General features: G+C 43.7%; 4 protein-coding genes and 1 non-coding gene across 18 annotated transcripts; 2 read left to right on the forward strand and 3 right to left on the reverse strand.

The window, feature by feature from the left end:
• Positions 1-680: 680 nt before the first annotated feature.
• On the reverse strand, positions 681-72,485 carry Fbln5 (fibulin 5). Of its 4 annotated transcripts, none has more exons than XM_051196484.1 (11): positions 72,113-72,485; positions 67,884-67,938; positions 65,498-65,546; positions 62,867-63,121; positions 25,118-25,240; positions 22,459-22,575; positions 18,515-18,634; positions 14,920-15,042; positions 13,857-13,983; positions 10,027-10,222; positions 681-1,652 (listed from the first exon to the last, which is right to left on the reverse strand). In XM_051196484.1, exons 1-11 carry the CDS (start codon positions 72,127-72,129, stop codon positions 1,491-1,493), a joined length of 1,344 nt encoding a protein of 447 aa, XP_051052441.1. In that variant the 5' UTR covers positions 72,130-72,485; the 3' UTR covers positions 681-1,490. The 4 variants fall into 4 exon arrangements, with proteins under 4 accessions (XP_051052441.1, XP_051052440.1, XP_051052438.1 ...); XM_051196483.1 differs by having other exon boundaries at positions 65,498-65,549; XM_051196481.1 differs by lacking the exon at positions 72,113-72,485 and adding an exon at positions 71,588-71,879 and having other exon boundaries at positions 65,498-65,549.
• A 13,912-nt stretch (positions 72,486-86,397) lies between these two features.
• Positions 86,398-148,085, reverse strand: Trip11 (thyroid hormone receptor interactor 11). Of its 4 annotated transcripts, none has more exons than XM_051196486.1 (21): positions 147,811-148,085; positions 142,590-142,648; positions 137,719-137,829; positions 135,266-135,544; positions 132,012-132,071; positions 129,868-130,033; positions 129,044-129,406; positions 126,129-126,169; positions 125,343-125,429; positions 122,802-123,014; positions 119,214-122,243; positions 117,398-117,538; positions 116,567-116,760; positions 113,530-113,693; positions 111,448-111,551; positions 106,472-106,571; positions 95,984-96,065; positions 94,379-94,493; positions 93,714-93,830; positions 93,436-93,580; positions 86,398-90,074 (listed from the first exon to the last, which is right to left on the reverse strand). In XM_051196486.1, the coding sequence occupies exons 1-21, from the start codon at positions 147,947-147,949 to the stop codon at positions 89,854-89,856; spliced, it is 5,931 nt and encodes a 1,976-aa protein (XP_051052443.1). In that variant the 5' UTR covers positions 147,950-148,085; the 3' UTR covers positions 86,398-89,853. The 4 variants fall into 4 exon arrangements, with proteins under 4 accessions (XP_051052443.1, XP_051052444.1, XP_051052442.1 ...); XM_051196487.1 differs by having other exon boundaries at positions 129,044-129,253; positions 142,590-142,651; XM_051196485.1 differs by having other exon boundaries at positions 142,590-142,651.
• Positions 148,086-151,377: 3,292 nt separating this feature from the next.
• LOC127231241 (U6 spliceosomal RNA) lies at positions 151,378-151,479 on the forward strand. The gene has a single exon (XR_007835282.1). It is a non-coding gene; the product is annotated as a U6 spliceosomal RNA (small nuclear RNA).
• A 6,577-nt stretch (positions 151,480-158,056) lies between these two features.
• Positions 158,057-192,023, reverse strand: Atxn3 (ataxin 3). 7 transcript variants are annotated; one of them, XM_051196496.1, is made up of 12 exons: positions 191,959-192,013; positions 186,332-186,416; positions 183,034-183,198; positions 182,761-182,805; positions 180,323-180,408; positions 179,871-179,937; positions 177,106-177,193; positions 173,902-174,034; positions 170,939-171,105; positions 169,733-169,829; positions 163,358-163,452; positions 158,057-158,169 (listed from the first exon to the last, which is right to left on the reverse strand). In XM_051196496.1, exons 3-12 carry the CDS (start codon positions 183,085-183,087, stop codon positions 158,072-158,074), a joined length of 930 nt encoding a protein of 309 aa, XP_051052453.1. In that variant the 5' UTR covers positions 183,088-183,198; positions 186,332-186,416; positions 191,959-192,013; the 3' UTR covers positions 158,057-158,071. The 7 variants fall into 7 exon arrangements, with proteins under 7 accessions (XP_051052453.1, XP_051052451.1, XP_051052450.1 ...); XM_051196494.1 differs by lacking the exon at positions 186,332-186,416 and having other exon boundaries at positions 182,761-182,802; positions 191,959-192,023; XM_051196493.1 differs by lacking the exon at positions 186,332-186,416 and having other exon boundaries at positions 158,057-158,166; positions 191,959-192,020.
• A 12,562-nt stretch (positions 192,024-204,585) lies between these two features.
• Cpsf2 (cleavage and polyadenylation specific factor 2) lies at positions 204,586-229,456 on the forward strand. Of its 2 annotated transcripts, none has more exons than XM_051196490.1 (15): positions 204,586-204,745; positions 210,435-210,616; positions 211,478-211,637; positions 211,717-211,822; positions 213,228-213,357; positions 214,203-214,318; positions 215,401-215,588; positions 216,561-216,851; positions 221,654-221,754; positions 222,102-222,302; positions 224,232-224,384; positions 225,033-225,258; positions 226,346-226,645; positions 228,121-228,255; positions 228,608-229,456. In XM_051196490.1, exons 2-15 carry the CDS (start codon positions 210,468-210,470, stop codon positions 228,698-228,700), a joined length of 2,349 nt encoding a protein of 782 aa, XP_051052447.1. In that variant the 5' UTR covers positions 204,586-204,745; positions 210,435-210,467; the 3' UTR covers positions 228,701-229,456. The 2 variants fall into 2 exon arrangements, with proteins under 2 accessions (XP_051052447.1, XP_051052448.1); XM_051196491.1 differs by having other exon boundaries at positions 228,612-229,456.
• The last annotated feature ends 58,902 nt before the right edge of the window (positions 229,457-288,358 follow it).

Below are 288,358 nucleotides of genomic sequence, written 5' to 3' on the forward strand. Positions count from 1 at the left end.
TCCTACAGATGTCTTTGGGTCTCAAGGAGTCCATTTTCTCCCTCTGGAGCCTACTATCCATTCCCGGGACTGGCCATGAACACAGTTAGTTGTCTAATCTGATCTCTTCTCTGGGCCTTGTGCTCCTTACCTCTGCCTGGGGAAAATCCATAGCTCCTGATCAGGGAAGATAGAAAGTTCTGGAAGAAACTGCACAGGTGCTGAAGGCAAGGTGGCCAGCACTTGGGCCTCACTAGCCCAACTCTCTCTAACAATGCATCTTCAACTCTGCTGCTTATTCTTTTTTTAACAAATTTGGATGCCCAGACCCTTCCCAGGACCAACAGCATCAGTATCTAGAGACAGGTCCTACCTAGTCAGTTTTCCTTCTACACAGGACCAAGGGCTATTCACTGTTTTACAGAGATTTGAATACATTCTTCCATTGCACTCTGTTCCCTGCCCTTAGAGAGTATTCACAGCAGAGCACATGAGAGGGCAACTATGAGAAAATTTGGGGTCAATGCTGACTCTCACTTTTCCAACACCCCTATTTCACAGTCCCCATCTCTTGCCTCACCTCTGGTCCAGCTATGGGGAAGGTTTCAGTCCCTTGGAGACCTTTCCAAGCCACAGCACAGACTTAAAACCAACCCCAAGCACTAAATTTTCCATGGTGTAAAAATTAACCAAACACAAGATTTCTTCAAATATTTAATCAGTCTGGATACCTCTGTCTTCCAACCCAGTTGGGTAAAAATCCTTAAGAAAGCATGATTAAGGGATCTTCATAAAAACTGGGCTTAGATGGAAGGAAGGTTGGGGTTGGGGGGTGGACAGAACGTAGCATATATCTGAGTTCTTTTGAAGGGACTCTACCACTTCAAAAACTCAAAATGCACATGAAAATCTTAAACAGTCATACAAATTTTAAGGCCAATTAAAACCTTCTTTTATGCTGAAAATATCAGATGTTGTTTTAAAATAGACTCTTTAAAAAAACCTTAGATCCTGCTGTGGTGTGTTTCCAGAGCCTTCTCGGCACACACACGAAGCAAACTAGCTATACCCAGCATTTCCCATGAGCCCATGGGGACTTTTGCAAAGCAGCAATGCAGCAAGAGACGGAGGAAGGAGTGGAACAGGCTGGAGCAAGCCACTCAGTCTTTGAACACAGACTCAAACCCCAGCAAACTTAATCTACTTTCTCTGGGGGAAAGAAAAGATGGAAATAAATGGAAGGCTTGAAGAGTCCCTGGCCACCTCACCTCAGGGGGCCAAGGAGAATACTTTGGGATAACTGCATCGTGGGACCTGGGAACAAGGTGTCCTTCAGAGTGACAGCTGGCAATAGTACAGGGAGGGGTCAGGATGCTGGGATGATGCCCCAGGGAGATATTCAGCAGGAAAGGTGCAATGTCGGTCTCGCTCCCATTCTCCTGGTTTCCTCTCTCCTCCTGTCCCTTGGTGCTAGTGAAAGGCAGTGAGTGCCAGAGGCCTTAGCTGGAGGCTCAGAATGGGTACTGTGACACATATATCCGCAGTCGGATCACAGAGCTGCCTCTGAAGTTGATGACAGTGTTGACAGTGATCATCTCCAAGTCCAGCTGGATGTCCCGAGGCCCTTTGATGGGGCGTGTCATCACCAGGGTAGCGCTGATAGGCCCTGTTTGCTGTGGACAGAACCAGGGGGCATGGGTTAAAAAGGAGATGGCGTTAGCACAAGGGATGGCTGGGGGAGTAGCAGCCTCGGCTAGGATGCTCAGGCTAGCCTGCTCTAGTGTCACCATGACCATGGTGTCACCCATTGCCTCAGTGGAGCAGAGCTCTTTCCAAACTTTGCCCACTCTTTACCTGAAAGGTCATTCCTGCAGCAAGCTTCCTCTGATTCCCTAGTCTAAGTCAGATAGATCCCCCTACCCCATCCTGCAGACCCTTCAACTTCGCACACAAAAGAAAGGATGTATTATTGTATATAATTGTGTATGCCACACCCTTGGTCCATGTCTGCTGTCAAGGTCCCTTCTAGACAGTGAAAACATCCCCATGACATACCATGGAACCATTGTTTAGAAAAATGTCTGCCATATCTGTGGGCTCTCATCCTAGCATTCAACCAACAGGGAAAAAATCCTACACTTTTACTGAGCATGTGCAGACCTATTCCTTATTGGTGTTCCCTAAGTGAGACAGTCTAACAACTACTTGCACAGCAGTAACATTAGTAATTTCCAAATGAATGACATCACCTGAGATATTTAAACAACATGATGATGGTGGTGGTAGTGGTGGTGATGATGGTGATTAATGATTCCATTTCAGGATTTTCTAATTACTGTGGTGGCTTAAATGAGACTGTCTCCATACGCTCATACATTTGAATGTGTGGTCCTCAGTTGGTAGAACTGTCTGGGAAGGATTAGGAGGTGTGGCTTGTTGGAGGAGGTGCGTCATTGGGAGTAGACTTCGAGAGCTCAAAAGCCACTGCATACCCAGTTAGTTCTCTCGGCCTCATAGCTGTGGATCAAGATGTGAGCTCTCAGCGACTGCTCCAGCACCAGCTTGCCTGCCTGCTATTGTCATGCTCCCCACCACGATGATCATGGACTCTATCTGCAACTGTGAGCCCTAAATTAAACACCTTTTTTTTTTTTTTTAATAAGTTGCCTTGGTTATGGTGTCTTATCCCAACAATAAAAAAAATAATAATGAAGACAAGAACTTTTTAGGAAAAGTGAAATTTGTTAAAAAGCCAACCTCTGGGCACCCTGTAGTCTCCCCCAAAGCCACTCATCTGTGACCATATCAATGAGATGCTAATAAGTCATGTGAACTTTACTCTAGCACAAAACCTTTCTAGGACTTTCAAAGTGGCACACAGAGAGGATGCTAGCATCAATTGGGTACCAAGTAGGGGCATATGCCCCCTGTCTCTTTTTAATATATGTCTACTTATTCCATTCCCATAAGACCTTCAGAGGCCTTGGATTAGCACATTGAGGTATACAGAAATAGTCAGTGGACTCCTAGGCTCTACCCAAGATCTATTGAGCCACAGTCTGCAGCTTAACAGGGTCCAGGGTGATTGATGGATGCATGACCAATTAAATAGTGCTGACCTAAAAGCAATGGATCCTGGGGGGTGGGGATAGTCTTACATAAGGACTATCCTAAAGGTATCTCTCGTTATTCCATCCAATAAACAAGCAAACTGGGACCTACTGGGTTAAATCATTGCTTGGGGTCATCCAGGAGTAGAACTAGGAACTTTCATTTGGATTTTCTACCTGCCTGCAAACCTCTTTTCAATATTCAACAATTATCAGAAGAGACTATGGGCTTTGAGTCTTCTCCCCAGTAATGACCTAAATAGACGTTCCCAGGGCCAGTGAAACAGACAGACAGATGTCTGCAGAGGAAATAGCACAGGGGAGAATATGGACAGGCTGGATAATAACTTCCCAGAAGCTGCAGTACCCAGAAAATAAAAGAACAACCTCCACAAAATCAAGGAACTTGACCCGGATAAAATCATATCAGGCATTTACTTTGCCTCCCCATAAAGTTTGGCCCCTCCTCCAAGAACGGCCACCCATATGACAGGTGGGGCTAGCAGACAGGTGCGGGGCCAAGCACTAGACCTGCCTGGTCCATCCAGGTGTCAGCAGTTACAGCCACGCAGTTTCCTCCTGGCACTGGCTTTCTGTATTTGCGTCAGCACCACGTAATCAGTACTTCCTTGTCCAGACTTCCTTCTTAGCTCTTTCAAAACCCCGGAGGCCGGTGCCAGGGCTTCAGCAGGGACAGCCATGCAGGGAACGGCCACAGCCTCCATGCATTCGTTCGTTTTGTCAGTTTTCACTGTCTGCTTAACTCTGAAGGTGGACTGTGAGGAGAGTAGTTTGCAGAGCTGTGCGTCTGAATGGGAAGCGGTGCAAAGAGAAGCTGAGGGGCTATTCCTTTGAGCGATATCCTGCGTGTCTGAAGTAGTGCTAGACCCTCCATCTAGAGTCCAGATTCTGGCTGGGCCAGAGCCTTTGAACTCTGGAAAAGGTTTGCCCACAGCACCTGGGAATACTCAAGTAACAGCCAGGAGTGAGGACAGCTACTTCCCCGCCAAATTCAACTTTTCAGGCATTACTGAAACACCCACCCTAAGACTCCTGGTCATTAATGGCTTTGATAACCACGATTCAAAACAACAGTGATAAGGCTGGGGACACATCTCAGAGATGGAGCACCTGCCTAGTGTGTATGAGGCCATGGGTTTGATCCCTAAGATCTTACACACCCCAAAATGATGGCCATATGAGGTCAGGCTCAACTTAACCCTGTAAATAGGCTGAGGACTATGGCCCTTATGACCCATAAGGTCATAAGACTAGTAGAATGCTAGAAGAACTGGCTCTAAAAGACTTGTTTTCAATCACCGGGTTCCTGTCTCTCCATTTTCTACCATCGCACAGCATGGATTTGGCTTTGTTAGTTGGTTCCCCATGTCTACCTCAGGGTTTGTGCTTAGACAGAAGCCATATCTGTTTGTGTCTGAATTCAGTGCCCAGCACAAATCTGCGTGCTGGGTGAATGATGGAGGAAAGCTGGCGGAACTGACCCAAAGGAGGGTGAGTTACATTCAGCCCACCGGGTCCCTGTCGCCGTGAGTGAAACATAATTGGGCACAGTCTAAACTCTATGATCTTCTCTTTCTTCTAGTTCTAGCTGTGTCTCCAAGCCCCCTGATAAAAGCCAATCCAGGTCTCTGTGCAGAGCTCCAGTCTGTGCAGTGCTCACGGGGTTTGTGAAAGAGCCTGTACAGATGCATGTGTGTGCATCCCCGTGTATGTGCTTGTAACATGTGTAATGTGTGTTTGTATGTGTCTGTGAACAAGTATATATGTGCTTGCATGTAGATGTGTGTGAGCATGTGTGATTGGAGAGGTAGATATATGGCTTGTCTGCTGGCTGAGACTCTACTACTCCCAAGTGCTTCTAATTTAAAAAAAAAAAAAAAAAACAACGAACCTTGGGTTAGTAGAACCTGAATGGCCACATGATGCTCCAGCCCCTGGATAGCATTCCCTACTTTTACAAAACTTGGGAGGTTGTGGCTTCCTTACAATTGTGATAGCAGTAGCAGTGGCAATAGCAGTGCATATACAATAATTATAGTTATTGAATGCTTTCTATTGCTACCTGATGCTCTTCTGGGACCCTAACATGGGAAGAGTAAGTCAAAATATTCCACATACCAGAGAGGAACGTGCAGGTCCTGAGTAAGGGCTGCCTGTCAGGTTGCAGGGGCACCCTGCCATCCTCACCAATGGAAATCCATGGGGAACATAGGGCCATAAATAAAGTCTTGATATGGCAAGTGGCCAACCAGAGACCCTATTGCCCATAATGGGAAATGGTCAGCGGGACACCCCCAGTCAAACAGAGATTTTTTTTTAATTCAGCGTGATGTAGCAAGAGTTTGAGTGTCTGTCCCTGTAAAGGGCCTGGCTCCTGGCTACAGTGATTAGGATATTAGGAGAACCCTGGTTGTCCATCTCACCCATTGCATGACATATGTAGCCTACCCCTAACCCTGAAAGGTCCGAAAAGCACTGCTATCCTTGCTGAAAAAGCCTGTGAAGACAGCAGCACCAGGGTCAGCAAAGAACGAGATTGGAGGTTGTGATTTGCACACAAGGCAGCCGAGACTTCGGCGAGAGAGAATGGGACAGTAGAATAGTGGCCATCGACTCTTCCTGGCTGTGATGCCACCTAAGGATATACAGGTTTGAGGCAGCAGTGCTCACACCCTTCCACCCTGCACGTTTGACAAAAAGTCATTCCGTGAGCTAATCCTAGAGTAAACATTAGAATCTCTAAAGATCAGGGAGTTGAGACGCAGAGCAGTTAGATAACATGCCCAAGATCTCAGGGCTGGAGGGAACTGGAGAAGCCCAAGAAACAGGACTCAGCCCGGCCACAATAACACAAGTGAGTGGCCCCTGGGGAGGGCCCTGAGCTCTGGACAGCCTGGTGCTCAGAGGCCCATCTCGTCCTACTAGCTCCAGTGTCCTGTCCTCAAACCCTGTGGCTTCCCCGAGTTCACCCCAAACCTTTGTCTGATCCCGGGTGCGGTCTTGGAGACCTTGGCTACCTCCTCCATCCTTCAGTTACTTTGGTCAGTTTTATTGCAGGCCTATGTCCCTTTGTTCCTTCGATGTCTCCTCTGAATAAAACCACTAAAGATTGCAGGTCCTCCTTAGCTTTCTCAGAGAGAGACAAGCTATGTGGCACTTTGAGCTCAGTGTCCAGTGTTCCTTAGCTGCTATGACAGTCTGGGCCAGGGGAAGTTCTAAGGAATGAGGTCTCCCTCCTGTCCACTCCATCTATAGAACAAACACCATTTCTCACAACCTGAGCACCTCTCAGGCTCATCACCAGAATGTCTGTGGGGTCTGGGGGATCCTACTGGGAGGTGTTCAGCAGAGTGACCCTTTGCCTAGACTCGGTAGCCTCTACAGAACTCCTTCCCTATCTGGAGCTGGGGGAGAACTGAGGCAAGAAAAATCAATGATGGAGTTTTAAATCCCCACAAGGCATCTCTTCACCCCACAATTGGGACTCCTGTGTCTCCAGATGAAGGACACTGGTGGCTGGGCTTACCTTGAGAGGACAGTCAGCCCACCAAGACCTGGCAGGAGCAAGTATATGACAGACACCAGTGCTTATGAGCTCAAGGAAAGAACACACACACACACACACACACACACACACACACACACGCATGCACGCGCACACACACGTACGTACACGCAAGCACGCGCACACACACACGTGTGTGCACACACATGCGTACATACACACACGGATGCCCATACATACATGCACTCACACACACATGTACACATGCACTCATGTACACACATGCATGCACACACATGTACGCACGCACACACACACACATGTATACACAGCACTCCATCTCTTTCCTCTTTCTGAAGATCCCCCACTACTCATGCCAACTTCTCTCCAAGCCTTTGATCTTTGTGCTTTAGTATAGGCCAGCTCTAAACCAGTTCCACAAGTCAGGTAGTCACACATGACCTGATTCTGTTAGGCTATCACTGATAGCAGATAATGTTAATGAGAATACACTGGTCCCTGAGATTGATAGCCCCAGAGGCAAGGACTGAAAGATTCTGTCAAGGGGCAGGGGAATGGCATGCAGTACAGAGATAAAGCTCTGTTACAGGTCAAGTGGGTAAAATGCCCCCTGATCCATCCTTCTGAGTATAACTCCCTATAGTGACTTTGGAGGACCACATTCAGGCTCCTGTGTGTTCAGTGGGCCCAATTGTGATCCTAGAGACAGCTAGGTCCCAATCCTGGTAAAGTGTAAATATTGTAAGAAAAAAAAGGGAGGGTTGAAGATGAGATGAAGGGTCTGAACCCAGGGAAATGGGTGTCCGAGGTCAAATCCCAAGAGTCTCTGTGAGAGCGTGGCAAGGGGCACTCCAGCCATACGCAGAAGAGGTGGCAGGCAGAAAAATATGTAAATGAAACTGGAGTGATGTGGCCACAGTCAGGATGTGTTGGCTAGTTTTATGTCAACATGACACAAGCAAGAATCATTGAAGAGGAGGGTGCCTCAACTGAGAAAATTAAGCTGTAGACAAACCTGTAGGGAATTTTCTTAGTTGGTGATTTATGGATAAGGGCCAAATCCATTATGGGTGATGCCATCCCTGGGCAGATGGTCCTGGGTTCTATAAGAAAGCAGGCTGAGTAAGCCATTAGGTGCAAGCCTGTAAGCAGCACCCTCCACAGCCTCTGCATCAGTGCCTGCCTTTAGGCTCCTACCCTGTTTTGAGTTCCTGTCCTGACTTCCTTCATTGATGGACTATGATGTGGAAGTGTAATCCAAATAAATCCTTTCCTCTTGCTTTGGTCATGATGTTTCATTGCAGCAATAGAAACCCTAGCTGATACACAGGACACGTGGCAACCACCAGAAGCCAGAAGACAATGGGAATGCTTGTCCTTTAGATGGGACATACAGCCCTGGAATGCTTTGGTGTGGACATACAGAAATAATTTCAGACACTTTGGCATCCAAAACTATGAAGAAATACATTTCTGTTGCTTAAAACCACCAGGCTTGTGGTCGTTTGCTACAACAGCCACAATAATGAGCATCCTGGGCCCTTCTGACTGTTGTGTGTGCATTCGTGTATATGTATAAGTATGTACATCAAGTGTTTTCTCTCTCGATAGCGCTTGCTCTCTCTCTCTCTCTCCCTCTCTCCCTCTCCCTCTCTCTCTCTCGACAAGGTCTCACTATAGCCCTGGCTGGTCTGGAACTTGCTATGTAGACCAGGCTAGCCTGAACTCACAAAGATCCTCCTGCCTTTGTCTCCACTGTGCTGAGTTCCAGGATTAAAGGTATTTTCTACCAAGACTTGTTCCACTTATTTTTTGAGATAGGGTCTCCCTCACTGAGCCAGAAACTCACCAGTTCAGCTTGGTAAATCCCAGGAATCCCCCTGTCTCCACCTCCCAGCATTGGGATCTCAGGCACACATTGCCCTGGTTTTACCATCTGGAACAGGTCATCTAGAGATGAAGCTCTAGAACCTTCCCCCTAGACAAGTGCCTACATGCATGACACAATATGACAGAGAGGGTTCTAGTCCAGTGGTCTGTAAGGAGGTAAGCACTCCAGGGTCTGAAGAGATGAGAGTTCAGTCATATACATGGCATGGTACCAAATGTACGCACATGCCATGATGTTAAATGTACATACATGGTGTGATACTAAAGGCACATACACACCATGGTCCTAAACATATATGCACAGCATGGTATTGAAAGTATGTGATTTACTTTAAAGAGTAAGCACATTTTAGGATGTGTGCTATAACACTTTCCATTGGTGTGACTAAGTCAGTCGAACTTTCTGGTGTTCCGTATCTGAGCTATTCTGTGCCACAGCTGTAGGTGCTAAACCGTACTCAAAATGTACTGAAAGCCTGGAAAGAGATTTTTATTTCATTTTAATTTCTTGAGATTTTAAAAGTGTCAGTGTCTACTGTGTAGGCAAATTCAGTAGAGTCCACATCTGAAAACTATTCTTGTTTTTGTTTGGGTTTTTGTTTTGTTTTGTTTTTTGTTTTTTCTAGCATGTAAGTGCTATGACTGAGGGTTTGGGTGCTCTCTTTATTTGGTTTTCTAAGGCACGGTTCCTCTGTATAACCACCCTTCCTATCCTGGAACTCACTCTATAGACTAGACTGACCTCAAACTCACAGACATCCACCTGCTTCTGTCTCTTGAGTGCTGGGATTAAAGATGTGTACCATTATGTCTGGCTGAATGTGTAAGCAAAGATGTGGAATCTCTCCCATAGTTTTCAAATTAAGACTGTATCATGGCCAAACTTCTCATTTTCTAGAAGGGGCTCCTGAGACATGAAAGAAAAACACCTTCCACAAGACCATGCAGAAAGCAATAGAAGAGACACCGTGAGCCCTGGAGTCCTACCTCTCCTCTCCTCTCCTCTCCTCTCCCCTCCCCTCTCCTCCCCTCCCCTCTTTTCTCCTGTTCTTTCCACACTTGCTCCTCTGATCTACATTCTTACCATGAAACATGATTATAGACTATACCACACAAGGCTGTTACTAAAGCTAGAAATCATGGCCAGGCTGTGTTTGTGCTCATCTTTAACCCCAGCACTTGAGAGGCAGAGGCAGAGGCAGGTGTATCTCTGGGAGTTCCAGGCCAGCCTGGTCTACAAATCAAGTTCCAGGACAGCCAGGGCTGTTACACAGAGAAACCCTGTCTCAGAAAAAAAAAAAAAAAAAAAAAAAAAAAAAAAAAAAAGATTAGAAACCACTAGGCATCGAGTGATAGTGGAAGAAAGTGAAGAGTAATAGAATGAAGACAGTTAACATTGGCCTCTGGCCTTGACTTGCACACGCACACACCAAGAGTGGCCTCTGCTAAAGATGACGGCCATTGTTAAAGGTGGCAGGCACAGCTCACACTTCCTCTTACCCGCATGTAGAACTCCCGACCCTCATTGCCAGATTTGATCTGGAAAATATAATAAGCGCCAGGGTAGCGGGTTGTTGCTTGCATCTGGAAGATGTCAGCAGGAACAGAGCGTCCTGATACTACGTCCATGTCCCGAAACAAGATGGTAAAGGGCTGGTCTCTGCAGCCAGTGTTCTCAGCAGGACACATACAGCGGCTGGTAGGAGAGAGATCTTGTGAGTCCTCAGAAAACCCTTTTCAGGCACTGGCCATGCCTACTTCCCCACTTTAAAAACCAGAAACGATGCCAAGTCACTCTCACCACCCACTGGAGTATCTGAAGAACATCTCTGTTCTCATTCTAATCTGAAGGCTCCCTAGAATGTAGATGAGCTCCACCTCCTAGACAGTAGCCTTCCAGGCTGGTATCAGAAACTATGGCTACTAAAGGATTTAATTGGATCTCTGGTCACTGGAACACTGGGACATTCTCCAGTGTCTAGATACACTTCACATGTGTCCTGTTTCTAGACATGCACTGATGGCCATAGAGCCCTCACTCCCCAGTCAAGGACACTCAAGAAAATTTAAAGTGGAGGCTGGACAGATGTCAGCAGTTAAGAGCACTGGTTGCTTCTCCAGAGGACCCAGGTTCAATTCCCAGCACCCTCATGGCAGCTCACAACTATCTGTACTCCATTCCCAGACATGGCAGCTCACAACGGTCTATAACTCACTCCCAGGGTGATCCAATGCTCTCTTCTGGCTTCTTCGGGCACCAAGCATACATATAGTGAATGGACACACATGCAGACAAAACACCCTTACATATTTAAAATGTTTAAAGACTATTTAAAACTGAAAATTACATTCCACTGATGGTTTCAAGGGTCCTTTATACTCTGTTGCACTCAGTTCAATATGTGTGGGCTATAATTGAATCTTTTTTATCCAATATGCAAGAGCTCAGAACTCACTGACACTTCAGAACTTCAATATTAAGTAACACCATGATCTCAAGCAGTTTGTCTTCTAATAGGAAAAATACAAATATTTAAACACAGGTATTCCTAACTCAGAGCTGATCATTTCAAACCCTAGCAACATCATAACCTAACAAAGAACCATGGGCATCTGTTGCTAAGGAACGCCTTAGGGACTCCTGCTGACTTACTCTTCTTCTATCCCCAGGGCTCCCCTTAGGGAGCAGAGCTCACAGTGGGGGGGGGGGCATTTAAAGAGGCATCAGAACCTAGGGTTCAGTTTGGAAGTGGAACTGGCAGTTTTTGTAGATAGAATGGATGTTAGGGAGCGATGACCTAAACAGAAGAATGTTGACCCCTCGGTGCTAGCCACTGGGTCAGGCATCTCCTCTTCTCACCTGGGGCCACTGTGATGGCCCCCTTCAGACTGCCCTTTGTCAAACTAAATCACACTAGATCTGTCCCCTTCACACTCTTCAGTGGCCCCTCAGTGAGGCTTGAATGAAAACTGAACACAGGTTTTAGCCTCCTGGGCCTCGATGAGCCTGCTGGGTCTGCCACCCCACCTCCAATGCCCTAAAGCTTTTTCAGGCCACCAGGCCACCTTTCCTCAGCCTTCCTGTGCTGCAGGAGCTCAGCTTAAAGGGCCAACCTTCACTCTGTTCCCTCTGCTCTTCCAGGCTCTGTTTACTTAAGGCCGACTCAACTTCCAGCCCTACCCTGAGGTCGCTTTCCCAGAGGCCTTTAGATCCCTGGAACAGGCCCAACCTCCTCGTCCTTTTTCTGCAATCCCCTTGCTCAGCCTAACATTGTGTCTCCGCTCTTATGCCAACTTGTTTCATGCCTTTCTCCTTTCTAGCCTTTTGGTTGGTCACATAGACCCAGGAAGGAGCTGAAGCTGGCCTAGGAGTGAGTGCTCCCTTGTCCCCCTCTGAGTGCCCAGCCCCTGCTTGTGCTCCCACAGCCTCTCACCTTTCTCCTGCTCTTTCAGGAGCTCCTGACACCTCCATTATTCTCTCTCACCATCTGGCTTCCCTAGCCCTGGCCATATCCAGTCTGTTTCTCTTTTCCCTCTGCTCTGGACTCTTCGTGATGTCTCTGGACATTTTCTCTCTCTTATTCACAATGAAAGCAGACCCCCAAATACAGCGGTCTTGGTGGCAGTTTCTTGACTGTGTCCCCTCCCATACAACCTCAAGCTTCTCAAGAGCAAAGCCACACAACAACACCTAGCGCCTAACTGTAGTGACTAACAGTTAACAAGCAAAGACTACAAAGACCCATCAAAAGTATCATTTTGTTAAGGCTGCACCAAAACAGCCAAGTCTAAGTAGGTCCTGGTGCCAAAATGGTCACATTAAAATGTCACATGTCAGAGAGGAAATAATTGTTTCCTAAAAGAAATTTGGAGGAGGGAATGATGGCTCCCAGCTGATGGGGATCATGAACAGCTGGAAGAGGGTTACGGAGCAGAAATCTAAAAGATCGGCTGGGTCTGGCCACAAGGAGAGGGAAGAAATGCCTCCCATCTGGCAGGAAATGTGTGCATTGGAGGCTGGGGCCTCTGGGTGTTGGTCAAGGTGAGTGCAAGTCCTGTTCCAGCTGGCAGGGACACAGGACACCTGAGCAGGCAAGAGCTGGAAAGGGGTGGCCATCACATGGGCCTGGGGCTTTAAAGGAGGAAGTCACCAAGCTTTTCCAGGGCAGAGGCTTCACTGGTAACATCCGCTCGAGGCTGCCAGTTGGATGAAATCAGTTTCTAGCCAGCCAAGCCCAGAGAGACCCACGCCTGGCGAGCAGCCTAACCCTCTGCTGGGCTGCTTGGGGATTCAGAATCAGAAACGGGAAGGCCCCTGTACTAGAGAATCACTTGGAAGCACAGCTCATAGCCACAACTGACAACAGCTCTGAAGGAGCACCCAGCCCTGCCTTTTCACCTTCTTTTGCCCGTTGTTTGTTTTGTTTGTTGTTGTTGTTGTTGTTTAATCACAGCAGGAACCACTTGGTAAGCCCTGAATTCTCTTTGAGAGAAGACTGGGATGGGTGTGGCTGAGCCAGTCATTCATCTCCACTGTGAGGGTTTGCAGGTGCCGGGGGGACAGGGAGGGTAGCTGACCGAGGAGAGGGTGGCAGATGTACAAGCTTGTGTGCACTATATGTACGCTGTATGCTCTGCAGGCAGGGTGAGGAACGGAGATGGGCCAGCAGGGGGTGGGGGTAAAGGGAAAGGAAAGAAACACAGAGGACTCTGGGGCTAGAAACATGGCCAGTGCTGTTGTCTTGCTGAGGCTGCCTTCTCAACATTATTACTTGCCAAGTGATGATTTAGTCAGTGGTCTGCCTTTAGGACTTCAGAAACTTGACTAGGGCAAACTAGTTAGCCTTGAGTATTGAGAGCTCCAGAATTCTCCAGCAGCTTTCCACTCACAGAGCAGTCCCTGGTCAGGAAATCTTCATTTCTCCTGAGGCTTGCCAGAAGGGCAAAATCACAGCCCTCTCCCAGATTACACTCTTGCATCTAAGCCCACACGCGCTAGGAAGATCCTAGGGGGAAGCCTGTGTGCCACATTTGAGAAGCTCGTCTCTGAAAGACCCCATGTACTAGAATGTCTGTTGGTAGGAGAATCCTACTCATGAACTGCGCCTCTCTACTAGTTAGCTTTCTCGATAATCTTCATACAGCCCTGACATGTATGACGGAGTGACACAGAAGAAAGTCATAGGTTGGCATGTAGCCACTTGCATTAAGTAGGGAGCAGGCCAGATCTCCAGACTCCTTGGCTCAAGTAAGCTCCTTTATGGGATACTGACAGTCTCCTGAGCCAGGTCCCCACCCCGTCGACTTTCAAAGGACTAGCCTTGACTTACTTATCGCCAATCAGCAGATATGGCTCCTCACAGCGGATGGGGTCAATACACTTGAAGCCCCCTTGTAAATTGTAGCAACTCTGCAGTGGAGTGCATGTGTGGTTTCTGTGTTCACACTCATTGATATCTGAAATGCAGGGTAGAGAAGAACCATGGTGTTAGTCCTGGACCAGGTGTTAGGGGCGGGGATGAGGGTGAGAGCCACTTGCATCGTACTATCCAATAGTAAAGCCATTGGCCCTGCAGTTATGGGGCACTCAAAATGTGAGTAGTGAAAATTGGGATGTGATTGCAACAGGAAATAAACACCAGACCTCTAGGATTTAGTAAAAAGAAAGAATGTATAGTACTTACTAGTGACTTTTATATTGAATATGTATTAAAGCTATAAAATGTTTGGATCGATTGCTTTAAATGAAGTATAGCATTAAAAGTAACTTCATCTGTTTGTGTTTATTATTTTTAATGTGGCTACTAAATGAGTTGAGTTAGACGGCTCATGTGTTTAGTAACTCACATGACATTTCTAATGCCTAACACCACCATGGATAATTTTTGTTTGATGTCGGGATAAGATTAATAACGGGGCAATAATTCTACAAGATCCCCAGTAGCTACAGTGTAGGGCTTCCAATCTGGAGAAGACTTGGCCTTTTCATATTCAGGGCCTGCACCCTATGGGGGACCTAGTAGTTGGGTAGCTGAGGGCCCCCAGCATTCAATCTCTAGGAAGTCATAGGAGGCCAGTAAAGCAAACCACCCTCAACGCAACATGAGAAATAGCCAACACTGATGTGTTAATTGCTAAAAGGCTACAAGGAGCCTTGGTTAGTCCTGAAACAATCATTCATGGATTTGCTTCTACCTCTGCAGGGTTCATTGTAGACATGTTCTGGCCAAAGGACAGGTTACTGCAGAGGAAGAGGGAGCTATCCACTCAGATGTCCTGCCCACACTGCAGGCCCCCAGCACACCCAATCCTGAAGGTAAATGATCCCAAAGGATGAGACATCCAGATGACCATCTGAGTCAGCCCCATATAGGCCCCTCTGGACAGTCTTACCCTGGCAGCTCCGGTTGTCATCCAAGAGGACGTAGCCTGGGGGGCACGAGCAGAAGTATGAGCCAGGCTGGTTCACGCACTCATGTTGGCAGAGGAACTCAGAGAAGCTGCACTCATCCATATCTGAGAGCGACAAGGTATAGCTGGTGTTTATTTTCACAGATTATCTCCGACACCCACTCTTTCCTAATAGAGACAATGACTTCAATGCTATGAGATTGCCAATTTATTTCCTGATCACATCTGCTAATGATGAGCTTACTCCCCATGCAGACAACCATTGATATTTTGATAGCTCTACTGAGATGGCAAGAAGCAAGGCCAGCACAATGTCTCTGGTGGCCTGACTGTCTCAGATGTTCCCTGGGACAAGAGATACAGCAGTCTCCAGCCAGCCTGGAACCATCCTGCGGAGGATGACTGGGGATGGCATTGTCCCAGTGATGCTACCATTAGTCTTCATAGACCTTGGCAGCTGACACTGGAGCAGGCGTTCCAGAAAAGCCAGCTCTTCAGCGCACACAGAATTTGGCAACGCAGGCCCCATTTGCGCCTCATTCAACAGGCACGCCAAAGAAAACATGTTTTTCTTACATTTGTTGTTTCCCGAAAATCTCTTTCACTGGTTTCCCCATGTGACATGTCCTTGGATTACTCTGTAACTCAGACCACTGACGGTTCGGATCACCCAGAGAGAGTGTCTGCGTGAAAGAGGCTGCTGCTTTGTCTTTGGAGAATCCACGCGTCACATGGCCACTGCTTTCCATATCCAAGAAGGGAACCTCTCCCTATCTTTCTGAGCTGTCTCCCAGGCACAGGTGACGGGTCAGTGGAGTTAGGATGACATCCCCTAACTGAAGTTAGCATAGTCCAGTATTATTCAATCCACCACCAGCTTTTCAGAGAAATCTAGGGACTCTGGCCCCAGCCTATCATAACACAATGCCATAATTTGTTTCTGTGTAGTTTGCAATTCCCTTAATTCCTTTACTTAATGTTAGTAATAGTGTCTATCGATTCCTAAGGACTCCTATGTGTCAACCCCCATGTTAAATGTTCAACATGTCTTATCGTATTTAATCCCCACCTCAACCCTGAGAAGGTGCTGTGACTATCTGGATTTAAATAAATAAATAAATAAATAAATAAATAAATAAATAAATAAGGAGGGAGGGAGGGAGGAAGGAAGGAAGGAAGGAAGCTCACAGGGCTTAGACAATCAGACCAAGTTCATAGATCAAATGATTACATAGGAAATCATAGATCTGAATGTGGCATCTCAATATGACTCTGGTGAACATGATGAGGTAACATCCTGTTCAGGACCTAGAAATCGTCAGATCTGGGGGTGCCAATATGGGAGAAATACCTCAGCATAGTTCAGTAGAAGGGGAGGAAAAGCCCACCCTACCTTCTACTGAGTGAAGGAGGGTTACCAACCCCCTACAATGTGGTTTGTCTTAGCATCTGCAATTCCAAAATTCCAGAAAGATTGTGTGTGTGTGTGTGTGTGTGTGTGTGTGTGTGTGTGGTCCCCACACACACAGCCCCCACAAAGGGCTGTGGCTTTTTCCTCCACATAATAGAAACAAGGTATTGAGCAAGGAGCAGGCCTTAGGCCATTTTCATTCCTCTTATTAAAACCCCATCTATCTTCTAGGATCAGCATGGCTCAGTAAATCCCAGGAGGACAAGGGAACACTGCTTGGGAGGGTCCAGTGTTGTAAAAGGGGCTACCTCAGCTTTGAGAGGCAAGTGAGGATAATAGTGTCCCATTGTCTAGAGAAAGTGCAAATTCCTGAGGCCACTGCTAGCTAGCTACAACACCTGCTGGAGCCAGGGCTCCCGTTAAAGTTAGCAGAGGTGGTATCCAGTGGCCGCAAAGCAAATGCGGGTGATTTAGAGTCAGGTGAGAAAATCCTGTCAAACTAGAAAGGATTTGCGCTCCTCGTGAAGCCCAAAGCTCCTAATACTTAGGGAAGATTCATTATGTGGTTATGCCATTGAAGAACACCAATTTGTCTAGTCCTTGTGACCATTCCATGAAGACAGTTATCCATCCACGAGGAAACTGAGGCTTGGGCGGCACCCTGGCCATGAAAACAGGGATAGCCAAGGCTTTGAACCCAGACACATCTGGCTCCCGAGTCCTTACCTGACAGTGGTCAATAAAAGTCTATGGGGTTGAAAGTAAGTCTGGGGAAACCACTACCACTACATCCCATAGTGCACAACTTTCCACGTCTCTCACTTCTTTTGCCCAGATTCCCTAAGGAATGCCATGAGGGGAATTGAAATCTAGAAAGAAATGGGTCTTTGATGCCTCTGGGTGGGGCTGGTATTTAATCAGGTTGAGGCTCTGTGACTGCTAGCTGTGGCTCTGAGGGTCCTGGCCTTGAAGAGAGGAGACCATTTGTTTCTGAGAACTCTATTCCTAGAACATCCCAGTCCCCGGGAAGGCTGGCAAATAAGCTCATTCACAGCCTTGGTAGGTTCCTGTTACAGTGAAACCCAAGAATCTTTCCATTCTTCCGGGTAGTTTTCACACCTAAAGCACCACCCACTTTTATTTTGAAAATCACAAGAAACAGACAGAGCTAATTCACAACCACAGAGCAGGTTAAAACTGGTGGGTTGATTTTACATTAGCAAAACATTCACAAAGAACAGAGAGAGAGAGAGGGAGAGACAGACAGACAGATAGACAGACAGACAGACAGACAGAGACATACAGGTGAGCCCATACCACAGACTAAATATAAATAAAATGTGTTTCTTAGTCTCAAAAAGTTCTAACTTTCAGAATAGTTTTTTTTTTTTTGTTTGTTTGTTTGTTTGTTTTTTTAAACTTTCTAGGAGCCTAACTTCTGGGCTGTCGGGAGAGGAGGTTAATAAGATAATTACAACAGATTCAAGAAACTAGACTGGAAAATGAGAGCAATTAGAGCTTGAATGAAATGTGTAAAAAAAAAAAAGAAAAGAAAAGAAAAAAGAAAACAAGTCAACTAAACCATGTTTATGTTCTCGAGACAAATGGCTAAGTTTACACTCACTCAATACTCAATAGTCACTCTACTTACTGGTTCAAGACCTATTTGCTACATGCTCTCTGTGTACCAGGCCTAGATCTGGGTTGTGGTTGTTTGGTGGCATTCCCAAAGCACACAAAAGTATATGCACTTACATGTATGGTTTCTTTACTTGATGTCCTCCTAACCTAGTGGCAAAAGCAATTATCCCAAATCACTGCCCTCTGCAAATATTATCTATGCCATCCTCAGGTCTTGGGTCACTGCAGGGAAAGGGCAGATAACTCTCAGGCCAACAGGCAAAATTGGGTGAGTTTTCCATATCAGATCCAGACAGAAGCTCTGCTGATACCGAATTAAAAGTCACATGACCAGGATCGGAAGACTGAACTCCACATCTCAGGAAGTGACTCATCTTTGTTCTGTGTGGTTATGCTCCCGTGACACTGGGAAATGTCTCCAACTAGACACGCAACCAGGAAGTGAGAGGAAACACCTGCGATGAATCCCTTGCCCCATCCCCGGCTCCCTGAACAGGTGGGCAGCTCCAATTCCAAGCACATTACCGCTGCAATGAATGCCATCTTCCTCGAGTTCATATCCGGGGTCACAGCGGCAGATGAAAGAGCCGTAGGTGTTGACACAGGTTTGCACGCAGGGATTCTCAGTCTCACACTCGTTCACATCTGTTCAAAACAAAAGCACATCGCTATTAGTGTGAAACACACACACACAAACAAGAAAATGTGATTTGGCAACAAAATCTATTATCAAGGTCCCAGATTCCCAGGTACCAAAGATTCCCCCAGCCAGGACCTATCCGATCATGAGCCCACGCTCTGTGAGACCACTAACTGTCATTACAGGCTCCAGTTGAGACTTCAGGCACACCTGTGAGAGATCGCTTAGCCTCTGCTCATGCCTATGAGGGGTTATGTTGAGTAAATTAACTGAAGCAGGCAGCACCATTCCCTGGATTGGATCCAGGAGAGAGTGAGTTCGAACTAGCTCTCATCACTCTGTACTCCTTGACTGTGGGTGTCACGTGACCAGCTGCCTCTGGGTGCTACTGCTGTGACTTCCCCTCCAACCCCCCGTCCTACACCCCCCCCCCCGACATAATGAACTATAACCTTGAACTGTGAGTCAAATGAAGCCCTTTCTCCCTTAAATCTATCAGGGTGCTTTGTCATAACCACGGGAAACATAACAGAGACAGTCTCCAACATACAACCTGAAGAGCTGTAGCCTCCATGTGCACGCCCCTTCTAGGGTGACAAGCCACAACGTAGATAAACGTAACACACGGGTGTGTGTGTGTGTGTGTGTGTGTGTGTGTGTGTGTGTGTGTGTGTCTTCACCTTCCAGGAAGGCTGCTCTCCCAGACTCACCCACAGAATTTCCATGCAGAACCCACTCTTTCCCATGTCCTTTTGCTCTTTTCTCAACCTCATTGACTTCAAAGTTTCAGGTAGATAATCATGGCAACTCTGGAGAATCTGTTTCTTATGAATAAATAGCCTCACTGATTAATCTTGCAAACAATTCTGCTTTCAGACCTTGTCCTCCATTCTCCATGTTATGCAGATAAAGGAGGGGGTTATAAAAAAAAAAAAAGAGCACAAAAGGTCACAGTGGATGCCTCCTCCTGAGTGTGGTGATGGTCCCATGTCAGTACTGATGGGATTGCGTGCCAGCGGTGTGTGTACTGTGTATCAGCTACACATCGGCAGAGCTATTTTGATGTTTCTAAAGATTGAGATACGTGCTCCAGTTCATGTACTAGCAGAGGTCTGGTTAGAACTGCAGGACAAGTCAGGAATCACTTCATAATCCACGGGATTCGTTCTGTACAGCTCATGGCGGGAGGGGAGGCAGAGAATGACCCTTCTACGCAAGCGTCAGCCGAGACTTCGTGGGCTTCATGTGCCCCCATGAGCTTCATGTGCCCGTGGGGGCAGTTCTAGTTGAGACACATTTTCTCCACCCCAAAAGTCCCATTAAGCATCTTAAAGCTCTGAAAAGAGCTTTGACTGTTCTCAGAAGTGAAGGCCTTTGTGGTAAGCAGCTTTTGAGGGGCCGGGCGTAGAGGAAGGCTAATCCCATGCCCACAAAGTGCCTGCTTCCTGCCAAGTCTGGAGCCCTCAGAGGAAAAACAAACAAATGAGGGGCCATGTAGGAAGGGTCTAGTGAGATACCAGCCTGCCCTGGTGCCCAAGCACCCAGCACTCAGGGGAGGCTGGCATGTCTCCATCCAGACTGGGGCAGGGCTGGGCAGGAGAGTGTCCCTGGTGTGCTAAACCAGGCTCAGATAGGTCAGTGTTGCTGCACATCAGGGCTGGCGTCCTTAGTTTCTGGCCAGACTCTTGCCACATGGTGATGAATGAGCTCTCTATTGTTTCCATAGCTCAAAACTACTTTTGAGAGGAAAGAAGGGCTCTACCCTTGCAGCCCTAACTGCCTCTCTCTGCTGGGTTTTTCAGTGGGTATTTAATACTGAGGTCAGGGGACTAAGGAGACAGTTTAGTCAGCAAAGGGCTTGGTGTGTACGCATGGCAGTCTGCGTTCAGATCCCCAGCACCCATGCAAAAAGCCAGGCGTGGTTGCTTGAGCGCCAAGGTAGGCTAGCATGGCTATAAAGCCAGATGGAGTTAGGAGGACCCTGAGGTTTACTGGTCAACAGTCTGAATCCTGAGGGCAAGATGTCCCAGCTGACTCACTGAGCCCTTGGCCTTCCTCCCAACCCTGCCACCACTAAGCCACCTGACTCTGACCAAATGGCTTCTTTATCTGTGGCTCATGGCCACAAACACTCTGCTATCTACATCATAAGACCATTGCTGGGGTCAGTGAGGTTACAGACACAAGAGCTTTGAGGAGAAGTGAGGTGCCACAATTGCAAAAGCGTGACAGGACCCGTCACAGCCTATGTGACCTGTGGGCCCTGCTGATGCAATATCCTGGTGGCCAGGTGCCCGTGTCCAAGCCCAAGAGCTGCCTAAGGACACTGTGCCAGCCTCTAAGGGAAAACCTGGGCTGGCACCTCCAACCCCGGCCTTGGCCCCAAGAAATCATCATCAGCTCTAAGCCGCTTATCTCAGCAGCGAGGGAGCCAGGCGCCTGCTCCCAGCTGCCATGGGAAGGAAGGGCCCTGTTTTATTTATTTCCTCAACCTCCTGGCCCAGCTCTGCTCTCAGACAAAAAAAAAAAAAAAAAAAAAAAAGACCTTGCAAAAGCAGGCCAGGCAGGGGCTTCTTGGAACAATTAGCAAGACCAGCTTTAAAGGAGAGAGAGCCTCACAAAGACTCCAGGATCAAACCCTTGAATGCTGATGCCTTCCTGTTTATCCAGTGATTTAGATATGGTTAAACTAATGGAGACACAATATCCTCTGAATAGCTGGCCAGGAGCCTGCCCGCCAGAACTCACTCAAATGGTGTGACAAGGAAATGGGCCCTGTAAACCTGTGGCAGACTCCAACAAAGGCCCCATTCTGTGTCATTATCCAGATCAGGCCGCAGTTAGGGCCTGGAGGCTGGAGCCAGAGGTGGATCCCAGGCCAGATCATGACTTACATTAATTCTTTGGGTCTTAAGGCTTCCATTGACTTCCTGAGCAGAAGAAATCTTCCAATAGGAACCACAATGCCCACAGAGATCAGGGTTGGAAGCAATCGTGTGAAAACCAGAAAGTATCTCTCTTTTATTCTGCTTTTGTGCAGTCTTTTGAGGTGCCAGGGATGTAACTCACCCTTGACTGTGCTGGGCAATAGATGCTCCTGACATAGATCAGAGGAAACACTCCTGGGAGAGATCCTGAAATGACGCACGAAATACTCGCATGGTGCCTATGTGTTTGTCAGGGTCAGGAGCTCTAAAAGCAACTCCTGAGAGCAGACACAGGATGACAGGGGGCTCACAAACTCATAGGGTTCTTCTGATGGATGACTGCGGCTCTGCCCTCTGCAACTCCTTTTTAGCTGTTTCAGGGATATCACCAGCTCTAGTTTCAGGGATTGGTAAGAAGTGACTAGGAATGAGGATACACTTTAAGGACAAGTGTTCTGCAGACATCAACTGTCAGACTCTGAAGGTGACTGCATCTAGTGTTTCATATCGTGATGGGAGATGTCACTCTGTAAATATGTTTCTCATACTGATTAATGAATAAAGCACTGTTGGCCAATAGGAAAGCAAGACAGGCAGGACTAGGAGACAAGGAGGAAAGAGGAAGTAGTAAGGAGGAGTCAGCATGTAGAGACCAGGGAGAACACACTGCCAGCCCGTCTCCAGTAAGATGAGACCACGTGGAAATACTTAGATTAATAGAAATGGGTTAATAATTAAGACAGAGCTAGCCGATAAGAAACTAGTAACCGGCCACACATTATACCTAATACAGTGTGTCTGTGTGTTATTTGGGGCTGGCGTGCTGGTGGGACCAGACCGGCGGCAGGGGAAAAACCTACTCCTTACAATATCGTGTCCAAGTTATCACACATGTCACATACCTTGGCATGATCTTCCATCCTCATTGAGGGTGAATCCAGGGTTGCACGTACAGGAATATGATCCAGGAACATTTGCACATAGCTGCTGGCAGTAACCATAGCGACATTCATCAATATCTGCAAATAAATGCAGGCAAGATAAGCCAGGGCTTCTCCCTGAAGCCACCATCAGCACAGTGCCATTGCCCTCATCTTCTAGGATGGGACTAGAAAGGGTTGTGGAAGGGGATGGCTGCTAAAACAGTGCCTACTACGTGTCAGGAATTATGATGCCCTGTGGCTCACAGTGCTCATCTTTCCTTACAATCCTCTACCTCCCCCAATCTTTGTTCCATAAACACCTGAACCCATCATGAAATCTGTGACAAAATTGTTCTGATTTGATTGGGATATTACACCAGGTAGCTTCTCAGCACTTACCCAACTCAGGTTTGACTAAGACTTACGCAATATTAGGTTTCAATGCTGTGATTCTCTGTGATCTTTTCAGGGCCCTGAACATGAACAAGTTAGCTTAGCACGTATAGAGATCAACAGAAGCGTTCCAGTGGACTCTCTGTTGGCTCCACCGAATGAGTATGTCCAGTTGGCAGGAACAGGATGAGGTGGGCAGTGCTACATTGAGCCCTATGAACATGGTGATTCAAGGGTGCTCACATGGGCCTGCCTTGGCTCTTACCCTTACACTGGAGTATACACAACCCCCCCCCCAGATAAACACACTCCTGAGCCATGGAAAGCAGCAATACGATAGGAGTGTGTGTCTTCAGCAGACCTGTGTTGTATGACCTCCCTATAACATGTGCCAGCCCATGAGGAGCCTGATGCCATTGGGAAAGTCCTTTGTAACATTGCAGGCTGAGAGAGTGAATGAGCTGGGCAAGTCACTCCTATGAGGCAGAGTGCCTCCAATGAAACCTTCGTTCTCCGGGAAGACAGTGTCCTTACACAGGCTCAGCTGGGACCAATTGATCTGACTGTGCTATGAAACCTAATGTCTCCCTGGGACCTCAGCTCTTAGAAAGGTATACATAGTGTTTTTTGTGCCTTGACCCCTCTGTCCAGTTTCTACCACTTACAGCTAGAAAGAACTCTCCACCCCCAGCCCAACCCATTGCCTATTTTTGAGCCCTCATTAGATTCTGTATCCTGCCTCGAGATTCTGCTTTATCTCAGTTCCATTTGCTTCTAATATAGTCCAACAGCACCCCCCTGAGATGGGCAGCTCATACTTGGAAAGCCTTTGACCTTGTATAGTTTCTAATCCTGACCTCTTCCCAATACACAGCTGGAAACATCACCAATGCCTGGAGAAGCATTAGAGGCAGAGAAGGTAGCCTTTCCATTGGGGTATGGAGGAAGAAAGACAGCCCTATCCCTTGTTTTTCTGAGAAAAGGCATGGGATCAGCCAAAATTAAGAAAGGTCTCTATGTCAGAGGTGAGCACTAACGGGCCATGTCATGTCCTTACTTTTCCGAACCAATGAGCATCCCTCCAATAGTGCTCTGTGGAAGGTTGTGGGACAACCTTCACAAGCAGAGGGCAGCATCTTTTGTCATCTCTCAGATGGAGAGATCTGCCCTCAGGGTATCTATGGTGGGCCCACGTACCATGCCTCACATCTCTCTAGTGCCTTTTGTGGTAAGAAAAAAAGTCTAGTTGGAAGAGCCAGAGACATCAATATTAGACCCAACTTGTTTTAAGTTTATCCAAAATGTTCCTCCTCTTTGAGTTTGCCTCCAACTCTATAAAAGTTAGATGACATAATATCTAACATCCTTTCCAGATCTGGAGTCCTGCATAAGAAGTCCCTGTACAAATAACTCTCTCCTGCGGACCTGCTTACATTCAAACCAGTAGCATCACAGTTTCCATTAGAGCAGAGGTTGGTTTGAATGCATAGAGACTATGGTATTCCCAGATGCCCTCACCATTGGCTCAGAGCCATGCCAAGACCAGGCAGTTTATCACACCTCAAGGATGATTCAGACTGGTCACAGAGCAAACACAAATTCAGCCTCAATCCAGAGACCGGAAGGAAAGGTTTCTGGTTTTTGCTTTGTTTCCTTTCATATCTTTCCCATACTGTTGTTTGAATCTAATTCTGAGGCAACTTGTCTAAACGCAAATCCAGATAATAGGAAAAATTAGCCCTAGACAATGCCAACTACAAGGGATAAAATTGCCAATCGCTAATGATTGACACCTTTGAAATAAAAAGAATGTGCACAGCTGTAAGGTGGGCTGAGTGGAGTGGCAGGGTATATCGGTGCTAGGATAAGTTGGAACTCCTGGTTTACCTTTGAGATTTGGAACATTTCTGTACCTAAGCAAAAGGATCTCCTTGGTTTAGGACTATTTCTAACTTGGATAGAACAGCTCTCACTTCTATTACCTTCTGTCTTGGCTATAAACTCTCTGAAGGCAGGAAGTTCTCGGCAAACTTATGCCCAAGCCCAAGTTTCAAAAGAATATGAAATGCTACTAATGATGAAAGCTTATTTTAATGGATGGTGACATGTATAGGATCATTTAATAGCTTTCTATACATGCCCAAAGAAAAGCTTTCTTGGACCTCCCTACCGTACCGACATTGTGCTGTATCCTTGACAACCATTAACTCCCTCTGAGTTCCTGGGAGCCATGGGGAGCTCTTACCTAGGCACTGGCCTTCCAGAAGCCAGTACCCATCAGTGCAGGAACAGGTGTACCCTCCTTCCGTGTTGATACAGATCTGGGTGGGGTTGCACTGGTGTGAGTCTGTCGCACACTCGTCCACATCTGTAACACAAGAATTATTCCAGACAGTGTCACCCCCATCCAGGAGCTCTGAACTCACCTGCCACTGCCTCTTTATCTCAGCTGGGAAGCTGTTGGTATATTACTGGGTTGCACCAAGATACAGAAGCACCTTCCTGGTGGGCACTTTTGAGGCACACTGGCCTCAAATTAGAATGGGCAGAGCTGGTCTTGCACAGAGAAACACACAAAAGGGAGGAAACATGGCTGCATGCACTCGCCCTCAGCCATTGCCAACCGTTTCTGAGTATACACTATACAAACAATGACACATTGCTGTCTCCACCCTCTCCTGCCTACCCCTTCTTGTCATCTCCTCTTTCATGACTGTGACAGGATTTGTTCACTGACATCTACTCACCAAATGGGCCATCAGGCAGTCAAACATATCATTAAAAGCTGCTGTCCACTGTGTGAGGTATGCCCAACCCCCCACTTATCCTCATGGAACTCCATGATTCCAGTTTACCGCTGGGCAAACAGAGCTGAGGGAGCAGTGCGCACCAGGCCACACGCTTAGGCCATGCCCGCTCCTGCCTGACTCATGCTTATCCATGAGGAGATAACAGGGGACACAGCCGGGACCAGGAAGATGCAGGAGGACCTAGCCAAGCAGCCTGAGCCTTAACTGCCTTTTCCATGCCCTGCGTCACAAAGCTGCTGGTTGACACCGCAGACTGCAGACTTCCTTCCCATCCACACAACTGGTATCTTTGGGCTGAGGACATAGCTCTGTGTTGGTGTGGCTGCGTGGCATGCCTGAAGTCCTGGACTCAGTCACAGATACCGTATCTGCATGTGGACAGTGGAGGTTAGGCACTCCAGGGCCCAGAAGTGTGAGCTCCTTGAGACAAGCCTCTGCATAGCACTGGGGTTGGCATGCTAAGGAAGCCAGCGCAGCTGAGAGTGACATTCAACCTGATAGGCAGTGGCATCGTTGAGTTCAATGACACTGCCACAACCCACTATCCACTGCATCCCAACACTAAGAGAAAACTCTGAAGTGGCAAGGTGTCTGGGTCCTATGGGGAGCCAGTTTGCACTGCTCTAAGCACAGATGTCCTCCAAGAACCTGGGTCTAAGGCGGTGCCACCTCCATTCCACCCTGACACTGTGACAACATGCAAAGCCCCAGCCCAGCTCTCTGCTGCAAACTTCTGCCCCTGCCTTTTGCCTCCAAACTCTGCCCATACAGCCCAGCCTCCCAGGGGGGCTGGGGAATAATGCTTGGCCAGTGGCCACTCCTGTCCCAATCCACATCCAAGCTTATGGCAATAAATAATGCCACCATCGGCCAGGACATATTTACATTTTCCCAGCAGGGCGTGATGGGTGGTGATTATACCCTGGGAACAACCCTGCCTTGGGAGTCTCTGCTCTTGCCCCTGACTTGAAGATTATGGGAACTGAGGGTAACCAACGGGAAGTAAGGAGCTGTTGGAGAGCCAAGGTGACAAGTCCCCAAGCCTCTGCCTCTGTGTGACATGTAATATAAACAATATGGCTGGCTGAACAGCTCAGCAGAAACCAATCACGGGAGACGGACCTCGGAAGGACATGGAGGACCTCAAAATGGGCCTACTGTGCATGCAAACTAAAGGTTTTACCCTCTGACACCCTGTTTCCACATATGGGTATATAGTTGAAAATTTAGGGTCAGCAAGGCGGTTCAGTGAGTAAAAAGGTACCTGCCACCAGCCCTGGCAACTTGAGTTCAGTTTCTGAAACTCATATGGTGGATAGACAGAACTGACTCACAGAGTTTCTTCCGCGAGTTTCACACGCATGCCATAGCATGACCTCCTACACACAAATGCCACACAAATAGATAAATAAATAAATAAAATTAATTTTTTATTTAATTTCACTTAATTTAATTAACTTTCGCTACATTTTTAAAACAGAGTTGTCAATTTGAGTCTGTTTTGAGAACACAGGATCAGTAGATCCCTGGAACAAGAGTGCCATTACGCCCCAGCCAGGCTTCCTCAGCCAACTAAGTGACAGGACTTTGGGATATGGGATTTAAAAGCAGCCACCACCCTGCAAACCACTGTCTGCTAACCCACCTGCCAGAGGAGCCCAACCTGGAAACGCTCACTGTGTGGTGAATGAGGCATTGCAGAGTCCAACTCGAAGCTGAATTGCTTACATTAAACACATCTGACTTAAGTAACAGAAGGAAAAATACGTAGAATGGCTCCAAGGACATTCTTTGGCAGGGTGTCCTTTTCTGCATCAGTGGAAAAGCACAAGTTACGGCAACCTGAGCAGGTGTCATTATCCTCGAGTGCAATCATGTCTATTTCCTTTCCCGTGTGATAGTTAGGAATGGTCTCCATAGGGAAAAGAGTGCCGAGTGAGCACAATCACTCATTCATTCACTCACTCATTCATTATGTGTGCTCTATGGGCTCTGTGTGTGTGTGTGTGTGTGTGTGTGTGTGTGTGTGTGTGTGTGTAGGGGGGGCAGAGAACCATCTGGGGGTCTGGCGTCAAGCATAACCCTCCTGTCACACTACTAAGTATCTTCTGCCGACTCCCTGCTTCATCCAGGAGCTACAGCCAGTCAGCCGCCTGGCACCTAGATGAGTCTAACCTCTACCACAGTAATTGTGGCTGGTTCCTCTGCAGGTGGAAAGTCTAACCTCTACCACAGGTGAGCAGCCCCTTAGCATCTGGGGAAAATACTCATGATATTTTCTGGAACCTGGAAAAGCCCAGTGTTGTCCCTGCCCAAGAAGAAACCCTCCTCTGCATCTAGCCCCGCAGCCTCATTGCTGTCCCATGAGGCACTGGCTAAGCTGTCACTGCCTGCATCCTTCACCTGCCCTTAATGTAGTGTTCTCAGGTACAGGCTGTTCACTCAGAAAAGGCACCAAACCAGTCAATACTGTGCCTTGATGCCTTTGGAGGAACTCACAGGCAAAGTGGGTTCCTTGGCCCAGGACAGTGTCATCATGATGTCACCCAGCAAACGTGTCACGCTGCTAGCTGTGTTTCATTTCCTCAGCCAGACAATGAGCTAACATGGGCAGGTAGGCCACGGCAGTAGGAAGGAAGGAAGGAAGGAAGGAAGGCCCTCTGAGTCTGTTCAAGGTCTCACAGAGGCACAGAAAGGAGGTACCGGCTTCTGCCATCACAACACAACTGGCAACTGGTAACAACATTCAGTCAAGAGGCAGCAGGAGAAGGACCTGCCTCCCACAAACTATGACAGGCACTAGACCCAGAGCAAAGGTGTGCAGTGGAGGTCGGGGTCCTGGCACCCTACTTTTTAAGTCTGCTAACGACTCTATAGGTACCCTGCTGCTGGCTTGTGTCCAGTTGATGTCCCTTCTCAGGAAGCATCACATGGCACTGATTGAAATATAAAATGGTTGAAAGAGCAACCTTAGCGCTGATTCTCAGTTAATTGGCTAATAATTTCCCTACATGAGCACAACAAACAATGTATGGTCATAGATACATTGCAGTATAAATAGCATGTAAATGTGTGCCTGCCACACGGAGTGTTCCTAGAGAGACACATCTACATTTCAGCTTTTACCCCTGAAAGTTGACAGGGAAGCATTTAGATGGTTTTCACGTCATAAATTCTAACTAAAAGAAAGCATTCTTTAAAAACTTGGGCAGGAAAGCTGACTCAGCAGTTAAGAGTGCTTGCTCTCTTTCTAGTGGCCCTGAGATTGGGTCCCAGAATTCTAGGAATTTAACCCTCTCCTGGCCTCGTGAGCGTCCGCATACATGCGGCATATAGGCACAAGACACATATGCATAAATAAAAATGAATCTTTAAAATGGTTGTGTAAGCTGGATGTAGTGGCACATGTCTGTAATCCCAGCACCTGAGAGGTTGAAGCAGGAGGATTACCAAAAATTCAAAGCCAGCCTGGGCTACATACTGAGTATTAGGCCAGACAGAGCTACGTAGCAAAACACTATGAAAAAAAAAATGAATTAAAATTTTAAAATATAGATGACAGGAATGGAAAGATGGCTCAGTAGGTAAAGCCACTTGCTTCCGAGCCTGATGGTCTAGGTTTGATTCCCAGGACCCATGTGGGAGAAGAGAGCATGGACTCACATAAGATATACCTCCACCTACATACCACAACATGTGGAAGGATACATACATACACATATGTGTGCATACATACACACATGTAACTTTTACAAATTAAAACTATAAAAACAGAGCATTCGTGGTTTCCCGCATGCCACAGGAAGAACATTTCCTGGACCATTCTCTCAGCACCAGAGTTTAAGAGGGGAAGTCAAACCACCAAGGGGGTGAGGCCCCCTCAGAAAAGGCTGCCGTGTAAAGGCTAAGAACCAAAATGGCTGAGGGGATGCGTGTGAATCCAGGTTCCTGAACAGATAGCTGAGGACGGCAGAATCTAGCCTCCCCTGGAACCCAAGGGTGTTCCACCTCTTAGGGAGACTTGTTAAATTACCAAGCATACCCACCCCGCCACCACTGGCTGCCACAGAGCTGGTGTTCGGACATGGCAGTTCATTTACCAGTGACAACTGTGGGAGACAGGGAAGTCTGGCTTCTGCCTCCTGCAGACTCTTCCTCTCATGCTCTACAACTTAATAGAGACACCAAAACCTCAGCAGGGAGGCTCAGCGGGCTGTGTGGGCCTGGCCAGGGCCTCTCTCCCTCCCTCACACCCCACACATTGCACAGTAGGAGATTATGATGAGAGGGGGAAATGACAGGCACAGTCTTTCAACAGCATGCCACTTTCCACCCCGGTACGCCAGCATCCGCCGATCCCTCGAGGATGGCAGGCAAGCGATGCACGGAGACCAATCTTACAGAATTCCACAGCCACTCCTCCACCCCGAGGGATCTGATTTTCCCTCTCTGCACCCAAGTCCCAATTCTGCAGACAAATGAAGCTGACTTAGGCAACCTCTGCTGAACATGCCTGTTCTAGTGTGAGAAAAGCCATCAGCCAAAGCGAAACATCCTTGCTGGCAACAGTAGGAGAAACTGTCTAAGAGTACTTCGAACCCACAACTTTCCAAGGGCTCTACGCTTCTTTTTCAGACATGGCAGAAACCCTTCCTGTGGTGCTGAATTTTTAGCCAGTGAAACAATATGTTTTTCCAGCCCTTTTTTTTTTTTTTTTTTTTTTTTTTTTTTCCTTCCTTGCCCAAGCTAATGGGGTCTGATAAGAAAGAGGAGAATAATACTGCCACATTCCTGTGCCTCCGTGTGAAGGCTATTTCAGCCCTGCTGCTGGGCTGGGTCACTGCCATTTTTTCAGGCAGCCCTGACCCAGCCAAGGCTGGAAGCCACACAGGACCTACTTCCCAAACACCTGCTTAATTAAAGACGTCAGCATTTGAGAACTCGCTTGCTAAATTCCTAGCACAGCTGCTCTCCATGTGCCTGATGGTCTCGCACGACCATTAGGAGTCAAATCCTTCTGTGTTTACCGCCCTTTGCTCAATGCTCAATATTAAGCATTGTACCACTAATTAGGCAACAAATATGTAGTCTGTTTTCTAAGCAACAACAAAAGAATCCTTCCATTTTGGATGCAACCAGCTGGAATCTGAGACCCAGACTCTCCCTGAATGCTAGCCATCTATCCATAAAGCAAGAGCTTTGAGGAGGGTTCTCTGCCTTAGCTCTGATCTTCCACAGAGTCTAAGCAGGCAAGTAATGAGGAGCAGATTGGCTGGCGGGTAATTATTTTCATCCACAGGATGCATGGCAAACAGCAACTGGCTATGCTCGCTTTCGAACTGGGCAGTGAATTAATTGGCCAAGTCCACTCGACTCGTCCCAGAGCATGGGTGACCGAAGCAGGGACAACATGAGCACCGTGAGTCAAGGTGTTCTCAAAGTAAGAGGATAGGCCTGCTGATTGGCAATCTGAACATGGGTTTTAGGAAGTTTAAGGCTTAGGCTGTTATTGTGACTACAAAGGGAACAGCATAACACTCAAATTAGATTTCCATTTATTAAATTCTTAACCATTTGTCCATCAACAGAGAAGAGTTTTGGATGTATACCAGGCAGCAGTTTCCAAATCTAACTATCCACAAGAATCACTGACTACATAAGAATGTCTGGCAGTTGAGGCTTGGCAAGCTGTATTATTCTGGAGTGATCTAAGTGAGTCCAGGATGGAGGAATCTGTATGGGAGCAATGCGTTTCAACCTTCATGTGTGTGCACATCAGTGTGGATCTTGTTAAAATAGGACCCTGAGATTTCATACACATAAAGCCCCCAGATGACACCAGTGCTTCCGGCTCAGGGACTTCACTTTGCATAAGTAGATGTGAGATTCCTCTGAGTGATTCTGAGTTCTGTGTCCATGCAATGAAACCTGCTGGCTATAACAGCACACTCAGTCCTCAGTTTCTGAGGGTCCTGAAGCCAGAGATTCCACCAGCTGCAGCTCTAGGTCATGCAGACACCAGAAGTGTCCCAATTTTAGCCTTACCCAACTCCAACAGAACTTTACTAGTCTGTGTGGCTGTTCTCAGAGGCTCAATACTTCTCTTCCCATATGCTAGGATTCCATACATGCACCAATTGGCTTTTTGTCTTCTCCTCATTCCCCAACACAATATAGTTTCCACTTGCATATCGTTTATGTTGTATCAGACGTCATAAGCAGTTTAGAGACGGTTTAGAGATTTTGGTGGGTGAGCTGATTGTATGAAAATGCTAGGTAAGTTGAGTTTCTGAGGATTCTGATACTCAGGATTGCCTCTAACCAACCCCCACCCCCACTGATGCACTGAGGATTTAGACTTGTCTTAGACACCATTAGGGCTGGAGAGACGGCTCAGAAGTTAAGAGTGAATCTACTGCCCTTGCAGAGGACCCAAGTATAGGTCCTAGGTCCCACATCTGGCAACTCACAACCACCTGTAACTCCAGCTCTATGGAATCCAATGTCTTCTGGTTATCATGAGCACCAGTACTTATATGCTTACATGTGTACATACCCATGCAACATGCACACACATAGGCGTAATTAAAAATAAAATCAATCTTTAAAACTAGATACATAAAATCCCTGGTATAGCCTGGCCTACACAGATTGCTATTCCAGCATACACCCACCTCTATGATTCAATCCTGACCTGTAGTGGTGGGTGCCTACTGTGCTACTGTGCACAAAGGTTTTGACCTACAGCAAAACCCATCTTGAAAGGCCCTCCCTCCTATTAGTTCACTGTTAGGTTTCCCATGAGTAAACACAATTCCCCAAATCTTAACTAAATTCTTAGAAACACTGCCCCCAAGGTGATAACCAAAGCACAGAGATCCCAAGTAGGAGAAAGGTCAAGACTTTCCTACAACACATGGCCTTATTTGTTTTTTCACCAAATCTGCAAGATCACAGCCCACAAATGCCTGGATCTTGGATCCTGAAGTTTTCCTGCCTCCCCTCATCATCATCCCTGAGCTAATCCCTCCACCTCACTCTTCTTGTTACATTCCATTTATCTCACTCTGTAGCCCAGGCTGGCCTGGAACTCATAGAGACCCACCTGTCTCTGCCTCCAGAGTACTGGGATTAAAGCCGTGCATCACCACGGCCAGTATCCTTCTGTCTTCTTTTTCTCAGTGTCATGATCTGTGAACTCCTTACACACACACACACACACACACACACACACACACACACCAGCTCCTCACTCCCAGTGCTGGTTTTAGTTAATGGCACCATCATTTCTCAGTGTCTGGGGAGAGTCCTCACTTGGTGAAGATCTCAAGGCTTTGTCCCCTTGTAAGTCCCAGCAGAGGGTTCCACCCTCATGACCTTATCCAAACATCATCACTCCCAAGATCCTGTCCCATCCACATAGTAAGTAGGCAGGGCACAGACTTTCATAGCAATGCCTAATACAGCTTCCTCTTTCTTCCTCAGAAGACTTGACATCCCAGAGAAAGTTTACTCTGAAACGCATAGAAGAAGAAAATGATGGCCCACCCTGCCCTGAAAGCAGCCGTCAACAGAAGCACTTAGGACACAAGTAGAAATCCAATCTATTTTTCCATTCAAAACAAAACCCTCCTGTGGCCTGGTACTTGTGTGAGAATCTGCAGGTGTGTAAATCCACCCCAAGGAATTAATCAGCCCAGCAGCAGCAACAAACATTCCTTCCTGGGCCACCCTTGGAGCTCTGCTGGTGAGGAAATCTGCAGGTGTGCCCTTTCCTCCACCCCGGAGGTGAGAAGGCCCTTGACCAAACTCTGACTCCCTCCCACATTTACCAGGACAAGCCTATACATATTGCTGTATTCCGCCTCTTTATCTCTGTAGGAGCTACCTCACCTGCCTTCTTAGAGCTTGCACCAAGTACAGAAGACAGGCATAGCTCATAAGCAAGCATGTAAATGAGACTGGGCATGGCTAAGATGGCAAAGTGCTTGCCTTGCAAACACAAGGACCTGAGTTCAATCCCCAGAACCTACATAAAAATGCTGGCTTGGTGGCACAGGCTTGAATCCCAGTGCCAGAGAGACAGATTGAAGGGTCCCTGATTGGTCAGCTCCAAGCCAAAGAGAACCTGTCACAAAGAAAAGGAATAGGACACTAAAGACGGCACTCGAAGTTACACTCCAACCTCTATAAATACACATTCCGATGTGCTCAGCACAAACATGAAAATGCACATACAAAATTCTTTAATTTAAAAAAAAAAAATGTGTGAGTAGAACCTGTACCAAGGAGTTTCTTAACTTTGGGAGGTGGGGACAGATGTGGATGCTAATGATCTCGAGAATCTTCCTCACCAGTCAGTGGCTAGGAGTTCAATACTTCATGCAAGGACCTGCACACCCTGCCATGCTCTCCTGCTGCTGCCCCTCCACCCTAGAAGGGGGCAGTGACCTCTCCTTTCTAATAGATCAGAAAGTAACTTTCCTAAGAGGAGGTAAAACCTGAGTGGGTGGGAGGAAGAGATGAGGGTATGCAGGAATCATGGGAGCAGAATGAGGGCACCCTAGGCAGCAGAGCCTGGGGAGACACTGGCTGAGGGTGAGGAGACACCCACACAGCCCAGGGCTGAAGCCTCACCCTGCTTCCAAGCCTCACCCTGCTTCCCGCCACCCTTTGGACTTAGTAGAACTACATTGTATCACTGAAAAGTAAAATAAATGCTGTAACTGAGTAAACACTTTTCAGGACTGAGTGTTTACCTGGCCTGTGGAAAGGGTGCCACTCCTGGCATCCACCCCTCTGAGGTCAGCAGCGGTCTGGGTTTCTCCAATGAGGGACACAGGGAAGCTAAGGAGCTGCATGGAGGCAGTCAACCAGCTGGCCTTCCGTTCCTCAGCAGCCCTACCTCCTGCCACTAAGGGCATGGTTCCCAGAGCCGAACACCCACTGTGCATCTGCACCACATATATATGCCGTGAGTCAACCCTGCCCTAGGCTCTAGGGATTCAAAGACAAATGACACATTGGCATATCTTTGAGAACACACAGGGGCCAGACAATTCCCATCTATATAGCAGCAAAGAGGATGCTGGGGTGGGGGAGATGCAGGGCATCCCCAGCAGGGACCAGTGTGTGCCTGAGGGAAACTGAGAGGCTACTGTGACAGGCTGCAGGCATCCTTTAGGGAGCATTCTCCCTACAAAAGTTTCCAGCTGTGTGGAGGGGGGCGGGACAGAGTCCAGTCCCCAGCTTCTTCACCTTGGCTGTAGGTTGGAAACATCTGGGAGGCTGTAGATTAGAACATGTGTCAGAAGCCTATCCTGGCCAATTAAGTGGGAACCCCAGCAAGATTTAATATGTAGCCCAACAAAGAGCTCCTGACCTTGCCGATGGTTTGTGGTGATATTTCGTTTGTGCTTTAACAAATAAAATGTGCCTGAATATCAGGGTTGAGAGCCAGCCACACTAGTTAGCCATAGAGGCAAGGCAGTGGTAGTGCACACCTTTAATCCTAGCACTCGGAGGACAGAGGTAGATGTATCTCTGTGAGTTCAAGGCCACTCTGGGCTACATGAAATTGATCCAGTCTGAAAGAGAAACAGCCAATCGCTGGATGGTGGCTCACACCTTTAATCCCAGCACTAGGGAGGTGGAGACAGGAAGAAATACGATTGGACTCAGGAAGGAATATAAGCTGGGAGGAGACAGGAGCTTATGCATTCCGTCTGAGGTTTTGTAGAGACAGCATTCAGTCTGAGCTTTAGTAGAGACAGGATAGCCCTTTGGTCTGAGGTAGAGGTAAGAACTAGTGACTGATTGCTCTGCTTCTCTGATCTTTCAGCTTCACCCCCTAATGTCTGATTCCAGGTTTTTATTTATAAGACCAATTAGAATCCATGCTACAATGGCATGTATAAGAATCTCCTAGCAGTTCCCATTTTTTTAATAGAGTGCCTATCCCGGGGCATCTGGAGAGAGTGCCAGTGGCCAGTATTTTGAACTGACATCATAAGTGATACTGATGAAGATGTTCATGTGTTCAGCCATAGGGGTCTTGTGTAGCCAGCAGACCAGTTTTAACATCATCTTTGTAGACTGCCCCTATGCCAAGAACAGGACCTGGCACAGGATATTCATTTGAAAGCTAATTGCCTCATACCCACTACGATGGCTACTACAATAAATAAACAAATATACAAGAAAAGGAGTGAGTTCAAGACGTTGGTTCTCTGCTACAGAACATGCCCACCAGGAGTCAAACCAAGACAGAGAGTAGAATGATAGTTTGCAGGGGAAGAGATGGCTGTCCGATGGGTGCAGAGTTTTCAAGTTGGAAGACGAGATTCTGAGACCTGAAATCTGTTTCCTATCAGTGTAAATATGCTCAACCTGGCTGAGCTGTGCCCTGAAGACAGACAAGGCATCACATCTTATGTTGTGTGTGCTTTACTGCAGTACAAATGTGGATGGCTGAGAATCAGCCTATTCTTCCCTGGGCTTCATTCCACATTTTACAAACTGTTCTGAATCAGAAAGATAAACGAGTGACCTGTGACCTATAGCTAAACTCCAGAAGGAAGACCACAGTGGCCATGCTGTGCCCTGAGGATCCCAGCTCTATGCTCAAACTTAGAGTCACTACGTGGGACCCAAGAACCAGGGAGAAAGAGGCTGGAGAGGAAAACTGTGAAGGCAGAGGGGCAATAGGAAAAAATGGGTACAAAGAGCTCTGAATTATAATGGAGGGTGGGTCTAGGCTCAAAGGGCAATAGGAGGTAGCCACAGGGGTGCTAGGCCAGACCTGGTTCAAATCCACGTGCCCCACTTTTTAGGTATATAATGTAAAAACTAATTCTGAGGTGTCCTTTTTGTCAGCCCCTAAACCCCAGATTTTCTCACGTGTAATGAGAATTAGTGACCATACTAACTGGGTAGGAGCAAGCATAAGCCAAGTCCAGAGCCAGTCAGGGAACTGGTCTCCCGAGAGATTGGTCCTTAGACAAGAAGGCTGGGGTTTCACAAGCAGAGGAGGGCAAATCGGGGGGGGGGGGGTGTGGGGGAGGGGAGGGGGGAGAGGCAGGAGGATCTATCTTCTAAATGAAAGAGAGAAAGAAAGGTTTGAAGGCCAGGCTTGAATCCCAAACTGGCTCCACAGTGGCCTTCAGGCCAGTCTTCCACACCCACACCCCCTCTGAGAAAACCTGCCTTCTGATTCTTGTAACCTGAGAGGCTGATGAACCTGGATCCTCTGAGGGCCAGGTGCCTACTGGAGCGGAGGCAGGCAGAGGAGGCCCCCTGGAGGACACAGGAAGAAGGGGCGCAACACGGAGGAAGAAGTCCATGGCTCAGCATACAAAGCAGGCATACACACCTCACTGCAGCCAGGCATAGCAAGTTGCCACTTCAGAAAGGACTTGGGAACACAGTGTACTGTCCTCTGCTTTCTGGTTGGCCTGGCATACCTCCACCACAGACACTGTTTCTACCTACATATAATTACGGTAATACAATGTATATAGGGAGGGTTAAATAACAACAACAATGACAACCACAGAGACTCCTGACATCACAGCAGGCTATGAGCATGTAGTATGTGAACATACTACAATATAGGAAGGTTGTTGCAATATAGAAACATGCAGTGTATGAACACTGTATAAACACAACCATGCTTCCTAGGATTTGCTCTGACATCAGAATGTTCTGGTATTTCCCTGTGGACTCTTCTCTGGACCTGTTTGGCCGGCGTATCGAAAGGGGCGCCTGAAAAGACAGAGCGGTGGTGATTGATTCTTCCCACTCTGCTACACCAAAGTCGTGGCTGACTCAAAAGGGGGAGCGTGCTGGTCAGAGCCAGGGCTCTGTGCTCGTCCTTCCTCCATCAGCCAACTGCAGGGACTGGCGCTGACCAGACCGGAAGCTAAATGGCTCACTACTAACTAGGTGATGTAAATCTCCTTTTTTTTAAAATCAAGAAAAGCATCATGCCTAAGTCCGGAGGATTCGGGGAGATAAGCCAGTCCCTTGATGGGCTGGGGAGATGGCTCAGTTGGTAAAGTGCCTGCTGTGCAAGCATGAGAATCTGGGTTTAGGTCCCAAGCATCTGTGTAAAAGGTAAGCATGGTTATGTGTGTCCATAACCCCAACACTGGACAGGCATAGACAAGAGGATCCCCAGGGCTTGCTGGCCAGCCAGTCTGGTCCAATCAACTCCAGGTTCAATGAGAGATGCTGCCTCAAAAGTAAGGTGGAGAGCAATTAAGGAAGGCACCAGATGTCAACCTTTGGTTTCTTCATCACATGCACTCATGCAAATACATGCATACATACATACATACATGTAAACACAAACATATAACATACACAAAGAGGAAGAGAGAGATTCACTGGAGGGTATGCCATCTCAAGTAATTTATCGAATTATTGCCATTCTGGAAAAACTGTCTCTCTGCAGGTCATACAGTAAGTAAGTGGAAAGGTCACTATTTAAATCCACGAAGTTTAGGACTGTGGTAGAGTCAAGGCACCCATTTTGCCAGCAGTAAACCCTCCATGTCTGCCAGAGGACGGTTCTTTGGGTCATCACATTTCTGAATGTGTAAGCTATTCTGGAATTTGGTCTGCCTGACAGAATTGGATGGTCTGACTTCAAGAAAAGACAACTCCTGTGAAAATGGTCGACATCCATTCATTCATCATTCACTGTCTCTGCAAATATTAACCAAGCAAATTCTGTGTCCTTGGCACTGGGCTGGGCACTATGAACACTAAAGGAACAAACATATTCCAAATGAACTTCCCAGGACCAGTGTCGGGAAGACCATGTCTCCTGATGAGAATGCAATTAAACAGAAGTCAGCATGAGAAGAAGAATCCCAATACCTGGGTAATTTGACAAACTCGCCACTGAATGCATCGCAGACTCTAAGATGCAGTCACAATGAAAATTGGAATATTCTTTCATCTTAACAGCACAAAATGCTGTGTTCCCCATGATCAAACAACATTATGGAGAACAACAAACCACACATATTGTGCCGGGCCCAAAAGATTGAAATGGAGCTTAAAAAGAAATTCTATCACCTTGCATTTTCATAATTTTTTGATCCTATATTTGCAACTAAACACATCTTTCCCTCAAGCTATGGGCACTCTGTAGTGATGACACCAACTCAGTACCATCCCACTCCAGATGCCGCAAGCATCGGCGAGGAACGAGAGTTCCTCAGGTTCCACCCGACCCGCCATCCTGTGTTTTTATAGTACCTTTCTAGTTTTATATGCACAAATACTCGCAGCCTCTCAAAACTCCCTCCCGCTGAGAAGATATAAAGTAAATACTTATATGCTTCAGTAGCCTGGGAACAAGGCTGTACCATGTAGCCCAGATGGGGAAGAGGCCATCTGTGGTGACCCTGGGTCCCCAGCTTGTGGCACTGTTCAGGAATGATTAGAAGATGTGGCCTTGTTGAAGGAGGTGTGCCACTGGGGGGATGGGCTTTAAGGTTAAAAGCCCACAGCATTCCCAGTTAGCTCCCTTTGCCTCATGCTCACGTCTCAGGATTTATTTAGGCTGTTGGTTGCTTCAGCATTGTGCCTGCTTGTCTACCGGCTGCTATGTCCCCCTCACCACCACCACCACCACAATCATCATAGGCTCTAGCCCTCGGAAACTATAAGCCCCAAATAAACTCTTTCTTCTATAAGTTGTGGTGACTTATCACAGCGATAAAAAAGAAAAGTGACTAAGACATCATCCCACCTTGGTTTGTGTATGTACACCCCAAAATGTTCATCCACACAAAGACAACACATTTCTCAGGACATGTCCCATTGTTAAATAACACATAACTGTATATTCAAACGTGTAGAACACACAGGGAGGGTGTGGTGTGGTGTGGTGTGGTGTGTGTGTGTGAGTGCTGATATCAAGAAAAATTTTAACATTTGAAATTAATGAATTCAGCATCAAGCCCAGGAATTCCAAAAGGGAAAAAGGAAATCCAACATTTAGAAAGAAGATGATAAAGACCCCAACAAAGGGCTGGACAGATGAGTCAGCAGTTGAGAATGCATGCTGCTTTTGCAGAGGACCTGGGTTCAGTTCCTAGCACCAGGAGCTGGCTTACAACTGCCTGTGACTCCAGCTTCAGGGGACCAGGGCTCTCTTCTGACCGGTGTGCGCATGTACATACCTACACACACACACACACACACACACACGCACGCACGCACGCACGCACGCACGCACACACACACACACTCACACACACACGCACGCACACGCACACACACGCACACACACGCACACGCGCACACACACACTCACGCACGCACACGCGCACACGCACACGCACATACACACACGCACGCACACACACACTCACACGCACGCACACACACACGCACGCACGCACACACACACGCACGCACGCACACACACACACGCACACGCGCACACACACACTCACGCACGCACGCACGCGCACACACACACTCACACACACACACTCACACAGACACACACGCACGCGCACACACACACACACACACACGCACGCACGCACACAATTTAAAGCATTATTTTTGAACAGTGACAGCAGAAGAGTAAAAGGAAGGTGAAACAAGAAAAGAAATGAGATTAACAAAGCTGAAGGTTGGTCCTTTAAAATGGACAAATTGTTCTATGACTTGGCAATACTTGTTTTTAAAAAACAAGTTAGAGGGCTGGAGAGGTCTTGGTGGGCAGGAACACACGTTGCTCTTGTACAGGACCCACGTTTAATTCTTAGCACCATCAGGTAGCTCACAAACACCTGTACCTCCAATGCCAGGTCATCTGGTCGCTCTGGCTTCAGCAGGTTCACACACTCATACATAAAATTGAAAATAATAAAATTTAATCTTTAAGGGAAAACTAAGTTAGCATAAAAATATTAGAGGTGAAAATAGGAAAAAAAACTATGGATGCAGCAGAGAATAAAAAGATCATTCAGAGAATGTAGGGGAAAGTTCATTCAAATGAATCTAAAAATATAAATGGAGTAACATTTAGAAAAACATAACTTTGCGAAAGCACTGAGGAAGAGATTAAGAGTCAGATGTAATGAAGCCTGTCTGGAATCCCAGCACCCACAATGTGGGGGCAGGAGGACTGCCCATCTGTGAACAGCCTGGACCAAGTCGTGAGTCTGAGCCAAGCTACACTACATAGTAAGACCATGCCTGGAAAAAGAGACTAGAAAGCCCAAACAGCCAAATTGCCCCATAATTGTAAGGAATTTATATTGGCAGCTGAAAACCTTCCCATTCACACACAAAAATACACCAGTCCTCAATGATCTTACAGGCAAATTCTAATGAAGTTTCCATGAAAGAGTCCATGAATAGATCACTTTCCAGAGAATAAGAAAGAAAAAACATCTCACTTTATCAAGATGATATGATACCAGAATCAGCCAGAATGATTCAAAAAAGGAATGTGAGAGGCCACTTTAATTTGTGGATATTGCTGTCCAAAATCCTAAACAAAGTGCTAGCCAAACAAATCAGACAGATATTTTAAACAAATTATGCTATGCCGTGACCAAAGTGGTTATCTTAGAAATGAGTATGCAAAGTGGATAATAAGAAAACCTACCAGGGGCTGGAGAGATGGCTCAACAGCTAAGAGCACTGGCTGCTCATCCAGAGGACCTGGGTTCAATTCCCAGCACCCACATGGCAACTCACAGCTGTCTTTAACTCCAGTTCCAGAGGATGATCTGACACCCTCACACAGACATGCATGCAGGAAAAACATCAATGCACATAAAATAAATAAATAAATCTTTTTTAGGAAGGAAAGAAGGAAGGGAGGGAAGAAGGGAGGAAGGGATGGAGGGAAGAAGGGAGGGAGGGAGGGAGGGACGGAGGGAGGGAAGAAGGGAGGGAGGGAGGGAAGAAAACTACCAGGAACTGGAGAGATGGCTCACTTAGTAAAGTCTCCAGTGCACAAATGTGAGGACCCATGTAAAAAAGCCAGGTGTGACAGTTCATGTCTGTAGCCCCAGCTCCCTAGAGCTCACTACCCTTCAGCCTAGATGAACCAGCAAGCTCTATCTAGATTCAGAGAGTGAAGAGTGACTGTGGAAGACAATGGACGCCAACCTCTGGAAATCAGAACATTAACATATACATGCACACAACACACATAACACTACACAGACACACAAGCCTACAACGTAAGCAATCATATAAGCACATTTAGTATCATATAGTTATCTCAGTATTTGCATTAAAAGCATTTGATAAGTTCAACATCTACTCATTATTTACTGTTATTATTATTTGCAATGCTGGGGATAAAACCCAGGATCTTGTGTTTACTGGGGAATTACTCTATCACTGAGATACACTATGATTTTTTGCATGTTTATGTGTGCATGATATGTATTGTGTGTGTGTGTGTGTGTGTGTGTGTGTGTGTGTGTGTGTGTAGGCCAGAGGTCAGAGTCATCCTCAAACACTCTCCACCTTATTATATATTAAGGCAGTCTCTCACTTGAACCCAGAGATTGCTGACTCAACTATTCTTGTTCTAGGGATGTCCTGTCTGCCTCAGCCTCCTGATCACAGAGGGGCTATCATGCCTGCATTTACGGTGGTGCTAGGGATCCAAACTCTAGTCTTCCTAAATAAATACATGAAAAGTCTAAGGATTAGAAAATGACAGAGGAAAACAACAACAGCAAAACAAAAAACCTCCCATCACCCTTGGATAATGCAATTGTCAGATCAGCCTAAAGGATTCTACCAAGGACTAGACATGGTAACAGAACTTCACCAGCCATTCTGACGTACAATCAACACTCAGAAATAAGTTGTATTCCTATACATTCGCAACAGAGACACTATTGATTTTTTAAGTACCATTTATAAAATAAACCACCCAACAGGCAGAAATCAAGAAGTCTGCCAATTTCAAGTGTTCGTGAAGTTTTAGATCAAAATATACCCTTGTCACTACTGACTAGAGTGTGATCTGGGATAGCTGTTTTGGAAAAGAGTAGAGCATTATTGGATAAAGTCGAAAGTATTATGCATTATAGCCTCACAGTACGCTGCCTCCTGAAAAATGCCCACACCATCACTCTTTTCCATAGCAAAGAGCTAGAAGCAACTCCAAGGACTTTTAACACAGGAATGTCCATGTCAATGGCTGTGGTGCAGTCTGGTCTCTCAGCCGAGGAGTGAAAATGACAGCCTCAGTCAACAGCATAGAGGAGAATCTTGGAAGACCTTGGGATGAGGGGGAGGGTGCAGTGGTAAGAAGCACACAGCAGTCTGGGTGCTAATTTGTCATGTGTGCATGGTACACAGCCTTCCAGCTTATGTATGTTACACATAATTATGTCCATATCAAATAATCAAACATTGTATGTCTTTTCCGCAGTTTGGCTCAGCTTCCTGGGAGATTGATGAGCAAACATCTGCCATCACAAACTGACAAACCTTATATCCAAGCAGTTGGTTCAGCTGCTTGGCAAGCATTAAGTTCTGCGGATTTTATGGGAACAAGGAATGCCTCTGCCTCGCTAACCACTCTCTGAGGTTGGCAGGGCAGGAGTTACCCCTACTTTACAAAACTGAGACTCAGGAGCTCAAGACTTGCCCAAGGTCACACAGCTAGTGAGGGGCAGAGCTGAGTGTCAGACCAGGACAGGCTGTGTCATCTCTCTGTGGTTTCTACCCCCTTAGCCATTTACAGAGAAGATTCCAGTCTCTCTGATACATCGCTACTGAGTACCTAGCCTGATTCTGAGCCATTTCCAGCAAAGCAGTATTTAATTGCTTAAGAACTCATTCTTTCAGAGATCAGTTGCACACACTGCTCCAGACGAGAAGCCCCCAGAAGCCATATATTCACTCTGTTGAGTGGCCACTCTTTTTCCTGGGGTAGAAAACATCCTCATAGACTTTGCCATAGGGGATGTTCAGCTAGAGAAAGCCAGACATCACACTTAACGAACACCGTCTGGCTCTGCTTGACTCACACAGATTAATGTCCTCTAGTCAGTGCAGAAAAACCTACAAGGTAAGTTTTATCGGCATCTTAAGATATACAAACAAGACACCAAAGCCATTCCCAAGATTTAGTAAGACAGAGGATTGGTGATAAAGAAGGACACTTGGCTCTTTGTAGCCATGTTTGCTCATTCCATGAAACTGAGAGTCACTTACCTCTGAGGGGCTCTTTGGGTATCCTGTCTTCCCCCTAAGGACAGATGAGTAACACGGGTAGCTCCAGGTCCCTTCCCTCTTTACTGGTAACCATGTCTCAAAGTCACAGAAGGGCGTGTGCATGTGACTGAATCAAACAATGTATCCCTTCTTATTTATGGGAAGCCCAGATCCCAGGTCCAGCTCATGCCTATCTAACATCCAAACCACTCCCAGGTGGTGACAGCACCCCAATTTACTCCACAAAAACTTTGCATAATCGTACCCATACATATGTTCCAAGTGGCCTTAGACAGGACTTGCTTAGTCTCAGCCCCACAGGGGCTGATCACAGCATGAGTTCCAGGATGGCAAGAGACCTAAGCTAGCTTGTGGAGCCTGCCAATGTCCTCTCACTGATGTGCTAGGGATCAGGGCAATCTCTCTGGCTTAACTCATAAACATGGAAGTTTCCAGACTGCCAGATGCAGCCTTCTTTGAGAACGCAGCAGCATATGGATCTGAGACAAGAAAAAATCAAGGCCAAGGCTCTTAGATCCATGTCTAGAACTCATATCCCTAGGCCTTTTCAGTATTAAAACATATAACAGACAAGGAGGAGGTTGGAGGGAGGGAAATGGTAGCCAAGGTATAAAACAATAAAATAAAAGGAAACATACTAGGTATGCCATGTTTTACATAAAGGGTTCTTTTGTCATTTTGCTGCTTTGGTTGTTTTGTTGGTTAAGCCAGGTGAGTTAGGTTTCTGTCATTGGCAGCATAGGACACAGAATTCTCGAGCAGGGACCTTCTAAGGCCAGAAATCACTGAGACCCAACCTTTCAACTTACAACTAAATACCAGCCTGGCTATAATCCTCTAAAAGGCCTTGTGAGGTTTTTACTGTCCTCATTGAAGCCACCCCCTTTTTAGTTCCCCAAATGGTTTGTTCTAAAGTTCTAATCTGAGTTTAATCTAATTTTGCTCCAGCTTCAATGAGCCAATGAGTTCTAGTGCTGATGTTGGTTTTGTCACAAACCAAACTGAAGAATGGATAAAGAAAATGCAGTATATCTGTACAATGGAGTATTACTCAGCAGAAAAACAAAACAAAAAAAAAAAATGACATCATGAAATTTGCAGACAAGTGGATAGAACTAGGAAAACATCATCCTGAGTGGGGTAACCCAGACCCAGAAAGACAAACATGGTATGTATTCACTCGTAAGTGGATATTAGATGTAAAGCAAAGGATAACCAGGCTACAATCCACAGCCCCAGAGAAGCTAGGTAAAAAGTAGGACCCTAAAAGGGATCTATTGATCTCCCTAGAAATAGGAAATAGATAAGATCTCCTGGGTAAACTGGAGGTGGGGGAGGAAAAGGGGGGAAGGGATGGGGGATAGGAATGTGAGGGATCAGGATGATTGAGTTAGGGGCAGGGCAGAGGGGGAGAGTAATGAAAGAGATATCTTGATAGAGGGGGGCCATTATGGGATTAGGGAGAAACCTGGTACCAGAGAAATTCCCAGGAACTCACAAGGATGTACCCAGCTAAGACTTCTAGCAATAGTGGAGAGGGTGCCTGAACTGGCTTTCCTCTGTAATCAGATAGGTGACTACCCTAATTGTCATCATAGAGCCTTCATCCCGTAACTGATGGAAGCAGATGCAGAGATCCACAGCCAAGCACTGGGCCAAGCTCCAGGAGTCCATTTGAAGAAAGGGAGGAGGGATCACATGAGCAGGGTGGGAGGAATAAAGATCATAATGGGGAAACCCACAGAGATGGCTGACTTGAGCTTGTGGGAGCTCACAGACTCTGGACAGACAGCTAGGGAGCCAGCATGGGACTGACCCAGGCTCTCTGCATCTGGGTGACAGTTGTGTAGCTTGGACTTTTGTGGGGTCCCTAGTAGTGGGACCAGGACCTGTCCCTGATACATGTGTTGGCTCTTTAGAACCTATTCCTTATGGTGGGATGCCTTGCCCAGCCTTCATGCAAGGGGGAGAAGCTTGGTCCTACCTCAACTTGACATGCCATGTTGTTGACTCCCATGAGAGGCCTTACCCATTCTGAATGGAGATGAAGGAGTGATGGGGGGGGTGGAAAAGAGGTGGGGGATGGAATGGGAGGAAAGAAGAAAGAGAAAAGTGTGGTTGTATGTAAAAATAAATAAATAAACCAAAGCAGGCAGGTGTGACGGCACACAACTTTAATCCCAGCACTTGGGATGCAGAGGCAGGTGGATCTCTGTGAATTCAAGGCCAGCCTGGTCTACCTAGTGAGTTCCAGGACAGTCAGGGCTACTTAAAGACACTGTGTCTCAAAAGACAAAAATGAGCAAACAGAAAAACCAAAGCATCACTAGTATCTGGGTAAATGTGTAAAGGTTAGTCATGGGAACCCTGCTGAGGTTCCCGAAGTCCCCCAAGAACAACAGAGTGAAACTCTTGCTTATTGTCACTCAGGGCCCACAGGGAACACCACAAGACTGCTAACAGCACGCTGCAGGTGCTAACTGCATGGCCCAAGGACTCAAGCATCTGAGGTCCCTAGAACCAAAAAGAAAGACACCTTGGGCACTGTGTTGCTGGCTACCAGTAGAGAAGCTTGGGTCTGAGGGCAGTCTGGGAGTGACACAGGTGGCCTGCCTTAGACAGCACCACACTTGTCCTTCTGTGTGTTCCATTCTGGAACAAAGTGCTTTTAAGTCATATACTACTGTTGGAAGCCCGCCTGTGAACGCCCAGCTGCTTGTGCAGAGTCAGGCTTTCTGAAGAGTGTGGTTCTGCCTCTGTGGGAAGGGCCCCGAATGCTGCTGGAGTTTTACTTTCTCCAAAAGACCCAGACATTCAGCCAAGAAGCAAGGGCCAGAAGGTCACTGGGTTGGGGGTGGAAGGGGGAGTCTTCCAGAGTAGGACCAGAAGAAGGACATTATTTAAGAACTGATTAGAGATTTTCTTCACAACTGGCCTAGAGAGCCAGAACTCGGGGGTTTCAAGAATGCTAAGCACCCAGTTAGCAGATTTTTTTGTTGACCTGCTGTGGTCAAGCCATGAGAGACGAATGGGAAGAGTTTCTTTTTTTTTTCTTTTACAAATTCAGTAGCTCAGTTTTGTCAGCGAGAGCAAAGAATTAAATCAAAGGTTTGTTGATGTGGCTTTTACTAAAAGCCTCATCTTCCTGTTTATTCAGTACTTATTACCCAACATTCTTGGACCGTGCACCCATCCACAGGCCAACAAACTTAACTGACCCCACTCTGTGCGAGACAGGAGGTGAGGGAGGGATTCAAGAGATGCAGAGACAACCAAGATGGAGGCTTTAGCAGGGAGAATGTGGTGTGACTATGATCTAGAAATGGTGAGAAGTACCCCAGTAAAAGCTCAAGCCAAGTATTTGGGGACTCGAAGGAGGAAGTTCTGATGGGCTCAGAACAGGCACAGTAAAGACCTGAGGAGGCCTTCCTGAAAGTATTGCGCAGGGAGTTATGAAAGACAAGAAGAAAAAATGGTCCCTCGATGGTCCCTGGCCTCAGATGGTCCCTGCTACAGGAAAAGGCTCCGTGTTTTCCTCCTCTCAGATTCATATGTTCAAGTGCTGACCTCCAACCCCTCAGGGAGTGTCTGCGTTGGAGACGGCATCTTTGAAGGTACAACTGAAGTAAAACAAAGCCCCAGTCCACCATGATAGGTGCCCTTCCAAGAAGAGAAGACTGGCGTGCACAGAAGGAGGGGGAAAGAGGACATGGGGAAGACAGCCAGCTGCAAGTCAAGAAGAAAGACACAGCAGACCCACACCCTGTGGTCTCCAGAAGTCCAGCCTACAGCCACCTCGACACCAGAGTCATGATGTCACAGACATGGTTCACCAAGACACCAAGTCTGTAGCACTCTGTTGTGGACACACTTGCAAACAAACATTCCGCAAGCTACACTCACACACACACGCACGCACACACACACACACACACACACACACACACACACACACACACACACACCACGAGGCTGCTCCCAGGCTTCAGGGAGGGTGGATTATCTCACCACCCCCCCTCACTGTTCTCAACAACCTTGGTGACGAGACACTATTAGTTTGCATGTGTCTCTGCAGTTTGGTTTGGAATCCCATAGCCTCTGCTTCACGGTCAGAGAGCTGCCCTGGAATGTGACCCTGGCAAGCCTTCCCTGCTCAAAAGAGCCAAGGCCAACTCCACACTGTCTCCTGTGGTCTTGATAACTTTGTTTCCTATTAACTCATTGGTGACTTACCCATCTGTAGAGGTACCAGGGTTTCCTACACCATGCTTTTCTTTCTTTCTTTCTTTCTTTATTTTTTGTTGTTGTTGTTGTTATTGCTTTTTATCAGTGGAGGGATAGAGTGTTAACAGTCAAATTTACTCAAACTATAACTATTTGCTGAGCTTATATGGTGGGGGGGAGTAAATAGAGCTGCACAGCTTACAGAGAGAGTTATGCTTGGCATGCCCATGTAATGGTTTGGAAAGGATTTTGTGAATATAGACTCTAGAAAGGAACTGGTATTAAGAGTCTACCTTAGAGAGATGATTGTTTTATGCCTTTACTTACCAAATCCCAACCAAACACCTTAGAATATGGAAGTTAACATGGACAATATCAGACCCCCCCCCAGTACCACGTCAACCTGAGGGTCTGCAAACCTCACTGGTTCGTCCTCCTTCCCGGTAAATTAGACTCCACACTCACCTCAGAGTATCCTCAGCCCATACATAGCCAAGTGATGACATGGCCACAGTCACAGTTTCTGGACCATCTCTTTCCACAACAATGAATTTGTCTTGATAGTCAAGAACCCATGTGCTTTTAAGTGAATTTTGAGCACATAACATCAAATGTTATTTCCAGATTTCTCTGTGAAGCTGTCTACAGCACAATTGGCTCTCCAAGGATACTTAGTTTTTGTGCAGCCACACCGTGGTCTCCACAGGAGTTGAACATTACCTCCCATTTCCCAAGGTCACTTGAAGGAACTCAAGAGGAAGAAGGAGGACTTGGTTGGCCAAGCCTATCTTTGACAACTCCCTTGGCCACTGCCTCCACTTCCAACTCCCTTTTGTCCATGAAGATAAACTTTTTATGCTTAAAACCTAATTGTAATCTTGGAAGTATCAATGTTTTCTGTTGTGGAATAGAATATTTGTTTAACTAAGTAAAAATACGTTACATTTGTTTGTGTTTTGGAATAATTGTTTAACTATGTAAAGATGTGTTACATTTGCTTATGCTGCATTTGTTTAACTAGGCAAAGATGTGTTGCATTTGTTTTACCTTGCCCACCTGAGGCACCTGATTGGTCTAATAAAAAGCTGAAGGCTGACAGTGGAAATGCTACCATAAATGCCCTTCCTTGATAATGAGATTGATGACTAACTTATCCACCATCATAGAGCCCTCATCTAGTAGCTGATGGAAACAGAAGCAGACACTCACAGCTAAACACTGAGCCGAACTGGAATCCAGATGCAGAGAGGGAGGACAAGAGCAGGCCACAGAAACCCACAGAGGCAGCTGACCTGAACAAGGAGGAGCTAATGGGCCCCCAGACTGATATCTGGGAATCCAGCATTGGACCAACTCAGACCCCCTGAACAAGGGTCTCAGTTAGAAGGCCTGGACAGTCCAAGGGACCTCTTGACAGTGGAACCAGGATGTATCCCTGGTGTACAAAAGGACTTTGGGAGCACATTCCCCATGGAGGAATACTCCCTTAGTCTAGAGGCAGGAGGGAGGACCTAGTTCCTATTCCAAATGATTTGACAGATTTTGTTGATCCCTTCTGGAAGGCATCACCCTCCTTGTGAAGGGGGGCAGGGGTGTGGATGGGATGGGAGGATGGTCAGGGGGCATGGAAGGGGGGAGGGGGAGAAGGAGGGGTAGGGAACTGGGATTGATATATAAATTAAGAAATAATAATAAAAGCTGAATGCTGAACAGCCAATAGCTAGGCAGTAGAGGGATAGGCGGGGCTGGAATGTAGAGAGAATAAATAGTAGGAAGAACCTAGAGAGAGAAAGAGGAGGAGATGCCTGGGGCCAGCTAGGCAGCCCACAGCCTGCCAGACTCAGAGAAAGTAGGAAAAGTAGAACATACACATGGAATGAAACAAAGGTAAAAAGCTCCGAGGCAAAATGTAGATAAAGAGGAGCATGTTAATATGTTATAACTGATAGCTAGAAACAAACCTAAACTAAGGCCGAGCACTCAAATTAATAATAAGACTCCACATCATGATTCGGGGGCTGGTGGTATGAGAAAGCGTGTTACATTTGTCCTTCAGAAAGCAAAGACTAGAGGGCCTCACCACTAAGAGCTCTCAAGGTGCCACTTCAAGAAGTATGAGAAGTATTCTCTGCAAGAAAGTCATAAAATGCTAATTCACTTACCTAGAAAGTCCCCAGGAAACTGACTGTGGTGACATCTGGGCTGGATTGCTTTAGCTTTCTCTTAGATCCTGGGACTGACACACCTTAAATCAAAACTTTTAGTTCTACTCTGCCAGTCTCAAAGGCAAGCTCTCATCCATCCACCGTCAAGCTTCCTGTCCCCACACTGCTCTCCTGGAAACGCCTGCCCTCCCTCCACCCCCCAAACAAACCACTCCCCTTCCCCCCCCCCTCCCCCGCTGGAGAGGAAAATGGGACTTCATGATTTAAGCACAGCACTGCACAAGAACATGGTCTGGATGCTGCAGACCCTCCTCACACTCTCCACAGAGTTCATGTAGAACCAGGTATATGCTCATCATCCCTAGGGCTGGGTGTATGGCCACCCACAGACACCCCCTCCTGGAAGGACCTGAAAAGGATGCAGCTCTGCTCCAGTTTGATGAGGGGCCTGAGGACATAGAGGCAATGAGAAAATGAAGTGGTCAGTTATTAGTCACTAAGACTGAGACTCCAAGACTCATTCACCTGCCATCACAGCACACAGCACATGAGTTTGGGGGGTGTTGGAGAAGGCTATTGAAAGCCAGCCTTGGCTTTGAGGGTGTTGGGGAAATCCTTAGCGACTCTCCAGGTTCTGCCACACAAATAAGACAGGAGAGTACCAAGAAGAGAGAGGACTAGAGCACACCATCTTCCAAGTTTGCATCAGCACTGTAACTAGATCCAGACCCCTATGGTCTCAGCCTCCAAAACAGAAATCAGCAACCAACGTAAAAGTAACTTTTAATTCTCTGTGTGTAAAGCCCAAGTCAGCTGCGTCGGTCTCAACACCACAGTCTAGTCCCAGCCAAAGCCTCGTCTGTCATTCTAAGTCTGCCTGCTCTCAGCCTGTGCCCGTGTGGCATGCTGGGTAACCAGTGAGCTCACAGCCAAGGCTGGTCCCCACTAGTGGTCCTGAACATAGCTTGAACTTCATCTGCTCCCTGCCTTTGTCCATGCTCTTCCCAACTTATTACCTTTCCCAACCATTCTCCAACATGAAAATAGTGCTCAGACCTCCCCTGATCCCTGGAAGGCCCGCAGATCCCTTCCCAGTGTGGAATTCACTGAGTACTCCTTTAGCACCTGGCTGATGTAGCATCTGATGCTGAGAGGGATCTGTGGGTATGCGCCTAACTAAGTAGATGTAGATGTGTAACACTGACCTTGCAAACCTGTGACTACCCTAGCCAGGGCCACCCTGGCATGTTGCACCTCTGCTGTAGGTCCATTGAGCTGTGATTACTGCCGCAGACTTCACAGTTCCCACCAACTTGCCTGACTCCTCCCAAGAACTCAAGGAACGAATGAATTCATCAGCAATAACAAGTTGGGCCCCTGCATCACTCTACCTGGGATGCTATCGGTCTCTCTTTCTCATTTGACTCCTACTCACTGCACTCGTCCTGTGTGGCTCATCCACTCATTCAGCAAATTCTCACCAGACACTAAAAATACAATAGTGAGTAAGACAGAAAGTTCCTGCTGGGCCTTGAGATGTTAAATAATCAGGAATGTCTATTTATCACTGTTCGGGTGTGCGCCAGAGGACAAGTACAGGATGCTATGGTCACTCCTGAGTTCCCACTGAGTTCATCAGTCACCCCAGCAGCCCTGTCTCATCATCTGTCCCATCATGCTTCATCCCGGTAATGATGGCCCCAGAGGACATGGCCACCCCTCACTAGCTCAGACATGGAAAACATGTATCTGCTCTTTGTCCCCAACAGGAATGAAGCAGAGTCTGGAATTGTGTGTGTGTGTGTGTGTGTGTGTGTGTGTGTGTGTGTGTGTGTGTGTGCGCGCACGCGCGCATGTATGTCTGTCTGTCTGTCTATCTTTGCATTGTTTCATATAACCTCCCTTAAATTAGTATTGCCCCCTCCCACAAGAACAATGGAAGATGCTAATTTCATACTGATTCCGGATGTGAAGACTGTTCTGTCTGACCTCAGTGATTCCTGAGGGATGTGTAAAGACCTGTGAAATATGCAGAGCTCATAAATCAAGTCTGGCTGCATTTCTGCAAATGTCCTAATTTGAAGGCAAGCCAGACAGCACTGAAAATCCCCCAGGCATCATTGCCTGCCCAGCACCACGGTGTCAGACATCTCCAGAGCCCGCCCCGGGGCAGGACCAGCTCAGGCTGTCCCCATCTCCCCTCTGGCCCCACTCCAGGAGAGAAATGGAAGGTCAGTCCTTGACTTCTTGTCTGCTGTCTGGAGTGCCCCAGAGGAAAAGAATCCTGTGGATGTCCTACTCTAGACAGACCGTGAGGAGATGGGCCGAGACCCTTCCCCACACACTCCTCTGTGCCCAAGACAAGCATAAGCCTCAGAGTGGCTCCAGGTTCACAGGGCGTGTTGGCAGGACACTCTGGGATTGTAGGAGGGGTTCCAGGAACTGGTAGATGTGTGGAAGCCAGTCTCTTCCATTAGAACCTCCCCACCCAAGAAGGTCCTTAAGAAAAGACCAGTAGAGGTAAACATCCACACGTCCATCTAACCCATGGGTCTTCACCGGCACCTACTCCCATCGGCCTCTCCAATTCCCTTACATCTAATTCTGTTCCCTGCTCCCGGCACAGCCACGTGCCGACGCCATGCTGTGTGCCGGGTACACACCGTGGTTACCATGGTTATCATGGTCTCTCTTGACACTCAATACAGTGTGAGATACCATAGAGGATGGGATCTCTGTGAGATTGAGAGACCAAGTGAGAGAAGGAGGGAAGCCTCGTTTCCCTGAGTTGTCAGCACCGATACTTTCCTTCCTTCCATTCATCCATTCATTCAGTCACTCAGTCATCCATCCATCCATCCATCCATCCCTGTGATTATAACTTATTGAGAGCTCACCCCTCCACTGGCTGTGGACACATATGAGGTGCCAGTGCCTGCATGCCAGGAATGCCCTCCCTGGGAATCCAACCCACTTCCTGAGCCCTACATCATCATGTCGTCGATGTGGATAATGTAAACGAGGCACATACCTATGTTATAGGGAGCCCTTTCCTTCCTGCTCCCAGTTTGAGGTCCAAGGAAGCTGGTATAGAAAGGGTATCCAGCCCACAATCATCACTAATAGCCTGCCATGCCAGAACACTGTGGAACCCACGAGTCCAGATAGACTGGCAGCCCAAGAAGAAAGAGAACAAGGGTATCCAAGCTGCTCCAGCACCAGAGGCTTAGCCACTGGGGTCCCAGAGAAGGTGCAAGAGCCACTTCAGGGGGCACTGAGTGGACAGATGGAAGAGAAGAATCAGCATGCTTGCTTAGTGAGGCAACAACAGGCTGCATGTATGTGAATGAAGTCCAATGTGATTGTATCTCCTGGAGATGCTGGAGTGAGCAGATGCTATTGACAGTCACCCAGTGACAAAACCACCAATAGCTTACTTCTCAAAACACTCCCCCATTTTGAGCAATACACAACTGTATGTGTATATGTGATCATAAACTAAAGGGAGGCCCACCTCCCTTTCCTTTCCCTTTGCTACTCTCTCCCCGCGCCTCTCAGCCTGTGCTAAGAAGCAGCCGAGCATGCTGGTCATCCATTGCTAAGCCACAAAGCAGGTGTCGTTGCTCTTACAATGTACAGAACCACAGGTTCTGAAGCAGGCAGCAGAGAGGCCACATCATTTGGGGACGCAGACCAGACTATCAGACACATAGCATCTTCTCAGCAGCCCACAGATAAGGAATGCTATGTCATCTTGCAGGCAAGATATTATTGGGCGATGGTGGGGTGTAAACCCAAGTTTGGGTGAATCCGAAGTCCAGGCTCAATCTGTGACATCACACAGTCTCCCATTGTTTACGGGCATAACAAGCCACTCGTTCCAGGCCTTTCAAGAAACTAAGGCCCTCTTTTCTTTTCCTAGAAGCAGGAATTATAACTTGGGGCTCTCCACTGACACCTCCACGAAGCTGTTGTTGGCGATCCAGATGTGATTCCTAATTGTTCTGGCCTTGCACATGAAACAGATGACCTGCATCCATACGCTGTTTTCAGTTCTTGTTTCATTTGTTCCGTGGCAGAAACGGCTCCCAGGTTGTGGTTTCTTGCATCACAGCAAGTGCAAACAAGAGTCAGGGATGCCCTGAGGATACTGCCCACAGCAGAGGAGCGCCATCCAGGGCACGCACAGAAACTACTGTCCCATGCCGAACAGTTCACCAATGGTATAATCAATATACTCTTAGGGAGAGAATGTTTGAAACGACATCTATGACTAGCCTTGACAAGGAACAGGAAGGTGCAATCACCATATCCCACTTTTGGGTGTTGGAAGTCTCAGTAGCCCTGGCTACCTCTGAGGCTGAAATAGAAAAACTACCTGAACCCTGAAATTTGAGGCTAGCCAGGACCGCAGAGGGAAGCTGCCATCTCTGTCGTACCCCTCCCACTAACTTCACAACTATATACTTAGTGCTTTCTCTGGCCCTGGAGGTGATTTGACCGATGGGCATCCAGCTGATTCTCTCTGGAGACCTGGTAGCAGAGCCGCTGTGGTCAGAACCATTATAGCAGAGCCAAGCGAGGCCTGTCCAGCTGGAGCACCCATACTTCATCCCTCCTCTTGCAAAACACTTTCTTTTCACACGCACACACAGCTAGCTAATTCGAGAATGAAACACAATTAAAAGAAACATGACCAGACCAAAGAACCTAAGATGAGAGCCAAGAAAAGCATGTAGGTCATTAAGAAAACTGTCATGCTGGGCACTGCACAAAGACGCCAGAGGCTGGTCACGTCCCAACAGTGGCGTTTACCCAGCTCATGGAGGCCAGTCAGTGCACTGCCCCTCACCAACTGATCAGTGGTGACTACTCAAGCTGTGGCTGCAGAGCGAAGGGACACATCTCTGATGACTTCAAAATTAATACCACCCAGCAAAAGGTGTCACTGTTTGAAACACATAAGCAGACCAGAGTTGCATCATCTGAACAACCCGGGTGAGAAAGTGTTAGCAGAAAAATCCAGAGTACACATGCAAGCATGTGCGCGCCCTTGGGCAGATTTGGAATGGTAGGACATTCTGGAGCTAGAGGGGATTTGACAAATCACAAAACTCAGGGAGCTGTGCATGTGTGCCACAAACCTGTCTTGCATGGATGGACTCCCCTTCTCAAAAGGATGCTTTTAAACCACATACAACAAAATCCATAGGATTACAAAGGAAGTCTCTACACTGAAAGACAGTGATCAAAACATTTTAAAAGACAAATGTGTGACTGAGATCTATTGTATATACTTTTTAATATTGATTTAGTTAGTGTGTATATGTATATGAGTCTGCGTGTGTGTATATGTGAGCAGGCATCTGGAAGGTGGAGGCCAATGGCTGATGACTTTCTCAGTCATTTTCCATGGTCCTTTTGAGATGCTGAGCCTAGAACTCAGCAATTCAGCTAGATTGGCTGCTCAGTAAGTTCCAGAGACCCTGTCTGTCTCTCCTGTGCTGGGGATAGAAACAAAGGCTACCACATGCCATCCCATGGGTGCTGGAATAAAACTGGGATCCTCGTACATAGCAGGCACTTTACTGGCCAAGCTATCTCCCCAGCCTGCACATACATCTGTCCTTATCCGTGCTCTAAACAGGAAGGTTGGGCAACAGATCTAATGTCTTTCACTAAATTCTGGAGCAGTGACAAGTTTCAAAAGCAGTTCAAATAACTGCCCCTGCTGTCCTGTGATCTATAAACACCTGGCTTGATACAGTCAGGGGTCCTACTAAGAGTCCAGTGGCAACTTACCAGCATAGTAGATGGCAATGCTGGCTTTCAATTATACATTAGCCAGGGGCTATGAAACTAGAGGCCTTGATTTAAATGTGGACCCCAGATTAGGAGGTCTATATAACACTAGCCCTTTTTTACAGCTAACAGCACTTAGAGAAGCCAACTGACTTTCTTCATGCCCTCAGCCAATAAGTAATAAATCTAGAGCCAAAGCCCAGCTCTTACGCATCTATCTGCGCTGTCTCTTTATCAGTGTAACATGCTGCCTCAGTGTAGGCTTTAATATAATTGGGGGGGGGTTAAGTAAAGTAATATATTTTAATAAAGTTAAGCTTTTTTATTTCAAGGCAGGGTTTCTGTGTGGCTTTGGAGCCTGTCCTGAAACCCACTCTGTAGAGCAGGCTGGTCTGGAACTCACAGAGATCCGCCTGCCTCTGCCTCCTGAGTGCTGGGATTAAAGGCGTGTGCCACCACTGCCCTGCTGGTGAATATAATTTTAAACATGTTTCTGTCTTTCCTGAACGGGTGGGTGGGCAAGGGCTCCAGGTGTGGCCCTCGATTAACCACATTGCTCCTCTTGGTGGAAGGCCAAACTAACCCTAACTGCTACAGATGAACTGATAACTCCAGCCTCAGCCTCTGGACGCATGCAGTAGTCAAGCTGTTTTCCAAGGGCAAGAACGCACAGCAGCACAAACAACTAGAGGTTGTGGGGTTGTGGAGACCCGATAACCAGAGGGGAGACAGCAACAGCAACCGTGACGCCCCTGCCTGAGCCAGCCTCCAGATCAGACCACCCTCACACATTATCCTGTGTCATTCTCAAAACAATCCTTGGACTTTGGTAGTGTTGGGCCTGTTAGAGTTTGAAAAACGGAGGTTTCGAGACGCTGAGTGAGTTACCCAGCTCCCCAGCCTATGCTAGCAAAAGACTGAAGGAGATGCAGAACCCTGGGTGAGGGCTGCCATTGCACAAGCTTGCTGGAGCTGACCAAAACCAACTGCAGAGCCCCCGCTTCTGTGGAGTACTATTTCCTCCCCAAGCCTAGTTGGCCCTAAATCCCTCGGTGGCTAAGGAATTCTCCACTCTTCATATTTTCTGAGCCTGAGGTCTGGGTTTCGAGTTATAGCCCAAACGGGAGGTCTGGAGAGAAAATACAGAAAGAAAAGCAAAGTAAGGCCTCCAATCCTCCCTCATTTGTGCTAACCACAGACCTGCCACACCGTGACTGAGGCTCTTGGCCTTGTCTTAGGGCTGGGAACAAAGGCCGCATTGGGCCGACTTCCCACGGCTTTGTCTCCTAACTTAAATAATCAAGCTTTTCTGGCACCTTGCAGCAGATTCTGAGTAAAGTCCCCTTGAAGTTCTGCAAAGTGGGTGTGGTCAAGCTCAGCTTTGGGTCATTTTTAAGGTTTCTAAAGAATTGGGTGTCTTCAGTACATTTTGGCCTCTGTCTCTTAGCCCTAGTTGTCAGTTCAAGACCCTAGTAGCCTCCTTCATGAATCACCCCCAATTAAGATTTAGTGTGTGGCACTCCATCTAGACTCTAGGTGAGAAGTTGTCACGCAAGCAGGCATGACCATAACTATTTTACAGGTTAGAGACAAAGACGTAGAACCCCAGGCCTCAACAGTAGGAAACAGCCAACCAAAAAGAAATCCAGGCCCTGGCTGACTTCAGAGCTCCAGCCTCTCCATTTCCAGAGCCTTCCTGGCCCTGCTTTTTGTTCCACAGTAACAACTCCCAGACCCCCTTGTCTTCCAGCTGTTCGTATCCTATCTGATCTCCCTTCCTTGACCACAGACCCCAGACTGGTCCCCTTTGTGCCTAAACCAGAGAGCCTGGCATGAATGAGGCACTCTGTGAACTAAATTCGTTGACTAAATACTGGCCAGCTGTCAGGAAAAATAACTCAAGTGTCTTAGGCCAATTCCACGCTTCTTCCAGAAGTATCCATTATTTGTTGCTCTCTGCCTGCTTGGGTGCCCCAATCACTAACAACAATGAAATGCCAGACCAGCTAAGGAATTAAAGACACTGCTTGTAGCCTTAGGAATGGCCAAGAGGACCCATGAGCTCCCCGGAGTAGTACACTTCTGGAGAAACAGGTTTCTGGGCTCAGAATACATCATGAATCTCTGTTACTGGTGGAGGTCCTAACTTACTACTGAGCCAAGAAGCCAGGCTTATGTAGAATGTCACCCAGGGAGATGACATGTTGAAGGCCATAAGGAATAAACATTCAGAGACTGGTGACAAACACACTCTAGGATTGGTTCTCAGAGGTAATATGTCATGAGGAAAAGGCTCCAGAATGACAGTCTGAATCTAGGAAGCCCATCCTTAAGCCATCCCAGTTCTTGCTGTTAGTTCAACACAGCCAGCCCCTACTTTTCCCAGATGGCTCCTAGCTGGCTCAGAACTCCTTGTGCATTGTTTGATCTGCACTATGCCTGGGTCCAGGTCAGTGACCTCCACTCCCACAGCCTTTCTTCCTTGCCAGTTAGCTAGTCTTCCTGCCCTCGGTCCCCATTTAGAGAATCTGGTAACCATCTCTTCCAAGGGTGGAAGATCTGGGTGACACATTGCATCCAGCCATAAGTTCCAGCAGCCTCGTGGAGCTAGATACCCTCAAGCCATGCTGATATTTTTCTCAATGCAAAGAATTCTTGTTTTGGGGACTGTAATTCTTGGGTCACTGTGCCCCTGTCTACAAAAGGGCCCCAAGTGACATAGACTTCTAGCCAGGGACACAGATACTCAAACCCGAGGCCACACTGTTCCAGGACAAACAGAGTTTAGTCACCACTGAAGTGGAACCCGAAACAGAGAGGTCAAGAAGGAAGCTCAGAGATCCTGGGGCACTGGGGACTCAGGGCTCCATGAGCTGCAGAAAGAGGACACAGGCTAACCGGACTATGATGAAAACAGCTTCTTTGAAAGTAAGTCAGAAATGCTGAAAGTGGGGCTCCAGGGGACAGAGACAGTCAGGTCACTCAAGGTGACTCTCAGATCTTATGAAAGGGACCGAGGAATGAATGGAGGGGACAGAAGATCAAAGGCATCACTGATGAAGAGGTTTATCCCAAACACTACACCAGAATTGAGCCAAGTCTCTAGACCTACTTCCCGCTTCCAGGACACCAGTGGGGAAGAAGGACTTGGCTATGTATAGCCACCCCAGACAAACACCTTTGCATCCACAAGGAAGTGGCCAGGAAAAGAGACAGAGCTAGCAACTGAGGTAACTAGGAAAGCTGTCCAAACCAGACTTCGTGAAAGCAATGGGGAAAAGACATTTGCAGAGGCTGCGGAGATGCACACTTGTGTGCGGGTATGTGTGTGGGTATTCATGTAAACTTCAACAGAAAGTCTTCCCTTTTTATTATATTTTATTTCATGTTCATGTACACACACAGCCTCATGCCACAATGCCTGTGTGGAGGTCAGAAGACAATTTGACGGTTTCTGTTCTCTCCTTACTAGGCATGTAGATGGGTATTGTGGATCCCAGGAATCAATTTGAGAAGCAATTGCCCTTACCTTCTGATCCATCTTGTTGGTCCTCACATATTTTTGTTTGTTTGTTTTTTGAGACATGGTCTCTCACTGAACTTTTGCTGATTAGGTTGAGCTGGCTAGCCACCAAGCCCCAGGGGTCCTCCCAACTCCACATCCTCATTGCTGGAGGTAGAGGCTTGTACAGTCATGCCTGGTTCTTCTGTGTAGGTGCTGAGGATCCAAACTCAGGTCCTCGTGCCTGGGAGGTGAGCATTTTGCTCACTAATCTATCCCCCAGTCCAATCAAAAGGATATTTATGAGACAATCAATTTAAACACCATCTCAATATTTTGTGGTTAAGAAAATGGATTATTGGTGATATTTAAAGGTTTAATAATGTCTTACAAATTTTAAGGGGGGACTTGGGGTTTGTTTTGTGGTCTTGTTTTGTTCTTATAAAGAATCTTTAGCTTTTTTAGGTAACTCTGTAATATTAAACTGATCAGGCATCTGGCATTTGCTTCAAATCACAGAACTAAGTTGAAGCTACAGAAGAAATAGCACCTGTGCCCATCACTATTAATAATGGGTGACAATTAAATAACCATCCATTGTGTTCCCTCAACTCTTATCCAGTTCAAACTTTTACAGGAAAATTTTCATTTAAAAAGGAAGTGAGCTTGCTGTTAACAGACTTTTACACTGGCTCTTGAAGAGCTCCCAATACACCTTTACAGCCCAAGCACCAGGTTCCTCATCCAGAGCCTGAACAGTTCACGCTGGGACTCAGCCTGACACACACAGTGTGGCCACAGACGGGTCTCAACTTCTCTGTGCTTTGACTCCCTTGCAGGCATCACATAAATACCAGTTCTGCGTGCTGAGGACCAACCATCCTGAGACACAAACACTGAACCAACCATTGCTTGGCGTCATGAGTGTGGCTGGTGCTAAAGATGCCGTTAGGTTTGCTGTGGTGCAGAGGAGATGCACTCTTCTCTCCATGAATCCCTAGCTCCAGGAATGCCCATTCTTCCCTTTGAAGGCCTTCCTCCCTGTACACGCCTGCCCACCTCTTCCCGGCTACCCTGCTACCCTGCTCCCAGCCCCGTCTCCCGTCCCAGTTCCCTGGAGCATCAGTTAAAGCACTGCCATTCCCAGCCCTGTCCCTGCTCTGGCCCCCTGCCACCACCTCTCACAATGCCCACAGGGGGCCTCGGCCTTGGTAAGTCAGGAAACGGTGGGGTGGAGGCAAGGGAAGTGAGAACTCAGGACTTATGAATGCATAATGCTGGACATTTTGGAAATGGATGGGCCTGGTGCCAGTCCTTGCTGGGGTTCCCAGATTGTACTGGGCTTACAAAGAGGCCATTATTAAAGGCTCCACAAGTCTATGTAACAGGTTCAGAACCACAAACTGTATGACGTCAGAGGAATCGCAAGATGAATAGGCTTCCCAGCCATGTCCTCAGTGCCAAGAGCTTTGAGTCCCTAGAAGGAGGTATGTGGGAGGAAGGAGGGTATCCAGGGAGCCAGAAGGCAGTGAGTGCACAACTGTTCTACAGAAGAGGTTAGTGAGATGGCCCAAGACCTGTCCACACAGGACCAGATGAGGACCTTTTCAAAAGCCTGTAATACCTCTAAACAGTTATCACCCCCTTCCTCAGTGACTCAGCTCATCTGCCCTCCAGGTGTCTCCTGAGAGAGCACCACCCTCCCCATCTCTCTTTCCATAGTTACACACACACACACACACACACACACACACACACACACACACACGTGTGCACGTGCGCGCGCACACACACACAAACCTTCTTAGGGCCATTTCTTTCCTACTAGATAGGAGCAGTCGGCTGGGCTCATATCCTAACTGTGCAATGACCTCACTTGCTGGAATCCATATTCACCTTTCTAAAAAGTAAGAGATTGTAGCTAAAGAATGACCAAAATCCCCTTCCACTTGTTCTGCTATGTACCATAAGGAAGTATGATGCTGTCTTCTCCCCCAAAAACTATGAAGCATGTGGCTTGACTGGGTTCCACGTTTTCTTCTCTAGGCATGTTCCTAGTTAAGGTAAATCTCAATCACATATACACACATGCCCTGACACACACACACCAGGTTCTTTAGAGCAGTAATAATGCGAACTGTGAGCTCAGGAATATCCCACTTTCCCCATAGTATTGAAGGGCATGCATTTACATGTTGTTTGCATATATTTAAATGTAAATGAACACTCATTTATATGAACATACTTATATATTAGAATCAGCACAGTGTCTCTAGCTGTTGGTTCCAGACTAATACTCAAGAGCCCTAAAACCCACAAAATCTTATTAAATAGAGTGATAGTCTCCCACACTTTTAAGGCCATGGAAAGGAAATATTAGAATTTCAATTCATATTTATTTTTATTGCATTCTTTTAAATTTCCTACTTCTTATGAGTGTTTTATGTTCCTCAACCCACATGAGTATAACAGGATGCATGTGTCATATACAAATATGCCTGTAATGGGGATCCAAGCCCAAAAGGATTTGGCAGAGGGGGTGCAATGTCAAAAAAGTTTGAGCCTTCACTGTCAATCTCTACTGTAATTCTCCCAAAGCTGGAGACAATTACAAGGATTTAGTCCAACTACTGCCAAAGGACTGGGCAGGACCCCAGGCAATTGTCCTCCAAGGCAGCACTGGCCAATGGAACCTGAAGCCCCCTAGGGCTCATGGCATATGGTATCTACTTTTCCCCAGAGCAAGGCTCATTAAGCCATAAGAATATTGGCTCTCATCTAAGAAATCTATTTTCTTTTCCAGATCAGCTTATGTTGGACCTCGGGGTTTAGCTGCAGCACTACATAAAAAACAGAGCACTGGCCTGAGTCTGCTAAGATGAATTGGTTATTTAGTTAAGAAAACATGAGGTTGATCATCAATGAGACTAAAGAAAGGGATGGATTGATGAATGGATGGATGGGTGGATGGATGACAAATGGATGGATGGATGGATCAATTAATAAAAAGAAAGAGCAAACTGGCTTTCTAGAGAACTATTAAGTAAATGGCAAAACTCAATTCTGGAATCAGAAGAGGACCCAGAAATATCTGGAAGAGAACATTATGCTGTCTGTGGAGAGAAGACCATTATCTGGGGAGGGGCACATTTCATGGCAGCTAGCTCCATTTGAGAAGATACATTAGATTCTGACAGTGCTCTTGAGAAAGTGTGCCATCTGAGAGGACAAGGCACTGTGCTACTCACCTACACACTGGTTGCCTTCATCCATCTGGTACCCAAAGCGACAGACAAGAGGCCTTGAAATCGTGGGGTAGTTGGAAGCTGGTACTGGTGGCGCAGCTGCTGGGTATGGGCCTGAGTAGGGTGTAGAGTAGGGATTTGAGTAGGGCCCCCGATACACTGAGTTGGTTCGAGGGATGCACAAATACCCGCCATTCTGGTTGACACACATCATGTCCCCACGGCAAGCCTCAGGGATGGTCCGGCATTCATCAATATCTGCAAAGGCCACAGAAAGGACAAGTGTCAGCGTCCCCCCACTATACTGAGCATGTGCATAGTGAAGCAGGGAAGACTGATGGGTCTGATCTTCCAACAATTCGCCCGATTCATTGCAATCTGATGCTCTCCAACATCAGCTAAATTGACTCAAAGTGACCATGTTATCCAACATCAGCTCTCCCCACCCACAGAACCCTAGACTATTATTGACTTCATATTGTCCTTTAAAGAACACATTTGGACCCTGGGAAAAATGTGCTCTTTAACAGGAATATAGGAGCTGGAGAGATGGCTCAGTGGTTAAGAGCTCAAGCTGATCTTCCAGAAGTCATGACTTCAATTCCCAGCAACCACATGGTGGCTCACCACCATCTCTAGTGGAATCTGATGCCCTCTTCTGGCATAAAGGTATACATGCAGATAGCACACACTCATACATAAAATAAATCTTTCTTTAAAAAAGGAAACATATTTATTATATAGGAATATAGTAAATAAAACACCCTTGATCTACATAAAGAAAGCAATGGTTTAAAAAAAAGCAGACAAGTGTCTGTGTATATAAAAGCATGCCAGGTACTGTGAAAACATGAGAGCAGGCCTAAGAATTATTCCCATTTCTATTCAAAGTAATAGCTGGGCAAGAGAGAAAGAGCCTTTTACGCCCAGAAAGCCAAGGCTTGGCTCAGACCTATTACTTGCTGAGAAAGCAGAACATTGCTTTCAAGTCAGCTCACACAGTGCCAGCAAACAGGACCACATCTAGCCCTCCTGGAAATCAGCTCAAGCTGGAAGGAGAGTGGTTGTCTGTCTAGAAAAACCAGGCTTGTTAGGGTGGGGTCAATGGAGGCCCCACCTCTGGCTCCGGTAAGCAGCAGACCTGGCTTTGGGTGCTGCTGTCCCCCCAACCCCTGCTCTGGAGCCTGATCTGTGTGGGACCGAAGACCAGGGAGATGCCTGTATCCAGGCAGCTCGCCCACCATGTCATCTGAGAAATTCATGCCAACTCCCAGCTTGGGAATGTTGTGGTTCATAATGCAATGGTCTGTTCTCTAGTTAAAGTGATGTTCTAGAACAGAAGGCCTCTGCCCTCTTTGTCCTGTGGTGCATCCTTCAAGCAAAGTGCCTTACACTGTAAATTCAAGGGTGAGTCTGGGTCTCCCAAGGTTTAATTCATTCCTCCAAGACATCTATGCCCCCTTTTATTCTCAGTCGATGCAACTCAGGAAAGACAAATGGTTTGACCTAAATCAAATCTAATTAAAAGGCTGACCATTCCCCCAGTGTTGGGAGCCTGCCTTACCCTCTCCACATGCTCTGTTCTCTATCCCCAACATGCCATGCACGCCTGAGCTTCCTTTACATGCCTGTTCTTTGCCTGTGCTGTTCATTCCACTGTGGACTGAGTTTCTCAGGGGTCCTATTTATCCTTCAATACCCAGTTGAAACTGGCCCATCATCACTCCTCTGAGTCCAGGCATAAGTCATCTCTCTCATCTCTGCCTCCCCTCAGCAATGACATTACTCCACCAGCTTGTCACAACATTCACTGTGTCTAAGTTTCTCTCCACTAGATGGCATGTGAGAGAATACCCTTCTTCAAAGTATTCCTCATTCCTGGGACCTGGGAATCCATTAGGTCACAGGGTTAATTCAATTCAGGCCACTATTCATCAACTGGCCTTGAGATGGGAGCATTCACCCTAGATGACATACAGGGCACCCAGTGTGATTGTGTGAGTGGTTAAAAGGAAAAGGGGCAGGAGACATGGTCAGAGATGCTTCAGTCAAAGAAGGGACCCATATGTATAAAAGGCACTTGAATGCTGAGGGTGGGGGAACAGACTACCAACCAAGGATTAACCGCAGGTTCTGGAGTCTGGGAAGGGCCTCATCAGACAACCAGCAAGGATGGAGGACCTGAAACCTACAAGTTCAGGAGGGTGGATCCCACCAACTCTCCCATGAGCAAAAAGATGCTCTCTCCCCTTGAGTCCCAGAGAAACACAGCCCCGCCAATACTTTGATATTAGCATGGTAGACAGATGTTGGGCCTCTGACCTAGAGGACTCTGGGATCTGAAATGGGCACCATTTAATGCTTATGGGAACCATGAGGGGACAGCGCTGGGGAACAGATCCAACAGAATTGCTTGTTGAAGACGGATCAGTTCTTAGACCCTGAATGGCGCCCAGCCCAAAGAACATAAGCAGCAAGGATGTCACTGGCTCAGCCATTCCATCACCATGTTCCTCCATGGAGAAGGCAAATAAAGATTCGACAACACTGAGCTACAGCAGCAGCAGAAACACCATTGCAATTGGGCCTTCGCCAGATGTCCCCACTGAACAAGGGACCGTCAGTATCACATACCTAAACACCGCCCTGTCTGTCGGTCCAGGTCAAAGCCATTTGTGCACTGCTGCTGTAGAGAATGAGAAAGAAGAAACAGGCCAGGTCACTCGACGTGCATTCTTGGTGGCTATAAAAACACCGTGGAGCATCTGGGAAGTGGAGTAAAGGGAAAGGCACACGGAACACCCACACGTGGGGTGGGTCCCTATTTGGAAATGTTTTCTTACAATCATTGCACACTTAGTGTTTTGTCTTTTTTTTTTTTACCCCTATAGCAGCCCCTCATGAGCCCTGCTTTCAGCACCTGTAGAGTTTGCCATGCCCACGTGACGAGGAGCAGTAATGCAATGCGCCCAGTACTGCCCACCTCTCCTTCACAGGACCCCCCCCAAATAAACTCTCTGCCCCTATGAAACTCTCCAAGAGTCTCAGTCGTATTCACAAAATAAAAGCTACCTAGCGGATGTGGTCCATTTTCGAAGCAAAGATGATTGGGACATTCCTTTAGCCAGCAGCAACACAAAGGACACATTTTGTCAATTGCAGAGAGTTGTGATTTTACATGTAACCTGAGCTATAGCTGTACATACAATTTTTCAGTTTACTTTTGTTTCATTTTCAAGACAAAAATTTCATTGTGTAATCCAAGCTGGCCTTGAACTCATAGTCCTCCTGCCTCTGCTTCCCAAGTGCTGTGAATGTGTGTTTTGGGCTGTGGGCTGAGCCATTTTTCTAGTCTTGCCTATAAACTTTTAAAAAAGGTGAATTGGGAAACAATTTAAGGGCCCCTTGCAGGGGCCTGGAGTCTGGTATAGGAATGAGTCCAGGGTCTAGGATCATGGTACCCTGTGCCTAGGCTTGCTTCCAGCCTAGCTTCCCTGGGCTGTGGGGTGAATTGTGGAGGTGCTGAGCTTGGCCTATACTACATCTGAGGGTTCCAGGCCTTTGAACCTGAGGCAAAGCCCTGAAGACCAAGTTCCAGCCCAGCGCTCCAATTCAGTGCCAGGGTAGAATGGGCTCAAGCCACTGGTCTAGTTTGTTTCTATTGCTCACTGGGGCCCGCCCTCTCTTTATCCCTTCCCTCTGCCTCAGTTTCTCTGTATAAAAATAGGGTACTGCTATTTGCTTTTCAGTGGTTACAAAGAGGAAATACATTACTATATATGACTAGACTAATTAACACGATCTTGTGACCACTGTCTTCTTCAGGCCTAGATGTTCTTATCTGTAACCCTTGGGCCTAGATTAGAAATCATCAAGGTCCCTCTAGGATCTAGAATTCTATGCTATTCTTCTCAAGCCCTTCCTATCTCCAATGGCCTGAGTATGTCTAATGGCCTTTGAATGCACTTCATAATTCTTCCCCTCACCTCACCCCAACGTATTTTTTCAGTGCTAGGCATCAAACCCTGGGCACACTGGGCAGGTGCTCTGCCTCCCCCAACGCCCCCCCCCCGCAGCACCTCAGCCTTACTCAGAGATGGGATTGCCTTTATTTTTTCTCCACACTAGGGCCACTCTGCACCATCTAGAGTCCTGGTTTTCAGCCTTCCTAACACTGCTACCCTTCAATACAGTTCTTACTGTGGTGACCCTCATAGAATTATTTTTGTTGCTACTTCGTAACTGTAATTTTGCTACTGTTATGCATTGTAATATAAAGATCTGTGTTTTCCTGTGGTCTTGGGTGACCCCAGTGACAAAGTCTTTCAATAGCCCCTCCAAAAAGGGTTGTGACCCACAGGTTGACAACTGCTGATCTAGGAACCTCTCCCACATTGCTTAGGACTGACGCACTGGCCCCTGTGGCTTTAGAAATGAGACATTGCAGCTTCTCTCAGGCCCGGACCTTAAGCCCTACCTTATTGTCCCTCTCACACTCCTCGCAGGAGGAGGGATAGACCCTACTCCAGGTAGCTGAATTCCCCAACCCCACACACTGTACCCCGGGGTGCTTAGGTAACCTCCACTCCCTCCCTCCTTTCCTTCTTCACTGGGCATTGCATGGGTAGAGATGCATGCTAGTCGACCCCTGAGGGACCTTTGTGGCATCCCAGGGGCACCCTGACAAAAACAAACAAAAAACCCATGCGCACTGGACTAGCATTTAAGCTAAAGGGAATCTCCCTGAGGAGCACAAACGAGACAAGCAAGATCTGATTCATACAGTCTTGAGTTTAGAGCCAGGACAGTGAGATCCAATTCCAGCGTTGCCATTTGAAGCCTACATCACCTGGGCCAACCTCGTGCTCCCAGTGCCTGGGCTGTGATCGGTATATAATGTTGAGGGTAGTGAGTGACCACAGAGTGCCTTCTGAGCCTCTGACCCTGGAATTCTAAAATGTGTGACTGGACCCCCTCACCCTAGCCTTGCAGTGTGCTCCTAGACAACTTGAAACCTTACCTGTGCATCCCCAAGGTGTGGAAGCCAGAGTGCCAAGATGGCAACTGTGAGTATCCTGTGGAAAGAAAAAACCCTGAGAGTGAGTGCCAAGGGATGCTCATACCCAGGAAGCCCAGGCATTTCATGGTGACTTTACCATGTGTTTGCAAATGGATAGGGTACACTCAGCAGAGACCAAGGGGGCTTCCAGACCCCTAATCACTCCACAAGAGCCGGCCTCTTGTGTTGGCTTTGCGTATTGGAATAGTGAGTTAGGTCATATGCTTGAATACAAGAGTTTGCTACTTAGGAACAAAACACCAAAGACCCACGGCTGTGGCATCAGCCAGTTGTCTTGATCTTTCATCATCCTGCATGGAATCTGCCTGAGTTAATCATTATCCAGACATGACCATAGAGCCAAGAGCCACTGTGTCCTTAACCATGGAAGCTAAACAGTGAGGTGCTTTGGCTTCACAGGAAGTCACTTAACTAGAACTGGGAGCCCTCAGTCCACACGTGTGAGGACCCAGGGTTGAGTGGCCCAAGAACCCAGGGTCCACCCTAGCATGTAGCTTTCAAAAACTACTGTCCCAGGGAGGAAAAGACTGGGAAACCCACACAACCCCCAGAAGAAGAAAGGCAGTGGGAAGCAGCAGGAAATGCCAGGACACCATGGCTCAGCCAACATGGCCACCCACAAGCCAATAGACAGCTCTGCCTGTGGGTAATTTCGTTCTTTGCTGAGGCTATGCCTTTGTCTGGTGAAACTGTGGTCACCAGTATGCTTTAAAACTTCAAAGTTCATGCCACTCACACCCATTGAGATGGCTGTTTGTATATCATGCACATACCTCTCTGTGTGTGTGTGTATGTGTGTGTGTGTGTTGGCATATGGGGGTGCATTGTGTAAGTGCATTTGCACATGTGTGTGTGTATTCATATAGAGGCCAGAAGCTGGCATCTGGTACCTCCTCAGTCACTCTTTACCTTTCATACTGAAGCAGGGTCTCTCACTTGCACCCAGAGCAAGCAAACACTCATACACATAAGATAATATTTTTCATCTTTAAAAAAAAAAATCACAGGACAGAAAACAGCAAGCACAGGAGGATGTGGAGGGATCACAGTTCTTGTGCATTGCAGATGGGAATATAAAACTGGTGATCCAGCAGGCTCAGAATATACGCCCAGGAGAACTGAGTCCTGGACCAGACAGACACGTGTACACTTGTTCACAGCAGCATTTTGTACAATGACCAAAGGATGGATGCAATGCAAACATCCATGCAGGAATAGCTAAACAAAATGTAAACACACACACACACACACACATTATTCAGACTTAAACTAAGTGGGACAGGATACAATATGGAAAGCTGGGCACACTGCTGTATGCCTGTATTCCTAGCTGCTCCAGAAGGTCAAAGTGAGAAGGTCACTGAAGCCCAAGAGTTCAAGGCTAACCTGAGCAATATAGTGAAATCCTATTTTTAAAAAGAAATTAAACAGTGCAAAATGCAGATGAGATTGCTCAGTAGGCAAGGGAGCTTGCCATCAAACCTGAAGAACTGATGAACAGGACCCACATAGCAGATGAATAAGTCTTGAAAGTTATCCTTTGACTGTCACACATGCACCATAACACATGCTCCAGACAGACAGACAGACTAAAGAAAAAGTGCAACAACAGGAATGAACCATGAGGACATCATGCTGTGAAGTAAGTGACTCACACAAAACCATGTAGAATTCAACTTACATCATGTCCCCAGAGATTTTAGATTTGGAAACAGAAAGCAAAATGGTTGCTCCCAGGGCTGTGAAAGTGTTTAAAAGGTAGAGTTTCTTTCATATTTTTCCCTTCCTTATTCTGTTTTGTGGCTTGAGGTGCTGTTTTGTTTTCGAAACAAGGTCTTCCTCTGTAGCCCAGGCTGACCTGAAACTCACAACATGGCCCAGGTTGTCCTCAAATTTGTGGCAGTTGTACCTCAGCTCCCTGCCACAAGTCACAAGCCACTACAGCCAGCTTTTTGGTTTTGTTTTTTGTTTTTTTGTTTTTTTTGTTTTGTTTTGTTTTTTTTAAAGACAGGGTCTCAAATGTAGCCCAGGCTATGCAGCCAAAGGTAGAAACTCCTGATTCTTCTACCTCTACCTCCCAGATGCTGGGGCAGATGTGCACCACCACATAGGACAGGCTACAAGAGCTGCTTTACAGGATAAAGAGCCATGGAATCATCATATAGACAAGTGAGCGTATGTAGCGCAATACAAAAGGTATACAGGTGCAGGGGCTGAATCGGTTACTAGTGTTGTTCGGTTTGCTAGCATTTATCTGACAACTACTGTTTGAACATAGATACTGGGCAAGAGCTACAGAGCTGTGGCCTCATTGCCGACCACCTGAGCTGGCTACTTTGCATCATGGGCCAGGATGAGAATGCTAGAAAAACCCAATGGGTGCTCAGAGTCAGGCTGGGGGGGAGGGGGACAGGAAAGTCAGGGGAGGCATCCTAGAGGAGGTGATCTTGGATGTTTGGAAGCATGGCTATGAACTTGAAGACCTGGTTGGCGTCTAAGGCTTGTTATGCGACCCTACACCATGGCTCTCTAGCCCCCCGCCTTCTCAGAATTAGTGCTCAGGAGATTACAAACTCATTCACATCCCTGTCACACGGCTCGGGACCCAGAGTTAAAGTGGCACCCAGATAAAATTGAGCCTGATGCACTGGAAGATGCAAACCCATTCCCTTCATACAGTCCCAGATTCAATCCTGAGTAGACAAGTTTTTGTTTCGTCTAACAGTCTATGTGAGCCAGGTTCTCCAACACTCGAGACAGCTCTGACCTTATAAAGTGCAGAGCCAAATCCTGGGGCTTTTTGATATTTGCAAGAGCCAGACTTTATATCTGGAAGGAATGAGAGAACAATAACAAATTTATTTTCCAGTCTGTATATTATGAATTTCAATGTTTTCCTGTTTCTTCACATCAAGTTTCCTTTCAGGTGGTTATAAAATCCTGTCTCGTTTATGTTGGAGACAGAACAGCCTAACTATATGCAGTGGAGTTCAAGAGCGACTGGAAAAGGCATGCTAATCCTACCGGCTTTCCCCCTACCCCACTCACCATTCCTCTTGGCTAGAGCCAGCCCAGGGCCAGCCAGCCCCAAGCCCAGCCTCTTGGAAGAACTATGGCTGGGTCCTGGGGGCCAAATAAGCTCCAGGCTAATGGAAAGGCGTTCCAGAAGGAAATAATACCCAGTTCTGCTGCTCCCACATCAAGAATGGCTGTAGCTTGTCATGAAAACCTTTAAAACTCCAAAAATGAAGCATAATTAATACCGGAGAGAGAATCTGTGTCTCAAAGCTTTTCTTTTGAATCTGGGTCGGCCATCTCCCCTCCCCGCCAAAAAAGGAAAGTGAATGAAGACAGACCCTCCGACTCTCAGAACTGTGTGTCATTGACAGACATTGCTGGTCTGGACGCAGGATGACAACATTGCTATGGCTTACCATAATACGGCTCAGCTTGTATTAGCATGCATGCACCCCTCCCACATGCAAACACACACAGAGAAAGTGTGTAGATCTGTGCAGGGCAGCTATGTTTTCAAGAGACGCTGGAGAAAGGCAGAACAGATGTCATCCTTAAAGTTCCTCAAGGCTCAAGGATTACTTGACTGCAATTGCAATTTCCGCAAAGAACAGCAAACATTTGCTTACATGCGTCTCTGTCTGCAGTGTCCACTGTTCATTGGCTCGAAACTTCTGGGTCCCATGCCCTCTGTGAGTCGCATGCATAGAGCAAATGCAGCCAGGAGTGTTCTGAGACTCCCTGGGCTTCTCTCTCAGCCTTCGCAGCAAAGCGATTGCTGGTGCTGTAGCCAGCGCTTTCCCAAATTTAAAAAATATGTAGTGTGATATTTTGTAAAGTGCGCAAAAAGTTGCTGCCTTTTCCAAAAAAGAAAGGGGAATGACACAGGGGGGTTGTCTGCAGCCCTCTCTCGAGATGCTGGCTCCGGACACTGTTAGAAAAATCCCCACTCCCAAACGAAGGCTTCGAGATGGAACCTTGAGCGAGCTGCGCAGCTTTTTGTAATTAACAGTGTCATTGCATCACTAGCTAAACTCTTTTCCAGTGCCCTGACACGGGCGGAATCTCAGCCATAGCCATTTTCCACCCATCAGGTCTGGAGTTAGGTTTCCCGAGCCTGCAAAAAGACTAGTCCCTGGGGCCTCCGGACCTACCTTTTTAATCCTGGCATGACCAAGATGCGCGGGAGGAGAGGCGAAGCGAGGAAGGCAGACTGCGGTGGGACCCCAGCGGCTTGGTTTTCCGGAGGGGCCGAGCGGGCTGTGCGGAACAGTGCCGGGTGCTGGGAGCCACTGCAGAGCCCTCGCCGCCGGCACCTGGTTTCGCTTAACCCCCTTCAGTAATTCAGCATTAAACCAATTGGAGGAGGAATGTTAAAAATGAACACTTCATTTTCTAAGTATGTTAAACAATGCAAATGGGGCCTCGGTCTGGACACAGCTGGTTCAGATTACAGCGCTCACCAACTGGCTAGACTCCTCACAACAATCTTGGGGCGTTTGCCAGGGCCAAGTGCTCGGCACTGGGAGGGGAGCCCAGCAGAGCGCAGTACTGGGGGGCGCCCGGCCTCCCCTGGGCGGAGCAGGGCGTGCGCCATGGGGAGTGTCATCAGGCCCTGTAGAAGCATAGATTTGAACTCACTACTAAGGGCTGGGACGTGCACGATGCTCCCAAGCAAGGATGTGGGGTAGAAGCAGAGAAGGGAGGCTGTATGAGAGCAGAACCTCAATGGCAACATCTCTCCTAGGCCGCCTTCACCTCGGTCTCCTTGACTTTTTCTTGCATTGATTTGTTAGTGTCTCTGGCCTTTAATGTAAATAAGAATGGTAGGCTACACATGGGCCCTGGAAGCCTCCTTTTCTCTCTTCTCTCCTCTTCTCCCGGCTTCTTCTCTCTTTTCTTCTACCTTCCCTCCTTGTTGTCTAGCACCAGAACCCGCTCTATCAAGTGCAAAAGTACCAAAGACACTATTCTCCAAAAGGTATGGCCAGGTCGCGCCACTGTGAGCCTTCCTTGCCTGCATCTTTTGGGCCCCATCGACTGTCCGACCTACAGTACCACACCAAAGAGGTCCCCTCTCCTTACCCCAGCTCCGTGCTCCAGGAACTAGCTGTTTCCTTGGAGATGGGGATAAGAGAGGTTGAGTGACTTCTCCACTGCCACACAGCTATCAGAGATGCCAGCGAGCCTCCCAGGTCCCCATCTCTATTTAGCATCTCCTAAGGACACTGTTTTAAGGAAATGGAATCCCATTCTAAAACCTCATTAGGCTAAACAAGAGCAGCTGTTAAGGCTATTGAAACTCAGTATCCAACTGGACTGATCTATTTACTCTGTGTGTGTGTGTGTGTGTGTGTGTGTGTGTGTGTGTGTACACGTGTGTGTGTGTGTGTGTGTGTACACGTGCGCGTGCGTAACGTAACATCTAAGAATAAACTACTTTTAGGTACATTTCTTTCACAGGGTTGTGCATACTTCCCGTTGTGCTAATAGCTAGAATTATAAACAACCCTAAGGTCTACCAGTATTGCACTAGGGAGCTAAATAAAGAGAATTCCAGGATTGAGAAATAAATGAGAGTAATTCATCAAAATAGCTAGACAGCTAAGTGTGCTCACTGGCCAGTTCCATCTATGTAAAATCCTAAGCCAGGCAGTGGCTGGGAGGGGACAAGGGAAACCCCTCAGGCGCTCCTGGTGGTAGCTTCTGAACAAGGTGCAGATTCAGGCTTCATGAAGCCTGAAAAAAGCTCAAGAGACTCCTTGTGCACTAATATTGAAATATTTCCAATATATTTTATATCTCAAGTAGTAGAGTGTTGGCAATCACATAGGTCAATCTAGAGGATGATTATTAAAAAGTGTGATTATAGGGGCTGGTGAGATGGCTTAGCAGTTAAGAGCTCTGGCAGTCTTGCGGAGGACCTGGGTTCAAGTCCGCCAATAAGTTCAGTTCCAGCGGATCTAGTACCCTCTTCTGACCTCCAGGGACACTGTGTGCGTTGTGTACAGACATACTTGCAGGCAAAACACCCATACACACACCATAGAACTTTTTTAAAAATATAAATAAATAAATAAGTGTAATCTAAAACGGTGTAAAAGTGTGATTATGGAAAGAAAAGGTCAAGGAGTCCAAAAGCATGAAAGTAAGTGGTAGCACCATGTGTGAACGGTGCCACATTAGTGTTGCTAATCTCTCACTGCACATAATTTATCAGTGAACAGTGTCGAGGGTACACAAAGACTGGAAAAAACATGGTGTATAAGGGGTCAGCACTGACTTTGGTTTCAAGCCTCCAGTTTTTTTAATTTAAGTATTTACTTTACATCCTGACAAAATCACCCACCCCCATTTCCTCTCCCTACCTCCTCCTGCCCCTTCCAATCCTATTTCTGCATAGAAGGGGGCAGGCCTCCTATGGGTACCAACAAACGCCCATAGGGCTTCACTTTAACAAGTGGGTGCTTGAACGTGCCAGATAAGAGCTTTACCAGTGAGCTACGTCTCCAGCCTGCATCCTGGGTTCTCTGAACTGGTCAACAAGCATCACATGACCCAGAGGCAACCTTGTCTATCTTCTCCTCGGGCTACCATCTGGTTCCGACTGGAGCTGCACCAATGAACACCAAGTGTCCTACACTGATGGCCCTTCTCTGTCTGCTGTTCTTAACTATAGAGTGTTTTACATTTTAATCTGTTATTCAAACTCTTTTTCTTTACAGATTCTGTTACCAAAAGTATTAAGTGTGACCCCCCCCCAGGTTCGACAGCCAAACAATACAGAAGGTGACTTCCTTGACATGGCCACCTCCCTGTGGTGAAATATTAGTTGAAGATGTGTCACATTCATTTATGATGTGGAATATTTGTTTAATGATGCAAAGATATGTTGCATTCTTTTATGTTGCATTTGTTTAACTATGTGAAACTGTGTTGCTTTGCCTGTCTAAAACACCTGATTGATCTAATAAAGAGCTGAACAGCCAATAGCTAGGCAGGAGAGAGAAATGGGCAGGGCTGCCAGACAGAGGGAATAAATAGGAGAGGAGAGGAATGTGAGGAGCGTAAACAGAAGGAGGAGAAGAGGATACCCTGGGCCAGTCACCCAGTCACCCAGTCACCCAGTCACACAGTCACACAGTCACCCAGTCACCCAGTCACACAGTCACCCAGCCACACAGTCACCCAGCCACACAGTCACACAGTCACCCAGTCACACAGTCACCCAGCCACACAGCCACCCAGCCACCCAGTCACCCAGTCACCCAGCCACCCAGTCACCCAGTCACCCAGCCACACAGTCACCCAGTCACCCAGTCACACAGTCACCCAGTCACCCAGCCACACAGCCCGCCACAGCATAAGAACGAAAGAAAAGTATATAGAAGAGAGAAAGGCAAAAGCCCAGAGGCAAATGGTGGATGGGACAATTTTAGTTTGAAAAGCTGACTAGAAACAAGCCAAGCCAAGGCCAGACATTCATAACTAAGAATAAGTCTCCATGTGTTTACCTGGGAGCTGGATGATGGGCCCCTAAAAGAGAAGAAGTAACTACAGCTCCCCATAAAGCTGTTGGAAGGGCAGGCTCTGGAGCGGAGTTCTCTGTCAATGGCCCCTTCTTTTTTCCATGGCTTAGAGCTGCTGCTGAAGATGCCTTCACCTCACCTCACTGCTCAGTTGCTCAGGGGCGTCTCCCTGTGTGTAGCATCCTTCACAATCCTGACTCCCCTCTGCAGTCCACATGCCAGCATTGCACTTCCAAAACCTGGTCATCTGGGCCACAGACTGAGAGATTCAGTCAAACATCTGATAACATAAAGCACATGAGCTCCGCGCTTCCTGGTCACCCAATCTATTTTAAACAATGAAAAGAGGGTGTGGGTGTAGCAGCTCACACCTCCAACCCCAGCAAGAGAAGGCTAAGCAGGAGGACCACTGGGAGTTGGAGACAAGCCTGGGCTAGTTAGGAGGTCCAAGCCATCTTGGGCTACAGAGTGAAAATGTGTTTGAAATACCACCTCCTGCCCTCCAGAGGGGGAGGAGAAGACACAGAGAGAGAGACAGAGACAGAGAGACAGAGGCAGGCAGAGACAGAGAGAGGAGGAAACGAGGTCCTGTGATGTGAACATCTTAGTGGCCCTTGCTAGCCTCTCAGATCACTCCTTAACTTTGTGTTTCACTTTTTCACTAGCAAAGTAGGGACCCCACACATTCTCACCCCCTGCCATCAGAATCCTTAATATAAAACTGTCTCCTAAACAGAAGAGCTTGCCATCTGCAGAAGGGGCCCTCCCTGTCCTGTCCTGTCCTGTCCTGACCTGACCTGACCTGTCCTATCCAATTTGTTCACCATGGTGAGGCTACAAATGATGTGGCAAATAGGGGAAACTCAGTTACACGTTTGATGGTATAGATCCCTATTAAAATGGTATAGAGACCATAGAAAATGAATTCCATCAAAATGCCTTCCTAGGAGTGTGGAAAGGGAGTTTACTGTCTATTTAGTCTCTGCTTCCTCTTCTCTGGTCTCCACAATTGCTTGAAAGTGAAGTTTCACTTTGCAGATGAAGAAACAAACCATTGGGTGGGGGTGTAGAGCAATGGCAGGATGCTGGTGTAGGGGCTCCTGGGTTCCATCCCAGGAGGAGGAGGGAGGGATGGACAGAAAGAAAGAGGGAGGGAGGGAAGAGAGGAGGGAGGGGGGGAGGGAGGAAGGGAGGGAGAGAGGGGGAGGGAAGAAGAGAGGGGGAGGAAGGGAGGGAGAGAGGGGGAGGGAAGAAGGGAATGAAGGAGGGAGGGGAGGCAGGGAGGGAAGGGAGGAGGGAGGGGTAGAGAGGGAGAGAAGGAGGGAGGGAGGGAGGGACAGAGGGAGGTAAAGAGGAAGAGAGGGGGAGGGAAAAAAGGAAGGAAGAAGGGAGGGGAGGGAGGGGAGGGAGGGGAGGGAGGAGGGAGGGGAGGGAGGGGAGGGAGGAGGGAGGGGAGAGAGGGGAGGGAGGAGGGAAGGGAGGAGGGAGAGTAGAAGGTGTGCACCTGAGCAGTGCGGTCTCACAGATACAGAGCACAAACTGCAGCCACTGCCCTGTTGGATCTAGAGCTCTTCCTCCCCCAGGCTGACCAAGTGTGGCTCTCTCCCAGATAGCTCACTACTTCTCGAAGCTGGCTCAGCTGGTAAAAGCGCCTGCTGTCAAGACCGGTGACCAGATTTGGTTCCCAGGCGCATATGGTAGGAGAGATGGGACTCCTCCTCAAACTGTCCTCTGACCTCCAAACAGTGGTCTGGGTTTTCCCACATAGATGCACACAAGTTACTGAACTAATTAATGGAAAGAGTGGGCAGAAAATAGGTCTGTAACAGCTCTTTGTCCCAAAGCTGTTTCTTGGAAAAGCAAGTTGTGTGCAGGGAAACGTTTCATCTCTTTCAAAGGCTAGCTACTTAGTGGTGTGACAGGCTACTGAGTAGGGTACAAATTCCTAGGCTGTGCTTTCAAGACACACATGCCAGAGACTACGGCTGCGTCAAATTAGCAGGACAGCCTTACACAACACACATAGTTCCGTTTTTGTTTATCTACTTCTTTATTTTTAGTTCTGTGTATGTATGCGTATCTGCGTGTGTGCCCGAGAAAGGGGTGCCCCGGGAGCCGAGGGCTGCAGCCTGTGGAAATGGAGTGGCGGGTGGTTGAAAACCACAGTGTGGGTCTGGGAACCAAAGCAGTGGGGACTGTACTGCTGAGGGGGCTCATTTTATCGGTAATCTCTAGCTCTCCGGGAACTTACACGGTAGTGACCACAGGGATGGCATCTGCTCAGTTCTGCAGCAGTGCCATCCATCAATTATCCCTGTCCCCTGGCATAGGCATTTTTTAGGAACCGGATATGGGGTGTGTCCTGACCTCCTGATCTTCTGGTTTACCTGCTTCTGTGCTAGGCCAGCCTTATTTACTGTCATACAGAACAAGGTGCTACTCGTTGCTCTTGAAGAAGACCAAGGTTCAGTTCCCAGCACACACAAGATGGCTTACAACCTCCTCCAGCTCCAGGAGGTCCAGCGCCCATCCTCTCTCTCCCCTGCCCGCCCTCACCTGTCAGCCCTCTCTCCCCCCTGCCCGCCCTCTCTCCCCCCTGCCCGCCCTCTCTCTCCTCTGTCCGCCCTCTCTCTCCCCTGCCCGCCCTCTCTCTTCCCTGGCCATTCATTCTTCCTAAGTGCAGTTAGCTATGAGCTCATGGGCTTTCCAAATCAGACCAACTTGGCTTTGTTTTGATTATGTCTTCTCTGTGAGACCCCAAAATAGTTCTTTAAATTCATTGAGCTTCAGCTTTTCGGCTGTAAAATGGGGCAAAAACTTATCAGTGTTCAATAGATAGTGCCTATCAGTGGGCATCAGTACACATGACCCTCAGCGAAGGCATGGCAGACTCCAGCACACACGATTAGGTCCCTTCCTTCCTTCTTTCTCTCTTTCTTTCTTTACCTTCCTTCCTTCCTTTCTTTCTTTCCCTTCTTTGCTTCCTTCCTTCAGCTCTATTTATTTTATTTGTGATATGAGTGCTTTGCCTGCCTGCATGTGTGTGTGTTCCCAGTGTGTACCTGCTATCTTGAGTCCGAATGAAGGTGTCAGGTCCCTGGAGCTGGAGTTACAGACACTAGTGAGCAGCCTGATGTGGGTGCTGGGATCCAAACTCAGCCCTCTGTAAAAGCAGCAAGCACTCTTAACCGCTAAGCCATCTCCAGCCTGGCCTTTCTTTTCTAAGCACAGACACTGGTTGGATGAACGTTCAAGGAGAGGTGTACAAGTCTCAGGGTGTTAAGAGAGAGTCGTATATACAAGGGACTGTCACCTCAACTAATGCAAAACCTAACTAGCATACGGAGAGGCTGATTTACCCCAAACTGCAGATGCAGAAGCAGATCTTACTACCTGTTATGCCCCAAGATACTTCTCCCACCGTTACTTTTGGGCTTTACGTGTGGGGTGTGTGTGTGTGTGTGTGTGTGTGTGTGTATTTCCAGTGCTAGAGATTGAACCCAGAGGCTCAAGCATGGTAAACATGAGCAAGATGTTGGAATGATCTGCGCATGCCTGGAATTTGCTGGTACTTCGGCAAACCATGGCAATGCTTGGGCTTTTCGTGCATCGTTTTGCTGACTGTGGTTTTGACACAGAGTTCTGTGAAACAAAGATGCTTACATGGAGCTGCAGACTCAGGCTTAGGATTAGCCTCTGTTAGGCCTCCATCTGCCATTGTGTCTATTTCATTTCTGTCTATTCGTTTTCTGACGCAACGTGGATGGTGGTTTGGAGATATAATACATTTAACTGTTAAATGGTGTGAAGTTCAATGACCTCATTACCTGCCTAAAAACATGAAATGGCTCCTAGATTCTTGAATTTACTGCCCCCCAAATATCCCTCTTCAAAAAGGGGGGGACAGAAAAAAACTAGGCCAGGATTCATGGTGAACACCTTTGATCCCACCACTCAGGAGGCAGGGGTAGGTGGCTGTCTGTGAGTTCGAGGCCATCCTGGTCTACATAGCAAGTTTCAGGACAGCCATGCCCCCCCACACACAACAGCTGAGGGCCGAGCACTGGGGAGATGGCTCAGTTAGTAAACCATGCATGATTACCTGGGCTCAGAAGCCCAGCACCCAGGTAAAAAAAGCTGGGCGTGGCAGTATGCATCCATGCATCCCTTACTCTAGTGCTGGCGAGTCAGAAGCGGGAGAATCCTTGGGGCTTGCTAGGCAGCCAGCCTTGTGAGCTCCAGGCTCAGTAAGAGACCCTGTCTCAAAAGTAAAATAGACAGCAACTGAGGGAAGCACTAAAAGTTAACCTCTGACCCCCATACATACATGCACACTCACCTGCATGTGCACACACACACACACACACACACACACACACACACACCTGCATGGCATGTGCACCAACACAAATGCACACCCCGATTGGTTCTTATCCTGTAATAGCATGGCTATAACCAAGGGACCTGCATTTTAACAGATACCCCAGATTATCTTATTTCTCAGCAACTCTGAGTGGTTTTTTTATAATCAGTTATTAAGTTCTAAAATTTGGTTCTCACTTTAACTGTTTTCATTCAATAGTCAAGTGTGGCCGGTAGCTTTCGTTTTTCTCAGCATGGCTTTAGCTCTGATTTGATGATCAATTTGCTAGAAATAACACAGAATAATAGGGGAAAAAGTGATAAGCCAGTGTGACATTGGATATGTGTAATTTCATCATTCAAGAGGCCGAGGCCATAAAATTGCCCGGGCTCACATGGGAATTTTCAGGGCAGCCTGGGCTACGCATTGAATCCTGACTCAAAGCACTTGTTTTTTAAAGTTACACTTGGGCTATGGACATTGCTACCAATAAAGAGCTTGCCACATGAGCATAAGGACCTGAGTTTGGATCCCCAGCACCCACATTACGCCTGGTAAGGTGGTGCAGATCTGTGGCCCTTGTGCTGGTTGGTGGTGATGGAGACACAGATGGGTATAAGCCTGTCAATAGCTGGTCAGCCAGCCTAGCTGAATCAATGAGCTAGCTCTATGGTCAGGCAGATATCCCGCCCATCTCAAGCAGTTTGGCATTCGAACCCGAGCTTGCCACGGTGTGAAAAGGAAGACCAGAAAACATGAATACCCAGTGAGTGCTGGACAACAGTAAGGAATGAATAGTAAAAAATACTGGGGAAATGAGTGAAATCGGATATTTAACTGGGAGTACAGGTTTGTAGAAGTTCTTTAGTTTTCTGTTTGTGAAGATCAATTTATTTTTTTTAATTAAAATGTTTTGCATTTAGTTTGTGTACATGTGCACACATACATGTATGTGTATGTGTGGGTGTATGCATGCCACACAGTACACATGTGGAAGTCAGTGGACAATCAGTGGAAGACAGTTCTCTCTTCTTCCTCTATGTGGGTTGCAGAGACCAATCCCAGGCACCAGGCTTAGCAGCAGGCACCTCTTCCTGCTAAGAAATCCAGCCCAGAATTATATTTTATTGAGCCAGGCATGGTGAGGTATCAGGGGTTGAGGCAGGAGGTTGAGGCTAGCCTGGGCTAGGCAGTGAGTTCCAGGCGAAAGAAAGACTTTTTCTTGTGACAAAAGTATGGCCTTTACTTTTTCATTTCTCAGTATCTGTGTACATGTGTGGAGGTCAGCAGATGGCGATGTGAAGTTAGTTCTTTCCTCTCACTTTTACTTGGGCTCTGGAGCTTAACTTGGGTAGCCAGGCTTACACAAATGCCTTCCCTCACTGAGCCACCTCACCAGTTCCCCTTTCAAGTATCCATCTGTGTGTACACACTTGTTAGTGTACATGCAAGTGTGTTTGAGAAAGCCTGGCAGAGGCCAGCAAGAGAGGCTGGGCTTCCTCCATCCTCTCACATTTTCCTCTGAAGCAGGGTTGTTTCCCAGACCCTGGGGTATGCTACAGACACCAACATTCCCGACAATCGTCCTGACTTCCACCCACTCAAGCTGGGGTTACACTATGCATTGGCTACTGGCTTGTTAAATGGATGCTGGGATGTACACTCCAGTTCTGATGGCTGTACCACTTAGCCATCTTGCCAGCCCAAAGTATGGCTTTTTCTTTTTCTCCTCTCCCTGGATCCACTCTGCTTTCCTTTGACAATGATTCAGACTTCCGTGCAATATCCATGGGCATCTGGATGTTGTTTGACATGGTAAGCTGTGGATATGATGCCTGGACCTGGACTGCTCTATCCTAAAATGTCCATCTAAAGCTGACTGGAAGCTTGCTGAGTATGACACTTATGACCACAAAAGGAGACCTGACATTTAATTTCAAGTTAGACTGTTTTGAGACATTAGTCTTGAAGCAAGCTTTGCTGGGGCAAGTCTTCCAGGGTCACAGCAAGATAAGGATACCCAAGCCGGTCTTCTGTGCCTTGGATGGTAGATGTGGGGCAATAGGAAATAGGATCAGATTATGAAATTCTAGTAAGAAGCCATCTGGGTTCAACCCAGGTGATAAGGGCTGGGAATATGATACCATAACTGGACTCTAGAGAAGTTGAGGGTCAGTCAACGAACACCGGGTCACCTTCTGCAGCATCCAACATTGTTACAGAAGTGATTGTAACCAAAAGTGTCAGTTTTCAACCAGAAATAATGAGAAATGTAAAGACAGCAGGACTCACAATTAGCAAAAGGTCAGAGAAAAGCTCTGGGCCAAGATTCTAGGCTTAGATGTGGCCTGTGGGACCCCTAGTCCACTACCCTGGTTTGCTGTGAGAGGTACACACACTCCTTCTAGTGAGTAATGGATACCTCTTGGCTTTAGGGGCTCATGCCAAAGCATAGAAGATGCCAAGTACAGAGGCTTCTGGCCCAGGTCACACCTACAAGTGGTACCACAGGAAGCCCCATGCCTGCCTAGCCTGGATCTTCCTATGCATCTCTGTGAATCCAGACAGTTTCAATAGTAACACCTCTGAAGAGGTCAAGACTGGGAGAAGCATTCATTGATGTCTATATCATCCTATGCTGAGTAACTCTAAGATTGCCTCCTTATTTGGTGTAGCTTTAAGATGTGCAAAAGATGGAAGTCTGAGATGAAATGAGCTGGTGGGCTTGGCTTGATGTTGGTGATCGGCATAGGACTTGCTGTCATTGCTACCTGTGTGTGTCCAAAGCTCTTACTTCAAGCCTTTTCTAACACCGCACTATTACAATGTGATGAGGACATGAGCAAAAGCTCATCACTGTTCCCTGCATTCTTTGGACTCTCCTGAAGTTTCTGTACTTCCAATTGCACTTTGAAGTCTTTGTGGGCCAAACCCAACATCTTGGCCCACAGCTTTTCTCTGACCTTTTGCTAAATGTGAGTCCTGCTGTCTTTACATTATTTCTGGTTGAAAACTGACACTTTTGGTTACAGTGTAGCGACTACTGACTCTGATCTATATATTTCTTTTAGCTTGACTAAATTATTTAACTTGGGCAGTTTGTCTCACCCCAGGAAAGCTTGGCTGTTCCTCTGGCTCAGTTTTACATTCCTGCTAGTCTGACTTCCCAGGGTCAGTCCTCCGGAGGTCAGGAGTCAACCAGGCTGCTCTCGCTCAACCTGCAAGCCCCTGCAGCTTCCACCACAGTAGAGGACTGTGTGTGCAAGCAGAGCAGCTAATCAGGTCCTCACCATGTTGACATCTCCCTCCCAGTCAGGCTGTGTCTGTCCCCAGTACCTGGTGGCTTCCCCCTACCCAAGAATGCATCACCCCAGACTAGCTTCCTCTCTTCCTGGCAGGGTTGCAGTGAGTCCCTGCTAGCCCACCACCCTTCTCCGGCCCCAAGTCTATACCATTCTGCACCAAAGCTGCTGGCTGTCACGATCAGCTCAGGTTTGGGTGAGAGGAGCCACAGTAGAAAGGCCCCAGATTCCAAGAGTTCTTACACAAAGCATGAGCTTTTCTGAAACTTTTCAATGTCTTCAGTGCCCTTTAAACTCCCAGAGCCCTTTTTTTTTTTTTTTTTTTTTTTTTTTGACAAGTTAGCTTGCTTTCTGAAGGAAGGACTGGTTGATCTCTTCAAAATGGGCCAACCAGATCCCCCTAATAGCTGTGTCCTGGTGTTTTACACACACTGAAGATTGACAGCAGGGTAAATTTTAACAAGTAAAGCTGATGTCCGAAGTAGGAAAGAAACTGGATGTGGTGACCCACGTTTGTGACCCCCCAGCTCTGTGAAAGCATGGACAGGAGGATCTACACAAGATCTTGTCTCAAAAACACAACGTGGTTGGTTAGGAGTGCCGAGCCCTCTTAGTGCCGAGCCCCCTTCCAGGAGACTCAAGCTCAATTCCCAGCATTTACATTGGGGGCGGCTCACAACCATCTGCAACTCTAGCTCCAGGAGGTCCAACACCCTCTCTGTGTGACCAGCACACACATGTTCATGCATGCACGCGCGCAAACACACACACACACACACACACACACAGGAATAAAAATCTTCAAAAGCAAAATTTTAAAAAATGATCAAATACAAAGAGAACAGAAGGCAGACTAGAAGGAGGGACTTCTTCATTTCTTAAATAGCAGTGCTGTGAAGAAATGACTCAACTACCTTTTCAGCTAGATCCAGAGCAAGCGGAGACACAGAACAATGTATCTCAGGCTCCATTGGCAGTAAATGGTCGAAGTGTGGAGAAACGCAAACTTTATAATGACTTTTTTGAAATGTCAAGACTAAACACCTCCCCCCAGCCACGTAAGTTTTAAAACAAACAAAAGGATTTAAATCATCCATTTAGAATTTTACAAGCCAGTGAGGAGATAGATAGCTCAGGAGGGAGAGGCAATTACTGTGGACCTGACAGCTTCAGTTTGATCCTTGGAACCCACAGGATGGAAAAAACCTCCCACATGCTGTCCTGGTATTCACACATGTGCTCCCCCGCCCCCCCCCCAACACACACATACAACATAAGCTAAGCTGTAATAAAAACAACATAATTTTATCCTGATGGTCCATTTTATTCCAGAAAGTACCTGAAAACAGACTTGGCTAAGGGGCTCACAGGTGATGCCAGGGTACCTTCCACACAAACAGGCTGCACAGGGAACACAAGGCAAATTATACTGCTTTGCTCCTTGCTCTTTCAAAGAAATGATGTCTCTTCCCCTGCTGTGGGGATGTGCCCTCTGGAATTGGGTACGGTTAAGGACACGCACCATGTCACTGTGACTCAAGGGTAGAGACCAATCCTGCATTCAGAGAACTCACATGCCTTCAACGTCTTCACATGCCTGCTATTCCAAAGTGACAACAATAACAAAAAAATGTACCTTGGACTGCTGCGCTATCTAGAAACAAATGTAACAAACAGACTTGGTATGAAATTCAGCCAAATACTTCAAATCACTGAGATTGAACTGAGGGCCAGAAATGGTGAACTGAATTAAAGGCTGCTGAAGCTGAAAAGGAATGTGTAAAAAGACAGCTGAAAATTTTCAGTTAGGGGTCATTACAGGGAAATTATTGACATTTTAACCCGGCAGGACTAAAAGGAACGACTCCATGTTAGGAGCCAACATAGGAAACCAAGGGTTCACATTTTTAAACTGCCCCATCTCCAAGATAAATATTGTTGCAATTATAAGGGATTACTAATTTATAGGATATGCAGTTTTGACAACATGCTTAAAACCCTCAGTGACATCTCCATTCACACGACCCACCCGAAACAAGGACAGGAGGGCAAGGTTCAGCTGCTAACACTCCACCCGGCTAGAACGGCTCGGGGTGGGAAGGAGCCATTGCCTGTTGGTATTCAACTTGCTAGCTTCCTTCCTTCAGGATATCTCCTCCCATTTGTCCACCAGCCCCAAACCAAGGCCCTCTGGACTCAGCATGTGTGACCCCGAGTGTTCTCTCTCTTTCCCACTCACCTGTACGTGTCTGTCTCACCCACCTGGCTCAAGGCTCAGAACAGACCTTCCTCCTTCCTCCAGAGAGACTTCCCACAACACACCTCTGCACAAACTACCTGCTGCTTGTACCCCTCTCTTTCACCCATGTCCAGCAGGAGTCCCTCCACCTGAGGGCCAACGTCCCCTCCGCTGTCCTTTCTCTTGGGCTCCCATTGCCCTTCGCACAGCATCTGCAGCCCCTGCTTTAACTCTGCACCCTAACGTCAGCAAGAGCTGCCTAGCAACACAGCCTCTACTTGGCACCCACCCACTCAGCAAAGGGTATTGTTCTCACCATTCCATCCACATCACTCTAGTCAAACCCCATGGTTCCTGGTTCCTCAACTCAACAGCAGTAAATTTACTCACTTATACACGTATGAACAAATGTGTCAGTCGTTCTTTGTAACTGTATAAGGCTGTCTCGGTGGATATACATGAGATGTGAGAAAATGCAGCCCTCAAAGTGACTTTGTTAAGTCACACAAGAAGGATGAAAGTCATAACTCCAATTCAACTCAACTGTCAAATTAAAAAACAAACAAAAAAAGCATTTCAGGGCTGGAGAGATGACTCCGTGGTAAAGAGCACTGGCTGCTCTTCCAGAGGACCCAGGTTCAATTCCCAGCACCCACATGATAGCTCACAACAGTTTGTAACTCCAGGTCTAAGGAATCTGACATCTTCACACCAAGGCACATAAAATAAAATAAATTAATTTTAAAAACAGGTCCCATGTTTAAGAGGAAATGAAGATGTACAAACTACCTTGGAGAAAGACTAAGCAACTGGTGATCCACACACACTACTCTCTCTGAAGGGAAAAGGAAGATTCCAGCTAAACCCTCAGACCCTCCTTTCACACACAACCCTACTTAACATCTCCAAGGCTCAAACTGAACCCTGACAGTAGATGTCCCAAAGTCAGCAGTCAGCAGAGGCAATACGCGGAAGTCATTTCTCCTCCCAAAGAGACGCCAGCAGCTGTTTCCCAAGTGTCTTTATTGTGGATGAAGACAGCCAACTTAAATCATTTTTATTTGGAAGTTTTTGTCTTTTTGCCTTGCAATGCTCCTGAGAAATTCAAGAGTGCATTGGCTTTAACTCTACATAAAACACAACCGAATCTCATGATACAGTTAGATATTTCTCACATTTGTTATTTTTCCTACAAATCAAAAGACAATGTACCAATTTTAAGTGATTAAATCATAATAAGTTAAGATGTAAAGACTGGCAAATTATCACAAATGTCAACATTACAATGATCATTATTTTTCCAAAGGAATATATAAAATAAATATTACCTAAATCAACTGATATTTACAGAAGGTAAATTTTTGTTACTTGACAATGCTTTAAATGCTCTAGTAATATGAAAATTTAAAACAACCCAGTTCAAATGCAGCCCTTTCTATGGTTTTCACCTGTCTCTCCCCTGTGGCTGACTGGGTAAGGGCTTGCACTCTCGAATCCTTTGGAAGGTTAAGAACTAAAGGCTTTTCTTGGGTGGTATCTGATAAGTTTAACTGGCTAGCTGCATGCCATCTTTTTTTTTTTTTTTTTTTTTGCCTATGTGCTTTGGTTTGCCCCCCTTTTTTAAAAACAAACAAACAAACAAACAAACAAGAATGTCAGGAAGGAGAACTCACAGAAGCACATGTTAGTGATTACATTCAATCAACTGCACGACAGGGTGAATTCTTGGTAGAGTATTTTGATGTACTTGAAAACCATTAGGAATGTTGTGAAGAACTGTGGCTTCCAGTGCAAAATTCAGTCACAAATTCTACCAAGTGCACAGAGATACCCACAGTGAAGTTCCTGCGGTTCCAGCAGTGCAGTAAGCCCGTGGTATCTGATGCAAAATTCAACTGCAAATTCCACGAGTGCTGGAAGACATCAAGGGCAGACTTCCTGCAGTCAGCGCATCGCTGGCGGGTCCTGTGGGTAACTCAAGAGTGCGTGCTTCTTACTCTGCTAGGAAGTTTCCTTGAGCAGATGGTTCATCTCTGACACAACTTAGTTCAGAAAAGCTGATGAGTCATGTCTGGGTTAGATCAGTGCACACTTAGCGTGCATTCAACACAGACATTTAGGTGCTGCAGTTTTCAGACAAGGCCATAGACTTCAATAGCAGCTATGTAATATACTTCGTTCTTTGATGCCTGGGTGTGGAGCCCCCATGACAGTTTCAAACTTAGGCTAAGTGACAGGGTGAGGAGGGCGGGTTATTTTGGTCAAGTAGTTTCTAATGTCATAAAAGGTATTTTAAATATAAAATACAGTTTAAATAGCCACCATATACTCCCTCTTTAAAAGAAAACATTTTACATCTTCCATTTTCTTCTTAGTATAAAAACTAGTCTTTTGGCTGCTTCCCATGGAACTTAAAACCCCTGGCAAGCAGTAAAGGATCCAGACTAGTGAGTGAAAGCAACTTTTAAAGGAACATACAAAAACCTGCATCACTAGACCCTCAACTTACAATGGCTTAACTGTCTCAATTTTGGGGTGTGCTAAAATGATACATTTGTAGCAGAAATCGTACTTTAGATTTAGAAATTCTGGCAGCAGTGGGAGCTGTGGCTCCTGGTCAGCCTCGTGTAGTGTGGTCCCAAGAGGAAGCAGTCATACTAAGCCAGACTGGCTGACAGTTGGGTACAGTGACGGAATGCTTATTTTAAGATGTTTTTCATTACAATGGGTTTATTGGGCCATTAGCCCACTGTAAATTGAGGGGCATCTGTGCTATGCAAAACTCTCTGATGGCAACTTTTTCTAACATGTATGAGGGAAAGGACCTACCTGTAAATAAGTTAGTTTAAGGACACAGGTGACACCAGGAAGCAGGATTGTCTTGGTTACTTACTTTTTCAGAAAAGGGTATTTTACCATCAAACATCATTAAAACCAAAACCTCCAGTCTTTTTAAATGCTTTAGAAATACACAGCTTATCATAGGTAAACTCACAAACAGCCCAGCTGAGCTATGACAGGTAACAGGATTGTTGACACTTGTGAATTAGTTTAGTTTCCACCCTTCCTTGCTATACAAGCTTCTCGTTTTAAAGGTTTATCTGAACTTAGAAAATATGCAAGAAATGACTTTTAAATGTACATCAACAGCTAATATAAATATGAACATCCTGATACAACAAAAGCTGTGAGTCAGGATTTTTCTCTTTCATAACGGCTTTGTAAAAAAGTACAGAGTATTGGCTTTAAGTTCCAAACACCTGGTGCAGGTACACTGCATGGAGCTCTACAGTGCAGATGGCGCAACTCGGACATAGGCAAGAGGTGATAGATAGGTCCCCAGGTATTGCTAACTGTAGTCTAAGGCGTATGTGGATGCAGCCATATGGCGAAACACGTACACAAGAATTACATGATTTTGTGCATTTGTGCAAGGGGGCCTTTAGGCTTTCGTTTACTTTTGGGGTGTGTGTGTGTCTGTGTGTCTTTGTGTTTTGAGACAGGGTCTGAAACTCACTGTGTAGATCAGGCTGGCCTCAAACTCCTAAGAATCTGCCTGCTTCTGCCTCCCAAGTGCTAAGACTAACCGTACACCCCAGGCTGGAAACCTGTAGTTTTAGGTGATACTTTACTAACAGCATATAGTCCACAATAAAAAGAAACAAACTACTGATCCATGAAATAACTTGAGTGGATCTCAAGGGAATTATGCTATATGAAAACACCCATCTCAAGAGGTTACATTAACATGTAATTTCATTTAAACAGCGTTCACAGAATAATAAATTATAGAGGGTGACCGTGGTTTTCGGGGGCTAAAGGAGGCAGCAAGGGTTAGAAAAAGGCAGCTCAGGGACCCTTCTGGAGGAAGGTTGGGTCTTAACTGTGATGGCCAGATGAATCTACACACATAATAAAACTGCATAGAACCAAATACCCACTTTGCCTCAGGGCACTCACAACCTCCCAGAGCAGCCTTATTCCCTCCCTACACGAGGCCCTCTATGGTGGCTGAGGCACACTGCAGAGCATCTTCTGCTCTGGGCACTGCCACCTTTATTAAGTGCCTTTTTTGGGGGTGGGGTAGAATAAATTCCTTATCTTGAAAAGATGAACCACATGCCCCTATATTAAATGAGCTTGAAAATCTGAGGAGATAAAAGCAGATACAGTTATTCTTGCCTCTTCCTTTTAGAATATTGTAAATTAAAAAATAAACCAAATGTTTCTAGTCTTAAGTTAGGTGAAATCATACAGTGAACAAAAAAGCAGATTATATAGCAGTTACTTACTCTCCTGACACCTGCAATTTCTAAAAGCATTAAGAATATTTTTATTAACAGAAAAATTACAACTACAAACAAATAATGACTCTTTCCAGAAGGCCACTTAGTGATCAATTCACACACACGGTGTTCATGGTTTCCTTAAAGTGCTGGACAGCCTCTGGTTTGAAAGCTTCCTACTGCTTTAGCAGGTCCTTTAGTACAAGGCCAGCGCTGTTGCCAGGCGACACAGGCAAAGGTGTAAACGTGGGGAGAACATCTGAGATGGGTTTCAAAAGAAGATGCCCAGGCCCACCAGGTCCGTGTCCAGCTGGGCTCATTAGGGGCACAGCCGCTGAGCGGGGAGCCAAGAATGGGCTCAGATCTGTCCTTCTTCCTGCCCTGGGTTCTGCTGTGTCTAAAATGATAAGATACAGACAATTTGGGTTCTGACCTTCACAAAGAGGTGGCATGAAATAACCCTCTGAACACAATAATGCAAAGAAACCTGTTCCAATAATTTTATCAAACATGGTCGTTAGATTTTTTTTTTGTTGAGACAAGGTCTCTAGCTCAGGCTGGCCAGGAACCTAATAGCTGAGCATGCTCCTCTTGTCTGTACTTTGAAAGCTGGAACTGTGCTACCATGCTCAGTTTTTTTTTTTTTAAATTTTACCCTGCTAATCATAACACTACTATTTAGCACAGGTTATTCAAAATGAGAACGCCAACAGACCTTCAAATTCTAAGCATAAAATATAAATTCATGGGCCAGCAAGACGGCTCAGCAGACTAAAGTACCTGCTGCCAAGTCTCCAATCCTGATGACCTATAGGACTAAGTTCAACCCCAGAACCCATGTGGTAGAGGGAAACAAACCCCCAAAAGTGTGCATGGAGTGCACACACTTTCACACATATACACACATGTACACATAATAAACAAGTAACATTTTACCTGTTTACCAATGTGTATTATTAAAAAAAACTCATGAAAGTTCATTCCTAGTCAAAGTATTTTCTGATTTAAAAAAAAAAAAAAATGCCACATGTGCTCTGGGTTTCCACACTTGGCTTCCTACAAATCCAAATGATATGCTGCTGAGTTCTGGATCCTACAGCAGACTCTATCTGTGAAACAGAGATGGGCAAAAGTGTGGTGGAAGGTACAGAGGTCCTTGTGTTCCCAGAGAAGCAGGATGCTAAACACATGTGGTTCCTTCAAAGGGAGGGATATATAATCTTTTTACAAGGCTGAAGATGGATGTGGTTAATCTTGGGGAACTTTGCGCTATCTGTGTAGCCAAGACCACAATGGATGCTCCCCAGACTCTTACAGTATGCTTCTCAACCTATAGAAACATCTTTATAGGAGGTACCACACACAGTAAGTCTATAGAACCCATCTTTATGGAAGACTCAGATGTACTTTTACAAAGAGCTTTGATACAGGGACTGAATCATTTATCACCAGAAAAAAAATTTCACCAAATTGTGCTACACTTAAATATGGCTAAAATAAACCACTCAAGGTCAGAGAACTGAACCACCTTCTTGCCTCCCACTGATCATTACTGTGCAGGTCATGGTGGTCCCAGAGACCCCAGAATAAAGAGAAGAAATGAAGAAAAAGGAAGGGTAGAAAAAGGACAGAAGAATATTTGTAAGCACAACAATACTAATTAAAGTATCTTATCTTCAAATACTAGCTGTATAGTGGAAAGCTTAATTTGCTCTAACGTTTTGAAATAGTGGTATATAAGTTGCAGGGTTACTTTTCATACCTATCAGAAAGATGAAGGACTTGGGAACTTAGGACTTCCCAGTGATTATGACAGCTATGAAAAATGCTGGCATACCATGATTATTATAGTGATGCAATAGTAATAAAAATTAATTTGCTAGAAGAGCAAACAATATATATGCATCTATGATTCAATCATCTTTACAGACATTTGAAGGATGGAGAACATCCTCAGTGGTATTATTTCTCTATCAGCTTGAACAGTCATTTTCATTAGTCTAGGTTGTTTGGCTTATAATCTGTCTTAGTGGCTATAATTCTGCCTTATTACCAAAGAACACTAATAACTTCACTAAGCTAAGCAAACCCTGGGAGGTCCCTTCTTAAGCAATGGGAAATTAAAAATGGGCACTAAGACAAGGTCAGAAATAAACTCATTATCTGCAGCTGTTGCAGAGCACTTCTGGGTTCCCATGCTGGGCTTCCTATGACCAACAACTTTCCAAACTGGAAACGCTCCTATACTGTTTACCGAGCTCTACACGCTGTGAACACAGGGGAACACTCTATACACTGTGAACACAGGGGGATGCTCTACACACTGTGAACACAGAAAGATAATAAGCTCTACACGCTGTAAACACAGGGGGACACTCTACACACTGTGAACACAGGTAGGCACTAAGCTCTACACACTGTGAATGCATGGGGACACTCTATACATTGTGAACAGAGGGGGACACTAAGCTCCACACACTAGTAAACACAGTATGAATACAAAGCTTGTGTTCTCCATGCAAACCCTACCACAACTCAACCCACCTCTGACTGATACATACACCAAGCTGAGCTCAGCTGATGAAGAAATGGATGAATGGATGGATGGATGGATGGATGAAAGAAAGGAAGGAAGGAAGGAAGGAAGGAAGGGATGAAGGAAGGGATGGGAGATAATGATGGGAAAGGCAGAGAAATGTGGAGATCTTTCAATAAAGAATGTGAGAATCTCTTTTAAGAAGCTACAACCTACTGCAATATGAAAAAGAAAAATGTCCTCAGTTTAGTCTGTACCTCCTAGAGTGACAATTTTAACTGAATTTAGCAGCTAAACCTTTTTATCTTAATGACAGATAAATTTTATTACTTCACCTTCATATAAAAGTTCAGAAAAACAGAAGTATCTGTCTAAGAAAGCTTTAAAAATTCTAAAACAGAAATTCTTTAATATTTTATCCAAATTTAACTATGAAGCATATGATATATAGCTTAAGTCTATACTAAACTATATGAGTCTAAATTAAAATATGAAAATAGGAAAAAAAGAATTGTTTATAGTTTAGTGGATAATTCAATTGCAACTCCAGAAATGTTACTATATGCCAGTATCATCAAGATGAAACAAAAAAGACTGTTACAACTCAGTGGATCAAAAACATATACACAAGCAACCACTAACAATTTCCTTCCAGGCAGATTCTGGCACGCAAGCTTTTCCACATTCTTGAATGTTTAGGTTAGTTAATTAAACCAACCTTATGTATACTATTTATGTGATAAGAAGTCCAAAGATTTTTTTCAAACTACATGCATCTAACTTTGATTAGTAGTAACTAGTATCAGAGAGAAATGAAAACAGGTGACTAAGCAAAGGTGTAACTACTTCACTACCATTTCCGGAAAAGAAATTTAAAGTGGCTTATAATTAAAGCAAATAAAATCAGATTCCTATAATGTCTAAAAATATACTACAATATATATGACTCAGGGGTGTGTGAAAGGTTTCCCATGAAGACAAAATAATTCTCACAAAGAATCATTTTGCCATAAAAAGAAACTATTTTATGCTATTTACATTAATTAAAGAAAATAAATTACAAGGTACGAGAACATATAAGGCCCAAATTTGGTGTCATTGGAATTCTGGAAGCAGTATCACATGCTTGAAAACCACTGAAAATGTAAAGTCACTACAAATGTACATCTTAAGTTACACACTCCATCTGAGCACCAAGGGGAAATCAAGCGTCTAGTTTTACCTTTGGAACATCCAGGTGTGCTGCCATCAACTTTCCTTCTCCCTGGAGAATCCAGAGGTTTCAAGTCATGAACCGACAGCTTTGGGGGTGGGACGGACGGATGAGATTCTGTTTCCAGAAATTTAACGAAAAGTTCTGAAAAGGACTAAGAGAAAATATTTGGTTATGTTACTAGGGTTGTATCAGATGATGTAAAAAGAAATCTGGTATCATGCAAATATGTGTGATATTTAATCATTTCATAATTCATGTTCAGCAGAAGTAAAACTGGGTCTTACGCTATTGAACATGGACTGCTGATTTGGTCTCAAAGGTGTATTGGGCACACTTTTCGACCCTCCTCCAAGCCATCCAGTCATCCACCGAGTAACACCGCCTTGATCTTCAGCAAACAACTGCAAGAACATTTTAAAACAGAAAAATATTACCAGCATGGGACAAGAAAGATAAGAACTTCTCTTACGTGGTTTCAGGGAATAGTAAATCATGCTTTATACTTCAAATTCTAGTAAAGGTTTCCTACCACTGACAGAGGTTACAAAGAAAACAAAATGCTGCCTCAGTAGTCCAGAATAAATGTTCTGGGTATGATTATGTCTCAAAAATGTCAGCAATCTGGTGTGAGAACTAGTGTATAAGTTATAAAATATTTACACTAACACCACACAAACTGAACAAACCTACCTCTTTGATTAAGAAAACTGTGTTAAACCTGATATATACACAGTAGAAACAAACTATTTTCCACTATGCCCCTGTATTATAAATGTAATTATAAACATACTTAGTTTGAGAACCAGGGTGTAGGTCAGTGGTAGAAGCTTAGCTAACGTGGAAAGACACACTAGGCTCCATCCCCGGTGAAAGAGAAAGAGAAGAAGGATGGAGAGAAGGGGCAGCGTAGCTGGGAAGAAGGGGTAGAGTGGTTTTGCTGTCTGGTTACCTGGTCCATTTCCTCCCTTTTAACACCCAGGATGCTCCCCATCAATCGCAATGCTTCATGACGTTGATTTTTAGGTGTGTGGAAATGACCAATGAAGAGGTTTCTCATGAGCACTCTAGAAAATCAAGGCAGAAATAGCTAGGGTCAAGCTAACATGCCTACCTAACACAAGCTTACCCACACACTAAACAAACTAACATTTACATATACTTAAACAATGAGATGCTTAATTATAAAGACTGAATGGTAAAGTACTAAAGCAGCTTTTAAAGAAGTCTAATTAGGAATACTTCAAACAAACCGAAACACGTACTTTTAAAAAAAAAAAAAAAACTTATTAGGGGCTAGAAAGATGGCTCATCAGTTAAAATCACTAGCTGCTCTTCCAGAGGACTTAGGTTCAATTCCCAGCACCCACATGGCAGCTCACAACTGTCTAACTCCAGTTGCAGGGGATCAAACATTCTTACACAGACATACATACATGAAAAACATCAATACACATAAAAATAAAATTAAAAAAATAACACTTATTAGCCAACCAATTCTTTAGACCCCCAACCGAGGAAGTATCTCACAATTAGTTTTCAACACCTAACTAGGTGATTCTTACCTGAGACATGAAAATGGAGATATAGGCTATATGCCCCCAATCATATCTATTAAGGATTCTAAATAATATCTTTTTTTGTATTTTAAAATACTAAGTGAGATTATTGCATAAATAACTAGGTTTCAGACTTAATACATTTAAAAAAGGTTAGATGTGTTCATTTAAAGGTAATAAAGAGGGGAAATATGCCAGGCAGTGAATGGTAGTGCAGGCCTTTGATCCCAGCACTTGAGAGGCAGAGGCAGGCAGATCTCTGTGAACTCCAGGCCAGCCTGGTCTATAGAATGAGCTCTAGGACAGCCAGAGCTATGCAAAGAAAGCCTGTCTCAAAAAAAAACAAAAAGGAAGGTGTGTGTGTGTGGGGGGGGGGCGGGAATGTTAAAAATAAACCTCTTGTTTTCTAAGTATTTCATATACAGGTGGTCTTTTTACCCTGAGACAGAGTTTCTCTGTCCTGGAACTCACAGAGATCCGCCTGCCTATGACTCCCAAGTGCTGGGATTAAAGGTGTGTGCCACTGCCCTGCAGAAATATTTTTTAAAAAACAAAACAAACAACAACAAAAAAAAAAAAACTCTTGCATATGAGTTGAAAGAACAGACTTTAAAAATAAAGTAAGTTACTCTACTAACTGTCAAGAAAACTACCTACATGTCAATATGTAAGAAAAGCAAACCACTTCTAGAAAATGTGGTCACGTGTAAACATCTGCCATAGCTCCACTGTTCTCTGAAAGCTATTCCTGTAACTCAGGAGGAGTCAAGAGGCAACACTTGAATGAATGAATGAATGAATGAATGAATGAATGAATGAATGAATGAATGCTGGTCGATGGTGGCACACGCCTTTAATTCCAGCACTCGGGAGGCAGAGGCAGGTGGATCTCTGTGAGTCTGAGGCCAGCCTGGTGTACATAGCAAGTGCCAGGGCCGGCTCCATAGCTACTGGGAAAACCTATCTTGAAAAAACAAAAGAACAGAAGCAACGCTCACTTGTCCACTTTTCCTTCCGTGCTGCTCACTAAGTTCATCAGCTTCTTCTGAGCATCATCCAGCATCTCTTCGTGGAGAGCATCTATTTTTAGTGAATAAAGACAGCATTAGCCAACCAGCCAGGATAGACCTACTTAGAAATGTGAATATGTACCCTATTCCAATTGCAGTCATCTTTTTCTTGGTTCAGGGGACCTAGACAGAAATTACCTAGAAGGCAGGGGATGCAGTATTCCACACGGTTTGCCCCCAATAGAACAATCAGTTCCTTAACAAAAGTGTAGAAATCACAACCAGTCTCCACCCACTTAGCAACTCACAGGCAAAGAGCAGATGGCCACACTGCTTTCTTGCACAGTGTATTTCCAGAGCAACTCTCACTTAATGGGAGGAAATGGAAATGACAACTTTAGGTTTTCCTTGCTGGGTTTTCTTGGCTGGGTTCTGCTGCTGGTGAGCCAAAAGACTATCTAACCAGCTCACACCGTGGCTTAGGACAGCTGACAGTACTCTGGGGCAAAGCACAGTTAAAAGCTCTACCATGCTAATCGTGTTACAACGCTGTTGGCTGATTAAAAGGATGCTTAGACAATTTCTAACTTTGTACTTTAAAAATGTACTTTATACCTGTAAAATGGTTGGATCCAGGCATTTTTTAAATGCAAAGTTTAAATTTAAATCAGGAGATGTCATGTGCACAAGCTAATCATGCAAAAGGATCAACATCTCTTGGCTAAAGAACCTCTCTATTCAACAGCCTACACTTTTACTTAGAAGCATACAGTATAGTTCAAAGAGGTGCTTAGTGATTTTAAGGAAAAGTACAGTTTTCATCCTAGACAAAGGCAAGAGGAAACTGCATGTAAGGTCCCAATATGGAGCCATACACACACACTCTTTCCCTGACTGGGAATGGCTAGGTGAGTCCCCTTACCAGGCACCAGGCCTTGCAATAACTTTTCCCGTTCTCTTTTGAGACATTTCTCTTTCCCATTACCTTTTGAAACATGAGTTTTAGATTTTGATGAAGTCTAATTTATCATCTTCTTGTTTTTGCCCAGTACTGTGAAGATTTACTCCTATGTCTTCTAAGAGTTTTTATGGTTTTGAATACAAAATTTAGGACCCTGATCCTTATCAAGTTCATTTTTTTTTTTTTTTTTTTTTTTTGTGGTATGAGAAGGTGTTCAACTTGACAGCCACCCGATTCTCTACATGAGACAGCAGCTGCTCCAGCGTTACATGGTGAAACTCTGTCCTTTTGTCGCCCTTCTGAAAAGTTAACTGACCATCAGTGTCTGGGGCATTTTCCTAGTCTTGCTTCCCACATAATTCTGCATGTTTTTCTCCCTCTGATGAATGGGTCTTATTTACAGGACTGCCTACTGTACTGACTCATGCCCACTCCTCACTCTGAATTTCCTAACTTACTTTCTCACATGACTTTCCTCATAGACACATCAGCTCTTTCTTTTGTCTCCATTCTGTCCTGTACAATGATTAGAAGGCTGACTTACAGTACTAAATGCAAACATAAGGCACTCACGTTAGAGGTTTGCAATGGCCTGTGGTTCTCTAAATTGCAAATTTCTAAATTACAAAATGCTATTCATATAATAGGCTAACTTTACCAAAATAGAGATGGTTGCCATAACCATATTATAAAAACCAAGGTTTGTGTTTGGAAAATCTCCTACAAACTTTCCTGTCTTTCCATCAAGGAATTTAAATTGGCAGGGGGAGAGGAAGGGGGGTTATTAATGAAGTCTGCCTTAGTAAAAGACATTTTCTTAGACCCTTCAAGTACTTTACACCACAGGCGCACGTTGCTTGCTTTCCCTAGCATTACATTCTAGATGTGACAGACCTCTTGGCCACAGGAAAAACAGCAAAGCAGTGAGCTGAAGCAGGAGTCACTGTAAGGAGCTCCCCTCCCCCAGGACTACATAATGGTAGCAGAGAAACAGTCCAAACTTCCCTACTCTCTGCACATGTGCCTGTACACTCATGGAGAGGCTGAGGAGGGTGTCAGGTGTCACTTTGTCTCGCTCTGCCTTAGCCCCTTGAGACAGGGTCTCTCACTGAAGCTTGTAAACCTTGTGATCTCCAGCCCCCACAGCACTGGGGTTAGGGAGACAACTGCAACTATAAACCCTTGTTATATGAGTTCTGGGATGCAAATGCAGTTCCCCATGCTTGCACAGCAAGCGTTCTCACTCATGAGTCTCCTCCCTAGCCCTGCTACTTTCTCCTCAACTATGTCTATTGATTTTATACTGATTACATTTCAAAATGATAGTAATTAGGAGACATGTTGTTTAAAATAAAGTATACAAATTAATTTCATGGGACTCAGTGGTTAAGAGCACTGGCTGCTCTTGCAGAGAAGCTGGGTTTGGCTTCCAGAGCCCACATGGTGTCTTACAGCCACATGGAACTCTAGGCCCTGGGGATCTGGTGCCCTTCATAGGCATGTGCTCACATGGTGCACATAAACCCATGCAGATACACACAACATTAAGAACGATAATCTTACTGAGATTTTGCCTGTGTTTATGTGTTTTGCCCGCATGCATGTCTGTGTAGCTCATGCACTTAGTGCCTGTGGAGGCAAGAAGGCATCAGACCCCTGGGACAGGACTTAATAGATAGTTGTGAGCCTCTATGTGGGTGCTGAAAATCAAACACAAGTCCTCTGGAAGAACAAATGCTGAGCCATCTCTCCAGTTCCAATGAGTAATCTTAACAAAAAGATGATTTATTTTTTATTCTTTCTTTTTTTAACCATTTCTAGTTAGCCATTAAAAACAAAAGTTATATCAGGCATAGTAGGACATGTTTGCAATCTCAAGCACTCAAGAGCCTGGGGCAGAAAACTTCCTAATTGAGGCCACCCTGAGCTACACATAGTGAGGCCAGTCTCGCTTTCTCAAGAGAACAGTTTATTTGTACTGGACAGTATGCTCCAACCACATAACCCATACATAAAGCTACATTACATTGGCTCCCGTTTAAAAGAAAACAAGGAAAGCAGCAAGTGTGCCGCCCAGCCAGGAGATGGCTCCGCAGGTAAAAGTGCTGCTCTGTAAACCAATGACCTGAGTTTTATCTGTGGAATCTACAAAAAAAGGTGGAAAGATCTGGTTCCACAAAAACGATCTTCAGACCTCCATGCACACCATGCAGGCCTTCATACACACCCAGAACACACCATATGTGTACATAATAGCAACAAATAAAATACTGTTTTAGCAACAAATAAAATACTGTTTTTAATAAGTAGTCAATGTGGCTTGCACCTGTGGTTCCAGATGCTAAGGCCAAGGCAGGAGGATCTTTGCATCTGAGAGGTTGAAGCCAGTTTGGGTGAGATCTTACTTAAAGAATCACAGCCAAACAAAGGCCTGCCTGATGGACAAACATCTTCAGAAAAGCAAAGATTCTAATAAAAGTTATCTGAATAAAGAAGTCAGAAAGCCAAAGCATCATACAGGTCAAAGTGACAAGATTAAATTGTCTTAAACTCACTATTAGTCCCTGACCTAATGCAGCCTCAGGTGCTTAAATGTACTGTGATATCTGAGTAGAGAAAGGAAAAAGAAAATGACCTCAGAACTTAGAGAGAGAGAGACAGGAAGGAATGTATTAATTTTGAGGGCTTAGAAGAAAAAGAAGTCACACACCCATTCCAAAATCCCTAAAGACTCATCTTTTCTCCAGCAACACATGCTTTCCTCTCCTCCCCTCTCCTCAGAAATTCTGAATATTTCTTTACAAAAGCTGAACTCAAGCCACAATTTGAAATAAGAATGATATTTATATGGGCAGGCAAAGTATTATTATTCAGAAATGGATCCTAGTCCAAATACAATAGTCCTGTGAATAGTCACACACGCCCAAATAATTCTTTAGAAATACAAGTTGGGGCTGGGAAGCGTTTTTAGTTTAAGCAATGAATCAGCTGAGATGGAGTCTAGTCTGGAGAAAGTGTGTGACATAGTAAATCTTCCACAGCAGAGCTCCGAAACCCCCAGATGACACCACAGCCTTAGAATCAAAATCAAATGTGCGAGAGTGAGTGCATCATAACTTTATATTTACTTGTGATTAATGACAGTGCACGATACCATCTTCAGAGAACAGCTTAAAGTGTACCATACTTCTTATGTACTGCTGGTTATCTCATGACTAAGTGCCTGTGAGAAGGGTTACTGAACAGTAACCAATGAGATAAGGGCGAAGACCAGAACAAGAACCCAACAACCCCAGAAATGAACCATGCTCAGGGCTAGGCATGGTTTGACTCTTTTAAATGAATGTGCTCTTGCAAAGAATTTTGAGAAAATGAAATAAATGACCAAATACTGACTTTCACCTGATTTCTTTTCTTCCTTTCTTCGAGACAGGTTCTTGCTACATAGACCTGGAAATCACTCTGTAGACCAGGTTGGTCCAAACTCACAGAGACCCACCAGCCTCTGCCTCCCGGGTGCTAGGCTTAAAAGCATGCACCACACCCAGCTTTCATCTGATTTCTTAAATGAAAAAATCCATTGTTAAATTTTGCTCTAATCAACAGTAATCACACATACGACTTTGGTTGATACTGATATTCCCCCCCCCCCTTATTTTGCATTTTTCTCATTTTTAAGAGCCAAGGCAAAGGAGACAGCAGGAGAAATAAAAATGTTTGAAAGATAATTTTACTTATCTTTATAAATGTAAGTAAGTAAATTAGATATGAGATTCTATTTGCATTGGCAATTTAACAGTAATTTTTCATTTTATTTGATTTTTAGTATGTGGCTATGTGTGGGTAAATGTGTATCTTAGTTAGGGTTTCTGTAGGTGTGAGAAAATAACCTGACCAAAACAACTTGGGGAAGGACGTGTTTCAGCTTATAGAAAGAAGTACAAGCACGGCCCATCACTGAGGGAAGTCAGGGCAGAAACTGAAGCATTAGCATGGAGGGAGCTGCTTTCTGTCTTGCTTCTCATGGCTTGCTCAGCCTGCTTTCTTATAGCATCCAAGACCTCCACCCACAGCGAGCTGTGCCCTCCCACATCAACCAAGAAAAATGTACCATAGGCTTACCCACTGGCCAGTTTGGGTCAGGACATTTTTCTCAATTGAGGTTCTCTTTTCCCCAGTGACTCCAGCACCTGTCAAGCTGACATACAACTAGCCAGCACAGTGTACATGTGTGCCCATGGAAACCAGAAGAGGATGCCCAGTACGCTGGAACTACAATTATGGGCAGCAGTGTGGGTATGGGAGCTAGGAACCAAACTTGGGTCCTCTGCAAAAGCAATGTATGCTCTTAACCAGTGAGCCAGCTCTCTAGTCCCCAAAATAAACTTACACTTGAAACAGTACTAAATTTCATATGAGCTGACTTCATTTAATTAAGACGTTTTTGTTTAATTTTTTATTTCTTATTTTACATATCAATCCCAGTTCCCTCTCCCTCCCATCCTCCCACAGATCCCCGCCATCCCATCCCCCATCCATTCCCCAGGGAGGGGAGGCCTTCCATGAGGGATCATCAGTCAGTCAAATCATTTGGGGTGGGGTCTAGCCCTAGCCCCCCCCCCAGGCTAAGGGAGTAACCCTCCATGGGGAATGGGCTCCTGAAGTCTGTTCCTGCATCCTGGCTCCATTGTCGGAGGCCCCATGGACGACAACAGCCCAGGCCTCCTAACTTCATGTGTGCAGCTGCCCAGCTATGTCCTTATAGTTGTCTACTATTTCTCATTCTTTCAAAACAAGTGCTTGCATGTACTTGATTACATGTCCTCTTTCCCCTTCCTGCCTGCCACCCTCCTGAAGGAGACCTTTGTCACCTGTTTATCCCAGGTCCTATTTAGTGCTTGGTACTCAGCATATAAACAATGAATACTTGATATGACAATGAATGACTGGTATTCTCTGGGAACTAGGAAAGACGGATAAAATAAATTACACACTGAGTGACTCAACCATTACTCAAAAAAGGAGATAAAGCACAGAAATTATTCTAATCAGTACATAATCCATTTTCCCTTTCTGCTTCTAGAAAGCAGTTTTCAATTGCAAGTTCTAAAATACTGTTCAATTTAGATACTAATATCAAGTGTCAAACAAGTTTAAAATGTAACTCGAAGTACAAAATAGCTTATTTACCCAGTATACTTTTCCCCTTAATTTAAATGTTGGCATTGTCTAGCATACCCAGATGTTTATATCATTACTTTTAACCATTTATGGAAATTCAGAACATTGCATCTGGTACTTCTTATATGTTTCCTCTGAAACCGCCACTTCTGCCAAAAACATCTATAAAGAACTTTCTCAAAAGATCTGGGTAACAAAGCGTCTGGGAATGTATTTGGCTTATGTTCAACAGGACATTATATGTTTTCTTGTATAAATCATGTCCTAGAAAATGGAATGTCTTATTTGAAATAAAAACTCAGGCACACTCAGCATCATAAAGGTAGTTCCATGTGAAACATTTCAAGCTCCTTTTGTCTCGGTAGCTTTAAAACATGTTTTTATGCTTCATATATTACAGTAACTTTTAATGAACTCATTTTATACATACTTCTAGACTTTCTTTTTAAAAGTATTCTAAGGAAAAGTTCCATTTTCAACTCATACAAGACATTTTAAAAAATAGTCACTGTTGTTCTTTAGTTGGTTGCAAGAATAAAAGCTGGAGAAGGGGTGAGGGTCCCAAGTGAGCGGGGTCCTCGGTGAGTGGGAGAGCATAGCAGGTTCCATGGCCGGTGAGGGTGACGAGGCGGGAGGGAATAACACGCTGGGCAGATAGAGCTTGAATGAGGAGTTTATTTAGAAAGGGCAGTGAGGGAGAAGGGAAGAGACTTAGAGGCACCAGGAACAGGAGAGGAGGGGGGAGAAAAAAGGGGGAGAGAAGAAGAAGAAGGGGTAGCTGGTAGCCAACCAGAAAACAGAAGAGAGCAAAAGAGACCGTAAGTGGGCAGGAGTCTGACTTTTAAAGGGGTCCTTTACACCTGCCTGCAGACTAGTACTCATGGAACCCTCGGCTGACCCGAGTACTGCCTGAGTGCATTCTGCCAGCGTAATGTCTGACTCCTTACAGTCACTATTTTTAAAAATTAGTTACAAAAGTCTTTAAGATTCAAGTATAGGGCTCGGGATGCAGCTGACTTTCCCAGCATGCACAAGACCCTGGGATCTATCCCTAGCACAGGAAATAGGGAACACACAAGCATCACCTGGCAGGTAGAGAAAAAGATGTTCCTCACACTAGAATTAAATTTTTATTTCTTATGAAATCTTACTTTTATTTGCATACCACAACTCTACTTTTTAATATTAATTACCAAATCAAAAACTACCTTATACTTTCCATTTCAAATTATCTAATCATTATCATTTAAGATGGAATTTATTAAGAGCAATTAAGGAAGTGGAGAAAGAAAGGAAAACACGCACTTGCATACATAATAATGTATGTATCTTTGAATGGCAGCTGTACTACGTTTACACAAATGATATTTTCTCACCAACAACAAGTATACAGGAATTCTCAATCTGATGAACTAAGAATAAAGACACTGTTCTACTCAATTAATAGTCGGGTGCACTAACTGAGAAGTGCAGGCATGTGAGATTTAGAACTATGTTAAAAAAGAGTGTTTCAGGTGAAACGTTGCAAGACAATCTCCATAAGGACCGACAACAGTAACCCTCTACCAGTCAATACCGCCTATTAAAATGGAGATCTATATAGGATTTCAGGGTTTCTCTTGTTGGAGGATGAATCAGCCTAACTAGTTCTTATGGTTTAAATGGTTTTCACACTTGCTAGTGAAACCCTACAAGTGGCTTAACATTTTCACGTCTCTGTCCCTTAACAAGAGGAACTAAGTATGTCCCCATGGCCACTGCTGTGCACAAGTGTCTTAAATTACTACCTTATGATGTTCGGCATGTGCCATCTCCTCCACTCCTATCTAGTGTTCTACACAGCAGCCAACATAGTCAAGCAGCTGGTCTTTATTGATGATCACTGGCTAGTAAAGCACCAGGCATCTGACTTTATGTCTCCCATACAGGGTCCATAAATGCCCTTGGTTCATAACCTTGGTGCATGTACCTGACATTGACAGATACATACTCTAAGAGGAACTGATGTCATCCATGCTGTACTGCTTTAATGCTAGAGTCATATGTAACCATTCTTTCCTTATGTTTGGATAGACTGAATCATATCTTGGTAGTAATGATATAATCAACCATTCTGAATAAAACACCACTTCTTAAAGTAAATTTCCTAATATTGTCTAAATGTTGAAACAGCAGATTGACTAATCATTAGCCTACAGAGGCTTAGAAATAAAACAATACTTTGTCTTTACAATTCAAGTCTGTGTATTTTCTTGCAACAAAAACCAATTTGTCTTTTTCAAAATTGTTTCTCCTGGCAAAAACTTTTGCTGTCTGGCCAACTTCTGTGTTAAAAATAAAATACAGTGTTACAACATCAATCAACATGTAAAGTACTTAGTGACTTACAAAAATATACAGGGATGCTTTTTGAAATAAGTAAGCCAATCAAGAATTTATTTATATTATCAAATCAAAAGTACGGCATTGAGGAAATCAAATCGCATTTGCGTTTAGAGATATAAATGTGGCACTAAGCAATTAGGTAATGTAAGAGAACACTATTAGGAGAAGCTATAAAAGGCAAGGGTAACTTAAAGACATAACAACCAGCTGTCTCAGTGTCCCCTTCCTGTCTGTGCCACACCAGCTCTTTGGCCTTTTCAAATAGCAGTTGTACAAGCTGAAGTAAGCAGAGCTTTCTCTCTAATTCTGACTCCCTAGAATGAGCCCAAAGTCCCTACTTACTAATAGTGAGTATTAATTATGTTTTACACAAATAGAAACCCAGGCTACCTGCCCTACCAGCTACAATGAAGAAAACCGAAATATTTCTATTCACAGAAGTTTAAATAGGTGCCAAAATAAACACCAAATACTGCAGTTATGTCACAGACTTTTTCATCTGACCTTGGTCTACTGGAAATGACTCAGGTCAATGTCTAAAAGGCGATGTGGACAAAGATGTCAGGGCACACAGCATCAAACTGTCACAGCCCAATGATGTAGTTCAGAACTCACCTTTTTATCTCTGCTGATCTAACTCAGCTAACCCTTTGGTGCTGTGTTCTTTTTGGTTCATCACATCTTCCAACTAATGTAAGTGCACTAGATTATTTTCCCAATACACAGTTCTCATTAAAGAAGCCATTTCAACAGCAAGAGTTCAGTACAGAAAATACCACTGTATCTCCAAGAGAGCCACAGAAAACAAATGACAAGTCAGACATCTTATAAACACCCATTTCCCTGACAGGAATACAGAATGTGGGAAGATCAACACTTTGGTACAAATAAAGAGATCTGCAAGGAAATCTCAGTTTCTGTACAGTTGTTCATGAATGGCAAGTGAGTAAGGAAAAGACTAAGCACTATAGTCTATGTTAGGTCAACTGTGTATAACAGATACACACTGGGTATTGTTCATTTGCTGTCTATTTCCACGCCTACATGAGATTTGGCGCTCCTATGTGAAGTCACCCCAATGATGCAACTCCTTTACACCTATTATTATTTTGATGCATCCACTTGGGATCTCCCGGGGGCTCTAGGCCAAGTTATTTAGGATGCACCTGCGGAATAGTGGTTCCTGTGGACTAATTTTCCAAGTGTCCATGTCATCGTTCCTGTTTAACAGCATCTCTGCTGTCCCATCTATTCTATTTGTGCTTTCTGACGTCTATTTTGTGACACTTGGTATTAATCTTTTAAGTGCCTTGAGGACAGAGTCATCTACATCCTAGGCCTAGTTACAACCTCCCCAATCATTTCAAATCATTACTAATTAAACACAGCCCTAGAGGAACTTCAAGTCCCTGGCTACCCCCAGATGAGAAATTAATGATATGCTATCACTGTCCGTTGTTAGCCTTAGCACAGCACTGTCAACACCCTGCTGTGTGAGGTTCAATGATAATCCTAAATACAGGGGATTAACTACCAGATACTTTATTTACAAGCACCAAACCCAATACACTTGGACCTGCTGTACAGACCATCCACAACCATAAAGAGCCATCCAGTACCATATCAATGGACATGGCTTCAGGTATAACATGAACTATCAGGGAAAAGACAAAACCATAAAAATTGAATCAGTTAAATCAGTCTCCTTGGTCAACATGGCAGCAACCAAAACAGTCGCACCTCAATAACTAGGAGAATTAACTGGACAGCTAGGCTACCCTAATGCCTCTGGTTTCATTAGATATAGACTTAAATAGAAGAAAACTGCACATGAGATTGGGAAGTGGAAGTCACACACCATAGCCTTCTCAGCTGCGTCAATGTATGACAGAGGACTACACTTGATTCAACATAAGCACTGTTGGAAAGAACAAAGAAAAAAGACCTACTTTGCTTTTTAAGTTCTTCAATTTGTTCTTCTTTTAGGTCTAACTGTTCTGTAAGTCTGGAGGCCGAATCCAATGCAGCATTTGCTTCATCCAAACGTTCCTGGTGGTGAGGGAGGGAGGCGAGAAGGTTACTAAAGCAGTATATAAACTACAGGGCTGTAAGACACTTCAGCATCAGTCAGCAGCTTGGCCAGAGGTGAATCACGCTGCACCTCTGTGACCATGGCAAGTCTGTGCGACCTACTGGCCTCAGACTGTGTCACTGCGCTTTCAGAGAAACTAAGTAAGATGCTACAAAAAAATAATATAACAAGATTAAAAAAACAAAAACTAAAAAGACATAAAAAGTCAACAAAGTAACATGTTTTTGTTCTTTTAAATTTTTAAGCTAACGTATATAAACGGGCTGTTTCACTGTAACTGTTATTGCACAGTTGGATCTAAACCTCACTGTGTACACTGCTTATGTACTTCTTCTGTTTTGCCTCACCATCCATTTGTGTGAGCACCTTGTATGGTAGATAACAACCCTTTGTTCTCTGGGCAATGAAAATGAGGTAACCCATTGGTCTACTGACTAATAAATAGCCTTTTAACCCCTTTTTAGCGATATACAAAGAGGCTCTCCTGTACTTTTATAGTTTGAGGTTAGTCTTGATTAAGATTCTTACATCTAGACTATACACACAATCTAGAATCTATTATATAAGATATTTTGTTTTCTATATTTCTATATTTCTAAATTTTAATATAGCATTTCTCAGTGAATATACCTTTGACAATTCCTAGCTCACTAAGTGTCAGAAAAGCTACCCAGTCACTACACCATCAAAAGCATTCTCATGTCCAAATGTGGTGGCATAGGCCTATACTACTAGCACTCTAGAAGCAGGATGATTCTGCCAGCCTGAGCACAGCAAGACCCTGTCTCAAAACAAAACAAAAATTACTCTCGGAAGCCAAGACTCCCACCAAGTAAGGACTCTTGTTTTAATATAACTGAAATTTATGTCTAAATATGGTATAAGAAAGAGTCCAACTTAATTTTGTCTATATGGATAGTTTGTCAATGTCATTTATTTTTATTTTTTGTGTTTATTTTGAGAAAGGGTCTTACTGTGTAGCCCCGCTTGGTCTGGAATTCCCTATGTAGACCAAGCTGGTCTTGAACTTATAGAGACCTGCCTGATTGCCTTCTGAGTGCTAGAATTAAAGCCCTGCCCAGCTAGTATCATTTTAAGAAAATCTTCTTTCTCACTGAATTAAAAATGATTCAAATGGGGCTCTTTCTATCTCTGGTCACTACAGAAAGAGGAGCACCTGCCACACCCAGGCATTTACAATGGACGCTACAGAACTGCTCCAGACTCCTCTCAAGAGGAATAAGCAAATGTATAGCATCAAGTCCTACAATTCCTTCTGCTACAAGGGGCTGCTTCACCACAAAACAAAGGGGTTGTGTGGTCATGACATGCAGATCTGGTCAGCGCAAACCAGCCACTTTTTATGTGAGGTCCACCATCTACAAGAATGCTCGGGCACCCTCAGCAGCATCAGGCACATGATCTGCAAGAACAAGTATTTCCTGATGTGGGCATGGTGGCCATCAGAGAGTCAGTACCATCCCATGAAGCCAGAGCCTGTGGTGGTGAAGAGGAAACCAACCCACACAACCAAGAGCTCTAAGCCCCACAACCCAGAAGCAACAGGGTCCAACGTCTTTTTTCAACTACTACCTACTACCAAAAAAAAAAAAAAAAAAAAAAAAAAAAAAGTTCAAATCCATTTCATTTAAATTCTCAAATATATTCTGGGCTCCACTTCTACTGTCCCTTGCCCCGTCTTTGCCCCACTGATCTGGACCACATTGTACTGGCTCTATTTTGATACAGTCCTTCCCCACTGCTTTTCCTTGTTCTAATTTTCTTTGTTATCCCAAAGAATCTGTAAATATAAATGTAAATTCCAGGTCACATTCTGTTCTGGGATTTGTCTGGTGTGCTACCTTGGATAGGTACAGTTCCTAGTTATTCATCAGTTACTACGAAAGACAGCTCATCGTCATGAGTAACCTTGAGTGTCTTGGCTGGGCCAATGGGAAATTCTTAAAGGCAGAGACTGGGCTTCCCCCAAGTGACAAAATCCCTTTAGTGGGCAGCAGCTTCTTCTGTGCTCACAGAACTCCCTCCAGCTGGGACCGTCCTAACTGCCTGAGGACAAAAGTTCTGTCTTGTGCCTGTGATTTCCAGCCAGGCCTTTGATGTGGTCTTCCCATCTTGACTGCCAGCCCTCCAAACTTCAGACTTGCTTAGCAAGCTCCAACAATCATGTAGCAATTCCCTGTAATCAATTACATGTGTGTCTACATATCATCCACATTAATGTATGGACACACACACTCCTTACTGATTGTGCTTTCTAGGGGGTTGAACTCTGACGGGGTCTGAAACAAAAAATTTTAAATAGAAATGTATTATTCTAATCTATAAATCTAAATTTGATATAAAGGAAATTTAAATAATTTTTAGAAAATCTAAACATTTTTTTAAAAAACCCACAACTTCATAGTGTTTATATGTATGCTGTGGGGTTTGTGTTTATGTGGGTTTGCTGTGCTGGGTATGAACCCGGGGTGTCACAGGTGCTACACAAGAACCCCAGACCTCTTACAAACTCAGTAAAGAAAGAACAAGCCTCTTTGGACATTAGCACTTATGTTTTGTTATTTTGCTATTTGTTTGGGTTTAATTTCATTTGTCCACCTTTTATCTTCATTAATTTCTTCTTAAGTTTTTAAGTTTCTTCTGGTTTATTTTGCTCTTTTGCAAAATGATGAATTTATCTTAAATCAAGAATAAATTAGTTTTGTTTAAAAAAAAAGATCTGGACTGCTACTTTAAGAGTCTAATAGACAATATATTCTGATACCACTGGACACAATTAAGTGTTGAATAAAAATATATCTTTTGGTCAGCTGTGGTGGTACACATCTTTAATCCCAGCACTCAGGAGAAGAGGCAGGAAGATCTCTGTGAGTTTGAGGCCAGCCTGGTCTACAAAGCAAGTTCTAGGATATCCAGGACTACACAGAGAACCCTGTCCCAAAAAACAAAATGAAACAAAATATATCTTTATAGATACATTAATAACTTTGATAAAGTAAACCTAGCACTAGAAAGCAGGGCCTATGGAAGGTGTCTGTGTCTCTAGAGCACTGTCCTTCAGAAGAATAAATGCCACTGCTGCAGAAGGGTCCTTACAGAAGGACAAGTTTGGGCCCCTCCTACTGTGTCTCTCTAGCTCTACAGACCCAGAACCATTAGCTGACAAAATTATTTTTCTTGTAAACTACCTGGCTGTAGTTAAAACAGCACAAAAATAAATAATATACTTTCTCAGTCATCAGTGTAGTAAAACTTCAAAGTCTGATAATTTATCATGACAAATATTTACAATAAGAATCATGAATATATTAAGAGTCACAGTAAATTAATATGACCATATTTGGAAAACTACCCTCCTAGTGATAAAGCTTAGGTTGTCCTATATATTCTATAGTTTAGTCATTCCAGTCAAAGCATACCTAATAGAAATCTTTGTGTGTGTGTGTGTGTGTGTGTGTGAGAGAGAGAGAGAGAGAGAGAGAGAGAGAGAGAGAGAGAGAGAGAGAGAGAGATGAGATGTAAACAAGTACATACGAAGCTCACTGCTGTGCAGACGAATATAAAATGCCCTTCACGGTAAATGAGAAAATAAAGCAGAATACTAGCTTCTTTCTATATGAAACACCTGGAAGGAAGACTGTGGAAGAGTACATAGAAACTGCAAAGGCAGCATTCATTCCAATTACGATGGGTCAAGAGGATGTGGGCATCCGCTGAATTACTATCCATCCTATCGTGTACATATTTTATATAAACTAGTGTACACATTAAAAATTTTACAGCCACTTAATATTTAACATAAAATTTAAAACTTAATAGAAAATATGGTTACTTCCTTAGAACATCAACAGTCCTAAACAGAGTATCTGTCACCAACTCCAGATAAGGGTATTTTATTACTTTCAACAGCTGTTGGCAGTCTGCCTGGGACTGAGAAAAGTACCTCCAAAATCCACAGCAAGTCCCTTTGGTGTCTGTCATATCTCTGCAGCGGGATTGATCTCACCCATACCTTCCATATGACTATCATATATAAAATAGAAAATAATAAGGAAAAAAATTCAAGACGCTTTAAAAGAAGACTGAGCACGGAGACTGGGAAAGTACATTTGTTTTTGTGCTTTTTAACTACAGCCAGAGCAGTTTATAAAGAAAATAATTCTGTTAGCTAATGGTTCTGGGGTCTGGGAACGCCAGTACTCTGGGACTTGTACCTGACAAGGGCCTTCTTGTTGCATCGTCTCATTGTAGAGCTAGAGAGACTCACTCGTACAACCCAGTGTGTGGAAGACTGAGTACGGTGGCTCACTCCTATAAGCCAGCATCTGGAAGACTCAGGCAAGAACTGGTTACTGAGAGCTCCAGTGCAACCTGGGCTACAAACTGACCCTGACTCAAAAATCAAAAACAAAACAAAGCAAATTTCCTCAAATTACTAAAATCAGTAATAAGAAAGGGGAACCAGAAAAAAAGATCAAATAGGAAAATACATACAATTTTAATACATTAACAAATACAGTATACAAAACACTTTGTTCACAAGAGAAAATTTCAACTTAATCCTATAGATGAATTTGTTTTCATTCTTCAGAGGCCCTAAGATACTGTGTTGTACTAAAGCATTTCAAGTTCCTTTCATCTCACATTCACTGGGTCTACTCAAATGTTGTCACCTGAGAGATTCTGAGCCTGATGGTTCATGTAACACCCAGTTGAAGGCTGGATACAGTCATTCAAACGTTAAATAGTAAATGAACGGGTTTTTGAGACCATTTCTAAGACACAGCTCTTAAAAGAAAGCATTTTGCCTACCTGCAGCGACAATACTTTTCCTTCCAGATTCTCTGCTTTTTTCTTCCATTCAGTTAAGAGCTGGTTTTGCTTTTCTAATTCAGCAGAATACATAGCTTTTTCCTCTAAGGAGAAAGGAAAGTTATAGTAATAGTAATATTTGGGACAGTGTATAAAGCTGGAATTTTACATCATCTAAACACCCCAAAAGGTAAGGACAGATGTCTTGGTGAACACGTCTGGTAGCACTGCCACCAGGGGCCTGTGTCCCTCCCAGGCTCTTCTCACCTTGTGACCATCCCACCCTGCTTCCTCTTTAGCCACACTCTACAGCCTCCTTGCCACACTCCTTTGTTCTTATGCCCACTCTTAGCAATTATATTAAAAAATAGTCTATTTTTTGGTCCCACTATGTAGCCCTGGCTGATGTGTAACTCAGCCTGCCTTTTCCTCCTGAGTGCTAGGATTAAAGGTGTGAACTAGCACACCTGGCTAGATGTAGGGAGTGGTATACTTAAAGATTTTAAATAAATGCACAGCCCTAAAGGGTCACACAAGTACAAATGTAAAATTTTTCTTAGGCACAAAAATATCCTCTAACCCTCCTATTAACCTATCAGTTAACCCAATTAGTAATTACCAGATGCACTGAGTCAACCAGATGGGTCAGGAATCTATAAAGTGGGTAAACCTAATTATGGTAGGGGGAATGTGAAAAAGCAAACTGTGTTCTCAGCAGAAAAATGCTCTAGTCTCTGTTAGTGTGTCTCTAAAACAGTATTTTTCCACTTGGAGTAGGAAATATAGCCACCTCAAAGCACAAATGAACAGCTAAGAACAAGCTAGTATTTCAAAGGTCAGTAATTGCGATGATTAACACTTAAATGGGGCTTCAAACTCCAGAATCTCAAACCTAATCATTCTAAGTGTGTGTCATTCTCCTTTTGCATGTGCTTCTATTGCTTTCCCTCTCCCTCTCTCCAGTTGTTTTGTTGTTGTTGTTTGTTTGGTTTTTTTTTTTTTTTTTTTTTTGCCTTCCCTCCCCGAAAACAGAGTTTCTCTATTGCTTTGGAAATTGTCTTGGAACTCTCTTTGTAGACCAGGCTAACCTGGAACTCACAAAGAACTGCCCGCCTCTGCCTCTCGAGTGCTGGGATTAAAGGTGTGCACCACCAATGCCTGGAAGTTTTGAGACTTTTCTCTATGTAGATCAGGCTTGTCTGAAACTCAGAGAGACCTGCCTGCCTTTACAACCTACTTCGAGTATTAAAGGTGTGTGACATCAAGCCCAGCCCCTTAATAAATATTTATTTGTTTACTTTGTATGTATGTCTGAGACCACTTGGGCCAGTGTGCATATGGAGGTCAGAGGAGAATTGGAAGAACGGTTCTCTCCCTCCACTATGTGGTCCTGAGGAACCAACCACAGGTCACCATGCACAGCACCTATTCGCTAAGTCATCTAACCATCCCTGTATAATCAATCTCCTTCATCCCTGGATTCTCCCTCTTCATTCTATTTACCTTTTTAACTCCAGCACTGGCTACTCTTCCAGAGAACACAGGTTCAATTCCCCAGCACACACATATCACACTAATGTCTGTAACTCCAGTTCCAGGGATCTAACACCCTCACACAGACAAATGTGCAGGCAAAACACCAACACACATAAAAGAAATAAAGTATTAAAAAAAAAAAGTCAGTGGTGGTGCACATACTTAATACCAGTACTCAGGAGGCAGAGGCAGGCAGATCTTGAGTTGGAGGCCAGCATGGTCTACAGAGTGACCATCCAGGACTACACAGAGAAACCTTGTCTAGAAAAAACCAAAACCCAAAAGCACAATAATAATAACAAAAAAGTTACACCCTGCCACTTTCATCTCAATTAGTAATAAATACTAAAACTTTATTTTAAAAATCACAATAGTTTTAATCATAAAAGGTGTGTGAACTTACCAGGTAGTGGTGACTTCTCTTTCCTCTTAACAAGTCAGTAACCATTTAAGGATTTCCTATACCTACCCTCATAATCAAATAAGACAAAATAATCATAACTACAATTTTTCTTCATTAAGACATCAGCCATGTAAGTAACGTACCTTGTTGGAAGTGTTCGAGAACCATCTGCAGGTTGGCTAATGACAGAGCATACTGCTTTACTTGCTCCTGGGAGACAGAAAGCTGCAAGGCGGTCTCATCCCTCTGCTTGGAGACTATGTTCAATTGTTCTTGCAAAGATTCTACTTGCACATTGGCTTGATGACTTCAAATAAAAGAATAAACGCAAACTGTTTCATCTATTCAAGTCATTCAACAAAAAATGCTTTCCCTACATTTTCTGGTTAGATTCCAAGGTATTTAGTGAATATGTAGGAAGACAACAACAAAAAAAGCTTCTCTGCATTTTTTAACTGATAAACCATTCACTGCATATTTACTATCAAGTAAGCCCATTCCCATTGCTGTATAAGCACGGCCACCATCCACCCACCCATCATCCCTCAGTGCATCCATCTCCAGAGCTTTGTCTCGTTTTACAAAATGAGGTCTACACTACTCTGATTTGTATTATTATTATTATTATTATTATTATTATTATTATTATTATTATTTGGTTTTTCAAGACTGGGTTTCTCTGTATTGCCTTGGCCCTGTCCTGGAACTAGCTCTGTAGACCAGGCTGGACTCAAACTCACAGAGATCCATCTGCCTCTGCCTCCTGAGGGGGTGGAATTAAAGGTATACACCACCAACACCTGGCATTCTCTCTTAATTATTAACCCATTTCTATTAAACTATGTATTGCCATGAGGCTGTGGCTTACCCATCTACATGGCGTCTCTCTGACGATTCTCTTTCCCTCTTCCCAGAATTCTCCTAGTCTGGTAACCCCTCCTATACTTCCTGCCTGGCTACTGGCCAATGAGCATTTATTAATCAATCAATAAGAGAAACATATATTCACAGCATAACAAGGGATATTCCACATCACTCGGGCATGGCCAAGAGCTTGTCTGCTAGATTATAGATCCTGCCATGATGGCATGGTGCCATGATGGCAATACAAATATCATAGCACCTATATAGCGTTTATCTATCATCTATCTACCTATCTATATTATTTTTTTTTAAGACATGACATCACCATATAGGCCTTGGCTGGCCTGTAACTCACTAAGTAGACCAAGCTGACTTCAAACTCTTAAAGACCTACCTGCCTTGAGTGCTTAAGGGATTAAAGGCATGCATTACCACACTGGGCCTGGCTTATCTTTGGAGTGTATCTCTGATTGAATGATGATTATTTTCAGAATACCACAATGGTCTTCACTAGTATTTAATATCCAGTTAAACCCTTACTCAAGAGTAACTATTAAACCTAATTAGAAGCAACTCACTTGAAAGATATTTTACCCAACAGTACCCTCTTGTGGAAGCAGAAGTAAACTGAGACATAAACTGTCCCCAAAAGTCCCTAGGTTTTTATTCATTCAACCTGACTGGTTAACAAATCAAAATATGAGTGTAAGAAGCTTTCAAAACACCCAGAGCTAACAGACAGTAGGTGTTAGTTTGTTAAAGGATCAAAATACCACAATGTAGCCTATAGACTGGGTTTACTCATACGACAAATATTTACTGTCTATTAGTCTACACTTAATACATGTTGTGGATAGATAGAAGATGAACACTTTCTTTGATAGGAGAGAGGTTAAGACATGCAACAATTACTAAGTGTAATATAAGGGCCATCAAAGACTCAAGGTTCTATACAAGTTCAGAAAAAGACACTACCACAGACAGGGTTTGGGATTAGAAATGAGGGACGGGGCACTAAATAATAAGCCTTTCTGAAGAAAACAGAATTTGAAAAATAGGTGAGAGAGGCAGGTCCATGGTTCAGTCAACACGAAAAGAGCAAGTAGGGAAAAAAGAACCGGGGAAACATGGGGGAGCTGAGCTGCTCAGACCGATCAGATAAGGCAGGGCTCTACTTGAGGATGCTCAGCTCAGCTCAGAAGTTATAGGGATGGACGTAGACTGAAAGTATAAGGGAAAACAAGGACACAAAAACTGTAAAGAAGGATTTTAGCAGGTACTGTTATGCTAATCACACGCCTCAGTGATTAGGATCTCTTCCAGTGGACCCAAGTTTGATCCCTAGCAGAACAACCTCAAAAGATACCTCAAATTAACTCTAGTTCCAATGGCAACCAACAATGTCCTCTTGGGGCTTCTGCAAGTACCTGCATGTGTATGGCACACCAATTTGGAAAAAAGAAAAAAGCTCTAAGTGTTCAGTAAATAAATTAATGATGTACTATGTAGTCATAAAATGTTGCTGCAGAAATATGTGGCTTACTGTATAATGACATACTACTAAGTGCTAAAAAAAAAAAAAAGGCTACAAGCAGTAGCAATTATATGATCCCATTTTGTTCTTAAAAGACAGACTATATAAATATAAAGGCATAAAATGGTACAAAGGATGATTTTAGGTGAATGGAGCTCTACTCTTTGGTAGGGTGCAGTTAAGTACACCAGTAATACTACCACTTGGGAAACAGAGGCATGAGGATTTCAAATAGAAGCCAGCATGACTTAGTGAGACTCTGTCTCAAAAAAAAAAAAAAAAAAAAAAAAAAAACCAAGTCCTAAGAATAAAATCTTTCTATTGAGAAAAATGAAAATTCAAAACTTCTCATAAGCCACAAGGTGGTTCCTCAAGCTGATCCAGGTCTCCAACCTGCCGCTTCCTAAACACGTTCATTTCCACCACCCACATGCTGTCAACCTTCAATCACCTGCTGAAAAGTAATACCATATCAATTAATTAGCTCTTGGGGAACTGGACAGAGCCAATAAAACCGGCCAGCATCCCAGGACAACTCCCTAAAATGACAAGTGACATATGGGAGGGGGTTGCAAAGCAGCAGGTCGTCTGAGTGCTAGAGTCTCATGAGACCCTCATGCCTGCTTGATCCAGTTTTTACCACTTCACCCTAAGACTCTTCACCTATAAAATGGAGACAATGACTTTTGTGAAAATGAACTGAACTAATAAAAGCAAAACGTTCACTGAGCATGATGCTCAACAAGCGACTGGTTATTGATGGTGAAAAAAGAAAAACTTACCTTGCGTTTTCCATCGCATTAGAGGATGAAACTAGCTTTTCTTCCAATACTGTGACTTTCTTCCTCAGTTTGGCCTCTCTGTCTTCTGCAGCCAAAGCTTCCCGGGTATGAGAATCTTCAGACTCTAAGAGGTGGTCACGCAGTCTCTGGAGCTCCTGGTTTAACCGGGACTCTTTGTCGCGTAAGTGTTGGACCTAGGGAGAGGGACTTTCTTTACTTTTCTTCTATACAATGCCCATCTCCACAAAACATGTACATCATCAAATTTTTCCATATTATGGAAATGTATTGATATATTAATATTAATTATACATAAGTATCAATAAGTTGTTATGATTGTAAAGTATAACATTTATTTTAATTGTAATATATTTTAATTATACAAAATAACATATTTATTTAGTAATAACAAGTATAATTATTATGAATATCAACTATATAATATCAACTATATAATGTATTAAATATAATATATTAATATACTAATGCTTTATATTGCAAAGTGTGTTTATACCAGGAAAACTGCCCAAATTACATTAAAAAAGATTAAAAAAGCTTTACATTTGCAATGTCTCATCTGCATAGTTACAACAGAAATGGAATGATACAGAGGCACTGGACTCTTATGGCAGAGTACCTTTCTCATGTCTTAAGAGTGAGGTAATTTTCTTATACACAAGGCACGTATCACAGTTTTCCCTTACAAAAACTAAATTATAATGTACCCTACTACAGCACATCAAAGGAGGAGAAAAACCACCAGATAATTTCATCTGTCTTAGTTAATGGTTACTAAACATCACATCGCTGTCCATTAGAGTGAGCGCATACCTCATTCTGGAGGGTACTGTTTTCCATTTGCTTCTGTTTCAGGGCCAGCATAACTTGGTCTCTCTCCTGTTGAAACGTAACTGTCTTCTCCTGCATTGATTTGACTGCATGTAAAAGCTGATTTAACTCCCCAGCCTTGCCCTTTTGGAAAGAAACAACTTTAGCCTTGATAATAGATTATCAAGATGACATTTTCTTCATTAAATTAAACATGGTTAACAAAAGCAATGTCAACAAAATCCAAAAACATTCTGAGAAAGACACAGTCTGGAGGAGCTTAGGGAGATGTGATGTCTAAATAAAGTGTGGTATCCTACACAGGCCTGCAGCAGGAGGAGGACATGGGATGACTACTGAAGGATTCCAATAAGCATGAACTTGCACTGCCACAATGTTGGTTCATTAGCTGTAACAACGTACGATAGTAGCTGAAATACGTACGATAGTAACAATAACAAACTGCATACAAGAGATGACTGTTCTCTTCACTACCTCGACATCTCTTCCCAAAGCTAAAGGAAATAGTCATGAGAAATGTTTTAAAGGGAATCAGGTGTGGTGGCTCATGCCTTTAATTCCATCAGAGGCCCTGGATCTCTGTGAGTTGATGGCCATCCAGGTCTACACAATCAGTTCTAGGCAAGCCAAAATTACATAATGAGACTCTATGTCAAGAACCCCCCTACACATACATGCACGCACGCATGTTTCCAAGAGTCTGGGAGTCTAGCACAGTGGAAGGGCACTTGCTTACTTCATATGAGGAGGCCATAGGTTCAATCACTAGCACTTAAAAAACAAAATACAGAAAAAATGCAAAAACATTCTAAAATAGTAGGTCACAGGTGATATGAAGGGAAAATGGAAAAAATGGGGAAGACTTTTAATTTGGGAGGGTAACATAAAAGAACAGAGGAGGGAGGGGGGAGGATAAACAATACTAAATGCATTTGAAAAGTCATAGGAAAACATTATTTTATGCTTACTCAAAATGCACATATATATATATATGAGTATGTATATATATATATATATGAGTATATATATATATGTATATATATGTGTATATATATATATATATATATATCGAAAGATACTCTGGCTTACACATGTCCACTGTGCCAGGAGCACAAACACACCAAGTAAAAATAAACAGTATATAAAGTCAACTGAATGGATCATCCAGCATATTATTTTTCTAATAGTTTACCACATTACATGGATAATTTGGGGTTTCTGAAACTTTTCAGTTTCTCTCATACATATACAAATATATGCAGCCATTATAAAAGCATTCTTACTGTAGCTCATCTGTAGCTCAAAGATATCTCTTAGAACTTCCTTTTCAAACAGGAATCTCTAAAATGTTGGCCTAAAATGTGATTAAAGGGATTTCCCTCTGATCAGCTGAGGAAATAGAATGCTTGCTATGCCAGGTGGTGGTGGTACATGCCTTTTATCCCAGCAGAGGCAGGCAGATCTCTGTGAGTTTGAAGCCAGCAAAACAAGTAGAATACTTGCCTAGTACAGAGGTCCTGGGTTTGATCTCTACCATCTCCCTAAGAACTGCTCTGAGGAATCACTCCTATTAAATCTTTTAATTTAGTAGTAGAATTAATCTACTACTAAAAATATTTAAAAAAATATCTAGTAATTTGGGGGTGAAGAAACTGTACACAAACCAAAATGCCTTCAAATAAATATTCCTAAGTGAGCAAGTTTAGTCTTCCTCCTCAGAAACAGCATCAATAAAATAGCACAGTAAAAAGGCTCCTTTGTCTTCAACATTTTTCTGCATACTTCACCAAGAACATACCTGCTCTTTCTCTTTCAACAGTTGTTCAAAAGCAAGTGCTTTCTCTCTCATCGAATGGCATTCAAACTCTTTTTCTCGTAACATCATGGAAAACTTCATGTTGGTCTCTTGCAACGCCTGGTATTCTGTTTCCTTCCCCCTGGAGGTCTCTACTATTTTTTCATTTTCCCCTTTCAATTTAGAAATGTCCATTTCTAAAATCAGTATTCTCTCCTTCAAATTTGTCACTGCCTGCCTCAAAAGCTCATTCTCATTCACTTTGTTCGTGAAATTCTCATTTGAAGAATGTAACTGGTCACTCTTGGCTTTGATTAAGAGATCTTTTTCCTTAAGTAAGTTTTGTAAAGCCTCTTGTTTCTCCTTCAGCTGCTTCATTTCCAAATCAGTCTGCTCGTGTTCTCTTCTTCCTGCCTCTGAGGACAAAGCAACGGACTCTGACAGTCTGTGGTTGTTTTCCTGGAGTGTTCTAATCATGACATCTTTTTCCTGCAGTGACCGTCTCAAATCATCCACTTCTTGTTGAAGCAACTGAGAAGACTCACACGGGCCAACAGACTGGCTTGTCATAAGAGGCTCTCCTGACTGAGCAGTAACTGATGAGCTAGAAGAGAGCTGGGGTGACATGATATCAAGTTTTCCTAAAAGAAGGTCCTTGGTATTACAAAGCTGCCCTATGCTGTGCTGAACTTGTGCCAATTCCTGCCCAAAATTCTTAAGTTTGGTTTCATTCTGCTCATAACTTTGGATTAGGCCAGTGTAGTCTACTTGTAATTTAGAATTGTTATCACTGTCAACCAAAACTTGTGCCTGAAGTTGATGAAGTTCTTCTTGAAGCTGGGCTGACTCATGTTGCATATTTTGGACGGTGGTCATCACCTGCTGTTTCCACTCTTCCATTTTCTTCACTTGCTGTTTTAGTTTATCACGTTCCTGTAAGAGCTCCTCAAACTGGTTACTATTAACTCCTCCAGACTCACTACCTGTGCCAGAAGTCTGCAAAACTGTCAGCAGGGTCTGGCACTTCTGACTCAGTGCATCTATTTCAATGTCTTTTTCTCGAATAATCCGTGATAAATTTTGAATAGTTTCTTTAAACATATCTTGACCACTACTTTCAAATCTAGTGGACATTTTTTTATTCTCATCTTGCAACTTAATAAGGGCTGCTTCTTTGGCACTAATAATATCTATCATCTTGTGATACTCTGTTTTTAGCTGGCTATTTTCCCTCGTCTTCTCACTTAAGACAACCATTACTTTCTCTCTTTCCATAGCATAGGCATGCAGCTGCTGCTGGAGGTACACAACATCCTGAGAGCAGGAAGCCGAGGAAATCCTGGCGTGAAGAGCTTGTATCTCCAAGTCTTTCTGCTGGATAATCTGAGTGAGCTTGCCAACCTCATCTTTGGACAACTGATCAATCTGTTTAGTTAAAGAGATATTCTTTTCATTCAGTAGCTTAATCTCCAGCTCCCGTTCTTTTATCCCCTTCACTAACCTTTCTGTTTCAGCTTTAGATAAATCATGTTTTTCACTTTCATTTTCTATATTAAGGCTCTGAACTTTTGTTTCTTGAAAAATATCAGAATTCTCTGTTGTAATGTCCTGTCTTTCTTCATGCAACTGGGCTTTTACTTGTTCAATTGTTTTTTGCAAGTTCTTAATTTCCTCATCTTTTTCTAAAAAGAGCTGGGTGTGTGTGATATTCATTTGTTCATGCTGGTACCTAAACTCATCCATTTCTTTCTTCTGTTCCTGTAGAGACTGGAGAAGCTGCATCTTATTCTGGTTTTGATCTTCAATCATCTTCTGATGATGCTTAATTTCTTCTTCCAGATGGTCCTTGATCATGTGCAGCCTAGACAGCTCAGACTCTAGCTCTGTGGTACTGTCAAGGGTTCTAGGCTCAGGCACGGGCACAGCCCGACTCTGCTGCTCTCTGAGCCGCTCCAGCTCTTCTTGCAAGTGATTGTTCTCTTCTTTCATGGATCCAAGACTTCTATCTTTTTCCTCTATGGTCTGCCTTAGAGTCTCATTATTTCTTAAGACCTGAGCACATCTGTCCAATTCCTGTTGCAGTTCTGAACTTTTTTCTTTAAGTTTCACAATACAAATTTCTTTTTCATTTATAAGTTGTGTCAATCGTTTCTGCTCTTCTAAACTAGTCGACAAAGTTTCCTTCATTTGTTGATGATCAGTAGACATTTGCTCAATACTCTTTTTGAGCCCTGCTATTTCAGAGTCTTTTTCCTGACTTAGCTGGATTAGGCGCTCATGTTCCAGCTCTAAGGCAGAGGTGCTCAAGCTGCGCGCACTGGACAGTTCCTCAATTGTTTGTTTGTATTTGTTTGCTTCTTCTAACAGCCTCTTCTCAGCTTCACACAATTCTGCCTCTAGCTGCTCCTTTTCACATCTCAGGGTCTCCAGCATGGCAGTGTTTTCCAGAGAAACTTGGCTGTTGCCAGCAATAGATTCTTCCAGCTGATTTCTTACATCCTCACAGGCTACAACCAGCTTTTCATTTTCTGTTCTGAGATCAAAAGCAACTTGCTTTAAATGTTCACTGAGCTGTTCTACTTCGGAAAGATTCTGCTTTAAGTTTCTGACTTCAGTTTCCTTTTCCTGAAGTAAGTCATCCTTCAACTTACTGTTAGAGCCTTGGGTCTGAGAACAAGTCAATTCACTCCTGACTGTGGACAACTCCTCCTCATTTTGTCTGATGTGTTCCCTCAGTTCCCGGTTCTCCTTCTGGATGTTGAGATTATTTTTCTCTGATTTACTAAGCTGAGCTACTAAATCTTCTACTTTATCTTCAAGTTTCTGCTTGGTTAACTGTAAATCACTCAGGGCCCGTTCACTGTGAGTTAGCTTTTCTTTCTGCGTCTCTAACTCTTTGATAATGTTTATTTTATCATCCTCAAGTTGATGGCTTCTCTGTTTTTCATCATTAAGGTCTTCTTTTAGCTTCTTGATGGCACTATCTCCTTCACTTTGTTGTTTTGATAACTGATCTTTTATCAAAATCACATGCTGAAAGAAAAAGTGATTTGCACAGTAACTTTGTGACATCTAAAGAAAAGTTTGTAAATTTTCATATCATATAATAATAATCTGAATATTTCTAATCCTTCCTTAAAAAATAACTTTCTATCTCATTATGTCTCACAAAAAAAAATTTACAAAACGTTTGTCATTTTAGGATTAAGAATCTAAATCAAAAAGGCTAATCACACATGTTCTATTTCTAACTTTTAAACACCAGAGCAGGCTTCCACAAACAGCAGTCCACAGCTACTACCTGTCTCTGTATACAATTTACCAAAGCAAAGCCATGCTTGCTTGTTCACATATCCAAACTCAGCAAGTTGAATAGCTGCAGCTGAGACATGTTCTGAAAATTTAAAACATACTTTACTAACTAGCACTGTGAAGACAAAGTTACATCTCTGATTAGATCATAAGTGAACTAAAATATTATACCACAATACTATATCCCTAACTACGTTAGTTCAGTACCCAGATGAGAGGCTGGAATATGCTCCTCATGAAAATACTCCCCACGTTTCATCATATTTAATGCGATGTTACCTTAGTAGCCTCTTGGTTCTGCTTGTCCAGTTCTTCTAACTCAGCTGTGAGTGTTTCATTTTCATGAATACTCTGATTCAGTTCTTGTTCCTTCACCTCTAAGTTAAGCTTCAAGTCACGTACTTGAGACAGCAAATCTATGTCCCTTGTAGCTGTACTTTTAATGACTTCATACTCATTGGTCAGTTTGGAAAGTGATATCTGAAGTTCTTCCTAAAATGACAAGGGGACAGGGAAAGCAGCACATACCATCATTCAAGAAGAGACATCAAGAGAAGCAAACAGACAAACAAACGTAACTAGTGGATCTATTTTAAATCCTTTGTGTTGGAAACATTATTAAACAAGCCACAGCCGTCAGTCATGAAGTTTTACTTACAGCTCTAGGCAGAACATTTCTACAACTCTGCGTTCACTTTCTAGCCCTAACTTCTTTGCAGAGGATCAGTCCAGGGCAGAGCCTTTTCTATTCTGTTCCCATGGCTATCAGCCTTATCCTATACCTACCAAACACACTCTTAATAAAAGCCCCCAAACTCCAGCTCTCTTCACTTCCACTCCCTAACACTCAGCCAGATTAAATACAAGTGTAAAAAAAAAAAAAAAAAAAATTACTCATTCAGACTATTTTTCTCATTAAAAAGACTTACCTATTACTTGATTATATTGGAATACAAAACCTTCTCTTAATTGAAGAATCACCCTGTTACATTTATTTACCTGTTATAAGACCAGGCTCCCCTCTCACAAACTCAACATTACTAAACACAGAACTACACATGTATTTAATAGTCTATTTTATAATAACATTTTCTTGAAAACCTAAGAAGTTAGATAGTTCTCTATGATTCACATCATTTTCTCTGTTGTAAGGTATATAAAGCCTTCTTCCTCCAGTGTTTTTTTTTTTTTTTTTTTTTTTTTTAAATTGAATTTCTCTGGGATCTACTTTGAAATAAATAATCTCAATTTCCTTTAAAAAGGCCCTAATAGCCCCATAGAAAAGAGGTCTAAAAAACTGTATGAGTGTCTCCACCATCTCTTTCTCATTTCCTTCCAATCCAAATGCCTACCCTGAACTGCCCTGGAAGACGAGGCCAAGTGTGGGGTCCATGCAGGTCATCCCAGCACTTGGGCTGAAGCAGGAGGACTGCTATAACCCGAGGCCAGCCTGAGGCCTAGACAGACTCCAGGCATGCATGTGCTCCACATACTACACGCAGGCAAAACACTCAGACACATAAAAGAAAAATAAATAACTTGTAAAAAAGGGAGAAAGGCGAGAAAGCAAAGGAAGAAAAATAGTACGTCCTTAAATCTTTTTAAAAGTATCTGTCCATTTAGGAGAACCTCAAATAACATTTTCAGGATGATCTAAGAGCACATCTGGCATTTTAAAGTGGGAAATAAATAAAATTCAGTTAAGAGTTACGGTGAATACTAACCATCAAAAGAAAGGAGAAACGGTTACCAGGAAATTGGGAATGTAAGGAAAGTTGGCAGGCCCTACAGGACTTGTGAAAAGGGGCCTACAGCTGCAAAATGTAGTTAGGCCAGTCAGATAAAGAAGAGGACTCAGTGGGACAGAGCCGGAAACAGCATGCACATACACAGCACTTTCCACAAAGTGATAGTGAGTCACTGCCGACACTCTGGGGAAAGAATGGCAGCAAAGATCTCAATGCCCAGGTCTGCACACAAACCCATCATGCCTCTCCAAGAACACTGCCATACACTGATGCACAAAGAAGCGGAAACAAGAGTTAGGGGCATAAGAACAAAATATAGCATGTTGACCCGGCTATTTCTTAAGGATATATATGCAGAGCCAGACATGTATTGATAAACCCACAATAAGTACTATTCTAGGAATTGTAATACAGAATGTCTTTGGGCAAGAGGCCATGTAACAAAGGCAAGAAGTTTTTCAGTATGTATTACTGAATACTTTCATCCATAAATGCATACTACTTTAAAGAACTCACAGTGTAAATTGAGCTCAAATTGTGGCTTTAGACTGTAATTCCTAGCTGTCTTTGTTAAAGTATCTGACATTAATAAGAGATTAATATTCTCAGAGACACAAATATATGGCTCCTCCCTATATCAGTGGTATCAAAGCACTCTAGTCCATCTTTGCTTAAAAAACAAAAATAAATAAAAGATTCCACTTCTAATAGCAAAATTATCCCTCTTCCACTGTTCACCAATAAGAAATTCCTACCTACCACAACAGACATTCTGCGGTACATGAGTCAGGCATCTCCCCTACCTGTAAGTACTGCTGTCAGAGCCCCATCAGAATCTCATCTCTTCTGCTCAGATCAGTATGCCTACTGGATTGTGTTTGCACCTACACTCTGGACAGCCTCTCAAACTCTGAACCTTGCCCAGCTACTCCAACATGGCTTGGTGAGCACACCAATGAGCTCAGACTTATTCTGAGACTCTATCACTACGCATTCCACTGATATAACTCATTCTTAGCTGTGACCTATGACACATACCATTTTAATTCTACCCCATTTTAACAGCACCTACCTTTTCTTGACTCAACAATGACTTCTCTTTTTCTAAAATTTGGACACACATTTGAAGTTTCTGATTGTCTTCAGCAAGATTGTTATCCTATAAAAATGTTAAAGTAGTATTTTCAGATAACAGAGAACTTTTAGTTCACAAGAAAGCAGTCTAGTTACATAATTTTACTCAGAATATTGTTAGTAACATAAAGATTAAGAATTCAGTGATGGACAGTTTAGAATCATCACTCAGTTTAGCCATTCTTATAGAGTATTTATTCTATTTAAAAAATATAAAAGTGTATTTTACAAAATAACTTGTAATTAATATACAAGGGCTGGCGAAATGGCTCAGCAAGAAAAGGCACTTGCTGTGCAAACCTGGAAATCTTAGTTTGATATCAGGAACCCATGTAAATTTCTAAGGAAAGAAAAGACTCTATAAAATTATCCTCTGACCTACATATGTACATGCGCACACACGTGCACATGTATGTGCATGCACGCGCGCACATACACATACACACACTCACAATCTTGAAATTCTTTAAGTAAAATCAAAATGCACCCCTTACTTTGAATAGAGGATCTGGTTCCTGTCTATCCTTTCAAGTTACCAATTACACACCAAACATATCAATTTATAACGCAAAAACTTTGTTATGATCATTACCCAAATATTACTGAATGTTCCTAGGGTAAATTTACATGAACTTGTGAGAAAACAAAAAATAAGCAAAGACAATGGATCAAAACTCTCTTAGTAAAATAATGCCCAAATCTTTCTCCCATAACAATAAGTTACCTGGTTTAAACTACTTAGTCTCATTATTTCATTTTCAGCATCTGTAAAAATAAATGAATCCAACATTACTTAAAATACTTTAATAATTACTTCTCACATTAAACTAAAAGGTTCAGTTATAAAACAAAGTATATTTATAACTAGTAAGCATGTTGACAGTTTGAAATAAAACCATATTAAAATCCAATGCTTTGGAAGAGTGTAAGAATTATCACTGTGCTCTGGATGAGGTATTAAGTTACTGTTCTGATAAAAGCAGTAACAATGAATTTCAAAATATAATCCATTGGTTTAAATAGCCAGAAAAAGTATCGGGTCTAAGATTGTTATTTAAAAGAAAAACTTGAAAAGCAAGTTTACACTTTAACAGTATAATTATCTCTCAAATATCTAAAGTGACTTAGAAATGAATGTACTACATATAGCTTCATAGAGAAAAAGGTTCTGGAAAAGGAACCCAAAGACAGACTATCAGGAGATCAGCTGAAAGACAACTGAGCATTTATGACAAAGTCAGTGTTAGACCAAAAGACAGAAAACTTCAGTTCTTACTCTTTATGAGCTTACAATTCAGAATAGATCTGTGATAGAAGCAAGTAAACAATGATTACAATACAGTGTGATACAGCAAGTACGGGTATTACGAGGGCAAAAACAGCAAACATCAGGTCAGAACCAGGTGGGAACAAAGGGCCCAGGATGTGGCAGTGCAGTTCTCCTCGTGGAGGGAAGACCTCACTGAGTCAAAGGAAAAACAGGGACATCCCACTCAGACAATGCGGTAAATACAATGGAGAAAGAGCTAGAGACCGGCTAAAGGAACCACAGAGTTCACTATGGCTAAGGTTTACAAAGTTGAGTGAGAGGAATAAACTGAGGGAGCAGAAAGGGACCAGATGAACAGATATGACATGTGCAAGTTTAGATTTCATCTTCAAGTTCCCAGAAAGTCATAAAGTACTAGAAAGTAGGGGCCTAACTGGCTTTGCATTTCTGGAAATTAACAGAAGAAAAAAAAAGAAAAAGAAAAAGAAAAAAAAAAAAAAAAAAAGATGGACTGAAGAATAAGAGAAAGCAGAAAATAAAAAGCCAACACTTTCTAACACTCACTTTGGCCCACATGCTATTCAAAGGAAAGCCTGTAGATTGTACTCACATAGCCACAGACTATTCCTGTCCTACAAGGAAGATAATATTATGACCAGCCCTCTTGTTTTGTTAAAGCTCGATCTGCATGTGTGAGTGCATCTGGGTGCTTCTTCACAGGCCAGAAGAGGGTGTTGTGCTTCCTCCTCTGTCCCTCTCCATCTATCTAAGTAGTCCCTTGAAGCAGGGTCTCTTCCTGCACCTGGGACTCCTGTTTTCTAGGCCAAGCCAGTACAGCCCTCCTGTTTCCACTCCCTCAGAGATGAGGTCACAGGTACACACAGGTGCTCAGCTTGACACATGGATGTTGTGATCCAAAGGCTGGTCCTCATTGCAGCAAGCACTCTTAACAACTTAGGGCTGGAGAGATGGTTCGGCGATTAAGAGCACTGACTGTTCTTCCAGAGGACCTGGGTTCAATTCCCAGCACCCACATGGCAGTTCACAGCTGTCTGTAACTCCAGTTCAAAGGTAACTGACACCCTCACACAGATATACATGCAGGCAAAACACCAATGCACATGAACTAAAATAATTAAAAATAACGACAACAACTGAGCCCTCTCCAGGCCCCAACCATCTTGTTCATACCATTTTTCAACTTACTCCATTAAGAGATTTTATTGACCAGTTAACTTGGGCATTAAGTAAGTCCATGGCTAAAATAAGTCCATGGCTATAAAAAATGGGAAAAGAGAACTAGGGACTAGGATAGCGGCTCTATTGTTAGACAAACTTAAGTGTCTCACTCAATATAATACACTTATTTTATAAATGAGTAGAGCTATTTGGGGGTCCAGATCTCCACCGAACTGCCTTCCCTTTGTCCAAGTGGAAACTCCCAGTGCTGATGCACCCAAGATACCCTAGTTTTGGGGATGCTATCCTGAAATATCACTCAGGGGGTGAAAAAATCAAGGAAACAAAAACCACAAGACTTGGTCAAGGGTGACTTCCAGAATTCTGCTTCCTAAAGGCTGGGAAAGGAATATGAGGGAGAGGAGAAGATGATCTTACTTTGAATTAATTTTAGGTTGAAAATCCATGTTATATATAGATTTGGCCACTCAGGTCAGGAGCTCATGGTAGAGTGGCATGGAGGACAGAGATACGGATGTTCACAAGCACATCACACTGGAAATTCTGGGGGTGGGGGGGGATGAGTTCATACAGGGTTTATACTAAAAGAGGACAAAATGCAAATTTTCGGTTGAAGAGTTTCCCTCCAACTATTTTCCTGCTATGCTTGAATACTGGTGCTTTGCCTATTTCCTTTAATACTAATTTTTTTTTAAAATTCTAAGTATCAATTGGAGTATGGAAAATAATAGACTATTTATCTATGGCTCCTATCACTCAAGCCTTTGTGACAAAGGGTAACAATGGATTTTTGCTGATGGAATGCTACATTCTTTAACTGGAGAGTCTGTGCTCTGATTAGTTACAATGTTCCAATCTGTCTACATTACAAATACCCATGAACACAATTCCTATTTCTCAGAACTCTATCTGGCTTCCTAAATTACCGACTTCTAAGTAAACACCTAAGAGAATAAGAAAATGAGGCTGAGAGACATCCTGCTAGTCCTTAACCCTTATCAGAAGACAATTCCTATTTGGTGCTGAATCCAAACCCCACAATTCTACTCAAATGACAAAGTCATTTCCATAAACACTCCATTTCCATAGAATATGCAGTTAAAAGAGCTTGACTTAAAAAGAACTAGTGTGCTAAAAAACGCCAATGTTAAGTTCCAAACATTTTATACCAGTCAAAGCTTGCTGTAATCTCAAGACCTCTGCAACTGAGGAACTCTGTGGGAGAGTCCTCTCCTCCTCTGTCACAATGTCCCTCTGCCCCAGAGCAAGAGGCTGCAATTTGCTGCATTCCAGCTTCAAGCGTTCACACTGCTCAGTCATCTGTTTCTTTTCCACCTCCAGCCGTTCCTGTTCTCTCTTCCACACTTGTCGGTCATGCTCTGCAGAAGACAATCTTTTATGCATCTCTTTAATTTTATCCTCAAGTTCTTCAATTTTTTTGGTAGATTCTACTTTTTCCGTCTGTAGAATCTGAATAGTGTTTTGCATATCATACATTTTAGAGTGATCAGTTACTGTAACTCCTGAGCCATCTAAAACATCAAACAAAACAAGAGAAATCAAATGTCAAGTCATAAAAAGTCTCTTGCTATATACAATACAGACTAAAGAGAGTATAGAACTTCGACAACTCAAAAAGTCAAATTACTATCTTATAATTTTAAATAAATAAAAAGTCAAATACTTCATCTGAATCAACTACTAAAGAGTTATATATTTGAGTTTGAAACAAAGTGAAAATATCTCTATTTTTCTGCTATAGTGTCATCAGCAAACAATGCAAAGCAATCCAATACACAAGTGCAAAAGGCCTTTCCTTGTCTGCAGACCCAGAAAGCTATAGCATCACTGCAGACTTAGCAGTAAGCAGCATGAGTCACTTCTTAGTCCATGGGGCTTGGTCTAGGTGTACAACAGTATTCGGATCTATGAATTGTGTAAGGTTTGCTATTCAATAATGTCATCTAGTCTGTAAAGTTAGTAAACTCATAACCTTGCTGTAACAGATTTTCTAGTTCTTCAATTCGTTCTTCATACTCCCTTAGCTCCTCTCGATGCCGACGACTCATCTCTGTCAGTTTCTGTTGATGCGCATTCTGCAACACTGACATTTCATGCTGATGGTCATCAATTTCCTGACTTCGATTCTGCTTAAGTTCCTGAAAAACACGAGAACAAATATAACCCCATGTATGATCAATGAATAATGAAGTAAAAAATGATTAATCTCACTGCTTTCTAAAGTTTGTATTATTAAAATTAATTATCTGAACATATTAAAACTGACAAGCATTCAATTCAACCACAGTTCCCAAACTGGGACAATTCTGACAGATCCTTGCCTTCTTATGATTTTAAAATGTTGTCTTATTTATAATGGGGAAGCATCAAGAACAGAATGAAACAAAAGATAGTAAAATATCTTTTTCCTTATAATCATGGCCAAGAATATCTTCTTTTCTTTATCTTTTTATCTTATTTCATTTTCAAGACAGGATTTCTCTGTGTAGCTTTGTTGACCAGGCTGGCCTTGAACTCAGAGATCCGCCTGCCTCTGCCCCCTAAGTGCTGGGATTAAATAAAGGTGTGCACCACCAACGCCTGGCTCTACACCTTCTTTTCTTAATGGCATATTGCCTCAATACTAGAGTCAACAACCTGACTTTGTTTTCCTGTCTCCATTGAGTCAGGTCTTTCAGGTTATGTATCCCCGCTTGGCCAGGAACTCAATACATAGCTTGACTTTAGCCTCAGCCTCCCTAGTGCTGGAATTCCAGGTGCATACAGCCACATCCAGCTCTCTGGCTCATCTTGGATTATGAAAGCAGTGGGGTCACTGCAAACCTCTGACAATGAGCACTGCTAATCTCATCTCATTCTCATTTTACAGTGCTGGATGTACTGCTTAGTTGCGTCATCTAATCTGTGAGACTAACAAACTTGTTCTAACAGATCCGAGTTCTTCAAGCCATACAGGTTTTCCTTCTGCTACTATTCTCTTACACAATCATCCTTCTGTCAGTCTTGAACTACCAAACTGCCAAGAGCAGGGCTTCCAGCCAGGCTGATGAACCTCCAGGTCCTGATCTGGAAGAAGCACCCTTGCTAACTGCATCTTCAAGTCTGGCTAGGGTGTTTTGAGATGATCACAGAGCTGTCCCCACTCCTGTCCCTTCTGACACAGACTACTCTGGGTCCAGCCAGCAAATCTTTTGCTTTACTGAGTCAGAAAAGGTTCTTGTGTATCACCAAGGGTCCAACAATAAGTAGCTGCAATTCCTGAGAAGAAGATAACTCTGGAATCCTGTGAAGCTATGTACCAACACCAATCTTTACACTGATGCCTCTGAACAACAGGGTTATGTACGACTGATGAAAGTAAGACTCAGGGAAAGGTTATATAACATGCCCAAGCAGCACAGCTGGTCGTGGGTACAGCCAGGGTTCACACAGATTTGACTCTGGGCTCTACCTGCACTTGTAATATAACACTAAACCAAGACTAACAGTTCTGTACCTGATTATAATTAAAAACAATCCACTGCCATGAAGAATGAACCAAGACTTTCTTCATAAAACAAACAACTGACAAAAACTAGCAAAATTCTATCACTGGTGTAAAATACTTATTTACAGTGAATATTAACATTTTAGTCAACATTCTTTAAGCTCAAATTCTTAAAATGTCATAACCTGGGAATAGAAGGAACAGAAAAACACAGATTTAGGATTACCAAAAAAAAAAAACATTTAAAACCAAATATTCTTGGACATTCTTTATTGAAAAGAATAAAACAGTTGAAAAAGAATAAAACTGTCAAGTATTATCTTGTATATAATTAATTTATAACTAAGAGTCCTACTAATTTGGCTTGTATCTTTAACTTACAAATCTTAGATGCAAGATATTGGTGCTGGGCAGTGGTGGTGCATGCCTTTAGTCCCAGCACTTGGGAGACAGAGGCAGGGATATCTCTGTGAGTTCAAGGTCAGCCTGGTCTATAGTTAGTTGTAGGACAGGTTCCAAAGCTACACGGAGAAACCCTTTGAAAAGCCAAAGAAAGAAAAAAAGAAAGGAAGGAAGGAAGGAAGGAAGGAAGGAAGGAAGAGACATTGGCAATCAACACTTTGATTTACCTTAATAATATTTTGCAGCTTGCAGACTTCTGTTTGATCAGAGCTTTGCGTTCCCCGCACCTTAGTTTAGAAAGAAAATAATTAAAACATTATTATACTGATTTTTTTTCTGTAAAACAAAAACTCACAAATTAACTATTAAAAGATCCTTGTTTTGTAAAACAAGAGCATTTCTCAGACATACTCTGATTAAGAACGCCACACACTATTCTAAGTCTTTAATCTATTGGTACATAATAAATAAAAGACACCATAGTCAAGAACTTAACTAAGTTAGATGGTAATAATAGTTTTACAAAATAAAGTTATATAGAAAAAAACCCAGTATTTTACTAGCTAAATGAAATATGAATATGAGGATAATTGAATAGCTTTCTAAGATGATAAAAAGTTACGCAATACCAATGCCAGTAAAAGTCTTTTTTTTTTTTTTTAATGAGTTTTATGCCTGGCATTGTGGTATATGCATTTAATCCCAGAACTTGGGAGGCAAGAGGCAGGTAATTTTTATGAGTTCAAAGTCAGTCTGGTCTACATAGTGAATTCCAGAACAGCAAGAGCTACACAGTGTTTCAAAACAAAACATGATTTTACACAAGGCTGAGGATATAGCTCCATTAGTAGAGTGACTGTCTAGCATTTAGGAGTTCCTGAGTATGAGTTCCAGCAATGTACAAAACCACAGTTAACCTAATATACAAAGAACACCAGAACTCATTCCTCTCATATATAGGTAATATGGATAATTTTGTATTTGATCAACATCTATCCATCACACCTCTCCAACTAGCCAACAAAACCTCTAATATCCACTCATTCATCTTTATAAACATTTACAATATGACATGTTACTGAACCAAAGCTGTCCTAGGAGTGAAAGAACATACAATGGTAAAACTCCAAAGCTCCAGTCCAGAAATGGCTAACTGAACAAGTGCAGTGGTGCATACCAACAACCCAGCTAGACAAAGAGGCTGAGAAAAGACGATGGTAACTCATGCCAGCTTGGGCAACATAAGAGGTCCCAGGAGGGGAGGGTAATAGAGTGGCTCTAGAGCACCTGTCTAGTATGTAGTGGCTCTCATTTTAACACTCAAAATATGTGTGTGTGAATTAACCCCTCTGACAATGGGAATATCGTCTACAGTAATAACTTCCTTATCCAGAAAACAAATAAATGCCTCACATGGTAAGGATAATAATATATATCGGGGTAATACATAGAAACATTTAAAGTGCAATTTTTTTTGTCTTAACTAGGAAATAAGCCTTGCTGAAAGGTTCCAATTATGCCTTTTCTACCTTTATAGTCTAGTTTTTGTCTCCCCTTGACATTCAAGACATGTCAAATACACAAAAAAAAAAAAAAAAAAAGAAAAGAAAAGAAAGAAAAAGAAAAAAAAAAAGAGGTCATCTCTTTTCCCTTTTAAACCTTAACCTAACCATGCTCTTTTATTTGTTTTCCTGGTTTTGATTTTTTGACAAGATCTTGCTATGCAAGCTGGTTTTAAACTCCAAATTCTCCTGCTTCAGCTCCCAAATGCTGAAACCACAGGTGTGTACATGCTATCAAGATGGCTCAACAGGTAAAACACTTGCCGCGAAGACAGCTGACCTAAACTCAATCCCAGGACTCACATGGGGAAAGGCTAGAGCTGACTCCTGTGAGTTGTCCTCTGACCTTCACATGCATGTGTGTGTATGTAACCCCTCTTTACCCCACACACATAAATTAAGTTTAAAAAAAAATCTAAGGGGCTGGAGAGATGTCTCAGTGATTAAAAGCATTGACTGCTTTTCCAGAGGCCCTGAGTTCAATTCCCAGCACCCACATGGTGGCTCACAACCACCTATAATGAGATCTGATGCCCTCTTCTGGTGTGCATGCATTCATGCAGAACACTGTATACATAATGAATAAATAAAACCTTTAAAAAATCTAATTGTGATTCTCAGATCATCACAATTGCCTGGCACTTCTTAGAAGTCTCTAAGACCCTAAAATACACATTAAATCAAAGTCTCCAAACACAAGGAAATCCATGCCACTATCAAGGCTCCAGGTTATTCTTTGCGTATAAATTTGAAATCCTGGTTTTGGTAAGACAAGATGGACAAAGATAGGCCCAACTAAGCTGTATGAAGCAAGCAAACAATTTTAATTTCCTTTTCATAACCTGATTACATCCACGAAAGGACGCTTTGGATTTTATTTTGTTTTTTAATAAACTGAAGTATACTTATATGCTATATTTTCCCCCTATATCAATGAAGTTAAATCCAAACATCTACTGTCTATTGACAACTTCCATAAATTATATAATCTTTGTATAGCTGGGCATGGCAGTGAACACCTTTGTTCCTAGCCTTAGGGAGGCAGAAGCAGGGGAAATCTCTATGAGTTCAAGACTAGCCTGGTCTATAAAGTGAATTCCAGGTCCACCAAGGCTACATGTGAGAGTCCCACCTCAAAAGGAAGGGGAAAACAATAACAAAGAACCCTTAGTATACAGAATAAAAGTTCCTTGGAAGAACGCTTACAACTCAAAATATCAGTACTTAATTTCTGGTGCATTAAATATGACACACAACACTTCAACATGTATTTTTAAAGATTATTCTATGTGTAGGTGTTGTGCCTGATCTGTGCACCACAGGTATGCAGTGCCCACAGAGATCAGAAGAGCGCATCAGAGGCCTTGGAATGAGAGTTACAGACAGTTGTGGCCTGCCATGGGCATCCTAGGATTCAAACCTAGTCTGCTGGAAAGATGAGCAGCCAGTGCTCATAAGCAATGAGCCATCTCTTCAGCTCAGTATAACAACATATTTTTAATACTAAGGATCAAATTTTTATTTTACATGTTATTAGAGCTTATAAAACCTCAGACAAAATCCTAACACATTTTCAAAAACAATGTCTTTAAGTTCTGTGCTTCCATCACCAAAGACTCCAGGGGTGTTAGCTCAATTTAATTTTTATCTTTTGAGTCTGAGTTTATAACTTTTTTTTTTGAAAGTGAATTTATTGCTTTAATTAAAAAGAGAATCCACATATCACATAGAAAAGACAACTGAAGCTGAGAGATGACTTAACCAAAATCATTAGAAAGCTAAATGCTGCATTAGAAGACAAATACATCTTTTCTATTTTTCTAGTCAAGAATTATTTCTGGCACCAAATGTTCTGCCTAAATAATACCAGCATTTTTACTAATCCATAGTTTTCACAAATTCATCCCAATATTACCAACCTCAGCAATATGTTTCCAGTGTCCAAGTTCAGATTCAAGTCTTGAAACTTCATTTGATAATCTGTTTATTTCTTGTTGCGATGAAATCACATCACCAAAGTCCATGTCATCTTCATGGAAAGCTGACACATGATGACTGATGCCATAATTGAATGAAGGTGATGCAGTGGCTGCTGATACCCTGCCAGATTCTGGATGTATGGGCTGGGCAGCTGACTGCAGTCTGAGCAATTCATCCTGTAGTGCAATCTGTCTTGCTTTAAGGTGGTTGATTTCTTCCTATGTATTTACAATCCATGTTTTAGAGAACGTATAGCTCGAAATGCTTATTGGCCTTTTACAGATTCAGTATTGAAAGGCATGCTGACTGAACAATAGCACTTAATAAGTGAACCTAGATCTTCCACCATACCCTAACCACAAGACTGCACTTGAGAGACAAACATAATTCCCATTAAGTTCGGATAATGTTCAAGATAGTGCGAAGATTAGGATTTCACTCACATGTTAACTAAAGCAATGAATTTCTCAAGGGAACGAATTTGCTCTATCAAAATATAGGTAATTTTATCAGAGCTCTGTTTATAATTATCAGACAGAAAGTAAAACAAAAGCTGTGTAATTCAGTAAAACAAAAGTTAGGTAATTCAGACCATGGCTGGACTGAGGCCCAAAAGGTCCATGAATCAGCAGTAACTCTGCACTCATCTGTACAACATGACTGAAAGAATGCTTTGATATATGAATCCAATCTTTCTAGATAGGACAACACAGTCAGCCTACAGTTATTAGCAAGAGTCTTAGAAAGAAATATGCATTAAAATAGGCCCCATCTTAACACTAGCCAAGATGAGGCAATGAAAACCTGGCCCTATTTAGAGACAGTAAAAAATTCTGAATTCTTAAGCAGAGTTCTAACTGAAGAGTGTCAATACCAACTTGTAAAGCTATGTGTGGTGGCACACATCTATAACAACAGTAGTCAGGGGGCTGAGGCAGGAGGATTGCTGAAAATTTGAGTACATCCTGGGCCATAGATAGTAAGTACCAGGGCAGACAGTACTACCTAACAAGACTTGATCAAAACACATACTCATTTACCCCACAAACACCCCAAAAAAGCTGATGATGTAACTCAGTTGGTAGAGTGCTTTTCCTAGTAAGCAGTTTGGATTTGATCCCCAGCAGTTTGTAAAACAGGACACAGTAGCACATGCTATAATCCCAGCCCTTTGGGAAACTGAGACAGAAGGCTCAGAAGTGAAAGGCTATCCTCAGCTACAGGGCAAGTTTGAGATCCTGTCTTAAAAATAGGTTTAAGAAAAGAGCTAGGATATAGCTTAATTGTGAAGTTCTTGAACATGTGCAAGGTGCTAAGTTCAACCCTCAATACTGGAAAAAATATAGGCATTTAACCTTAATTTGACCTCGAATCTCTACTTTTTGTATTTATTCTAGCAGTAGTTGAGTTTTAATATAAAATTATCAATTTTCATTAGATTAGAGACTTTAGCTCTGTTTACTTTTATCTTAAAAGCAGTATACTTTTTATTCTACTTTCACATATCACCAGAAAAAATAGAAACCAATAGGTATATTTTTGTAGTGTTTTAGCTTTATCATGCTGGGAACTGAAGTCAGGGCCTCCCACACCAGACAAGTAAGTACTCTGCTCAAACACTGAGCTGTAGTCCCAGGCCTCATTCAAATTAAAAAACTCAAAGATGCCTGTGGTAGAAATGAAGTCAGTCAACAAACTAAAGCGCATCTAAATGATCTGAATAATAAAATAAGAAATAGTTCAACTTAATGTAACCATGTTTAAACACATAAGAAAATTTAACAATAGGAATCAGGGTGACATTGGTTGTGACATTGGTTAAATTACATAATATCTACTATTATTAATTATTAAGACTTCAAAGAAAAGATAAAATAGTGCCAAAACAATATTTTAACAAACTACAAGAAAACACGAACATTTGCAAAAAAGAAAAAAAAAAACCTGTATTTAATATACTTTTATGTGGAAAATCAATTACATACCAATATAAAGAATATTAACACATACAGTTAAAATGTATTTTTATAAGGGAAAATGTCATGAGCAATAATCACAATTAAGATCAACTTAAAAAAATATTTAACATACGCATAGTTCTGGGTTCAATTCAAGGCACTACAAAACACTTTGAATAAAAGTTCCTAAGACCTAGGGAAACATATATTAAAGTATATTTCATAAATATCAGAAATTATAAGCATCAAGTCATTAAAATATATTATAAAAGACTCTCTAAAGAGCTAGGATTTATTCTTCCCAAAGGTTAACTTATAAAATAAGATTAATAGGAACACTTTCCCAATTTTATTAAATTCAGTATTTTTAATACTTTCATGAATATAAAAACTAGCCATGAAGTAAGAACAAAGTAATGAGGATAAGCCCTTGCCTCTTTCTGCTGCAGCTGACTGCGATAACTCGAAGATTGCTGCTTTATCTGTAATTCTGATGCTTCATGCTTTTCCTCTAAATCGGTGTAAAGCTTTTTAAGTCTTTCATTCTAGAAGCAAAGAGAAAAGTATCTTCAACAAAAAGATTCCAAGTCAAGTTAAGCATGTTAGCAATTATCACATGCACACATTATAAAAAAAAAATTACACTAAAAAAGATGTAAAATACCAAAGGTCTCAGACCTTAAAATTAAAATCCTAATTCTAGCCCTATTTTGTCTTCAATGAACTCAGAAGCTGGAAAAGTTCCCCAAATATCTATCAGGTTTAAAGAAACAGGAAAAAGCAGAGGTAAGGCTAGTAAGATGGCTCTGTTGGTGAAGAAAGATATTGCTATGCCAAGCTCAGTATCACGTGGTCCTGGCGCACATACGGCTGTTGTCCAGCACCCAAATCTGGCTCTCAGTGTGAACAACACTGTAAAATTTGTGTTTATGACAAAGATGTTTCAATCCCCCCCACACACCCAATAAAACCTTTGTTTACACAAAGACCCTGTGTGAAATTAGGTGGGTTTCTTTCACTTCCTTATAGCCCAGTCTTGTAAGACTGTGAGGTCAGACCCCAGCCAATGGAGAGGAGACCTCATTACCACCTACTTAGGATAAAAACCAAGTTCACTTCCTATATCCAGACGTGCCCACTCTTCTGAGCACACAAGCTTGATCAGGAATAAAGTTTTGCCTTGTCAAGTCTTGGTGGTGCAAGCCTTTAAAGCCTGAAATTTGTGAGGCAAAGGCTGGTGGATTTCTACGAGTTTGGGACCAGTCTGGTCCATATAGTGAATTCCATGAGGACTACACAGAGAGACATAGTCTCAAGAAACAAAGAAGAGCAAAAAAGGCATTTCAATTTTGTGGTCTTTGTGACACTGAACTTAAGTCTAACATCAGCACCCACATTAGGCAGCTCAAGGTCACCTGTAACACCAGCTCCAGGAAAAACTAACAGGCAGTGGCACGAAAATGTACATACATGCATAAATTAAAAATAATAAATGTTTCTTTAAATAGGTGGGGGCTAGAGTGATGGCTCTTCCAGAGGATCTAAGTTCAATTCCCAGCATCCATATGGAGACTCACAACTACCTGTAAAACTACAGTCCCAGAAGAGATATGAAACCCTCTTCTGGCCTCCAAGGGCACTGCACGTGTGTGGTGCACAGATATATGCATAAAACATGCATACACATACATAAACAATAATTATAATAGTATTACATAACTAAGTATAATACACAACTTTAATTCCAACTCTCAAGAATAGTAGACAGGCAGATCTCTGTGAGTTGGGAGACCAGCCTGACCTATACAGACAGTCCCTGGCTAGCCAGAGTTCAATAAGACACTATCGCAAACAAAATAAAAGTCCTTGTCATAGCATGGTAGCAAGTGTGGTGGTGCATGTTGTAATCCCAGCATGGGGAAGGTAGAAACAGGTGAGCTTGCTGTCCAGAAACTCTAGCCTAATCTGTAAGCCTCAGGGCCCAGTCAGAGTCACTGCCTCAAAATAAGATGACTGGGCTTGGAGAGATGGTAGTTGATCTAGGTTCAATTCCCAACACACACGATTGCTCACAACTGTCTGTAACACTAATTCCAGGAGATCCAACACTTTCTTCTGGCCTTTGTGGGCACTGCATGCATTTAGTGCTCAGACATAGATACATATTAAACACCCATACACACTAAAAAAAAAAACAAAACAAAAAACCAAATAAATAAAAATACAAGGTGGATGGCTATTGAAGCACAACATCCAAAGCTGACTGCTGGCCTCCACATGTACATAAATACACATAAAAGAAGGAAGGAAGAAGTAACAACCAAAAGTCTACATAGAAAGCAGCTGAAATCTATAATCAACAATAACAAGATAATTACATCCCTGTTTATACCTGAGTTAGTAAGTAGCCAGATGAATCCAAAGAACACTGCTGATTTTGTGTTGCTCTGAGACCGGGTTTTGTTATCTCATCCTGACTGGCCTGAATCCCAGCCAAGTGCTGGTCTGCTTTAATGTTCTGAGTACAGTTGGTATGGCAGACATGTACCACTGACAAACCCAGAGCCCCATGCTCTGGTGGTACTTCCTTCCAGAGGACCCCAGTCTGATTCCCAGCACCCACACTGTGGCTCAGAACCATCTCTAACTCCAGTCCAGGGGATCTGATGCCACCTTTTTCTCTCCACAGGCACTGTACCCATGAGGTACAGACACGTCGTGTAAGCAAATACACACACACAAAAACTGGGGTTTGCACTATTTATAAACTATTAAACTTCTAGTGAAGTCAGGAGTGGCGGTGCACACCTTTAATTCCAGCACTGGAAGGCAGAGGCCAGCCTAGTCTACAACAAGTCCGAGAACAGACTACAGAGACCCTGTCTCAATAAAAAATCTTTTCAATTATTTAATTCACACTTCTGAAAAATGATAATATAAAAAAGGCTAAAAGAATCTACTAGGTACAAATAATAAATCTAATAACTATTTCCTTGGCAAAAAGAGGAAAGGTAGCTTATGTAAATTTGTAAGGTTTACAATTAAAGACTCTTAAGCAGGACTTGGAATAGGCATGCCAGTGACATAGCAAGACCCTGTCTCCAAAAAGCAAAAACAAAACAACAAAACAGAGCTAAGAAGATGGATCCCTGGGTACAGTACTAGCTGCTCAACTGTGAGGACTGGAGCTCAGAACACCAGAGCACATGGAAACCCAGACACATCTATAACCCACCATTCCCACTTTACATGTTGAGTCAGGAGAACCCTGGAAGCCTGGCATATGAAGCAGCAAACCACAAGAGACCTTGTGTCAAGGTGGAAGGCAAGGACTGACAACTGTGGTTGCCCTCTCACCTCCATGAATTGTGGGACACACATCTGACTCACACACACACACAACAAAGAAAGAAAAAATAAGTCAAAAGAACCCTAAGGAATTTGGTCAACTACTCACAGGCAGATCTAGCTTCCCCTGGAAACACACTGCCTCTCTTCTGCACTAAAACTTGCTACCATCAGCTTATTCTTGGACATCAGTGAGTCTGAGTGTGGACAGATCACAAGGTGACCTACAGCAAGAGTATGACAAGCATGTGTAGGCATGTACATGTACATATGAGGCAAGAGCCTCGCTCATTTCCTGGACCACACAGTATAATCTTGTCTCCCTCTGGTATTCAAGTAGCATCAAATGAGGAAGCAAGCATACCTGCCATAGATGATACAGTCCTAAGAAGCATTAAAGTGACTGAGATCTACAGGACAGAAACTTCCATTCCCTTTTTCAGACTCAGTACAAAGCAGCCATTATTCAAGTAGGTTCATCTTGCTTTCCCTCAAAACATACACTGGCAAATTCCACTGAGTTACACCAGCACACACACTCTACTGCTAATTTTTCTGGGTGGGTCTGTACCAAAGAGGATCTCCTCAAGGAGTTCTAGCTCCGTCTTACTATGAATCCTTGTGTTGCATATGCCACCACAATGCTATCTTCTATGGGCTCAGTGCTAGTGTCCCTCTCTCACAAGTCCCTCCTCTGCTTTCAAAGTGCACAATCTCACCTCGATGACCTAGACCAGAGTTCAAAAGGCTTCTCAAGAAATACTATCTTAGTATCTAGATTGAGAGTTCCCTTTTTATAGGCTTAGAATGGAGGGAATCATGCTTTCCACAGTCCTCTAAGAACAGCTCTCACTATAACACTAAGTGTTCTTTTGCTGTTCTTATCCCAAGGCTAAATTGTTGAGCTCTGACAGTCCTTTACAATAACTCCCACTCTGAAACCCTTTAATTTCTTTAGTTTTCTCATTCCTATTAAGTATAATATAATGTCCAGATTAGTCACAACTCCACATTGACTCATAAGGAACAAATCAGTAAAGTTAGCTTATTATTCCTATATTCTTAACTTCTTTGCTCCAAATACTACATTATTATTCTAATGTTAGGAAATGTAAAACTCTAGATTAAACAGAATCTCATTTTTCATATTACATTTAAATGGACCACTAGCTAGGTGTGATGGTTCAGGCCTTGTGGTGCTTGTGGTGGTTTAAATACAATAGAGGCTCATATATGTGAATGCTTAGTCATCTGGAAGTGGCACTAACTGAAGAGGATTAGGAGGCGTGGACTTGTTGGAGGAAATACGTCAGTGGGGGTGGGATTAGGGGTTTCAAAAACCCACACTAGGTTATGTCAGGATGTCGCTCTCAACTACTTCTCCAGCACCATGCCTGCCAAGTCTGCTGACACTTTCCCCGCCATGATGATGATGGGCTAAGCCTCTGAAACTAGAAGCCAGCTTCCAATTAAATGCTTCCTTTTATAAGAGAGTTACCTTGACCACAGTGTCTTTTCATAGAAATAGAACATAGGCCTGTGAGCCCAACAACATTCAGGAGGCTGAGGCAAGATCATCAGTTCAAGGACAGCCTGGCCTATATAGGAATCTTAGCTCAAAAAGCAAAGCAAAACAAAATTTAGAGAAAACAAGTACAAACGAACAAATGCGCCACTACAATGCAGCACACTGCTGGATAAGGTCAATGATAAACTTTTACATGCGTCGGTTTTCCTACTCCCAACAGACAGAGGTGGGGATGGGGCTATAAAGGAACCAGCTGCGGCAAAGGCAGGCACTCTTCACTTAGAGAGGAATGATATAAGGCCCAACAAAACCCAGAGAGGCTGAATGAAAGGTGAGACGGGCCATTTACAAATTCTGGAAGCTTCAATAACTTCTATGGCTTCAAAAGAGAAAACCTCAAGTTTGACAGCTATCTTTAATTGTCCTTACCTCTGATCTTAAGACTGAATGAGTAGCTTCATTTTCCTCTCTCCCGGAATTGGGCAAATCTGCTACAAAACAAACAGTATATGCTGAATATTTGATTGACATCAGATGGAAGAGTAAACAGTTGTTTTGTGGTGGTGAGACTGATGCTAAGGGACTGAATCTGGGGCCTAGTCAACATCGGTCAAGCAGCCCACTGCTAGGCTGTATCTCCAACCCTGAAGGGGATCTTGAGGGAAATGCATTCCACCGGGTTTAAACAGAACACTAGGCTGAGGGGAGCTTATTGAGAGGATACGCCATTCCATCATTACCAAGGCACCACACAGGCTGCCCTTTTTCCTCTCCCCTACACCTTAAGAGGGGTGGCTTTATCCCTGGGAAACATTCTACAAAGTTTTGTTGTACGAGATTTGAAGGTTTTGTTGTTGTTGTCGTTGTTTTCCTGTGTAACAGCACTGGCTATCCTGGAACTTAGTCTGTAAACCAGGCTGGCTTCAAACTCAGAGATCTGCCCATCTCTACCTTCCAAGAACTGTGATTAAGGGCGTGTACAACCACTGCCCAGCAGAAATTTACAGGTGTTTTTTGTTGTTGTTGTTGTTTGTTTTTGTTGGTTAGTTTTGGTTTTTTGAGACAGGGTTTCTCTATGTAGCCCTGGCTGTCCTAGAACTCACTTTGAAGACCAGGATCTCACAAAGATCTGCCTGCCTCTGCCTCCCAAGTGCCGGGACTAAAGGCGTGCGCCACCAACACCCAATTAACAACACTTTTAAAACAACAAACTAAGCCTGACTGTGGTGACACATGCCTTTAACCACAGCACTTGGGTGGCAGAGGTAGGAGGATCTCTGTGAGTTCAAGATCGGCCTGGTCTACACAGTGAGTTCTAGGAAAGCCAGGGCTATAGAGAAACCCTGTCTCAAGAAAACAAAACCAAAAAAATTAATAGATAATAATAAACATTATAAATATAACTTCATAGAACTACTATTTATTTAAAAAAAAAAAAAAACAAGTGGCACGTCTATAAAACAATGACAGTCTTGGGAAAATCACCATACAGGATTGCTTTTATGATTGTTGTATGTCCTGCCTGACACTCGGTCTAAAAAGACTGACTAATTGCTATTCTCAAAAGGACAAAGTAAGAGCTAATTTGTTTAGGAAAGCAACTGCTAAAAGCTGCAATTGTGTCAAAGAGGGACTTAAAAGTTTATGCAGACCACCCCGGCTACACATGCAGCCCACCCTCCCTCAGCCAGCTTTATAAAAAATTTTCCATTTCTCTTTCCTGGGGCTTTGTGTGCTAGGTTCCCTGCTCCAAATTCCTGCCTGCTCTTTAAGAAGTTTTATGACAGAAAACAAACAAACAAACAACAAACGCCTAGCCTTCTCAGTAAGGGAAAACCTGACAGACACTTGCCTATGTTTTTAGCGCTTGCAACATTTCCAAACAACATAAATCCAATTCTCTAATTTACAAATGATGCACTTACTCATTTTGAACAGATAAGAAAACTCCTTTTTGTAAATGTATAAATGTGTGTCTGCTTATGTGTACTGCACACATGCAGGAGCCCTCGGTGGTCCCAAGAGGGATGAGATACCCTGGAACTGGAGTTAGAAGTAGTTGTAAGCTGACATGTACGTGCTGGTAATCAAAACTGGGTCAAAAGCAGTAAGTAACCTTAATCAGCGAGCCATCCTTCCAGTCCCAGTAACTGTTAGAGATTAAGTTTTTAGTAATTTGTCAAAGATCTCACAACTTGTAGCGTACGGAAAAAGAACTGAACCTATGTCAATATAATTTAAAGGCCCAAGTTCTCTGTGCTGATCATGCACAAGACCCTTGATTCCAATACCCACTACCACTGAAGGGAAACAACAAATAAAATCCCAAACACAGCTAAAAGTCCACTCTCTTAATCTTGACTGCAATAAAGTAGTAGAAAGGCAACTGTCTAGTATCTAAAGTTTTATTTGGGAGTTATTTTCTTGTTCATTGCTGACATAGGGTTGACATTAAATATCTGAATGCCTTAATCAACTCTACTCCAAACTAATTATTTTTAAAGTTCCAACAATAAAACAGGTATTAATCAAGTCCTGTGTAATATTAAGGAAAATTTTTATTGAACATCTACAATGAACATATAAAGGAAGATGTCCTATACTGGTAATATATGTAGGAGGGAGAAAAAAATAAAACCCCCGTGGTGGGTTTAATGAGAAAGGCCTCCAATGGCTCATCTTCTGGCAAGCTTCATTTGTTAGGTCACAAACAAAATATTTCCACACTTGGTTCCCAGGTGGAACTATCTGGGAAGGATTAGGAGGTGCGGCCCTGATGGAGGAGGTGTGTCATTCCAGGCAGGCTTGCAGGTTTCCAAAGCCCACGCCATTCCCAGTTAGCTCTCCCTCTTTCTGCCAGGTGCTTGTAGATGAGATGTAAGCGAACGCTCCAGCACCATTCCTGCCTGCCTGCTGCCATGCTCCCTGCCATGCTGCCACAGACTCTACCCATCGGAACCCTGAATCCCCAAATTAAATACTTTGTTCTGTAAGTTGCCTTGGTCATGGTGTTTTGTTACAGCAGTAGAAAAGTAACTAAGAAACCCCTTCCTATACATCAAGGAAAAAGACAAATCATCACTCAATGTCATTAGTGCTATCAGACAATCATACACAAAGCTCTGTTAGACTAAAGAACACTGGTAACCAAGTCATCCTGTGTGGGGGTCAGGACACTTTTACAAAGTCGCTGGCATATACAGCATGGACATACAGAAGAGGAGAAAAAAGGAGGACGTATAGTAAGCTTTCCATGCAGACGCTTGGAATGATGGGGAAACCTGCCAGTCTTTGTGACAGAAGCTCTGGGAACAGACTGCACGTATTTATGTCCAACAATAGATATGGAAACTGGTGTGGCCACTAGAAAAGACAGCTTGAATCCAGAGGGATCAGGTCTTTGACCTCCCCAAAATAAGAGGCTTTTTTACTGTAAGTCAAGAAAATGTTAATAACATATGTTTAGACTAGGCAGTACAACAGAAAATGAATCAAGAACCAGACCTGAAGAAATCCAACCCAGGAGACACAGACTCTGAGTTAGTATTAGCAGTTACAAAGAAAAAGGAGAATGATGACACAGGATGGACAAGATTTGGTGGCCAACTGGAAACAAATGAATAACACACACACCCAAAAGTGATGAAGAGTTTTAATTCAGGAAAATGAGCAGCTAGCCAAATCACTAACAATGAGACTATTAAGCCAGGCTTGGTGGTGCATGCCTGTATTCCTGGTACCTTGCAGGCAGATGCTGACAGGGCTAGAGTTTAAAACAAAATAAAATAAAATTTTAAAAAAAGCCTAATATTGACAGTGTATGAAGGTAAAGCATGAAAAATGCTATTTGAGGTCAACCTTGAGCTATACTGCAAATGCCAGGACAGCCTGGGCTACAAAACAAGATTCTGTCTCAAAAAAAAAAAAAAAAAAAAAAAAAAGGTGGGGGGGGGTTTGTATTTTTGAGACTACAGGAAGCTCTCTGGTGAGAAAAAACAATAACCTCTCCATCAGGTTGGGGTACCTATTAAAGTTAAAGAGACGGCGTTAATCCCTATTGCAACACAGTAAGAATCTAGTCTTCCCCATGGCTATTAGCCCCTTTCTGCCTTCAAAGTCCCATGACCCTTCCTTCACTGGACACATGAGGCCTTTCGTTCTCACAGTCCCAAGTGATGAACCTCCCACTCAAGGGAAGCCCAAGAGGGAAAATGGGCTTGGGCAGCAACCCAGTTTTCGTTCTAAATAGAAAGACTTTTTCTATCAAACTATTTCTCTATTTCCAAGCAATACCCATGGCTTTAAGTCACGATGAAAGCACCGGGGAGCTGAGAATACAATTCAGCAGAGTGTGTTTACAGAACAGTAAGTTGTTCATTTATAAAGAAAGCTGCCATAGCATGGCGGTACAAATCTGTAGCACCAGCGCTGAGAAGCAAGAAGACCGTCTGCTCCAGGCCAGCCTGAGCTGCACAGCAAATCTTGATTAGAACTTTAAAGTTTTGATTGTGATTACTGTAAGGGTATGGGTGTTTTGTCTACGCACCACTTGGGCACATGGTGTCTGGCGAGACCCAAAGAGGACAATGGCTCCCCTGGAACTGAATGAAGTTATAGACAGCTGTGAGCTGCTACTGGGTGCTGAGAATCAAACCGACTTCCTCTGGGAGAGCAGACTTCGATCTTAACCGCTGGATTAACTACCCTCTCCTTTGATTAAAACTCTTAAAAACCCTACCCACTCAAAGGAATGTCAAGAATAGTAATAGTAATTAACCTAACCACTGATTACAATTGAATTCGAGGTACTATTCTTTAGGACAGCAAGGGGATGACACCAATAACAACTGAAGGAGACTGGCTAGATAAGCCAGTGAGTAAAGGCACTTGTCATGCAAGCCTAGTGAACTGAATTACATGCCCAGAACCCACCAAAGGTGGAAGGAAAACACAAAACTGTCTTGTGACCTCCACACGTGGGCGCTGTGTCAAATTCCATGCCAGCCCATCACACACACACGCACAGACACACAGACTCACAGACGCAGAGCAATGATGTCTACAAAATGTAAAGTGAGTGAAGTAGACAAAAATGCTCAAAAGATAAAGTATTTCTCAAGTTCTGTCAAAATATGGGAGAAATGTGCAACGGAACACAGAAACACATTTTTTAGCTGTAATGTGTCTTCACGATGAGCAAAACTAGAAAATAGGTAAAGAGATAAACAGCCCTATTCCCCTGACAATGTGCTAAAGACAGGACAAGAGTCACCAAACGTTTAATTGTATGTAAGAAAAAAAATGGCCATGCCATTTTAGCTGTCAAAATAAAGGAACACGATCAAAATCAGATCCGCCCCCCAAGCTAAGGGCAAAGAAAGAAAGAAGCATGGACCGCTCAATTAAGACCCGACTCCGCGTAAAGGTATCAGCGCTATCCTGGGTATTCATGGGGGGGGGGGGGGACCAGAACTCTCCACCAGCCGTCCTGCAGGCTGGGAAGGCGTCTGCGGAGCCAAGGGGGAGAGTGCAAAGGGAAAAAGTGCCAAGTGGCTCCTTCGCGACCCGTTCCCGTCTGCCGACGGAGCCGGAGCCGAGCGGGCCTTCTCGGGGTCCCAGCCGAGCCCTCCCGCCTCGCTCCAGCTGTCACCTGGCACATCCTCCGCGCCTTCCATCAACATATCCTTCGTGAAGTTTGAAATCTGGCCAGTGAGGGAAGCCAGGCTGCCCCCTACTTGACCCAGAGACTGGCCCAAGCCGGAGCCGAGGCCCCCGAGCCAGGACGACATCGCTGCGGGTGGAGGGCACGGCGTCCGCTCCAAATGTCCCTGGACGCTGGTGCAGGTCCAGACGCCGAGGACTCGCAGGACGCGGCACTCCCACCAACAGCCGCGTCAGAAAGCCGAGGCCCGGCCCGGCCCGGCCCGGCGCTTCACCGAGGGCTCGCCGCTCTGGACTCCGTGGCCCCCACGGAGCCTCAGCTCGTTCCCACCACTCCCCGCCGTATGACTGCAACACTTCCTCCTCAGCTTTAGTGACTTTCCTCAGTGTCCTGGGCCAGTCCTGCCAACTCAACGCCGGCCGCCATGACACCGCCGGGAAAGCGGCGGCGACCACAGAGATGCTCCGCGATGGCGTAGAGGGGCCGCTGCAAGCGTTCTACGCGCGAAGGACTGTGGGATCGCGGAGGCCCGCGTGTGGGAGGTGGAGACCGAAGAGGCGGGGGCAGCCGGACGCTTTCCACCTGCGCAGCTGCGTTTGTTTGTAGGCGGAGGCAACCCTGGGGCACGCCTCCTTAATTCTATCTTCTGGAGCTGTTGCTTTGCTGGGAGACACTTCAACAGGCTCGTCCCACCACTCAGAGAGGCGACCTCAACCCACCCACATTACTCTCTTTTCCCGCCTCTATGAGGCTGCTCCAGGCCAGAGCCTTGGAAACGAGGCTACAAAGCTGCAAAAGCGGGTTGCAATGCAAGAGTCTAAGTAGAAAGCACGTTTTTTGGTTGTTTTGTTTTCAGTTTTTCCAGACAGAGATTGGCTGTCCTGGAACAGATCTGCCTGCCTCTGCCTCCCGAGTGCTGGGATTAAAAGTCTGTGCCACCACTGTCCGGCTTTTTTTTTTTTTTTTTAACCAGTTACCTTGTACCTAAAGGAACATTAGGAATACCCCCAGTATGTGGAATCTGATGACCCCCATACCGAATTATTACTCCCCGGAATCTGAATAATCTCACCAGATATCTATTTGGGTTTTGGGGCGCCTCCGAGGGGTTTTCAGCTTCTGTGGCCCAGGACAAGGCATCGGAGAGACATGGGGATAGAATCAAGAAAAGTGAGAAAATGCATAAAGAAAAAACACAACACGAGAAGCAGCAGACAGGAGCATTTTCTGCAGTGGTGGGGTAGATGAGCTACATCTTCAGCTTGATTTGATGGAGAATTTTTGGTGCTGAGGATTAAATCTGGAGATTGTGCTCACCGTGCATACAGGCTTAGCTACACCCTCAAGCCTTTGCTTGAGACAGGAGCTCCTATAACCTAGGTTGGCTTCGAACCCTTCTGCTGCTACCTCCCGAGTACTGGAATTACAAGCATGTTCCAACATGTATGTTTTTTAAATGTAGCATACATAATCCTCAAATGATCAACGTGTCTACTGTCCTTCTGGGCACTAGAGATGTAGCAGGAGAAAATAAATGGTCTATGAGCTTACAAAGATTGTGTCCCATGGGAAAGCACACCTAGACAAAACGTAGTGTTAAGACAGGTAGTAATGACGGTCATTAGGGAGAAAAGTAGAACAGTGTAAGGACAATATGGGCATGGCATGGTAAGTGGAGCACTGGTAATGTAGACAATGGTGAAGGCCTCGATAAGGTAATCTTGAATAGAGACTTGAAATAGTGAGATATACAGATATATGGGGAAAGCAGTCTACTCGGGAAGATACAACGGAATACAAAGTCTTTTAGACAAGAGTACCCTGGTCAATTTTGAGAATTTATAAGAAGGTAAGCATGTTTTGAGCAGAAAGGGTTGGGGAAGATTTGTAATTGAAATCCTAGGTCTGAAGAAGGCATGTCACAGGGACTGGCAGGTCTTTAATCAGTCTCTGGCTTATATTCAGCGTAGGATGATGAGTGTCATGAACTCAGGACTTGGGTTCACAAATGATTGAAATGTTTAGAAACTGTAATCAAGCTCTTATTTCCTGTAGCTTTAAATCCTCTAAAGCTCCATGTCTGTCAGAACACTGTCCAAGAATGGAATCTTATGAGAATTCTGAGTGTTTGTGAGAAAACTCCAAGAACACAATAATCGTGACCTCAGTCCCTTTGGGATTGTTCCTGGAATGCGCTTTTGTGCTCCTCCCAAATGCATCAGACACAAGTGAGTTTACTTCAGAGTATTCATTACAACTGGTTGTTTCCATTCCTCTATGGGGAAAGCATGTTTTTGCCACATGGGGGTTGCCCATCACCTGTGGCTTGCCCTTGTGATTGTACACTTTATTCATGTGACTCCTCTTAACCTTCAGAGTATAAACTGTCCGTTGCTCTGAATAAAGTCGGCCATTGCATGAGACTTCAGTCTACCTCATCCATCGGCTCCATTCTCTCAGGTCCTCTAGAGTGGAAAACATGTGTCCATAAATTCATGTTGTGCTACAAAATTGATGTAATGAAGAAAATGCAAATATAAGCTTTTGCACCATTTGTTAGGACAAATGCTACCCTCTAAAACAGTGTTTCTCAACCTCCTAATGCTGCAATCCCTAAGGACAGTGCCTCATGTTGCTTTGACCCTCAGCCATAAAATTACTTTGTTGCAGCCAGGCAGTAGTGGCACACACCTTTAACACCAGCAATCAGGAGGCAGAACCAGGCAGATCCCTGTGAGTTTAAGGCCAGCTGGGTATACAGAGTGAGTTCCAGGAAAGCCAGGGCTACACATAGAAACCTTGTCTTGAAAAAACTTTATTTCATTGCTAGTCCATATCTGGAATTTGGCTGTTATGAACCATAATGTAAATATGCAGGATATTTGATATTCAAACCCCAGAGGGGTCTCAATCCAGGGGTTGAGAAACACTGAACCTTCCTTCGGCTTTTTTTTTTTTTTTCTTCATATAAGACTCAAGTGCCGTAAGGTATGATTAGCCTGATAAGTGGCGTAATACGCTATCTTGGATGTACTTCAAAAAGATGGCAAGAACATGAGACAAGAATGGTCAGAAGCCAGGTTGGAGGTGGCTCAGTTAAGCAAAGTGCTTATTTCACACACATGAGGACCTCAGTTCAATCACCAAAAAAAAAAAAAAAATATATATATATATATATATATATATTTGGCATGGTAGCACATATATGTGTCAACTGGGGGGGGGGGCAGAGACAGGAAGATGACCGGGAGTTTTTAGCCAGCCAGGGTAGTCTAACTGGTGAATTCTAGATCAGTGAGAGACCCTGTCTCAAAGAAATGTATGGCTTTCTTGAGGGTGACACACCAAGTTGTCATCTGGTCTCCATTGACATACAAGCATACCCCATACCCCTAACACACAAACATGCACACACATGCATTAAAAGAATTGTCAGAACCTGGCAGTGGTAGCACATCCCTTTAATCCCAGCAAGGAGGAAGAGGAAGGCCAGTTTGGTCTACAGAGTGACTTCTAGCACAGCCAGGGCTACACAGGGCTGTTTGAAAACCCTGCATGCTTTGGCAGCAGGTATATTAAAATTGGAATGATACGGAGAGGATTAGCATGTCCCCAGGTAAGGATGACACACAACTTCATGAAGCATTCCAAAAAATGAATTGTCAGAGGCCAGGCATGGTGGTTTATGTCTTTCAGCTCAGCATTCAGGAAGCAAGTGGATCTCTATTTGTCCCAGGCCAGCCTGGTCACCATAGCAAGCTCAAAGCCAGCCAGAGTAATGTGATGAGGCCCTGTCTCAAAAAATAAAATGCTAACATATTGTCAGAAACCAATCATTATTGAAATTGGGTTATGAGTACACAATGTTCATTGTACTGATCTTGTTTTTACTTACATATGCTTGACTTTTTTTTTCTAGCAAGCTTTAAAACATACGTTCAATAACATTTGACTTTAAAATGTTCTAGTTTGGTTTTCTGTTGCTATGAAAAACACCATGGCCAAAAGCAAGTTGGAGGAAGAAAGGGTTTATTTCATCTTACAGCTCCCAGGTCACTGAGGAAAGTCTGGGCAGGAACTGAAGTCAGACACCAAGGAGGAAGGCTGCTCACTAGCTCACTCCCAGACTCATGATCAGCTTTCTTACATAGTACAGGCCCACCCACCTAGGGATGGTACCATCTACAGCAGCTGATCCTCCTGTATCAATTAGTAATAACAATTAAAAAAAATCCCCACAGGCATGTCCACAGGCCAATCTAATAGAGGCAATTCTTCAATTGAAGTTCCCTCTTCCCAGGCAACCAAGTTGACATCCAATATTAGCCATCATGGCTGATTCTTCCTTTTCCTGCCAAACACCCCCATGGTTAGCCTGGGTGTCCCTGATCATCATTCAGGAAGTTGCAAGACCAACATAGCAAAATTAAACTCATCATATCAGAGAGAAGCCCCGTGCTAGAGTGATTCAGTAAATTCCTAAATCAGAAAAACGCTATTAGCTACACCATCCCCACCCGTATCTCACTATGTTAACTGGAAGTTGCTTACACAGACCAGCCTGGCCTCAAACTCAATAAAAATCCACCCGAGCACAAGGATTAAAGGCATGAACTATCACTCCCAGCATTTTCTCATTAATACTATATTCTACCCAATTCCTTTGTGAAAAATAGATTAGTTGATATTTCTTATGTCCATTGTCCCCTTTTTTCTGGACTCCAAATAGTGTTATAATAAGCATTGAGGAGTCATCAGTGTTTACATTGCATGATTTGGTGTGGTTTGATGTCCTCTGGAGTATTGTTTGAATACTTCATCCCTAACTGGTGGCACTGTTTGGGAGGTTATGAACTCTTTCAGAGGTGAGGCCTAGCTGCAGTACTCGGGGCAGGACTTAGAAGATATAGGCCAGCCTCGATACCTGTGGAGTCATTTCCTGATCTGCCAAGATGGAAGACTTGGTAGCTGCCATGCCTTCCCTGCCGTGGTGATGTCCTGTACCCTCAGAAACTGAGCCCAAACCGATCATTCCTAAGCTGCCTCTTGTCAGGCATTGTCTCAGTGGCAAGAAAGGCAACTAATAGATTCTATACACTTGGCTCATCACTACTGAGCCACAATGGTATGCTATACATTTCTCTCACAGCACAGGCCATGAGAGCATTCCGATTCTGAATGAGTAGTATTACTCATGGCTGTTTCTAAAAACCTAGAACAATGTAAGGCTGATAGTAAGCACATAGACTGTCACTGAATGCTGCATGAATGAACTTTCTCTGTGGCAGCCTGAGAGACAAAGGGCGGCTCAGGTCCCTGGCATAGGGTAGAGAATGGGCAAGAGAAAACAATCCTGGCCAGGCATAGTAGCACACACTGGAAAACCCAGCACTCGGGAGTCTAAAGCAGGAGGTTCCACATGTTCCAAGTCAGTCAAGGCTACATAGGAAATGTCTCAGCTGGGTGGTGGTGGCACGCACCTTTAGTCCCAGCACTTGGGAGGCAGAGGCAGGCGGGCCTCAGTGAGTTTGAGGCCAGCCTGGTCTACCAAGGGAGTTCCAGGACAGCCAGGACAAAAGTCTCATATTGACAAAACAAGTTACTAAATGTGCTTTGTCTCTTAAGGTTAAGACCAACTGAACAAATATTTAAAACCAGATTTCAAGGAATGATGTGGGACTCTATTCTTGGAAGAGATCTGAGGAGAGGGCACAGGTATAAGGCCAGTGGGTTCATCCTCAAGCAGTGACAACTGTGTATCTGGGATGGGGTGGTTATGTGTTCTCCAAGAGGAATCTGTGAGGGCTTCACTTCAGCTTCATACATACACACAGCTCCACTGACAGGTTCTCCAAGTCCAGCTACCTTAAGGTCCTGGTACAGTGAGTCTGGCTGTGACCTGAAACAGCATTTGGGAAAAGCTCTCACCAAACAGAGATGCAACTGTGCCTCCCAACAGACTCAGAAGAGCAAGGCTATGAATTCACAATGAACAGAGAAAGGTTAATAGAAAAGCAATCATTCTCTTTATTTAATAATCTCTGATAGTTAAAATACAACTCATTAACATCCACATCAACAGAACTCTCAGTGTTCAACAGTGCTTTGGAAGGCCAGCTTTCGAAGGAGCAGACAGATGGAAGACCTGTGGAGTGGCTGCCCCAATTCCAGGAGACTGGGCACACGAGGAAGGGCTGCAGAGTTGGGTCCTGAGCAAACTGCACAGCCACAGTGCATCAGATCGGCCAGAAGACAGTGCCTTTTATTTCGCGGCTTTTGCACTTGCGTTTCAAATATTTTATTTTACAGAGCAGTCATTTTTTTTTTTTTTTTAAAAAAAGTTATTCCTATTTAGGCCAGTGTTGTAGAAATTAGATAATCACATTTCAAACATCTGTCTTCCTCTAAAAAAAAAAAAAAAAAATCATGAAAAACATTCCAGGGAACATACTATCTTTAAGCTAAGCAAGACACAAGTATTTCCTAAATAACTGTGTTTCCCACTACTACCTCATCCATGACTGCAGTCTTAAAATATGTACTGGTACTATTAAACCTCCATAAATTCAGGGATATTGTTTTGTCCTAATTCTTAAAATGACAGACCATTACAGAAATAAAAAGTATCCTCAAATTAAAAACAAAATCAATATCCTTTTCATTCATGAAAGACTACAACCAAACCTTTTATTATGTGTTAACACTTTGAAAAAAAATACAAAACCAATTTGTTTCTTTAGCTTATTAAAAACAAATCAGGAAACACAGGGAGACTTTTTGTTTTAAATATGAAAAACAAAAAGTTATCTACACTACTGACTACTTAATCCAATCTGGTTTTCCTTAGGGTCACATACATCAATCATAGCTCTGCACTTGGCAGGGCTAAAGTTCAGCAAACACTTCATCTGAAAGTACTCCTTAAGGCCTCTCGACATGTAAATTCCATGTGAACTTTCATTCTTTTGCAGTGGTAAGGACTGAATGCAAGGCCTGAACCACTAGGCAACTGCTCTACCATTGAGCACATCCTCACTGCTGAATTTAAAGCTGTTATCAAGGGTCTCAGTATTAACAACTGAATCCTCTTACTAATTTAAAACATTGGGATTTCCCAACTTAAGACTTTTAAATAAGATAGCATAGTCTGGTTCTGCACTACCCAATTGGACTTGTGCTGGTCACAGGAACCAATTGTAAGAATTTAGTAATTCTTGGCACTGGCATGATTTAAAAATAGTATCAAATATGCAGGTATTCAAAATGAGTGCTTTAGACTCTGACATGAATAAAACTTATTTTAATCAACTTGATATTAAATAAAACAATGCAGATTACTCAATTTGAGCATTCTTTCGCATTAACTTTGGTTTCATCAAAAAAAAAAATATTCAAGTTTGCAGGTGGGGGAGCACCATCTTAAATACCATCTATGAACTGTAAATGATGTGGCCAACGTACTAAAAGTTTAGTGCAGAATTTACCTGCACGACTGTATCTAATAATTCATATCAGTGAAATATCTGTATATTGCCGTCTTCTTTTTTGTTTCATTTTTGTAGATTTAGGGTTTAGGCCAAGTTTCTTTCTCTTTCTTTAAGACAAGGTCTCACTGTGCAGCTCTTGCAGATTTGGAACTCACTGTATAGACAAGGCTGGCCTTGAATTCAGAGAGATCTGCCATCCTCTGCCTGCTGAGTACTGGGGTTAAAGGTGTGCAGCACCTTGCCTGGCCTTCCAAAGTGTTCTTATACTTGCTTATGATACTAACTGTAGTATTTTATCTGGGAGTACAAGTTATACATTAGAAAAAAAATGATACCAGTAGTTTAAATATTAAACATTAAGGTGTTCCAAATTGATACAAACAATGGAAATGTCAGTCAAGTCCACAGCACAGCAGTACCAGTGGATCCCCTTGCCCTTGTAAATGGCAGCTCCTGGGGTATGAACTAGAGTTTCACAGAGCCTTTGCACTTTTTGATACTGTGGTTATAATAAGCACTGGGGGTCTTTGCATACTGGCTACTCATTAATAATGAAATCTAAACGTTCAGGTAAGCCTAAGTCAATCCAAAAGAGATGGCAGTTCAACAGTGATTTTGGATTTGCCTCGCCAAATACAACAATTCATAACAAATTAAAAAAATATACTCAATGATATTCAACATATGCTCTTTCTCTTTAAAATGTCTCTGATAAAAGAACAACATGCTATACTTCATAAGTGATTTAACTAGGTTGTGTTATATGAATGTTTTATAAATTCTAAAGTTAAAACTGAAATTCATATTGGCTTTCTCTTTTTTTCTATCAGGTAGCTCATCAACCTAACTGTAGGAAAGTTTAATGTGATTTGTCAATGAGAACAGAAAAGGGCCAATGTCCAGATGATGTGACTGGCACGCTGGGGTAGTTACATACTTCAGTCTAACACTTAACTATGAATAGTAAGGGTCCTAACTCCAAAACCCTAAAGTTGTACAATTCTTCTGAACCTTTGCAATTACTAAAAGAAAACTTCATAGATTTTAAAATAAGACTAATTTTTCACAAACTCCAAAAAAAAAAAAACAAAAAAAAAACAAAAAAACTTTAATTGGCACAAAATGACTAAGGAAAAAAAAAAATCCCGCTGTTTTGGAACTGGGGATGTAGCTCAGAGGTAGAATGCCTGCCTAGCACACAGGAAGAAGGGAAGCCCTGGGTCCAGTCCCTAGAGTAGCCAACCAAAGCAAAACCATCTGTCTTATCCATAATCATAAATAAAATATTTGTATTTTTTGCAGTTAGACAGCAATAAATCCTACATCAAAAAACTTTCCCTGATAAAACGTGTGTAGAACACACACCAGTAGAGCAATATACCATTCTTCACCTTCCTAAGCTAAGCTATTGGTTAAAATTTCTTCTTGGATTTTACCTATATACAAGTCAACATTCAAAAGGGGACAAAGAGGGAAGGAGAGGAGTTATCAGGATCTATGACACCCATGAGACACAGTAAATTTTCACCCAAATCATACAAAGTATTGACCCAGAAAGACAGTGCATTCCAATTAAAGAATGTCTATCAAAACTACGAACTTTCATATTTACAGACAAGAGCCTTCTGTGAAGGACGGAGCCAATGTGACTTCTGTAATTCTTAAGCAATTTAAACATGATTGCAAGAGTCAATCCACAGTATATTTAAGTATTTTCATTAGTAGATTACTTTCACATTCTTGACCACCATCCTAATAGGCTGTATTCTATTTTTAAAAAGAAAGAAAGAAAGAAAGGAAAGAAGAAAAAAAAAACAAAAAAACAAAAAAACAAAAAACAGTGAGGCAGGCATATATTCCAGGACTTATTGTAAAGAGAACACAAAGCTCCTGTCACAAAAGAACAAGCTAAAGCAAACCAGCCACACCACTGAAGGTCAAGCTTCTCATGGCGGCTGCATGTTAAAGAAGTGTGTATTTAAAGAGGGATACAGGACGGAAGGATTAGAGACGTCAGGCAGGGCACACCCAGAACCTTTACAATGAGCCCAAAAGCTCATGCTCACACAAAACCAGCCCATTTAGACTCAGATACTCAAGCAGTGCTGACTGCAGAGTATAGGAATGCACCAAAGTTAAGAAATAGTGATCCCACTAGAGAGGGCTTAAAAAGTCAAACCTCAGAACAGACTAACATGTTAGAGCTGGTACCCCAAGGAAGCATCCATGTATCCTACACACACACACACACACACACAAACACACACACACACACACACACACACACACACACACACACACACACACGTGCGCACGCTCACAGAGAAGACGGGTTAGTTTCTGTAACGAGACAGACATTTCCATAAAAGGTTGGTCTAATATGAAACAAGCTCAAGTGAACCAAACCAATGGAGAGAAAATGAAAACAAAAATACAAGATCAAGTTCAATGGCAAGAGCTAATTAGTTGGTCCACAAAGAGCCAAGAAAAACTCCCTAATTTCAGTTAGATATTGCACACTTTAAAAACAAAAGAGGACATTTAGAAAACAACCTTAAGTTTCTTTAGTTGCTGACTGCCTCTTTGGCTAGTATCTGGATCATTACTTAGTCCTATGACACATTTCTGGCTTTCTGATCATTTGTTTATAAACCACTGAAGTATCTTATCTCTTCCAGTGAACATATTGCAAAGTGGACCTTACACTGTAATCACACAGACAATGTTAGAAAGTATGAGTAGCAAAATGATTTTTAAAGGTATTATTCTTTTCTTTCCACTTTCAAATTATCTTCAGCAGTTTCTAAGGACATGGTTACAGCTGCCCGAAGCATGTCTTCTTCACTCGAAGCATCACCTGCTGGGAAAGAAAACAGTTCTCAGACACATTTCTGAAAGATTCTCAATCACAAAAAGGCAAACTTTTAAACTAGGGTGTAGCTAAGTCGGTACAGTGCTTGCCAAGCACACACAAGGCCCTGGGTTCAATCCCTAGCATGGCATAAAATCAGTCATGGAGTCTCCTGTAATCCTAGCACTCAAGAGATAGAGGCAGGAGTCTCAGAAGTTCAGGTTTGTCCTTGACAATACAGCACTTGAGGCCAGCCCAAGCTACAGGAAAACTGTCTAAAATGACGGGGGAAAAAAAAGACTTAACTGTGTAAATCTGCAGGTACCATGTGCCATGTGTGCAGAGGGCAGAGGACAGAGCGAGCTAGTGCCCGCCTTCCAGCAGATGGTTCTTGATGACTGTGTCAGGTGTCAGGTTTGACAGCAAGCACCTTTCTCTGCTGAGCCATCTTGCTGAGCCTAGTTTCTTTCTTTCTTTCTTTTTTTTATTTAATAATTCACATGCTATTTGTGTGACAGTTTAAAATCCACAAATGGATAGAGAACAAAATAGTATATAAGACACATACCTATTGCTCCTCCTTGTCCAGTTCCTTTGTGACCAACCCAAAGCCCAATCACATGTCTGTTTATAGTTCTACCTGTCTGGCAAGTCATAGTCTCACACAGTATACACAGCCGTCCGAATGTAGACCTCTTCATTTATCATAACGCATTTTACATTTGTTGTATTTACTAATAAATCAGACATTTTAGAAAACCTTTTTACCTGTAAACAATTAAATTCACAGGAAGTTGCAATGATAGGGGTCCTGTGGACCTGTCAGCTCAATTTCTCCCAACAGTTACATCTTTATAACTAAAGTTCAAACTGAAACATGGACTATAGCACAATGTTGGTGGTTCTAAATGGAATTTAAAAAATCTTTTTCTTTTTTTCTTTTTTGGCCGTTTTGTTGTAATAAAGAAAAAATGCCTAATGTGGCATTATATCACACATGTAAACTCCATCACCACCACCACCACAACTAGAGGGCTCGGGGCATGTTAAGTTGTGGGGAATGAACATACTGAATGAACACAACCATGTCAAGGACCCTACTGTTTCAGACACATGGGAATGGCAAAGCCTTCCCTGGGTCAGGCTCAGAGAAATGTTCCTCTGGTCCAAGAGAAATGCCAAAGCCTTCTTCTGGTCCAAGTAGGGGTGTTAATGATGAACAGTTGACCATTAGCTAAAACCAGTGTGAGCAGAAACTATCAAGGCAGCTTCCTTTTGGATAACTGCGATCTGAGACTGCTCCCCTACAGAGACCATCTATCAACATCAGCTAACTACATCACACCACACCCACAATGACATGTATGCACATGCCTCCTCCTTTATGCTCTATTTAATAAATGCACTCAATTTCCATCAGAGCACATGGCCTACCCAACACCAGCTTTGCTCTGTGTTATTTCTTCATTCCCCATCACCCCGTTTAGAGCAGTCCCTAAGCTGTGAAAGGCAGAGCACTTGGTGGTATCATTTTTGCCTAGCATGCACCAGGCCCAGGTTTGATTCTAGGTACTACAAAAACAAACCCCATAAAACCATTACATCGCCACAATGCCCTCCCTCTTACGCTGCTTTCTATTCACACCCAACTTTCCACCACTGATGGGCACTGACTTTCTGTATATGTTTATGTAATTGGTTGATGAATGAAACACTATTGGTCAATAGGGCAGCAAGATAGGCAGACCTAGGAGTTGAGGATTCTAGGAGATGTAGGCAGAGAGCAGTCACCATGTGATCACGGGAAGGGGGACACGCATGAGTCTGGTGTTCTCCAGTAAGATAAGACTGCGCAGAAATACACAGATTAGTAGTTATGGGTTATTAAGACAGCTAGCCAATAAGAAGCCCTAGTTATCAACCAACAGCTTTATAACTAATATAGCATCTGATGCAGCTGTGGGACCAGGCTGGCAGGAAGAAACATCCATAACACACCACCTTGTATGTGGCTACACTATCTTATTCTGTATCTGAAATCACTTGGGAGTTTTAGAATGCTATACTAATGTCAGCCTGAAACCTTTCTAGACAGTCTTCAACCTGGCAAAATGGCCCTGAGGTCCAGCCCAGATGCTGCATGCATCAAGATTGGCTTCTTTTTTAATCAGGAAAGTAATACTCTATGGCATGAAGTACTACAGTTAGCTTAATCATTTATTCACCTAATATATAGTTGTCTCCAAATTTTAATTAAGACCAATAAAATAGCTATGAACGATTGTATATATACTTTTGTGTAGACATACATTTTTAAATCTGTGGCATAAATATCCATGAGTATTGGTTGGGTCACATGGTCAGTATATATTCAGCTTGCTTTTTTTTCTTGAGACAGGGTCTCACTATGTGGCCCTGGCTGGCCTGCAACTCACTATGTAGATTAGGATGGCCTTGAGCTCATAGAAACCCACCTGCTTCTGCTCCTGGAGTGCCAAGATTAAAGGTGTCCTAGTGTAGGATCAGATTTTTAAGAAACAAGTCAATTACTTTCTGAAGTTAAAATGCAATAAAGAAAGCTTACCTCACTTTCTGTCCCTTAGCCTCCCTTATTCATAACTGTCAAATATACAATCAAACCAGATCAGCGATACAATTTTTGTTTCAACAATCAAATATAATTCAGAAAATTCAAAAGAAGGGAACTGTATTTAACATCTTTCACTCTTCCTATTCTTGCCTCAATATTACCTCATTTCTTTCCCATTTTGAGAATTTTCTTAAGTTTTTTTTTCTTTTTAATTGAAAATACTTTTTTCAAACAATATACTCTGATCAGGGTTTCCCCTTCCTCACCTCCTCAGACATCCTCCCCACCTTCCTACTGATCCAGTCATGCTTTTCTTTCTCTCTTTCCTGGGGGGGGGGGGGAGAAACAGGAAAATTTAAAAAACAAAACCCACAGAACAAAGGAAACAGAAAGAAAAGGAGAAAAGCACACCACACATACATATGCATGCAGAGACAAACATGCACATAGAAAACCCATTAAAAAAAAAAAAAACCCCACAAAATTAGAAACCATAATAGATAAGCAAAAGACAAGTAAGGTTTAAGGAGAAAGAAAAAAAAAAAAAAAAAAAAAAGCCAGAGCATTAAGAGACACTTCTTCAAAAGGAACACTGAATTTGAGTTGGTTGTCTACTGGGCATGGGGCTGCCCTTCGATATGATTCTATACCCAATGAGACTCCAGTGGAGAAAACTGATTTTCCTTCTGCAAGTGGCTTTCAATTGGAGAGAGCTTCTGAGTTGGGGATGGGAGATCATATCCATGTCCCCATCTCATTGCTGAGACCGCTCAGGCTTGGCCTTGTGCAGACCCTGTGCACGCTACCACCATCTCTTTTGAATTTTATGTGTGTATTCCAGTGAATCTGGAAGGCACTGTTTTCCTGGTATCTTCCATCCCCATTGGCTGGTACCATCTTTCTGTCACACCTCCTCAAAGTTCCCTGAGCTCTAAAAAGGTAGAGTTTGATGGAGACAACCATTTAGCACTGGGTATCTAAGGTCTCTCACTCTCTGCATTGTCCAGTTGTGGGTCTCTGTAACTGATGACTCTGATGATGGCTGATTTCCTTCCATGTAGCCACCCTGGTTTTTATTTTTTTAAGACAGGGTTTCTCTGCGGAGCCCTGGCTGTCCTGGAACTCACTTTGTAGACCAGGCTGGGCTTGAACTTAGAGATCTGCTTGCCTCTGCCTCCCGAGCGCTGGGACTAAAGGTGTGTGCCACCATGTGCAGCTCCTTTTCTTTAGCACAGGACTGCTAGAGACACCCCCCCCCCCAATTCTACAGAGTATGTTAATCACTGCACCCAGTATGTAATCCTGGGTTTTAAATTTTCTTTAAGCACTTTAAAACACATTTATCCACTCCTTCACTCACAAGAAATTTCTCCACTTCAAATTGATGTTGGAAAAGTTATTCTTACTGATGTGGGCAGTATCTTAAATTCTCAGAGTCTATGAGTCTTGCCATTTATTTCTTTGGATTTATACTAATCTGAAGTTCACTCTCAACTTCTCCAATTTGTAGGTTTCTAGCTTACTTTCTGCCCTTGAACTTATTTGTGGGATCAGGTGTGACAGTGTAACCATAGTTTCAGCACTCAGGGGTCAACAGTAGGACAACGCTGAATTTAGGGCTCATCTGGGATACACAGTGATGAGACTCTGACTCAAAGTAAAAACAAGAACCAACAATGATTGAAGTTTTCCATGTGGCCCCCTTTTCACAGTTCTTGGAATGACACTGGTTTTCAACTGAACCCTAGACACACGGATACTGTCAAACTGACAGCGTTACTCAAGTTTGGTTTGTGGACCTCCTCTGACACACAGAGGTGCTTGTGTGGGGTATGTGTACATCAACTGCAGTCGGTCAGAGGTGTCAAATCCACCTGCGGCAGAGTTAAGGATTCTTCATAGTGTGCTCTCCAGTGCAAAATACATCTCATACAACAATCCTTCAACAATTGACTGCCGTCTTACTGTCAAATTCTGAGAGTTGTACATAGATTCTCCGTGAAGTCCTCTGACAGACAGAGTTTCTTTTCCACTCAACTTCTCCCAATACTTGGCTCAAGTTAAGACGTATTAAATCAAGGCTGGTGACTAACCTGTACTTCCAGATACTATCTAGATTACACTAAAGTATGTTTCCCTTTATCAAGTAGTGGAGGGTATTTATTTTCTATTTACCAATATTCATGGACCATCTCTGGAGGAGTTTTGAAGAATGTGCTATCTGTAAAGTTCAAGTACTATGTGTGTGATTTTAATACCAACCAGGGCGTGGTGGTGCATGTCTATAATGCTATTACTAAAAATGCCCGAACAGGAGGACCATTAATTTGAGACCACTATAGGCTACACAGCAAGTTCCAAGCTAGCCCTAAGACTATACAGTGAAACTGCTTTGTTTTTTTAATTAAATAAATAAAACATAAAAATTCACGAAGTGTCCTAGTCTGTCTGCTTCTTATGTCTAAGGAATTTAGTAGATAACAAATCCATTTAAGAGTTTTAATACAATTAAAGAAGGAAGAAAATATAAAGGAAAAATGACATGGACCTTGGGTGTCAAGTAAAGCAATTGAGTAACAATCGTGGTGAATGGCCAGAGAGCCATACCTTGGCTGTTCCCAAGTCCTCCTGAACTTGTGGTCGGCCTTTCACAAGCGTATGAAAGCTGTCTAGGTTGGTCTACCTCGTGCTGCTGCTGTTGCCTGGAACATTCAAAAGAGAATATATGTTAAAACAACACCTAAGAAATAAATATTCCATGAGAATACCTATTCATGTAGGACATAAGCTATTCCATAAATCAAAATAAACACTGGTCTGAACACCTCAGAAGGTGAGAATTAATTTGACAATTATAAATATAAAAGGGTCAAAAATTTTATTCTTAAAAAAAAAAAACCTATATATGTGACTTATCGGACAAGAAGTAGGTATGTTCATTTCCTGTGTAAGGTTCTCTAGTAGTTTACTCATGTGCAAATGAATGTTGCTTTATGCTTCTTTAATATTAGGAGCCACTGAAAAATACCTTTGATAAGACAAACCATCTAAATTTACTATGCTCCTCCCTGGTTGGCTCCCTGTGGTCATTCAAGTCTGAATTTAGCAAGCTTCTCCCTGGAGACCCCTCTCCTGACCACCCCGCTTCAAGCCCACCTGGCCATCCCACTATTTCACTTTAATTCCCAGTACAAACCTACTGCCTCCTTGATGCTTCCTCTGATCTGTGAGCACAACCTTTATGCTGCTTACCTGTGTCCCCAGGTGACTGTGTCTGTCACACAGCAGCTTCATCACGTACTTGATACAGAAATGGAAACAACAGTGCTACTGCATGTTGGAAGTGTGTGCTCTGTGCTTTGATTTTGCTTTTAAAAGAGCTTACAGTTAACCTCAGAAGACATTCTTTCCAAGCAGTGCTCACTTACGTGTGCACTATGACATATGAGCCTACGGGGCCGGGGAGTAAAATGTGGTGGTTTGGATGTGAACGCCCACCCCCACAGGTTCATATAGGTGTGGCCACTGGAGGGAGTGTGCCACTGGAGGGTGGGCTCTGAGGTTCCAAATGCCATGCCAGGCCAGTCTCTCCCTTCCTGCCTCTGGATTCGGATGTAGACCTCTGGGCTACTTCTCCAGCACATCTGCCTATGTGCTGCCGTGCTCCCTGACACGGTAACAACAGACTACCCGCTGAAACTGTAAGCAAGCCCCAAACAAATGCTTTCCTTTGTAAGAGCTGCTGTGCTCACACTGTCTCTTCACAGCAATAGATCACTGACTAAGATACTCTCAAAAAGTAGTGAGCTGGCAGTGGTGGCTTCTGCCCGTGGTACAAGCTCCTCAAGAGGTCAAGGGAAAAGGCTGCCTGAGCCCAGGAAGTCAATACCAGACTGGGCAACATGTCGATTCCTATCTCAAAAACAAAACAAAGCATGCAGGAGTATATCCTTGTGTTTAGAAAAATGTACGCTGAAATACTAAGCTACAATGAGAAAGAATACAAGTTACTCCCAGATGCTTCTGTTATGTCAATAATCTAGGTAAAAATGTACTGGGAGCTACAAGGAGCTCTGCCGACTAGCTCTACTTTTAAGTAATAAACATACACAGAAAGCTAAAAAAGAAATATATAAATGACCGAGATTAAGAAGTCATAGATTTAAAATTTTGAGTATGATTTTAAAAGGACCAGGATTCAGTTGTAAACACTGTTCCTCTCAATTTTGAAAAAAGGGTCTCTAGTCAGGTTGCTGGCCTAGGGTGACCCTGAACTCTAGATCTGCTGGCCTCTACCTCCCAAGTGCCCCATGCAAACACCATACCCAGCTTGTCCGTCTCGGTGTTGAGTTTTAAATGTGAGCACAGAGAACTCAGCGAGCAGGAAGTCCCCTCCTCCCTGCTTCCTTCTGCCGTTGTGAGCCTTCAAACATGGGCAGTGTGGAGCATGGCCTGAGCTCTGGGGACCCTGGTACATCATGGAGACCCCTGCATGCCCTCTTCTCCCTCCACTTCAGAGTCTATGGCTGACAGATAGATAACCTTTAACCTTCTATTATCATCCAGTCATTATAACTAAGTTATGTAAAACAAGAAGAAAATCAGCTGCACGCCTTTAGTCCCAGAGGCAGGCGGATCTCTGTGAGTTCAAGGCCAGCCTGATCTACAAAGCGAGTTCCAAGACAGGCTCCAAAACTAAAGAGAAACCATGTCTTAAAAAATTAAAAAAGAAATAAAGAAAGAAAGAAAATGAGCTGCCAACCTTGAACAACCTCTGTGAAGTACTGAGGACACTGCTGTGGAATGCGCCCCTCAGCGCCCTTCCCGCCATGCCTTCAGTCCTATAGAGGCTGCAGAGCAAGGGCCTGGTTTCTGGTTACAGAGCAAACACTCAGATGAGCTAGAAGGGCAGAAGTGAGTCAACATGCACAGCTGTTTTCCTGAGACGCAAAGTCAAGGCGATTCAGTCCTAAGTCCTACCTCATGGCTGTCCCCGGGAGCCCAGAAAGGCTTCACAACTACGATATGGCTTCTGATCGCAGGGTCACAGTTATAGCTGGGTTTTGTTTATTTATTTGTTTGCATGTTTACTTGTTTAAGATTTAGTTAGGGCGTTACAAGTGGTGGTGTATGCAGTTAATCTCAGCAGAGGCCTGGGATATTTATGAGTTTGGGGCCAGCCTGGTCTACATAATGAATTCAAGGACAGCCAGGGCTACATACACAGAGAAGCCCTGTCTTTGGGGGAAAAAAACCTAGACCAAAAAAAAAAAAAAAAAAAAAAAAAGATTTAGTTAGGGGCTGGAGATGGTTCAGTAGTTGAGGGCACTATAGCTCACGTGCATGTAGTACACATATATACATGCAGGCAAAATACCCGTAGATATAAAATAAAATTGAAGGAAGATATTTTTCTAATTTATATATACATAAGACATAAAAATGTTTCATATTATGAACGTGTATGGTGGATACCTTCAGAGTGAGAATAGAGTTTAGTGTCCTCTGAAGCTTGGGTGTGAGCCATATGGGGATTCTGGGACCTGAACTTGGGTCCTCTGCAAGAGTATCTGATCCCAGTCATCCTAATGAGCAGTGGTCCCAGCCCTTCTCACAACACACTTCTCAAAACATGACACTCCTTGGCTATGAATGTCTGCATCCATCCTGCTGGCAAACACTATTTCTTGTAACAGGCAGATGACAGCATTCAAAACTATTCCTGGAGAAGACATTTATGGTCCTAACAGATATCTGTGGAGCATGTAACAGACCCATCACTTAATTCTATGCTCCCAACTGCAGGCATTGGGAATGCTAGTGTGGACTCTGGCTTGGGGTTATATGACTGATAAACAGATTTACAGATCACTGCTAGAAAAATGTCATGTCAAGGAGCTATTACTTTGTGACACTTATCATAAGCTATGAATTTATAATAGGCTAGTTTTTAGTAGTAATTTTTTTACACAAGAAATCCTATAATGTGTTTTACTTGCTATCTACATTAAGTCTAAGGCTTTTAACAACTCGATGGGGGAAGATAGTGATGAACTGTGAGTAACAAGTTAGTACCAGGTCAGTCAGACAATCTTACAGCCAACAGCCCAAACACAGGATCTAGAGAGCTAGGGAACCATTCGCGATAAGCAATCGGGGATTTGAGTAAAAGGCAAGAGCAGCACACAGATAGCCAATGAGCCGTTCTCAGCCCCTTGGCACCCTGTTCTTAAACTCAGTAGCATTTTTAAATGCTAGTCAATGATAAACACAAAGTTAACTCTTAATTCATCTCAGCACTATGTGACTGAGTAGAACATTCCTTAGCTGTCATTAAATTCCCAGCAGAGGATAAAAGCCTAGAAACAATCTTCAGTACACAATCAACCACTAGGAAAAAAAGGCATGCTTTTTAAAAGGGTGCAAGGTTGGCTAAAATCTCTGTCATCTCAAAAGCACTAGTTATGTTTTTTAAGTTGTGATTGTTATAGCCCAATATTCACCATGGGATCCTACTAAATTATCTTTACTACTACTAAAGTATAAACCTCCTGAAGTTTCAAATTTTTATTTCAAAAAAGTTAACAAAATGTGTAAAAAATAGGACAGGCTCCAAAGCAATACAGAGAAATTCTGTCTCAAAAAACAAACAAAACAAAACAAAAAAACCCAAAATGTCTAAATAAAAGGGATGGGTGACAAAGTACAGCATATGAAGATTCTTCCTGTTAAGCATGACAACCGAGTACAATTCACAGGACCCACATGGTGGAAGAGAACCAACTCCTGCCAAGTGACCTCTGTGCCACACACACACACACTCTCTCACAAACACAATACTCCCTCTCACACACATATACACACATACATTCTCTCACACACACACAGTCACAAACACACACTCAGAGAAAGAAAACATGAATACATGTATGACGAAGGGAATGTATGCAGTCACTTCTATCACTTATTGAAGAAAGAGATAATGGGAATATACTTAAAAAAAAACTCTTAAATATCTAGAATACCAATTTTGCCTACTTAAGTAGCTTGATATTATTTTTAAAACTAGATATTTATATAAAATGGTTGAGTATCCCCATTATTTTGTGACAACAGCATTACTAGGGGAAAAGAAGACAGAAACCCTGGGTCTGGTGTGCACCCTGGCAATGTGCCACTGGGAGTGAGAGATGGGATGACTGGGAGTTCAGGACCAGCCCTGGCAGTGAGGCTGGTCAAAAACAAAACAACCCTACAGGAAAGAAAAAAACACTCCAGGTATTTGGGGGCACACGCTAAGTAGCAACGTCATGATGACTGTGAAGTACAGGTCCACGCCTGTGAGCGAATGGAAAGAAATGGGAGTCAGAGGCTCAAAACCTGGGCCATGTGCTGATATTTATTAAATTTGGGTAATAATTATGGGTGTGTTACGCATAAATCTAAGGCTTATCATAATTTAAAGAGTTAATTTTAAAATTCAAAAGGACATGAAAAGCACTAATAAGCACTATTTTAGGATGTAAATATAATTAAATCTATTAATCAGTCACTGAATAAAGACTAGAAATATCTCACATTAAGAGGATGTCAGCTGATCAGAACTTTCCTTCATATACTTCTGAGCTGTGACTTAAAAAAACAGAAAAAGGTAAACATTATCTTCACAATACCAGCAGATGCAAAATGGTCCAAATTTTACACCACTAATCGCCAACTACAACTCTTAAGACGTGGCAGCTCATGTTCAGAGAGCTGTTGATGCGTGGCCACTGCTGCTGTTCGGAGGTTGAAGCCTAGCCTCACACCTGCTGGGTATACTCCCTGCTGAGCTGCATCCTAGACGGTCAGAGTTTGAAATGTGAAAATAAATGCATCACTGATTGATGAGATGTGGTATACAACTGTAGAGCCCATCTCTAGCCTTATCTTTCTGATGTGAGATCATAGTTCAATGATCTATTATTGATCATAATTATTGAACACATTATTGATATTATTGATCATATTATGGAGTTTGATTTAAAAAATAATCAAAAGTTGAGCACGATGATATATATATATCTGTAATCCTAGCACAAGGGAAGCAGAAGCAGGAAGATAGCCAGGAGCTTAAGGTCAGTCAGACCTAATGATAAAACCCTGTCCAAAAAAAAATAAAGATTGAAAAAAAAAAAAGACTAGAAAGGAAGATACTGTAAAACTGTAAATACAGCTGGGTGGTGGTGGTGCACACACCTTTAATCCCAGCACTCAGGAGGCAAAGGCAGGCAGATCTCTGTGAATTTGAGGCCAGCCTGATCTACTAAGCTACACAGAGAAACCCTGTCTCAAAAAGCAAACAAACAAAATAAAACGCAACAACAAATCCTGTAAATACTTACTTCTTAGTATGTATAGACTGGGTACAACATACAGTTCTGGGAGCTGATAGTTCATGTTTGTGGTTTCCCTGATGCTGATGGGCCTTCTAAAGTGACAACCAGCAGGACCACGGGTGTTAGGCCCCACCTTCCTCAAATGCTGTTTTCCCTGTAAACTGCTGGGAGCTTAGCAGGGCCAATGTGTCAATAGGCAGTTGGCGCTCCTGTCCCAAGTCCATTTCTCTTCTGATAAGCAAATCCCACAAGCTTTCCTATTCCATGTAAATTTATTCTCGAAAACTGCTAAATATTTCACACGTTCTGTGCTGTAAATCTTAAAAATAAATGCCTGGCAGGGGTGGCACACACCTTTAATCCCAGCACTTGGAAGGCAGAGGCAGGCAGATTGCTGAGTTCAAGGCCAGCCTGGTCTACAAAGCAAGTTCCAGGATAGACTCCAAAGCCACAGAGAAACCAAACCCTGTCTCGAAAAACTGAAGAAAAAAACAAAAACTTAAAATTTGTATGTTCACAAGTTCAGGCAGTAAGCAGTAATTTACAAACAGACAAAATCAGCAAGTATGAAATATGTAACTTTAATCTGTACCAACTACTTTACTTTTCAAAGTAGGCTTCTCTCCTCTTCCGCAGCTCTTCTGAAGAGAGACTGGTGCTGGATGTCTGTGGACTATCTTGAGACACACTTCTGGGACTACCTAAAAAAGCCAATCACTATAAATACCTGTTCAAGAAGCAGCATGCCTGATCTTCCTGGAGCAAGCCTCTACAAAGTTTTCTTCTTAAGAACATCCCGCTCCTGTTGTGTGAATGTCTCAGGGAAAATCTAACATGTTACTACAGCCATGACTAATGCTAATGTGATGCAGATATGAGAAGTCATGCATGTTCTGTAACTTCCCAAAACTACATATACACCTTCATGGGCACCGTGCTCCTCAAAGTGAACTATGATGACAACCATAACGACCTTACTCTGGTCCACAACTTAGGGTTCTAAGTTCTCACCAGTAAGTATACCAAACGGATCCCATGTAAATCAGTATACCAAACGGATCCCATGTAAATCTGACAGTGGTAAGATGGTTTTGCTGGCATTACTGCAATAATGCAGCAGGTCCCTGCTAATAAAACATGGGACTTCACACACTACATGGAGTACGCAGAGGTAGGCCTGGAGGCAAGGAGTCTAGGATAAATAATGGCTATGTTAATGGATCCTCAGTGCACCAAGACATTTAAGAAATTTAGATAAGCAATCTCATTAAAAGTAGAAGCAGCTTCATATAAAGTAGATTAAAAGAAAATCACTACAATAAAGCACTTCATGCTTTCAGTAATCTGCTTCGAGTATCTCAACACTTCTCTCTGCCTACATTCCCAAGGAGGCTTACTGTCACTCTCCTCTGCTTATGGACTTATCAGTGACAAAGGTGTATCCCGAAAAAGAAGGCTTAAGTCTTGCTAAGCTGTACAGCCAGGAAGTGCTGGCATGCATTTGTTAAAACAGCTGGCTTGGTTAAGGGTCATCTAGCCACTAGAAGACTAATTCAATTACTTGTATTATTTCAGTTCCGCAATTAACATAACTAGAAGTAAAACCACAGCTGTGTTAAACTCAGCCCTAGTATAATACAGGCTATAAAGGGATTCAAGATCAAGGAAATCTAAAAGAAATACTGAAACTCCATTGCTTTTTCAGTAACTATCAAAGAGCTTCCAAAAGTACAGTAATTTCCAGAAAAGCTAACAACAATGTAAACCAGTTCTCCAAAAGTGACTAAAGTGAACACCAAAATGTTCATACCTTGCATACTGAGCTGAATGGCTCTGCGGAGATCAGCTTCTTCATCCTCCATGTCAATTTCCTGACGACTTATTGCTAGAGCCCTCTGTAAATCATCCTCATCTTCATCCAATATTCCCGCCCCGTCCGCTGCCTCTAGAACTCGCTCCAGATCTGCTTTGAGAACACTAAACAACAAATGTATTCATAAAAATTTCAGCCTGGCTGGGGCATTGGTGGGGCACGCCTTTAATCCTAGCACTAGGGAGGCAGAGGCAGGCGGATCTCTGTGAGTTCGAGGCCAGACTGGTCTACAGAGCTAGTTCCAGGACAGGCTCCAAAGCAATACAGAGAAACCCTGTCTTGGGGAAAAAAAAAAATTTCAGCCTGGCCTCCAAGTTTATTTTATTTTTCATTAAAAAAAATTTATGTGTATGGATATTTCATTTGCATGTGTATCTTGTACAATGTGTGTGCAATGCCTGAGGGGCCAGAACAGGGTGAAGGATCCCCTAAGCCTGGAGTTACAGAAAGTTGTGAGCTACCAGGTAGGTGCTGAGATTCAAACCTAGGTCCTCTAGGAAAAGCAGCCAGTGCTCTTAACCACTGAGCCATCTCCCTAGCCCCATTGTTTTCAACTTTAAATAAAACATAAAGGCACTTACAATCTAAAGATTATAGATAAAAAAAAAAAAAAACACTCTGGAAGAGAAGGTCTAGTAAACGACTGAGTTGTAATATGAATCTAAGCCAAGATATTTAAGTAATTAATTCCATAAACTTCACTAAAACCCAGCCTCTCTGGGCACTGTGGCATGCATATCCCTGTTGAGCATCAGCTACTTGAAAGGTGAGGACAAAAGGATGTCGAAGTAGGCAACTTAATGAGACCCTGTCACCAGAAGCAAGGCGTGCGGACTAGGACCTTGATCAGTGCTGGAGTGCATGCATGAAACCCAGGATGGAAACACAAACCCTACACACACATTTGTAATCCTAGCCAGCCCCAGCTAGATCTTTTGTTCTTGTTTCAAGACAGGGTTTCTCTGTGTAACAGTCTTGGCTGTCCTAGAACTTGCTTTATAGGCCAGGCCAGGCTCAAATTCACAGAGAGCTGCCTGCCTCTGTCTCCCAAATGCATGTGCCACCACTAACTGTTGAGATCTTATTTTAAAAATCAAATAAATCCATAGGCTCCTCCAACAATATGTGGGCATGTCAAACTGCCTTCTAAACACATTTAGACCTGCAAATTAGTCCTACTCTCAGAGAAGCTTTCATGCAGCCAGTTCTTGGTTGCCCACCAGAACTAAATAATAAGATCTAATTGGTAGAGAGAAATCAATCAGGAACTGAGCTGGAGCTTCTATCTTGCTGGCCAGCTGTCATTTGCTGGAAGGTGCCATGTAGACTGCTAGAGGAGAGAATCATCACCGGTCTTAGCGAGACCCTGTATGCTCTGCTACATTATCTTGCCAGACAATAGTGACATGACTATGATGGGGGGCAACCAACCAGTTTCTCTTTTCCTTTTTGTTTTTGTTTTGTTTTGAGATAGGGTCTCACTATGGAGCTCTGGCTATCCTAGAACTTAATACATAGACCTGGCTGACATCAAACTCAGAAAACTTCACATGCCTCTGCCTCCCGAGTGTTGGTGTTAAAGGCATGTACCACCATGCCTGGCTCAACCATTTTTTTTTTTTGGACGGGATTTGAGGGCTACTTCATAGAAATTCATACCTGATACTGAAAAAAAAAAAAAAAAACTGCCAAAAGCCCATAGGTCATAGGGCTAAGTGGGTAACAGGCCTAGATGGGGGGCACAATTACTACTGTTTTACTAAATGGCCATGTCAAATTCCCTTCTAAATACATTTAGACCTACAGATAGATACTTGGTCAGAAAAACTGTTTTTGGTGATGGGGGTCGGGGAGCAGGATGGGAGGGAGGAAGGGGACACACTGGTTGGGACATGATGACAGTTAATGCAAAAACTCAGTGGCTGCTAAGTGTTCAGACTTGAGTGGGACATCTGTATCAACCCTCACGGGACGTTAACAAGAACGTAGGAGCAGGAGATTCGGGAGCTGAAATGCTGTCTTCTGACGATGACATGGCTGCTACACATGAACTCACAGCAGCTATGGTTACCAGCATATAAACTTCACAAGATCAAGAGACCAACATTCCTGCATGGACAGGTAGGGGAGCACTCATGAGGCCTCCATCCCTAGCTGAAGAACTGCTAAGGGAGAGGGAGTAATTTTCCTTTAGGGGTGCAGCCACTAGTAGGTTTCCATGCAAGCAATCCTAATTAAACTCAGTGAGTAAAAGCAAGAGAAAGAAAAGAAGGGGACCTTCTGGGAGATAAAGGGATTCAGGGAGAACTGAAGGGGTTAGGAGAGGGGGATGCGGGATAAACATAAAAATAATTATATACATGTATACAACTGTCAAATAAAAACTGAAAATTACATAAGCATATCAGTCTTGAATTCCCTGTCGCCATCAGAGTATGTCCATATAGTTACATAGAATGATCAAAATTCTTAACAAATATATGAAATGAAAATAGGGATTTGGACCTAATTGAATAATAGAATATTTGGATAGTATGAACAAGACATTGATGTCTACCACAAAAACAACACCCAAAGTAAAAATAAGATCCAATAGAAATTAAAAAGCTACTGGTGGTAAATGATCAGACATTAAATATAACAGTGTCTGGAGAGATGGCTCGGTGGTTAATATCACTTCCTGCTCTCCAAAGGGACAAGTTCAGTTCCCAGCATCCACGTCCTGCATCTCACAATCGCCTGTAACTCTAGCTCCGTGGGATCCAACCCCAATACAGGCCTTAGTGGGAACACACACATATGGCATATACTCACGCAGACACGGAAAATGTAAGCATGGACATTTAATTCTCTTACGAGCATGCTGTATCATACATTCCACAACAATGCTAAACTTTTACCTCTGTTCTTTCAGTTGTGCCAATTCTTCTCCAATAAGTTTAGGTCGATGCATCTGCTGGACCTTGATCATCTGCAAAAGTTGGTCAGCTTCGCAGTCAGGCAGATCACCCTTAACAACAAATATAGAATAACCTAAAAAGAGGCAAAAATAAACTAAAACAACTAGTAGGAGCGTCAAACTTAATTTGAAATGATAGCTGACAGAAAGGTACCAGAGCACAGCAGAACATGAGGTGAGAGTTGGATCAGGAGGGTAGTCTCTAAAAAAACCACACACCAAGCCTTACCGTTCTCATCAGGTAGACTTGGTGGCTACAAGAATCAAAAGCCGTCCTGTCTACAAGGGCCCTAGAAAGGCAGAGCCTGACCACATGACTACTCACTGAAAGGGAGCAGACAGGCAGACAAAGGAGGAGTACAGAAAGGGACATGGACTCAAGATCTGCCAGTGCCCAGTACCACAGGGTCTGTCAATTATTTTGCTCATCTGTGTAGGTATCTTAAATTGCTGAACAGAAATAAAGGAATCTTCCTCAATGGCTGGTGTGAAGACACATTTGGGAAATATTTCCAGGGACTGGTAGCATGGAATACACAACTGAAATGGTATCTCCCCACCTTGCTCCCTGCCCTCCCACAGAGCCCTCCTAACTGAAAACAGGGGCTGGGAAGCCAGTACCCCAAATCTAGTCAGAGTGCCAACGTGCCTCATGCCTTGAAAAACAAAAGAAAATACACCGGTACAATGCAATTTGTAATAAATACACTTATTAAGCCAGGTTTTATCAGATACAACAAATTCCAATTTATTTAATGTTTTCTATCATTCATCTTCTTAAACTTCAATGAAACAAAGATTCAGAGGGCTGTTTACTAAAAGAATATGTTTAACACAATTTTTGGTAAAGCCAAGCTTATTCAGAGTTTAGGTGTCTTAACGTGCTTTATGCTAATAAAAGTATTTCTAAACCCTAGAATCAGAATGTCAACTCACTATGGTATCTACTGAGCAGGCCCTGAAAAGAAGAGATTCTGCCTTATTGCAGACAATTACTTAAGACTTTGGAATTAATTTTCAGTGTCAGGAAACCACTAACTTGTAAAGTAACTGTGTGACATACATTATGTTTTTATAAAAGCGCTATGGCTGCTTTATCAACATATAGAAACCAGGGTACAAGAATGATTCTTCCTGAAATGGAAGCCCGAAAGAAAGTACATATAGGCAGGCAAGCAACACCAACCAACCAAACCACAAACATAGAAGGCAAGTCCTTTGGGGCTGGGGACATGGCTCAGTGGTTAAGAGCACTTGCTGCTCTTCCAGAGGACTCAGATGTGGTTCCCAGCACCTGCATAGCAGCTCACAACAGTCTGTAACTCAACTTCCAGAGAACTGGGTGCCCTTTTCTGGCCTCCATGGGCACCAGGCACACACATGGTGCACAGACACACATGTAAATAAAACACTCATAAAATATTTTTAAAACATTTAAAAAGTCGTCTTGGACATGTTTGATTTGAAATTTTCCTGGACTGCCAAATGAAGACGCCAGCACGAGGACTGGTGCTCAGAAGGAGCGTCTAAGCTAAAGATAAAAGGAGGTCCGCCACTGAACCCTGGCACTGGCAGGGGTCACCAGTGACAGTGAAGAGAGAGACTTCTGAGACTCACTGGTTATGGCAACGCGACTGGAGGGAGTTCAATAGGAGACAATGCATCAGAGGTAATGAGAAAATTACAAATGGGCAAGTGGCTAGACTTTCATAGAGTTAAGAGAGCTCTATTTTACTCAGTGGAGGCAAAAAGCTTTTTCCCCATGGACAGACTTTTAGACAGCAGAAGAAATGTTCGGCTCAGGAGAGAAGGGCAAAAACAGAATGTTGACTGGGGGAAGGAACAGAGATATAGCATGCATGGGGGGGGGGGGCTGGCCGTACAGGTACAGTCTGTCCATTTAATAAGCTCAGAACACAAAAAGACACAGAAGCAAGGTGAAGAGAACTATGCCTATGTTCTCAGAAAAATACAAGAGCAAGGCATAAGGCATACCGAGTTGTAAGGAAAGGAGAGATAAGCTGTGAAATAACCACCAAAGAGTCATTTGAAATCTGTAGACACAAATGACAAATTAGTAAAACTAACCAACATACTTTACATAATTTTTAAGTCATGTTCAGTGCTATGGTACAGAAATGTCTAGGGCCAAGATTTGGTTTAACTGTGGTCAAGATTCTCATTACTTAAGAATGATGGGGGAGAGAAAGAAAGGAAGTTGAGGAATGCAATCGAATGATAATAATCAGGGGCTGGAGAGATGACTCTCCAGAGGTTAAGAGCACTGGCTGTTCTCACAAAGTATCCAGGTTCTAGTCCCAGCACTCACACAGTGGCTTACAACTATCCAGGTCCAGGAATCCCCATAACTCTCTCCAGCCTCTCTGAGAACTGCCTGCGTGTAGTACACAGAAACGTGCAGGTAAAACACCTTCCCATATAAAATAAAATTGGAAAATCTTTAAAAAGTAAAACAATCAGAGTAAAAACTGCAGAAGATAAGAGGAGTTTCTGAGTCTCACAGTAACTTGAAAGCCTGGTAAGAATGGCAAAGGAAAGGCACGTAGAAGTAGATGATGGTCAAAGAACACAATGCTAACGCCTGGGATCTGAAGGGAGTTAGTTATTTGTAATGTCAAGACAAGAATGAAGAAAATGGTCTTTGAAAGAGGGGTGGTTACAGGTATAGAAATGACTAAGAACTTATGAAAGAGAGACACATAACCAGTCATCTGGTTTCCAGTGACAAAGGAGGTGGCTCACGGGTGAGTACAGTAGGGTGTGGTTAATCCAAAGGCAGGTAATTCACAGGCACTGGAGTCCATACAAAGAATAGTGGCTGAAAATGAGTGAGCAGCAACAGGAGGAGCGTGCACCCCGTCAGTCCTGCGATGTGCAGGGTGTAGAGGGGAAAAGGTATCACTTAAGAAGGAACGCAAAGGAGGCCCCTGGCTAAGGGGAGGTCCCAATGAAGGGAGCACTCACACAGAACTGTGTCACCCAAACTGCAGCCCAGAGTTGAACACCTACACTCTAAGGATGATTCACTGCCACTGCCAGAGACCATGCACTATTAGACGTACAAACAATGACTCAGTTTTTGTTTAAGCAACTTTCAAAGATAAAATTTCTGGTATTTATTTACCTTCTTGCTGTAATTGAGCCAAGAAGAGTGCGAGGTATGTATCTGATATTAATTCTGGACCCGTCAGCAAAGAATTCAAGTTAAACCACTAGAAAAAGATACCAATATTGATTAATGAAGATTATACGCAAAAATAAATCCTCATGTTAAATCTACAACTTACGAAAATTTAGTAAGACTGTATATCAAACTAAGATTCTCTAAAGTATTGAATACTGTGATTCAAAACAAACAAATGCTGTACATCTGTCACTATTAAATGCTTTTTAAAAAAGTTTTAGACAACAAATTAAGGCATAAACTTGAACCTCTTTTAAAAGGACAGAAGCTGACAGTACGTTAAAATGCCTTTATTGATAGCTATAACTACATGGTTTTAAAACATCAGGCCAACACACCTACACACGTCAAGATGATATAGGAAAAAATGACAGCTACACACTTTTATTTGGTCAAAAGACTCCAATTTTTAAAAGGTAGACATCCTGGGAAGATGTTTATAATCACTGTTTCATTTTAAAAAGACCACTAAGCTACCACTGCCTGTGACTAACAGCATTAAGTCACCACTCTGAGGTGCCCTTACTTCAACGGAAAAATAGAAAAAGGTTCCAAAGTCATACTCAGTTCCATGAACAACCAACGACTCTTCTGGATTTTGATACACGCCAGAATACTTGTTCCAATCATTTCTTTCTTTACACAGAGACCAGAGGCTAGCCTAGGAACTCACAGATCCACAAAGCCTCTGCCTCTAGAGTGCTAGAAACGCACAGCTAAAAATCTGTTCTTAAACAAGAACATAAGTCAGACCCAAGGACCAATATGCCAATAGGACCATCTTCTGTAACTGTCAAAAATAAAACTGTTCAAAATTTAAAAACTACAAAAAAGAATGAAAAATGTAAAAAGCTCAAAACAATGTTTTACAAATCACTACAAAGTTGCTTGAGTTTTAAATTTCTAGGCCTTAAAAATCCAGTCGTTAGTTTATTCAGAAAAATGACCTCAGTCCTAATTTTCTAAAGGGACAAATAAACCCTAAATGGCTGGGAGGAAGGAGGCCAAAAGAGCTTCGCAGAGGTGACTCCTGTCCCGGGCTACTACACATCTCCTTCTTAAGAGAATGCAAATACTCTTTCCTTAGTTTTTGGAGCAAGAGACTGAACCTAGGACCTGGTGCTTGTTATAAGCACAGACCCTGCCAATAACCTACAGTACTGGCTTCCAGATGGCCCAGTGAACAGCTAACAGTACAGGTTACTTAAAACACACACACACACACACACACACACACACACGCGCACGCACGCACGCATGCACGCACGCACGCACGCACGCACCCACACACACAAACACAGTGTCCTTTCCTTTTAAATACTTAATTTTATGTGTATGTATGTATGCTCACCATGCATATGCTTGGTGCCCATAGAGGTCAGAAGGGGCATTGGCTTCTATGGAACTGGAGTTAGTCGGTTCTAGGAACTCCTCTGCAAGAGCAGTAAGGTCATACCCACTGAGCCATATAACCAGGTTCAATGCATTGTTTCTTTTCTTTTTGCATTTAATCTAATTTACTTATTCTTAAGGCGGGGTCTCACTGTGTAGGTTTGGCTGGCCTACAACTCAAAGATCTCCTGTCTCTGCTGGGACTAATAAAGGTGTGCACCACCACACACAGCATTTTTGCCTTTTATTACAAACAAAAACACAGCTTTATTGAGGCACAACTGCCATGAAATAAACTGCCGTCCCTCTCCTCCTGCGTCTCTTCAGGGTTTCATTATGTATGTAGTCCAGGCTGGCCTCAAGGTCTTCCTAGGTCAGTCTCCTGAGTGTTGAGCCACAGGCATGGGCCACTGTACTTGGATAAACTGCACTTACTTTTATTACAACCTGTCTGTTTTCCTTTTTACAATTAGTCATTAAAAAAAAAAATTTTGTATTATCCCCATTAAACCATCAACATGAACAAGAGAGCCAACACATTTGTCACAGTCCAGTCTCTTGACCCCTCTTATTACAACCTGTCTGTTTTCCTTTTTACAATTAGTCATTAAAAAAAAATATTTGTATTATCCCCATTAAACCATCAACATGAACAAGAGAGCAAACACATTCATCACAGTCCAGTCTCTTGACCCCTCTGGAGACTTTCTCTGGTGTTCCCTCTCTCCATCCCCAGTCTTCACAAGCACTGGTCAGTAGTCTGTTGTCTGTCACTGTACCTAGTGCCCATTTCTGAGATTCATTGCTTATGTATTAGTAGTTCATTACCTTTGACTGCATGAGCTGGTTTCTAATAACCCTTATCCGGTTTTAACATTCTAATAAGAACTTTACATGACTGCTCCTTTCACAAGCCTATTCAATGGTGTTTTTATGCACCATTTAGTGGAATCCTGTGAATAATCCTACTAATGCTAACTGCTAAACGTTTTGCTTATCTCTGACATTTCAGGCTTTGTTACAACTGTAGTAAATACAAATCATCACATGAAAACATACTTAATAGTAACCACGTATGCATTGCTTTAAATACAGAATTTTTCTTATAACTTGTATGGTTTTTATTTTAAAGATCTGAAGAGAAACTGATTATCTTTCTTAAGATAGCCAGTTTTTACTGCTGAATCGAGGCAAGGCTCAGGTTAAGTGCATGGGATCCTGGCCTTCATTGTAAAGACGTCAATCGCTTGCATTTTAGTTTTAAATGAAGTATGGAGTGTGATAAAAGGACAAGAAAGGAGAAGAAATATTACCTGTTTTCCTAATTTTCTAACTGTAAACCAGTGTTCTTTATAATTGCATATAAAGGATCTTTCATTTCTAGAAAAGACAAAACGTATACTATTAATACTGTTAAGCTTGGATTTTATGAGATATATACTAGCAAGTACTATATAATTTCTATCAGTTAGGATATAGTTACACTTAAGTGTTGCTGATTTTAAAAAATAAAAATTACATAACTCTACACACTTTCTACAGGAGCTTACTGATGTTATGCCCCAAAGCCTCCACGCCACTTGGGTCAATGCCACCACTGACACTGATTAGAAGGCAGCTGCTCGAGGCTACCAGAAAGGTGGCACAGAGAAGTCCAAGGGCATCAAATGCAGTATCAAAGCAAAGGCATTCGTGATGAATTCATCCTCAATCAGAAACTATGGCTTTAAAAATCAAGTTTGAAGAAAGAAATGTAGGACCTTACATAGGGTCAATCCTGAGCCTCTGGTACTCTGGACTGTTGAACAGGATTAGTTCTAGACCCCAGACTTTCAAGGCATTGCTTATGACCTGTCAAAAGAAAACAGCAACTTTTCATGAGCTAAGTCTGCAAGAACACATTAAATAGCACGGCCACATTAATTTTGTAAGCAACTGTACTTCATCAACTTTGAGGAGGCTATTGTTTTTAAATTATGTCCCCATGAAACCTCACTAAACCCATAAATAATATATACATGTGAATTTAATTTTATTTCATTGCTACTTTTTAAAGATTTATTTTTTATTATTTTTATTTAAGCATATTAGTGTATCTGAGTGGCAATGAGAGAATTGTATGAGAGCCTGTGGAGGCCAGGAGAGGGTGTCACGTCCCATACACCGGAGTTACAGGCAGCTGTAAGCAGCCTGATGTGGCTGCGGGGAACGGAACCGGTCCTCTGAAAAGGGAAGCCATTTCTACAACCCCCTATACATCCATTTTTAAAAGACTGCTTTCTATATTAGGGTTCCGAGAAATGTCAGAAAAACCACACAATTCACAGGTAAAACTCTCTTAGGTATGCAGAAACACATTCCATCTGTGGGTTCTGTTTGTAAAACTGGTCCACTACATATACTCACCTGCAATGTCAGTGGCCAAAGGCATATAAAGTAAGTTCTCGCTAGAGATTTCAAAGAAAGTTTTGGAGATGGAGAGGTTTGTGGAGATAACTAAGTGGTCAACAGTGCAAACTGCTCTTACGGGACCATAGTTCAGTTCCCAGCACCCACGTGACAGGGCTAACAACTACCCATAATTTCAGCTCCACGTCTCCAATGCCCTCTTCTGGCCTGCACAAACAAAGTACTCATGTGCACATACCCACACATAGACGAACACAATATTTAAAATAAAAGTAAATATTTAAAAAGAAGGTTTGATATATTTTAGACTTTGGGTAATGAACAAAAAGTCAAACCTGGTTATTGCTAACTGAAATAAGGAGAGAAATTTCAGAAAATGCTCTGTCTGCCCAGGTGGGCAACAAAGAAACAAGCACACTGTGTAGTAACTCAAGCCAAACCCAAGCGCAAGGGAGCAGCGAGTGTGAGCAGTGCCACACATACAGGAGATGGCAGGGGCTGTGCCACCTCTCACCTTTGACCTATGCCAATGGCAACTGAAGCATTGGGTGGTAGTGCTACAGAGTGAGGACTCTTGCAGAACTAGATCTCTCAAAAGAGATTCTGAAAGAACTTGGACAACCCTCATATCGTTTGTTTGTTTGTTTTTCGAGACAGGGTTTCTTTTTGCAGCCTTGGCTATCCTGGAACTAGCTCTGTAGACCAGGCTGACCTCGAACTCTGCCTGCCTCTGCCTCCCAAGTGCAGGGATCAAAGGCGTGCACCATCAACGCCAAGCTCAACCCTCAGATCATTAGAATGGAAGATCCATAGATAAAAGAACCCTACAAGTATATGAATTAAGTTAGGCATGGTGGTCCCTGATTGCAATCCCAGCAAAACAGGCCAAACAGAAATTTGGGAAGTTCAAGACCAGGCTGGCTACAAAGCAATACCTTATCTATAAAAGCAAAACAAACAAACATATATAAATAAATAACCTCAGGCCTAGAGGTTTTCTCTAGGGAAGAATACTTCTTCAGTGGGTAAAAAGACATTAAACATCATCCCTAGAACTATAAAAATAAACCACCACAGAATTAAAATGGGTCCTAATGGGAAGTGGCTCAGTGGTAGACTGAGCATCTGTGAGGCCTTGGAGCCAATCCTAATCACACCCTCCAAATGGACCACAAATTCAAAGAGACCCTGTCTCAAAACAAAACAAAACAAACAAAAAAAAGGGCTACAAATTACCACACAGATCAGAAGCACGGAGGTAATGTAGGAACCCAGTCCCGTAGGATGATTCGAACAGAAGGCTGCAAGCCACTGCAATTTCTCAGACAGATCAGAGATAGTAAGTTTGAAGCACTGTAATTTATTAGAATTGAAGTTATGAGCACCTACATGCAAAGTAAGCAATCTCTCTCAGAAAGTAATTTTTAAAGGCCCTGTTCTAAATCAAGTATGGTAGCACACGCCTATAAATTCCAGTCTGGAGACACAGATGGGAAGATGAACCCAAGTCCCAGACCAGCCAGGACTACACAGTGAGACCCTGCCTGTTCTAAGCAAGCAAGCGACCAAAGCCCTGTTCTAAATGCAGAGTCTACAGTCCTCTATGCTCATCTCTCTATGTGTAGCACTCCAGAGAGCTGTCTTATATTCTCCAGACAGTTTACCAAGGGAACTCCTGAAGGCTCCATCATTACATACAAAGCTGTGCCAGGCTGTGCCACATCAACCACAAACTGAGCGTGAGCACAGCAGCGCTGAAAATGAGGCAGATTTCACACACTCTGGACCACTTACTTGAATAGAGAAAAAGCCACTGTCGTCCATGTTCCCAGAAGGCTGCTGTTCAATTTTCATGGGCAGTTGTGGGCAGAGAGGGATGGGAAAAGGATTAAAAACTGTCATTAGTGTGCGCATTTACAAGAACACACTGCACAGTCCCATTTACCAAGTGAAGAGCAGAGTTATAATTAACAAGTCAGACTCCGATGGAGAATGGCTCATCCTCCTTTAAAGAACACCCATGTGTTAAAAAAAAAAAATGGGATTTGGTGAGTCTGAAACAAGTACCTGTAAAAATGTGCGATAGTCTTCACTAGTAACTCCTCCTTCCGCCATCCTCATCCTTTCTTCTTCATCTAGCTGGTGTGCGATTGAAGATAACTCCACAGGGCTAAAATACTCCCCTTGCAATAGATTATTCAGGCAATGCTGAGCACAAAGTGAGCCTTCTTGCTAGTGTTTCCAAAAGAATAAATTGAAATGTGATTTATTAAGCAGATCTATACAGTATCTTCTAAAAAATGTAATTATAACTTTTTAATACAGTCAAACATTATTAGCCTTAGACAAACCTGATTTTACAGGTATATGCATTTGCATTTGTCCACACTTATTTTACAGCTATTTAACTACAGGAACAAAAATGAAGAACGATTTACAGTATAACTTTATCTATCCTATCTCATATAAGCCTAAAAGTGACCCTATAAAAATATTTAGCCTTAGCTGGGCATCAGTGGCTCACACCTTTAATCCCAGCACTCGGGAGGCAGGTGGATCTCTGTGAGTTGGAGGCCAGCCTAGTCTAGAGTTCGAGGACAGCCATACAGAGAAACCCTGTCTGGAAAAAAAAAAACAAAACAAAACAAAACAAACAAAAATCACCAAAAACATTTAGACTTTTGAATGTTTCAATACCTACAAGAATTCATTTTTGGAGATTCCATGACAAATTACTACTGCAAAAAGGGAGTGTTATCTCCTAAAACATTCATTCTTCTAACCAGTTAGTTGCTATGTGACCTTAAAAGCCTGTCCTTTCAAACTCAGAACTGTGTTAAGTGGGAACAATTCTGGAAGCTCCAGAGCTGAGGCTCTCCATCAGTTGACTTTGCAGACTCATTCCATGTAACATATAGGAAAGAGAACTGTCCCAAGCTGATGACAGTCCATGCCCTTGAGTGGACAAACTAGCAAGAGGAACTACAGCCAAGTTCAGCTCCCTAAGAGGTCCTTAGCATCCTCTCATGAAGGGTGGGTGTAACATCCCACAAGCCCAGTGGCTTCTAGTGCTGGTTAGCTGGCTTTCACACACAACTGGAACACAACTGACCAAATCCAGTGAGCTGACACTGAGCAGCCTTCTGTCACTCTCCTAGTCCTAACAATGCTGCTTTCCTAAGCTATAGGTAAAGAGTAGATGAGACCAGTCTACACAGACCCTAAGTCTGCCTTTCTGGGAGGCAACGGCAAAGGAAAGAACACTTCCTCCGTTAACTCTGGCTCTCTAAGGGCCAACAAGACATACTGGACTCAACCTGCCAGGCATCATACCCCCTGGTCTGAGCTATGTTACATGTCAGATGATGACTCTCAAAGAGCACCATACAGGATGCATTTTCTCCCTGATGAATCAAGGTTATAGGAAGAAAATTAAATAGAGTACACATATCTGTCATGGAACAGGAAGGCAGAGTTCAGAGAGCTTGCATCTAACACAGAGCTAGAACAAGCTTATGTTCATAGTCTGCCAAAGAATGTTGCCCAGAGTGGCTTGGAGCTAGTTAAGTATCCCTTCAAGTTGCAGTCACGTGGTAACAGAATTCTTGGTCTCTGCCTCTTTTTCCTCCTATTGGCCATCTACTGCTAGGAGCAATGTCCATTGAATACCGCCTACTATGAAGAAGAGAGGCATACAGATGTTCCACTTATAGCCTACTGGAAATTCAAGCATTTCACAAGATAGTCAAGAGGCTAAAAGCATACAAAAAGATCTCAACTTCTTTAGTCCCCAGGGAAATGTATTTCAAAACCGTAACACAGGGCAAGAGATGGCTTAGGTAAAGGTGCCTGCTGTCAATCCCGATACTACTGCAGAAAGACAGAATGACTCCTGGGTACTTGCCCTCTGACCTCCACATGCACACCTGGCCATCTGCATGCCAGCACTAGCATGCATGTCACACACAAACAATAAAAAATTATCTTTAAATATTATACTTATTGATTGATTGGCTGGAGGGGATGCAGAGGACAACTTGAAAAATTCAATTTTCTCCTTGCACAATTTGAGTCCCAAGGATCAAACTCAGGTTATAAGGCTTGGCGGTAAGTGCTTTACTTGCTGAGCTATCTTTCCAGGCCATAAAAAAATGTTTTTGTTTTTCAGACAAGGTCTCACTTTGTAGCCCTGGCTGGCCTGGAACCCACTATGTAAACCAAGCTAGCCTCAACTCATAGAAATCTGTTTGCCTCTGACTCCAAGTAATAGGATTAAAGGCATGCACCACCACACCTAGCTAAAAATTGTATTTTTATAAAAGAAAATTCACAATGTGATACTACTATCCAGTCTCTGGGTCAGCTATTACTGTGGAGAGGTTTAGAATTACAGGAAATTGTTGTCACAGGAGTGAGTATAACCTCAAGAAAGCACTCTCCAGCAACCTTTATCTTTACCAGAGCTCCATCCATGTGCCCTGTGGTTACACACAAACACTGCAAACGCACTCACCAAAGCAATACGTGTACGCTTCCAAACTGGAAAGCACCCAAAGACAGTTTAGGTCACAGAACTGTATTTATAAAAAACAAACAAACAAACAAACAAAACAGTGTATAAGAATAACAGTAAATTAAATACAAGTAACTGCAAAGAAAAACAAAACAAACAAACAACACTAAAAAAAGTAGACACCAGAGCTAAGGATGTAGCTAGTGTGTGCTAGCCCCTGGGTTCGATCCCCACCACCACCAAAGACAGCAAAAGTACAGGTGCAGAAGAAGCCCAAGTTCCATCCCTGGAACCTATTTAAAGTGGAAGAGAACAGCCCACAAAGTTTTCCTCTGATCTCTCTCCTCTGTACATGTGCCCATCCATACAACAGATCATGTAGAGACACACAATAGTAATAAATTAAAAATTAAAGGAGCTACAAATAGACAAAATTAATCTCTTAGTCTACACAATGGTAGAGTTAAGCAAGCACTGGAATGGCTGGCCCTCCTCTAAGGGGACTTAGGAGGCAGGGAAATAGTCTGGGATTTCATCTTAGGGCTGTTTCCATGTGTGCTTCCTTGTCTGCATACTCCCATGACTCCTGTGTTCTTATGTATGACATACTTAATTTAAAACATTCAGACAAGGTCAGGTGTTGGTGGCACATACCAGGGATGTTCTGCACACCTTTGATCCCAACACTCAGGAGGCAGGGATGTCTATGAGTTCAAGGCTAGCCTAGTCTACAGAGCAAGTTCCAGGACAATCAGGGCTACATGGAGAAACACTATCTCATAAAACAGACAAACAAAAAACCAGAACAAACAAAAACACTCAGACAAGAAGGCCAGGCATGGCAGTGCATACCTTTAATTAATCCCAGCACGCAGGAGGCAGAGACAGGTGTATCTCTGTGAGTTCCCGGCCAGTCCCCTACATAGTGAGATCCCATCTCAAAAAGAAAAGAAAAGAAATCAAGACATATCTAACACGACAACCAGGCACTCAAGTTGGGGAAGTGGCTGTGATGCAATCTTCAGTCCTACAGCTAGGCAACACGCTTCAGTGCAGGGTTCTTAAACTACAGTCTCCATGTTTTTTAAAGATCTTTTTATTTTTGTGTGTAGGTGTTTTGCCTGCATGTATGGCTGTATCATGTATGTACATGTCTGGCGTTCGTGAAGACCAGAAGAGGTTGGCTCTTCTGAGACTAGAGTTGCAGAGGGTTGAGTCATCATCATATGGGCACTGAAAATCCTGAGCCATTGCCCCAGGCCCCTGTTAACCATTTAATATATAGAAATAGCAACATCCAAAATGTTGCTAAAACATTCTTGCCATTAAAGATTGGGATTTTGGAGGCAGGAGGCAGGAGAAAAGGCTCAGCAGGTAAAACCACTTGCCATTATTGCAGAGGATTTGGGTTTGGTTCCTAGCATCTACAAGGGAACTCATGACCAGCTGTAATTCCAGTCCTAAGGGACCTGATGCCCTTTCCTGGCCTCCTCAGTCACAGTATGCACATGGTGCACTCTGATTCATGTAGACACTCATACACATAAAACAGAAATGATAAAATTGTTTAAAAAAAACCCCCAAAGGTATGTGTCTCATTATGCCAAATTTATGTGGTATTGAGGATAGATAAAACTCAAGCGTGACTTACATTCCCATTCCCTAAAAAATTTAAAAATAAGCACTTAAAATCAAACCTTGACCAAGTAAAATAATACTGCTACCAGAAATATGCTCTATAATTCTAATATGATTAATGGAATGAAAAAACAAATTGTTCAAATCAATTTAAAAATTACATTGCCCACAGACTGGTGAAATTTTACATGAACCAAAAAAATTCATTATCTCCACCTCTGACCATGCATTTTTCTGTCTTGTTGCCACTGCCCAAGTTAGTCTGCTACCTCTTTGCAATCAGGGTTTTACCCAAGTGGAGAGTTGGCAAGATGGCTCAACAGGCAAATGTCTGTTTGCTGTGATCATCAAGCCTGGAGTTCAAATCCCAGGACCCACATAGTGGGAGGAGAGGACATCCCACCAAATTGCTCTCTGACTGCCACATGTACACTGTAGCACGCATGGAACACCATGATACATACAATGCAATAAAATGTAATGAAACATTTTTAAGTATTTCACCCAAGTAGAAGAGAAATTCACTTTGCTACTAAAGTTCTATGAATTGGGGTCCATATTTTAATGTGTTGGGCCCAGAAGATGAACACACTACACTTGCACTTTTACCAAAATAGTCTATAAAATCACAGAAGGGAACTGTAACCAAGCCACACCCAGGTTTTTGTGTCCAACCTGAAACTAGGTAAGCCCCATGACAGTATTAACTATAAAACAGATACAACCCTAATGATGTGACTCAGAGCTCAAATCACAGTCACAACGCTTACCGTTACCACCTCTTTCATGCAGTGTGCTCCTATTCCTTCATTTTTGTTTTAAGCTGGAGCCTGGCCCCTTGCCCATGTTAAGTGCTCCACCACTGAGCTACACCCCCAGACCTCTTCTGCCCCTTATTTAGTATGAGGCTCAGCAAACACAGGCAGTAGCCACCATTTCTGCAATGCTGACTTCTGGACATCTTCTTAGCATGCATGACTCTGAGGCAGCCTATTTGTGTCATCAACTACAGAGGCAAAAAAAAAAAAAAGAAAACCTCAGAGGTAATGAGGAACTTATCCAGAATCCTACAAGCAGAGCTGGAGTTCAAACCCAGGCAGAAGTCTCAAAATCTGTGCTGTTACCATTCCTGAAATCAATTGTTTGGAATTAGGCTTTCCCTGACCCCCTCCCCATAGCCTTACTAAGAGCTGGCAATCACAAAAGGGCACAACAGATGGAACAAGGTCAACTCTCAGCATCTTCTGTCTTCTTGCACTTCACAATCCCAGTTCATATTACATTCAAAGTACAGATACAGACGGCACCAAATGTGCCAATGATGTGAGCACTAACAAAGGTGGCAGAATACAAGCACCAGAGTAAGAGAGACAGTGAAACAACCCACCCAAGAGAGCATCTGGCATCGATGATTTAGTATTGGCAAACTCTATAGCTCATAGGCCCAAGCTCAATCTTCCACAAAGCTAAAAACTGCATTTTATTAATAAAAAAAAATTTGACAGTTTGATGAATAGAAATGTACTCACATAAATGAGACTTTGTGACACAGATATACATATATGGCCTGCAAAGGCTTAAATTATTTAGAGGCTAGGTATGGTGGTGTGTGACCTGAATCCTAACACTTGGGAGGGAGAGGCAGATGGGTCTTTGTGAGTTCAAGACAAGCCTGGTCTACAAAACAAGTTCCAGGCTAGCCAGAACTACACCATGGACCCTGTCTTAAAATAAAATTACAGAAAACTCGTATCCTTTAAATAAATAGAACCCCATACCTTTTAGAGCAGTGGCTCTCAACCTTCCTAATGCTGCAACCCCTTAACACAGTTCCTCCCCAAACCACAAAATTATGTTTGCTGCTGCTTCATAACTGGAATTTGCTACTATTATGCATCATAATGCAAATATCTAATACACAAATGGTCTTAGGTGACCCCTGTGAAAGCATCACTGGACCTCCAAAGGGTTATGACCCACAGGTTGAGAACCAGTGTTTCAGAAGCTCAAGGACCTCTTGCCTCCGCCCATATGCACCGGCTCTTTCTCAGGCCAGGAATTCTGGCGATCCTACTGTCTCAGCATACTGAACAGCTGAGATTATAGGCACAAACCATGTGCTTCACTCATAACATATTATTTCCAACTGGAGATCTACCAATGGACAACTACTTTCATTTATTTATTTTTGTTTTGTGTTTTGGGACAGGATCTCTCTACCTAGCCCTGACTGTACTTGAACTCACTGTATAAACAGGCTGGCCTTGAACTCACAGAGATCTGCCTGCTTCTACCTCCCAAGGGATGAGATTAAAGGCTTGTACCACCACCACGCCTGGCTGACTTTTTATATTCTAAATTAATAATAAATAATCAAAGGGGCAAGTGTAAAAGTAATACCTAGAAGTGGTTGAAGTTGTCTCTAGATGATTCTCTGACTAAAGGCAAATTATGGACGGGAAAAGAATTCTCTGGAAAATAGCATGTACATTCAAATATTCCCAGAATGGCCTCTTATAAGATGAGTAACCTATAGTTGCAGGTGTATCTCTTGAAATATGCTATGGCTTTACTAAACGTTCATTTGCTAAGTTGATTTATTTGCTAAGTTGATGAGAAAAGCAAATGTACTATTTAGGACTGGGGACAGTAAGGTACTTGTCAAACTAGCATTAGGATCTGAGTTCAAGCCCCAGAAGCCTCATTTAAAAAGCCAAGCACTGTGGTACCCACTTGTAACTGCAGTCAGGGCTGGGGAAGTGGAAATGGGAGGACACCTGGGACTAAACAGTTTGGCAAAGTTCCAGCCCATTGAGGAACACCACCAAGGTTGACATCTACATGCACATGTACACATGTGCACCCCAACTCATGTTCAAATGTACACACACACACACACACACACACACACACACACGATAAATTTACTTCTCAAGTATTTAAGTGTATAAAACAGCTGATAACTGAGTGACTCCTGGATGAGCAAGGTTTATGTGTGTGTGTACACACGAATGTTTGTATATGTGTTCCTGTGTACGTGTTTGCATGCAGATCCTCCAGTACTGGAAATATAGACACACACATACTGCCCTGTCTGGCATTACTTGGTTGCTGGGGATATGAACTGAGTTCTTCATGCTTACACAGCAAGCACTTTACCAGCCTGAGTACATTTTTATAGGCTAGCACTTTGGATATAATGGTTCAGTAGTTACCTTCACTGAAATCAGCTCAAAGGAGAAACAATCAATATTGTAAAGAAGGGACTGTGTGTGTGTGTGGGGGGGGGGTGCTCAACAGTTAAGAGCATTCCCAGAGAACTCAGGCTCAATTCCTAACACCCATGTTACTGCTCACAACCCTCTGCAACTCCAGTTCCAGGGGATCGGCTGACTTCAGTGGGCACCATAAGCACACAGTACACAAAAACAAAACAGCCATACAAAAATATTTTTTAATGCATTAAGTGCCCCAGAGATGATGTGTAGACAATCTAGCTGTGAAAGCCCAAGTCAGATCCCTGAAACCCACATTTTCCTGCAAGGAGAGAATAGACTTTATAAAGTTGTCCTGACCTCAGCAGCACACACACATACATACATGACAGTAATAAAATGATTTTTAAAAGAATGGCAGGAGTCTCATGAAGCAGTGTATAAAGTGTTCAAAGTCTACCACATTTCAAATGGGTTCTATGGCAAAGCCTTTGGGAAAGTAATTACAAATGTATAGGGGATGGAGGTATGCTAGGAGTCATGGCACACAGCTGTAATCCCAGCGCTCAGGAGGCAGAGACAGGAGGATGGGAAGGATGGAAAGTCTGGAGCCAGTTTGGACTACAAGAGATCTTGTCCCAAACTAACTTGTTCCAGTTCCAAAACATTCAGAAATGTCTTCTCAAGAGCACTTCATTTAACGATGTCTTAGATTTACATCACTTTTGTTTTTCCTTTGTGATGCATAAACGATGCATACCTTGAATAAAAGCTCATGTTCAAGTACTCAATAAAACAAAGACCTTTTGCTCCTAGTAAACAATAGCCTCAACTAGCAACCCTCTCCTAACCTAACGATTATGAAACATGGTGTCATATGCCAAAGTTGTGTGAGGAACACCCAAATGACTTAATAATTGTATGCGAGCAAAGACCAGTTTCTCAAGGTGTCACGATACTTCAAAGCGTAGTTACTTAGGAATGAAGGCGAGGAAGAGACTAACCGGATCATACAGCAGAAAGATTCTAATCTATTCCATAATAGCTAAAAAAACAAAGCTGGCCTTCTAGTCCGGAAAGAAGGGTTAGCAAACCAAACCCAAACATCCCGTAATAAAAACTGTTATGACGACTTCCCTTAGGGACTCCGGGGTTTCCTACTTTACTTCCTAAGTGGCAGGCCTTTCAATGGGAGAGCCACGGTAACACCCGCAGAAGGCCGTGGGAAAAGTTGATTCTGTCAGAGGATAGGTCAGGGGGCGTGGGTGGAGTTGGGAAGGGTCCACCAGGTGTGGAGATGCGGCTCGCTAGACTAGACCCGACCAGAGGAAACCAGAAAAGGCGTGGCAAGTGAAGAAGGAACGCCCGCGCTAACCCTCCGGGTGAAGCCCCCGAAATGCCCGACGAGCCCTGGTGACCCGCCCGGTCCTCTGGGGCGAGGACGCGGGGGGCGCATGCGGGAGGCTTCCCGAGCGGGGCCACCGGGAGGAGGCAGGAAGCGCCCCTCACCCAGCCAGGTCGGTATGGGGGCGCTCAGGCCCCGCCCTGAGTTCCTGAGACGGCGACGCTGCTCCCCACGCCCGCCGCCGAGCCCCGGCCGGCTCCCCACCGAACGCCCACACTCACTTTCTCGTGGAAGATGGACTCCATGTTTATTTGTCTGGAGCCAACGGCCCCGGCGCGGAGCAGCCCCCTCCAGCAGCTCCGCCCCCGGCCCCACCCCTCCGTCCCGCCCCGCCCCGCTCTGCCCACGTGTCCCCAGCCAACCAATCACAACAGCGGGCGCGCGTCACGCGGCGCGCGGGGCCAGGGAGCGCGGGCCACGTGACCTGGGCGGCGGGTCCTGGGGCGTCCGTTCTCCTGCGGCGTCGGCGGTGCTGCGGCGCCGCCTGTCGTGCGGAGGAGCTTGGCTCCGTGCTTGGCTGGACCCTTGTGATTCTAGGGTTCTAGGTGATCCTCGTGGCCAGGTTTTACGTCTTTCTTTTTTTCCATCTTCTTTGGTACTTTCTGCTTAACTGCTTGTCATGAATACCTCTTCTCCCAACTGAAAACCTCTGTCAAGAAAAGGTATTCTCTCAATACCCGTACTTGTGTTGAAAAATATTTAGTTAGGGCTGACTTGTAGCCGGCTTCTAAGTGTAGGTTGGTACGGCATCTTTGGATGTGTGTGTCTGCTGTAATATTATACAAATGAGGAAACGGAGGCACAAAGAAATTAGGGGAAGCACAGTGTCCAGGATAGTTCTGCCTGTTGGGATGACTATCAGGTCACGGGGTAAGTGCTCTCGCTCTGAAGGAGGAAGCGTCGTTGGGGAAGTGAAAAAGCCAACACCCTGTTGAGAGGCGCTTGCCTGCATTGGAGGCAGCGTTGGGGAGTGGTGTGATTGATGAGTATTAAGCATAGAATGGACCCACATCTTGCACGTGAAACCATTTTAGGTTCTTTAAAGTCAGCAAGGAAACTGGGTACGAAGGTTCATTCTTAAAACCCTTGTACCTGGAGTACACTGAGTTGGAGGATAGCTAGGATATGCCAGCCTGTAACCCGGTTACATAGGGTGACCCTTCCTCGCTCCCACCAGAAAGAAAGCAGTGACAAGCAGTTCAAGATTTTAAAACAATAGTGATATGGAGTCAAATTAGCAATTAGAGGATCACCGAGGAACAGAATACTTGAAGGCGTTTTTGGGAGAAATGAGATGATAGTAGTCATTAGTTAGTCGTTAGTATTTTGAGGATGGAGAAAGACCAGTTTGAAGCCTTAGGAGCACACCCAAAAGAATCCAGTGGGAAAGGGGGTGTTGTTAAGAAGGACTTCTGGGTTTCTGCTGTAAGCACTGCCAGCAGCAGGAGTAATACTCCTATAGAAACACTTTGCAGAATGAATAAGGCCTTGGGAAGAGAAGACGGAGGTTTAATTTGGGGAATAATGAATTTAAATGCCTATGCAGCATCCAGGTGCTTTGTTGAGTAGTAGACATCAAGCCTAGAGTTTATAGAAGCTGGTTTGAGCAGGGGGGTGGGGTTATTTGCTATTTAAAAGGGCTGGAGAGATGGTTCCACGGTTAGGGACACTTGCTTCTCTTGTAGAGCCCCTGGGTTTGATTCTCAGCACCCACTTGGAGGCTCACAACAGCCTGCCCAGATCCAAGGAATCCATTGCTTCTGCAGGCACTAGGTATGCAGTGATGCACATGCATACATGCAGGCAAGCACCCATACATGTAAAGTACAAATACATAAAGAAAAAAAATTTAAAACACGGGAAGCTAGCTGGGCATGGTGGCTCATGCCTGCAGTCCCAGCACTCAGGAGGCAGAGGCAGGTGGATCTGCATTGAGTTTGAGGCCAGCCGGGCCTGCAAAGCGAGTTCCAGAACAGTCAGGGTTACATAGAGAAGCCCTGTCTCAATGTAGAGAAAAGAAGAGATTGAGAAAAGTATGTAGAGCCAAGCCCTGAAGATAGAAAGCAGTAGGCAAGAAGAATGCACAATGCTGGTGAATGCAATGAAATGGAAGGTCCCAAAGAGAATGCCTCAAGGACCAGTCAGTGTTAGATGCTGCCAGGAAGTTCAGGGTCATAAACACTTTCAGGAGACTGCTCAGTTTTGTTTCTATTGAGATCATTCTTGTGAGAGTACATGTTCAAGAAAAGAAGGGAAATGAGAGGTAAGGAAATGGAGACTTCCAGTGAAGACCAGCTAGCGCTCAAGGGGAGGTGCCATATTATTTGTGTGTGCCATTTCCTCTTTCAATAAAACAAAGGTAAAGCTGTCCATAGTGGAGGGAAGCTCCATGTCTAAGGACAGGGAAAACTTTCCCTTTTACAGAGGGGCATCTTAAGCTCAGAAAGTGAACAAATCAGAGGCTTCTAGAAGCTCCTGAAACTGATCAGATTCACTAGGTGTTTCCCTCTGCAAGCATATATAAGCAGTAAGGACTACTAGGAGACACTCTAAGACAAGCAGAGTTGCCTAGCAGAGGCTCACATCAACTGGCCTGGCTGAAAGGAGCAGAGACCTGCTAAACTGCCTGTAAGGGACTCTCCAAACTGTTGAGTTTCCCGATTGTGCAGTGCAGCCCACATTTCCAGCTTTCATGAGCTGTCATCGTGCTTGAGTGGGCTTTTAGCAATGCGGTTGTCTTTGAGTCGTTTCTGGACTTCTGTCAGTAATCTCAATAAAACTCATTGGTTCACCAAGTTGGACTTTGGTGGTATCCTTACTTTGGTCTGTCCTCAGGTCTCTGAGATGAGTAGATGTTCACAGCTCCCCAGGAATAATGTCACACAACATGAGCATACCCTATGTGCTTAAGGAATTGTGGCTTAACCAGGAAAATACAGCATCCTGATAAGAAAATGCAAATTATGTTTTCTAGTTTGTATTTTTAAGATTCAATTGTCCAAGTGAATAAATGAAGCTGGACTGCTTGGGTAAATTACCATCAGAGATTTACTGATCAGTTTTGGAGGCTAGAGCAGACCAGATGTCTTGGGTTTTATGTTTTTCATTGATGGTGTCTTGTGTGTATCTTCATGTGGCAGAGAAGCAAAGGGGACAAACAAGCTCCCTTCAGTCTCCTTTATCAAGACATTTTGCTATTTAATAGGTAACTAAAGGGAGGGCTGGAGAGATGGCTCCATGGTTAAGAGCCCTTGTTTCTGTTATAGAAGAAAGCTCTACTCTCATGACCAGGACACACAGCCAAAATCCCTCCTCATAATCCTAATCCATCTTTCAACATGGGGACTGCAGAGGTGACATGATCCAGGTGACAGCACGGAGACCTGGGGACTCATCTGTGACCCCTTCCCGTCACTGGTGCTTCACCCCTCATGGTCTTCGCATACTGCGCACCTCTCACGCCCTCTGCCCTTGTTCATGTTGCCACTGCTTGGTTCAGAGCATCTTGATCTCTTGTGTAGTCTAGTCCCTGGAACTATGAATTGATCCCGTCTTAGTGTGTCCAGTTCATGCCCTTGTCACTGACCTTTCAAAAGTACAGCTCTCACCAACTGTTCTTTTATTGAACAAATAGTTGCTGTGCCTGGCACAGAGACCACAACCATACAAAAGACAGTATCATTCCTTTTTTTTTTTTTTTCCAAATGGGGCTTCCAGGACAAATTGCTCTGGGCTTGCTATGCAACCCAGGATGACTGAACTTTTTCACCTCTTCCTGATAGCGCTGGACCACCATGCCCGGTTTATGTGGTGCTGGAAATAGAACCCAGGGATTTGTTCATGCTTGGTAAGCTCTCTACTTACCCATGTCACCTTAAATCTAAGGTAAGGAGATAGTCTCACATTGTCAGGTAAGTTTTACATCATATAAAGTTCAGCTGCTTCCCATTGTGCTTATTGTCCTTATTGCTGCCTTGAAACCACCCTTTGTGATGCTGCAACCTCGTGTCCCACTTTATCTTTCTGAATTCCTTTTCTTCAGTCATATAGCTTACTTGCTTTTGGAAAGTTCACAGGGAAAGCTGTGCTACCAGTACACCTTGTACAGGTATTTATGAAGTACCCACTATACCACACCAGGATGGTATTAAACATGCTATTAAATATGCTATTAAACATTTAGCTTCTGAATTCAAAAGAGCATGCTTATTTATTATTACAGGTTGGTGCAGAACAGTGAATAAATAGATTCTGTATTGAATGATTGATACAAAGAAAGCTTCACAATAATTTAGTGAGTTAAAAATGTTTTGCTGAATCAGGATAATCATGTAAGTCTGGAGAGGTGGCCCAGTGGTTAAGTACATTTATTTTCTTTGGGAGGACCTGCGTGGGTCCCGGAACCCACAAGGTGGCTCACAACTGTCTGTAACTCCAGGTGATCCAGTGCCCTCTTCTAACCTCCACAGGCACCAGGCAGGCTGCAAGTGGTGTACATGCAGAGAAAACACTCGTTAAAAAAAGAAAAAAAATGAATAAAACTAACTTTAAGAAATAAAAGAGGCCAGTTGTGGTGGCACACGCTGGTAGGATTTCCTGAAGAAATAAAAGAGAATAATCATGTACATACACTTTGGTATGCCCTTTGTTACTACAGACACCTCAACTTCAACCTTCACTGAGTTTGAATATCAAGTGAGACTATACAAAAGTATTTCCATCTTTAGTATTGTACCTTTTAACTGGCATTAATTTTATTGTCCCAGACCAAATGGTTTAATGTCTGCCATTTAAAATGTTACAGTGTTGTGTCTCTTGTATTCTGACAAGAATCAGTGGTAACTAGGTGCTAGACTCATAATCATATTTCTCCTAAATTTAGTTTTACCTAAAACAGAATCATGAAATGTAGATTCCAAGCAGGGACAGTTGAACTTGAGAATATGAATTATGAACCAATTCCATTTATTGTTTTCACGCTCTTACCCATTTTTTGCAGGGTTTTGTTGTTTAATACAGGAATAATAAAAAGTAGAAACAACCCAGCGTCTAACATCTGGTAAATGGATAAACAATGGAGTCCATCCATATGTGAGTATTTTCTCCAAAGAAGTGAACATTCCCTCCTGGAGAGAAAAATGAAGCCTATGCTAAGGAAGCTCATCAAACTCCAGAGAGAAAGTTTTCAAGATTCACCAGCCTTCCCCCAAGCTTCCATAAGCAATAAACAATCACCAGGGAGAAGACTCTCCTCAGTGGGCAGCTTTTGTGAGTTGTTGCTTTTTAGTGTTTTAGCTTCTTTTGAGTCACCCATGCTTGTGAGTAACCCCAGTAAGCTTACTGCTTCACCAAGCTAGACCTGGATGGAATAGTTTTTGGTCTGTTGTTAGTGACCCTGTGTGGGGTGTTTGTTATAGGAAGTCACACAACACACAACATAGAAACTCAAACAAAGCAAAAACTATGCTTAGGGAATCCACACACGAAAGGCCATGTTAGACAAGTAGTCTGAACTATCCAGAATAGGCTCTACCATTGTCTGAACTCTACCACCAACCCTAAAAGAGCAAAAGTTTTAAATTTCTATTAAGTACACTTAACTAATCTTTCAAAACACAATGCTGTGTGTCATTTTTAGGAAATCATTGCCAATCTAAGGTTTCCTTGTTTTTAATGATTTTATTGAACAAAACCCTAGCACCATCCTTTAGAGTTCCCTGGAAGGACATTTTCTTAGTCTCCGTAGACTGTAACAAGGTATTGCTCATGATTCTGAAGTTCCAAGGTCAAGGAGCACAGCCAGCATTGACCTTGTTGTCAGTCCTGAGGTGGTGTAAGGTATCACATGGCAAGTGATACAGCTCTTATATAGCCACCAGGAGTTCAATGACAGATGCAATGCCCCATGCACAGACTAGTCCTATCACTTTTCAGAAGCTCCACTTCTATATGGTATTCTAAGACATTCCCATTCTCTTAATACTTCACGATGGAGATAAAATTTGAACACACAAATATTGCGGTAAATAAGGATCAGGATAAACAAATAGGCTGAATAGATGTTTATTCAGGGAGAAATAACTTACAACCTAGACAGATGAACACCAGGAAATTCAACCCGATCCTCTCCTGTCCGAGTCATGCCAGAAAGAGAGAGCCTTTCCTGGCCCCCTCCGACCTCCTTCCACAGGTCACTTCCGCCCATGGCTCCACCCCCCAATGGGCGTGGTCAGTGCTACAGAAGGACTATCTCACTACACACAAACTTCTTGAAACCATAGCGTATGTGTGAAAAATATGAAGGGAAGAAACGGTAGTTATGATTTAATAGTAATAATAATAATAATAATAATCCTGTCAGGACCCATGAAAAGGAGTCCATACTGCCTTGCCTTGAGTTCAGAGAGCTCAGAGCTCAAATGTTCTGATGGTGAATGTCTGGTGGTGCATTTACTCTCGACCCTGAAGGCCAGATAATAGGCGTGGCCACAAAATACCTGGAGGATTAAGGGAAGTCTCTTTGCCACTTCTATATAATAGAAGTCTTCTGCCTTTTGTCCTCACTGTTGGTTGAATACATAAGATGGTGTATGAATAAACTAGGGGCATTCAGTATGGATTGACTCTGCCCTCCCGACAGCTACCCTGTGTCTCTGTTCTTTACCCTATTTTAGCTAGCCTTTCCCTCATCCACACACCCCCACTAAGGTACGAACCTGGGACTGCTCAGCCAACTCCGATTGCAGCCCCGAAAAAACAGCTCACGACATAATCCAAAAAGAGAAACAGAAAATTAAATACTACTAATAAACGGGGTACATACGTACACAACAACATGCTCAATTGTAGTAGTTTTGATTTTTTGAGACACAGTCTTGATACACACACACACACACACACACACACACCGTTGGTTCACCTAGAACCTATTATGTTAATTAGGCTGACATAGCATTTGCAGCAGTCTTTCTACTTCTGCCTCCGACATGCTAAGATTATAGGCTTGTGTAACTACACGTGGCCTCACTAGTTATTTTAAGTCAACTGTGCCTGATACTTGAAAGTGACCCCCATAAACTACAAAGGATATAACTGATCACCTCAATTAAAAGTATAAGAAGAATCACACTTTAAATTCTTCCAATTAAATAAACGTTTTTATTTCTCTGATAACTTTTAAAATGTGAACATCTGTGATTTACCCACAGAATTTATTTACTTCCAAGTAACTTCTTCATTGGGCCTCAGTTCCCTGTGTGAAAAGAAATAAGGAAAAGTCAACTTTAAAAATATTCAACTTTTATTTGATATGTGTGCTTTACAGTATATACATTCACCATGTGTGCACATGTCCTAGCATGCCAGGAGAGGGCAGTGGATCCCTTGGACCTGGAGTTAGGCAGCTGTGAGTCACCATGTGGGTGCCAGAAACCAAACCTGGGTCTTCTTTAAAAGCAGCCAATGCTTTTAACCACTGAGCCACCTCTCCAGCTCCCATTAAATATTTTTTTTCTTATGAGAGGGTCAGAAGTTTATATTTGTTTACATCCTATCAAACTGACATATCTAAGTTTAACATTAGATTCGTCATAAACATTCATTCAGTTCTCCCATAAACTTTTACTGTCTCCTAGCTTAAAGAACAATAATTTCTTGATTTACATGACACTTTGTTCTTCTGAATGCATTTGTTTCTGGATCCCTTGCATCTCATTTCATCTTTCTTGAAATACCAGACATGTGAGCCACACCTGCATAGTGACACTGTATGTTACTCAGTCTTTTACCCCTTTGAGCTTCCAACCCAGATAGATCTATCCACTGGCAGATAGCTACACTATCTGGTCTTGCTAGGCATGACACAGACCCAGGCAGCTTCTGGGCATTCCCACTCAGTCATCATATGTAAAGCTCTCAAGCAGTGACATTAAAAACACAGCATTACTGTTTACTTCAGCTATTCTATGGCTTAAGATATATATGTTATACAATAACATATATGAAAGCTGATTTAAGTTTTGTTGCTACACTACAATACACCCTTTAAAAATTCTGACTTTGTAGAAATGGGAACTACAAGGGGAGTCTCAAGGGAAAGGGTAATGGAAATTAGAAAATACTTCATGTTTGCTCTCATGCAAAACCTAGATTTAAATGCATGTGACATGAAAACAGAAGGTAGTCCTTTTGGAAGACAAGAGAACCAGTGAATGGGGTGAAAGTACAAATGTATGCATAATGGGGAGCTGGGAAATGGCTCAGTGGTTAGGAGTGCTTGTTGCTCTCACAGAGGACATTCACAGTGGGAGGCTCACAACTACCTGTGACTCCAGCTCCAGGGAACCTGATGCCCTCTTCTAGCCTTTAGGAGCACTCCCACACAACATGTGACAAACACATATAAAAACCAATTTTCCCAAAAGTCACCATGAAAATATTAATGAAAGAAAAAATCAGGAAGCTTTCAAAGATTGGCAATGGTTAGATCATATACTAAAGATTATTTATATTCCAGAGGTAGTCCTACAATTTCGTCCAATGATTAAATAACAAGCCTGAAGTGTCTGTCCATCACTTGACCATAAATCATCAGAGTAGAAAAAAAAAAAAAACCACCGCTTTGTTTACCTCTGAAAAAACAGCCCAAACTCCAGAGGCTCGTGAACTAACCTTTGAAATAGCTTACTCTTATTCCGGAAGGCAGTCAGCTTTTCGTCATCCCTCTTGTCTAGATAGCATCCAAAGACAAATCCCACAGGGACAAGTATATGAACCCAGTGGTCACGTACAAGCTGAAGCAAGGTCATTATGGCTGCTAAAACAAAGTGGAGAAAATTAAATATAAAATACAACTGCCTTTGAAATACTGAAATAAAAGGTGGTTGGGAATTCTTAAGGGCTAGGAACAATACATCTTAAAAAGGGAGTAGCTATTACAAGCTGCTGTTCAAATTCAGGTCCACTCCAAATAATGCCTTCTGTAGCACAGCACACTTTCTTTCCTTGAGGTGGTATTTCCAGTCATCTAAAGACTTTCTGGCTTTTAACATTTTCCAGAGGGCAGGTGAGGAAGAGCAGAACTGGGAGTCAGGTAAAAAATTGCAAATGTGTGCTGAATTCAACACCACCACCACCGAACCACCAATTTTGTTAAGATTCACATGCACAGATGAAACAAAAACACATGGGAATGAATACATCACACGCAGTGGCTGAGAGGACATGACAGTCCCAGGAGGAGCAGTACATTGCTGCCAGAGTGCTCAGCATAACCTGTGTGCGGCCCATGCAGGCTCCATTCCTGCTCCACCTCCTGACATGGGCTGTACACTCACCACTCCATCTGTCAGATTTTAAGAACCTAGTACCCAGAGTGTCAGTGTTAAGACTATAATCATGAAGTTAAAAGCCTAAGGTACTACATAGTTCATAATACTATTCCTCATAGTTTGAACATCAACTGGTCTACAAAATTATGATGTAGCACATGGTGAGATGAACATATACTTAAAACATGTCCGTCTGTTTTATGTTCTAGTCTGTTGCCTAGCTACAGCTGGAATTCTCAACACTACACATCAGAGCCACCTGGGGAGTCTTTTTAAACTAGGGGATTTCTGGCCTTACCTCCAGGATGAGACAGGAATAGAGCTATCACTACTGGCATTCACATTCTAAGAAATGGGTTTGGTCTGGCTCCATCCAGAAAAGAGATGAGACTATGGGGTTCTTGCCACATATGGGCTCTTCCAGACTCCAGAACAACTCACCCACTGATTTGGAAACAAATGCTTCTTGGAGATATATAAATGTAAGTAAAGCTAATCTTGCTTTATTTCCTAGAAGACAGTGGTTCTCTCTTAGCCTTTATTAAACAGCATCATTTATAAAGTAGTTCTTGAAAATGCTAGCCAAGGGCTCACCAAGTGAACTGCTCACCTGCTTTGTAAACTTGAGGCTAGCAAGAATGGAGATGGTAAAGACCTTTGATAAAAGATGGAGTTACGTTAAAAGCAGTCAACTGCAGAACACTAGACAGTGTCTGCGTTCAGGACATTGTGTTCAAGTTTGGCAAACTCAGTGATCATCTATACTTCCTGCCCTTATTGCAAACTTAAGGGCCAGAAACACGCTCAGCAGGTAAAGGCACTGGCCATCAGGTCTAAGGACCCAAATCTGATAGAAGGAGAGACTTCTCAACAACTAAAAGTTGTCCTCTAACTCCAGATGTAATGACATGATGATTCAATCATCATGAAGGAATATACATAAGAGATAATGACACATCTTAGTCCTAGAGAGGGGTCTCAAATCACAGTGGTACAGCATATATTCAATGGGTATGGGGAGCAGTGCAGTGAACATTAGCTGCATGCATGTTTTCCTGCAAGCAGATGAATTGGGAGGGTGAAAATGGACATCTGTGAATCAGAGTAATTTTTCATAAAATGGGTAAGGAGGAAGTAGAGTGAGAATCTTGGTCATGGGCCCAAATCCACAGAGCTTCATGAAGTCTAGGCAACAGTGGTGAAGACCTAGATAAGCTTCACTGAGGCAAGTCTAGGTTTTGGGTGAGCCAAGAATTTTAGCAAGAGGACAGGGCCAATTTACGCTTTAAGAAATATATTCCTGGCTGGTGCTTATGAGAGTACTATACATATTATTAGTCCCTTTACATCCTCAGATTTATTTTAAGGGGTTTTTTGTTTGTTTGTTTGTTTTGAGACAGGGTTTCTCTGTATTGCTTTGCAGCCTGACCTGGAACTCACTCTGTAGACCAGGATGGCTTCAAACTCACAGAGATCCACCTGCCTGTGCCTCCCGGGTGCTGGGATTAAAGGTGTGTGCCTATTTTAAGTTTTTTGTAAGTGTGTGTGCCTGTGCACATGAGTACAGGTGGCTGAGAAGGCCAGAGGCATCAGGGCCCTTTAGAGCTGGTATTGTGAGCCACCCACCCAACATGGGTGCTAGGAACCAAACTCAGGCCCTCTGGAAAAGCAGCAAGCACCAAGCCATCTCTCTAGCCCCAGGGATGTCTTTTTTGTATGAGGGTCCATAAAAAGAATTTTATTTCAGAATTTGAAATAACTATAGTATTTCTTTTTTTGTTGATGCTCTTTTTTTTTTTTTATTGTTTTTATTATTTTGTTTTTCTAGACAGGGTTTCTCTGTTAGCCCTAGTTGTCCTGAAACTCATGCTGTAGACTAGGCTGGCCTTGAACTCAGGGAGATTGTGGGGGTCGGGGGGTGGATGCTGGGGTTGCCCTTGGCTTTGTAAAGCACCTGCTCTAATATAGAGCTACACACACTGCCTTGCTCGTGTATCTTTTAATATTAAAGTCATCTTTTTTTTTTTTTTGAGTTAAAGTGTGGCTCAGGCTGGCTTCAAACTTACTATCCCCTATCCTCACACATGGTTGGAATTACAGAAGTGGGCCATCCATAAAAGGTGTTTCTGTGTAACCACTAAATCACATAATCCTCACCACAGCACTGCAGGTTTATTAGGTAACAATGTCTCAATGCAGTGGGCATTAGTATTTTTTCAGATCAAGAAATACAAGGTCATTCATGGTAAAGTTGCTTTAAGTTAGAGAATGAAGGATCAGTATTAGCATAATACCCAGGCAATCAATCTTTACCCTCACATGGCTTAAACTCTTGTGTTATACTGCCTCCTTGTATGCACAAAATATTTAAATAACTTTTTTTTTTTTTTTTTTGCAGAGCCTCACTGTGTAGAAGTGACTGTGTACACCAAGCTAGTCTCAAACTCACAGGGATGCACCCGCCTCAGCCTCCTGGGCGCTGGGATGAAAGATGTGCACTACCATACCCAGTTTTTGCTTGTTTTTAAAACAACAACAAAACCCCACCTTTCCCCTACATTTTTCTCTAACGTAATTTTCTCTCCCCTTCCAAGAAGAAAACAGAAACTGGTGTCTTATTTTGGTGAGTCGGCTCTGGGTTCACTTTAGAAACATGTAGACATTTTAAGAGAGACACCTTGTATCTAACTGGATCCCACCGTGCCTTATAAGTACCGCTCACAAAGTGTCGCCTAAGCAGTGGAAAACAGACCCGAATGCGTAGAGCCATGGAACCCTTGAGATCGTGACACACACAAGCATAAAGCCGTGTCTTTAAAAGGCAAACGGGTAAGTGCAGGCTTCATATTTAGGAGAGTGACGACGGGTGTGGAGGCAGATAGATGTCTGGGCCCGGGCGAATGCGCGCTGCTTCCGGATCGATCGGAGCCACGATCCCTGCCGCGGGCTCAGAGCGGATCCCCGCGCGTGCCCTCTCCAGTCCCGAGTCCCGAGAGGGCGAGGCCATCGGGCGGTCCCCAAACTGCGCTTCGGTTAAGGCCGCATCAGAGCAGCCCTTGAAGGTGCGGAGCGGGCAGGGCGGCCCGTATCGCTCCCCCAAGGGCGACCCTGGTTTCCCTCCACTCCAGCCTTGCCCAGAAACCCTCCCGCCTGCGCCACCGCCGCCTGCGCCACCGCGACGTCCCCAGACCCACCTGCAGCCCGGTGTCAAGCACGACCCACGGGACCAAGGGCAGCGCTAGGGAGCCAGGCCAGCGGCCACAGCGGAAGCTGTGACCTCAGAAGCTGCCACTCTCGGCGCCAGCCCTGAGGAGAGGGGTGGCGACGCCCGCTCAGCGCCTCTCTCCCCCTGCCCTCACGCGTGGTCCCTCAAATTTTTAAGCCCTCGGTATTCGCGAGAGCGGCTGCACAAAGCCCGGATCCAAGCTCACAAGACTGGCGAGCGTTTGCGCTGCCGTCCTCCCGAGCCCGGGCCCCCGGCACCCCCACAGATGGTGTCGCCCGAGTCGTCCCCGCCTCCGCCGCTCGCCTCGGGCCCAAGATGGCGGCCGCCACACAGGGGCTCCCGCCGGCCGCTCTGCGCCGCTGAGCGCGCGCCTGCTCTGCTCGCTCTCGAACCTGCGTCTTACTACGGGTTGGGAAGGGCCGTGGACCGTGCCCGGGGAGCCTGACCAGGCAGGTGAGGACCGGAGAAAGGAAACCTTCGCGTCTGGGAGGAGGCCCTCGGGGGACTGGGTTCCTGCATCGGCCCGGTGTCGCCCGGACGCGCTCCCGCGGTTTCGGTTGTGACCGTCTCCGTGGTTCCTGGAAAAAGCGTTCCGCAAGGGGAAAGAAAAGTGACTTTTCCACGGGTCGAAACCTCGGGGTGTTGGTGGCGCTCCCGTGGGCCCTCCTCTGCTCCTTGCCCTCCCTCCTGTAGATGTCCTCCGACCTTCCGTCCTGTTGGGGCTGAGAGTTCACCCGCGTCCAGCCTGGGCTCCATTGCCGGGTGCCGCGGCCCCCCCACCCCCACCCCAAGCCCTCCTTCTGCCGCTCTGCCTATCTTGGGTTCCGAGACCACGAGGCCAGGTGCCCTCTTGGCTCCTTAAACTTCAAAACCCCTCGAGATGTTTATCCCACGCCTTGTTAGACGTGCGGTCGGTCTCGGTGCTTCCACGGTTTCCGAAACCTCTTGCTCATTTTCCTTGTTTACATACTTTTCAGGAAACCAGAGGTCAAGCCAGCTCTAACCCAGTAGTCTGGCCCGATGTGATCAGGAGAACTTAAGCCACCATCCATGCCTACCCTCTTACCTTTGATGTCACAACTCCCTTGCCTGTTTCAAAGCCCTTCTTTACCTGATCGACTTAGAAAGACGACTTCTCCCCCTCTCTAAGCCCCAGCACTAGTCCAGGCCCATCTTTGTTCTTGGATTTTCCATACTTCTCATTGGTTGTCTTCAACGTGCATGATCATTCTTGAGAGAACAAGCATATATTCGGGAAAAGCAGAGATAGTCGAAAGTCATTACTGCTTTCAGCATGCATTTATTTATATTGCTGGGAGCGATGTGCTTGATTTGGGCGCTGTGGAGACACTCCCTCTTAGACATTCAGCATCCATCCGTTCAGCATATATTCTCTGTACTAAGTAATCAAGTGAAATATTCTCTGTACTAAGTAGTCAAGTGAAAAGGCTTCACCTGAGCTGGATCAAAAGGCGTTTACTAAACCCGGGAAGACAGAGTCACTCCTGGACGCAGAATGAGGATTAAAAACTTGAGGAGGTAAAGGGAGATTTAAATACAAAAGCCGGAAGGAGTGGTGGGTGAAGACTGAAGGTGCAGGTGGGAGGCTGAGAACAGCTTGTGAGTGGTCTTGATTTGCAGTTTGGCTTGTATTCAATAGTTAGCGGGAAGCTAGTGCATACTTGCAGGGAGTGGGCATGATAAGGGTGTGGAGGACCAACTTGAGGCCAGAAAACCAGATGAAATCGCAGTCATTCGGGTAAGGCACCAACCAGCACCTCCATGAGGCAGGAGAAGAAAGACCAAGAGAAATGAAGTAATGCTGCATACGATTCAACTAGGGAGTACTAATTTACTGGTAGGAGGTGGCTAGTTTTTAGTCTGGGAGACTTCATGGTTGGTGATAACCATTAAAATCCAGTCTGAGGCATGTACATAAAAACAGGGTGGTGGCAGCTGCTCTTTAGCGGTGGCAAAAACACAATGTTCCCCGGCCTAAAGCATTGATTTTGGAGTCTAGACCTCTGCTATTACAGTAGCCGCTAGCCACATGCAATATTGAGCACTTGAAATGGAGTGGAGATGTCCTGGAATTTGAAGACAGTATAAAAACAATGTAAACCAACTCATTAAAGGATCACATGTTGAAATGATGTTAAATAAAACGTTGAGCTTTACCTCTTTTTACTTTTAAATATGGCTATGGAAAGTTTAGATTATGTCTGTGGCTCGAGTTATATTGATCTAGTCTAGACTAATGATGATGAGAAAGGGACGAGGAAGAAAAGTTTGATCTAGACCCTGAGAGAAGAGTAAACTGGAGGCTTCTCATCCCACTTGCCATTAATAGCACTCAGTTATTTGTTTTTATTTTTCCCCCTCAAGCAATAAGACATTTTTAAGGTTTTTTGCTTTTATTTCACCACACATACACATGTTCCACAGTGCACAGATGAAGGTCAGAGACAGCTTGCTGGAGTAAGTACTCTCCTTCCATCATTCGGGTATAAGGGATAGAACTCAGGTTCAAGTTAACCACTTGCCAAGTTAATCTTGCCAGCCTTGCCTCCAAAGACTTGAGCAAGGGTAGTGCGTGTGTTTGTGGGGGGTGGGGGGGTTAGATTAATCTGGCAGTAGTGTTTCCATTGACATGAAGGGAGGAGAAGCTACAGGGAGAAAACCCCAAATAGAAGGTAATGAGGTCTGGTGGTCAGGTGTTGACAGTAGGAACAGAAAAGGGATGATATATGGGCAAGGTGTTCTGAGGGAGAAACAACTCAGAATTGATAGGGGACAGTCCCAGGGAAATAAAGGGAAAACCTTCAGCCTTGGCCACTTAGCTAAAAACCAGTGAACTGATAAAGAATTCTAAAACACAGCCAGGACTAAAGAATAGACCCAGCAAAGTGGAGAGAAGCATTCCGTAGTCTAATGAAGCACCTTCCCTTTCCTATGCCCATGCCCTGTTAGTGTTCAGTCATGCACATCGCCTGCCTTCCTTCAGTAGAGTTGCCAGTATCATGCCTTCTGCCTGTTAATGAATTTTTAAATGCTTCTTTACTGCCTGTAGACCTAGATCCAAGGTATCCAGGGCCCGTCAGCTGGGCCTGTCATGCTCATTAGGTCAGTCTGTCTGTCTTACTCAGTAAGCATGGCAGGCTAAGTTCTTCACTGATGCGCTCTAGCTCTGTGTTTTGTGCCTTAGCTGATGTCATTCCAATCTTTTGAATGTCTTTTCTCAGTAAATGATCTTTATTCTCAATAACAGAAGCAGTGGAGAATTTTTTTGTTTTTGTTTTTTTTTGGGACAGGGTTTCTCTGTATTGCTTTGGAGCCTGTCCTGGAACTTGCTCTGTAGACCAGGCTGGCCTCAACTCACAGAGATTCACCTGCCTCTGCCTTCCGAGTGCTGGGATGGATAAAAGGCCTGTGCCACCAACACCCGGCAGCAATGGAGAAGTTTTAAATTTCATTTTCTTTCTTTTTTAATTTTTTTTATTTTTTTAAACTTCATTTTATAACTGTATATGTAAGTAGGTTACAACAAGTTTGCCTCATGACTATTTTATTTATATGCTTTATCCCTTTTGTGAATTTAACTCCTTACAATTGGTTGGTGTTTTTTTTTTTTTTTTTTTTTTTTTTGACTTATTATTTTATGTGAATGCCTGTTTTGCTTGTATGCATATGTTTACAACATGTACATGTCTGGTGCCTTTGGAGTTTGGAGCTTTGGATCCCCTACAACTGGAGTTCTGGGTGATGTGAACCACTGAACCCAGGTTCTCTGTAAGAACAGCAAAAGCTCTTAACCACTGAGTTTCTTCTTTTTAAAATGGAACATATAGGGCTAGGCACTGGAATCCTAGCATTTGAGAGGCTGAGACAGGAGAATAAAGAACCTTGAGGCCATTTAGGATATGTAGTCAGTTCCAGACCAACGTGTCTCAAAAAAAAGAAAAACCAGACAGACAGGTGGTGGTGGTGCATGCCTTTGATTCCAGCACTGGGGAGGCAGAGCCAGGCAGATCTCTGTGAGTTCAAGACCAGCCTGGTCTACAAGAGCTAGTTCCAGGACAGCCTCCAAAGCCACAGAGAAATCTTGTCTTGAAAAACAAAACAAAACAAAAAAAAAAAAAAAAACAAAAACAAAAAACAAAAAACAGACAGACAAAAGGCATATGCACTTTGCTCAAGATGTTGAGCAAAGACATAGAAATGAAAACACCATAATTATAAACAGAAGTCAATTACATTACATCCTGAGACTTTTTAAAAAAGATTTATGAAGAACTCTTCTGAGCCGGGTGTTGGTGGCACACACCTTTAATCCCGGCACTCGGGAGGCAGAGGCAGGTAGATCTCTGAGTTCGAGGCCAGCCTGGTCTACAGAGCTAGTTCCAGGACAGGCTCCAAAGCTACACAGAGAAACCCTGTCTCTCGGGGAAAACAAACAAACAGAAACAAAACAAAAAACCCAACAAACAAAAAGGAACTCTTCTGAATGTATGTTTTATCTTATTTTTGGCTGAGATATTGCTAGGTAATGAGTGTCTGATAAGGATACATTTTACCACAAGAACCTACCCAATACTTTCCATGTTGGGTCTTTTGGTAAAAGTTTTAATGGGAATTTGCTCAGTTATATCTCAAGCACTTTGTATTTTGAGTTCATAATTAAGTAACATTGAAAGCGGAAGTAGTTTTAAAGAGTTGGGCATTTAGCTTAGTGCTAGAGCACTCGCTTAACATGCATGGGACCCCAAGTTTGAGTCTAAGCACTGCCCCTTCCCCCCAATAGAAGCAGCTTTGAGGAAATGTTGCCTAGATTCTTTTCAAAACTGTATTTATAAACATTTTTATAGAATAGAAGACTAAGCCAGGTACAGTGCTGCATGCCTTTAATCTAGAGGCAGAAGCAGCATTCTGGAGGCAGAGGGAGGTGGATGTCTGTGAGTTCAAGGCCAGCCTGGTACATAGTAAGTTCCAGGACAGCCAGGGCTACAACAACAAACAGAATAGAAATTAATGTGTTTACTCACATGCCTCAATTGAGACTACAGTAAGTCAGTGTGTTTCAAAGTTGTAACTTATTACAACAGCTACTATATGCTTCTGCTAATTAATATACCAGATGGCTCAAATCTAGTCAGTTGTGATTACCCAGGCTTATGATCCCAGTATTTGAGGAGGGGAACAGGAGGATCAGGAGTTTAAAGTCATCTTTTGCTACATAGAGAAGCCATCTACATTACATGAGACCTTGTCTATAAATAAATAAGCAAACCAAAGGGGTTAGAGCAGTTAAATGTAGACCCTACACTACCTGCTGAGCCAACTTTTTCCAAACACTTCATCCCACAAGTTTACTACAAAACAGTGTTCATATTAGTCCTTTTGGAAAATGTATAGTAGATATTCCCACATTGCATCTGGTGTGTGCTGAGTACCGTTGTGTCAGGTTGTTTGCGGAATTGTAAACATAAGACACTGTCAGAATTAATTGGAAACATTAAGATGTTTTTCAGTTGCTTACAGTGTAGCACAAGAGCTGTTAACATTAAGCTTCCTGAAAAGTATGTGAGTTTCAGAGTGTGTGTGTTGAAAATTGTGGGAGAAAGGAACAGCCATGGTTCATTCTCAAGAGAGTCCCCATATTTAAGACCTCTTGTATAGTGAAAAAGACTTTGTCATCAAGCAAGATAAAGAAAAAACAGATTAGCCTTGAAGCTGAGTTATTAATCTACTACCACTTAATAGTGAGCAATATGGGTATAGTGATCTCAGCTCTAGATAATTTCCTGGTTATTTGGAATCCTCCACCCTCTGTGTGTGTATATTAATACTAATGTTTTGTGGACCGGAGTCGCTAGATGAAGAAAAGTTAATTACCTTGCCCTGAATCGTGTAAGACTTGATTGAAATCTGGATCAGTGATTCCAAAGTCCCTATTTACAGACCAGCCCTAGGGAGGCCCAGGACTCTGTAAACAAAACTGTACTTGTAAATATGGCTGTGAGGGAATGGGTTTTAACATGCTAGTTTTAATCAGACTCTGGAATTTCTGCACACTTAAAAATTGAAGTAATTTGCCTGTGATGTGGACCATGCTTTTATGTTTCATTATCTTTTCATTTGTCAGCACTGTTTAGGTAACCATTACTGGACCAGAAAGATGACTTCTATCATCAAATTAACTACCCTCTCTGGGGTCCAAGAAGAGTCTGCTCTGTGCTATCTTCTCCAGGTTGATGAGTTTAGGTTTTTGTTGGACTGTGGCTGGGATGAACACTTCTCCATGGACATAATTGATTCCCTGAGGAAGTAAGTTACAATTTGTGCTTCTAGGCTTTTACTAAATGAGCTTTAAAAACAGCTCAACTTCTCTTTTTCTACACTTTAATAAAGTCATTCTGTGTTATATACTGTTGCTATTCTTTCTTTACTTTATAGTAAGTTTATTCTTGGTAGAAAGCTAAATTGTAATTTGTAAGGTTTTGATTGGCTGATGAGTTTTGTTTTTGAAATTCAGTTACTTTGCTAGTGGACCACAGACATCATGCTCTTCAATTTTTGGAAAGATAAGTCTGTCAGACCTGAGGAGAGGCGACACTTCCCTGTGAAAACTCTGTTCCCAGAATCACATTGCCTCACTTTCTGTATCTCTATTCCAATAGTATCCACCTGATACAAATACCTCAGAGAGGGAGGGAGGGAGGAAGGGGAACAGGGGGGGATCAAGAGATCTCTAAGGCATCTCCTTTATTCTGTTGTCCTTGAGGCCATATACTTCCCTGGTTAATGATATGTGTGACAGTTGGCGTTTTATTTTGTCACCAAGCTAGAAAACTGAAGCAGAGTCAGTAACAACTATTTGAGCATTTAAATATTGCCCCTTTAACATTTCCTCCGTTCCAAGCCGAATTCCTAAACTTAATAGCATCCGTGATAGCCATTCCAGATCAACTTAAATGAGGTGTCTACATTCCCCTTTTTAGGAGTCTTAAAGCACACCTGGTACTGTGCAGCCGTAATTACAATGCAAATGCATAGGCATCGTGTTAGCCCTTGGTTTGCTTTCCTACCTCAGCATACCCTTGAGTCTGCAATGGCAGGATCATGATGGCGGTTCCGCCCTTTGTGCTTAAAGAACTGATGGAGCTGCCCTCTTGGTTGTGTTCACAGGCACGTCCACCAGATTGATGCGGTACTCCTCTCTCACCCTGACCCGCTCCACCTTGGCGCCCTCCCTTTTGCTGTGGGAAAGCTGGGTCTGAACTGTGCCATCTATGCTACAATTCCTGTTTATAAAATGGGGCAGATGTTCATGTACGACCTTTATCAGGTAATGGAAACGGGTAGCAAGAGAGGCGTTAATGTTGCCCACGTGGTCGCTTTTAACCTTGTCTTGTGTTTTTCTTTAGTCTCGACACAATACGGAAGATTTTACCCTCTTCACATTAGATGATGTGGATGCAGCCTTTGATAAAATACAGCAGCTCAAATTCTCTCAGATTGTGAACTTGAAAGGTAATGTAGTAGATTGATGGACTAAGGGAGTGGAGGTCCTGTTGTCTTCTTTCTGTCTGTAGCTTTTTAGGTTTTACAGTGCTGGGGTCCAACCTAGAGCCTCACTCACACTGGGCAAGTGATCTACCCTGAGCCGCATCCTGCCCACTTTGTAGTAATAGAGTTAGTTACCTTCTGAGAAGTACCTAGAGGAGTTCATAGTACCAGTTATAGGCACTGTGGCGTGGGAATAAAAAATAGCACCTTCTGCCAGGCCATGGTGACGTACACCTTTAATCCCAGCACTCAGGAAGCAGAGGCAGATGGCACTCTTGAGTTCGAGGCCAGCCTGGACTACAGAACAAGTTCCAGGAGAGCCAGGGCTACACAGAAACCGGGGGTTGGGATTAGCACTTTCTACCTGGAATTTCCCTTTGAATTGCAAAATACTTCAGACTAAATACTAACAACGAAACAGCTTGGGTGTACTCATATATAGATCGGAAACAGTGTAAAACAAACAAAGCTAGTATGTCTGCATCCTCCTAGTAACTTACAGTTAGGTTCAGGAGACAGAGTGACTCAGAGCCCTAAATGTAATAACTGAAGCAATTTAAATACTTGAACGGCAGAGTAGAAGGTTTATTGCTTAATAAAGATATACAAGTCTGTAAGAGGGAATCCTATTACAGATTTCTTAAACAGGAACCCTGGCATTAAAAACATACCACAGTAGCAGTGTGGTGGTTCGTACCTGTAATCCAAATGCTTGGGAGGCTGAGAGAAGGATCATGAGTTCAAGGCCCATCTAGGGTACACAGCAAGTTCAGGCAGCCTGGGATATACCTGGTGAAACCCTATCTAAAAAATAAAAGCTGACCAAGAAGAGTGACACAGCATCAGTTGATGCTGGTGACCACAGAATGACCATTAGTGGTATAGTCTTAGTCGTTTTGCTTGGGTTTAGCTTTTCGTGGGTAAATTCATTACCATAATGAGGTTTGAATTGTTAATTCGTCAGCTAGCTTAACAGATAGGGAAACAACTTTGCAATTACCTGTGCAATACAAATATCAAAACTTAGTCCCAGGGATGTAGTATGGTGGTGTTTTCCTGGTGTACAGGGGGCCCTGGGCTTAGTCCATGGCACTACATACAGTTCATGCTGCGGAGTAGTGTGCTGTCTTTTTTGTCCAGTCGCTAGCCTTGTGTTTGTAAACACAGATAGATATATCTGGGAGATTGCACAACAGAATGAGAAGAACGGTTGTGTGGAGGTTGGAGCTGAGGGTTTCCTTTCACCGTAAGCATTTTAGCATCTGAATTTAATGCCAGCGAACATGTTCCTGTTAACATAACTTAGAAATGCATCTGTCCTTGGGGTTGTGAAAAAAAATCTGAGTATTGTCATTATCTTGTTATGTAGGCAAAGGACATGGTTTGTCTATCACACCCCTGCCAGCTGGTCATATGATAGGAGGGACAATATGGAAGATAGTCAAAGATGGAGAAGAAGAAATTGTTTATGCCGTTGACTTCAACCACAAGAGGGAGATGTAGGTATATCTAGACAAGCGCTACAGGCAATGCAGATATTGTTTCATTCATTAAAGGGAAAATTAGAAGCAACTTTTTGTTTTTTCATCAGAACTCTATAGCAATATAAAAATGCCAAGTATTGAGTATTTTCATTGTAGGTTGACAGGTTCATTATGGGATATAAGGGCTTTAAACTTTATAAAATATTTATTTTATGAAGTAGATGTTTCTCTGGAGGTGTTCAAAGGGTGTGAATCTTTATACATTAAATTATATCTTATATGACCTTAATTCTTGATAAAACTTTGTGACTTCTTGTCTTTGGGGGCTGGGTACTAATTACTATCTAACTTAATGATATTTCGTGATAGATTTCCTATAGAGGGCATAATAATAGGTATAATTTTACATTATTCATTTGATATGTTGGAAGATTATGACGTCACCTGGGCTACATATAGCCCTTTGCTCTAAAAATAATTCACAGGCAGAAAGTTTTTACAATTTCAAAAAGTTAGGTTTAGAAAATATGCTGATATCATGTCATGGGAAATGTCCAGAAGCTAGAAATGAATTTATGCAAATATACAGGGATATCCGTGTTCTAAATGCATATATGGATACACAAGGAAATTTGTTGAGAAGGATATGTCCAATATACCATTTCATTTGCCTTGAAGTCCTCTGGAACATTTCTACTTTCCTCCTTAAACGTTTTTGAATGTATCAGGTTTTAAAAATCATCATGCATATGTTTATAGTTGGGGTACTTACAAAAGCAGTTAATAGCTTCTGTAATAGGTGAAGCCATCACTGTTCATTTGAAATGACAGGTATTTTCCATCTCTAAACTTTGTTATAGCCACTTAAATGGATGTTCCCTGGAAATGCTAAGCAGACCCTCTCTACTTATCACAGATTCATTTAATGCTACATACGTGCAGCCTAGGAGGAAACAGAGAGATGAGCAGCTCCTGAGTACGTATGTCTGCACTCTGCTGGAATAGCTGTGGGAGTGTGTGGGGATAGCCATTCCTGCTTATTCTGTTCACTATGTCAGAAGAGATCAGCTCTAACTCCATTAATTTTCTAATTACATTGTATACGTTTGTACAATGTATGCATAAATGTATACTTGTCACGGAGTGCATGTAGCGGTCAGAGGACAACTTGGGCAAGTCAGTTCTCCTACCATCTCAGTCTCGGGGTCAAACTCAGGTCATCAGGCTTTGCAACAAGTGCCTTAACCCACCAAGCTATTTTGCTGGCCCCATCACTCCTGTGGTCTTTTGTTTTAAGAAATGTTCATGTGACCATGTCAAGGTACTCTCTAAAGACTGGCTTCCTCTACCACTCAGCGCGTAGATAGCTCCTGCAGGTACTCACTGGTCTCTGTGTAACATGCATATATAGAGAGAGATCAAAAGGACAGAGCGAAAGTGAACCCAAGAGAGCATTGACAAAGCACAAGGTCCACTGCTGTGTGCTGCATGCTCTGTCCTGACAGCCATCTTGATTTTACTGAGGCGCCTCTGAGCCGCCGCCACTTCTCGCTCTGCTTTGACTCATTCTGCTGTTCTTTGTGTTATTTTTTATAAGCCATATGTGATGGCAGCAGGAAAGCTGGGTTCCACTTTTAAACATGTGAGCAAACCTCTCATCTCTCTACTTACCAATGCACTAACTTTAAGAAGCTCCTGTGTGTGTGTGTGTGTGTGTGTGTGCGCGCGCTTGCGCGCGCTTGCTGAGTAGAGTTTGCTTTTACCCAGCACTTCAAGCTGACTTTGAGAACAAGGACATCTATTGTCAAAGATGCTTTTCTTCTTGGGGAAGAGTATGTGTTCTTGTTTATATTCTACATGCATGCATACAAAGCATGTACTATGTGTTTTATTCCTAAAAAAGATATATCTAAGTCAACAGTCAATGTGTTGATCTGAACAAATACTTTTTATATGTGTCCTACTAATTACTTATGCAGTCCTTATAGAAGACACTGGAAACTGTTTGATTTTGTTGCAAAGCATATGCTTCATGGGGCCCCTCTGTTCTTGTTTAAGCAAATGTTCTGGAAACTCTACGTGGTGATGGGAACGTGCTAATAGCAGTGGACACAGCTGGCAGGGTTCTGGAGCTTGCTCAACTTCTGGATCAGATTTGGAGAACCAAAGACGCAGGCCTGGGAGTCTATTCCCTAGCACTCCTGAATAACGTCAGCTATAATGTGGTGGAGTTTTCTAAGTCACAGGTTTGTTCTTTGTTCTCCAGCGACATTGAGAAGAGTGGCTAGGTATGGTGCCTTAATTGCCTGTCAGATGTTATTTTTCTGCATTTGATAATAGTAGCTGAATGTTAACTGTTTACTGTCCTGAGTTCTTCACATATGTTACTTCATTTAAGTACAAGGTTTCTATCTTTGTCTCCATTTTATAGGTTGAGCAAGTTGCTTGTTTTCTAATACTTGGTTTTCTGATCTATAAAGTGGGAGTAAAAATAAAATATCAATGTTAGATAGCATTCATCATTGTTTACAGGGTGGGGGGAGTCAAGACAGAGTTTCTCTGTGTGACGGTCCTTGTTCTGAAACTCATTTTGTAGACCAGGCTGGCTTTGAACTCACTTACATCTGCCTGCCTCTGCCTCCCGAGTGCTGGGATTAAAGGTGTGTGCCACCACAGCTCAGCATAGCCATCATTCTTTTTTTTTTCTTTTCTCCAAGACAGGTTCTCTATTGCTTTGGAGAATTCGTCATTCTTAAAATGAATTATTTTCTTCCAAGCAATGATACCTGGTTCTAATCTTCATTTAGAACACCATTCTCAGAAAGATTATAAGCCCATATCAGTGAAACATTGCAAAATTGTTTTTGTTTTTCAAGACAGGGTTTATCTGTGTAGTCTTGGCTTTGGAATCCTCTCTGTAGACCAGGCTGGCCCCAAAGTCAGATATCCACCAGCTTCTGCAGATGCCTTCTGTGTAGGGATTAGAGGTGTGCAACCCCACACTCAACAAAATGGGGTTTTGCTGTTGTTGTTTTGTTTTGCTTTTTAAGGGTTAAAAACTGGAGTAAGAGAATCTAACGGGGAAAAGGTCCGATTAGCTACATGTCCAAATGGCACAAATTTAATAAACTGGGGGGTGTGTGTCTTAAAATGTGATTATTGTTAAGTATCACACATATGGCATTTTGTAATTATTGTCCTTTTCTCCCTTGTATTAGGTAGAATGGATGAGTGATAAATTGATGAGATGTTTTGAAGACAAGAGAAATAATCCGTTTCAGTTTCGCCATCTCTCTCTGTGCCATGGTCTTTCTGACTTGGCTCGAGTTCCCAGCCCCAAAGTTGTACTTGCCAGCCAGCCTGACCTGGAGTGTGGGTTCTCAAGGGACCTCTTTATTCAGTGGTGCCAGGACCCCAAAAACTCAATCATTTTAACTTACAGAACAACTCCTGGGACTTTAGCACGTTTCTTAATCGATAACCCTTCTGAGAAAGTTACCGAAATAGAGGTAAGCTCTTATGTTCAAACTTTAAATTTACCGTGTGTGTTTGCACTGGCTCCAGTAAGTGCCACCTGTATACATATGTGTGAGAGTGAAGCCGTCTACTGAAGCATGGGCACCGTGCTTATGCCGTACCCTCTAAGAAAAATGACTTTCCCTCCCATAGCTGTCCATAGCTCTTCAGCTAGAGGGAGGCCTGTGCATGCTGGAATGGTGACCGCCTTGATGGTATGCAGGCAACCCCAGCTGCCGTGAGATCATGAGGGCAACACGCACTATACCCAAAAGACAACTCACAGCGCTCCTCCCTACCCTCCAGCTCCTGAACTCTCTGTCTCCTCGTCCGCTGTGTTCTAAAGACAATTCACAGCGCTCCTCCCTACCCTCCAGCTCCTGAACTCTCTGTCTCCTCGTCCGCTGTGTTCTGGGACTGGAAGGTGTGGGGCAGTGGTGACTCTCCACCTAGGGCTCAGCACTCACAGTCTCCATTAACGGCTGCCCATTGCAGAAAACTGCTCTCTCACCAACGCTGAGAGCAGCACTCATCCAGGGGTGTAAACAAGCGCATCTGGGAGGCAGTTGGCAGCATGACCATTTAACGGAGCAACGGTAGGCTCCACAGAACGGCCGGTGGCCTCCCTCCCTCCTTCCCTCCATTCCTTCCAGTCTTCTTTCTTGTTTCTTTGTTTATGAGAGCCATGTAACTCTGGCTGGCCTGGAGCTTACAAAGATCCACCTGCCTCTACCTTCTCAGTGTTGGGATTAAAGATGTGTGCCTTCCCATCTAGCCTTTCTCTATTTCTTGAAGAACACCTTGTTTCCTAATGGCCTTTCGTCCACTCTGCCTCGACTGCTCCCTGTCTACTTCAAGTGTCTGAGTCTGATCTTCCAGCTGCCTTCCTCTGACTCCAGGGCCAGCAGCTTGTCAGTCTCATTGGCTGTCTTCGTTCATTAACCTCATCTTTTACCATGCATTGTCCTATTAGCCTAGAGACAGCTGATTAAACACTGTGCAGGCACTGTTAGCAAGCCTCCCTTTCCTGTCGCCTAGCCACACCTCTGCACTGGTGTGTGCCTGCATTCAGGCAGCTTTATGCCATGTGAGTTAAACAGGAGCAGTACACAGATTTTCCCTTGGAAGGGAACTAACAGTAGCATTCAGCATTCAACGGGCCATTCATTTTGTCATTCCCCAGTAAGCCAGCCTTTGCCTTCTTTCTCTTCCAGCATTCCACAACTAACCTAGCCTCATCCCTAGCACATGACCTTGTCTGGAATTTAGCAGAGAAATAGAAGGTCAGTCAGGAATTCCTGTCCTACCACTAAATACACTAACCCCTCTGCACCTTCATTAACAAGACAGCTAATAGGATGACCGAGATGTGGAAAGATTTTGCTTAATAACCAAGCCATCAAATCTGCCAGTTTTCCACAACCCGTATTGTTGACAGATGTCCATAGCCATCATCTCAAGTGGGTTGGCTAGTAACTGCTGACAATGCACAGTTTAAATGACCATTTTGTATTTTGTCCTCATAGCAGTGTTTGAAGGAATTATTTACTTTGTGGAAAGCTATCTGGTATCCTTGTCTTATATAATAAATCGTTTAAGAAAAGCATCATTATCAGCAATTAAAGTCTGATAAATATTCACTAACTACAGCATTGCCAATCAAGGATTCCAAGCAAGTATATCAAAATAAAATACTGTCTTGGGTTATTTAATAGCTTAGAAATACCAAGTTAAAATAACTCAGAAGAATTTAAAATGCTTTCATGAGAGATGAAATACTGAATTTGAAAATGTTAATTACTAGAAACTCAATTAGGGTTGATGTGCCATTGAGGAATTAAAAGGACATTAAAAGTTTGGGGGGGGGGCGAGAAAATGATATTCCAAAGCATTCTCATGATATCAGAAACAGCAGAGACAAAGTAGGAGGCTTTAATTTAAAAGGCTGCTTAGTGTGCTCAGGTTCTGTCCCCACTCACCTCCTCCTCCCCTCTTCTCTCCCATCACCTTGTTCTGCCCCTTATATGGTCACATCTGTCTGCCTCTGCTTCCTGAGTGCTGGGATAAAAGGGTGTGCACCACCACCACCACCATCTGGTTAGTTACAACCTTGTATTATTTTTCTTAATGTTCATTACCAGTGTTCCCTGTTGTCTTTGCTACCAAATTGTATGAAGTTCCAGAAGAAGAGGGACCTTCGTAGTGGCCAGATTAGTGCCAGTGCACTGGTGGCCCTCAGTGAATGTGCTGGTTGCTATCATGGTGACAGAAGAGCGAGTTCCCAACAGGCCAGTCCTCTGACACATTATCGTTTCCTGTGCTTCCTTGCGTGTGTACAGTGCCTTGTTCATTTAGAAAGAGCAAAGCCGGTAATTTAAAAAAAAAAAACAGGGGTAGGGATGAGCGAAAAGCAGACTAGATAGATGTTTATATTAGGAAATGGCATGATTTAGAGAGATACTGTGAAAGTGGAGAAGGAATGTTATCTCAGAGTAGATTATTCTGGAAACTATCTATGAATATAGCAGTTAATTTCAGATCTCAGAAACTAGAACTGAGCTTTTTTTTTTTTTTTTTTTTTTTTGGAGATGGGGGTCTTGCTCTGTAGTTCAGACTGGCCTGAAACCTGAAACTCCATTCTTCCTCCTGAGCTCCTGGGTTCTGAGGTCCAGGCTTCAGCCACCACACCAGGCTAAGGACAACATTCTTATAGGAGGTACAAGTTAAATCAGGGAATTAAATACTTAATTAAAATTTATTTTTGTGCAAGGTATCTCTGTGAGTTGCTAACAGTTTATAATTTTAAAACCCATTACCAGTTAGCTAATAGTCAGATGTGAGAGGCCACATTTGTGAGTGTTCACCACTTGATTTTTGTAATTTTTATTTTGAAATAGTTTCAGATTTAGCCAGAAGTCACAAAAATAGTGTGAATACGCTCGCAAGTTGTCGAGGTTTTAGCTGGGTTTGCTGTATAGTGTCTTGTGTCTACACAGACACAATATTACACACACATTTTGAAGTAGTTATCCCAGCATTGCCTTGGATGGTACCACAGTGTGTGTTGTGTGGAAACAAGAGCACCAGAAACCAGGTGAGCAACGCTGACACCATACTACCATTTCATTCGACCCTGCCAACTCCAGCTTTTTGGCACAACAGTGCCCTCTTTAATTACCTGTTCCAGTTTTGTTCTGTGATCCCACTCAGGAGTACGCGTTGCTTTGAGTTGTTATGACTTGCCATTTAAAAATCATTACATTTTAGGTTAGCATACAGTGTGGTGAGTTTCGGCACGGCATCTCCTTGTACAAATGTGGCATTGAATTTCCTCCTTGTGCCTCTCCCCTGCCCCGACTGGCTTCCTTCCTTCCCCCAGGCTGTTCCTCTGTCTGCTCTTACCTCGTGCATCCCATTACCATCTCTGTGCCTCCTTTCCCATGATCCCCTTTCTAGTTTCATGACCTCCCCCACATACAAGTACATACGTCCACCTCCCCGATTTAAAATCTAGGCTCTGTTTACACTGAATTTTTTCATTGTTTTATGTATATGGCTGCTTTGTCTTCTTGTATTTTTGCATCATGTGCACGCCTGGTGCCTGTGGAGGCTGGAAGAGGGTATTGGATGCTCTGGAACTGCAATTAGAGACAGTTGTGAACTGCTGTGTGGGTTCTGAGATCAACTGGAAGAGCAGGCAGTGCTCTTAGCCATCACTCAACCCCTGGGGCTCTTTGATTGTGTTTTTAATGTTGTATTTGTGTATGAATTGTGTGTACCCGTGGTACACACATGGACGTCAGAAGACAACTTTCTGGAATTGATTGTTTCCACAGTGGGTTCTGGGGTTGGAGCATAGGTCATGAGGCCTTCTCGGCAAGTGCCTACTGAGCCATCTCACCAGCCCCAAGGGTTCTCTGGTTTTTAAGGAACTCTGATGATAAAAGAATGAAAACTACTAATTCAGTTGTCTCACACTAATGAATTTGCCAGTTTTATTATTACTTTAAACATTAATATATATATATATATAATATATATATATATATATATATATTAACATTTCTGTTTCAATAGAGTAAATTCCGAAATAGCAAGAACTGTATCAAAAGACAAGCACATTTTTACTTTTAGTTGTTAGCAAATTGTCTTCTAACAGTTTACTAATAGTATCTGCTGGAAAGAGCCAAAGGTTTTCCTTCTCCAGGTAGGCATTTCCAGTCCTGCAAATTCAACAAATTGTGTTAACTTTTTATTTGTTATCTGTGTCAACAACCATTGGTAAAATTAGTGCTCTACCCATGGCTATAAGCCATCCATGTTTCTTATTTTTAAAATTTTCTCTGCACATTCTGTCCTTTTTGATGTGTTCTTTCTTTCTTGATTTTGGGAGTTCTTAGGAAAACATAGATTCTGGCAGTCATACTACAGCCAGTATGTTCACCTTTCCTTTTAGTTCTGTGAGATTTAAAATGTGAAAGATGTTGTATTTTCTCCTTATGACTTACGGCTTTGGGACTTAATGTGGCTTTTCTTCTTCAAATTATAAAAGTCTTTAGCTCTGCTTCCTTTCCCCTTTGACTGGTGTATTTTAACCAGTTCGATTTAAATCCATCCTCTAACAGCTCGGTTTTAATACTACTCTATTAAGAAGGTCTCTAATTGTGTGTCATGGAAACTTGATTACTTTAATGGGAATTTAAAAGCCATGGGTCACTTTTGGGGAAGTGATGTGCCTCACACCCACTGCCCAGCCCTCCTGATGCCGTTCTTCCCTTTGTCTGCTTTTCAATAGCTGAGGAAGCGCGTGAAGCTTGAAGGGAAAGAGCTTGAAGAATATGTGGAAAAAGAGAAACTGAAGAAAGAAGCTGCTAAGAAACTTGAGCAGTCGAAAGAGTGAGTCACTCACATGAGTAACTCATACGGTTAAGTCTGCATATAATGTAAAAAGAACGCGTTTGTAGGATTCAAACATTCAGGGGCATTCAATGGAAACAGCTTCAATTGTCTTAGGATTTATGACTTTATTAAAGTTTTCAAATGACAAAAGTAAAATCCTTTTAGTGCTAATAATATCAATTTACTAAAGACGTTAATGTTACTCTTTTACAAAACACTGACCCACTTGTACCAACTACTATGATTTGGGGTAACGTTGACCAGCAGTTCATTCATAGTTTTATAAATATTAAGCCACACTATCTTAATGACATGATGACCCTGCTGTGTTCTCATCCCCCTAGGGCAGACATCGACTCCAGTGACGAGAGTGACGTGGAGGAGGACATTGACCAGCCTTCGGCACATAAGACAAAGCATGACCTGATGATGAAAGGCGAAGGCAGCCGCAAAGGCAGCTTCTTCAAACAGGCCAAAAAATCCTACCCCATGTTCCCTGCCCCCGAGGAAAGGATTAAATGGGATGAATATGGAGAGATCATCAAGTATGTGAGCAGAACAAGCTCTTTCGGCTCAGTGTCTTGGATCTCTCTGGTCACCATGTGCTTTGCTCCTGAGTGCCTTGGCTCGAAAGATGCAGGAGGCTTCGAATGGGAAGCCTGGAGTAGAAAGGTCGAGGGGCGTCTTGAAAATTAGTAGTGAAGGGAGAGTGTTCCATTACTCAGTTGCATGAAAGGCTTGAAGGTTAGGGATGTGCTGTGGAGAAAGAACTTTTGCTGGTAATTGTATTTATTTGGAATGGTTTTGGCTACAAGGGGAATATGACATAAAGAGCGGAACCCTGAAAAACAACTGAAATCTCATGCTCAAACTGCAGTTTTGAAATCATTGCTACCTGAGTAAAAGTCTGCCAGGGCTCCCTCTGCTTCCCCTGTCAGGTCAGTCAGGTGCCTTGTCCTAGTACACAGTGTCTGACACTTACTCTCGGGTTTCCTCTTCCCCTCCCTGTCTGGCTGAATATAGATATACTTATACCACTTGTATAGCCAGGATTATAAGCATGTACTTGCCTAGTACTTCCATAATGCTGTTGAGCAAGTGGTAGACTTAGACCATTCTTGGACTTAGGAAAGTTCCATTGTCTTCATTTCCCTCTAAAACAACCAAGAGAAAACATAGCAATGTAAACAGTGCTGGTGTTTGTTTAGGTTCATTTGATAAGTGATGCGCGTTCGTGCGTGCGTGTGTGTGTGTACGTGTGTGTACGTGTGTGTGTGTGTGTGTGTGTATACAAGTGTGCCTCATATACATATGTTTATGTGGAAACTAGAGGACAGCTGGTAAGAGTCAGTACATTCATTCCATTTGTAGGGTCTATTGATCAAACTCATATTGTCAATTGGGAAACAAATTGCTTCTAACCCACTGAGCCATCTCACGGCCCTGGACACTACTCTTTAACTTGACTTTCCTGTGAAACCTGGGGATACAAATTAAGTGAAGTTGAAGGAGGTTTTGGTTGTTGCTTTGGGTTGGGGGGGGTCGCTTTAGGGATCGAACCCAGGGTCTTACACATGCTAGGCAGTTACTCTGTCACTGAATTACACTCTAGCTGTGAAATTTTGTTTATAAGAAAGATCTCTAGCCTGGACACTCATACCAGATTTGCTTAAAGTGGTTGTTACTGCTATGGTTATTCTGTGGTTTACAGTTGGAGATGTTAACTGTGGGGAATAAGAAGCTATAAGCAACCTGGCTGTTAGAGAATAGAGCCTAGGTTCTCAGAGAGGAGTGAGAATGGGCTAGAAAGTTAGAAGGATGATCACAGGATGGTATAGGATTTAAAAACAGGTCTCTCACCCTTCCAGAAATGCTCAAGGGATAACTATATTTTTGGGCACACACACATACACTCACACTAATAAGTAAATTATAAAAAGTGAAGAGTTGTCGGGTGGTGGTGGCGGTGCTTGCCTTTAATCCCGGCACTGGGTTGGCAGAGGCAGGTGGATCTCTGTGAGTTTGAGCTAATTCTAGGACAGCCAGAGCTACAAAGAGAAACCCTGTCTCAGGGGAAAAATATCCAGGGCCAGATTTCAGAGTGGCTGTTGCTTTTTACAGCCATTCAGTTCTTCTCTTGATGTGTTCAGAGGCTCTCAGCAGCCTACAGCATCCTTAAAGAATACTCTTGGGCTGGGGATGTAGCTCAGGAATAGCATGCTTGCCTAGCTTGTGCAAGGTCCTGGGTTCGTTCCTTCGTGCTGCTAGGTAAATAAATAGCACTCTTCAGTAGTAATGAAAAACATAATATATGTAGTCATCTGTTTGGTAGTATGTATTAATTAGCTTTGAGTTAAATTAAGTCTTAAGATATTCGAGGAATCTTTAAATTATGCCACCTATTGGTCTGTTACATATGTTACATAATGTTAGCATGCCTTCCACACATGTCTAATTAGAGACTCACTGTTTAGACCAGAAGATTTCTTAGTGCCAGAACTTCAAGCTACTGAAGAAGAAAAAAACAAATTAGAATCTGGTTTGACAAATGGAGATGAGCCCATGGATCAGGACCTGTCTGATGTTCCCACCAAGTGTGTTTCTGCAACAGAGTCTATTGAGATAAAGTAAGTGCCTTTGTGGGGTTTGGAGATCAGGGAATAAGATACAGTTTCAAGCCTTTGAGTTATATAACTTGCATTGTTTCAAAAGTGAGATTTCAGCAGAGCCACTATGAGTTCATGCTTTTAAAATTCCCTTTTCTGTGAAGTATGGTGGTATTTTCATTGAGGATCATTGAATACAAAAGTAATTGTGTTAGTGGTAAGATAGGGAGGGAGCGGAACATTAAACTGTACACTTATATGAAGAGACATTATTTCCGGCCTTTTTAATAAGTCTAGTAGCAGGTGGGAGAATGGTGGAGCTGAGAAGCTAATCCCTCTGCGTACTGCTTGCTTCATGAAATGTCCTCCTTTACTTTCACATTCTAATGCTTGGGGGTAGAAAATTTTCAGGACCAGAAGTCGTCAAGAAACCCTTTCCTGCATAATCCATTTAATACTGCCAAGAAGTGATTATTTTGGAGTTTGAATCATCAAAGAACAAATGTTTTTTTTGTCCAGTGACGTCTTTTCTGTATATTCTTAGTTGGGATACATACTGTAACATACATTTCACAAGTTCCCCTTATATGCATTTCTTTCCTGATGGAAGCTTAGTTTTAGAGTTAACTTACCAGGAAAGTGAACTTGAATGGTTATGTTTAATTGCAGAGCCAGGGTTACTTACATAGACTATGAAGGGCGCTCGGATGGAGACTCCATTAAAAAGATCATCAATCAGATGAAACCACGGCAGTTGATCATTGTCCACGGTCCCCCAGAGGCCAGTCAGGATCTGGCCGAGTGCTGCCGTGCGTTTGGTGGGAAAGATATTAAAGTGTACATGCCAAAGCTACACGAAACAGTTGATGCCACAAGCGAAACACATATCTACCAGGTAAATATGTTGGCACTGGAGCCATGGGGAAGTAGACGTTGCACACTAGCACACTATTGGCACACTAGCTCACATATATTAGGAATACGGTGAGTGAGATGGGTACAGCTCCCTTCCCTAACAATCCTGAAATTCCGGATGTTTAAACAAAACAAATGGAATTCCCCTTACACGTACTCCTTTGGCGGTGTGCAAGGTGCTGGGAGATAAAGAAGAGGGCTCCTTCTCAGGTTTGGAGGTTTGGAAAAGGCTTCTGGAAGAAATGACAGCTGAAGGGCTCTTGCTGGATGTTTAGCTCGTTTGTTAGGACAGACAGCAGCAAAGAGTGGGCAAAGAGTCTTCTAGTCATACAACTTCGGTCAAAGTACCAATGTGAGGGGGTGGTTAGCATTCTCCAAACCACCAACACATGCTCATTCCTTCATTATGAATGACAGGGTCTAGCTGTGTAGCCCAGGCTAGTCTCAAACTCCATTCTCCTTCCTGCCTTAGCCTTCCAAAAAATGATATTAAAAAACTTAACAAATGCCACAGCTCTCCTAATTTAAAGAAATGGAGACGGGTACAGAAAGTGGTAGTTGGAGGAGAAAATAGTCTTATCTGGAGACAGTGACAGTTGAAGTTGGTGTGCCATCTGTGTCTGGAAGAGGTTAGAACTTGCCCGGCAGGGAATTGTCCTGGGTAAGTAAGAGAAAGCCACATGGAGGTATGAAATTACCTGGCAGATTACCGGAAGCACAGTGGCCAGCACTAACCCTGCAGCCATCGCTGCACAGGTGGCCATCTGAGTGCCAGTCTTAATTTCAGTGATTATACTAGAAATAATAGATGTAGTGCGTGTTAGTATCGGGGTGGGGTGGGGTACCCCATGATTCTGTTGCGCAGTCAGATTGAGAACCTTGTTTGGAAAGTGGCCAAGGATTCTCAAGCCATTACAGATAATTAGGTTGCTGTGAAGATTGATGACTGGAGGAGAGAGATTTTCAGGTGTCGATCATATTGCCAGAGTTAGAAGATGGTGAAGACTATGTTTGATTTGTTAACCTACACCCTGTGGGTTGTCCCTCCCCTTCCTTTGCATACCCAGGTACGATTAAAGGACTCGCTCGTCAGCTCCCTTCAGTTTTGTAAAGCTAAAGATGCCGAGCTGGCTTGGATAGATGGCGTCCTAGACATGAGAGTTTCCAAAGTGGACACGGGAGTTATTCTCGAAGAAGGAGAACTCAAGGACGATGGAGAAGACGCTGAAATGCAAGTGGATGGTCCTTCAGACTCCAGTGCCATAGCCCAGCAGAAGGCCATGAAAAGTCTGTTTGGAGACGATGATAAGGAACTGGGTGAAGAGAGTGAGGTCATCCCCACCCTGGAGCCTTTACCACCTCACGAGGTGAGAGGCCTGTTTTCTCTGCTCTCCGCTGGTGGTCGGGGATAGATCTATGGTCCTCACACGTGCTAGTCATGTGCTCCTCTGTTGAGCTACATTCCCAGTCTGTCTGTCTCTCCATTTGTCATCCTTCTAGTTCCCCTGTTGGGATTTTAGCTGTTTAGACTACATTGTGTGGGGGCCAAATTTGGAGTTCTCACAAAGGGTTACCCAGGGCATATTTCTGTGCGTCTCAATCTTTGCAGTTAGAGGATGATAATTTAAGGAAAACCTTTACCAAATCTTTTTTTTTAATTATTAAAAAAGTGTAAGTAAGATATATAGTATTATGCTATTTGTTTGTTTGTTTGTTTTCCAGACAGGGTTTCCCTGTGTAGCTTTGGAGCCTGTCCTGGACTAGCTCTTGTAGACCTGCCTCTGCTGGGATTAAAGGCTCTCTCCACCACCCAGCTTATTTATTTTTAAACAGGTTTTTTTGTTGTTTTTGTTTGTTTGTTTGTTTGTTTTGTAAATTCCCTTTCTCTTCTCTCTCACCCCCGGCCCTCCTTTCTGCTTTGTATCATGTGTCATATTACCCTCCCCTAGCTAGTGATGCAGTTGTTCACGATCTGTGTTTTTCCTATGGATTTTGAAGTACGGGTCTGACCGTGATGCTCTCCAGTGAGGAGATGGGAGTTTAGTAACGGTGACATTTTTGCGTGTTGTCTGTTCCATTCAGATCACTTTGGTTTTGTTGCAGTTAAATGTCCTCTTCCACTGATTACAGCCTTAATGCTGGCCTAGGAGTTACATGCTCTCAGGAGGGACCTAGTTAATTAGAAAAGTTCCTAGGTGGTGAAACTAGAGCAGTATTCATGCTGTAAGAGTCCTACAGGCTTGTCAAGTGAAGTCTTTAGTTGGAGAGAGGCAGCGCTCGGCTGTCTTCTGATACAGCACTACTCTTGAAATTGGGAGGAGGAAGAATGAGGAATTTTTTTTCTCTGTGCTAAAGCAGTAGCGCCCTTTAAAGCACATTCAGAGTAGGCAAAACCACTTGCCTTTCTGGTTCTCAGCCTGTAGCATCCATTGCAGGCACTCTGAGGAGGCAGGAATGTGAAGTGGGATCAGGGAAGACTTAACACAGGGGACTGGGGCCTGGAAATGAGGTTTCAGTTCAGCTCTGCCTCTTGACACTCCAGTTGACCCCTCCAGAGAGTGGGTGGGTGAAGAGCATAATATTACCTTGAGTCTCTGTTATTGGGGGTATGACTAATGAAATTGTGAAACATCAGAAAATGTGAAGGGCTTTGTAATGTAAGTGGCAAAGTAGAACCAGAATAACAAACTTGAATGTAACTGACAGTCCTGAAATGATCTGTCAAAGACTTGAGGGAATAATAAGAATATCCTAGCGATCACGCAGCGTTCCACTTTATCCAATACAGCTTTGTGCCTACTGTTTTATTGACATTACTCTTTTCCCTTTGACTTTATTCAAGGTTCCTGGACACCAGTCGGTTTTTATGAATGAACCAAGACTGTCTGACTTCAAGCAAGTTCTTCTGCGGGAGGGAATTCAAGCGGAATTTGTAGGGGGTGTACTTGTTTGCAACAATCAAGTAGCAGTCCGCAGAGTAAGTTTATTTTTAGGAGGGCTGCCTTGATGATGTGTGTGCTTCTGAGGCCTTGCCATATGTATTCTGTAGTTCTTATAATTTCATTTACATTTATAATGTTGGCCTTGAAGACTTATAGCAGTGATTTAAATACATGGTACATAATTTTATAGCCAGTTTTTATTGTTTGAATCCTCTGACATTTATGTGTCTATTAAATCTTGTTACTACTATATTGTACCTATATTCCGGAGTCAGGGCAGCCCATTTCCTGACCAGTCATGAAGTGGTCGGTGGTATAGATGTTGCTTATTGTTTCTGCATGTTGATAAACAGATGTACTAAAAACTTTCTAAACTTTTTTTTTTAGACAGAAACCGGACGCATCGGGTTAGAAGGCTGCCTTTGTCAAGACTTTTATAGGATACGAGACCTTTTATATGAACAGTATGCCATTGTGTAAAGGACATGATGTCAGGAAGTGTCTGCTTGACCTTTCTCAGGAAGAAAGGATTCTTATCTGAGGCTAAGTTTTCGCTGTCTTGTTTTGTAACATACAAAAAGAATCTGCCAGAAAACGTGAGCATGTATTAGATTTTGAAAAATAAGAATCAAGGGCCTGGGGTGTAGCTCAGTGGTAGAGCTCTTGCCTAGCATGTGCAAGGCCCTGGGTTTGATTCCCAGTACTGAATAAAGAAAGAAAATGTAAATAGAACCCATTTCGTAAATGCTCTGCCTTGCAGGATGCTAGAGGCCCAACGAGGAGACGGGCCCAGAGCTGAAGGTGTTGATTTCCTCTGCAGATCCCTTGCTCCAAAGGGTTCATTATTTGAAAAAAACAAACAAACAAACAAACAGTGCATCCTAGGGGACCAGTTCATGGCCTTACAGAAACTGGTGTGCCTGCGTTCATGCAGTTTCTTACGTTTTCTGAAATTAAAGGGAGAATTATATAGAAAGGATATGCTAGAAAAGATACAAACAAAAACTGGTGCAACAACAACAGAGTGTATTGTGCTGTTAGACCTTTTCAAATTCTGATACACAATCCCCTCCACGTGGGTCTCTCTGCTGTCTGCCTTCAGTGTAGTGTGAGGCAGCACATGTTTAGAAAGAAATGTTTATTTCTCTCATTTCTTGTTTATGAAGATTTTGTTGTTGTTGTTGTTCAATTTGGATTTATAACCTCATCATTTGAATAAATGTCATTTAAAAGAAAGCCTTGAAGCTGAGTGTGGTACATATACCTGTAATCCCAGCAGCACTTGGGAGGCTGGCATGGGAGGATTGTGAATTAGAGGCCAGCCTGAGTTACATAGTGAGACCCTGTCTCAAAAAAACAGCAAAAAGAAAGCCTGGTGTCTTACCAGTTCTGCAGGTATTTTATTTAAACACAACTATTAGCTGAGCAGCTGTATTTGAAACTATCCAATGCTTTGTTTGTAAAAAACAAATGTTGACCCTCACATTTTTATAAGGTAACACTGTAATTTAATTAAAGGGTGCAAATGTGTTCCTTTCTTAGTCTGTTTTCTAAGGTTATGTAAACAGTGGTTGGATTGTATGCCTATTACTGCAAAAACTGTACTGAACCGGGTTAATTGCCACCCTTCATGTAGTACAAAGAATCCTGCTTAAGAGTAAAAACTGAAAATAATACAGTTCCATAGACTTGAACAGTGAACCATGTTGTCCCATTGCAACCTGTTGGTTTATTTCTTAGAAGGCAGAGTAATCAAGGCAGTCCTTGATGCTTGCTTACGCTTTAAGCCTTCCTCTCTGCACATAGCATTTAGAGGAGCTTTGATCTGGTTTAACCCAGTGATCTACTGTCAAGCTAAAATTAGCCTTTTATTCAGCTTTATGTGCTGACAGAGCCTTCTTTTGTGAGTTACAGCCCTGAAGCAAGTGTGGTAGCCCTTGGATACTGAAAACCAGTTGTACAAACTGGTGTTGCAGAGGTGAACATAAAGAGTATATTTTCTTTCTAGCAGTCACGAAACGTGCCATTTCCCCCCGTTACTATATAGAGGAAGCCTATAAATCTATTTCTATTCCCGCAGTTGTTACATAGTGTATAAACTTTCTGGCTGTATCTATTAACATGGTAATTAAAACCTTTATCTAAAATGATTTCTTGTGCAGCCTTTCTGCTGTCCTATGAGCAGGAATTAAATTTTAAAGTACTGCTCGAAGATGGCTGTTCTGCATAATGCCATTAGAGAACAGTATTTCTGCCTGTGTCTAGATGACATTATCCTAAAATTCCTGAAATGGAGACCTTCATTACAGCCTCAGCTACTTAAGAAAAACATGACTTTTAAAGACAACAGTGAAATAAATCATGAGTGCAGGTCAGCTGTGCGAAGGAAGAACAAATATAGCACGTGAGCTGTCAACTGATAACCACAAGTAGTTTTCTTAAAAAGAAGTTTTATCTGGGCATGGTGGCATATGCTTGCAATTTCATCGCTTCATTCAAACTTGGTTTAAGGTCAGCCTGGACCACAAAGGATCCTTCTCAAAAGGGAGGAGAAAGGGCCTGGGGATATAGCTCAGTATACTTAACTGGCATGTGTGAGACATGGGTCTGGAGGTTGGGGGCTGCTTACTATATTTGTTGCAGTGCAATTATACATGTTAAGTATCATTGCAGTTATTTCTATATTTTTTGTGACTCAATAGGTGACCTGAAACAATAGCTTAGAAAACAGTTTTTGTAAGGGGGGGGGGATTGTTCACCTTTTTTTGTGTTTGTGCAGTTTACATGCCATAAATATTTAATCTTAAAATATACATTTCCATTTCACTAGTTTTGGTATATCCAGAATGTGCAACTGCTACTATGTAATTCCAGAATATTTTTTATCATTCCAGAAAGAAACCTAGTAACCATTTGCACCTCATTTTCACTTTTCCCTAGTCAATCATCAATCTTTCTGTCTCTTCTGTACACTTCATTTTAAAAAAAATCATGTAACACGTGGCCTTTTGTATCTTCTTTCGTTTCAATTAACACTCATTTTTCAAGATTCATTAACGTAGTAATGTGTGAGCATCATTTTTGTTTGATTTGAGATGCGGTCTTGCATTGTATAACTCAAGCTGGTTTCAAACTTATAACCCCCCTGCCTCTAGAACGCCGGGATTATAGGTGTACACTTTCAGTCCATTTTACGGTTACATGATACTCCTTTGTTTCGGTGTCGTGTTGTTCACCAGTTGACGTATGTTGAGTGGTTCCCAGTTTGGGGCTGCTATAAAAAAAAATGTTGCTTTGAACATTCTCGTACAAGATTTTTAAAACATAAAGATCTGTATTTTAAATTTGCTTGTGTGTATGCTTAAGTACAGGGTTGCTGGATGGTTTGGGAACTGGTTGACCAGTTAAGGAGCTACAGACTGACTGGGGACGTAGCTGTGCCACTTTGTGTTCCCACTGGCATATGCAGAAGGGTTTTGTTTTTGTCACATGTCTTCTTGACTCCACCTTCTATTTTCTCCATCCCCAGCATGTGAGAAGAGGTTTTGCTTTGTATTTCCCTAATAAACTTCTCGTGCTTACTGGATGTTTACGTGTGTCTCTGGAGTCATGTCTCTTCAGCTCCTCTGTCCATTTGTAAACTGTATCTTTTTCATTGTTAGAAGTCGTGTATGTTTTCTAGATACTTCTGTATATGAGTGGTAAATATTCCCCTGGCTTGTCTTCACTTTGCTGATCCTGTGATTTGAAACAAAATTTATAATTTTAAGGTTCATTTTTTTCCCCTTTTCAATTGCCTGCATTATTGGTATCATTCTTAAAAAGCATTCTCTTATTTTGAATGCTAATTTATTTGGTGGTGGGGGCAGGTGCACAATTGCCATAGCATGTGTGTGGAGGTCAGGGGACAACTTTTGTTTTTTGAGACAGGGTTTCTCTGTATTGTTTTGGAACCTGTTCTGGAACTAGCTCTGTAGACCAGGTTGGCCTCGAATTCACAAAGATCTTCCTGCCTCTGCCTCCCAAGTGCTGGGATTAAAGGTACGCACCACCAACGCCTGGCTTATACGCCAGTTTTTAACATCCATTAAGAAGTCTTATTTGAATCACTTATTGCCTGCCAAGTGGCGATTTTTTCATTGTGCCATGTGTTTGCATTTGACTGATACTCCATCTGTCAGGTAGTTTTGTCAAACCATTTGTTCCCATCAGTAGGCAACACTGACTGCTCCCTGCTTTATATCTGCAGGGCTCCTGAGTACTGTCAGACAAGCTATAGTGTCCTAACATGTTCTCCATGCTCCTTGGAATACTTTGTTACATTTCTGGTACCACAAGGTATCATCGGGAATGCTCCATACCCCAGCCCTGGGGAGTGGGATGGGGATCAACCATTTCCCCACAAACATCTTGGTTTAGAGTTGAGAACGATGCTGGGCTGAGCTTATTTGCCGCCTGTGCTGTCGCTGCTGCTGTGTCCTTTTAGTGGACGAATTTGAAAACTCACATATACTTGGATACTTGTTTCTTCACCCATCAGTACCTATTAACACCTACAGGTCTGGGCTCTAATTTCCTCTAATTTAAACTCTTTAACGTTTAAAAATCTCGCCTTCCACAGGCCTTCCTATGAGCTGGTCCTCTGCTGCAAGCGCCTGTGCATTACTGTTCAAGGATCGGGTTTCCTCACTGTTCCCAGCACCCACCGGCACCTCCCAGTGAGCCCCACAGGGGACATCCTCAAGCTAGCACCTTAAACTCAGCCCAGTTCACCTAGGGCTTGAACTGGTGAAATAACCCTAACCCTGAAGGGTTCTACTCTGGAACTATATATAGCCTGTGGACTTCCATTGGGGCTTGGTTTTATTTGTTCATTTTTGTTTTTAAGATATTTTATGTGTATGAGTGTCTATATGTGGATGCCTGCTGCCCACAGGGGTCAGAAGAAGACATCAGAGACCCCAGAACAGGAATTGCAGGTGGTTGTGAGCCACCACATGGGTGTTGGGAATTAAGCCTGGGTCCTTTGGAAGAGCAGCCTGTGCTCTTAACCACTGGGTCATGTTTTCAGCCCCCTGTTTTGGCTGTTTTGTTAAATGTTTTCCTCATAACTCTCACTCCATCAGTAAGCGTGAAATGTATTGCTCAGACAAGAAGCAAAGATAAAATAATGATTGGTGTGGAGGGGGCTTATTAGTGGAGGAACGGATGAAAAAGGAGCTGTCGTGGTCTCAGTCTGATTTTCAAAGGTAGAAAACATTAGCAGTTACAGATCTTAAGTAACGTGCTAGCACGATTTTGTAACTGTCCTTGCCAAGGAACTCTGACTGTCAGATCATCTGGATCATCCACCCCCTTAACTCTTATGTTTTAGGAGTGTCAGGGCCAAGTTCACTATATTGAATGTTGAGATGTTCTTTTATTAAACAGTCATTTTTCAGGCTTAACAGTTTGGAGTGGGCGGAATAATATGCCCCTGGACAAATGCTTCCTTAGTAAAGCTCAGGATGGGGTCCAGTTACATAACCAATGTGGGCAACCTATTAGAGCTTGTTCTTACCTGTGGGGAAAATGGGTTCTACGACCATAATTATTTCCATTTTACAGACTTGGCTCACTTAGTGGAAATAATTTTCTTCTTTTTCCCCCTTTTTTGTAAAAGACAAAAAAGGCAAGACCCTAAACTGTAGTAACCCTCACCGAGTCTTCTGTTTGTACCACATGCTGTGCCTCGTAAGTGCTTCACAAGCTTTGCCTCAGTCTTCACAGTTGTGGGCGGTAGGGGCAAGTTACAATCCCCATTGGCAAATGAGGAAACTGAGGCTTACAGACTGTCACTGATTACCCTCCAGTTCTAACCAGGATACGTGTTACAAAGTATGATAGTCCTTAAAAGTAAATTTTAAAATTACATTTGTGTGTGTCATAGTGCATGTGGAGGTCAGAGGACAATTTGTTGGAGTTGCTTCTCACCTTCGACCGTGTGGGTCCCAGGAACTGAACTCAATTCTTTGAGACACCTTAATGCCCCCAACAGTGTGTAACAGTTTTTTTTGTTTGTTTGTTTGTTTGTTTTGGTTTGGTCTGGTTTGAGACAGAGTGTCACTATATAGCCCAGGTTGGCCTGGGATTGGGTAGGTAGACTTGGCCAGCCTCAAACTCACAGGAAAGAAGTATGTGCTACCATGTCCAGCCCAGTGGATAATTCTCATGTGCTATCGGAATTCTTCAGACATGAGCTGAAGAAACTATCCCTGGTCATATGAAGAACCAAATACTAGGCTGGAGAGATGGCTCAGCAGGTAAGAGCACTGGTTGCTTTTCCAGAGGACCCGAGTTCAATTCCCAGCATCCACATGGCAGCTCACACCTGTCTGTGTGTCTGTCACCTTTGTACCAATCCACATAAAAAATGAAGTTAAATAAATATTAAGAAAAGAACCAAGGTACCTTACTGAGACGCTAACCTCAGTTGTCTCTGAGGATCAAGGCAGCAGGCCCTGACAGTTTTGGTTGGTACTAATGAACGGATGGCTACAGTGTGGGCCCTTCCCTCTACGACATGTTTCCACGGCTAATGTGATGCTCTTACCAAAACTAGGTGCAGACAGGGAGGGTTCTCTGTGAGGATTTGAGTAGCTCTTATCAAAAGGTAGAGCACGCTGTGAGACAAGGTTAATATCTACTCCATAAGCATAGGTTTGAGAGTGAAGGCTCCAGAGTTGAGGGCTTCACCTGCCATGGGCATTTGACCTGTGACCTTACCCTAACACTTCAGGTCAGTGACGATGGCGGTGACACCATTTGCAGGATCAGTGGGGCAAACCACGCAAAGCCCTCAGCTTGTGCACAGAAAGCTCTCAGCACGTGTTCATGATTAAACGCCACACTGAAGTCATTGCCTCCTGGCACCGCATCGTGACTCTAGGTGTCATCTCCATTTTCTCCATTTTCAAATTAGAAGGAACTTGCTCTGAGGGGTCTAAATAGCTTTTCAAAGTCACAGAGCTGATCACTGGCAAGCTGGAGCTTTTAACATGCCACTTTGCTTGCAAAAAAGCACTCCGTATTTATCCTCCCAGCTTCTAGACAAGACCCTCTAAAACACCTTTCAGTTGTATTACTCACAGTGTCTTCCAAACAACGGGGAATTTCTACCATGTGGCCTAATGGAGGTCTACCACACATAATGCAGCAAGCTTTCCAATTTGATCAATGCGATAATGCAATCATATTAAAGTTACCAAATCTTCTCTCTACTGCTGGTTGAATGCTGTTTTCCACAGAATAAAAGAGCCCTCCATTGTTCCAGAAAAGAAAACCCAGGGGCTGCATGAGCACCTTAAAACATGTTTACCCAGGAATTACCATGTGGTCTCTAGTAGTTTCCTTCCCATCAAATCTTTATGGATAAGAGAGAGATGTGCTGTTTTGGAGTCAATCCGTGGGCTTCTTTCTGATCCTCTCAGTGCTATTTCCAAAGACTGCCCATTGGTGGATTTGTGTGAGTCTGAATGTGCAGGCTCTGTCTTCCTCTTGACATTTTTATAAATCCTGGTCAAAGAGATTGATGACAATATTACTATACCTATACATATGTATTGTGCCCTTAGGTGGAGTTTTCCTATATTTATAGCAAATACTTTATCAAATGCTTATATCATTATTATTATCTTCTTAATCATTGGATAAGGTTTCCAACTTTTTTCTGTGTAACTGGAAATGCAGACATGTCAGGCAGCATGGTGAAATATATACTAGCAAACAATTTCAAATAGGTCAAGTACAGCTTTCTAAGCATATTAATCACTGATATAGGTCCAGAGGAGAGGAGCCAGCATACTGAAGGATCTGGAAACCATAGCAGATAGGAACTAAAGATTGTTAGGTTTAGATGTACAGTAGGACTCATTTGGGAGAGACACCATCCTCCAAAGATGCAAGGTAAGGATCAGCAGCAAGCCTCCACGAAGCTGATGGTCAGTAAGGTTCATCCCCTTTGCCCGCCCCCCCCCTAGTGTCCTTTATTTCTGTATTCCATGTATAGTAGACTAGAGAAGATAAAAGTCTTAAACATTTAACAGCAAAATGAGAGGCCTGTAGATCAATGGTAAAAGCTGGAGAGATGACTCAGAGGTTAAGAGCACTGGCTGCTCTTTCAGAGGTCCTGAGTTCAATTCCCAGCAACCACATGGTGGCTCACAATCATCTATAATGAGGTTGGTGCCCTCTTCTGATGTGCATGCATACATGCCAGAACACTGTATACATAATAAATAAATCTTAAAAACAAACAAACAAACAAACAAACAAACAAAAAACCTTGAGTTGAACCACCAGGGGTGGTGGCTCACACCTTTAATCCCAGCACTTGGAAGCCAGAGGCAGGGGGATCTCTGTGAGTTCAAGGCTAGCCTGGTCTACAGAGCAAGTTCCAGAACAACCAAGGCTATACAAACTCTTGAAAAACAAACAAACAACAACACTTACTTACATTTGAAGGTCCTTGGTTTGATCCCCAGAATCACATTCAAAAAATAAAAATGGGGTTGGAGAGATGGCTCAGCAGTTAAGAGCGCTGACAGTTCTTCCAGAGGGTGCAATTCTTGGCACCCACATGGCAGCTCACAACTGTCTGTAACTCTCACTCTAGGAGACAAAAAAAAAAAAAAAGACTGGCCTAGGGAGATGGGTGAGTGGGTAAAGCACATGCTGGGCAAGCCTGAGGCCCCAAGTACAGATCCCCAGGGCTTGCATAAAACTGATGTGTTAGTGTGCATCTATAATCCCAGAGTTCCTGCAGTGAAATCAGAGCCCAAGGTCAGGGAACAGCCCAGGTCAGAGCCAGGGCATGGCTCTGGAATGGGGGAAAGCAGAAAGGTGGGTGTGGAAAGCAAGAGAACCAGAACCAGGCAGGGTGGGGGTGGGGAGCAGCAAGGTGCTTGGCTTATCCTGGGAGGTACATAGGGAGCTCAAGCCCCATCCTTAGAGACAGGAGCAGACCTCATCATCTGAGAATAGTCTGGAGTTTGGTTGACAGCTCTGAGGCTGTGGGTGGGTCAAATTCTAGAGCCACCCATTAGCCATTTGGAGCCCAAGAATTCGGAGTTTCCAGGGATTACTTGATAGCCACAGCTATCAAGTGATTAATACTCAGGAGGTCTTGAAAACACAGACAGGTGCTCTGTGTATACAGGCCTCAGTGTTGGGGTCGATTCTTATGTTCTTGATAATCAAGGATGGCAACACTCAAAGTGGACAGAAACTGAAAACAAGCTGATGTGGCTCTTCTGATATCTGATAAAGAAATCCCATAGCGCTAGAGTGTCTTGGCTCAGTGGTTAAGAGCTTTGGCTGTTCTTCCAGAGGACCTGGGTTCAAATCCCAAGAGTTAACAGGTGGGATTATATAACATTTAAATTTTCCTGCATGCCGAAGAGAGAAAAGGCAGAGTGGAGAATGGAGGGAAAAAAAATCTTTGCCTACTACACAGCAGACTGAGAATGCCTATCTGGGGCATGTAAAAAACTACAAAACTAGAACCCCAAAGAAACAAAGCAATCACTGAGTCAGTTAATGGACTGGACATACGATTCTCAAAAGAAGTAAAAGTCATCAATAAGGACGTGAGAAATTGTTCAATATTCTAATATGTTAGTTGTCTTGCTGTGACAAAATATCTGACAAATGAGGAAGGGTTTAATCTGGCTCACGGTTTGGAGGTGGACAATCCATCATGGCAGGGAAGTCATGGCAGTAGAAGTTCCTATTTTCTGGTCACATTACATCTATAGTCAGAAAACAAAAGGTCAAATTGATTGATCTCAGATCACTTCCTTTTAATTCAATCTGGGACCCCAGACCATAGAATAGGCAGGTTTCCCCACCTCCAGGAACGTAACACAGTTCCTTACAGACATAGCCAAAGATTTGTTTTCTACGGTGATTCTAAATAGCATGAAGATTAATCAAGATTAATCACCACACTTAATCATTAGAGAAATGCTAAAGAAAATGACTCAGATTCCATGCCACCATTGAATGGCTATTTTCAAGAAAACAGATAAGTACAAAAACTAGTGAAGATGCATGGAAGGAGGAACCCTTTTCCACTTACTCATTACTGACAAGAATGTAAACTGATACAGCTTCTGAGGAAGTCAAAGTCAATATGGAGGTTTTAAACACACACACACACACACACACACACACACACACACACACACACACACACACGCGCGCGCGTGCAGAGTCTTCTCCATTCCTCCACCATCATGCCCCATACCCCTGGCTCAGCTTCTCGCCATGTCTTCTCACTATAAGACTTTCAGAATCAAGAGATTCTTGGCCAAGAAGCAAAAGCAAAATCATCCTGATCCTCAGTGGATTTTGATGGAAACTGGTAACAAAATCGGGTACAACTTTAAGAGAAGACACTGGAGGAGAGCGAAGCTGGGTGGGTCTGTAAGGATTCTCACAATGGTAATCAATTAATCCTACCAGATGGAATTCAACATTTCTAACCTGGAAATTCATCGTGTTTACATTGGGAGTGTGGTTTGTCCAGTAATAAAGTGTAGAACCTCTCAAAAAACAAAATAAAACAAATTAACAAGTAAAAAACCACCATATGGTCCAGCTATGGTATTCTTAAGAGTGTAATTGAAGGACTCTAAGTCAGCATTCCATAGAGATGTCTACACATCCATGTTTACTGCTATGCAATTCACAAAAGCCAGGAGATGGAACTAACCTAGATACACACCATCAGATGATAGGATAAAAACAATGTGGTCATGCACACGGTGGGATTCTATGATGTAAAGAAAAATGAAATAATGGCATTTGCATGAAAATGGACAGGATCAGAAATCATTATGATACACAGGGCAGTGGTGGCACACACCTTTAATCCCAGCACTTGAGAGGTAGAAGCAGGATATTGAGTTCAAGACCAGCCTGGTCTACAAGAGCTAGTTCCAGGACAGGCTCCAAAGCTACACAGAGAAACCCTGTCTCAAAAAAAAAAAAAAAAAAAAAAAAAATCATTATGATATATGAAATATTCAAACAATAAAAGGGATCATGACATGAGATGGCAGGAAGAGATCTTAAAGGGGTGAAAGATGAGAAGGTCATAAAATACATATAATAAGACCCCAAACGATGGGCAGCAAAAGATGGCTCAGAGGGTAAAGGCACTTGCTGCCAAGCCTGACAACCTGAGTTCAAGCTCCAGAGCCCAAATGATGGGAGGAGAAAACTGACTCCTGGTGCTTGTCCTCCAATCTCCATATGCACACCATAGCTTGTGTAGGTGCACATACATGCATAAAATAAAAAGGGTTGACGTAATAAAAAACATTTAAAAAAGAAAGAAGAAAAGGGAACTGTCTGGGGACAGGAAGGGAATAAATCACAGGTGCAGAGGGCACTGGGAAAGGAAATGAATGGGAACAAAGTATAATAACACATGGATGAAGATGCCATGATGACATATGATGACCCATGGATGAAGATGCCATGATGACACCCATTACTTTGTACGCTAACCCAAAAATGAAAGGTTAGAGTGAAAAGGTCTCTTCTAGCCAGCTGGATGACTCCGTGGATAAAGGTGGTTCCCACTCAAGCCTGTTATGGGAGTAACGAATGAATGTTTTCTAATTGAGTTTGGGGTCTACTCCACAGGAGGGAATTCATACCCGGCACTATGAACCCTGTAAACTCAATGGCTGCGGAGTTAACAGGTACCAGCAGGGAACTGGCTATTGTTGTTTTGCTAACTGCCTCTTAAATATGTTCACACCAACTACCTTGGTCAGGGAAGCTTCTTTTTGCAGTGTGCAAGTTAGTACAGCGACTGATAGCTGGTGAAAATGTTAATAATAAGTGACTCTGAGTACTCAGCCCTAAATGGAACCTTTATACCAACCATCCCCAAGTCCCAAACCTCAGGGCAAACATTTGAAATGGGGGTGGAAAGAACGTAAGAGCTGGAGGATGGAGTGGAGTGCTGTGAAATGCTGTTTTTTGGAAGTGACATCGCTGTTACTTTCAAAAGATGAAGAGTAAGGGGCTCATGAGGCCCCACCCCAACCTGAGGGGCAGTTGGCAGTTGATGGCTGCTACGAGAGAGAGAGTTGGTTTTCTTGGTAGGGGCGGGTTGGCCACTGGTAGGCTGCCCAAGCTCTAGTAAATTACCCTACACCCATGTGCATATGGACTGCACTAATTGGACTTGGAATAAATACAAATATTATATTAAAAACAAAAAAAAAATCAAAAAAGAGTGGCTAATACTGTTAGACCCATCCTAATGTGGCAGCAGGAGCTGGACCCGGTGGCATATACCATCGATGAGGAAGCTGAGGCAGGAGAATTAAGAGATCAAGACCAGCCTGGGCTGCACAGCAAAAGCGCTTATCTCAAAATGAATGCATATAAATGAATAAAGGAGGTGGGCACTGGGTGTTAGCTCAGCAGTAAAGCATTTGCCCAGCATGTGTAAGACCCATGGATTTCATTCCCAGCTCTACAAAAAGGGAGTGGGATGGAGGGAGGAAGGGAGGGAAGGAGAGAGTGAGGGAGAAATAAGGCAAGAAAGAAAGAAAACAGGCTAGCTCAGAAATAGGAAAAGGGGAAGGCAGTATTATATAGCTGGGAAGATAAGATATAAATAGTTCAAAAATTCCATTTCCTGCATCCAGAAAAAGAAACCTCCAGGTTTCTCTCTGTTGGATTGAAGCCCCAGGATCTGTTCATTTCTGGGGTTTTCCTTGTTCCTCGCCTACTCCATTCACAATAGGAATAGTTGTCATTTTAGTTAAGGCTGGTATTCACGCTTGACCTCCCCTGTTCAAAATGAGTTTGCTGGTTCACCTGTCCCGCAATGGGGGCATTTTGGCAGAGCTGCTCTAGGCAGATTTAACATGTTGAAATTTCTACCTCTGAAGTACAGTGAGGAAAGGACTAATGTCAAATGCAAATCAGAAATCAAGAGGAAACCTACCAGCTCAGCATGGGCAGAAGTAGCAGTGATTAGTAGGAGGCCCTTGTACTCAGCTCACCTTGACTTGCATTCTAATTAACTGTCTGTAGAGGGCAGGGAAGAGAGGGCGGGAAGAGAGGGCGGGGTTGAGTGAGGAGGGAGGGGCTGAGGAGGGATGCTAAAGACTGCCTTCATTGTCTGGCTGGCACTGTGCTTGGCCCTTAGGTAATGTGACCTGGCCACACTGTGGAATATTTAAACCTTTTTAAAAAAAATTTAACTGGGCATTGGTGGCACACACCTTTAACTTCAGCAGAGGCCTGGTCTACAGAGTGAGTCCCAGGACAGCTAGGGCAACACAAAGAAACCCTGTCTTGGAAAAAAATGTTTGCTTTGTATTATGGTAAAATATCAGTTAAGGGCCAGGTTTACACAGTTTTAATCCCAGCACTCAGGGGGCAGAGGCAGGCAGATCCTCTGTGAGTCCGAGGCCAACCTGGTCTAGATAGCGAGTTTCAGGTCAGCCGGAACTGAATAGTAAGACTCTTGCCTTAAAACATAAGCAAACCCCACAAACAGAATGTCAGTAAGACGAAGAAAAGGATGTAAGGTCATTTAGAAAGATACATGCAAATGGCCGAGGGAAGATTCTAGCCTCCACCCATACTGAAGATGAAATTTTTCCCAAGCACGCAGTTTACATCTCTCACTACCTTTTGCTTTTGTTCCAGTGAATTAATACTTTAAGGAAACATGGATGTAGCGTGAAAACCCTGATCTTCCCTACTCCACATGCTGGTGTGCAATGGCTGGGAAGAGGTGCTAGAGGGAGCGATGGGGATAGAAGGAGCAAGGATGAGCAGAAGGCAGGGCCTGCTGCAGCCTGGCTACCCTACACTTGTTCATCACCTACCCTGGCACAAGTGGCCCCCTTCTTTGAGAACACCGTAATGTCATCTAGTCTGTGTCCACTCCATTTCTGATCTGAGATCCACTGCCCTTTAAGAAGACCCGATGAGCTCAGACACCGGCATGGCTACAGGGAGGTGCTTGAAGAACAAGCCCACTCATTTTTGGCAGAAGTCGCTGGGTTCTTGCCCTCACAAGCTTGATGAGGGACAACCGACGGGTGTCTATGGAGAGTGGATGGACTGTAGACTTGGAATGTCTGAATGTCTCCGGGTCTCTCAGTGTATTTGCCTGTCAAGCGGAGATGGGGCTGGGGTTAGACCAGATAATCAATATGACTCCTGTTCACATTTTGATTCTGTCATTCGTGCTACATACACTGTGTTGCTGAGGACCTGGCTGCCAGGTTTTAAATACAACACACTGCCATTTCAGCAGGAAGTAATCTTAATATGACTACGCCCCCTTTCCCTACCCTTGGAAATTTGGGATAATAGTCATCGTCTTTGGGTTGGTTTTAGTTATTTGGGATTGGGTGATGCTTACACTCGGGTTTATCTTTTAGACAGGAATAGGGAATGGTGGGTAAAGGTATGGTTTAGATGGGATATAAGTAGATTAGCCTATTTCCTTGAGAATTTGAGTTTGAATGAGATAGTATTTTACAGCTTACATTGTTATGCATTCCTATGTGGTAAGCTATGTAAAATTAAGTTTATATTTTGTTATATTGTGTTAAATGTTTCCACTTATAATATTTATGCACATTATTTTTTACCATATTCTATGTATGTATACTTTTCTTGTGTTCAAGACATTTTGTATATTGATACAATTTGGGATATTTATCTTGCTGCCCTTTATAGTTCTACCTCTTGTCTTGACACTTATACTCTACCTCTATTTTAGGGATTTACATGTAGATATATGTAAATAGTTATATTGTTTAAGTATTTGTTCCTGCTTTACTCAGGAAAGTTTTATCAGTCTTTTTAGCTAAGTTCCCGAGTATTATAGATTATCTTCACTCACATTTCCTGTACCTATGAGATTAGTCAGATATAGATGCTTAATCTTCAATCCTTCATAGACATGCAGAACATGGCATTTAAATGTTTTAATATTAGTACTCCTTTGACATGAGACACTGTTGCTCCTGACAGCACCGTGCATTTTCCCGAAAATATGTTGGACACTGTTGTTGCTCCTGCTGGAGTTCAATCTCGCCTCAGCTAATGGCCTGTTGGGCATAGAATTGCCCCCACCTTGACCACTGATTTGGACATGCAGTCCTATGTGCTTGCAGGAGACAAATATAGAAGACGGTTTGACCTTGCCAAGTCAGGGTAAGACAGCCATTCTATTTCCCTGCTGTTGTTGTGGTCTGTCAAGTTCTCTTGGCCTTAGCCAAATCTGGGTGTACCAACGTCGCTGTGAGACCTAGGGTGACTGTTCAGGTGGCTTGCTGTTTCTGTCCTTGCTGCACCGTTTTGGAAGTTGTCCATCCGCATTTCCTGTCTACTCTAGTATTGTTATTTTCCTTCTCAGGTCTTGATGAGGTTGAAGATTAAACTATCACAACTATTATTCTCTCTTCCTAGTTAGATATATTAGGTACTAGACTTACGTTTTCCAGCTTAGGACGACTCTATTGTAAACTCCATTATGCCCTCACCCTAGGACTAGATATGTAGGTCATTTTGTTCTCGATTTTCCTTTTCTTAGAGCACACTTGTTATTCACTGTTTTGTATATAGTTTTGTATTAAGCCTAAATCTTTTCTTTAGACTAAAAGGGGAATTGTAGTGAGGTAGTCCTTCTGTAGCACTGACCACGCCCATTGGGGGGGTGGAGCGATGGGCGGAGGTGACCTGAGGAAGGAGGTCGGAGGGGGCCAGGAAGGCGCTCTCTTTCTGGCGTGACTCGGACAGGAGAGGATCGGGTTGAATTTCCTGGTGTTCATCTGTCTAGGTTGTAAGTTATTTCTCCCTGAATAAACATCTATTCGGCCTATTTGTTTATCCTGACCCTTATTTACCGCAATAGTTCTTGCCCTCACAAGCTTGATGAGGGACAACCGACGGGTGTCTATGGAGAGTGGATGGACTGTAGACTTGGAATGTCTGAATGTCTCCGGGCCTCTCAGTGTATTTGCCTGTCAAGCGGAGATGGGGCTGGGGTTAGACCAGATAATCAATATGACTCCTGTTCACATTTTGATTCTGTCATTCGTGCTACATACACTGTGTTGCTGAGGACCTGGCTGCCAGGTTTTAAATACAACACACTGGGGAGCAGGTAACAAATGTAAGACCTGGCGGATGAATGCCTTCCTCCACTCAGCCCTTCCTCTCTTCATTGCCAAGAGCACCCAGTGGGTATAAACAAATACTGCATTAATTCAGCTCACTCTTCAGCTAAGGCGGGGACTGTGTGCAGAATTTCAGCAAACAGCATTCCTATGTGGCATCAATTTACTATCTGCCCTCCCACAGACCTGAACAAGGGACACTCTTGGTTGTACAAATGGCCATCCCCGGGGGATAATTTCATATTGAAACCACATTTTCTTTATAACAAATCAGTTTTATTTGTACTTTTCAATGGTGGTAAAACTGATGATTTCAACTTAACGTCTAATTATTAGAAAAGGGTAATTAGTTGGGGGTCATTAAAAACTCAGCAGCTTTTTAAAAACAGATTTTTAAAAACTCATGTAGGACTTTGAAAAACATTAGGTTTCCCTTTAAAAAGTGTGTGTGTGTGTGTGTGTGTGTGTGTGTGTGTGTGTGTGTGTGTACCAGCATTTGTGCCAAGGTTTGCATATGGTCTGTTGACAACTTTTGGAAATAGGTTTTCTCCTATACAGGCTCCAGCGATTGAACTCCCTTGTCAAGCTTGGTGGCAGGCACGCCATCTTGCCTGACACAATTTCCCTTTAAACTCTCTCTCCAGCAAAATAGCCTAATGGAGTGAGATACTCCCTGGGACAAGGGAAGTCTATAAAGAGCAGTGGAGATGATAAACCCTTAGCTCTGACTTACCCAACTCATTTTCTCAGCCTGAAGTTGCGACCAGAAGCCAAAGGAGACATAAAATTTTGAGGAGAGTGAAATCATGACGTCATCTGTAGTTATCTATCTCCAGAAAGAATGTGCAAATGCAGAAGAGGGAGGATTTTTTTGTTTTTGTTTTTGTGTTTTTTTTGTTTTTACATCAAGCGGCTAGACTAGGAAAGGACACTATTGGAAGAGGTCATTTCAAAAGCATTTTCCAGACTAGAGAGATAGCTCAGTGGCTGCTCTTGCAAGGGACATGGGTTTAATTCCCAGCACCCAGATGGCAGCCTCAACCTTCTCCAACTCCAGTTCCAGAGCATTGTTCTGACCTCATATGCACAGGTATATATGTGAGCAAAACACCTATAGACATAAAATAAATACATCTTTTTTTTTGTTTTTTTTTTTGTTTGTTTGTTTTTTGTTTTTTTTGGGACAGGGTTTCTGGGACTGGTGCCAGACAGAACCATTTTTCAGAAACTGACTCTGGGAACATCCTGGGCTCTCCGGAGGAGAAGACATGAAGTGTAGTCCTGGCTTTGCATGATTACATGCTAGGAGTGTGGACACTAGGCTGGGGGTGTAGTACAGTGACAGAGCCCTTGTCTTGCTTGCCTAGCATGGTTAAAGCCCTGGGTTCGATCCTCTGCACTGAAGAAATAATAATAACAGAGGAAGGGACATGGACAGTGGAGTCTCCTCAACAAATCAGAAAAAAGCCTGAGCTGATAATGGAGGGCAGGGCTTGCCTCCTACTGGCAGGATAGCTGGCACAGGGGAGAGCCAGCCTGGGATGGAGGAAGAGGGTTTCTCTTTGCCTCCTGGAAAATCTAAAAGAACAGGAGAGGGTTTGCACAGTGGCTCGATCGTGCTTGAGGACGCTATCTAAATAAGCGGTGCTCTCTTCAGAGGATGGTGGGAGCTCAGCTCAGATGGAGATGAGCAGGGTTTCCCACAGCAGGGTTAGGCCTGGGGAGCAGAGGCACTAACCCCAGGACCTCGTGTGTGGCTTTCAAGGTGAACGCTCACCCACTGAACTACATCTCCAGATCCAGACCATACTGGAAAGAAGACTCTACTTCCCATTAGGTTACTGATTTGATGGGATCCAGCCTGGGGGAAGGGGTCATCTTTGCCTCTTCCTGGGGGGACAGTCTGCTCCAGAAAGGAATCAACATAGGAGAAAGCTAAAAGGGAGGGAGTAGAGAGAATGAAGCCACCAAAGCCACCGAGCTGGTGCTGTCACTTGAGTGCCTCAGGACGGTAGCTGCAAACACCAATAGATTTTTGACTCAAGGTGCTTGCTTGTTCACTTCAGCTAGTTTGAGATATCTTTTCTAAAGTTTTTAGAACAAGAGTTTGTCCTAAAGGAACCCACTGCATAGGAAGCAGGAATGGAGATCACCCCTCAAATGTTATTTTATTTATTTATTTGAGACAGGGTTTCTCTGTAGACCAGGCTGGCTTCGAACTCACAAGATTCACCTACCTCTACCTTCCCAGTGCTGGGATTAAAGGCATGCACCACCACCACCTGGCTGCCCCACTACTGCCTGGCTCACCCTCCAAATTAAAACTCAGCCTCTCACATCTACAGACTGGAGCTAATACTAGCCCTGCTCACCCTACAGGGATACCAAAGAAGCAAGGGATCACATAGGACAGATAGACAATCTTTCAAAATTATCCAAACACCCCATAGCTGCACCAGTAAATAACTGGCAAGCAGCAGCTCCCCCAAGTCAAGATTCTTGACAATTCTGAATGGAAATATTTCAAGCCATGAAACCAAGTTGCTTTAGATTTTTCTTCTTTTCTTGGCATGAGGAAAAGCACCAAGCAGAGGACTGGGTGAAGGCTCAATGGGTGAGAATGCCTGATCCATACCTTCTCATTTGAGCCTCAGGAGATGGGACATTGGTGACATGTGAAGAGCAAGATAGGCAGCCAATAGTTGCTCAGCTCAAGGATCTTTGTGGCCTGTGCTTTGGCTCTCCTGCCTGACCCCTCTTCCTCTCCATCTAGATGAAGGACACCTTGAACAGTCAGGGCCCTTATCCCATTTTCTCTTTAGAAAAAAAAAATGGAAAGTGTAGTTAACCTCACCCCACAGATAGCAATGTGTTCAGTCTTCTACTGATATTGCAAGAGAAGGAATTCCCAACCTCCTGCTTCCAATGATAGTAAACACATTAAAGGGCACCACTGGCCCTTAGAAACGTGGGTGTTCTGTCACTTTGCAGTTGCCACTCAGTAGAAAGGTATCAAGACAGTAGGCTTGGTAAAAGGACGGTCTCTAGTGACCAAGTTGGAAAGGTTCTGATGGAGTCCCAAATGGCCATCAAACAAAGGCTCCCTTCAGATTAAGAGGGACACACTAGGCTTATTAACTCTGCCCTGTTGTAACTCTAAATATAAAACAACTTTTCATTTTATCCTTGAGAAGATTTTACAGTGTGTGTGTGTGTGTGTGTGTGTGTGTGTGTGTGTGTGTTTTGCCTGCATGTATGCAGGTACATTACATACATGACTGGTGCTTGAGGGAGTCAGAAACTGGGTGTCAGATCCCTGTGGATACAGGGAATAGAACCAGGGTCCTCTGCAAGAACAGTTTTTACCCACTGAGCAGCTCCAACCCCCATGAAAAGATGTAAAATAATACCAAACAAAAGTCAATATTTTTGGCCAACTTGAATATTATATGTATGAAAATGAATAAAATAGCTAAGTGTTTTTATGATTATTTATTTTATATTTATTTTGGCTTTTTGGATTTTACTATATAGTTCAGGCTGCCCACAAATTCTTGGCACTTTTTTGTCTTAGGCTCCAGAGTGCTGGATGGAATTACATGATGTATCTCCATGCCTGGCTCTAAGACTCTAGCTTTTAATGTAAAAAAGTCATTTCTAAGACAGATGTTGTGGTGCATACTTTTAATCCCAGAACGGGGTAGCAGAGGCAAGCAGATCTCTTATGAGTTCAAAGCCAGCCTGATCTACATAGTGACTTCCAGGAAAGCTTGAGCTGCATAGTCTCCAGGGTTTGTGTTGTGTGTGTGTGTTGTGTGTGTGTGTGTGTGTGTGTGTGTGTGTGTGATATCTAAATGTCGAAGAGCATGTAAAAGGATATATTTCAAAGTGTGCTTCCCCCCACCCCCATAATACCCTGCTTTAGAGAGCAATTTACAATCTGATTCAGACTGTTGGTGGTTCATGGATGTCAACATCTCTGTCCTCATTCCTGGGAATCCTTCAACAGTTTAATGCTGGGGACCTTGAGGGTTCTAATAATTTAAGCCATGGAGGGCATATCTCAGACCTTATTTTGTGGAGGAGAAGGCAGGGCCTCAGGAAAATAGTAACTGCTTCAGTTAAATAGCCAAGGTGTTGTACAGGACTACCCTCTGAGCCAAACTGCCGTCATCTTCAGCCTGCGGGACCACGCCATAAGATCATCACAGGTGGAACTGTTGACCCTTTCTTTACCTTCCCTCATAGAAGGAGCAGGTGGGGAGGGTCGTGGGCCTCACCTGAGTATCCAGCCACCCCTTCCGACCAGCTGTATGCAATTCATGCGATCTTGTGGGAGGAGCTTAGAGGATATATGTGGGGAAGGATGGGGGTGGGGCTCCATCTATGCAGCCATGGGGAAGTCGTCATTCTTGCTGGATGCAGACCTTCTGGCCTGGATGTTTTAAGGTCACACGTCTCCTGCCAGGAAGCCCTCACCCTTTGCTCTGTAAGTATATTCAACACACTCTGTTCTCCAGAGTGGAATTTTGGTGGAATCTTACCTTGCTTTGTCTTTGGGCCCTTAGGAAGAGGCGTAGATGTGGTTTGCATCTTACCTAGGGGAGGAATTTTAGTAACACATGATATGCATTGGTCTTAGAGCCATTCTGGCCACCACTGTGCAATGCTGGGAACTGTTGGTCCGTTGGTTCTGAAGCAAGATGATAATGTTGGCTGGGTATGTTGGCACTTGTCTATAGACCTAACTACTAGGAAGGCTGAGGGGGTAGAGTCATCAGAACTCTGGAATTTGACTCCAACCTGGGCAACACAGAGCATCTGTGTCTCAAAAAGTGGTGCGAGGGAGGTGGCTGAAGATGTATCTTGGTTGGCAGAGTGTTTGCCTAGAATGCATTTCAATACCCAGCACTGTATAAACTAAACGTGGTGGCTCACCCTGTAATCCCAGCATTTATTAGGTGGAGGCAGGATCAGACAGTCAAGGTCATTTTTTGGCTGCATATTTTTTGGAGACATCTGGGGCTACATGAGCCTTTGTCTCAAAAGCTTTTTGAACAACCAAGGTTAGCTTTGACCATTTCTGTACCTCAGTTTCTCCATCTGTAAGTTGGGGTTTATAACACTATTTATTTTGTATTATTGAAGGGTAGAATGAGGTTGTCATTATAAACCAAGAAGATAAGTTCCTAATGCATAAGTACTCAATAAATGCTGCCTGTTCATGTTACTTCAAGTATGTTTGAATAGTTTTGATCTTATTTCTTCATTTTCTGTGGATTATATAATTAACCTTTAGAAGTTAGTTATACCATATCTTTGTCTTTGGAAGAAAACAGTACTATTGCTTCATTCTCTGAGTCATTCACTTGGTTGTAAAGACTGCCTGTTAATGAGGGGTCTGCGGAGAAGCCTCAGTCATTAAGTGTCTACTGTGTAAGGACCTGAATTCAGATTCCCAGGATCCATGAAAAGTGATGGTGCACTGCTGTCATTCCAGTGTATTCCCACATCTCTCTTTCTCTGCATGTGTGCACGTGTGTGTGTGTGTGTGTGTGTGTGTGTGTGTGTGCACATGCACAGGTAGATCCCAGGAGCTCACAGCCAATTCAGGAGCTTCAGTTTCACTGAGAGACCCTGCCTAAAAAAAAAACGGTAGAGAGTCAAGCAATTAAGAGCTCTTGCTGCTCATCCCCAGGTTCAGGTTCAATTCCCTGCACCCACAAGATAGTTCACAAGTCCACCTAACTCCAGTTCCAGTTCCAGGGGGTCTGATACCTTCCCTGACCTCTGTGGGCTCCTGCAAGCATGTGGTACGTGTACATACACTCAGGAACACACACATGCACATAAAGTTAAATAAATACACTTTTAAAATAAGGTAGACTTCAATTGAGGAAAACATCCAACATTGACCTCTGGCCTCTACACACTTATGCATATGCATATAACCTGGACACACACACATACACACACACACACATACACACACACACATACAGAGAGAGCGAGAGAGCGTTATTGCTTCCAACCCAGTGGAAATTCCATATGGGCCTTTCTCATCTATCTCCATTATGATTTGAATGGTGACATTTCAAGCATGTGGTTGCTTGTGGGTCTTTTTTTTTTTTCTGGTTTTTCGAGACTGTGTTTCTGTGTAGCTTGGTAGACCAGGCTGGCCTTGAACTCACAGAGCTCCACCTGCCTCTGTCTCCCGAGTGTCGGGATTACAGGCCAGTGCCATCATCACCTGGCTGGTTGTGGGTCTTCTGTTCCAGCCCTTTCACTTTTCAGGTGGGAAAAGACCCAGTTAGGTCCTGGAATGGGAGGCAAAAAAAGAAAATGCTCCTGACTTCCCCGTCTCCTTCCATATACCTGTGAGTGGTCTGCAGAAATGACTACTGCTGGGCTTTAGCCAAAGACTCACACATCCAGGAAGGGGAGAGAGGCACAGGAAACTGCCTGCCTGCTTTAAGTTTCAGCAGAACCCCTCAGCTGGCCTGAAAGCTCCACCCCCTGACACTACCTCTTCCTCCTTTCTGTCCTTCCTAAACACTGAGAGCAGCTGCCCTCCTCCTCAGCTGAAGGTGGTACCTATTCCTGGCAGGTGGAGCTGCTGAGCCCTAGCTGGAAGGTTGCGCTAATCCTGCTCTCTCCCACGCTAATTCCCTGCAAATAATCTCCCAGGCTGGCCTTAGCCTACTTCCAAGGCTAGAAGGCACAGGAGGTAAGCCAGTGGCTTAATGACCTGCGGGAGACAGAGACCCACATCACTCTGCGTGCACAAACTGCATGGTGTGCTGGAAGCTGAGATGCAGTGAGGCTGTCACTGGCCCAGGCTACTCAGCTTCAGGGACTTGAATTCTGCCTTTGTACCTCGAAGCTCCACGGGGGAAAATATGAAGTCCTCTGTGTGGTGAATTATTAATGGACTTGTCCCTGCCTCTCTCAGAACCCTTCTGCCTTTCTAGGATGTAATTGTGGTGGAGTGACTTTGCCTTGCCCCCCCCCCCTCCAGGGGAATGTCAGTGTGTCTTCCTTGAAATGACTTGTGGGTCAGGCTGCTCATCTCCATCACCAAGGGGTTATTTGGAAACAGGAACTGCAGGGTGCAGTTCTGCCTAGCTCCCACACATGTACACTGCTACAGGCCAGTATGTGGGTGGCTGGCTGCTTCAGGTTTCCACTTGGCTCCCAGACCTTCCCTTCCCGGCCCTGTGATAAATGCTAACTTAATTCCTTCAAGGCTGGAGGCTCTGTGTTTATCCCATAGACCCAGGCCATCACCTGCCGTGTTCCAGGTGCTGCCCAAGAGTCTCCCAAATAATAGCTTCCCCAAAGAAGCCTGAGCAGTATTTAGTCTCAGCTCCAGTTCCTCCATTTCAAGATGGGGAAACTGAGGCATGGAGAAATGAGGTCACCAAGATCACACATCAGGTAGGTAGAACTATAATTTCAAGCCATATCATCAAGCTCACAGCCCTCATGCTCCTAGGACCCTACCATTTAGTCACTGTTGAATGCATGCACCCTGTGTGACCTTCAGAAGGAACTAGGATAGAAATGGCATGGTCCCCCAAAATGCCAGCTGGAATAGTAACATGAAGTGCAGGGCAAAAAGGGCTGTGGTACTCAAAGCCAAGAACAATCGGATTCCAGAATCGGTGACGGGACATTTATTATTAATTTATTATTAATATGTAATTAACATCAATCGTATGCTTGTTTAGCCTTATTATTTGCTGCTGTGCCTATTGTCTGCAGACAGATAATAAACTATAAGTTTGATGAGCTTAGGAATGTTGAGCCAGGCCTAGCGGCCTGGGCCTGTGAGCTCAGCTACTCAAGAGGACTGAAACAGGAAGATCCCAGATTCAAGGTGTCCTTTTACTACAGAGCCAACCAAGGCAACTGAGACCTTGCCTCAGAATAGGACACAAGAGGAGGGCCGAGGATGTAGCTTAGTGATAAAGCACTGGCCTAACATTTCCATATTTCCAGGTTCAAGCCTTGGGACCAAAGCATGGAGCTCTGTACAGCCTCTGCATCTCTAACACTTACAATAACATGTGGTGTGCAGTAGGTGCTCAATACTTGTTTGAAATGGTATGTTAAAGGTGGGCATGCATTTTTTTTTTGTGAATTCCCCCAATTGAGAGGTGGGTCGGTCTGTCCTCACTTTGCATGGAGGCTTGCCGCAGTGGCCCACTTGTTTTGGTGGCTCGCTTGCTTTGGTGGCCCGCTTGCTTGCTTGCTTTGGTGGCTTGCTTGCTTGCTTTGGTGGCCCGCTTGCTTGCTTGCTTTGGTGGCCCGCTTGCTTGCTTGCTTTGGTGGCCTGCTTGCTTTGGTGGCCTGCTTGCTTTGGTGGCCTGCTTGCTTTGGTGGCCCGCTTGCTTTGGTGGCCCGCTTGCTTTGGTGGCCCGCTTGCTTTGGTGGCTCGCTTGCTTGCTTTGGTGGCTCGCTTGCTTTGGTGGCTCACTTGCTTTGGTGGCCTGCTTGCTTGCTTTGGTGGCTCACTTGCTTTGGTGGCCCACTTGCTTTGGTGGCCCACTTGCTTTGGTGGCTCACTTGCTTTGGTGGCTCACTTGCTTTGGTGGCTCACTTGCCTCAGTTGCTCATTTGTTTGCCTTGGTAGCTCACTTGCTTGCCTCTGAGGGTTGATTGCCCAGGTGGCCCCCTTGTCTTGGAGGCTCTTTCAGCCAACAGAACCCAGCAGAAGCAATACCCATGGACCTCTGGACCTGTTGTGGGAAGTACTCAGGGTTCTACCTGGAGTTCTTGGAATGCCCACTTCTGGATGGTTCACTTTTGGACTCTGTACTTCTTCCAAGTATTCCAAGGTCCAAAAAGAAGCTGGGTACAGACAGACAGACAGACAGACAGACAGCAGCTAAAACCAAGCCCCAGTTGATTGTTACTGCCATCGGCTGGTCACAGCAGAGATCAGTGTGGTCACCCAATTTAGATGAGATGTCAAACCATCACAGCTGCAATTATTTGCTTGTGATAACATGACAGATCCCATGTGAAAATTACCCAGTGGTGCCTAGTCATACAAGGAGCCATGGAAGATGGAGTGGAATTTGACAAACGTGGGTGGAGAGAGGAAATGGCCACATGCCCATGATAAAGCAGCATGCATATTTGAGGCTCATTCATGTGAAATCATGTATGTATGATTATGTATAAAGAGAACCCTAGAAGATGGCCACCAAATAGTTAATGGTAATGTCAAGATGGAGACATCCAGGGCACCTTCAACTGCCGTCATGTTTTAAAGATTCATTCAGGTTGCTTACAACGTGTCTAAGTTATTTGTATAATTAAATATAATCATCAAGGTTATTGAAGGTGAAAGGAAAGAAAAATAATGAACTCAGAGTTTTTCTATAACAAGGACAGACTTGAAGTTTGCCATGGCTGTTCTTGTGCAGGGGTCATGCTAGTCTCTGGACTGATAGTTCTCAACCTGTGGGTTGTGACCCCTTGGGGGGGAGTCAAAGGACCCTTTCACAGGGTTGCATATCAGATATCCTGCATACCAGATATTTATATTATGGTTCATAACATTAGCAAAATTGCAATTGTGAAGTAGCAACAAAATAATGTTATGGTTGGGGTTACCACAACATAAGGAACTGTATTAAAGGGTCACAGCATTAGGAAAGTTAAGAACCACTGCTCTGGACCACATCAATCTTAGTATATGTGCTACTCAAGCAAGCACATACCTATTCTTTTTGGGTACTAAAATTAATAGGACTTAACATTTCCATCCCTAGCCTTCTCTTTAGTCCCTGGGTCAGATGAAATTGAAGAACATGCCCAGCCTTACAAGGCTGCTAAATCAGTCAGAACTTTTATTTGAAACAGAAATCATCTCTGGATGATTTAAGTGTAAGAGAAATGTATTAAAAGGTCAATGAACATCTATTTATGACAAGAACTCTCAGCAAACTAGGACTAGCAGGGACCTCCTCACCCTAATAAAGAGTGTCTGCAAAAATCTGTAGCTACTGTTATACTTAATGTCACAGACTGGATGCTTCCCTCCAAACTGGAAAGGTAAAGATGTCTGTTCTCACCACTCCTAACCAACATGTATAAAGAGTTAAGAGAAAGAAGCAGAAGCATAAAGAACTTAAAACAGCACATTAGGTCTACACAGGAAAGCTTAAAGAATTTCTCGTCCCTATTAGAGCTAGCATGTGAGTTTAGGAGAATGCAAGACACCAGTTCAACACACTAAAATGTACATATTTCATCACATCCCTACATGTTAGCAATGAATGATGGAACACTGAAAGAAATTCAAATGATGCCATTACAGCAGTACAAAAATCACGGAATACTTAGGGACACATAGTGTGAGTTTTGGAAGCTGAAAACTGCAAAATATTGATGAAAGAAATTCCAGAAGTCTCAAATGAGATATTGTGTTCATGGGCTGGAAATAATGGAGCCTAGCAATATGCCAGTAACTGCCCCCCAACCTCCGCCATCCTATTGATCTCCAGACTCAATGCAATTCTGATCAAAATACTAGCAGGTTTCTGATGAGAATTTAAAAGGTGATTTTAATATTTATATAAAAGAGCAGAGTGCCTAAATCAGCCCAAATGGTATTGATAAAAAACAAAACTATAGGACTTACACTACCTGATTTTAAGGCTTATTGTAGATAGAACTGTAGTGATCAACACAGTGTGGTGCAATCGGTAAGACAAGACACAGAGGTCAACACAACAGAGAACACAGTCTGAAAAAATGCACAAGTAATTTGTGATGTTGATGCTAAGGCAATCCACAGAGAAGGGCTGGTGTCCCAGCAAAGGGCGAAGGAAGTTAAGGAACTATATTGGATATTTCTATGCAAAATGCAAGGAACCTGGTGTCACATGCCAAAGCTATCTTGAAATACTTCACTGCAATTTTCTGAAACAGGAGGAAACCTTTGTTATTTGGTGCTAGATAAATACTTCTAGGTACACAAGAAACATGAGTCACAAAAGAAAAAAAATAAAAGGAGATAAAATGAACACAAATTGGGGTGTCTACAATGAAAAGATGCTTATGAAAACAAGAAGTCAAGCCACAGACTGGTAGAACAAATTTGCAAAAACATACCTGGTAAGGACCAATGACTACAATACATAAAGAGCTCTAAATAAAATTCAATAATAAAAAAAAGACCCTGCAAGGTTTAAAAGAGAAATGTCCCCAACCCATTAGGTTCATATGTTTGAACACTTGGACCCCAGCTGGTGGCACCATTTGGAAAGGTCACATAGCCTTGAAGAGATGATGAAGTTTTACAGCCAGGTGCCACTTGCTGTTCCCTGTGAGCATATGCAAAGTGACCAGCCAGCTTCCAGCTTCTACCTCCATCCCTTCTCTGCCTGCTGCCACACCTTCTCTGCCATGATAGACTCTGTATCTCCGGAACCAGTAACCCAGGGTAAACCTTTTGTCTTTTACCTTGCTTATACCAGAATGCTTTATCACAGCAACAGAAGCAAAATGAATACAGAAAGCGATTCAAAATCAGCAAAAGGTTTGGACAGAAACTTTGCCAAAGGATGTGTGGTGAGTAATTACAGCCACAATCCACACAGACGAAACACACATTGAGTCTACAATTAAGCGAGTAAGTCAAGACTAATGAAGCTGGTGCTGAAGGTTGAGGCAGGAAGCTTGCTTGAGTCCAGAAGTTCCAGGACAGTCAGGGAACAGAGTAAAATCTTATCTCAAATAAAATTTCCTTTTATTTATTTTTAAAGCTATAATGAGTATATAATGAGATAATGGAGTGCTCGCCATTTTCAGTCTGATGACATCCAGTGCTGGTGAGGATGATGAGCTGGGACTCTGGCTGGTGCTGGCAGAAATGATGCGATCTGGTCACATTGGAGAACAGTTGGGCAATTTTCTACATAGATAATGTAGTCCCACCTCCCTGTGTTTAACAAGACAGAGTGTGTGCCCCGGGCTCCTATGTTCCACATATGCGGTCCTTTTATTAAATTCCTATACTTGAAATCCCGGGGCAGGGTGCGTTCTGTGTGCCTGTTGGGCCCATTTGGGCCCATCTGTAGCAGGAAGCTTGCTTTATCTTCTCAGAAGATTTACCACAAAAGAAAACGTTCCCGTGCTAGAGTCAAAGAGGGATGGCAAAGTCCACTATGCCAGTGTGTGTGAATGGTGCATTCCCAGCTCTTATCTTCCCAACCAAGGTAAAGAGCTTAATTACTAATTCACAGGTGATTCTCAACGGTTCACAGGGTCTGGAATCAACTAAAAGCTGTGGACACATACTTTAGCTGGACCTGCTAGCCTGCCCATGGCCTTGCTGCCCACGGGTGTCCTCAGGAATGCCTTTTCTTGGTCTAGGAGCAGACAGGCTACTGCAAAATAGAGGAGCAGGAGCTGTGCCTCTCTGCTGTCCCTAGTCCCAGAGGTTAGAGTGTTCAGTAGCCTCGATCCCTGGAAGGAACAAGAAAGAGAAGACAGAAGCTGGAAAGCACAAAGGGAGGCTGAGGAGAAGCCAATTTGAGGGTTAGAAACCAGACCTTTTTTTCCCTTCCTGTGTTCCCAAAGTATCTCAGGTGCCTCTTGCTGCTTCCTGTCAATCTCAGGTGCCTCTTGCTGCTTCCTGTCATGGTAGCTGCTTCTGCTGACCCCACCATCGTCTCAGCACTCCCTCCTTCCCTCTCCAGAAACATCTGGATGTCGGTGCCCAGCGCTCACCAACCCTGAACACATCCTCTAAATGCTCAGAGCATCTTGGTCCTCATCCACGGAACACCTATACACCAGTAAAGCACCCCTAGGCTGCTGTCTCCAGACTGGTGCCGAGTTCCCAGCCAAGGAAGGAATTCAGAAGGAAGATTGGGAGAGGGAGTGTGGCAGACAGAAGCTATGGAAAGGAGTAGGGTGGAGGAAGGCAGGTGCGCCCAGCCGATAAAAATCAGAGATGCCCTCATTGAATTATAGAAATCAGAAGGCGGGCTGGAAAGTGGCTCAGTTACAACCACTAGGTGCTCTTCCAGAGAACCAGGGTTTGATTCCCAGAACCCACATGGCCAAATCTCGTTCCAAGGGATCCAGGGCCCTCTTGCGACCTTCTTGGGCACCAGACATGCAAGTGGTACACAGACACTCATATGCCGGTAAAGCACCCAAACACATAAAATAAATAAGCGAGAGACTTTAAAAAGCACAAGGTGGAGAAAGGCAAAGAGAAGGAGTGAGCCAGTGGACAGTACAAGGAAACCAGCACAAAGACACGTAGGTCGAAACCTCTTCGTCCATCACTGCAGGTGGACTGACCGGGCCATCACCTGTGGGACCCTCAACACCAACCTCTCCAGAAGCGACAGACTTGTGACCTATCTATCGCCCCAGCGCCTCTTCTCTTCAGCCACCGGAGGTTACAAGCTCTCCTTTCTCTGAGGTTTCAAAGGGCTGCTGTTTTGTTCTGGTGCAGTGAGCATTTTCCACTGGCCCTCGCTGCTGGTTATGGGAATTTATTTTAGGACTTGGTTTTGCATTTCTTGGTTCACATCCTCGGTGGTGCCAAAATCTCTTTGGACTTCCAAGATCTTTTTGGACTCTTGATATATCAGCCACCGACCATTCCTCTTTTTCTTCTTCTTCCACTAAGAGACCGAAATGGCCAAGCACTTTCTTCTTCCCCTCCCAACCCCATTTGCAACAAAACTGGGGGATATGTGCTCTTATCTGGCTCTGTGGGACCACTAGGAAGGAGAGTATCTTTGTGGCTCCTGGGTAATGCTTTCCTCTCTAAGATAAAGAGCCAAACAGGTACCAATACTCTTATGTGTATGTTGTCTTGAGTATGCATGGTGTTGGAATGTTGTGGCAGCCATCTGTGACTACAGGGCCAAGCAGAGGAGCAAGCTATTATACCGAAGAATGTCCGAACCTGGAAGGCACAGGCTACTAAATGAAAAATCATAGTGCCGAGTGTGGAATGCCTCCTTATCCCTTGTTGTTGGTCAGAGAGGCCCCAGAAGCCTCTGACACAATATAGGCCACTGCCGTTTTTCTTGGTTATTTACTGGAACTAGGTGGGTGATAAGACCACATTTGTTGTTTGTCTTTCGAGACAGGGTTTCTCTGTATTGCTTTGGAGGCTGTCCTGGAACTAGCTCTGTAGACCAGGCTGGCCTCCAACTCACAGAAATCTGCCTGCTTCTACCTCCCGAGTGCTAGGATTGAAGGAGTGCACCACCAACGCCCCGCTAAGGCCACAGTTTTGAAGACGCCACGCATTTTGGTTGTGGAACATAAAGGAGTCAACCCAGACTGAGCTGGAAGCTTTGTGCCTGCTGGCTAGCTTTCACAGTGCCTGGCGGTTCTGTGCCAGTAACTGAAGGAGAAAAGTCATTAAGGGTCTCATGTGGCTGTTGACTCTGTGTGCTGGGAACTAACCTTCCCGGGGCCGAGTATGCCCAGAAATGTGCCCACCATCTTTTATTCTTGACCTTGAAATGAGTGTGCTCAGGGGCAAGCTGGCCCACATAGGAACACATGTAAATACATACATACATTTTTTCTCGGAACAAAATTCCCACATTTCTTGTTTGGGAAGAGTATTGCCTTTTGCTGCCATTTGTTTGTTTGTTTGCTTGTTTGAGAGAGGGTCACACTACACAGCTAAGTCTGTCCTGTCTGCACCTCTGAATTAGGATTGCAGGTGTGTGCCACCATGGCCTGCGAAGGCATTGCTTTGGAAATATGTCCCTTGCTCTCCCTATGCACTGCAGCTAATAGATCTTTCTCTGTTCTTTTTATCTCTTGGCTGTGCTATTTTTGGCTTTGTGCTCACAGAGATGCAAGCCCATTATGCTCAGTTTCAAAACTTCTGCTCTAAAACACACACACACACACACACACACACACACACACACACACACACACGCGCACGCGCGCTGATTATGTTACTTTTGACAGGTTTCTTGGAGCCGACAATGCAATCCACTGCAGACAGACACGGTCAGGCTGTCCATGCTGCTATTCTAGTGTGTGGACACGGTCAGGCTGTCCATGCTGCTATTCTAGTGTGTTGGGGGGGTGGTGGAGCCTGGGTGGATTCAGTTCCCCTTTTCCTGGCCCTCTGGTCTACCTGTCTCCATTCTTGTGTTGTCTGTACATTCTCATTAGCCAAAAAACAAAACAAACAAACAAAAAACCACCAAAACAAAAAACCAATCTAATTATAGATTAGTGATAATTCTTATAAAGGTAATAAACAGGGTGCTGTGCTCGGAAATAATTGGAGTTTCTGGTAGTGAGATGAGGGGGCCTTTCAGATGAGGGGGTATTTCAGACGAGCGAGTATTTCAGATAGGAGGATAACAAGGCTTGGTCATCAAGGGGGTCTCATTTGGAATGAGACGGGACACGAGAAGGAGTTACATATATCCTGGTGTGTGAAGACCTCAAAAGGGTCTCTGAAGCAGAGAAAGCTGCCCGTGCAAAGGCCCTGTGGCAGGAAAGAGCTGGGCCATGTGAGACACTAGACAAAGGCAGTTGGGACGGGAGTACAGTGAGTGGAAGAATGGGGGAGGGGGTGGGGGTGGAGGAGAGCTCTGGTGGGAAAGGAGACTGGATTCTGTCAGGCAACATAGGCTGTGAAGGGTCTGCATGTGACCCTGATCTGGAGGTCACTCCACATTAAAATAAAAATATTTTAAATGTTTTGATGCTGAGTTTCATACATTGAGCTATATCTTTAGGCCCCAATTTCTGATGGGTCTTTCTTGACTCTGTGTAGAAACTGGCACATATGTCCCCCCACCCCGTATATGTTTGTGGGTGCATGTGTATGTACAGGTGTGCATGCGTGTGTGTAAAGGTCCACGTGGAGGCCAGAGATCCAAATTGGGCCTCTCCTTCAGTCGCTCTCTACCGGGTTTGCTAAGACAGGTCCTCTCACTGACTCTAGAGCTCGCTGACTCAGCTACACTGGCTGCCAGCAAGCCCAAGGATCTACCTGTCATTGACCCCAGTGCTGGGATTCTAGGCTTTAAGAAAACCCTGGGCAGCAGGGGTGGTGATCCCAACACTCAGGAGGCAGAGGCGGATGGATCTCTGTGAGTCTGAGGCTAGCCTGGTCTACAAAGCTACGAAGAGAAACCCTGTCTCGAAACACAAACAAGCAAACAAAAGAAAACCCCGAGCACTGGGAATCTGACTCAAACCCTTCTGCTTTTGTGACAAGCACTTGATCAACTAAGCCATCTCAGCAGTGCCTCTGTGAGCCGGATGCTGACTGTTCTCCCCAATTCCCAGCATGCCAGAGGGCTCCCAGGGTCCCGGTTTGCACTGTTCGAGATCCTTACCCATTGCATCCTTCACTTTGGGGCGTTCTCCGCATACTGGGGGCATGGGCAGCATACTTCAATGCCCTGCTTTTGAGAAGGGGCAGGCAAGGGACACTTTGCCCAGTGTGAAGTTACTCTCCTCTCAGCCCCCTCCATCCACAGTCCTTCTTTCTCTTCCACTGTGACTAAAGAGAACACGATGCAGTCCATGGACAAACCCTCAGAATAGGCTGCATTGTTCTTTCTTAACAGCTTTCTCCCAGAACCTGGCAAGGGTAAAGAGGTATGTCTGCTGTCCAGGAAAGCGTCACAAATACCTATTGCCCTCTGAGTGCCCAGCTCTATAGAGAAACTGCAGCCAAGTCCTAGACCCCATTGTTTGCAGCCCTCTTGGGAATGACTTTGCTTTTAGGGTTTCAGCAGCTAAAATCTCTGACAGTAGTCCCTTGGCTTTTTTGCAAAACAGAAGCTGCAAAATGTCTGTCAAAGCAGGGTTATTTTGCATAGACAATTTTTTCTTTCTTTCTTTTCTCCTTTTCCTTCTTCTCTCCCTTCCTTCCTTCCTTCCTTCCTTCTTCTTTCTCTGTTGTTGCTTACCCTTCTTGCTTTCCTTCTGGTTACATTTCACATACCCCAAGGGTGTGTCAAGAGTATCTGGTCAGTTCTGTAATCATTATGCCTGACAGAGCAAGTCTCTGAATTGTAGACATGTTTTGCCACAGTCCAATAACATGAGTTTGAAGATGAGGTGTATGCAACCCCACAGCCCAGGCAGTCATGTGAAGTTGGGATGCTGCTGACTGGTACTGTGCAGAAAGATGCTGGCTCCAGCAAGGGCTGATTAGACAGACAGCAGGGCAGGAATCTGCTCACAGTTGTCAGAGGCTCCTGTAGAAGTGCTGAGTGTGTAAACCTATCATCACTTACAAACGAGCAACCCAAGGCTCTGGCTTCAAAGAGCTCAGCCTCAAAGGGCAGTGGGGAGCTGTCAGGAGGGGCTTGCCTATGATCATGCCACACTAAAAGGGTGTGCTCACACTCTCTGTCACTCCAGTCACAGAAGACAACAAATTATGGAGGCCTGGCTCTGCCTAGAGCCCAGAAGACTGGCCATGCACGGAGCTCAAAAGATACAGAGGGTTTGGGACATGGAAAGCTGGAGAGAGAAATCTAATGACACTAGATGAGGACAAAGACCAGTGCTTGACACAGCACAGACATACAATTAATATTTGTTGCATGATGTTCACAAAAGTATAAATGGGTGGTTAATATACTAGCATTTTTTTTTTTTTATGGCACTGGCGTTTTGCCTGTATGTGTCTGTGTGAGGGCACAGGAGATCCGAGATCTCCCAAAACTGGAGTTACAGACAGTTGTGAGCTGCCGTGTGGGTGTTGGGAATTGAACCCAGGTCCTCTGGAAGAGCAACCGGTGCCTCTTTACCACTGAGCAATCTAAGGATTGATGATCTGTGAACAAGTAGTAGATTTAGACTCCTGCCCCTGTGAAGTGGTCATTCTAGAGGCAGGGGATGGATGATCGAGAGAATATGCAGGCGTCTGACAGCTTCCCTGGAGGAGAGAAGGTGCAAGGCTGTAGAGGTGCCGGGCAAATGGGTATGGAATTCTACACAGGGCAGCCAGGGCAGGCCTCACATGACAGGCCAAGCAAACGAATGGAAAATAAAGTCAGGGTGGTAGTGTGCACTTGTAATTGCAGGCCCTGAGAGCCAAAGACAGGCAGAGCCCTGGAGCTCACTGGCTGGCCAGCCTGATGGGAGGTGTCATTCTGTAAATGTTTCTCTATTGGTTAATGAATAAAACATTGTTGGCCAATAGGAAAGCTAGATAGGCGGGACTAGGAGACAAGGAGAATTCAGGGAGAGGTAGGAGGAGATTCAAAATGTAGGACTGGGAGAGAACGCTGGGCCCTCTCTCTGGTAAGATAAGACCACATGGAAATACTTAGATTGGTAGAAATGGGTTAATTTTTAAGACAGAGCCAGCCAATAAGAAACACTAGTAACAGGCCAACAGTTTTACATCTAATACAGCATCTCTGTGTGTTATTTGGGGCTGGCACAGCAGTGTGACCAGGCTGGCGGGAAAACTGCTCATAACACCAGCCTGGCCCACTCAGCGAGAGGAAGGGGAGTGAGAGGGGAGAGGAAATAATGGGAGGAAGGGAAGGAAAACAGGAGAGGGATGCTGTGTCAAAAATAGGAATGTCTGAGGGATCATGTAGCCTCCATATGCACACATGTCCATGTGCGTGCATAGTACCCCTCATATGCAGCTGCACACATGCATACAGACAACACGCACACGCGCACACACACGCACACAACACACACGCACAAACACACACGCACACACATACACAACGCACACGCACACAACGCACACGCATACACACAAACACACACGTGCACACACACACAAACTCTATGTGACAGAGAAGCCCTGGGTGTCACTAGGCTGTGGGCTGGGTTCTGTACAGTGAGACGATTCTCCTGAAATGGAGAAAGATAAATTGAGAGGACCCAGGTGAGGACATGCTACTCATCAGGCCTGGTGCTTGGCGTCCTTTTGAGGCCCCTGGTGAAAACTTGAACGAAGATTTCTAGTGAGGAAAGCGGGCTGTCTTGAGGGATACAGATGGACTCTAAGACAGAATACCTGTCTTCCCTTTGTTGGAATGAAGCTGCCCCTGTCACCAGGAAGACTGTTCACACAGCATTTCCCAGATAGATGATGGCTTCTTAGTTAACAGGGGTAGTGCAGCATGGGATGCATACTGCTCTTCGGAGCGGCCCTTGGAGGCGGCAGCCTGCAGTGTCAACTGACATTTGTGACAAGGTGGCTCTAACTAGGGCCAGGCCTTCTGTGCCATAGGCCTGCCAGCTGGCTTTATCAGCTTACAAGGTTGCAGGCCCTAGTGAGAAGCCAAGTTCCCTGCCTCTGCAGTCCTATTGGCCGTCTTCTGACAATGCAGCTCTGATGTGAAGAAGAAACTGGGGGTGGAGGCAGTAGGTATATTCTAGAAAGTTCCTCACCCAGGCAGGGACATAGTTGGCTTCATATATAAACATAGTCTGGATTAACAATCAGCATGGGTGGTTGGTAAGGAGGGTTTTCCCCACCCATTCCCATTTTGTGATTGCCATCCTGGGTCAGAGCGTCTGCCAAAGGAGCAGGTCATATATCCCCAGACACCGTCACCCTGTGCATAGTATCCTACCTTACCAAGACTGGGGGTCCTCTGGCTACCACTGCCCATCAGTTGTTTCCCTTGAACGTGGGGCTGACAGAGTTTGTTGGGGTCCCACATTTGCTCCTCTATGTCACATACACACACAGCTTTGTGGCATAGCTGTCTGCTGGGCACACAAGGACTTTTGCCCAAGGCTGGGTGGGGAATGTGCTCTACCCATGCCCAAGGCCAACCAGAAGCACCGGTGAATGAATGGCCCCTAGAGCAGCCCTCGGTATGCCAAACAGAGTCAGTAGATAAGTGTACCCAGCTTCCTTGGCCCTCAGCTGAAAGAACTTTCCAGAGTTTTCTAAAAGGATCCACTTTAGTTGCCCATAACAGCCATTTAATTGATAATGCTTCTTTTCTCTGCCTCACTTACTCCCTTAAAGGTATTTTGGCACTATTTCCCAAATAGACTGTTTATCTGAAATTCTTTTTCTCAGGATCTGTATCTTTAACAACCCAGACTAAGACAGGATTGGCTCCATAAGTTGATGTATGCATGAAGTTGCAGACTCTTGTTGAGTCAGATGTTAGTGCAGTACCAAGCCAAGAGAGTCCAAGTGTGGAGGTCCACAGAGTTCCTGAGAGCCAAGGAACAGACATCACAAGGCAGTCAACAGCTCTGGCCCCGGGCATCCACCAGCTGCTTCCTTCTGCCAGTAACTCTATCCAGGCCACTTACAACCTGCCAGACAATCCCACCCCCCATCTGCAGTAGCCAAGATTTAGCAAACAAAAATTCCAAGATGCCCAGTTAAATTCAGGACACATGCACACTAAAAATAGCTCTTAATCCGAATTCCAAGTGTATTGAATTCTAACTTTATCTGGCAAGCCTATGGCCAATAAGACTAATCTTAGACCACTTTGAAGACAGGGAACAGGGTAATGGAGGTGTCTATCCAACTTCACATAACTGCTCAGTAGACAGCTGGACTGGAATGTCTCAATCCTGAATCTCCTCCTCTGTAGAGCTTTGATGGGTTCTTTGCCATTCAATAGTGATCTGAGCTTACAGGGCTCATATACATATGTTGGAAAGAGGGGCTGAGCACTGAGCAGACAGAGAAGCATGGATGTTCTTGGTCACATTGTTACAGCTGTCAGTCATTGAGAGCATCTCTCTTCCCAGTCTTTGCTCTGCTTAGTGATGCTTTCATGTCACCCAGAAAGACCATCCATGAGCATCCAAAGAACACTTAAATACCTTTCTGATTCTCAAGAAAGTTGATGGTGTCCACATAGTTCACACACACACACACACACACACACACACACACACACACACACACACAATAGATGTTTGCAAACATCCACAGGGGCTGAAGTCACTGGCTACATAAAAACTAGAAGACATAAATCTGATGGTGTTATCCATTTGTGCCAAAAAATCAAAGTTGCTAGCTTTTAGACAAGAGCCAAGGACAAGTGGTTTAGCACCAACAGCTACAGGAAAGGGCAGTTATACAGCTATCTGTTACAGGGCTCTTGATTCTTCTGTAATGACTGTCCATTAAAATTAATCCTGCTTATTTGGGGGGAGCAAACTGAACAGACACATCTTTAGAGTAGACCTTTTGTGGCCCATAAGCATGAGAGAAGATTCTTGTCATCATCCATTAGTAGAGACGTGCCAGTCAGACATGAAGGGAGCAAACACATGCTCAAGACGATGGCTGGCATCCACATTCAGGCCATTAACAAGAGAAGCAATGGAGCCCCAGTGCTTGGGATGGGTGGCGGGAGGATCAGGAGTTCAAGGTCAGACCAGGACACATGAGACCCTGCCTCAATGCCTCCAAATACACAAATATAAAACAACACAATTTTTTAAAGAAGGAAGGAAATGGTCTGCCAGTTCCTCAGGATCCCCTTGGAAAGTTAAAATACAGCAAAGAATGAGCATCTGCCCCTGCCGTTCCGCCTTTGGGCAAATCCCCCAAAGAGTTGAGGCAGCGACTAAAATAGATGTGGTCTACTTCTGTGCACAGCAGCATTGTTCACCAAAGAGAGGAAGCAGTCCACGTGCCAAGAGTGGATGAATGGATAAACAATGTGTTATTGATACTCACTGGAGTATTACTCATCTTTTGAAAGGGGGAACCTCCAATACGCACTGTAGAATAATGAGCCCTGAAGCCACCGAGCCAGTGGCGAAGCAGAAACTCTGATGTGATCTCACGTGGTGAAGCATGTGGGGTATGGGAGTCCACAAAGAAGGTGTAGCTAGCGGTGGGTACCAGAAAGGGGGGGGGGAGGTAAGGAGTTAGTCTTTCCATGTAGGATGGGGAGGCTGTGGATAAGGAGTTACTATTTCCATGTAGGATAGCACCTTGATTACTTGTCTGTCGCTAAAGATAAAATGTCCTGACGAAGGTCACTTAAGGGAGACACGGTAAGTTGTGGAGAAGGCACAGCGACGGGGCAGGGGGCCAGCTGGACACATTACATCCACACTCAGGAAGCAGCTCCTGAGCAGGAAGGAGCTGGGCTAGCAAGCTTCAAGGCCAGGAGCCCGTGAGCCACTTCATCCGTAAAACAATCCACAACCTTCCCAAACAGGGCCACAAGCCAGGGGGGCCAAGTGTTCAAACAAGTGAGCCTAGGAAGACATGTTACCTTTAAACCACAGGAGACAGAGCCAGCAAGATGACTTGGCAGGTGAAGGCACTCGACACTGCACCCAACCACCTGAAGCTCACATCCAGGGACCCACATGGTGGGAGGAGAAATTCATTTCTTGCAAGTTGTCCTCCGACCTTTATATACGAGCGCACATGTTAGAACCCAATACAATAGATGATAAAAGGAACTCCTGGAAAAAAGCTCCAGAAAGAACGATGACATGGAACAACAATGTCACTTTACTGAATTTAGGTCATTGTAAAGGATAACACACACAGTACTTCTTACAGGGCTGTAGGTGGAACCCAAGGCCTTGAGCAGGGTTGGCAAGCACTATACTACTGAGATTCTCCCCATCCCCATCCAATTATTATGTGTTGATTACAAATAATAAAAAACAAATTAAAAATGAATAAATGAGAAATTCTATAATATGTATATTTTACTATAAGTAAAATCTCTCTTGTTCACTTTTTAAAATCCCAAGCTTTGCTGCACACGTGTAATGAGAAATGATAATTGTTAATGTGTGTGGGCCCTACCGGCAGAATAGCCTTGCAGACTGACAGATGACCAGCCTCACAGACGGACAGACAGACAATGCCAACTATAGGGCAGTGTCAGATGCAAAGGATCAGGTAGTTCTAAAGATTGAGGGTTTGCTTTTTCTCAGCCAATTCATGGATTTAAGATAAGGCATTAGGAAGCTCATTCTGCCAAATATGAGGCATCCAAAAGGGATGTAAACATGACCACAGATTTAGTTAAAATGCTTGGCATTCGAGATAAAATTGGCTTTGTGGTCTCAAATACCCATCTTGGTGGAAGGCTGCTTCATAATAAAACAAATGATGGTTTTGCTAAATTTAACTATCGAGTAGCAATGACCCTGGAATTGGTTGTGATGAACTTGTAATTTCTAATTCATTCAGAACAGCTGTGAAAATCTAACCAACTGAAATTAAAGCTGCAGTTGTTAAATGAGACAAATATTTTTATATATACCCAGAGTAACTGTGATAAAGCTGAAGTCATATTCAACAGCATCAACCAAAAAAAAAAAATCTGGCACAGAGTGTGTTTGCTTGCTTTTGCTAAAAGCCATTAATCAGAGTTTAGAAAAGCTTGAGCTTTGGCAGAAATATAAAATTGAGTGGGTTCCAGGAGCCCCTGTGAACACCCAACTCGGGGATGAATGCTCAAATCCCTTGTACAAAATGGCAGAGTAGGTGCATGTAACCTATGCATGTCCTTCAGTGTGCTTTTCTTTGCCTCTAGAAGACTTACAACACTTTAGCACGGGTGTCCAACTCAGTCTTTGGACTCCCTGTGTCCTGGGATAACTAGAAATGCAGCACAACATAAAATCACATATGTACTTTAAACACCATGAGATTTGCTGGGCATGGTGGTGCACATCTTTAATCCCAGCACTTGGTCAGCTGAGGCAGGTGGGTCTCTGTGAGACTGAGATCAGTCTGGTCTACATAGTGAGACCTTGTCTCAAAAAAAAAAAAAAAAAAAAAAACCAACAAAACAACCACAAAAAAAAAAAAAAAAAAAAAAAAAAACCTGACTTTTAAAAATGTTTGCCTGTGTGTATGAATTGACTGCATGGTTCTCAAGCACAAACTTTGTAGGTGACAACACCATGTCATGATATCACTCAATTTATGTGCCCTTCAATCCAAGGGCTGCAGGTTAGATACTCCTAGACTTAATGTGTGGCCCAAGGCAGTTTTTCCTCTATTGTAGTCAAGAGAAGCACAAAGGATGGATACTCCTAATCTAAAATAGCATAAATGCTGTGCCAATAGGTGTTATAATCACTGGTTAGGAAATAAGAACAAGGAAAAGCATCTGTACATGTTTGGCAAAGACATTGTTCTCTGAAATTATTTTTGATTCATAGTTGGCTGAGTCTTCAGATGTGAAACATACATGTGGTGGGCTACCTGTGCATATAGTGGACTACCTATGCATGTGACAGGCTGCCTACATATGTGATGGACTACCTACAAATGTGAGTCAGCAATCATAGCAATCATACCAGACTTTTGATTTTCTTTCCAAAGAATCAGTGCATGGAACACTAATGAAGCTTCAAAAAACTTGATTAATTTGCAGTGACTGAAATCAAAGTATGCAGGACAAGGGATCAGGTCCTATGGTAGAGTGCTTGTCTGTCAGCACAAGGCCTTGTGGGAAAAGAGAAAAGGAAAACAAAAGGCAAGGTATGGAGGCTCATCCCAGAGGAGAACAGAGAAGGAACTGAACAAGCTTAGGCAAGCACATCTGTGGTACTGCCCACACTCTGCTCTAGACAATCCTACCTTGATGGAGAGTAGCTGGATATTTGGATAATTGTATAAATTCATATTCTTTTCCAGAGTGGAATAGAAATGAGAAGACCAACTCTCCAAGAGTGGCAAAATATTTTAATTGATGATTTATAAAATGTCTTGCAACAGTATTTATGGAAAAGAGGTACAGTAAAATCGGATAAAAAGACAATTTCAATGAAAATGCTTGAGTTAAAATAGTTGTGCCAAAGGCTGCACAATCACACCACAAGGACATTTGCTCAAATATGTTCATAGCAGCATTATTTGTAATAGCCAGAATCTGGAAACAACCTAGACGCCCATCAACCGAAGAATGGATAAAGAAAATGTGGTACTTTTACACAATGGAGTACCACTCAGCTGTTAAAAGCACAAAGACATTTTGAACTTTGCAGGCAAATGGATGGAACTAGAAACAAACAAACAAAAACCACCCTGAGTGAGTTAACAGACCCAGAAAGACAAACATGGTATGTATTCACTCATAAGGGGATATTAGATGTAAAGCAAAGGATAACCAGGCTACAATCCACAGCCCCAGAGAAGTTAGGTAAAAAAGGGGAACTCTAAGAGGAACACACATGAGGGCCCCAGGAAAAGGATATAGTTAAGACCTCCTGGGTGAACTTTAGAGGGAGGTTGGAAGTGAGGGGATGGGGTATGGGAACATGAGGGATCAAGAAGACCGAGTTGGGGGAGAGACCGAGAGGGAGGGCAATGAAAGAGATACCTGGATAGAGGGATACATTATGGGGTTAGGGAGAGACCTGGGGCTAGGGAAATTCTCAGAAATCTACAAAGATGATCCCAGCTAAGATTCCTAGCAATAATGGACAGGGTGTCTAAACTAGCCTTCCCCTTTAATCAGATTAGTGACCACCCTAGTTGTCATCGTAGAACCTACATCCAGTAACTGATGGAAGCAGATATGGTGACCCACAGCCAAGCACTGTGCTGAGCTCCTTCAGCTGGAGAGAGAGGAGAGATCATATGAACAAGGCGGGTCATGACCATGATGGAGAAAACCACAGAGTCAGCTGACCTTAGCTAGTGGGAGCTAATGGACTATGGACTGGCAGCTGGGGAACCTGAATGGGATAGAACTAGACCTTCTGAATATGGCTTGATCTGTTGGGGGCGGGGCTGGAAGTGGCACCAGGACTTATGCTAGGGGCATGAACTGGATTTTTAGAGCCCATTCTCTATGGTGGGACATCTTGCTCAGCCTTGATACAGGGAGGAGGGGTTTGGTCCTGCCTCAACTTGGAATGTCAGACTTTGTTGACTCCCTGAGGAAGGCCTTACCCCCATAAGGAGTGGATGGAGAGTAAGAAGGGGGGAGATGGGGGACAAGAGAAGGGAAGGAGAACCGGGGTTGGTTTATAAAATGAAAAATATTTTTTAAAGAAAAAAGAAAAAATAGCTATACCGTTTAAATATGAAATAGGTTTAAAATGAGACCGATTTCCTTGAAGCTCACTAGACATCTTGGTACCTGTAAAAAATATTTCCCAAACTAGCTATGGTTTACATGTCTATAATTGTAGTACTCAAGAAGCTGAGGCAGGAGAATCACCATGGGTATTAGGTCAGCCTGTGGTATAGAGCAGGATTCTGTCTCAAAGGGAATGCTTTATCAATTAAAAAAATCATGATCTCTAAAGAAGACTATTTGGAAAATTTCAACAATTTCAAATTTATTTTTCAATTCAATGCAAATTTGAAGACAAATCCAGATTACGTTACAAAAACCTAAAAATAACAGGGCCAAACCACAAAACCCATTATTTGGAAGCACAATTGTGAGAGATTATTGAAATCAGATAATATACAGATGTGCATGTACCAATAACTAATAAAAATGAAGTCATGAATTTGAAAGAGAGCAAGAAGAGGTATAGGGGAGGGCCTAGAGGAAGGAAAGGGCAGGGAGTGATGTATTCATATTATAATTTCAAAAATAAAAAGGTGCAAAAAAAATCCCCAAACTAAGGTTGAGAATGAAGAAGATGGCTGTGTTGATCTCTGGCCTCCGCACAGCCATGCACTTGAGCACACATGTGCACACACCCACACAAATGTGTACACACACACACACACACACACACACACACAATCATTTTTTAAAAAAAGAATATCTTCCTCCCAGGCATCTCAAAAGTCCTGCCCAGGCTACCTGCCCCACCACTCTGGGCTCCCCTAGGCTGGATGACAGACAGCTGAAGCCAGAATTCTAATAGGTGCTTGGGTCTGGTCAGGGCAGGTGGGTAGAGGCTGAGGAGCTCTTTGCCATTGAAACAAAGAAGGAGGAAGTCTTTTTTGCTCTGTTAGCACCAACACACAGTGAATTTCATGGCCAGGTGACACATTAGACTTGGCCTAGTCCCCACTGAATTTTTTTTTTCTCTGTTGTGGTGAAATGCACATAATGTAAAACTTGCCATTTTAGCCATGTTTAAGCCAACTGTATAATTCAATAGCATTAAGTATACTATGTATAATTCAATGGCATTTGCAGTATATGACATCCCCAATCCATATCCAAATCATTTTGTCCTGTCAGATTGAAACTGTCTCCACTGAACACTAACCCTCTAGTCCTTTCTTGCTGAGCCCTAGTAACAACGGCTCAACTCCACTTGACAGGAGTCCTACCAATTTGTTCTTGAGTCTTCCTTTAAGTACCAGCTAGTCTGGATGCTGCTTAGCTTCCAAGACCAGACACATTCAGGGGGTTATGCCATCGACTATGTGTTCTGTGACCAGATTATCTGGTCCAATGTCCTTACACAGCTTGTACCAGAATCTATCTTCCTTGGTTGGTGGGCATCCTGTGCCTTTTGTGAACAGTGTTTCTGTAAACATGGTGTGCAGTGTCCATGCTTTTGGACGTGTACCAAGAAGGGAATATTCTGAATTATATGCAATTCTATATTTAATTTTGGGGAGCCTGCTAGACCATTTCACATTTTATATTCCCATCAGCAATGTGGAAAGGTTCCAGCTTCTTCCCACCATCTCCTAGACTAGTGATCTTGTTTTCTGATAACGACCATTCCCGTGGATATAAAATGGTATCTCACTGATTTCCATTTCCTTTTTCATGTGGGTGTTGGCTATTTGAGTATTTTGTTTGAAGAAATCCCTACTGAAGTCCTTTGCCCATTTTTAATTGTTGTTGGAATAATACCTCTTTATATAGGAGAGAAACTGATCATAAAAAGGCTACATGGAAAATAAAAGCCCAATTTTGGTGGACTTTAATCCAAGGCAGAGACAGGTGGAACTCTGAGTTCAAGGCTAGTCTAGTCAACTTAATGAGTTCTAAACCAGTCAGGGCTACATAGTGAAACCCTGTTTCAGGAAAGTGCTGTGTGAGAGGATGTGGCTCAGTGGTAGAGCACTTGCCCAGCTTGTGCAGGGCCTTAGTTTCATCTCTAGAACTACAAAAAGTGCAAAAGGGCTGGGAATATAACTCAGTAGGCCATTCTAACAAACACAGGGCCCTAGATCTGATCCCCAGAAACACAGACAGACAGACAGACAGACAGACAGACAGACAGACAGACACACAGACACACACACACACACACACACACACACACACACACACACACGGCCCTGTGACATTCAGGGGGATTATGAATCTAAGATGTCTTGGCCTCTCAAGAGGGCTCTTTTGTTTGTTGTTTGACTTCAATCTGTACAGAGAAAAAGCCCCAGGTCTGGATGGTCCACCACCTAACAGGCTTGTCTTGCCTTTTCCTGCCCAGTGATCACAGTTTACTTCTCTACGTTGGGTTATGTGTTCAGTCATTGCCCTTCCAAATGGAAAAGTACTAATAAGTACTAAGGCTAAGTGACATCATACAAGTGAACTTGTTTCATTTCTTAGACTCTTCTGGAAGCTCCTTATTTCTCCATTCTTCCTGTCCTTTCATGACCCATCCATCCAGTCTGTCTCATTGCATTATGAGCACATTGTCTCTCATTTTGCATGCTGAGGACTCTAACCCAACAGGACCACTGCCCCTGTTAGAGGAGACAGACATCAGGACTGTGTACACCATGGACCACAGGAGAACACAGCAAGAGGTACCATGTGTTAGCTAAAAAGAGCCTCCACCAGACTCACACCATGCTCACTCCTGACTGGAATTGATGACTGCGTATCACCCAGCTTGTGATATTTTGCTGTGGCAGACCCTGCTGAAGAGGACACCTGGATTCCAGAGAGATCTCCGGACAGGTGGATGGGCAAGTTCACCAGCAGGATCCTACTGGGCTGGGACCATGTTAGATCTTTCTGAAATGTTATAGGCATAATCTGGTGACCAAGTAATCCTCTCCTGGCAGAACACAACTTCCTGCTGTTGAAAACAGAGCTTAACAAAGGCTACTGAAGTATCTCCCCAGGCTTCCTGGATATCAAGTGGCTTTCATCAAAAAGTGATGATTTAAAAGCCCCAGGTATGTACATACTGAATTTCCTCAAAGCTGGTATGATTTAACCACAGCCACTTCCCATCTCACAATCCTTAGCTTGGATTGCTTTTCCCTTGGTCACTTCTTTATTACTATTATTATTATTATCATTTATTTTTATTTCTGTCTATGACTGTTTTGTCTATGTGCATGCATGTACGCCACACAAATGCCTGGTGCCCCTGTACACCACAAGAGGGTGCTAGATCCCCTGGAACTGTAGTTGCAGACAGTTGTTAGCCACCATGCAGTTGCTAGGAAGTGAACCCTGGTCCTTTGCAAGAGTAGTTAAGAACTCTTAACTGCTGAGCCATGTCTCCTGCCCAGAAGATCGGCTCTTAAGGATGTGCTTAGGGCAGAGGCAGGATGCAAGGGGACAATGCAGAGACTAAGGTAAAACTCCAATCCAGTATTAGGATTGAGTTTGGTACCATCAGGCTTGATAGGCACACCACAGCCATTGGTGTCCCTAGACTAGAGTTTCTAAGTCATTAACTCAATCCTTCCTGACCCCTCTTCTTTGCTCCGTTTTCATGGGCTTCCATCCCTGGCCTCCCCGCCATCCTTCCTGCCCCTGCTTCCCTCACATCTCTCCCATCTATATTCTGGATAACTTAGTGTTTATTCTTGTCTTCACTTGCTCATAATAATATCACATCCCAGGGCATCACTGGGTCAAGGGCAGGAGTAGGAGACCAGGGCTGGCTGAGACTCTCTGGGTTCTACTGACTCCAGAGCTGAGTAGGGAGGGCTGAAGCTGGACTTTCTGCTCAGGAATGGAGATGCTAAGCCTGGTGCTCACTCTACTGCAGCACTTTCTTTAGTGTGTTTCTGGAACTTCTTAATACACTGGCTCTGCTGGGGCAGATCTAGGGATGGGTCCTGGATACTTCATTTCTAGACGCTTCTAAGAAGTGTAGCAACTGCTGGAGGTGCATGTATGAAGGCCCTGTGGCATTGCATATACATGCATTTTAAGTATGAAGGCTCTATGGGGTTACATGTGCACATGCTTTAAGTGTCAAAGCCCATGGCAATGCATTTTTGGAGGGTTACCTGATGGGAGATGTCATTCTGTATATGTTTCTCATACTGGTTAATGAATAAAGCACTGTTGGCCAATAGGAAAGGAAGATAGGAGGGACTAGGAGACAAGGAGAAAATAGGAAGTAGGAAGGAGGGTCAAGAGGGAGAGACCGGGCAGACCAGATGCCTGCCGCACTCCCCAGTAAGGAGACCACGTGGAAATACATAAAAATGGGTTAATAATTAAGACAGAGCTAGCCGATAAAAAACAAGTAATGGGCCAACAGAATTATATCAAATACAGAGTCTCAGTGTGTTATTTGGGGCTGGCACGGCGGCGGGACAAGACCAGCAGCGGGAGGAAAACCATACTCCTTACAAATGGCGCCCAACAAGGCTAATAATAAATTCCCAAATATTGTTTATAAATGTTTGTTTTCATTTAACTGGGCTTTGTTATAAATGGTTAATGACCACAACTAATCTCTTTTTAAAAGTAAAAAGGGGATTATGGTATAGATATGAATACTTTGTTTTGGAATGGATTTTCATTTATTGATACAATTTAAGGTCAATTTTGTGATATGTATATTTCTCCTCTTGTTTAGGTACCGTGTTTATTGAGCTCAGTTAGAAATGTAATGTATAATGTAGTACAGATTATAGATAATTACCTATGATAGTCAAAGCTTAGAGTTTAGTTAGGGTTTTTCAAGATACACAGAGATGTATTTAAGATAGATAGGAATTCTTCAAACCTTTCAAAGACCTACAGAATATGGCATTTTAAATGGTTTAGGGTTTTTCTTGACAGTGAGACATAAATACTCCTGGCAACACCATCTGCGTCAGAAAGGAAGATGGATATTAAGGAAACACATTATGGAGTTTGCTTCCAATATGGCAAGACTAACCATTTGAACAAGATACTGCTCTTGTCTGGACTGTTTGACTTTATGCTATATAAACTGGACATGCAGGACCCACAGAAAAGTGACTGCTGATTCAAGATGGACATTGCTATAGAGTTCCTGCTTCATGGAAGAGTCTGCCAGACAGTCTGCAGGACACAAAGAAAAGTAACTGACAAACTGCCAATACAAGAAGACAGTTTAAAGTTTCCTACTTTGCTGAAGAGTCTGCCAGATACACTGTGGCCTATGGGCTGAAGATGGAAGATTACAAAAGAACTTCGGGTGACCAGGCAGTGAGTTGTCTCTGTCATTTCTAGAGTTTATATACTATCCTTCTGTGGTCTTTGAGGGACTTGAAGGCAGAGAGTTATGGTTACTAAAGTTACTTAGATTTTAGACACACAAAGATAGGATAGATGATGGAATATTTTCTTCAAATCTTACTCAATATTAATGGACTAAACAGTGTTAACCGTGATTCTTATTTGATAACTGTTATGTGATATATTTTGCTATGTTAAGGTTAAAACCCTTCTTTTATTTAGACAGAAAAGAGGAGATGATGGGAGATGTCATTCTGTATATGTTTCTCATACTGGTTAATGAATAAAGCACTGTTGGCCAATAGGAAAGGAAGATAGGAAAAACCGTACTCCTTACAGTTACCTGTGTGGGATTTTAAGAACATTTAAGGCAGGGGTTCTTCTCAGTATCATGACCTCTAGAACCATGACCCCTGGGAGGTGAGAAGCCCTGGCCCTTCTTCTGATCCTGCATTTTATCAGGCGTGGATCTGCAGGCATCACTCTGTTAGAATCTCTTAGAGGGCAGAACACAGCAGCTACTCCCCCAGCCCCACCCAAAAGACTTTCTGATTTGCAAGCTGTAGGGTGGGGTTCAAGACTGCATCTCTAGCAACACTTCAGATGATGCTAATGCTGCCTGTTAGAGGAGAGATGTTAGAGTGTCTGAGACCCAGGTACCACATAGGTTCTACAAGAGAGGGTCACGTGGCCCTGGGTATGATTCTGGCTCGTCTTTAATGCTCAGCCTGACCCTGGGCAAATCCCTCCCGTTTTTCTGAGATCCTATTTCCAGTTTTCAGCACCATGATGATGCGCTCTCCCTGTGGAGCTACTGAACAGATGGCAACAAATGTTGGCAGGTACCTCACAAGGGCTTGTCCCACACTGATTATCCAGCCTGCACCGGAGAGTTGTCGGTAGTGTCACACTAATCCGAAATCTGTTTTTAGGGGCTGGGGTGTAGTGTGGAGTCTGAGCATAGCATGAATGAGGTACTGGGTTAGATTCTCAGCACCCCACGACCCTCATCCCATGGTTAATTCAGTTGCTTGATTTACCCTGTTCATAGACAGACTCTGCACGAATTGAATTAATTGATTTTGTTTTGCTTGAGGGCACTGTTTAGGAAGATGGACTCGAGATAGGGATGGCTTGTATATCTTCAAATGCCGGTTTTCATGCAGAACTTGAATGTTTGCGTTTCTAAAAAGCTCCAGGTGGCTTTGGTCTGGGGACCACAGTTCAAGAATCAAGAATTTTACAGTGGACTGGTGGCTCGGTGGTTAAGAACACTTGCTACTCTTGCAAAGGACACCAGATCAGTTTTTACCGTCTACAGGATATCTCCCAACCATCTGCAACCACAGTTCCAGGGGATCCGACCCCTCTTCTGGCCTTCACTGACACCAGGAACACATGCAGTACATGCACACTCACCCATGTAGGAAACACTCATATATATCACAATTTAAAAAAAAATCTTTAAAATAATTAGAATGATATTAACACAAAAAGTTTATGGTCCTGCCCAATCCTAGCCCGTGACTTCCTGGGTGACCTTTTCAAAGCTCCTCTCAGTGTCACGGAGTCTGTCACTGACCACATCACCAGGGTCGTCATCATCACTTGGCCAGCCCCACCCTGCTTCACGGGGCTTCAGGGGGATGAAGAGGCTGTTTCAGTCAGGGCTGTGTGATGCCGTGAGAACCATTCTAATTAATGCAATTCTCATAAACTAATCTGCTGATCTGTAAAATGGGACAAATATTATCTGTTCCTTCCATGAGTCACCCCAGATCCAGATGACCCACTGCATTCAAAAGCACTTTGGAAATTACAAATTTGTAAATACAAAGGATTACCTTTAAAAAAACAAAACAAAACAAAACAAAACAAAAAAACCAGGCAAGCTCACAGCAAAGCTTTCTGTCTCAACTTCTGAAAAACGGACTTCAGGGACTTTACTAGAGGCACCATGGGACAAATGCAGACAGGAATGGAAATGATCAATTATTATTGGTGGTGTTCCAGACTTAATCCAACAATAACTTGTAATCTTTTAATTTTGACCTCCTCCAAGGAGAGGAAGCTGGGAGTGAATATCCTTCAACAGTTCCACTTGTTAACTATTAAATTGTTAACCGTGTCACATCAGTAACAGCTAGACATACACAGCTCTGTGCAAGAGCAGGAAATGTGTAAGAGAATGGGATTGCAGGTACAGGTTGGTCCCTGGAGCCGGAGGACCAATAAGAGCATCGCCTGAGTTCCAGCACTAGTCCGGAAGCCCATTTACTCCACAGTGCAGCTAAACACACTCATAAGAACACGAGAGTAAAAAAAAAAAAAAAAAAAAAAAAAAAAAAAAGCACAAAGAACAGGAGCACTCCCAAAGCATTTCAGGGTCTGTTATCAGCCGAAGCCTCCAACTATGCTCTGGAAGGATTTTACATCCTTTCCGTTTCAAAGATGAGGACGCTGGGGCTGAGTGAGAGAGGCTAAGGTCAATACTATAAAGTTATTAAGCAATGGTGGGGATTGTGTGGGTCTGCTAATTCTCTCTCTCTCTCTCTCTCTCTCTCTCTCTCTGTGTGTGTGTGTGTGTGTGTGAGAGAGAGAGAGAGAGAGAGAGAGAGAGAACACAGGTGTGGGTGAGTGTCATGGTCCACATAGGTGTGTGTAGAGCCAGAGAGGGTAATCCCAGGTGTCTTCTTAATACACTGGAGATTTTACCTTTTTTTATTCAACTAGCCCTGGAATGGGTGGGGGACTTGATTCTACCCACAAGAAGCTAGACTGATTTGCTGAAGGACTTTGGATAAATGGCCCTCCCTTTTGGGGGAGGTGGGGAAGTCAGATTCATTCTCTCCCGTGTCTTCCTGTCTACTGATCCCCTTTTCTCTCCTTTCCCTGGGGTGCTGGTAGCCGTTACCCTAGGGGGCCAGTCCTGGATGGAACATGAAAGAGTAGTGATCAGGCAAGACCCTAGCCTTCTGTTACATTCTTGAGCTACAAAAACACCAGGCTGAAAGCTCCTCTCTGAGCCTCTGCAAGCTGTTCATGCTGCTTCTTATCTCTCAGTCTGAGTAGGGCTCCATCACCTGCATCCCAAAGCAAGTAGCTGTCCTGAGTGCTATTGCATTAAACTCAGGAGCCTTCTTTCTTCAACTAACTAGGCTTTAGAGGTGTGGTGGAGAGAGCCTGGGGTGGGGCAGAGGAGAGGATGATGATCTCCATGTTGAGGCTTCAGACATCAAGACTATTCTGTGGATTAAGTCTCTGCTTGTTTTGATTTCAGCATGGAAGCATTGGACATCCCCAGACCCTATTAACTTGGGTTAAATGGAGGGGAAGGCCTGAAATGCAGCTTCAGGTTTAGGAACACAATTTTATTCTATTGTTAAGTACATTGTAACTGGACCTAGCTCAGCCAAGAGGTCCTGCTGGGATGTTCAGGGGAGATGAAATTTACATATTGTTGCTATGCCAACACTAATAATTTCTTTGGGGACTTGTTTTCTTCATATAGGCATTGTGGCTGAGTCAATAGTGTAAAGGAGGTAACTGGCATTGGAAGGGAAGGTTAACCTATTTCAGGGAACAGACTGTTTTCAAGGATTTGAGCGGTGTCGTTTGGCAGGACAACGGCATGCTAATTATGCATTCATTAAAGAGGGCCCCACAACACCAACTGGCACTTCCCAAATGCCCGCAGTGTTTAAGTCTAAGGAATCCTGGGTGCTGCTTCCTCTATGATATGTGCCCTGGAGGTGATAGTGTGGATGTTGGATACGTGCACTGGCCATTTCCAAAGACACTTGAGAGTCTGCACATCCAGGGCTATTTCTCATTCTGGGGAGAATGACTGAATTTGGGTTTCCTAGCAACTACTGGCTCTTAAAGGCCTTTAGCCCCCCCCCCCAAATTAGACTTGGTCTTTAGTCTCTGACCACTCTCCAGTTCTCCTCAGTGTCTTCTTAGATTATTACCAGAAACCTTGGAGACAGGGGCAAATCAGGCTGCTTCCTTAGCGGAGAAATGTGAGTTCAATGTTCACATAGCTGCTGTACCATCTCCACAGGCACTTAGATAGGGTGGGGAGAAGGCCCCTTACCTAAGTTGGAAATGGCTGGGGTGGGGGCCAGGTTTCTGTCTTTCTCCTCCATCACATACAACTGGAACACCTACTTCATGTCAAACATGGTGAAGTATAAATCTGAAAATGAGACACCATCGAGCGGCTCTGGGTCTGATGAGGCACATACAGACATGTGTGTGTCTACAGCTCTAGTTTGTGACATGTACAGGAGGATACAGAGGCAGAGCCTTCCAGCTGGAAGTTGAAGGTCTAGGTAAGTGGTCTGTGCTCAGGAAGGAAGAACAGACCATACGGACAAAGGCTTGGTGGCTTTGTACTGGGAAAGATGAGTAACTGAGACCAGAGAGGGCCTACAGCTTAGGTACAGTGGTCTTGAGAACAAGTTCTGCAAGGGGGTTAGCCGGGTATGAACGCATCAGGACCTCTGGCACATGGACCCGTGTAAATTTGTTTTCTTGTGTGTAAAAGAAGCAGAGACATTGTTTGCACCCAAGGGAGACAGTGAAGTTGGAAGCAGCTGAGCAGCACCCAGGCAGGTGGGAAGTATGTTCATTCACTGGTTTCCATGGCCCCCTCTGTAGAAGACTTGGCGTAGGTCTTTGTCTTTTCAAAACACACTTTTTTTTTTTAAACGAGTATAGGTGTTTTGCCTGCTTGTGTATCTTTACACCATGCTTATGCCGTGACCATAGGCGACAGAGAAGGGAATTGAGTCCCCTGAAACTGGAGTTGCAGACAGATGTGAGCTGCTGTGTGGGTGCTGGGAATTAAATCCAAATCCTCTGGAAGAGCAGCCAGTGTGCTTAGCCACTGAGAAGTCTCTCCAGTCCCCTACTTTGTGCCATTTTTGAAGCCACTGCTCAGGTTCTTCCTCAAGCTACTTTGGTTCTGTTGAGCAGGTCTTTGCCATAAGAGCTGCAGGCTATTTTTTTTTTTAAGTGATGTTAAAGGGCTATAAATGAGGCTTGGCTGGTCGGCAAAGTGTCTGCCAAACAAACACACGGAGCTGGGTTCAGATCCGAAGCGCTCATGTAGAAAGAAGGACAAGGTGATGCATGGCTGTAACCTCAGGGCTGGGGAGGCACAAACAGGGAGGTTGCTGGAGCTCGCTGGCCAGTTGGCCTCACAAAGTTGGTGAGCTCTAGATTAAGTGAGAGGCGGTGTCTCAAAAATCCTGAGGTGGGAAGCACACTTGACAGTAGCCTCTGCACGCATGCACACACATGAACACACAATTGGGCACATGCACAGGAATGCAAAGACATGCTCACATCACATACACTAAGAACAAAAAAATGAGGCTCATCAAGATACTAGGCAGATGTAAAACTATTAGTGTAATTTCACGATGTCAGAAGTAAATGGCTCCAACTTTTCCGATAATAAATGCCTTACCGTCAGATTGTTTTTTCTTCCTGAATCCAGGGCCTGTGAGTGCTCGGCATGGACTCCATCATTGATCTTCTTACCTCTACCCACTGAGCTACATCTCTAGCCCTCCAGTCAGACTTTGGCCTTCCTTCCCTTTGCTCCTCTTCCCTCTCTTCCTCGACAGAATCTTTAAGTGAAGCCCAAGCTGCTTCACACTTTAGATCCCCCTGCCTCCACATCCTGAGTGCTGTGACTATAGGCATGTGCCTCCATGCCAGGACTGGATTTCAACTTTATGCACTGCCCATCTGCGACATCAAGACTCTGATGTCTGTCCCATCCCACATCAAAGGGCAAAGGGGGTGGCATTTTGAGGTCTCTACTTAGCTGTTATCAGAAAGGAAGCATGCTTTGAAAACTGCCAGGAGCATCCCCCCTCCCCCCACCCCCGTGCTCACATGGACAAGCCTGACAGTTTGACCCTCTATGAATGCGGTCAGTTGGAGCAAACTCGTGAAAGGCCATGAGTGCAGAACACTATGCAAGTGAGAGAAGCCAGTCTCCTGCTTTACAAAAGAGTGATTGAGTGCTGTGGGGCTGGTGACGAGTAGAGTGGTCCCACGCAGTCTCTAAGTCAGCCGTGTTGGCCATCACAGGCAGTTTGTTTCTCCATGTACGATGGCTTGTGGTAACTGGGGATGTCCATGCGGGCATCAGCTGTACTCTTCCCCAGGAGGCAGACGCTGCCTTCTCAGGCTTCTGGTGGAGTCCGGAGAGTTGGAAAGGAGGCTGGGAGTCTGGAGTGCAGTCTTTGCCTTCACTCTGCTCTGCTCCCAGCAGAAGCCATGACTGTGTCTCCTCCCTGCATTGTCTCTATGGCTGTAGCTGTCACCCTTACATGAGATTAGAGGGGCCAGCTTCTCGCCTGAGGTGCTGGGGCAGAGATGAAACCCTGTTAAGCACTACTGATCACAGTCAAATGCCACGGAGATGCCAGCTAAGCCTTTGGTAGTCTTGTTTCACAAACACCTTCCGATGCGTTTCTGTGAATGAAACTGCCTGGAGAGTCTGTCTACTCGGCAGGCTTCAGCAGGGTCTGTGCATAGCCCCGCACTCCAGCTACAAGGGACGCGGTAGCCACAGCCGCTGAAGACCCCTGCTGTACCCTTGCACTAGCCATTTCTGCAGCAGTGTGGGAAGCCCCCACTCCATGCAGGACAGGCCTCGAAGGACTCTAAGTGACCTCACTTTCAGTTGTTCCAGACAGCCTGACCTTTGGCTGCTCCAGACCTTCCTTGCCAAGGCATCCTCTATCAAGTCTGAAGGAGCAAGGCCACTCCCCTAGTGGCTCAGAGAAAAGCACGTGATGGACAGACGTGAGGGCTGGGTCAGTGCTTGCCTGTGACTGATCTTAACAAAAGTGGACCTGGTCCCGTGAGTGGTGCAAGTTTTAAGTACCACCTTTGCATACCACACCCACCCCACACCCCTCTTGGCTCTATAACCAGACAGCCCCGTTTACATTTGGGGTCACCCAGGAGGTCCCTTCTGTATGGCCCACCCTGGGGTTGCAACACTAGACCCCACGTCTTTTGGTCTTCACCATGAAACGCTGCCCTGTCTGCATCAGGGGCCACATCCGCCAAATGCAGCACAGGAAGGGAGCTGGAGAGTTTCAAAGAGCAACAGAGGCAGAGGCAGTGGAGACGACCAAACGTGAAGAGGGTAGAGAAGGCGAGTCTGTGAACAGCCCAAGATGAAGGACTGTGGGTCACAGTAGCTGGAAGAGTTCCAGGAGCCAGCAACCCCTAAAGGCGGAGGGCCGCCATCTTAGTTACTCTTTGGTTGCTGTGATAAACATTATGACCAAAGGCAACTTAAGGAAGAAAGATTTTATTTTGGCTTATGCTTTCAGAGCCATAGAGTCTGTTCATGGTGGGGAGGTACGGCAAGGCAAGGCCAGGAAGCTAGCCAATCAGATTTCTATCCACACAGAAAGCAGAGAAAGAACATCAGAAGGTAGGGTGAGGTGCTAAACACCCCAAGCCCGCCCCAGTGACATCTCCTCCAACCAGGCACCACCTCCTAAAGGTTCTATAACCTCCCCAAACAGCATCCTCAAAGGAGCAAATATTCAAATACGGGAGCCCAAGGGGGCATTGGCCACTCAAACTGCCATAGTCACATACCCCAAGTCCCAGAGCTGTAACAGGAGTTGCTGTTAGGAACCCCAAGTCCCAAGTGCCCCCAGGCTGATTGCTGTTCTAATGGCCCTCGCCTGCTGCTGCCACAGTGACAGATATAGCAGGTAGAATCAGGTTTCAGCAGGATTAGGTACATCTAGAGAAGAGGCTGCCTCTGTAGGTCCCACTGATCCTCATCAGGAACATGGTCTGGTATTAATGTTAATAGAACTCTAACAAGGAATGCGGATGTTTTAAATAATATCATCAGACCTGCTCAAGACTTTATTGTGATAGAAAGATGCATTTGATGCCATCATTCAGGAAGCAGTTATAGGTTTTCAGGTAAGATGTGGAATCAGCAGTGTTGTGTTGTTAGGAGTGCCTCTAGTCACTGAGTCACCGAAGCCCCTGTGGCCCACACGGGGCAGACTGGAAGCATCTGGGTCCTGGTCAGCATCTGGAAGAGCAACCAGTTTTCTTAACCACTGAGCCATCTATCCAGCCCTACTGTCTATAACTTCTGAGAAGCAGTGGTAAAATTAACGAGAGTGACATTCGATTTTAATTCTAGCACTCTGTCTCTATGCGGCCAGCCTGGTCTACATAGCCCTAGGCACAAGGACACCTGAGACAGGAAGGAGAAATCCCTGTCCTGCCCTGTCCTGTCCTGTCCTGGATGAACTCAGAAGCTGACAGGGAACATCCCTACTGTCAGCCAGGGCAGGGAGACTCAGAACCAGCTTGGCAGGCTCAGGAATGCACATATAAGATCTAAGGTGCCTGGACACGTCTTAAGGATCATCAGACTTGTGATGAGACCAGCATTTGGGTCCAGCTGGCTTCCCTAAGTCAGTGGTATCTCCTGGGATGACTTCCCACAAGTCATCCATTGCCCTCTCCATCTCTGTGTGTGGGAAGCACCAGGTTGTGTAACATAAGAGACCTCTCCAGTAACATTTTATGATTTGAGGATGCACAGGACCAAAGAGCCATCAGGGCCAGAAGGAGTGGGTGAGGCTGGATGCAGGAACATCATAGGAAGTAAGGATTAGATGGTGCATCTTTGCCTTTCTTCTTCCCAACCTTCTCCCTACTCTTTTTCCCCCCAGAGAGTCTTGCTGTGTAGCAAGTTGGCCTTTAAGTCTCTTGACTCCAACTCCCAAATCCTGAGATTATAGATGAGTGCTACTAGGTTGTTTTTTGACACATGATGGGAGATGGCATAAACTTACTCCTTACAGACACAGTGCCTCTATGTAACCCTGGCTGTCCTGGAACTCACTCTGTAGACCAGGCTGGCCTCATAGAGCTATGACTCCCTCTGTCAGAGTGCTGGGATTAAAAGTGAATGTCACCACACTTGGCCATGCCTTGCTTTCTCAAAGAAGCATTTGCCCATCCAGAAACCACAGGAGTACCTAGGAATGCAGAAGGCGCATCCAGGCTGGTGTGAGATCCACATATTAACATTCAGTTAGAGCTACCAACATGTAAGAAGCAGACATCCACTCAAGCACTCTGGAGGTCAAGAGTCCTTCTGGAAAGATAAGGGCTCTGACAGCATCAAGTTTAGGAAGTGCAGGTGAGCTCTGGTAATAGGCTGTTTCTTTCCTTCTGCCTCTCCAAGCACTGGTTCACTCACATGCTTCAAAGCATACCCTTCCTGGTCCCACACAGCTCTTGGCTTTTGACTTTCCAAGATGTCAGCTGACTAAGATCATTGAGTCCTGGAAGCCTTTTCAGTATGTCCTCAACTGGCTCCATTCACCGGGCCCTTAGGTTAAATGACTGGGTCTGTCTTCAAGTCTCTTTAGGGTGAGGAATGGGCCAGGGGAGGGGCCTTCATGCTGGCCTTTGGAGGAGAAGGTTGTGGACGGGCAGGCTGTGAAGCAGTTACACATCTGGCCTATGAAGAACTGGATGCCACCAAGGCTTTACAAGGACAATAGCAACAGAGCCTTTCTGTATCTCCTGCTGTGTCAGTGCTTTTTATTGGTCGAACTTTTTGGTCTTCATGGTGGCCCTCAAAAGCCAGTGTCATAAACATTGACACCTGATGGGAGATGTCATTCTGTAAATATGTTTCTCGTATTGGTTAATGATTAAAGCACTGTTGGCCAATAGGAAAGCAAGATAGGCGGGACTACGAAGAGAGAGGAAGTAGTAGAGAGATCCAAGATGAAAGACGGAGAGAGCAGAATGCCAGCCCCTCTCTCTGGTAACACCAGACCACATGAGGAAACAGATGGACAAGGGCGACCCTGTGTCTGAGAAGGGGGCGGGGTTGGCAGCTGCTGGCATAAGTCCACTTCTTTTTTTTTATTTAATTTTATATAACAAAGTCCAATTAAATGAAAACAAACATTTATACACAATATTTGGGAATTTGGGCGTCGTTCTTTCCAAGCTACTTCCTGCTGGTAAGGGACGCTGTCTTGGGGGGATTCGAAGAAGATTCAGATATCCTGACTGTAGTCTGTAGGGCATAAGTCCACTTCTTGAACCTCATGCTTGAGCATCACACTTTCAAGCTTCACCACTGAGGTTGGGCACGGCACTCCTGCCAATCCTAATGGATGATTTTCAACCTCCTGGAGTGGCAGACAGAGAGCCAACCACAGTCAGCTGGTTCCCAGCTCCCCAGCCTAGAACTCCCTGTCACCTTCCCACCGCCATGAGTTCTTGCTCACTTGAGAAAAATCTTTTCTTTTGCTTTCACTTTTAATGGACAGTTTTGCTGGATAAAAAGTTCTTGGTTGGTGATTGGCTCCTCCTTCTACTACTTCGAGTCTACAGCGCCGCTGTCTTCCTGCTTGCCCGGTGTGTAGAGCTGGCAACTTGTACCCCTGTTTGTGCATAGCTCAGACATTTCACCACCCCTGGCTTCTTCTGGTGTTTTCTCTTTGTCCTTGATTTTCTGTATTTTGGACACATGTACCTAGCTAGATATGAGGGTGTCTTTGTTTTCCTCATTTGTTCCGAGTTTATTCTACCTAGTAGGTTGGTTTGGGGTTGTGACCATTATTTCTCCAAACACTTCTGCCCCGTTTCTCTTTTCTTGTCTTTCCAGCATTCTAATGCACGTGCTACAGTTTGAAATGTTATCCCACTGTTCTTAGAAATATTTGTTTACATTTCTCTCTCTCTCTCTCTCTCTCTCTCTCTCTCTCTCTCTGTCTCTGTGTGTGTGTGTGTGTGTGCGCGCGTGCATGTACACTCTTTCCAGAGTGTCAGCTTGCAGGAATTGGTTTTCTCCTTCTATGTGGGCTCTGGGGATTGAACTCAGGTCTGCAGGCTCTGTGGTGCTCTTATTCCCTTTGCTTCTTGAAGGTCCTACCCTGTGCTTTTTGATGCCTGCTTCACCTTGGCTATGCCCTCTCTTCTTTGCATTTCAGATAGAAATGATTCTATCATGCACACATAGGAATCGTTTTACTGGAGATTTCCCACATCTGCCCCATCTGAATGCACCTGGCTCTGATGACTGCCTTGTAGATTCAGGTGTTTTCTTACCTTTGGGCAGACCTTGTAACTTCTGGCCGGGAGCAGGAGAGATCACATTGGTAAATAGCAATGGAAGTAAGCAGGCAGTTAGCGGGGGGTTTCTGTTCATCATCTAACAGTGAGGTGTGTTTAATATTTAATATGGTTGTATGCTCTAAACCCTTTAGATTCCTCTGCTGTCCTTGGTTCATCTCTGATTGACTTTGAGTTCCCCACTTAGCTTTCCTGCGTAGGAAAGAAGAAAACAACAACCTGTCCTGTGGATTTCCCAGCTGTAATCTGCTGTTCCTATGTTGGACTCTTGGTGTGGTAGCCTGGCTTCTCATTAGCTTTGTGACTTTGGACATGTTTCTTCACTGAGCCTCTTTTCCCAGCTATAATATAAAACAGGAATAATGTCCCCTTCTAGTACTGGGCTGAGGATTAAATGGAATACTAAATTAAAAATGATGAGCACTGTGCCCTGGATAGACCACATTCTTGATTGAATCAATGGATCCTTCGGGCTCTGAATCACTAATTGCTACTTGTTGAGCTGGATGCTTGCAGAGTGCTGCTCTGTGTCTTTCAGTTGTGTAGTTAGAATAGAAACTCATCTCTCCTCCTCCTAGTGGCTCCGCTGTATGGATGCTGCAATAGGCGAGTATCTTAAAAATAAATGAAGGTGCCTTCCAGGTACCCCAGATACTTTAAGCAGCACCTAATGACATATTTAAGTGCAAGACCTGCCGGAACCAGAGAAAATAATAGCCTCCTTAATTGCAGAGACACCCGAGCTACATTCTCCCATGTAAATAATACGCCCTTCAGAAGCATCCTAATTAGGTATTTACCTCAGCGATTGCAGCGGCTTCACCCTGCTCCCTAGGGATGTATTAAACATCATGTCAGGGTACCGGGACTGAAAACAAACTGGCATGAAGAAAATAAACGGTGTCAAAGATTTTCTTTTCCTGAGAAGGTAGAGGGCTGGGGCTCTAGTTGGGGAGCCCCAGGGTGGAGCAGCCTACCTGGGTGTAGAGGCAACTTCCTGCCAAAATCCCTATTGGTCACGGAGAAGGGGCACGGCCCCTCCATGTCCACTTTCCAGAATTAGGGTTTGGCTCTGAAGAGGGACGGCTCCACCTAGTCACGTGCTAGTAGGGAGAAGGGCTCTCGCCATGAGGAGTCACTGGTTTGGGGGATGTTGGGGTATGAAGAGGTCCGGCCAGAGTCCTCATTCTCCTTGTCCTGGGTCACCGGCAGTCTCTGGAGGGACAATGGAGTGCCTGGCAGCTTTGTCTGGAGAAGTGATGTGCCCTCCTGCTGGCTTCCTTTTCTCTCTCCTTGTGTTCTCTGCCCCTCTCCTCACCTAGACCTCACTTCCTCTCCCTTCTGCAGTCCCTTCCTCTTCAGAGTCCCGAGATGCTCAGACCATCATCACTGCCCCTGGCTGGGAGATAGCACACCCGGGGCAG

Source organism: Phodopus roborovskii, unplaced genomic scaffold (assembly GCF_943737965.1).
Source record: "Phodopus roborovskii unplaced genomic scaffold, PHOROB, whole genome shotgun sequence".
In the NCBI taxonomy this organism is placed as follows: Eukaryota; Metazoa; Chordata; class Mammalia; order Rodentia; family Cricetidae; genus Phodopus; species Phodopus roborovskii.

Excerpts from the sequence above, each read along its gene's own strand:
- Fbln5 (XM_051196481.1), bottom strand. The coding sequence starts at position 71,661 with ATGCGACTCACAGAGGGCATGGGACCCAGAAGTTTCGAGCCAATGAAC. Across the intron at positions 65,550-67,883 it reads CACACCTTGGGGATGCACAG|CAGCAGTGCACAAATGGCTT; the intron begins GTAAGGTTTCAA and ends CATTCTCTACAG. Across the intron at positions 10,223-13,856 it reads TATCTGCTGATTGGCGATAA|CCGCTGTATGTGTCCTGCTG; the intron begins GTAAGTCAAGGC and ends CTCTCCTACCAG.
- Trip11 (XM_051196485.1), bottom strand. The coding sequence starts at position 147,949 with ATGTCGTCCTGGCTCGGGGGCCTCGGCTCCGGCTTGGGCCAGTCTCTG. Across the intron at positions 117,539-119,213 it reads TGTTGAAAGAGAAAGAGCAG|GGCAAGGCTGGGGAGTTAAA; the intron begins GTATGTTCTTGG and ends TCTTTCCAAAAG. Across the intron at positions 106,572-111,447 it reads GAAAAGTATTGTCGCTGCAG|GAACGTTTGGATGAAGCAAA; the intron begins GTAGGCAAAATG and ends CCTCACCACCAG.
- Atxn3 (XM_051196492.1), bottom strand. The coding sequence starts at position 191,982 with ATGGAGTCCATCTTCCACGAGAAA. Across the intron at positions 177,194-179,870 it reads TTAGAAAATTAGGAAAACAG|TGGTTTAACTTGAATTCTTT; the intron begins GTAATATTTCTT and ends ATCTTTTTCTAG. Across the intron at positions 169,830-170,938 it reads CATTCAGCTCAGTATGCAAG|GTAGTCCCAGAAGTGTGTCT; the intron begins GTATGAACATTT and ends TGGCTTTTTTAG.
- Cpsf2 (XM_051196490.1), top strand. The coding sequence starts at position 210,468 with ATGACTTCTATCATCAAATTAACTACCCTCTCTGGGGTCCAAGAAGAG. Across the intron at positions 211,823-213,227 it reads TCAGATTGTGAACTTGAAAG|GCAAAGGACATGGTTTGTCT; the intron begins GTAATGTAGTAG and ends CTTGTTATGTAG. Across the intron at positions 214,319-215,400 it reads GAGAGATGAGCAGCTCCTGA|CAAATGTTCTGGAAACTCTA; the intron begins GTACGTATGTCT and ends TTCTTGTTTAAG.